Consider the following 243,793-nt stretch of genomic DNA (forward strand, 5'->3'; position numbering starts at 1 on the left):
AAGCTATATCCAAATTTTACGAGTCTGAGTTTAAATATTCCAAGTTACGCTTCCAGATTTCATACCAAATTACCATTGGAGTACATTATAAGTTCTTGACAACCTCAAATGTGAATGAACAATTCCTTCTTAATTCAAGGTATCTTCTTATCACAGGAATGAAATATATATGTGAGTAGTTATCATGAGTTAAGAACAAGGAGTAACATTTTTCATCTTTGTCACAGCCTCGATTGACGACTGTAAGGCTAAATCTATCCCAATAAGTAGTTAATTTACTGAAAAAGGAAGAATATTGGTTTCGGAAGCTTTCTGGTCTTCTTAAGAACACTCTTTGGGTCCTCAAAACGGGCAAATATCACAATTTAGCAAAAAATTGCCCATATTTTATATTAGGATATTTCTCCTACACCTATTGAATTTTGATATTATTAATAATTATAATTTGTATGATCTGGATATTTAAATATAATTAATGAGCTTGTAAACAGAAACAACTGACCATAATATGTTTTATTCAGCTCAGACCCCCTATATACTTATAGCTATAGGGTTGGGATTTTGCTAGAGAGCGCTTTTATTCATCACCTTGACGACATATTTGCCTGGCGAGGTTAAAAATATGATGACTGACCTACCTTGTTTCTATGTATGTTGGATATGTCATTGCTATTTCATAATTTATTATTTTAGATAAATAAACGAAGTAATAAGCTATTATATACTTATGCTCCGTTTCCAAAAGGACGGAATACAATTTTTTGTTGATCTCTTGTCATATATATATATTGGCCATCATATTATTTCTATGAAGACATTTTGGCTAAAGGACTCAAGGGAAAGAGTGGACCATAGAGAAAGAAATATATAGAGGCGACAAAATATTTTTTATGGCTGCTTGGCATTGCGTTGTAGATGTCTTTTTGAATATACATCTCGCTAGAAGAGAGTTCAGCTGCTATAAAATGGAATGGGTAGGGATGTTATTGAAGAACAAATTCGGACTATTCAACGTTAACCCTACTCATTTGGGTTTTTTTATAACTGCTGAGTTAATGAAATTGATAATATGATTGGCCAAAACAAAATCCCATAAGGGCGAAGAAAAATCCCTATGTGGACGATTAACTCGTTACAACTTTGACTATCTTAGAAAAAAATGTTTTGAACTGCGTGGAAATTCTGATACATCTAATTCATAGTGATTTGGTTGGATCTTTCGTACAAAGCATTCTAATATATCCATCCTTTGCGATCCTAGAAATTCATATTGCATTTGGATATCGAATACGTCTTCTGATACTATCTTCAATTTCCTGTTGAAGGTATCTCGCCTCTTTGTGCCTAACTCGGTGTATCTCATCACCTTTAATGGAAGGATCATTCATTGCAGAGGTTCCCCTTTATATCAAGGTATGTGATGGTGACTTCTGACCTTGTGAATCATTGCCTCTTTGATCAAAAATACATAAATTCCTCAAGATCTTTTACGAGATCATCCTATACTCCAACATTTAAGAACTCTGGAGTTCCATAAAACGACAGAATAATTGACAAGATCTAGTGAGAAACAGAGAGAGTACTCATCCTCCATCTACTGCTCCTTAATTGAAGTTCTTGAGTCATTTTCTCCTTATGTCAACTCTGCTTCGTCTCCTATTCTTAAGAAAAAAATATCTTTCATAAGGGTTCTTGATGTATATAACGCAGAAATGTATGGTCTATATGGATATAGCCTGGACACTTTAAGTATCACCCCTGATTAGTGATTTCATTATTACTTGTGAGTCTCTAATTGGAAAAAAGGGAAGATTATTCTAGACTTTAAAGATAATGTGCCTCTCTTTTTTCGGCAGTAATGTCTGCTAAGCATATTCTCTTCGGTATTGCACATAAATAGTTATTGGGAACTGTTAAGTGATTATGTGTTAAAAAATATCAGTCACTTCTTAAGTTTTGTAGATTTATATTAGAACATTTGAATGTCTAAGCGATTCCCAAACTTATTGACTCAGGAATCACCTTCTAAACAGCTGAATTGCCTGTTAGCATATTGGAATATTACTTTGTCGAAGATCTAGGACCTTTAGAAAAATAAAAAAATGTTAAATGTGTGTCATACGAGCTAATTATGAGTTGTTTGATTGAAGACAATAGTTTAAATGTATCATAATTATATTAAGATTGTTTGAGTATTAATTGAACAAATAAAAATAACTATGATATTTTTCTAAATTTAAATTCTCTATATATGAGCTCTCGATTATTTCATTTTTATTTTTTTTTATCTTATTGATTCATTTGGTTTTATTTTGGACAGGCAAATGCTATTTCGTTATTGAGGTTCTTGTCATGTGAGTAGAGATTTCAAAATGATTCCTATTATTAGTTGAACAACTATTATTGGTCTGTATTACAAATTATTCCAAGCCATATGAAAGTGGCGATACTATTTTCCAAGTACTACTAAAATATATATCTCTCAAGAGAGAATAGTCAAAATCAAAAGGCAAAAGAGGTTTATTCAAGGCATCATATTCTTATGTTAGCAAGGCATTGAACACAATATTTACTAATTTCAAGATAAAGGACAAATTAAGAACATATTGTCAGTTTATATTTTTCACATGAGCATTTCTTATTTAGTGCATAATATGCACTTAATCTTAATATATTATTGATTTCTTCGCCATCCTATATTTATTTAAAAATGTATGTTCTGACCTATTTTTTTATATTATTAAAAACAACTTTTAATCTATTTTTTTTTAAATAACTTCCGTAATTCTATTATATAATGTATTAATACAATTTGTTTTATTAATCTGAATTTCCCCGCCTAAATTGACTTCAATGTGATGTCATCAAAATAGCCGGTTCAACATTCAATTATTTCATTTGGAGTATCATGGTTAGCTCTTCTGTTGCGTTTGGTCGTCATAATACGTAAAAAGGTGCTTCATCAGGTAGCAGTTTTTATGTACTTCCTAAAAATCCAAGTTAGAAAACTATTAATTTAAAGATTCCTTTTAAGTTATGCTTTTTTATGGTAGAAATTCGTAAGAAATGGATACAAGCCTGTCGTCGAAAAGAGCCACCATATCATCATGCTTTCTTGTCCGAGTTTAGTCTGATTCATCATGCTCAGAGTCCAAGTCTATAATACAATGAATCGAGTACCACAGCTTTGGTAGTATCCAACTTGATAGCCAATTATCAATACATCGAGATTATATCTATCACTTTGCAGAAAAAAATATATCACATAATTTTTGCCATCGCAGTCGCACAGAGATCCTAAGATAAGCATAGCACATACTTTTTCTGTGTCCAATTTCCCATGCCTCTGAGTCCTCATACTCCGAGTCCAAGTCCGATATAACTCGAAGTCCTCATGCTCAGAGACAATTAAAAAAATGAATTGATAGACACATGGATTGATGAAGGTGGTCATAACTCATATCATCAACGGAATGACAACGTCATGGTTCTCCATCATTCAAACAAATGTCTGATTCTTCATTCTTCTATTTATAGAGAGACGAGCATAATGAAAACGACTCAATTCACTTTAGATTATGGATTCATCATATCAGTGATAAAACAATGAGAAAAATACAAGGATCAAGAGATTTTTACAAGTTAACACTAAACAGTAAAAGATAAAATATTAATTTAAAAAATAAAATAATAATAGCTATAAAGTATAAGTATCAACAGCTGACTTTCTTTTAGACCCTTGTTTGTGAACAGCTGAAATTAATTTCAATGTATGTACTACTTTGTGAGCTTAATTTAATTATTTTTATTTTAATTAGGTAATACTTATTAGTTACAATATATTGCTCATAATGTTCACATGTAGTGCAGTGTATTGTAATAATAGATTAACTTTGACTAAAAAGTTTCCTGGCCTATCGCCCAAGAAAATATTTAATTTTCCAAAAGACATCAATCGTAGGAAGTTGTGAATCAATGCCATCAAACGTGCGAATTGGACTCCCACCAAAGACTCAAGCGTTTGCCAAGTAATATAATCAACATTTTTTACTATGTGAGGGTATGAAAATTAAATTAATGGGTTGTTTTACAATGATGTCACTGGGCTCCATAATATAATTATTCATACTAAAATTATTCGCTTTAGGTTTACTTCGAAGAATCACTATTTCTGAGGAAGTCTTCAAAAGGACGGTGGCGTTTGGTACATAATGCAATTCCTACTTTATTTGAGCATGTTAAGATAGTCAAAAAACGAAAGCTTCCGTTTAACCGAAACAGAGACGCAGAAAAACTTCAAAGGAAGCAAAGAATTCTAATGATAGAACATTCGTATGCTAAAACACATGGGACATCAAATAAGGAAGATTATTCTTATCACGAAGCTCAAAACTCATTCTTATCAGACATTTTTATACAAGAAGCCCCTGAGATTGAAGTTTTATCATACGTACCATGCTCTAATTGTATCAATTTAGTAGTGACAAATGAATCTTTATCTGCAAAAATACAGAATCTTCAAGCAAAACTTGCCAGGAACAGGGCTTCAATGATGTCAACTAAAAAAAGCCGTAAAAAAATATCGAAAAAGGTAGTATCTGTAAATGATACAGTAATATATTTCTTTTATCATATTTATTGTTTTAGGCTTAGTTTTGTTGCAATACCTATATTGAAGGGTTCTTGAAGGACGATCAATTAAGATGTTTGTCCAAGAAAGGAAATAACTCTAGAATCAAATGGCGAAGTCCAACAGTTAAAAAATCACTCAAATTAAGGTAAATAGAATGAATGAATTTACGATTCTTTTATACTTATTTTGAAGCTATGTCCTTTCATATGAATTTGTATTGGTTTATTACACTTCTCAGATTTGCTTGTGGTTCGCCATGGTATGAAACTCTTCTTGATAAAGGATTTCCTTTACCCTCGCTGAGGACACTGCGCAGGAAAACTGAATGCATTTCATTTGAAAGCGGTATTTTGAATGATGTTTTTGAGTTTTGGACGTTTAAAATAACGACCTTCAGTGAAAAAGACGAAAATTAAAAACAATCTAATAGCTTTAAGTCAGTTCATGAACAAAAAGAGATCTTCTAATGATCAATATGATGATGGTGAATATCTGATTGATTTAAAAGAAGGAAGAAATAAATTTGACGAAGCGGATAATGCATAAAGAACGAACTTCTCATCTAGAAGAAGATACTGTGTTGCCTGAACAGCAAACTGATGTTTTATATTATATTGCAGGCTATATTTTAAATCAAATTAAGACTTATCAGTATGTTCGTTGGGATTGTATGAGTTCGTTATTTAGAGCACTAAGGATAGTGGCCCGTATTAAAAACTCATTGATGTAAAAGATTGTACCAGCCAAACTTTATCCCGCTATATCAAGGAAATCTTCGAAACTATATTCTTTGCAGCCGAGAAGAGATTTCGCAACTATATCTAAACTAAAAAAATTAAGGATTTAAAAAATATAACAAAAATCCTGTAAAATATAACTGAAAAATAAATAACAAATATATCACTACACGACCGTCATAATATTAAGACAAAAATTATGAGAAAATATTATCAAGTTCGTGTTAAGATGTTCACAAAAATTTCTCGAAAGAGACCAACAAAGGAAGGAAAAACAATGTTTAGGCTAGCAAAAGTACAAGTTTGCATGAAATTGTGCAACAAATTTCTTGATAATTAGCCACATTTAATTATATATATACTTTATAAATTCATTTATAAAAGTAATAAAAAAAGTATTAACAACTATTTTATAAAAATAAATATTTTAAATTGTGAATTATGAGAGAATAACAACTATAAATATCACAGTCGGTGCAATAGCTTAGATGATTTGACCTTAATTCTTTCCTTCATATTTTTGTTGTAGATTTTTTTGTTTGTCCGCTCTTTCCCTTAAATACTTTAATTTTGGCTATCAATTCTAACTTTGAATTACGCGCTCTCACAACTCGTTCTACGGTTTCGAATACTCTTTTGGTTTTTGGAATACATAAACTAACTATCAACATCGTGTTTTTCATTGAATAATACCTCAAGTTCTTAATTCATTACTTGATTATTCTACATTTTTATATTTTTCTTTGTATTGACAATTGTCATTTCTGAATTCAGGTATCATTATGAGTAATCAGACGTACCACAAACGTATTGGGTCGTGAAACGTTGAAATAATATTTCTTAAGAAAAAACAAGGACCCAAGTTAATTTTATTCGTAAATTTGAAGAGAAAACTTAAGGAGTACAAGAAGAATTTTCCTACAAAAAAAACTAAACATTCCGTTTTTAATTTTTCGTACGATTAAAGAAGAATTAATTTTATGACTAATTTAAAGACTTTCAATTGATTCAAATAAATTAGTAGTTAAAAGGTTCATTTTTTGAAGTAATCAAACTTTCTAATATTGAAGCTCTAAAATTGAAAAATTTCTTTGTGTAAATTACAAGCAATTTAAAAAATTGTGACATTTCATTTTAAATTTTAACAAATGGTTGGGTATCTTTTGTCATAAACATGTTATTCATGAAAAAATATTCAACTATCAAATATGGCTTTGAATTCTGATAATTGGAGGGTGAGAACTGATTCACTCTTTGTAAGTAAAGAAAAAGTTAAAGAACTTGGGTTTATTGCAGTTAAAGACTTCAAGCAATTGCTATTTTGCAAATTGAATTATTATTTTGAAAGTAATTTAATGGACTTTCCAAGTCAGTGGGAGGGAAATGTAATATACATTACTATTTATGGATACCATGGTAAGGGTAAAATGGGGCCTTCTTATGAGGTGACTTATAAGGAGGCTTTCTGTATTGTGAACTCTGTATTTAATACACTTGTGCCTCCAACATGCATGCATGTGTTCTGAATGTTTGAAAGTATAGATAATTCAAGTAATATTTCTCAAGTTATAGGCTCTCTTCATTTACTAATTTTCTTTTTACACAATTCAATTTATAACTATAAAAACAAAGATTATGTAATTAAATTTGTTTATCTATTTGATCTTGCAAGGGTATACATTGAATTGGGCTATCAAGGTGTTTCTACTTTTTATCCTTCTCCAATAGATTTAGTAGAACTGACTCATCTGAGGAATCATTCAAATGGCCATCTTTGTCTAAATAATTGTCCTGTAGCTCTACGAAGCTCAAATACCTTATCTCTTTTCAATAACAATTTAGACCAAAATGGGTTAAGTATCTTACATATAACGGGAAATTATTTTTATTTAATCGCCAACCCACCTTTATCTCAAATTGAATCCATAGACCAAATAATATTACCTCTTTTACATATTCAAATAGGTATTGTTCAAAAATTGTTTTCATTATTGTTTGAGGAGTTTTCAACCAACAGTAAAAATAAATCTCAATTATTAATAAAAATTTTTACCGACTTTGATGAGGAAATTGTTCAATCTGAGATTTTACTAAATTTAGCAACTGTCAAAAATTAATATTTTGACAGATGTTATTTTCATTATAAAGCAAAGAGTAAAATATAGGAATATTAACTTTAATGAGAGTAATTCCAACAATAGTCATAGTATATGTAATTCGTGCAAACTAACATTCAACTTATTTACATGTTTGTGTCATTCAGAAACTTGTTGTTTAAGATATTTAAATGTGTCCATTTTTTTAAAAGTATTGTTGTAATTGTATACAAACATATCATTATGGTTGTGATTTAACATTAATTTCATCTTCTTCCGAAAAAAACTTTATTTGTTGACAATGTTCTAAAATTTCCTTGAATGAATGTGAAGAAATTTTTATTAATAAGTATAAAAATCTAATAGAAGAGCAATTACGACTTTTTTTTTTCTATACAAAATCTTAAACAAAAGAAAGATTTATTTTTTTCATAAAGGTAACTGCTCTCAGAAAATATTAAAACTTTTTTAATTTCTTAAAATAATAACTGTAGTACTGCAGTCGTATCATGGGGGATCCTCTCATGGGAGGGATATAAAAAAAAATGTTAGATAATTTATGATTAATATTATGTATTTTTCCAGATATCAATGAAGGATTCAAAATTATATTTGGACATCTTTCTAATCGTATCAAGCATCTAACACAAAAGAAAATGTACACAAATGAAGAAATATCAAGAATAACTCATTAGTGTCATTATTTTGGAATATTATTTCATATACATTTTACTGAAAAATCTATAACTCCCAAGATTCATTAACTAATTTTTAATGTTCCAAGAATACTAGAAAGATATTCGACTTATGTAGTTTTCTTTATATAGAACAAACATGAGAATCATTTCATGCTCGCTTTCTAAATTATTTTTCTAGAGTAGGGGACAGAGATTAAAATTATCATTGGAAAGTTATTACTTAAAGAATATTTAATTTTTTTTTTGTGCATGTATTTATAAATAAGAGCCGTTATAACATGTAAAGGTTATGATACATTGGTTTAAGTGATATGTATTATATTAATAAATTTTTTAACGTTTCAAGTTATTTAGAAAAACTAATATATTTTAGTAGTTTGAATTTGTTGTCTTTTTAACAAAGTTCTTCTTTAAATAATTAAAATTATACATTTCAGAAGCGATCAAGCACTTATTTGGACGAATTATAATTTTGAATGGTCAACTTCTATTTAACTCGAAATCCAAAATATATGTTTGTTTTCTTTAGGTGTTTTTCCTTTTAACAAGTTATCTATATGGCATTGAGAGGATCAACTAAGACAAAGTTTGAATAATTTAATAATATGGTTTTGCTATCAACTTAATCGCTCCGTCTACATTACTGTCCAAAAAATAATAGGAAATTTCTCTTCAATTTTAAATATGGTTTGGTTTCTTTGTACCCATGCACTAATAGTACATTTATTCTGTTCATTTAATTTTGTTGTATATAAAATTTGATAACTATAAATCTTAACACATGTTCATTAATACAGTCAATGCAAATATTTAATCTATTGATAGATTATAATTGAAGAAAAAAGTAAGTGTACTTAAATCAACATCGAAATAAAATTTAAAAGTATGTTATTCTTTTTTTCATCAAAAAAAATTAATCCAGTAATAATTTAATTTTAAATTTTTTTTTTTTTAATCTGTCGTTTATCGATTTAATTTCTACTTGGTCTTAAAATACACTTACACTAAAATTGTATATTTACTGCACCAAGAAAGGAATACTTTGTTTTAGTATGTATTCAATATTAATAAAATAATTGATCATAGAAAACAATTACATATTATTTAATACATTTGTCCGCTCTTTTCCTTGAGTCCTTTAATTTTGGCTATCAATTCTAATTTTGAATTACGCGCTCTCATAGCTCCTTTCACATTTTCAAATATTATTTTGGTTTTTGGAATACCTCTCAAAATTATTTTTCACATTGAATTATGAATTATTATTTTTTCAAAAAGTTAATAGTAATTTATTTATGAGAACAATCAACCTTCTATGTAATATAACATCGAGATTATTTGTTTTGTTGCCTCTGTAGAATAAAACAATAAAAATTAATAAATAAGTATTTTATATTTGTCTAAATTTTATTGATTAGAATTAATTAAGTTTACTAATTTTTCTAGTTTTTTTACAAGATAACAAGCAGATTTTTTTTATTTGATCTCCTTCCTGTCTCGTCAATTCAAGCACCAAAGTCAAGTCAGGATCTCTTGCTCATAAACTTGAATCTGAGGATCAAAATATGAATTTTTTAAAATCCTATTTGAGTAGTTATAAAGAAGAAACGGAGTAATTCTTTGTTTTAGAGGATATCATAGATGTCCTCGATAACTTCAAGGAAAAAAGTTAATCATCTTGAATTTATACAAGAGCAGCTATTTCTTCATTCAAAAACTCCGTATGGTAGGATATATTCTCTATTAATTCTAGGAATGTCCGTACTATGGCAAAAAACAAGTCCGACTTTATATCGACAAATAATTAGGTTTGGCTTAATCGTTTTACCAAAAACTCATCAATAGGCTCACCACCATTTTATCAATGGAAGCAGGAATAGATAACCCAATATCTGATTATTTGAGTTGTAAAATATCTTCGCTTGATGCTAAGGACAGAAATGTCTCTATATCATCATAGACGAGGTGTATTCTGCTCAAAGAGTTAAATTATCGGGCGGAAATTTTTTCAAAATTTTTTAATTTGTTACTGACGTCGGGTTTAGATCAGTCCGGACTGATAGACATTCGATCAACCATTAATTTTTTAAAGAACGAATTAGGAATGGTTTTACCCCATTCCATATTGAAAATCCGTTCTCCATCTCAAAAGAAAAGATATTTTTTTATTTGATTCAATTCATATTTTCAAAAATTTCTACAATAACCTAATAAATAGGAAACATTTAGTTTTTCCATCTTTTGAAAATATGATGAACACTTGGAAGCTCATTTTCCCCATGTTGTCAAAATTTATCAAAAAGAAATGGGCCTAGGAATAAAAAAATACAAATAAACTCTCTCATCAAGTCTTATTTCCTCAACTTATTGAACAAGCTCAAGTCAGTATATCAATATATGATTGAAGTTCTCTTATGATTATACTATTGAAGCTTTGAAATATTAAGGAAATAGAAAGGGCTCCTCAAAGCCTATTTTAAGAGTAAATTAATTTTGTGGGGATATGCTTAGCTCATCTAATCATCTTAACATTTTAAGTGATGAAAAGGGCAGCCATCATATTATTGATTCTTTTTTAAAATGAACTTAATTGGGTTGGACTTGTGAGACGGAATGATTTTATGTTTCTGACTGTATTTCATATCTATAATTTCATAAAGTATATTTATTTGTGATGCTATAAAAAATTTTTTTTTAATGAAGGATCCTAGAAATGTATTTATATATGTTGTCTAAAAGAAATGCTGATGTTTCAAGATCATGTGACATGTATTGTCTACAACAAGTTTGCCTATGGGCATGAATTTTTAACTTATTTGAATTTTGTTCCTTCTAAATTGTTTGATTCATTTTCAAAAAATTATAGTAAAGATATGAATATTCAGGTTCATTCGAAAAAACGAAGACAGCTAAAAAATATTGAATCAGAGAAAAAAATTAAAAAAGTTAGTACATTGTTGTAATTTTTGTATTTTGTATGAGTTTCTGTTATGTATTGTCTTTTATTTACTTTTATCTCATGACGTAGGGATTTGGTTTAAATAGATAGTAATGTACCTTTTTATTAAGTAGAGTTTACATATTTATACTTTTTAGTAGTTATGGCTATGTACATCCTTTTTAATATTAATTCCTTACAGAATATATATTTAGTGTATGATTGTACCTCCAATCTAAAGATCTTCTTATTGCCTTTGCTCCGGTCCGTTACTTCCGTATGTTGGTACTGTTCCCAGTACACTACAAGTGGCGACGAGGATGGAATAACTACTACCGAGGCTCACGCTCGCGTAGCTGAGACGCAAAAGTTCCAGATGGAACTTGGAAGTGAGGACGAGTTGAGGGGTAAGAAAAAAGTGGAACTCGTGGCATTGGTGAGAGAGTACATCGAGAGTTGTGGCTGTGATCCCGAGTCCTTCGATTTCAATGATGGGGCTCAAGCCTCTGGAGATGGTGCTTCAAGCACGACAGGACAGCTGGGGGTACGGCAGCCCTCCTCATTCGTAATGGCATCCGAGTATAAGGGGCCAAAAGGTCTCCGTGACTCCATAAAGAGATAGTCCACGAAAAAGGCTAATCCAAAGATGGACAGAGGGAACTGCAAGTTTTGCGGAAGAAGCCATGTCTTCCAGAAGTCAAAATGCCCTGCGTTTGGCAAGAAGTGTTCCCGGTGTGGGAAGATGGGCCATTTTAGAGTATGATGTCTGTCATCTGCGCCGTCTTGTTTGTCTATCTCTTTCCAGTTGAATGATGGAGTAGGGGATAGGGCCTATGCCTTCGTGAAGATAAATGGGAGAAGAGTTAAACTGCTACTCGACCTTGGATAGAACGTGAATATCTTACCAAAACATCAGGTTGATATGTGAAAGGTAATGAAGAATACTGGTCCAATAAAGGTTTTTGGTGGGGGAAAGGTCATGACTCTGGGCTCTATCAGGTTGTCGGTTGCATTAAATGGTTCTGATCCTGTGCTTCATAAGTTTATTGTATCTCCTATTGGGCAGCCAATCCTTGGTTTTCGTGATTGCCTAGATTTCGGGTTGATGAAGCTGAGCAATTCTACCAATGCATACACGGCTGGTGATTCTACGGAATCCCGTGTGGAAACTCTAAAAAGGAAACATAAAATTATATTCGACGACTCCAAAGGAAGTACGATGAAACATACGCAAGCAGTGATCCACTTGCAAGATAATGCTCGTCCCCGTCACATCAGATCTTACTTAAGAGATTAGCTAAAATAATTATTTGGGCTACAGCATCAAGTATTTAGCCTTATCAACCCTAAACCCTCCTCATAGTCAAATTACAATTTCGTCTCCAATAACTGGGATAACTGAAAAAAGGTTAGTAACTACTGTGGCCCCCCAAAAGGGCATTTGTCCCCAAAGGAGGACGTAGCTTAAAGGCTCTATCTATAATTAGGGTTAAAATCAAGGAGACTTCGGTTGAAACTGGAGAGAGCTTATAGGAGGAGTAGTAAAGCCCCGGCCCGTGTGTGCATATAAGCACATAAAAAATAGTCTTGCTGTATTCAAATGAATAGCTCGAATTTTTCATTCGTAGTTGACGTCCCGTATAATGTGGTCTACTGACAAGAATGCAGTGTAGACCTTTTTGGAATAGTACATCGCTAAGAAGATCCCAGTTAAGATTTGAGTAATAAGACATAACCCTAGTAAGGAGGCAAAGTTCCACCCTGATGTGATATTAGCTGGAGTGGGGAGGGTAAGGAGAGGGTTATAGATGGAAATATGCTTATAAAAATCTATTAGTATTATCTTTCTTGCAGAAAAAGTGCGTTAATTTTAGAAATTTTGTATAAGGAACACTTATGAGCTATTAAAAATTATATCTATCAGACATTCATTAAATGTTAACAGGCTTACAGCTAGTATTAGGTTACTATTTACCGGGTACACAGCCTTTAAATAGCATAAGGGCTACAAATATAAAATATTAAGCTTAAGTCCAGATAGAGTAAAATCTAACTCAAGGGACGGGATACTTATGTTACAGCAAATTTGCTCACATTAGGGGTCAACACTTCCTAAGTAGAGTATATTTAAGAGGCTAACTTTAATAACATTAAGATATTAAATACTAAGCTTAAGTCCAAACAGAGTAAAATCTAACTAACCTCTAAAGTACTTTTGAATTGATTTTGTTTTCTAATGTAAAAAAGTATTGCCAATGAGTAATATATTATAGGTATATAACTTTTCTGGGAGAGAAAATCTTACAGTATAAAGACAATAAATAGTAAGGTGTGGCAGTGTGAAGACAACAAAGTTTTTCAAAAAGCACCAATTTTGGTAAAATTGACATTACTGGGGGTCTGAATGAATTACGCATCAGAGGTACAGGACTATCCTGGGGGTCTACGGATATGTGAATGTGACAAGGTGTAAAACCAGTATAAGGGAGTTGGGGGCGGTATGGGGGGGGGGATGATGTCCCTTTGCGACCTAAATAGCTTCTGTGGGCTAACTCAAGTAATCGGAGAGGAAGCTTATTTATTTAAATTAATTGTATTTGCTGGTGGGCGGCTATATACAGGGCTAATCTCAACAATATTAAATATTAAGCTTAAGTTCAGATAGTGTAAAATTTAATTAAGCTCTATGGTACTTTACAATTGATTTTTTTATTTAATTTTTAAAAAATCAATTGTTTTACCAATGAGTGATATCTTACAGGTTCATAATTTTTCTGGGAGAATAAATCTTACAGTATAAAGACAATAAACAGTAAAGTAGGGCAGGGTGAAGACGATAAGATTTTTCGAAAATCGCCGATTTTGGTAAAATCAACATTACTGGGTGTTACACGTCGGGGTTGGAGGACTATCCCGGGGATCTACGGTTAGGTGGATGGGACAAGGTGTGAAACCAGTATAAGTTTGTTGGGGGTGTGGTGCTCCGTTACTGCCCAATGGCTCCTGCAGAGCTAAGGTTCTTAGGTCATACGAGTAATCAGGGGGCCAATTAAAACTAATTGTACTCCCATGAGTAATATATTTAAAGGTTAGTTACACATTGGTTGAGGGATAAGCGTTTAAGTTTAGAGGGAGAGTATTAGGCTTACGTAGGAAATCAGTATTAGGGTGTTTGTTTCTCTGGGATGAATTTTAATAGAGCTAGTGGCACAAACCGCAGCCCTCTTTAAAAAATTTATTATAGGCGCAGCTATAATCAACATGCCGAAAGTTAAGAGGTGAGATAGTCTTGAGATAGTAAGACCAAACGTTGGGATGGTCAGCTGAGTGCTATTTTCTTTAGATGGTCTTTGAAAAGTAATCGAGAACAGCTTTATATTTAAGAGTATACCCAAAATCAAGGCTATTGAGACTGGAAGGGCTAAAGGAAAGAATAGTCCGACATAGTGACAGTCGAAAGAATCTCGGACATTAAATTCATAGTAGGAGGTCCTCCTTTGTGAAGTAGACAAGTTAAAAACCAGATCATAATCAGCATAGGTGTAATTGTAATTATGGCTTTATTTACAAGAATGTGAAGATTACCCGAAGCAAAGTAAAAAATACCTGCGATTGGAAATATTTAAGAGGTGGTGAATCCGTGGGCAACAAAGTGGGCAACAAAGTTAATCATGGCCCTCGAAGTTACTGAAGACAAGAGTTAGAAAATCCTAGCCGAAGCCATAGACATGTGGCCTACTGAGGAGTATGCGATAATAACTTTAATATCAATTTGAGTTACACAGAGTATTATTGCTAGAGCTGCCACCACTGTTAAAGTTTAGTAAAAGTAGTTAAAAAAAATGAGTTTATTTAGACAAACCGAATGAGGCCTTACCCCCCCAACTTGAGGAATACTCCTGCCAAAATTATTGAGCCTATGAGAGCGGCTTCTACATATGCGAGGGGCAGTCACAAGTGCAAGGAAAAGTTTGTTAACTTCAGAAGAGAAGCTATAGATGTTATAAAAAGGGTTCGTAAAGAAAGGGAAGATGTGCAGTTGATGGCAAGAAGCAATGGGAGCCTATTAGAGTATATATAATTATTATCTTATTTGCAAAGATTTGTTCAGGCTGATATCCCCATCCTACAATAATTTAAAAACTGGTACAAGATTTAGCTCAGAAGCAACGTAAAAACCAAGAATCCCAGAGACTAAAAAAGTCAAAAAAGAGAATAAAAAAAAGCAAGTTTGAATAGAAAGTGCTTAAAGCTCCTGTTTCTATGGAGATCATTAGAAGAATGGTTATAGCAATGATAGGTGTCCTACCCCTGTCCACGAGAAAGAATGAAGATAGGTTAAAAGGGATGTCATGAATAGGGATTAAGGTAATAAATACTATGAGAAGAAGTAGTGAGATGAGGAGGTTGAGAGGGAAATTGTTAGAGGCTGTAAAAAGAGTCTTAAGCAAAAAAGATGATAGAAGAAAAAAAAATAAGTATAGAATTATGAGTTTATTGATTATAAGTTGATTTTAACTAGGGGTTTAATAACGAGTGTGCTTGTTCGGCTTATAAGAAGCAGGTTTTTTATTTTTTGGGGAATAGTAGAATTAAATACGATTTTATTTATTGTAATGTTGTGATTGGAGAGAAAAAAAAGGGTCTGAGTTAAGAGTAATTAAGTACTTCTTAATTCGGGGGTTTAGTTCCTTACTTCAAGTTTGAGGAATTTTTTGGGTATTTAGGTCCTTTGATATTAGTGGGGAACTTACTAAAGTTGGTTTGTTTCCTTTTCATTTGTGGAGTTTAGATTTGGTTGTAAATAGGATGTGGGATTGCTGATTATAATTAATAAATTTACAAAAAGTCCTGCCTTTATACTAGATAACAAATATAAGAGGGGTAGGTACAGCATTGAAGGGGGTTAATCTTAGGAAATCTAGCTATTAGGTGCTTGGGAAGGTTGCACAAAAGTGTATTAAAAGAATTAATATTCTATTTTTCTTTACTTAATAATAAGCTCACTGGTTTTATTGAGGAGCTCCTATTCATTAATAATTGTTTTTGTTTTTTTGTCTATAGGTTATTATTATTACCTTGCTGAGAATCCTAAAGAATTTAGGGGTGCACTACGTGCAGCAGATGCGTCTAAGAGGGGGAAGACTACTGGCTTTTTTGTCTTTAGGGGGGTTCCCTCCTAGTCTAGGTTTCATCTAGAAATATAGACTGTTTAGGTTCTTGTTAGGCCATAATTAAAGGGTACTATACTGCTGTGGGGTGATTTCCCTCAGGTTATTTATGTTTTATGTTTATTTCAACCTCCTTTTACATTATAAGTTAATAGGAGGACGGATCTTCCCTCAAGCGAGGAGGGGGGATTAAAATATTTTGCTACTACTCCAAGGATTAATAATAGCTAGAGGAGTATTAGTACTATATAGCTTTAAAAGATTATTTTGAAAATAATCAGTGGAGTTTCTTCTAAGCTATTTGTCTAATGTCGCCTGCCACCCTTTTTACTTAGTAGATGCGTCTCCGTGGCCCTTAATAAGGTCTTTTGCGGGGGGATTTGTGGGTGTAGGCCTATTGGGCCTATTCTTAAATAGAGACAGAGTTTTAATTTTAACTTCTCTATTTTTTTATTAATTGTTATAATTCAGTGATGGTTGGACGTGTCCGTTGAGGGGACCTATCAGGGACTTCATTCAAAAGTAGTTCAAATTGGGCTTAGGTGAGGAATGATTTTATTTATGAGATCGGAAGTATTATTTTCCTTTAGTTTATTTTTTGGGGTATTTTCACAGGATGCTCGTACCAAGAGTAGAAATTAGGGGGAGTGACTTCCTCAAGGCGTAATAGGCCTAAGGGCTTGAGAAATTCCTCTGTTGAATACTATCATTTTATTGAGGTCCGGAGCAAGGGTTACTTGGAGGCAACACCGACTGGTGAGAGGGGATCACCAAGGCACCGCGCTAAGTTTACTAATCACTGATCACTGTGTTATTAGTGGGTTATTTTACTTGTTTTCAAGGTGTAGAATATTTTGAAGCAAGGTTTAGGATTAGGGATAGAGTGTATGGTTCCACTTTTTTTTATTAACAGGGTTCCATTGTTTACACGTATTAGTGGGGACTCCTTTCTTGGAAGTTTGCTACTTACGAATAGTATTAGACCATTTTGGAGATAAGCATCACTTTGGGTTCGAAGTTGCAGCTTGGTATTGACACTTTGTGGATTTCGTTTGATTATTTTTTTCCCATGGTGTTTATTGTTTAGTAAAGGAAGTCTATTATTAGGGTAGTTTATAAAAAATATTAACTTTGAAAGTTAAAGAAAAATTTTACTTCTCTGATAGATTTATAATTTATATAAAATATTAGTTTGTCAAGCTAAAAAACAGAAAGTTCTTTTAGTCTGGGAAACTTAAGTTAAGAAAGTTATTAGTTTTCAAAACTGACAATAAATACTCTTTAGTTTTTGATTATTATAACTTATACATATAGAGTGTTACACCGAAGATGTAAAAGAGGTTTCACCTAGTAAACTTTTTCTTATTTCTATGAGTTATTGTTTTAAGGTCAATTCTTTCTTTACTAATTATGGGGTTAGGTTACGGGTTAAGGCGCAGGGGTGAAATAAACCTGAATAAGTTGAGGCCCTTTGAGTGTGGATTTAACCCTAACGCTAATTATCTAAAGATATTTCTTTACACTTCTTCATAACTTCCTTAGTATTCTTAGTTTTTGACATAGAGTAGGTAATTTTATTCCCTTCCTTTAGAGTTGATGAGGCAGGAAGTAGCCTAGAGAGGTATTGAGGTTGTACTCTATTCCTTCTAATTATGGGCCTAGGTCTACTATAAGAGTGGCTAATAAAAAGTTTAGAGTGGTGGGATTAAATGTAAAATACAAATTTTTAGTAAAAATTTTCGAGGCTTGTGAATAATTCTAGGAAGGTTTTGATTGGGGGAGGGTTATTTATGTTTCTTCTGTCCTTCGAAATGCTAAAAGAGTCTGTTATACTAGTATTGACGTTAAAGGATACAGTTTCTAACTTAGGTTTACAGGTTAGAGGTTTGGGAGATTTCTACTCTATTGCTTTTAGGGGGACACTAATAATAATTAGGGGCTCAGTTTATGTATACTCATTAAGGTACATAGAGGAGGAAAAGTACTTCAACCATTTTATAGTTCTTGTGAGATTATTTATTTTAAGTATACCACTTTTATTATATAGAAGGAATGTGGTACAATTAATTTTAGGTTGATATGGTTTAGGTTTAAGGTCTTATTTTTTAGTTTGTTACTATAACAATAGGAATTCTTTGAATACCCCTATACTAAACCGATTAGGGAATGTGGGGTTGCTTTTAGTAATCTATAGTATAATTAATTCAAGACACTCAATTATTAGGTTCATAAGAGTTTCTTGGAGAATAAGTGCTTTACTATTATTTATGTCTTCCACAAAAAGAGCCCAATTACCTTTCAGAGCTTGGCTGCCTGCGGCAATAGCAGCTGCCAATCCTGTTTCCTCCCTAGTTCACTCTTCGACTTTGGTGACTGGGGGAGGCAATTTAGTAATTCGATTCTATGACAGGTTAATACTTGTATTAAGATTAAGGGTGTTTGGTAAGAGTCTCGACAAGAAGGTTGGTGACTTTAGTGCCAATATTTGAGCAGGATATAAAAAAATTTATGGTTTTTTCTACTCTAAGCCATTTAAGGATTATGGTAAGGTTTTTAAGATTTGGTTGTGTTGAGTCGGCTTTCAGCCACCTAATTTTTCATGTTTTTTTCAAAGCGTTGCTATTCTTAGTGGTCGGGTATTGAATTCATAGCTCTTTTGGTTGCCAAGATTGATTCAAAATTAACTTGCTGAGGTCCCAAGAGCATGTGGCTCGGGTATTTTGGGGGAGTGTCAATAATAAGCCTTTGTGGACTACCTTACTAGACTGGCTTTTTTTAGAAAAGATTTATTTATGGAGATGTGTTTGCAGTTTAATAGAGCACTTCTTAGGCTAAGATTTATGTTATGTGGTTGCTTAGGTTCCTTAATGCACAGTATCCGGTTATTTTTAATAGTAAATAAAGAAGATGTTGCTTCGAGCTTGTTAAATTGGGGGAGAGGATCTCAATTTTATGTATTGAGAATACTTATGCTATATTTTTTTTCTGTTTTAGGGGGGAGTTTTGAGTTTTATATAGTAAAAATACTTGTTCTTTTTATAATTCTATATACTGTGGGACTGGGGGTGGTTTTCATGGTTGTAAGGATGAAAAATAAGTTTTTGACCAAACTAGGATACCTGGGAGGCATTAGGCAAGTGATTCCGAATACTTTAATAAAGGGGCTGGTGAGTAAGACAGTGAAATTGGACAATTCTTTTTTTAAGTGTGTATTATGATAAGTACTATAGTCTAGAGGCAAGGAAGTATTGATAAAACAGGGGTAACTTAAGTTATTACGAAATAATATTGATATTATTCTTCTTAGGTCTTATACTATATATTCTCAAGGGGTAATTCTTCAAGAAGTGGTGTATTGAAATGTAATTTTTTTGCTTATGTGTCGGAAGAATTGGTATTAGAATAATAAAATTATATTATTTATAACGAGGTAAGCTAATAAAGCTGATAGACTCATAATCTATTTATAGGGTTCCTTCTCTTTAAAGCTTAGAGGAGACAATTTCTAATTCTTTCATGACCTTGTTCGAGCTTTTAGTTAATAAAATTGGAAATTACAAATTCTCTATTCCTATAGGGTTAACTTGTTTAGGTAATTTATATAAAATGCCCATTTGTGGGGTGGGTAAAGCGTTCGCCCGAAACATATACCTACTTGGTCCCAGTTTAGTTTTCAAGACGCGTCTTCTCCGGTTATGGAAGAGTTTATTCTATTCCACGATGTTATCATAGTCTGTTTGGGCTAATCCTAGTTTTTGTAGGGGGAATATTAGGGGAAGTGTTTGTAGAGGGTCGTTATGTTGGGGGGTTAATTGATGGGGAGAGGTTAGAGGGAATTTGGACAGCTTTGCCTGGCTTAGTTTTATTTGGGGTTGCTATGCACTCTTTATCTTTACTCTACATATATGATGACGTAACAAACTTTGATTTAGGGGTTAAAGTAAATGGATATCAGTGGACTGAAGTTACGAGATACCTCCTGCTGAGGGACTGGTTTTAGATTGTTTTATAGTGCCTAGAAAAGATACAAGATTTTGTCAAATACGCCTATTAGAAAGAGATGTGGCTTTAACTTTGCTAATTAAGAGTTTACTTCAGTTAATAGTTTCCTCTAAAGATGTTCTGCATGATTGAGTGATCCCTAGTCTTGGGGATTAAATAGATGCTGTCCCGGGGCGCATCAACACTTTATCTATATACAGATTCCGGGCTGGTCTATACTTTGGACAATGTTCAGAAATCTGTGGGTCTCATTACAGGTTTATACCAATTTTATTAGAAATAGTTAGAGTTGATGACTGTGCTAGGTGATTAAAATTATTGAGGGAAGAATAAGCATAGGGTGCATTGTTGTTAAAGTTTTGTAGATTTTTAGTAATTAGGGTTCCTGTATTAGTAATCTCATATAAAGTAGTTTTTACCATTCTGATTTTTGTATGCATAGGGCTAAGAGGGAGGTTAACATTAGTTGGTAGCATTCTATTTAGGAGGTATTTTTATATTTATTTTTTAAGCCCTCTAATTACCTACCTTTGATTTTTAGCCGGCTTAGCCGAGACTAATCGAACTACTTCAATTTCTCTGAGGGGCAGAGAGAGTTAGTGTTTGGGTTTCATACAACATATGGGGAGAGGGGGTTTGCCTTAATCTTTATATCTGAATATACCTCTATTCTCTTATTGAGGAGTTTATTTAGACTATTTTTATCAAAAAGAGATAGTTTTTTGTTTTATGTAATCAGAAGTTTGGGGTGTTTTTGTTTTTTTTTGTTTGAAGGCAAGTGACCTACCCTGGGCACCGATATGTCTGGCTAATAAGTTTGTGTTGGAAGTTTCTTTTACCTGGAGCTTTACTCGGGGGAAGAAGAGTTATGTTGATAAAAATAAGAGTTTAATTGTCAACTATAAAAATGTGATTATAAGCTTGTTACCATAAAGATATTGGAACTTTATACTTATTAAGAGGATTCTGGTCAGGGTTAGTGGGCTTAGGGATAAGAATTATTATTTGGCTTGAGCTATCCCAGCCTGGGGTGTACCTGGGAGACTCTTAGGTTTATAATGTTATTGCGACTGCTCATGCTTTTATCATAATTTTTTTTCATAGTAGTACCCGTATTAATTGGAGGGTTTGGTAATTGGCTGGTCCCTCTAATATTGCAGCTCCCGACATAGCTTTCACTCGCCTTATCAACATAAGATTTTGGTTTTTGATACCTTCATTGAGTTTACTATTAATAAGGACGTTAGTAGAAAGTGGAGCAGGGACAGGTTGAACAGTATACCCCCCCCCCTATTTTCCGGGTATCTTTCATTCAGGTGCTTCTGTTGATTTCGCGATTTTTTCTCTCCACTTAGCTGGAGTTTCTTCATTATTAGGGGCAGTAAACTTTTTTAGTACCATCACCAACTTACGATGCCTAGGTATCAGATACCAATATTCCCTTGGTCCGTCTTAATTACTGCTGTACTATTATTACTATCCTTGTCCGTATTGGCTGGAGCTATTGCTATACTTTCAACCGATCGACACTTAAATACAACTTTTTTTTTTTTCCTAGAGGGGGGTCCTATTCAATACCAGCACTTATTTTGATTTTTCGGACACCCAGAAGTGTATATTTTGATTCTCCCTGGGTTTGGATTAATCTCTCAGATCATTACACAAGAAAGGAGTAAAGACGAGGTCTTTGGCTCTCTAGGTATAATTCATGCAATAGTTTCAATTGGGGTATTAGGGTTCATTGTTTGAGCACCCACATATTTAATATAGGTTTAGACTCGGATACTCGGGCTTATTTTACAGCAGCCACTATAGTGATTGCCATCCCTACAGGTATTAATGTATTTAGGTTGTTAGGTACCTTATATGGGAGAAAAATTATTTATACTCCTTCCATCTATTGTGTAGTGGGGTTCCTATTTTTATTTACTGTAGGGGGGTATTGTGCTAGCTAATTCCGCTTTAGATATAACTTTACACGACACTTAATACCTAGTTTCTCACTTTCATTATGTGCTCAGAATAGGACCAGTATTTGCTTTAATAGCGGGATATACTCACTGTTACCCTCTACTTACGGGGCTTAGGATAAACTTAAAAATAAAAAGGCTCAGTTCATCTTAATATTTATTGGTGTAAATCTTAATTTTTTCCCTATACACTTTCTAGAGTTGACCAGTATACCTCGACAGTATAGGGATTACCCAGATTTTTATTATTTGTGAAACCAGGTAGCGAGTTCTGGTTCCTACTTGACTTTATTCTCTGTAGTAGGGTTCGAAGGGATAGTGTGAGAGTCTTTAGTAAGATTGCGTCCTGTGTTGGTCTTATTTGATAGGGGTAGATCTAATGAGTTTAAGCACACGTATCCCCCTCATAATCATTCGTAAAATTCTCGTCCTCAGTTAGCCTTAGCCTAACCGTTTATTTAAAAAAATCTTTAAAATTAGTTATTTGCATTTCGTACTAATAAGTAAATAAAGGTCCTGAGATAGAAACCAATCTGACTTAGATCAATCTTAATGAAATCATGTAAGTACAACAAGTCGAACAGACTTAAAATAGGACATTCTGCAGCCCTAGATTACTTAATTCAACATCGAGGTCACTAATACTCATTAAATAGGGGCTCTAAAGATATTTAGCGCTTTTATCCCTAAGGTACCTATAAACAGCAAAATAATTGGTTTATAGTTATTGATAACTCTTTATTATGTTAAATGGTCTATATCAGCCAAACGTGGTAAAGGTCTTAGGGTCTTATTGTCTTTAGGGTTCATATTAGCGTTTTTACTAGTAGCTAAGGTTAAACTTACAAAATTAAACATTATTAACTAATACTAGCTTCATACAGGTTTACAATTAATAAACTTTATTATTGCGCTACTTTAAAGCCATAAAAAATTATTCATTTGGCAGACACATATAATTAAATTCTACTATGTCTTTGTTAAACAGTTTGGAAAATCTCAAGTTATTTATTTTGTATTAAATATAAAATAAATACAATTTATTTAGAATAGAGGGTGTAAAATTATATTTACTAATGTAAACAGGTTATAAAGCTTAAAGTTAAAATCTCAAATAAGAAGAGAAGCTTAATAAATAAAGTAAGTCAATAGCGATTTGTTATAATAGGAGGTATTATCATCCCTGAAATATTCTATAAGAAGGTGACTACTGGTTGATACTTAGCATAAGCCAAATATGCTATTTAAAAACTCTTTTATAAATATTATATTTAAAAAAGAGTAACCAGATTTTAAAATGTACCATATATCGTGTTTATTTTTACTATGTAGCTTAGTTTTCTACGTAGTCTTACAGAGAAAATAGATATTTTTACTCGGGAGTATTCTTATTAACAGTTATTGTTTAACCATAATGCAGTAGGCAAGAGTCCTTATAATACAGAAGGTAATTATTAATAGAGGCAGGCTCACATAACTATTCTATCAAAATAGCCTCTATATTTCGGGCACCCTATCTTTTGAAAGGGGTGACCCATACTTTGCGCTTAAAGCTAATGCAATCTCTCAGCCCCTTCAAAAATAATTTATTAAATTGGAGTTAAGGTTTAATTAATTACAAAATCCTACTTACAGTGGGGGAAAGCTTAGGCTGGCTAAGTTACTTATTGAGAATAATATCCTATGTCAAATTCTAATCTACATGTAATGAGAGCGTATTCGCAGTATATAGACTTACTAAATAAAAAGAGGAAAAGAGATTTTTAAGTTCCGAATAAGAAAGAATTATTGGTTATACTTTTAGAAAGATAGGTATTTGAATTTCTTAAACTAATATTTCATAGGATCAAATTAAAAAAATATTAGCAAATTTAGATGGAACTGACTAAGTGAATCGGATTAGTCCCCTAGTAATAAAGGTAAGTTTTTTAGTAGTACTGAATAGAAAACTAAACTCAAATGGCAGAATTATCTGTCAAATTAGGGAAACCCGTTTAATAGAATTTACTCTTTACATTTTAATTTTTTTAAAGTATGGCTGTCTAATCTTATTTCAAAATTTTTTTAGTCAAGTAATATTTTATATAATTAATATTTATAGGTTGCATTGTATTATGAAATAAAGTATTTAATAGCAAGCTAAAAAGTGCTGAATATCTTAGTAATTAGTTCAAACTGTCATTCACTCTCTTACAATATAAGTCGTAGCAAAGTAATAGTTATGGAAATAGCTATTCAATTTCTGTTGAAGATTTTTTTTTAAAATGAATAGTTGTTTTAGGGGTTATGTGTAAAGCAATTATTGGGGTAATCCCTAGTCCTTTTATGTTGTGTTTAAAAAAAAAAAAAAAAAGATTTCAGTGCAACTTGCACTCTGTGAAAAGGTCGCTGCATAGATCCGAGAGATGGAGAAGCGTGGTACCATTTCTAAGATAGATTCGTCAGACAGGGCCTCTCCATTCGCTTCAGTCCTCAAAAACAGAATATATATTTAGTGTATGATTGTACCCCCAATCCAAAGGTATTTTTATTGCCTTTGCACCGGTCCGTTACTTCCGTTTTTTGGTAGTGTTCGCAGTACACTAGAGTTTCTATGTAATATATTGATAAATATAAAGTCATCATTACAAAGATATATTGTGTTTTTCTTTATATTGATTCAGGTGTTGGGGTAGCAGAAAAAAATTGAATTATTCTAAGAATTCGTAAACAATTTATATCGTAAATCTTAACATGTAATGCTAATTATGCACTAATGTCCGGCGATATTATTTCTTATTAAGGGCATCAAAAAAGATTTCCCCCCCATTATTTATGCTTGTATAACAACATACCATTATCATGAAGGATACGCAAAATTGCTAATTATAATGCTACACCCAATGTAACTACCCCCGTTGTTGTGACCATTTAATCAGTTGTTTTTGCCTTTTATGAGTTTTCTGAACACAATTTCTTGGGGCTTATCAACTGAATAAAATGCCTAAAATAATGTAGCCTTCTGTCTTGACTTCTGAAAATGGAGGCCCAGGAATTTGGAAAATACTTACCGGATGAGAAACTGATGGCTTGTCGGATTTATCGATATAAATGTGCCTTTAGTCCCCTTTCTAGAATTACACACCACTCATTATCCTCATCTCATAACAAAAGTATAAATATTCATCTATAAAACCAAGTTAACGATGAATACATCAAGTCAGACTTTAACTTTGATCTCGCAAAGATGCTAATTGCATGTAATATCACCTTATCCATTGCTAATCATCCTACGTTCAAAAATTTATGGAGAAATTCTTCCGTTCCCGAAGAACAATCATACATTAATGGAGGATGTTGGTAATGATGTCATTTATAGAAATACCCCATTGTAAATTGTGATATTAAGATAATTTTTAGCTAAAATTATCAAGAATTATGATACACAACTCGTTAAATGGCAAAAACAAAGTACTTAAATGGTTACAACAATGGGAGGAGTAGCTTTGGATAATTCGCAACTAGGGTGTTTGACATTAGTTTCTTCACTTAAAGACTTGAGTATGATCATTAGGTTTTCCAATATTAGACAGTCAATAAATATTACTTTTTTATTACTTAAGGATAAGCTATGGTTGATAAGCCCCAAGAAATGGGGTTCAGAAAACTCATAAAAGGCAAAAACAACTGATTAAATGGTCACAAGAACATTGGGTGTAGCATTATAATTAGTAATTCTGCGGATCCTTCATGGTAATAGTATGTTGTTATACAAGCATAAGTAACTGGGAAAAAATATTTTTTGATGCTCTTAATAAGGAGTAACATCGCCGGGCATCACTACATAATTAGCTTTTGCTATAAATCTTTACGATGTATTTAATTTTAACATTTTTTTTATTAGTACATTTATTGTCTAATTTTTTGATTTTGACATTTACTTTATTATTGATAATTATTTAGCTCTCATCGGTAGAGATATATCTATCCTGTGCGCAATTGTATATAGCAACTTCCACATTCAGAAATAAGGTTGATGATCTTTTTAATGAAACTCCACGTCTGACTTGTGTGTAGCAAATTAAAGTTATGACATATTTAACTGAATTCATGTCAGAACAAGAAAATATTATTTGGATCAATCTATTATTTCAATATTCAGTATTTATAAGTTATTGTTATTATTAGTTATATGATTACAATTGTTTAATTTTGTTTATTTTTCATAAATGTATGATTGTTTATTTTTTAGCATGTAGATTATAGTTAATTTAAACAATCTTTATAAACATGGAACTTCAAATATATTTCGAAATACTCTCCTTTTTTGTTTCATTATATATTATTCTGAGAATATATATCACAACAAATTACAATTTCATGGACTGTGACGTTTTCAAATCTACTGTAACAGATAAAAAACGTCTAAGTCAATTACACGTAATATATCTTCATTAAACATTTTGCCAATACATACTTTTGGTATACCCTCAAAAATCATAATTAAACAGGTTGTATATAATAACATCAGTATTTTAAACAATGATACCATAAGTCTTTCTCCCCATTCTCCCTGCACGCGTTTTTCTCTACAGAATTATGAACTTTAGTTATTCCTTATCAATTATTATCCTACCAATCACTATAAGTAATAACTAATAATTATTAGTTACATTGTGGGCGCCATCTTTATTGTGTTTTGCAATTCCAATCATGTCCACTAAGTGGTGTGCTCTAGGGTGTAGAACGGGCTATGACAACGAACCACAACAGTCAGATGTTACGATCCATCTGTGGACAAACTAAGAGAGAAACCCCAGACTTAATATCGCATGGTTGAGAGCCATTCCAAGAGAAACATATCTGAAGAAAATATATTAGGCACCATCCAAAAGTACAAAGCTGTGTTCCCTATATTTCAGCGACTCTGATCTCATCTGTGAGTCTAAAAGAAGTCATACCCATAGCTAGGCTCTAAAGAAGAGGTAAGACAGCAGCTCACTTTGGATGCGTATGCTAATAACTACCCTTATTTTACAGGTACTTCAAACCAGATGTAGTACATTCCTATGGCCAAAGTCCCAACTACCTCTCAACTCCTAATGCTGTGTTTTACGAATCATCAATTGGAGCACTTAAGTACTACTCCAAAGAAGACAACAGACCGGAGTTTAAAGACACCACTGAATTTGTAGAGTTTGTACGAACTATGTGGAATATCCTAAACGTCAAGACACCTGGAGTTGGCTACGAAAAGAGAGATGAGCTTCGGGAACCAATGTCTGAGAAGAACTACGTGGCCTCTCTTTCTTGAGAGATTTGGTCGACTTTCTCATCGAGTGCCAAAACAGTAAAGCACCTGGCCTCACAGCAGAAACCTTCCTTGCAACAAAGCTGACGTTCCTTGCCACCGCAGATCTGGCAAAGTATCTTCCCCTAGATGAAGACTTCTCTTATGTACTCCTTGGCATGTTCCAGACTGATCCCATCAAAAGAAGGTTCGGCTGGTACAGACAACTAAGTGGAGATATCTACTACATCAGCATGAGATAGATCCTGGAAGCAGAGAAAAAAGATTCGTATTCTGAGTCTTGTTAAATTCTCAGATAAATAAGATATTTGTTAATAGTAAGCTTCTTTATTTAGGTATTATTTATTTTTTAAATATGATAATATCATTACAATATTTTACTTTTTTAAATTTTCAGGTACGCCTACTTCAGAAATTAAAGCTCTGCTGGATGAAGACCTGGTAAAAGCTGAGCTCATTTTGACTAACTGGCAAACAGATGACCACTCTTTACTTTGTTGCCTGGTATATTGGTTTTTCTTTGAAAAAGAATATGAGCTGTACATCGTGCCAAGAGTTAATGGTCATCAGAGACAGACCTCCGGACTCAATAACCTTCGATAGCCCAAGCAATCAGCATGTAGACGTGAAAGAGATCATCGACATAATGAGTAAGGGGGGTCTCGACTCCGTTCGACCTTACCTCACCTGTCTTTATGCTCACTACATGTTCTTTTACATCACAGCTACTCCTGAAGAGAAAGACTTGGCAAACCAAATCCTAGTGCTTCATTTGTTGCCACATTCATTGACAAGATGCAAGACAGTTTAAACTATGAAAATGATCATCGTTATGGGAGTAAAGTGAGAGGAAGGACACTCTTATTGAGCTTTTCTCAAAGAATTTCATTCGCTTTGTTTAATGTCATGGGTAAAAATTCAAGTGGTAAACTGAATGATGACATCCGATTTTAAACAAAAAAGAAAATGGTAGCTATGAATTCAGAAGCTAATTGAAAAAAAAAGCTAAATTGCAAACAAAATCTTCTGACTTGTAGACTTGGACCAACTTTTTACTTTTTGATGATGTCTTTTCTTTTTTATATGTTTTTAATGTTTATTTTGATTAAAGTACTAATAAATACCCCTTCTATTAGAAATATATAGCCTCATTTATATTATTTTGATAATTTTCCCTAGTAAAACTCTTTTAAAACTCTTTATTTTGTAGCAAAACACTTTAAGAGAGACATTTCATATATGATATAGAATAAGCAAAGACCCATATTGGAAATGCATGAACGCAGTTTCTTGTCCTGCTTACAGGAGTCCTTCTCCCAGGATTATTCAAGGAGTACGCTATTTATATGGAGGGAGCGATATTTTTTCCTCTTGCATGTTTGGGCCAAAATCTTATGTAGTCAAGTTGTATTATTTACATAAAATAACTCAAAAAGAAAACAATAATAGTAGTAGGCCAAATTATATTTTATTGAACAAATTTCTCCAAATCATTTAAATAATTCTATTATAATAATAGTTATTTTAATTGAATTTCGTTATTTTTGGTGTTGAACTATTCTTGTTTAAGGCTGTCGGAATCTGGATCCATCACATATCTAATCATGCATAGGATCAAGAATATGAATGATTCATGCACATAGTTTTCCCGCCAACAAAAGAGCAGGTTTTTTTTATTGTTCTTCTTAGAGGTGGATCTCCTCACTTCGCGTGGAGGTTTTTCCCTTTGTTTCCGCTTCCTCACGTAGGAGGGGTTTTTACATACATGCTTTTGAAGGGAAACTGCGTTTCCCCTTATTATTATGTTGAGCACTTGAAATAAACATCTTCAACTATACACACGTCCGTTGTTATTATTCCGTGTTATATATTATATTAGTATGTTATTACAGTCCACTTATTATTAATCTTTGAGATATTTGAGAGAGGCCTAAAATCTTCATATGGGCCTTCGAACAACTTTGAACCATATTTATAAAGCTTCTCAGGTAACTCAAGGAATTTTTTCTTATATTATTTTTATAATTGTGTGGTCCTTCGAGAAAACTCATTGGATAATCTTCGTACTGTTTTACGAAACACACACGGTTTCGGCTCACCTCATAGGTATATCCTGGCTGTGAAATCCTTCTCCTAAAGAATTCTTGCATAAAAATAGTGAGACACACCCATAATCTTTTGAGAATAATCATCGGAAAATCTTGTGGAGGATTCGTGTTGTTTTACGAAAAGCACGCGGTTTCGGCTCACCTCATAGGTGTGTCATGGCTGTGAGATCCTTCTCCTAAAAGAATTCTTACAATAAAATAGCAAGTCACAATTATTGATTATTCCTGATAAAATCTCCATACTCTTAGTGCAAATAAAAAGCACTTAAACCTCAAGTTTGGCGGATATAGGAATAAAATAAAATTGATGATTGTGACAGTTACTGATCTTGATCATTAACTAATAAAATATTTAATTTCTTTAGTAAAAGTATGGAGGAAGAGAATATCCATTCAACTCCTATCATGCAGAAACTTATCAATAATCCGGAATTACCGGAAGAGAAGATTGTGATCCTTAAAGAACTCGAATCCCTTCACTCATTGTGGAAAGAGCATTTCTTGGAAAATAATCCACAAGAAGAAAAAGAGATAAGAGAGACCAAAATCAAAGCAGAAATTGCTCTAGCCAAGACTAAGATAGCTCAGCGATGGCGTACAGGAAAAATCTTCACTCAAGATTTACAAATGGGGAAACAATTTATTCTTCAGTTACAACGTACTCTGAAGAAACTCCTCTTAAAGAATAATGAAGACATCAGCGCTGAAGTCGAAGCTAGATTGACTAAGAAGCTAATCTCTAAATAGGAGTCTTCTCTTTCAAGAAAATTAGAAAACTTCGTTCCTGGAAGCAACAATTCAGTGGTATAAACCATTAGAAGATCCGCTATCTCAAAATTATTTTGAATTCAATGAAGGAATTGATTCATTAATTTCCAAAATTGAGTTTGAAATATCAAAAAGGCCGGGAATGGAAAACAAATTGCAACAAAAATCAATAGAAGAAAGCGCAAATTCTACTGTAACATTTATCTCTCATAAAAAGAGCATTGTGCAAATCAATGTACGAAGCTTAATCAATAAGTTCAAAGGAGATCCTGAAGACGAAAATGTCCTTCTACAATTTTCCAATTGGAAAACTGCCTGGGAAAATCTTGTTATAGATATGAAAGAAATGCCGGGTTTCGTGGAAGCCATACTATTCCAGAAATTAAAGGAATGTGTAGAAGAACCAGTGCTGTCATTAGTGTCTGTGTTTGCATCTTGCTCTCCGTCGGCATACCGTGAGGCCATGAAATGCCTCACGGAATCGTATTAGTACCCAATAAAACTGGCAAACTCATACCTTTTAAAATCAACAGATCCTAATCAAGATGAAGCTACAATGGCCAATTCTATCTTAAAATCTTCCCAAGCCTTACAAGTACTAAAAGACGACCTCATAAATCAAAAAATCGATATGTATTAATTCACACTTATGCATGCGTTCTTAGGGGCTATGCCCTCTAAAATGAAGGCATATTGGGAAGGTCATAAATACAAATGTAAACAAGATTAACTCCATGAATTCGAAAGAAAGAATAAGTCGGAGGAATGTATGGAAGCTTGGACTGCAGGGAGAGTAGAAAATCTTAGCTCTTTCAGTTCATAGTTAAAGCTGTACAAAGTACGAATTCTGAACTCAAAAGCGGCGGATTCTCCATCAACAGCGAATAGTACATTTAGTGTATCAATAAAAGCAAACACTTGTTTATTATGCAATTATGATCATTTAACATCAAAATGCCTAAAAGCCTTAGGGATGTCTTTCCTAACACTGAAGGAATTATGTGTCTCTAAAGGCATTTGCGTCCGATGTCTGAAAACCTCATTCAAAGATCACTCATGTTAATTCAATGTAGATGGTGTCAAGAATCGTTTTATCAGTCCAACCATTCTCCGTTGACATGCCCTAAGAATAAATTTCGCACTAATCCTTTGCAGCTTTGGTCAACGAATAGGAAAAACATCCCATTTAAGGCCATCTAAAGACAAGCAATAAGTAAAGAAAATGACTTTGCCAAAATAGCCAAAATAATGGGAGAACAAATAAGCCAATCTATTACATCTATGATGAATCCTAAAAGCACAAGAAAACCAAATAATAAAAACAAATAGGTTGATTGGAAAAAAGAGAATATGTTAAGAAATACAAAATGACAAGATGTTAAGGATAATTTAAATAACAACTTAACTATATGTAAAGATATATAATAAATAAGAAATATAACAGCAAAAAATTATTATATTAAAGATCTTGTGTTTAATTCTTTTTCCTCTAATCAAACTCATAGTGTTAATACTATTAAATATAGAGGTATATCTGGTACAGTCTTATGTTATATAATTAATCCATACAATGAAAAAATTCAAAAAGTAAGATCATTATTCGATTCTGGCTCAAATACAACACTCATTCAAAGAGGAGTTGCTGAAAAATTGAATCTTGATGGTAATCCCATCATTTTAAATATGAATGTAGCGAGTGGTCAAAACATTACTTTAAAAGAATCAGAAGTAGTATTCTATATAATGAGTATTGATCGCACGTTTGTGTCAAAAAAAATAAGGGCAACAACTATTAAAGATATTGGTGATCCGTTGCAACCTAACTCATCAACCCAAATAATCATAATGACTTGAAAGGAATCACATTTACAGAAAGATATCCTATAAAAGTACATAGACCATTTCATCTCCTTGTAGGAGAACCCGTGTATTCACTACTGATGGAAACGAATCAAAGAGTTTCTCCGGAGATATCGATTCCATCAGCAAAGAAAACAAAATTAGGGTGGGTGATGAGAGGAGCAACAGGAATCAATATGAAAACTAAATATAAAGTATTCTCACGACTCAGTTCTTAATAATTATAAAATAGATTCAATTCCTTTGAATAATTATGAATGTTTCGATTTTAATAAATTTTGGTCAGGAGAAAATGTGGGAATAAGTGCACATGAACCTGACCATAAGTCAATGTCAGCTATGGAGTTCCAAGCAGAGGAACACATACGAGACACAGCTATATATAGCGAAATTCAAAAGTGTTGGTACGTCGAACTGCCATGGAGAAACAAAGATCCAAAAGGCAGAGAAATGACGAATAACTTTAACAGAGCATATGCTATGTGGAAAAAGGTTCTAACTACAGTTAAAAAAATAACATCTACCCTTAGTAGATGAAGCTTATAAAGATTTTATTATAAATGGATATGCAGAGAAAATTCCTACGGAATCTCTGCAAAATACAAATCACCCAATCTATGTGCTTAGTAGTCGTCCTGTGCTTAAACTTGATAGGGCTCCAACAAAGTGTAGAATTGTAATTAATGCATCAATGCCTGATCAGAAAAATAAAAAACGAACCCTAAATAAACTATTATTATTAGGACATAACTAAGGGTGATAATTTTGGTAAGAATAGAAAAGCGTGCGAGGAGAAAAGAAGAATTACTTATGGCATCATTGATTAAATAATATACATCTTCTTCTATCAATCATGAACGTTATCATTCCCGCCTTTATTATTCAAAATTAATATGATATGAGATGGTGATAGTCGATAGAGAACTGAATAAAATCCCCAAAATGACGTCGCCTTCTGTCTGGATTTATGAAAATGGAGGCCCAGGAATTTGGAAAATACTTACCGGATGAGAAACAAATGGTTTGTCGGATTTGTCGATATAAATGTGCCTTTAATCCCCTGTCTAGAATTACACGCCACTCATTATCCTCATCTCATAACAAGAGTATGGATATTCATCTATAAAATCAATTTGACGATGAATACATCAAGTCAGACTTTAACTTTGATCTCACAACGATGTTTATTGCATGTAATATAACCTTATCCATTGCTAATCATCTACGTTCAAAAAATTTATGGAGAAATACAAGGGTAAACATATCCCTTCCCGAGGAACCATCATTAAATTAATGGAGGATGTTGGTACTGATGTCATATATAGAAATACATATAAAAATGTTTTGAGTCATCCACACCAAATGATGATCAAGTTATCAGTAAAAAGTATTTACGAATATCGAAATGGAACTCTGAATTTTGTACTATCTCACAGTAAGTATTCAATTTTTTTTTAAATCTAACCATAAAATATGATTCTATTTTAGCTAAACATATCAAGAATTATGATACACAACTCATTAAATAGCAAAAACAACTGCTTAAATGGTCACAACAACGGAGGTAGTAGCTTTGGATGGTTCGCAACTAGTTTATCTGAGACTAGTTTCCTCACTTAAAGACTTGGGTATGATAATTAGGTTTTCCAATATTACATACTCAATAAATATTACTTTTTTTATCACTAAAGGCTTAGCTATGGTTGATGGGCTCCAAGAAATGGTGTTCAGAAAACTCATAAAAGGCAAAAACAACTGTTTAAATGGTCACAACAACGAGGGTAGTTACTTTGGGTGTTGCATTATAATTAACAATTGTGTATATCCATCATGATAATAGTATGTTGTTATATAAGCATACCTAAATAACAGGGAAAAATCTTTTTTTGATGCTCTTAATAGGGAGTAATATCGCCGGACATTACTACATAATTAGCTTTTGCTCTAAATCTTTACAATGAATTTATTTATAACATTTTTTTATTAGTATATTTATTGTCTAATTTTATGATTTTGACATTTACTTTATTATTAATAATTAGTAAGATCTCATCGGTAGAGATATATCTATCCTGTGCACAATTGTATATAACAACTTCCACATGAAGAAGAGGGGTGATTATCTTTTTGATTAAACTCCACGTCTCGCTTGTGTATTGCAACCTAAAGTTATGACATATTTAACTGAATTCCGATGTTAAAACAAGAAAAAATTATCTGGATCAATCTATTATTTCAATATTCTGTATTTATAATTTATTATTATTAATAGTTATATGATTTTAATTTTGTATATTTAACTTAAATGTTTAATGGTTTATTTTTTAGTATGTAGATTATATTTAATTAAAGCCTTCTTTTTTAAACTTTGAGCTTCAAATATATTTCAAATACTCTACTTTGTCGTTTCATTAGCTATTATTCTGAGAATAAGGTTCATAATGAATTACAATTTCATGGAGTGTGACGTTTTCAAATCTAGTGTAACGGATAAAAAAACGTCGAAGTCAATTATACGTAGTATATCTTCATTAAACATTTTGCTAATAAATACATTCGTTATACCCTCAAAAATCATAATAAAGCAGGCAGATGATAATCACATCAGTATTTTAAACAATGACACCATATGTATTTTTCCCCCCTCCTCCTTGCACGCGTTTTTCTCTACAATATTATCAACTATAGACATAACATGCTACCTCAAATCACTGAGTTAATACTACATTCAAAATTGTATAACTATATTGCTACGATAGATATAACTAAAATGTTTTTATCTATACGATTAAAGAATAAATCAGACATGGATATGTTAAGATTTATCTGGAGTGACTCAGATAAATCTCCTCCGCAAATGTTTCGATTTACAAGAATCCCATTTGGATGTGTATGCAGTACATTTATCGCAAGCTATTGTCTTCAAAAAACCGCTAAGAAATGGATTAAAAAATATCCAAAAGCTGTAAACATAATATTAACAAAAACATACATGGACGACATCCTCATTGGGGATGATTTGGAGCCATGGGTAATTGACCTAATACAAGAAATCCTCTTAATTATTGATAGTGGAGGATTCAAAGGTCATAAAATTACAGCCAATAGTGTAAATATATTAAATGCTATTGACAAAGAAAAAGTAGACTCATCAGAGGTCGTATCCATATTAGGTCTTAAACTCGAACAAAGAACAATTCAATAAAAATTTGATCTAGATAACAAATTCAAACAATTTGATTGCAATACAACAAAGATTACTCGTAGAGACATAGTATCTCTATCGAGTCAAGTATATGATACTCAAGGTTATGTTTCACCTTTCATAATGAAATTTAAACAAACAATACCGATGCTATGGCACAATAAGACCACTTGGGATGAGAACCAATTAACAAACATGGTAAAACTGTCGTGGGGGGGGGGACGGATAGCCTTATAGCCTATCTTTCCATACCAAACCCGAGTTACGAGTACTGGAAAAAAAAATGTGAAAGGAAAGTAACTTAGACATCCTGGCAAGAAAAGAATCATTTAGCCGTTACAAATATATATAAAAAACATCGCCAGGACATAGTTTAACAATATTAATAAATCATATTGTTTCTTGAAGTCACACTTCACTCTACTAGTCCTGGGAGGACTTGCAGCCTTACAACCTGGGAGTCTGCCAATTCCGGTCGAAAATGAGTAGGATATGCAAGATCACCAGAGGCAGAAAATGTCGTATTCCTTCAGAAATGCCATTTTCTGGGGGTATGTCGGAATCTGGATCCCTCACATATTCAATCATGCATAGGATCAAGAATATGAATGATTCATGCACATAGTTTTCCCGCCAACAAAAGAGCAGGTTTTTCTATTGTTCTTCTTACAGGTATATTTTTCCCTCCTCACTTCGCGTAGAGGTTTTTTCCCTTTGTTTCCGCTCCCTCACGTAGGAGGGGTTTTTACATACATGCTTTTGAAGGGAAACTGCATTTCCCCTTATTATTATGTTGAGCACTTGAAATAAACATCTTCAACTATACACACGTCCGTTGTTATTATTCCGCGTTATATATTGTAGTATCACCAACGGGATGTATTATGTATGATGATGTGAATGATAGTTGTTATTGTATATATATATTTATTAGATTTAAGCTATCATGAGTTATTGTTATTTTGATATTATGTTTGATGATAAAAGATGTGTTGACAGGTTTATTCCTGAGTTGTGTGTCTGGATATGATACGCGTATGATGAGTAATCACCAAGGTCAATCATCACATGCTGGGAGCATGTGATGAGGTGAATCGGAGAGTTCTAGAACAACTAGCATTAGACCCCAAACGTCTATAAATATATGTTATGATGTATGTAGGGGAATCAATCGCCAGATTATCTCCGAAGAACTAAGTAATAAATAAGGCAGTGTGCAAACGTACTACGTGATTCTTATTATCAACCCTAAACTCCAAAACAACAACTTAAGGTAGGCCTAATAGTTATCCCATTAATCACAGCGGTGTTCTCATTTGACTCCCACTAAATTGTATCCTGAGAAGGAAGTTAATTAAATATTGATCTTATATTAATCCAACTAAAAAATATAAGTAAACTTTGTAGTAGCCTTTTCCACGATTGCTAGAAAAGGACACTTCAAATTGGCGCAGTCGTTAGGATACTGTCAGTCTTGAGCAACTTTTGCTCTTGCTTTAGTTTATTTTTGTTATCGGCCGAAAATCGCAAATGTACAGTAATGTAAAAGTAGATTTTGTAAACATCTCTCAAGATGTAAGTACGGTATAGGACCTAATATTTGAAAAACCTCCCAAGGAGAACGGCAGTGACGTAATCTTAATGCTGTAGAGGGCAGGGGACGAAAAGTTTCTCAGTATTCCTATAAAGTAGAATCAATACGCAAAATCACTGTCCACCCTACAGTTTAGTGTAGTAAATTTACGGAGGATAGTTATTAGGTCTGACTGTAGATTTCTTAAAGAAATATGTAATTAGTAACCCAAAAAATAAATTTAAGTCAATGATAAAATTTAATGTCGGTTAAAAATTATTGAATTATCATGTGACTTAAGGGGAATGGGATGAGTGGGAGTATATAGACAAATTTATATATGTTATCTCTTTTGTATAATTATTTTGTGTTTATGTATTAAATTTTACATGTATATATTTATGTATGTGGGATCGAAGAATATCATCTGACATACATGTTCACTCCGTGTGGGGCATCTATAGCAGATATATATTTGGAGATGAGTAATTAAATTAAAGATTATATTATTAAGACGGGAGGGAATAAAACTACCTAAATGCATAAATGCAAAGGAAGTCTTTACACATAATATAAGGAAAGTAAAAGTAGAAGAACACAAGGGGGTAGAGATAATTAGTAGAATCATGTATCTATATATATTTCTTTAGACTAAGCTAGGGTGAGACGAATAGTGATACGCCCATTTGATTCAAGTTTTGATTCTGAAATAAGTTTTGATTACGCTTTGAGGTCAGGATAAATAGTAAATCGCTGTCTTGCCAAATTAAGTTTTTATAAAATTACTGACCTATTTGTTTTAACAATTTAAAGGACAGAAAATGCAGACATCAGGCGACAATCTCAATTCCATCGAGGCACAGACCTTAACCAGGGAACAGCTAAATTGTATATTGTCCAACAGGTCAATAAAGCATCAAAACAATTTCAGGGGAACCAAAAGAACCCCTGAAGGCGTATGATGGTAGTACTGACTTCCATTACTGGAAAATCGGTGCTTTGTCCAAGCTGAAGGATACAGGGGTGGATGAGATTCTCATGTGTAAATGGGTGGCGGAGGCCATGTGTGGTCCCGTGGAACAGACAGTCCGGCACATAGTCATGGACACATATTTTACCTTTGACGAGAGTTTAGGGGTCCCCCTGGAGAAAGTCAAGGGCGTAACACATTTAATGGAGCGGTTAGACACCGCCATTAATAGTGTTGGGGGGAAAGAAGAGGTGATGGCAGCCTTTCAAATGAGATTGCAGAGGACAGGGGAAGGTACTAAAAAGTACTTTTTCATATTAAAGAACCTCTGGCTTACGGCCTATGGTCCTACGAAAGACACGGACCATAGTGCTTTTAAGAAGCAGTTTTTGCAGGGCCTGTTAAATAGGGTAATTGCAAAAGCTACTAGGAAAATAAATTATGACCATCCTGAGATGACGGCAGAAGAAGTGCTTCGACATGTAGAGCACTATGAGAGGGCGGATCAGGTCGATTATGTCGACCAAAAGGTATATAAGAGGGATTGGGGACGAGCTGTGCCAAGTAAAGCACCCAATGTAAATGCCCCAAAGCCCCATTACGCCATGGTTGAACCCATGGAGGTAGATGCAATAAGTCTTCCCACGCAAGGAGACCATTGCTTGATCCACCCTCAGGGTCGTCACAAAATGAAGGATTGCTTCATAGTAAAGAAGTATAAAAGGGAGGAAGAAGAAAGACAGGGCGCTACTGCGGCACCGAGGTTTAAACAGAAACCAAAGTGTTTTATCTGTCAAAAGGAGGGGCATATTAAAAGAAATTGCCCCTTGGCTAAAAATAAGCCGGAAAACTCTTAAGGGGGGAAGAACCCCCCTTAGGTATTATTTCCCAAAGCGACGCCATCGTGGACAGCACAAATACCAAAGGGGATCTGACGCATCCAAAAGACTTTGGGGAAGAAACTACAATGAGCAAATTTGCTGAATCGAGTTTAGCAAGCTTAAATCTGCCAGGTAGTCAGCCAATTTGGTTCTGGGCCAAGTTGGGTGGTATGCGGTTTCAGGGATTAGCAGACACTGGAAACCAGGCACTCGATCTTATTGACGAGGCATTATGGAGGAGGTCAAATACTTGCAAGGACCTGAAAAAGGCGGACATTGTAGTGGGTTCAGTAGGGGATAATAGGTTAGATATTATTGGTATTCCTACTGAACCGGTTGAAATCATGGTGGAAAATTTAGAAGAACCATGGAAGATAAACCCCCTAGTAGTTCGTGGGCTAGGGGTGCCATTTATACTATCACTGAAAACTATGAGACAGCTGTCCATATCATTAGAATTAGGTGAGGATATCATTGCTAGGGTTGGGACTAGCGGGACAGAAATTCGGTTAACAGAATATCTGGGTTCTGACGAGGCAATGGAACTTGTCTCCACTTTAATGTTAATTGACTGTGAAGAAGTTGCTGAGGTAATTATTACTGAGAAGACGGTAATTCCCGTAGAGAAGACGGTAATAATTGAGGCTACAGCCAAAGGGTACAAGGTAACTGATGACGGCACATCAAATATTGTATGGTTTACAGCAACTGAAGAAGATTGGAAAATAAATCTTGAGTCACAATTAACAGAAGTGAGGATGACGAGGCGGGGCGATAGTCGAGTAAAATTAGTCATTTTGACTGTTGAAGAAAAACCCGGCGGATAGCTCCAGGAAGAAAAATAGGAACTATCCGACGATTGAAGCGTTACACGCCAACTCATGAAAATTTGTTAGCTTCAATGGAGATGGAGAAAATCTGCCCTCCATCTGAAGAACTTGAAAAATTAGACCCTAATATTAATTATTCACTAGTACTAGATAAATGTTTCAATATATTGGAAAACCTATTAAAAGAGTAGCTAGTGAGGCGGAGAAAATTAAAAATGAAATTAATATTATGTTTGGGGGGAGAGTTCGAAAGAATGATTATCTGAGCGGTAATGAACGGGCACTAGTAGAAGAGTTATTATATAGATTTTATGGTATATTATCAAAAGACTCCTCCAATGTAGGCCGCACGGAAATATTAGAGTTTGCGGTGAATACTAGTGAAAATGAACCGGTGAAGGCAAAGGTTAGACCTATGAATCCAGCTGTGAAAGAAAGTTTTAAAGGACAACTTCAACAATGGATTGAGGAAGGAATAATTGAACCGACCATAAGTGAATGGGGATCAGCGTTAGTTCCAGTAAAAAAGAAAGATGGAACATGGAGATTTGCTACGGATTATAGGGATTTGAATAGTATAACTAAATCGGATGCATATCCTATAGCTCATTCCATGGAATTGTTAACAGATCCACAAATTGGAAAGGCAAAGTACTCGTTTCAGTGGATATGGCTGGGGCATACTTTGCAGTACCTGTGAAAGAAGAGGATCAGAACAAGTTAACAATTGTTTCCCCATTTGGGACTTATAAATTCCTTCGGATGCCTTTTGGACCCAAGAATGCGTGCGGGACATATGCACGATTAATGCGTCAAGTTTATGGTCCACAACTAGACCGGCGAGGACTCCTCGGATTCTTTGATGACAATCTCATCTTAGGATGTACGTTCATGCAAACACTATGTAGATTTGCTGAATTTATGCTCAGGACTGAGAAGGCTAATCTCAGGGTAAAGGCTACGAAAACAGATTTGTTTACGCCTATGACGAATTGGTTAGGGCACGAGATAGGGGGAGGACATGTTGCTCCGGCTGATAGACTAGTAGAAGCTGTTCAGCATTGGCCTATTCCTGCTAACAAGAGGGATCTCCAAACCTTCTTGGGCAAGACCTCTTATTATCGTAAATTTATAGCATCATATGCTAAAATAGCTGAACCAATTGCAAAACTTCTCCGCAAAGATGTAGAATGGCAGTGGGCTAAGAGCCAAGATGAAGCATTTAATGAATTAAAGAAAAGGTTGCAGGTAAAACCATTATTAAATACCCCAGACTTTTCAAAAGAATTTATTGTTGAAACAGATGCTTCAAATTTTGCCATTGGCGCCGTGTTAACGCAAATAGGGGATGATGGTAAAGAACATCCGATTGCGTACGGTAGCAAGTCCCTTAATCAATCACAAAGAAATTATTCTGCAACGCAGAAGGAATTGCTAGCTGTAGTCGAGTTTGTAGAACATTTTAAGTATTTTATAATGGGAAGAAAGTTTGAAATCAGGACTGATCATCAACCTTTACAATGGTTCATGAAATCAGTTGCGCTTACTGGAATGTTACACAGATGGAAGGAGAGGCTTATGGAATATGAATTCGAAATTAAGTATAAGCCTGGAAAAAGAAATCAGAATGCTGATTCTTTGAGTAGAAGACCCGACCATGAAGAAGGTGTAACGGAAGAAAGTAAAAAGCCCAATGAATATGATTTCAAACTAATGAAAGCTATAGGCAAACCCATTGCAAATGTTGCTGCGGTAACAACTCGACGCAGGGAAAAAGAACTTGATCAAGAACAAGAAAGGATCAAGGTAATAGAGCAAGAGATGATTGAGGTACAAGATAAGGGAAAAGAAATCAATGAAAAATGAAATTGATGATATCTCAACAGATAAATTTATAAAACTAGATTTTTATAAGTCACAAAGTGATGATACTTGCATGAAATATATTAAGGGTTTGTTAATGAAAAACAAAACGGTTGAGGAAATTAAAGCACAAGGTAATAAATTATTGTCGCGGGAAATTAAAGCTTATCTTAGAATATATAATCAATTACATTTAATTGATGGTAAATTGTATATGAAGGATAAGGAAAATGGAAATATGAGAATTTGTGTACTGGAAAAAAGATATTCGTACAGTTATTGCGACTGTACATGTACATCCTTTATCAGCGCATCCTGGAATGACAAAGTCAAAATTATTAGCTAAACAATATTTCTATTGGACAAATATGGATAGAAATATTGAGGATGAAATAAAAGGTTGCGAAGTCTGTGTTTGTGCAAAGGAAAGGAGACAAAGACCATTGGAAAAAATGGGACAAACTTCTACAGCCATCAATGAAAGATTCCTTGTATTTTACATGGATTTGATGGGTCCGATGTACAACGGTTATGCCAGTGATCCTAAGTATTTAATGACAATCACTGATGCATGTACTAAATTTCCAGAAGCGTTCCCCTTGAAGGAACCTACAGTTGAAAATATTTGTAAGATATTATTAACTGAATTCTTCCCAAGGTATGGAACGGGTATGAAATTAGTAACAGACAGGGGTTCACAATTTATTTCCAAATTAATGCGACAGGTGTGCGATGAGTTAGGAGTTATTAAAGCAGAAACTCAAGCTTATCAACCTCATACTAACCAGGTTGAAAGATTAAATAGGGATATTGGACAAGCTATTAGAACATTAATGGTCCAAGAAAATATCCCTGATAATAAATGGCATAAATGTCTAGGGGGAGCCTTGGCTCAAATAAGGTTCCTAATTGTACCGAGGTTAGGGTATTCTCCATTTTTCTTAGTAACTGGAGCACATCCAGTGGTTCCTGCGGTTCAATTAGATTCAAATATGCAAAATGCTCCTACATCAGTTAATGAACTGGTAAATACGGTTACTCATGCGTTAGAAAAAGTTAGAGTCCAACAATTTGAAATTCATTTAAAGAATAGAGAGGCTTATAATAAAAAGTAGTCCAACAGGTAATTAATGTTGACGATGAGGTGTTTTTGTGGGCACCACAAACTGACAAGAATCGTAAATTGGCTACTTATCAAAACGGACTAGACTAAGGGAAGAGAACGAAAGTAATAATTTAGATCGAGTAATTCAATTTTCATATCCTGATTCTCCTGAAATTCAAACAACTCCTAAGATTTCTACATCCGTAAGCAATAAAGATCTTCCAAAAAAAGGGATGATGAGGAGGAGAATGGAAAACAAGAGGATAAAAATGAAAATGGTAATATGGATGAACTCGACGAGGCATATATGAGTGAAGCAGGAGCGGAAGAAATAAAAAAAGAAGTAAAGAATATGGAAGAATCGCCCAATAAAATGCAAGGATCTGTTGAGAAGAAGAATAAAAAACGAAAAGCAACGCCTGAATATAAACAGAAGTTAAAGAAATTATTAAGTGCCACCTTTGATGAACTAGCTGCGTTGCTAGATGGGAAAACACACCCTAAGTCATTTAAAAGGAAACCAGTCAGCCCGCACTCACAAGGTAAAAAGGAATCGTGTATAGAGTCAAGTGAAGAGAGCGAGCTGGACTGGAGTGAAGAAGAGGAAAAGACTGAAAGAGAACTAGAAGATACAATTAATATATCTTCTACAGATGTTCCACAAGAGAAAGAGGGCGAGGAAAATAGTTTTCCTTAAAAAGTAATAAGTAATAAATATAAATTGTGATTTGAACTTAAAAAAGAAAAGAATTAAATATAATTAAATATGAAGTTACTTATTTTATTATTATCACTTACTTTTGTGTTTGAAGTTCTTCAAGTTAATTCAGAAAGTGAAATTATAATGGAAAGGAAGAACTCGTCAATTATTCAAGGAAATGGGTAGAGTGGGAACCTCAGTACAATTGATAGAGGTCAGGACGGAATTACCAATGGTTAAAATCAACACAAGAATTGAAAACGTCCCAGGGAGTATGCATGCTACAATTAAGTATATGAACATTGTGCGTATTCCCAAGTCATTGACGAATGCTCTCCGGCAAAGAATAGAATATATCCACACACACATGAATGAAGTAATGATGTTTTGTGGATATCAGAATGACGGAAAAACGAAAAGGCAAGTGATAGTGGGCCTCGGAGTATTGGGAGGCTGGATGCTTAAGGGGTTGTTCACAAAGTTCTTCTCAAGTGATGATCACTCAAGGTATTAATCAGAGATATTGGATACCTTGGCACAGCAAGAAGAAGAACTAAGGGCAATATGTGGAGCAATAAGAAACTTAGCCACAAAGTATGATATCCTTAAGAATGTCACAATGATGCTTCACAATCAGCTACAAGAAGTAGAAAGGGTTGAAACAATGATAATGGTGTTGACAACAATCTCAGAACAGATCAACAAATGGATCAGGGGAATACAGGCTGGTATGACCGGGAGATTAACACCAGACTTGTTATCAATCAATGAAGTGAGGAAGATCTTGGATATGGTAAAAGAAAGGAACCATGATGGATCAATCAGTCCAGTTGAAAGTGAGAGTATTGGGAATTTTTACTCTCTGCCTGTGCAACTGGAAAGAACAGCAAACGGATTAGATGTGGAGGTTCGATTACCCTTATATTACAAAGAGAATCTATACGAGTTATATAAGTATAGGGAACTCCTGATGACAATAGAAGAAGGAGTTCGGATGTCATATCGATCACCAATAGGAAAATATTTAGTGATTGATGACATAAAGGGTAATTGGAAAAAAAAGGAAATTGAAACAGATGAATTAGTGGATTGTATTCATATTGAAGATATTCGTCTGTGTCCACATTTAAGGTTGTTCAGAATTGGACAAAATGGTTGTTTGCCTGCATTGATTCATGGTAACTTTAAAGTGGCTAAGGGATTATGTGACATAATGTTACATAAATCGGATGACGTGTTTGTGTCGCAAATCAACGATGGAAAAATATTCGTGGATGTGCAGAAGACACAAAGGATCAAAGCGTCATGTACAAGTGGTTCTGGTAGGACAACAAAACGTCAAGAAGCACTTGGATCCGGACAATGGATGATCACATTGCGGAATGATTGCAATGTGAGGATTGGTGATTACTTGATTGGAGAAAGACCAGTGACAAGTAAGATCAAGGTTAGGGTCGTGGAAATGATGATTCTGGATGAGGTGGAAGATGTTATTGCGGATTTAAACCTCCATGAAAGCTGGGTTTATGGTAATGGACAATCAAGCCTCAAGGACAAGCTAGAATTATTGACGGAACCTCAGAAAGCAATATCTATAGACAAGTTGAGGATAATGGCAAGAACTGCCAGGGTTGAAGAGAATCGTTTTTGGATATACGCTATAGTGGTTATTGAAACTTTACTAATCATTATATTTTCAGGATTCTTTGTGACGTTGCTCTGTAAGGTACGAGCTAGAAGAGCTGTACAGGAGTGAGTTGAATCCTGAAGGGCTGTATATCGAGAAAGAAAGACGAGGTCGTCTTTTCTTCAAGGAGTGAGCATCTGTAGTATCACCAACGGGATGTATTATGTATGATGATGTGAATGATAGTTGTTATTGTATATATATATTTATTAGATTTAAGCTATCATGAGTTATTGTTATTATTTTATATAAGAACTAAGTAATAAATAAGGCAGTGTGCAAACGTACAACGTGATTCTTATTATCAACCCTAAACTCCAAAACAACAACTTAAGGTAGGCCTAATAGTTATCCCATTGATTACACCGGTGTTCTCATTTGACTCCCACTAAATTGTATCCTGAGAAGGAATGCTTATTAAATATTGATATTATATTAATCCAAACTAAAAAATATAAGTAAACTTTGTAGTAGCGTTTTCCACGATTGCTAGAAAAGGACACTACAATATTATATTAGTAAGTTATTACAATCCACTTATTATTAATCCTTGAAGTATTTGAGAGAGGCCTAAAATCCTCACAAAGGCATATGGTTTTCCTTTTTTAGTTTTATAAATTATCCAATTATATTCATTTTTAAAGTTTTTCTTAAGAATATTATACATAGTGTTAGAAATTTTGGAAATATAACAGTCTACATTACTGTTGCAAATATTACATATAAATTTTATAATATCAAAAAACTCAAAGTTTTCATGATAAATAATTTATATCATAGATACAAATATATCTTTTAGACGAGTAAAGTTTAAAAATATTGCTCTGGCGTAAGTATTTTGTGTAATTGCTTCATATAGATTACAGGAAATGATACAAATTAAATAAATAGAAAAATTACTTTCCTTCATCTATCATCAAATGAAAATATCGTGGGAAGGTGGATAATTCTTTTATTCTTTTTAAAAAAATACATTTTAGTAGAATCATTTATTCCATATTCTAGACTTAAAAAGCTAGTTATTATCGTCCACTAATTACTACAATGTGGCCATAAGAATTTTCTAACACCATTATACAAGCTTGGTGATGTTTGAAACCATATGGCAGCCTATGATAAGAGCTTATTTGAATATTTCTCTTTATTTTGAAATAAAATAAATAATTGTTCTTGATGATCAGACATTTCTTCTTCTAATTCTCTCATCAATGTATCTATTCTATTGATGGCTTTGGATTGAGATGACACACCCAAATTGTACGTGCCAAGGAAATACATTATTTTTAGAACTGTACAAAAAAAAAATATTTTTTCCTTTAGGGCATAAAAATAAAACAACATCTTCTGATAATTTATCTCCGTGACAAAATAAATTAAGAGTTAGATTCCGAAATTTTTTATATTATACGATATTTCTGGTACACCTTCATCTTTCAGACAAAATAGTACTATAAATTCTGTTTCGTAAATAAAACTGATATCTTTCGGAAGTTGCTCATTCATTGCCTTAAAAGTAAGATCATCAAATGTGTTGTCTATTGTTAGTTTTAAAGTTATTTTGTTAACTATATGATCATATGAGCTTACCAACAGGAATTTGTCATAAAAATGGATGTTTATCACCACAACAGGTTGCATGATTGGGGCTTGTGCTCCTCCAGATAGTATAAGAACTCATTGGTATAGGCTTTCCCTTTATGATATGAAATAAATAATCATTGTGGAATATTTAAATTGATATATTTATCATTAATTAACTATATAAATACTAATCAATACAAAAAGTAAGTATAAGAACTACTAATAATATAAATAGACTTTGATACAATTAGATATATAAATATAAAAAACTAAACAAATATCAAGACTGAGACATAAGTTTTTTTTTTATAATACAGTGTATCCCTGGGTAAGTGGTCAGCCCCTTAAGCGTGATCGTTCATTTGAGCAACATTTATTTCAGTGAGGGTTATCTTAGTAACATTCATTTGAGCTATGTATTCATTTGGGCAAACATCATTTCAGCAACATTTTCATATATGTAGTAAATATTATGAAATAAATTACTTCATTATTAAACGTCATCATATCACTCATCACCCACCAGAGCGGTTTTCAAAATCAAATGAGAGAAGTTTGAAAGGAGCAATTGAAACACTTATAGGATTTTGTTTCAACTTCGTAAACTTTTTTGGAGGGATGAATTTACAAAACATATTGAGTGGGATGTCATTCAAACACTTCCATCTATGGGTCCTCTTGGAGTTGAAGGGTTTGAATGTCATCCCACTCAATATGTTTTGTAAATTCATCCCACCAAATTGGAGAATGAGCATCCTAAATTCTCCAATCATTTTTGTTGTCCAATGTTATGACAGTAAACCTTTAATTCCTGAGCCATTTTTGACTTGTAAAACCGATAACTTTACTTTATTAATATATTATTTTAAAGCTTTATCATATTCTTAATTGTTGGACAATTTCATTTATTTTGAACTTCTTTTATTCTTTTCAATTTTGTATGTTTAGTAAAGTACAAGATGACATTGCCAAATTTTGCAATTTAAAAAAAAATGTCAGGCCTTGTTGTAAACATGTATACTTCTAGAACAGAGTTTCCCCAAGGTATCTTGAAATACAAAGTATGTCAATAACATACATTGGGCCATCCCTCCTTTTCGAATTGTTGTATCGTACCGACTGCTGGTCAAGCTAAATATAATGATTGCTTTTGTGACGTTAGAGCCGATGTGAATTATTAATATAGAATTAATAGGAATATTGTATTTTAATCGTATTCGTAGTAATTAGATAAAATTATTATTTTTTAAATTTCCTATACCTCTATTTATATAGTGACTTGTGATGGAGTCCTGCAATAAATCTTGGATCTGTGCAGTTGTATTTGTAACTCACATATGGGTCACCAGATTTTCCTAAGGCTTGCTCATAGAGAAAGATTTGCGAAATAACTTGTCATCGAATGGGTTGTATTGGAGAGCCACCCATAATTTATGCAAATCCTTTAGGAGAAAGCAGTAAGTAATAAAATCTAATTCATATTTTCTAAAGGTGATGAAGGGAAGACTTCAAAAAAATATTTACCAAGGTTCAAGGTAAACTCATCATCAGTGGGAAGAATCTGGTAGTTTGAATAAACAAGATATTATTCAGGGACTAGCACTCAAGTCTCTCTTCCCAAAAGGTTACAGAAACATTCAGTAAAGTGGCCTTCTTCGGGCTCCTTGGGTATCAACTATAAAAAGAGGGCTTCGAAATTTTAAAACAATCAAAATTAAAATCCTCAAGTAGTATATTATCTTTCACCCATCTTATTTGATATAAATTATGGTTTTAATTTATTATTTGTTAATGACGTTTTGGCTGGAAATGTTTAAATTAAATATGATATTACTTGCAACGATCGTCATCAGAATCCCTTTGATATATGACTGGTAAGAAATATTAAATTCCTAATATTTTGTAGTTAAATATATTTTCGGACTTTTTAGTCTTCATATCTTGAGATATATTAACACCAAAGTCGACCGTAATCCTAAGATCTCAGAGGCCATTCCATAAATTGGATAAGGCTACATAAGCTTTTTTAGTATTCCACAAGTTAATTTATATAAAAATGTTTGGTCCAGCTTATATATCCATGATGATGTCAACGGATAAGAAGTTCCTTTTTAGAACTCTCGGAATTCATAGTGTATCAGAATGATACAATCCTTAACGCATAAGCATTTACATCATCAACAATAAAGTTATCATTTCATGAAATATATTGAAAAAGATGAACAAACTATACCTAACTTTTACATTTATAATAATTTATTTTGTGTACACATTTGTTTATATTTGACATTCCAATCAGTTTGTTCTATGTATAATATTGAAGGTATTTAGTTTAATAAATTCATATGTTTTAGCATTATATTAATATATTTAGTTTTAAAAATTATTTCATATCTTGACAGAATGAATTTGGCTCTTCATATCGTAAATAAATCTTTAACTAACAAATTCAACATTTTTAAATGTTCTATCTAAAAAGTTGTTAACTTTGTTAAAAAACTGTACAAATTTTAGTCTTAATTATTAAGATCACTTTATAAATAAACATATAACCATGGACTACTAGAGGAAAAGTACTAAAGACTGAAAAAAAATCAGCAGACAGCTGCAGTTCCATTTTCGTGTTTTATTCTTGTGAAGTTATATTTTAGTCATGGAGTTGTGTATGTTTTTGGTCCTTGGAAACTCGTATATTGATGTTCTTATCCTAAAATGCTAGAGAAGATTACACGTACGAATACTGGAAAGATTAGTCCATTCCTATATCTTAATTTCACCTTGAATTGAGAATGAAATTCTTCTTCATACAAAGGAGGGATTCAATAAGTCAAATTTAACTCCCAAAGCCAGGCATGAAACACAATTCATTTTATGGGTAGAGGATCCTATTCAAGACAGAGGACACCCTTATCTTCATACGTTGGGATTATAGGCAAGACTCTTCATTGTATCAAATATATGACTCATTCAGTCATTTATTTTGTAGAGACATCGACAGGATTCAGGATCTCCATCTAAGTTTTCTTACGACTTGATTAACATCCGAAGTGGACTCACCCAACAAGTATGGAGTTATTTTTGATCAATATCTACACCGATGCCGTCGGAATTATACCATCGAAGAAAAATAGATCTCAGCATCTAACCACACCATTAAAAAATATCACGTTTAGAAGGACTCTACTCCTACTTCACTGCATATCGGGAACTCATATCCATGAATTAATCCCTTAACAATAGGATGTCCGGAAGTGTTTTATACCTTAACAAAAATGATAGTTAGCTTATACATGGGAATAAAAGTCTGATGTTTTTTTATTTATTTTATAACATAAACTCTAAATATATATATATATATAAACAAGAAAAGTAATAATGTAGAATTATAGTTATTTACATATAACCATATTTATTGACATTGTTTGCAAACGACATAATATGTAATTTTTCTTCCTACTGTTACCAAAAGTAAATATTCTCTATTTTGTACAAGGGAGCAGAATTGTTTTTACATCTAGTGACTTAACACCTTCGCCTTCTTTATATTTTACCTGTTGCAGTTTATTGGTATATTTGTATTACTCGAAGTCTCTATATCCAAGACTGCTAATTCTTCTACTAATTTCATAATAAATAATTTATGCAAACATTTTTTTCCTCTAATATTTTTAAAAATAATCCTATCATTGATGGCTGAATATCCAACCTGTTGCTTTACACAATCAACTACCAAAGTTTGTTTCCAGCATTTATTGTATCAATGAATACTAGAAAAAAAGGATTGCAGACAGAAAAAAATCAGCTGCCAGGTGCAGTGACCAATTTCATTTATCGTGTTTGAATGTATTAATGAATTAATCCATTCAATTAATTTTTGCATATAAGATACTGTGAAGGATTAAGATTGTCAATAAATGTGTGGCTGTTGGTTGCAGGAGTGATTACCGCCCAAAAATGAAAGATCTGTTGGTTGATAGACAAATTTCATTCCATAGGTTCCCAAAAAAATCGGACTCTTAGAGAAATGGATAAGAAGTGTTCATCGTCGAAATTAGACCCTATCATCACATTCAGTCCTTTACAGCGAGCATTTCAACTAAAATGATTATGAAAATGACCTAATAACAGCTGGAAAGAAATGCTCCAATAAACTTAACAAGTACAATTCCTTCAAAGTTTAATCACCACAGAGAAATAAAATTTCAATATGAAAGAGCAACTGCGTCACCCAGGCATTATAGTCAAATCAAGCATATGCATCATAAGATTCAAGAATTCTTTGAACATGACTAGATTATTGGTTTGGCTGATCTACAAAAAACTACAAACACGGCCAAGTTAAGTATTTATTACCAAAAAAATGTAGATTTTTTCTCATGAACATGAAAACTTCTAGCTTGGGCGTTCATGAACTTTCCCTAAACATTGAAATTAGCGAGGAATTATGCTTTACTGCATGGTAAAATTTATATATATTTTTGAGATTTTGAATTACTTTAAGATTACATTAATGTTATCATTATTTTAGCGCCAATGGTGAAAAAGTGAATAGAAATGAATTCGGTAATATTTTCAAGAAGGAAACATTCTAAACACTCTCAGAAGTCCTTAATTTTGTTACGTTTTAAAAAAGCCTAGATTGTGATGTTTAGGATAATTTTAAAGTTCTTAAAATTGCAGGGAAGATTATAGAAAACATAATTCCAGATTTGGAAGAGAAAGAGCAAAAGATGTTGCTATTTTTGAATGGTCGAATTCAGCTATGGCTTTTATCTAGCAGGCGAAGGCGGTATTCATCAAACATACTAACGATGAACTCAATTTGGCAAACAAACTCACCAACTCTGTATCGTCAATTCCTCCAAGAAGATCTTCTCTCTATTCGAAGTGAACGTCATTTAAATTTTCGACAAGTTCCTTGTTTATTTCCCCTGGATTAGAGAATTCAAAAATTAATTACTTGAGTGCATGGGTTAGGAATTTGTCTGAAGATGAAAGAAAAGTTTGTCTCATGACCGATTAAGTATATTGTGGGAAAAGAGTAGAATATGCAGGAGGGAGAATATATGGAATTGAGGAAGGCTTTCGTTCAAAAACAATTTTATGTTTTATGATTTTATCACTCATTGGTGGCTTTCAAGATATGGTTGCCATGTTCACCATAAATAAAATAGATGCATGTTTATTGGAAGTTAATTTAACAAAAGTGGTAAAAAGTTTTGGATAGAGTCCAAATTGATGTCGTGGTGGTTTTGGCCGATGGTCACAGTGCAAATCGTCATTTTTTTTTTGACAAATTGGGCAACAGAAAAATTCTTCCAATCTGAAACAAGGACTAAGCTCAAAACTTTTTTCTAGTTTTGTTCCAGTATATATTTTTAAGACTTTTTACAATAATTTGCTAAATAAAGAGGTATTCCTTTGTCCTCCATTGAAATATGTGGCTGTTGCAGTAAATTTGGAGCATTTGCAAAAGCGCCATCAACAAGGAATGGGCAAAAGACTAAAGTTTGCTCATAAGTTTTCAATGAAAGTCCTCAATCTTAAGCCTACTGAGTGCTGCAATGTCATGTTATCATTAAGATTTTTTCATGATAACACTGTGGCTGCTTCAGAGCACTTTGCTAGTGAGAATAACAATTAATAGTGGCGAAAAACCGTCCAGTTTCTCAAAATAATTAGGAGATGGTGTAATATTGTGAATGTGAGAACACCTTACGTGGGGATTACAAAGCAAGATTCTTCAAAAGTTCCGGCTATAAGTTTTCATGATGAAAATATGACCTTTTTGTATGAGTTTTCAAGATGGTTAAATGAATGGAAGGCCATGGATAAAAGTAAATGCCTATCTAGAGAAACAATACTTTGTGTAAGGAAAACTACAGATTGTTTCCCTAAACAAGTCAGACTTACTTAGTCAAAGAAAAACTATTTAAGTATGTCCTCCACGAAAAGATTGGCACTGCCAGTTTTTCAATGTTAAAATATTTTGCTATTTCTGCTATTTTGGCGTTCCGTTCATTTTTTTTTTTTTTTTTTCCTTCAGTTTTCTGTGTTGATTCAATATTTCCATACCGTTCTGTGTTCCAATCATAAGGTAGTACCAGATAAACTGTACGACAGCAAATCGCAACATTTACTTTGATAGTGTCAGGGATACCTCATTTGACAACTATGTTTCAAGAAATTTTAACTCAATAATGTGGTGAATATAAATGTTCAAATGATCTACAACTGATTGAAATTGGAGCCTCAGATGTGAAAAGGATACCCTGTATTGGTTTCCGAAAGGCCTGAAAATCGGGTCCTCTGTATATCGGAGGTGGTCATTACCTTGGTTGAAGTTCATCTACCCAGAGGGAAACTATGTGTTTCAGCAGGACTCTGCCCAGGGGCACAAGGGAAGGCCAACGCAGCAAATGCTGGAGGAGGATTTTTCTGATTTGTAGCCTCCATCCTCCCCGACTCGAATCCTTTCGACTATGGTATCTGAAGCTATGTCGAAAGTAGTTCCTGTGCCGTCCCCCATCCCAGCTATGACGCCCTAAATACCTTGGCCAAGAGGCAGTGGGCATCCATGTCCGAGGCACGTCGTCAAGGTGTGCGCAGCCTTCAGTCCCTTCAGTCTGTAGATGGCGGCCATTTCAAATAATAACTTTGTAATTATTGTTCATTTTAGTAATATATAGACCACTCGTTCAACACTTTGTTGTTCTTGGTGAAGTCCTTTTTTTGGATACTACGCATAATGTTTTTATAAAAAAAAATTAAATTCATTTTTTTTTCCTTTTAAACCTGTTTTATCTAATAGATAATGGTAAAAAAACATTTTGTCTTTTGATATCAAAATCATGTCTCGAGCTTCAATATTAAGGAAGTTATGACAATTTATCATCGAAATTTCACGTCTTTTATGTTTATGTTAAAACCTACACCAAAATCTGTCATCTAAGAAAATAATATGATATTTCAATAAAACAACACAAGCTTCATAAAAATCACGATAATTGAATGAAATTTTCAGGAAATACAGAGTACAGTATTGTGCAAAAGTTGTATAATATTTTTAAATACCTGCAATTGAATTGTATAATATAAACTTCGAGTATATGAATGTCTTCCCACGCTCTCCAGACAATAAATAATTATTATTGAAGAAAAAGAGAAGTTGAAAAATAAGACGAAATACCTTCATATTGCACAGTAATAAAGATAGAAGGTACTAATGTGGGATTGAAATTTATATACTTCGTATGCATTGATTGGTTGGAAACTTCACAAGACACTAGATAAATAAAAGTTTTAACATCCATTATATATACCTTTTAGTCGATCCATTAAAACCTATTTTTAATTTTTAATACTATCTTGATATAACTTATTTCCTAGCGAATGGTGCGATTAAACGAAGCAACGTATTGAAGAAAAAATTTGACTTGGTGAAAAATTTATAATTGATCAACATTATACATAAATGGCGTTAAATTGATTTCTAAGTAATGAAAATCCAGCATTTCTATGGGGATCCCAAAAACACTTCTAGACTTCCGTGCGTACTTCCTGCAACTTTTTTCCTCTCAGTAAATCTACATTTTGTAACATATCTGCTAAAAGGTTGCGTTTTGCTGTCCCAGACTGTATATGAAAGATAACCAAAAATAAGAAATACTTTGTAAATATTGGAAGATGTTCAGTATCTTTGCACATGTCTCTTGTTATTTGATCAAGGGGTCATCAGGGAGGCAAAGACACAAAAGCCCCCCTCACCCTAAAAAAAAACAAAAAAAAAAACAATACAAGAAACTGAAAATTTGTTATGGCATTATACACTGCGTTACTTTTTTTTTGTTATTAGTCATCACGCAATTGAAAACTCCACCTAGAACGCTCAGCGCATCTTGGATATTTATTGGTTGTGCCTCTTCCATAAATACCAACACACGCATTGCATGGTTTTAAAAATAATACACTCGTATAATGGTAAAATACATTTTGAAAAAGTATATTTAAAATTTTTATAACGTCTAAGTCAAACTATAATTTTATTATTTATTCACTGCAAGAAGGAACTGTTTCTCGAAATTCTCGTCCCCAATCCTTAACCTCGTACTTCTCAATATCTATGTGGATTTGGAGAAGAGCCTTCCCGAACTGTCACGACTTGGGAATATTACATTATACCTCAGATTTTTTTTTAAATCTTTTAATATGCAAGGATTGATTCCATCGCCTCTGACTCGTCACTTAAAAACCGATCGACTTCCTGTCTAGCTATATCAGTCTTCTTCTGTCTTTTGGCTAAGAAATGTGTCCTTCTCTTATTATTCTAATTTCTGGCACAGTTGTCTAGACGGAAAATCTCCCATTTCTATCGCCTTATCGAATAGGTAAGTTCTTGTATTCTCTTGCTTCTCCATATCCAGGAAGCCTACTTTGAACTCAGGGAGATATGCTGAAGCTATCAGCATATCTCTGGGTTCAAAGTAGCCTCCAAATCTTGTATCTATAGCACAGAAGAGTGCATCAACTAATGGTTGGCATTAAGGTGCCATTTCTCTCTGCTCGTGCAGATACATTTGAAGGTATGAATTGGTGGTAAGCAAAAAAAAAAATGACCTTATCTCCCTGAAGGAAGTTTAGCCCTTTAGCTACATGCTGCATCACACTTACCCGTTGATCTATGAATTCGTTGTCATAGTCAAAGAGTTTAGGCAAATTGGCAGCTGTAAGAATAGATCAAAAAACTGACTTATCATTAACTCTGAGCTTCTTGACTCTCTTGACCGCGTCATATGTAGAGTTATAGTGCACGTTACAGGAATTCACATGGGCCTTGACACATTTTTCTCTCACAATATCCGCAAGCAACCATGATTGGTTAAACTTATTCCATAACTTGTTAAGAATGCAGAAAACTTTATAATATGATCAAGAATATTCCCCTGCCTGGGCTTCAGTGCTTGTTTGCTGTCTGTAGTTGCGATTAAATTTAAAGTATGGAAAGCGCATCTAGAATAGAAATATGTTCAATTATTTCAATGATATTACTTATGTTTTTTACAGACTATATAAAATTATGCTAATGACTACCCCTACAAAACATGAGTACATAAAATATGAAAAGAATAAAATTAAAACAGACACACAAACAAGAACAATGTCTTCAATGTTCTTGTCCTCATCATCACGTATCTTCTTATTAAACATTTAAGGGTTGAGGAGAACTTACATGACCATTGTGGGAAAAATGGAACAATGTCTGCGGCGTATTTCCATTCTCTATCCTCGTAATGGGGGATCCTTAAGGAAAAGCCTGCGTATCTCGCTGCAGATGCAATGAAAATTTTCTCCAGAGAGTGAAAGCTTATTAGACACTCAGAAGGGAGACAGCTAGCTATATAAACTTAGTGCTAACTAAAGCAAAGCAGACATCTCTAGTTTCTGGGATCGCCTTTTCCTACCCTTTGGGCATTCCAAAAAGAATGTAGGCAAACGAGTCCTGGGAAGGTAGCCACTCAAATTAAAAAGATCAATATTCAAATCGAAGAAATATCGAAGATCAGAGAATGCCGGACATACTGCAAATGCAAGAAGGAATGAGTTAAAATTCTCCAATCATTGATATCCAAACGATCCCTTTTCTTTGGTATTAATACAAATCGACCTTTAGAGACTGATGTTGGCAATTCTTCGAATTTTTAAATAGATTTGCCCACTTGCAATAAGAAGGGATTTATTTCTTCTCCAAAAGATTTAAACAATACACCTCCCACTCCATCAGGACCTGAGGCTTTATTACCCTTTAAAAATTTCTTAATATATTCATTTATATTAATGGATGTGAAAACTGGAGTATATATTCCCTTTTTTCTAACTTGAATTTTTGGACCCCTTATACAAACTAAGAAGTGGAAAGAATCGTGAAGTGCACTAACGATGTCTGCTGTTTTACATAAAGTCTTTTCATTATGTATAATTTTGCTAATTGATGATGCTGTAATGTTTTCATTCCTCTTCAAGTATTTTATACGCTGAGCGAGGCAATTTTCTTTTAACACCTCTTTCTTCATATCATCTTCCGAAACTTCTGATATTCGATAAGTATTAACTAAGTCGGATTTGTAGCTTCTTAAAAAAAGGTACCCATTATCTAAAATATCATCCACATCTTTTTGAAACTGCAGTCCTTGTATCTCTAACATATTTACATAATGATAATTTAATTATCCTATTAAACTTTTTAATAGCTTGATCGGCAGAAAAATATGAATCAAATGATTCGACTAGTTTAGTTTTCATGGTCCCTTGAAATGCTTCTTCTTCAAGAAGCCATTTCGGTAGTTTGAAAATTTGAGTTCCCAAAAGGCTGTAGATTTCAATTTCAATTATTTTATGATCGGATCTAGGTTCCAGACGATACTTGACAGTCTTAATTATTGAAAAAAATAGATGGAGAGGCGAGAGCATTATCAATTCTTGAAGAATGTAGACCCCTCCTCCAGGAAATTGTTTCCTCTGAAGATGTGACCTTGATAACATCTACTAAGTTAATTTGCCAGATAAGTTTATTTAGAATGGGTTTATTTGGGAAGTATCCGTCCTCCTCGCCCGGATCAACATTAAAGTCGCCAACAAGTAGTAAAGGAATGTCATCATTTATTTGACTATTAATAATTGACTGAAAAAAAAGTTCACGAATTCACGTTAGGGCCGTAAACATTTCTTACTAAGAAACAGTAATCATCATTGGGAACAAATTTTTTGTACTAATCACTAGAATGAGAAACTTCCTTTACTACAGAAGATTCATTCAAACTTTTTGACACTAATTTAAAAATAACACCTTTTCTTGTCTAAGACGGTAAAATAACTTCTAAAATTCCATGTTTTGGCAGGTGGATCGATATCTGATCTGTATTTTCTCAGGAACCTCAATAACAAAGTTTTGAAACAAAGCAAACGAGAAGCATTCCCATATTAGTATAGAATAATGTTCTTAATATTTTTTAAACTTAACAAAATTAAGAAATCATCATCTTCCCTCCAAGAGAGCATGCCACTAGGATTGCCGTTTCTCTCGTAGTGATTTCTTTCTATTATTTGTTTTGGTCACCTTGTCTTGCATTAATTTTTTTTTTTTTTTACTGCCACACTGCTAAATCTTATGAAAAATTAAATTAAATTTGCTAGGAACATCGTTGTATTCTAATTTTCTCAAGATTCTCACTGAATTCTTGGCTATTAAAATAGTCATCCCGCAAAGTAATTAGAGCATAATACAGAATGACTGGACGGTGTAAAGTCCTTTCAACGAGCAGCTTTTATCCATTTATGCCTAATCTCTATTGATTGTTCATATACAAGAAAACTTAAAATTGAATTAGGTATTATGATTCAATCTAGCTTTACTTGGATCTCTAGGAAGCCTAGCAAACTAAGTCCAGATAAACAACTTTTGTCTAAATTAGAGCACACTTAAGTTGTACAATATTTTACCTCTTTTGTTCAACATACTTATATTGTCCACCACAGTCCAGTTGTTCAAACACAAAAACTGAATATATACTACTATGCAGCATATTTTGATATCTCCCTTAATGTGACTACCCAAAATGAATTCATCGCATTACTTACATACTTTCAATAACAACAGCTGGAACTTGTGATTCGATGTGACTCAAGTGCTGATAGCCCCCTTTTGGGGATCTCCTATTTCCAATGCTCGAGGCAGGCTCTTGAGGAGGTTGTTCACAAATCTTACTTAAGCGTTCAAAATATTAGAACCACATCTACTTTTCAAACTGATCATGGCTCAAGTCATATTGACATGACGATTACAAACAATATCTTCAACCAATGTATGCCGGTTACTGATTGGCAGATGGACATTGATTATTCACATAGTGATAACTCATAGCTAAATACTCCACAAGTAGCTATGAAACAGTCATGGAGAAATATCGTAACCTTATTAAAGCCGACTGGCAAAGATTAGAATATTTCATATCTAGAAAATTAAAGGATCTACCAAACCGCCTAACCTGCAGCCTTGAGAAACCTTCCCTAGTGTGAACGGGGCTATTCAGAAATTAATGGATTTGATTACTCTTCTCAAGCCAGCAAGTAGGTCTAGACACCTGCCTTGGTGGAAGGAAAGACTCCTGTCTTTTAGAAAATATGAACACAAAATCTTACACTGTGTTCGCAGAGGCAAAGATGGTCAATGCCTCTAGGATGCTCAAAAGAAGAAAAATACTATCTTAGAAAATTCAAAATGTCTTAGATGGCGTGAATATTGTAGTCGAAATAACAATATTGGCGATTTCTCTAGAGTGGTTCAATCCATAAACATAAAACAACTGCCCTAATAAGACTGTTCTTTAATGTTAATAGAACGATGGCCGTCACACCTGAAACAAGCGTCAAATTTTTTTACCTGGTCACTTCTGCAGGGGTGAGCTGGATCCTGATTCTGACCTTGTTTAGGATGCATTTTCAGTGAGTTCACTTGAGGAGTGTGATAATTTGCATGGTCTTGTTACAATCAAAAATACCTTTAACTTTCATGGCTGTAAGATCCTAATGGAATTTCCCATTGTTTACTAAAATATATTTCAATAAAAATGATGGAATAAATTCACCGACTCTTTGTACGCTCTGTACGATTGAATGAAATTCCTTTTGGTTGGCAAGAAATCAGGACAATCTTCGTGCACACACCAGTAAAAAATCGCATGCTGATCAAAAGTCTTTTTTCGTAAATATTCTTATAGATACAGGAGCTTCAGTATCTCTTTTACCTATTCGCATTAAATCCTTCCCTGTGAAATTGACCTCTACAAATGGAACTAAAATTAATGTAGTAGGTGAACTAGCAACTTCAATTTCAATTCACACTCTTCGTAGGAAATATTGTTGGACATTTATAGTAGCTGAAGTGGAGTGTCCGATAATTGCTATTGATCTCTTACCCAAAAATTACAAGATCCCAAAACAGATATTTGTACAACGGGTATTTAACCTTGAGAGAAGGCATTCATTTAGTAAAAATTAATCTTGAATACAATCATGAATACATTAAAGAGCTTTTGATCAAATTTCTTAACATAATTGCATCTGAACTAGGTCATGACTTTACAATATTTCCTTCTGATGTTCATCATCATATTGATACTGGCGACTCTCCTCCACTAGCCTTAAAAGCAAGGAGACTTTCTCCTGAGAAATTGAAAAGTTGTCGATCTATGTTGGATTCCCTACTACAATCTGGAGTGCTCAGTGCTACAAAAAATCATCTTGGGCTACTCTTCTTCACTTTGTTCCTAGGAAAGATCCGAAGAATGGCGTATGGTTAAGTATCCCTCAACACATTTGCACGATTTACCTGTTCAGCTTGATGGTGTAGTTATTTTTATTAAAATTGACTTATGTAGTGTTTAGTATAATATCCCAGTAAAAGAAAAGCATAAGTTTGAAACCGCAATTATAACCCCATTTTGCCTTTTTGAGTATAATTTAATGCCATTTGGTCTTCGTAATGCTGGTGCATCATTTCAACGTTATATGAACAAAATATTAAGTCATCTAAGCTTTATTTTCATTCATTTTGATGATTTATTGATTATCAGTTATTCAGAAGAACGACACCAAGAACATTTATCCAAAGTAATAGAAATTCTATCTGAATTCAAACTTCGAATTGCTCCTATGAAACGTGAATGTTTTGTCTCATCTATCGAATTTTTAGGTGTGTCTATCTCTGCTAATGGAATTCGTTCAGTTGATAAAAAAGTACCTGAGATCGATGAATTTAAATTACCCATTGATCCTAAAGACTTAAGAAGATTTCTTGGCATGGCTGGTTTTTGTAGGAATCTCGTTCCTAATTTCGCAGCTATTACTAATTCGATGACCGAATTAATAAGAATCTCAAATAAGAAAACTCCTTAGTCTAGCGAAAGTTTAGTGAAAGAAAATGAAGTTTAGTAAAGTTGATTATCTTTCATTGGTATAAAAGATGCACTGAAAAAAGTTGAATCGCTTCTTTTCTTTAATCCTTGTCACAATAAATTTAATCTAGTAACCAACGGCTCTAATGTGGCAGCTAGAGCTGGACTACATCAGATGGTTGGAGTCCCATTCCAGTTAGTTTCTTTTCAAATAAATTTATTGAGACTCAAAGAAGATATTCGACCTATAATCGTGAACTTTCAGCGACTTATTGGGCAGTACTTTGTTTTAAACATCTAGGTCAAGGTCAAAATGTAACACTATTCACAGATCACAAGCCTCTAGAATCTGCTTTTGTTAGTTCAAAAGAACCAAAATCAGATCGTAAACAAATGGAATATGTTCAAGATGTTAAGTATATTCGAGGTGAGGAAAACGTGGTTGCTGATCACCTTTCACGTCCTGTAAAATACTGTATCAAAAATAATTACTGATCTTCCTACAATAGCCAAAATACAAATTAAATCTTTCGAAGAAGATGAATCTTTTATTGAATACTTTAAAGAATATTCTAAAAAATTTAGTAAAGCCAAAGTATCTAAAGGATTAGATCTTATCTGTGAGAAATCAACATGTATGTCTCGTCCTTCAGTTTCCTTGTCTCTTCGTCAAGAAGTATTCGATCAATTTCATAAACTATCATATCCTGGAATAATAGTTTCGATTAATATTCTCAAATTTCCTTATTTTTGGCCAATCTTAAGAACTGATATCAAGATTTGGGTATCTGGATGTATAGGTTGTCAAAAAGTAAAAGTTTATCGACACCAGAAAACTGAGAATCGAACCTTTTATTCTACAGGTAGATTTGAAACCGTAAATATTGATATTGTTGGATTTCTTTCGCCAGTGGATATTCCTGGTCAAAATTTGTCTGAAACCTTTCAATATATGCTCACATGTATAGATCGATCAATTCGCTGGGTTGAAGGTCAAATATTACAACGATTACTGCGGAATTTATAGCTCATACCATCGTAAATTTATAAATATCACGGTTTAGCGTGCCATTATTCGTTGTTACCAATCCTGATTCACAATTTGAAGTTGATCTTTTTCAACATTTATCCGAAATTGTTGGTTTTCAACGACTTACAACAACTGCATACTACCCTCAAACTAATGGTATGATTGAAAGAGTGCACCGTATAATCAAAGCAACTATTTGAGCACGCCCAAAAAAATGGTTTCTATCTCTTCCTTTAATTTTTTTAGGCATTAGAATGACAACAGGTGCAAATTTAATACATACGTTCACAGCTGTAACTGGCACAAAAATGATTATTACTAGAACTATAATTGATAACCAGTCGTACGTAAAATGCACATAAATTCCTAGATAATACTTTCGCTTGGATCGGATAAAAAGGACACTATTTCTATTGAGCGTCTTGAACCCGCGAGTATTAAAGAAATGAGTACTCCAAAATGATCACTGGCAACTATTGAAAGAATTTCCAGTCCGAACGAGCCGTCTCCTTCCAAATCTACCGGATCCCAAATAACTTCTCGAAGCAGAAGGGGAACACGTTTTTCTAAAAAAGCAGATTATCATTTTTTTTAATTTCCTAATGCTCTGCTTATATCAGGAGGAGCTATTGTGGCGTCGCCCAGATCGGACTGATCTCTTGGGCGGTTATTGCAAAAGAACAGGACGTGAAAGAGATAAAAATAAGAATAATAATTATATAATTTCAAAAAACGTAAAAACATAATCAAGTATATAACTAAAAAATGTTAGGTAAAAATTAAGATAAAAAGAATACATTAATGTGGTGTTAAAGCAAAAATTTATAATTTATTCCTCCTTCTTTTAACCCATATACCCTTTAAAAAGAGCGACTAAAGATTTTATTGTTCTTGGACCCTGGCATCTTAAAATAGCTTTTATTAAACCAACAGACGAAGCTCATTCTATTTGTGAATACTATTTAAATTTATTAGGACTTCCAAAAAATTAGAGGAAAAGAATATATTTTTATAGTGTATATTTTCGATGCTAGGATATTTACCACTCAATTTCAGATATCTGCCAATTGTATCAAATTTTATAAGCCATGCAAAAATTGTAGGAAACTTTTCACAATATAATGCATACCTTTGTGGATTGCAAGGCTGTCAGAATTCTGCAAAAATTCTCCACCGTCAGCATCAAGGGCCTGGAAAATGTACCTTTGAATTTAATCAAAGTTTCTATAGTCCCAATTATCTGAAAGGAAGAAGCAGTCTCCACAGAAGACTAAGGCCATTGATTTTACTTTATTAAACTTTAAGGCATTAATTGCTGGAAAGCTTACATCCTATGAGCCAATATACCCTTACCAACTTACAACATTTTTTATGGCATCTGCTGCTACCATTTCCTCTAAAATCCCCAATGCTGATGACACATACTGGATCCCAGTGGCAAAAGAAGTGAAATTATATGTAATGTCGCTAGAAATGAGGTGGCTGATATGCTTGCCAGAGCTGGAGCTCTCGATCGACCTCCTACCCGAATTGTTGGTGTCCCTTGGTCATCTATTAGGGAGAAGGTATCTGCCCATTACACATGTCAGTTTAAAATTGTATTACAAATTATCCACCTTTTCCTATTTCTCTATTGAGAGCATTACTATTTTCGGACACATATGATCAAGGACAGAATCATTTTCCTGTGAACATTTGGTATGTCATTCAACCTTAATAAAAACTGAGTAAGAAAATGGATTTATATTGTAACTATTCCTGGCTAAACAACGATGGTTGGGAAGTTTTGATAATAAGTGTATTTTGAACTACGATCAGACTTTAGGATCGACGTCAAAGTAATTTCTAGGAAAAAAAAATTGTGTGTATGGTATAGGATTTGTGTTCACTTCCTTTCTAACCGTCTCAGGACTGCTCAAAGTTAATCCAATGAAACGTCAAGATAGATAAGCTGCTTTTCTTCAAATTGTCATGGTTACCTCCCTAATTTTCGTTTTTTAAGCATACCGGTGGATACCATTATTTTAATCTATGGTGCAATCTTACGATGTACACGGCAACAACTTGCTCTTTATTCCAACCGGTTCCTAATTATTTTTCTACAACAACTAGTAACTAAAGAGTCAGTTGTCCTTGGTGTGCCGTGTCAATGAGTTCTATAGCATTTGGAGTGGTACCAGATCTACTGCGTAGACTCATTCGTGGATTTAACTACATTTTAAGGTAAAAATGAAGTGACAGGTTCTTATTCAATTTATTTTATTCATCAATCCATAAATTCTTATATCAATAACAATACATCATTGCTTCGCCTTTATTTATAAGTTACGTAGCGTAATGCCCATCTCCACCTAGAACATTTTTTGATTAAAATAGATGCTTAGATTGATTGTTTCTGACATACATACAATCTTTAATAAATATTTATTTCGAATCCCATGTCAAAAAAATGGTTGAACAATGAGTTTTAGCAGGTTATTTTATACGATAAATTGAAGGATCGACTTTAAAGGAGTATGAGCATGACGTTGGAATAAATATCTTGGGAAGTGATTTTCGGATAACTTCTAAAATACCGCGAAATAGAGTAATGAAAAAAAAATGGAATATTTAAGTAGGTTAATCATATTTAACTATTAATATATTTATTATATCAACATTGAACAACAAACAGAAACATATACGAAGTAAAAACTACGTATATACTTGGTTAAAGAAGCCAGTCAGAACTCGTGAGTGTATACGTCTGAAATTCTCTATTTTATTTGTTTTTCTTTTCATTTCTTTTCTTTTCTTTTCTTTTCTTTTGTGTTAGAATTGAGTTGTTTTGATATTTAAAGCACTTGAGGTGATCTGGACTGAATCGTAAAGAGGATTGAATTGGCAATTGGTCTTGGCTTCTGCTTGGAATTTTGGGGTGAAGTATCTGGATAGAGGATACTAGTGGGGATGACAATAATAGTGTTTTTAGTGGACACTTCAGCCTCAATGGAGCAGAAGGCGTATGTGTCTGGACGTTGTTCCTTGCTGGATGTAGCTAAAGGAGCTGTAGAGTTCTTCGTGAAGATGCGGCAAAAATCTTGCGAGTCTCGTGGGGATCGCTATATGCTGCTTACGTTTGAAGATTACCCTAGGAATATCAAAGCAGGTTGGAAAGAGAATCTTCAAACATTTATGAGTGAATTAAAGAATTTGGTGGCCTCTGGCATGACAACAATGGGCTCCGCTTTGAAGCAAGTTTTCGACATTCTCAACATGAACCGAATGCAAACCGGGATAGGTAATGACGTAATACTTGATGCGGCATCTTTGGAAATCATTCCCCATTTCTCTTGTTGTCCCTAGATATGTATGGACAAGGGCGCTACCCTTTTTATTTAGAGCCTGCCGTAATTATTGTCATCTCGGACGGGGGGAAACTCACAACTCAAGGCACTGTTCAGGCAGAGCTGAATTTGCCTATGTATTCTACTGTACCTGGATCAGAGCTCACTCGTGAGCCTTTTCGTTGGGATCAAAGGCTTTATGCGCTTGTTCTTCGTATGGCTGGTACACCGCCAGCTTCCCAGGATGGACACGTTGCCACTGATAACAGTCCAATAGATGCTATGTGTGAAGTTACAGGTGGTCGTTCCTACATGGTAACTTCACAGAGAGTTCTTCATCAATGCATTGATAGCTTAGTTCAAAAACTACAGTTTGGAGTGGTTGTCCATTTCGAAAAAATTGGTCAAGATCCGCCTATTCTCAATGAACACCTTGAGGAAGATGATCTCATCTTTAGGTAACAAATTTAATATATTTCTACTTACTTTTAAATCTTATAGAGCGCTTTCTCTGACGTCAAAGATTTCATAATAAACGATGTGTTAAAACTTTAGACGAATATTTATAAATGGAGATAATTTACTTCTACTTGAATTATTTAAGCAGTACTGTTTTCGGTACAGTTTTTTCAAAATGATTCTTTTTCTCATGGTTCTTCTCTGCAGGATCAAAATTTTCCTTATTTTCATAAATTAATCAATACAATATTGATATGTATTTTAACTAGCCTAACCTAACTTAGCTTCCACGCACCGTATATGTTACCTATTTAACACGTTATAATTTTACTGTTTTGAACAGTGTCTACCTTAACTATTGCAAGGTACTTGTCAAACCTGTTTTCACGGGTCCCAAATATCTATCTGTGTAGGGATGAGGATAATAACTTAGGCCAGAGGCGGTTTTAGCGTGAGCGCCCGGTAAATTTTTTTATTTGATAATGGAATAAAATTCGTTTTGGCCATATATATCTTTTTCAATCATTCAATCGATTTATTGACTAACTTATATTCTAAATCTATATTTATTAAGCAAAGTTTGTCTGTGGAGGAATAGTTTTTACGAACAACTTAGTTTAACTAAAGCTCAGTGAGTCATATTAAATAATAGAGTTTGTGTGTGTCCTTAAAGGATGTCCACAACGTTGGACCTTGGAACTTGGTAAAGCTAATACGGGAGTGCCTTATTCTATACCCAAAGCACACCAAAAAAAAAAAAAAAAAAAAAAAGCTGAAGGAGACAATATTGAGTGTTGAGTTATAAATCAATGGCTCCTCAAAAAGAACTATACGAATAATTGTAATCAAATTGGTGAATATTGTATGGCATGGATAAAACAAAGTTTGTAGAAATTTGTCTGGAGATTCGTTTGCATATAAATTTGACACATACAAATTGATGTATAACTGAAAAAGCTGTATTTTCGGAGTAATTTTTTTAAAATCAAACGTTAATTTTTACCAGGTTTATTTTTTTTTCCTTTTTAAACCATCCAGCGCAGGGCCAAATGGAAGTGCGGTCACACAGGTTTTGAAAATATCAATTCGAGCTTAAAGTGAGTCTTAAAAAATGTTTCAGGTATGTCAAAGCATTGCTGTCATAACTGTCTTCCTATTTTGAAGCTGGTCCATGCATATCTGTTTTATTCCAGAGTGAGCTTTTTTCATTTAAGGATTAATTTTTTTCAAAGCTGGAATATTTATTTTTTTATCTGAATTGCAGCATATTGCCAGTAGTTTATTTATGAATATTTTCTCCTTCACTGTTCACAGACAACATTTTCAAGACTTCCAATACTCATCTGAATAAACTTAAGAACTTATGTTTCCCATTGAAGTCTTTAATTTTTGTTTGTCTTACGAAAGGATATATTTTTTAGTTTTGTCGATGTTTTTCCAGTCTTATGCCATTATTAAAACTTATTGTACTGTTATACTCCCTTTATCTGATAAAAAAATGTATCTTACATAAATATAAAAGTATTTCTTAGTTTTCCCTCAAAGCTGAGTTATTACAGTTACATTGTTTTGTCAATAAATTTTGATGCCTCAAAATAAGCTTGTGAAAATCGACTATCCAAGTTTTTGGCCAATTGGGACGAGGGTTTAAATGAAAGGGGCATTATGAAATTACCTTCAAAATAGCAACAAGTTATGGAAGAAAGCGGTGCATATTTTAACTAAATTTGGTCATTCTTACTAGTAGGTATGCGCCTATGAAATGAAACTTTCGGCTATTAGTCCTTAGGTGTCGCCAGTTAGACATTATAAACCGGTTCAAAAATCTAAATGCTTAATTCGACATGTGTCAACAATATTAAATTCATTGTTTGTATAGTTTCATTCAACAACGCACTTTCTTCGTTCTTAAAAATTTCTAATTTTGTGCCTACAAACTACGATGTGCGGACATCATTGATTTTCTGTTAGCAGTTGAACAAAAAAACGCTTCTCAATGCTTATGGTGGACATGCTCTAAGTAAAGCACAGTACTTCAGGTGGTTTGAAAAATTCCTAAGTGGTGATTTTGACTTGAGAAATGAAGAGCGCTGCCAGCCACCCTAAAGTTTGAAGACGCCGAATGAACGTTAATGGCGATCGCTACCAACAATAATTGGCAGATTGAACCCTGCTAGACGCTAAAAGCACCCTAAATATGAAGCCAGGCAACACAAGGTAATTTTCCTTGATGACAACACACCACTGCATCCATCAATAGCCAGCAATGAGCTTGTTGAATCATACAACTGGGAACCTCTTGCTCATGCGGCTTAGTCACCAGACCTGGCACCTTTTATCATTTGTTTGCATCGATGAGTCACGCACTTAATGATTTACGCTTTGATTCTCACACTGAAGCCAAAAAATGGATCGATGGCTAGTTTGCAGCCAAAGACGAACAATTTCGTTTGGAAAGGCATCCATAAATTGCCTGAAAGATTGGGAAAATGTGTGGCTAGCGAAGGTGCATACTTTGACAATTAAATTTGTAACCATTTTTCCATATAAACGTTCAATTTTTTTAAAAGTTGCATTTCAAAGGCGTATACCTAGTAAAATATTGAAATTATAGAAAAAATATGTTTTTCTTTTTACTAAGTAATATATATCCTTATATAATAATGCTGATCTGAGGGGATTATTTAGTGTGTATAATGGGAATATTTGAAGGGAAAAAAATTAGGTAATTTTTTCCTTCAACAATTAAAGGTGATCAGGCATTGACCTCCGAGACTGTCCTGAAGTAGATTATAGAATCAAAGAGTTTACCCATGTCATCTCTTATTTAAATTTAGCTTGCCAAATGTTACGTGGAACATAATAATTGGTTTATAATTGAGTTTTTAATACTCATGTTGCCCATCTCACACACAATATATTTTTTTTATTCAAAGGCTCTTGCATGCATCCATTAGTAAAGTGAAAGTAATTAACTTGATTTAAATAGTGACTAACTCGTCAAGATATTATGTCTACGATACTAATAAGAAATAATTCCAACATTTCCCGATGACATTTAAAAAACCAAAATATAAAATTGATACAATTAAAATCTTACTTATGTAATGAGTTCGAACCAGAGACAAAATAAGTATTAATTAAATAATATAATAAAATAATAAACAAACAGACAACCATTCCAATGGAAAAAGTGTTAATATAACAATAATTAGATCAGACTAGAGAAACAACTCTAAAAAATACTCAGAAGCTTAAAAGTCCACTAGCAATGATCTATTATGCCAACACTTGGAAATAAATATTTTTTTAGAGACTCACTCTAAGGTTTCATTGATATTCTCCATACTTATACGGCTGCAGCGGGTCCTGCATTTCCATTAGAATCGGCACTTGATTTTTAATAAAAATATTAAATAACTGAGCATTATTTTTCTTCTAGAAAAAAGATTCGAAATAAAATTCCCTAAGATTCGTGACCAAATAAATAAACGCTAAAACAGACTCTGGCCTCAGTTATTATTCTTGTCCCTAAACAGATAGGGATTTGGGCCCTGTAGAAAACTGCTTGAATCGGGTTCTGTTCAAAACAGTAATTAAGGAACAATAAAACGTCAAATAGGTAAAAAATAAGATACATGACAGAGCAGTTTCGTTAGGCTAGTCCTCTATATATATATATAAAATATAGGATGCCTCTTTTTGAAACGTGTTTACAACCAAAGTTGGACAAAATTCTGAAGTGTTAAGGTTATCAAAATCACTGTCATTATGAATGTAATGTAGGCCATTTAAAAAAGAATCACATTTTGGTCTTGAAGGTAATGCTGGAATGTTTTTTTATCAATTTGTATTACCTTTAATTTTTATCTATATAGTTACTTCATTTAATTTTCATGTATGAAGTTATTTAATTTCGAAATATGGTTCCAAATCAAAATTATTGTATAAAATGTGATTTAAAAGAAAAGGTTTGAACACAATTACTGCTGCAATGGAGAATTTTAAAGATAATTTTCGTGTTTTAGGGGTTGAATTACAATAATAAATGTTGGCGTTAGGTGGCAGTCTTTCCAAGACTAATGTTGTTGCATAGTGTAGTTTATTGATTTAATGTAAGCTTAACAGTTTTTCTGAAGTGAGAATTACCCTTTTCTGAACTATTTGATATTTTTAGATTGATCTCATTAAGATTTCCATTACTTTTCTGTCATAAGGGGTAATTAATAAACTATCAGGTTATTTTGTTTGATTAATTGATTCAGAATGAGCGTACCATGCTGATCTCATTATAATTAACTTATTCACACCTTTAACCTTGCTCTCATCTCTTCAGATTACCATTTAAAAAAATAAATCGCACTGATTAAGGTAATATTTTATACTCCTCTTCATATCGCCTGTCATATCCATAGCCTGGTGAACATTCTTACCCCCTTTGGATCATTTAAATATTCAGAATACTCTTTGGATTCCGAAATGCAGGAGCTACTTTTCTTCGTTTGATTGATGACATCTTGAATAATATAAAATGTGTATATATTAATAAGGCCGATGTTCCGGTGATATGTTTCTCAATTATTGTTATATGGGACATTATCTAATAGGGGTAACTGTAATGTGAGGTACCTTAATATGCACATAACCATTCATTCTAGACTTACTTTATTTTTACATATATTTTTGAGGTAAATTATTTCATCTTTAAGCAATATTGCATTGAAGCTAATCGTACCACCCATGTGAAAACTGTATATATTTTTTATTTTTTCCATAAATTTTCTTAATTGCACTCTATTAGTGGATTAAGTTTGTTGTGCAAACAAAGATAAAATTGTTAATATAAAATACAAAGTGGGTAATTATGTGGTAGTCTCTAAGGTGATAAATTGTTTAATAACAATAAATATATGAAATGGCTCTGTGGGGGTAATATGAGACACACTAATTTGGGGAAATATTGGGCATGGCATTGTGGATGTTTGATATTGTCTTGTTGCTTCCAAATCCTCAATTTGTAGAAGGTGCATCACGAGCTGAATTTTGGCACAGATTTCTTAAACTTTGGAAAGTAGGAGGTGTAGTTATTTTATTAATAATTTAGTATTGTTTATGAATTATTACCGAATTGGTAGTTAAATTAAAATAATATTCTATATTAATGTAACTGGTGCCCTGCATCACACTGAGAATGGGGTAATAGGGGCCAACTGCAGGTTTTCAAAAAAAGGCTTCTAACTTCAAATAATTTTGTGTGCTAAGCTTATGTACTAATAACTTTTAATGCTGAAAATGAAGATACATCGATTGTGAAAGTATTAACTATATGTCCATTGACTCAGTTAGATTAAAAAATATAGGTAATTTTGAAAAAAAACGTACCATATTACTCCAGTTACCCACCCCTACTGTGTTCCAGTTCAGTTTCACTTTTTAGTCATTATAAAAAAAGACAACTTGATCCCTCGTGACGTCATTAAAGTGTTTTTTCCTTATATATTATTGTTATTCAATGGTATCTAAGGACCTAGACTGGACTTAACTGGGCCGAAAAAATAAGTACTGACACAACTAATCTCAATTGATGCAAATGTTTAAAGTTTTTCAAGAGTTGATGAAAGCTGGATTAATTATGAAGATGGTAAATGTCAGTTTTTGGATGACTATTTTTGGTATTGAAGATCAATGGAAATGTGTTCAAATATTTAAAGGTCTACGACTGAAGGCATCATGAATATCAATCTCCCAATTTTTATAAAAGATATTGAAAAAGTTATGATAAATTATTATTATTGGATCTTCCAAGAAGGTACTGAACTGTTGAGACTGTTTTACGACCAATTGAAGAATAACTTTTTTGGACATATGAGGATATCAAAACTATTAAGTCGAAACGTGAGTCTTATCTTGATACTATAAACCCGTTTTGAAATACTAATACGTATTTAAAATAAAATAAAAATAAATGATACTGCCAAAAACTGGTCTTATTTCAGTATACATGAAAAAATTGGAAATTTTGTTTGGATAAATATCATTTTAGAAAAGTAACACCGGAGAATACAAAGGAAAGAGCCGACAGGCATATCAATAGAAACAAAATATCACTTGAATAAGGAGGGGCTTCAAATTGTCTACTTGGCTTATGAACATCTTTTGATTGGCGTTATTGTAGAGGGGGAATTTTTTTGTAAATAAATATTCTTACGGTTTATTCTCCCCTCATTCTACAAATATTGCAGTAATGCATAATATATGTCTCACCGTTATGTAAAAATAAAAAAACATAAAATGAACGTGTTCAGCCTGACAATTTGAAGAATGTTGGGGAGGAGAGGAGCTTAGCTCGCATTACGTTTTATTATATCAGCCATGAGAGGGAAAAATAAAGACAAATCCTACTTCGTATATAAGCTAGGGCATATATGCTGGACTTACTCTGATCTCGATCCTCAATTATACTCAGAGTCCACTTAAGAATTACACTTTCATAACTCCCCAGCAAACCATCATCGTTACTATTCGTCTTTTATGAGCATACACACAAATTATCACTTTATACTTACATGTTCTGTCTTCAAGATTTAAATAATAATAACAACAGCTTTGGAAAATAAAAAAATCATGCTCAGATTATCAACTATGAAAGCCACTTCCCATTTCTAGGACAAGGTCGTATTGTCTAAATTCTTCATATATGCTGACAATTATCAATATTAACTAAGGGTTCTCAATCATTGTGCCGCGGAGGCAGTGGTAATGCATTTTTATCTTATTATTTAACAAAGTGAACGAGTAAAACCTAAGGTAAAGGTTAGTAAAAATACAGGGTTGTACCATCATGTAATTGGGCTTGTCACAATTTTTAATTTGATGTATCGTACCTACTGCTGGGCAAGACGGACAGATTTCGTCATCATAGAGTACAACAACGGTATAATAACAGCATATAGTACTAGAAGTTATATGATTAAAAGTGTGGGGGAAGTCAAAAATCAGTCATAAAAGCGTTATGATATAACTTTTTGTATTTCTATTAATCTTGAAGGAGGTAAGATTCCAGCTGCTGCAAAATCAAAGTTTATTAGAGAAGGTTGAGACATGGGTCTTGTATCGTGTATAACTATTAATACTGCATTCTCAGTACCTTTGGTTAAAAAAAAATAGCCGATTCCCTCTTTTGAGCACTGTGTCCTTATAACAAGTTCTTTGGTTTTGGTCGAAAAGAGTTGTACTGTCTTTGATTGGTTTAATTATTTTTTTCTTAGTTATTGAATGCTCTGTCAAACTCTTTGTTCCATTCGAAACCGGCTTTCGGACTCGACAAGGGATTGAATGGTGATACTAAAACCCTTAATTGAGCTTAATGTCCTACCTAGTTAATAAGGGCAGACCATTATCGTATATATGTAATTTTTTTGGTGAGGGTAAGTATTGGATTGCATTTAAGTACTTCGGTAGTGGCTCGATTGATACAAGGAATCTAGCAAATTCTGCCAATTTCTTTGCAAATTGTATTTTTTCTCTATATAATATTATTCCTGTCTTTCCTATTATCTCTATAAAACTTATCATTCCTACACCAATGGTATTATAAACTTTCTTTATAAAGACGTGTATCGTCAACACATCACACTTTAATTGGCACGTCAATTGTTATATTATTTAACTTTATGTTGTACCCATCTCCTCTGGACAAAAAACCTTGTGGGGTCCTGATTAGATCTGAAATAGTCTATTGGGGGTGATAAACGCTCAGAGATGCATGCTTTCTTTTCTTATTGGTATCCATTTCATATGACCTCAAGGGACTTCCAGGTCCCTCCAGATATAGAGCAAGCTAATTGAAATTGTGATTTTGAAGCGTGTATCTCTCTTAGATAATCATCACACTGGCTATGGCGATTGTTGTTGCATGCGGTTTTTGAAGTGAATCAAACAGCATTTTGGCTGCTGATTCCAAATCTGTCCTTAGTTTTTGCTTATCACATCAAGTTTTTTTAACTAAGGAATGATGAAAAAAATATTACACTCCATGCCAAAACTCCTTAATTTACGAGAGAAAAAAAATACATCATTTTTGTTTTAAGTGGTTTTATTTGCGTATTGGGTGCTGATTGCAATGTGTCACGAGTTGTTGGTTATGACATGAGGTGTTTCAACTATAGGTAATTAAAAGGTTTTATTTTATTTTTCAATACAAAACACAACAATCTAATTTTGTTTTAAGGATACAAAACTTAAAAAATTACAAAACATGAGAGTACCAACACATATTTGACTAAATTCAATATTAATACAAACATAGAATGTTATATCAAACTGATGGATGCAGGAACAGCGTATTTTTAGAAAAACATATTAGTCCATTTTTGGGGTAAACTTCATTTTTGATGATTCCATTTTATGTATAGCGGGTGGATGATCCCTCATTGAACTCCACCAGTAATCAGTCATATTATGCTAGTCACAACAACCTTGATATCCATCTTCCATTACTTTATTGTCTTGGTGAAATATCTTACCTTGTTCCTTACTAACATCTCCAAGGTTGTCTGGAAGTGTGTCCAGGTGACCGTAAGTAGTATAGTTTGAGGCTCGTTCTGCACCCGTGCTCTCGTAGGCCAAGGATAAGATCATCCACAATCTCTTTATAGTTGTCGTTTTTCTTGTTCCATGAAAACTCTGCACCAAATAAGTAAATGCAGTCCACGCTCGAGATTCGACAGTGGACATCCTCTCAATGAAAGTTTGTCCCTGAATAATGTTCTGATCTGAGGTTTTTCGAATATCCTTATCCTTTCCTTTTTCTTCTCATCATTAAGACTGAAATGTTGAAAACATTCGCCATTGTGATGAAGAGCTTTTACAAACTGCTTCATAACACCAACTTTAATGTGCAATGGTCGAAGGATGTTTTTTCGATCAGCATTAATGACATTATTCTCTCCAGGTACCAATCTATTCCTTGATGGATATTCCATTCTAACTCGGTGATCCTTGTCAGCTCTACTGTCCCAGTAGCAAAGGAAACAAGGGTATTTTGTTTAACCTCCTTGTTGACCCAAAAGGAAGTTCACCATTTCTAAATCCACAAAGATTAACCACTGGTGATTGCAGTATTTCAAGAGTTCAAGTAACTATTTTGATGTTTTCATACTCCTTCTTCTGAGTGACCAAGAGGGATACATCCATATATGAAACCATTTTGAAGTAAAAGACGTTTGTAAACTTCTTTTTGAGCTGTCAATAAAGAGTCCCCACTCGCTTAAATGGTACGCAGGTAATCCCATAACCACAAGAAGCCCTTCAATGTCACTGCAATATACAAAGTGACTGTTGGAATCAAAGAACTTGTTCATTTCTGTATCTCTATTACGATAAATTGTGACACTTGTGCCCTGAGTAAGTATGTTTCGCATTTGCAGTCTGGAAGCCTAAAACTCAGCAGATTGAGTAAATTCAAATCTCGAATCAGGTAATTCAATTCAGGTTTACTATACAGAGAAGCTTGGTCAAACAATTAACCCAATGGTGTGTAATTTGTATCATCATCGACTGAAGTATATGCTTCTTCATCAATATCTGCTAACTTGTTGAAAACATATATTGCTTATTTATGCTGTTAAATCTTTAACATTTACAAGGTAGAAGTACAATCATCGTGGTGGTTTGTTGGTTCTTTCCAAATCATCGGCAAACCAAATTTGAGCTTAGCATTCTTTCCTTAAGGCCATGATCTCAGAGTTTCGAGACAAGTCGTGCATATTATATGAGGCGCCCATCTTTTGTCTTTGTCTCAAGCGGTACTTTCAAATAAGCAAGGTACACACTCTTAACGAATGGAGTTATGTTCCCTCTTTGAGGTGATAAAGTGAAGCATCCATAGATATATTGAAACTTGATAATATTGTAGAGAAAACCGCGTGCAAGGAGAAGGGGGGGGGGGAAAGACATATGGTATCATTGTTTAAAATACTGATGTGATTATCAGCTGCCTGCTTTATTATGATTTTTGAGGGTATAACGGAAGTATTTATTTCCAAAATGTTTAATGAAGATATACTACGTATAATTGACAAAGACGTTTTTTATCTGTTACAGTAGATTTGAAAATGTCACACGCGCATGAAATTGTAATTTATTATGAACCTTATTCTCAGAAAATAGCTAATGAAACGACAAAGTAGAGTATTTCGAAATATATTTGAAGTTCCAAGTTGAAAAAAGAAGGCTTTAATTAAATATAATCTACATAATAAAAAATATACCATCATACATTTATGTTAAATTTACAAAATTAAACAATTGAAATCATATAACTAATAACAATAAATTATATACACAGAATATTTAAAATAATAAGATTTATCCAAATAATATTTTCTGGTTCTGACATCGGAATCCAGTTAAATATGTCATAACTTTAGGTTGCAAAACACAAGCAAGACGTGGAGTGTAATCAAAATTTATGTGGAAGTTGCTATATACAATTGTGCACAGGATAGATATATCTCTACCGATGAGGTCTAACTAATTATTAACAATAAAGTAAATGTCAATCATTAAATTAGACAATAGATATACCAATAAAAAAATGTTAGAAATAAATCCATCTTAAAGATTTAGAGCAAAACCTAATTATGTAGTAATGTCCTGTGATATTACTCCTTATTAAGAGCATCAAAAAACATTTCCCCCCCGTTATTTATGCTTATATAACAACATAACATTATCATGAAAGATACGCACAATTGCTAATTATAATGCTACACCCAATGTAACTACCCCCGTTGTTGTGACCATTTAAGCAGTTGTTCTGGCCTTTTATGAGTTTTTTGAACACCATTTCTTGGAGCCTATCAACCATAGCTAAGCCTTAAGTGATAAAAAAGTAATTTTGATTGACTATGTAATATTGGAAAACTTAATGATCATACCCAAGTCTTTCAGTGAAGAAACTAGTCTCCGACAAACTAGGTGCGAACCATCCAAAGCTACTACCCCCGTTGTTGTGACCATTTAAGCAGTTGTGGTTACCATTTAATGAGTTGTGTATCATAATTTTTGATATGTTTAGCTAAAATAGAACCATATTTGATGGTTAGATTTAAAACAAATTCAATACTTACTGTTAGATAGTACAAAATTCAGAGTTCCATTTTGAAATTAGTAAATATTTTATATTTTTTACTGATAACTTGATCGTCACTTGGTGTGGATGACTCAAAACATTTTATATGTATTTCTATAAATGACATCAGTACCAACATCTTCCATTAATTTAATGATGGTTCCTCGGGAAGGTATAGGTTTACCCGTGTATTTCTCCATAAATTTTTTGAACGTAGGATGATAAGCAATGGATAAGGGTATATTACATGTAATAAGCATCTTTGTGAGATCAGAGTTAAAGTCTGACTTGATGTATTCATCATTAACTTGATTTTTACATGCTCTTGATATGAGATGAGGATAATGAGTGGCGTGTAATTCTAGACAGGGGAATAATGGCACATTTATATCGACAAATTCGACAAGCCATCTGTTTCTCATCCGGTAAGTATTTTCCAAATTCATGGGCCACCATTGTCATAAATCCAGACAGAAGGCGACGTTATTTCAGGCATTTTATTCAGTTCTCTATCGACTATCAGCATCTAATGTTATATTAATATTGAATAATAAAGGTGGGAATGATAACGTACTTAATTGATAGAAGAAGATGTATATTATTTAATCAATGATGCCATGTGTATTTATTTATTTCTTCTCGCACGCTTTTCTATTGTTACCAAAATTATCACCCTTAGATATATTATAATATACGCGGCTTGCTAAAGCACTTTCTTCTCCGTGAGTGTGATGACATAGCTTTCTTATGTGCTTATAAAGATGTGTTCAGATTTCGTATACAGCTATGATGGTGATTTAAAGAAAGTTTAATAATTCCCTAGTTTTACTAAATCCAAATGAGAGCAACACAAGAAAGTGTATCCAATTAGAGCTACACTAGTATTACTATATTAATTATCAGATTATACATAAGCTTAATTTGATGGGCTAAATATGAGCATATCTTCGGAATCAGCAGCCCAAACTCGATAAAAATTCGTTGTGAAGTCCAAGCAAAAAAAAAAAAAAAATGTTAAGTAGTGTTATTTAATGGGGAAAGGTCAACTGTTCTTCTTAAGTTGCCGTTACTTTCCAAGTAATTGACTAGTATCACCTGTAAATCAGCCTGTGGCCCCTGGCTGGAGATTCTGCTCCGAAGTCTATTGACTGCCATGCATAGGAGTATTGATCTGTCTATTTCAAGTTTACTCCCATTTGCAGCTGACATACCATATTTGACGGGTATGAGGTCAGAATAGTGGAATCCAGACCCATAAAATTATTTTTTCGATAAAAGGCAAGACTGAGCTTATCTGTTGGTCACAGCAATCAAATAGAATGGGGAAGTTATCTGGTGTTTCACTCCTATTTCTTCACAGTCCTACTTTTTCTTCGGCGCTCGCACTGTGACTGTGGGATGACCTTTGGCTTTATTTTTCCCCAAAAGTCCTCGAAGTATGTTATGTGGGTTATGGAAACTTATTTTTCACAAGTATGTAAAAGTAATGTACATTCAGTATCAAGGTGTTTGTCTCATTGGACGATTGGGTTTATATTTTCTGTCTTTGATAGCTTTCGCTCCTTTTGCCAGTATTTTGGACATATTTTATGTGGTGGTATGTTTCGGCCTCTGACTCTCAACAGAAGTGAGGTTGCGACTTAACTTCTTATGAAGTATTCAAACTGCAAACACTTATTTGCTCCCATCAATGAACCACCCTTGCGATACATGATGCGTCTGTATAATTCTATAATATAAATTGTAAATCGATTCAGTAAATAGTGATGCACGTTATATTCTAGTTAATAAAAACTAACGAAACACTGCATTTGTTGTAAACCACTTGTGAAATAAATTATAATTTCCAATTGTCGTTATATTGTTACAATTTTTTATTTATTATCATTGGATAAAAATACATATTATCATAGTGGACGGATTGTTAAGATAAAACATGTGTGATGTAAGTATCTTCCCATAAGTGAATTTAAGCTTAAAGAAATATTAAAGGGTTTCTCCATACCAGTTCGAAAGAAAGAACACAAAATCAAACGTAATTTCTATACTCTTATTTCTTATTAAGGATATACTTTAATTGAAGTTAAGGCTATTCTGAGCTCTCTTACTTTTAATTTAATTTAATTTAATTTATCTGTTCTGGGTCAGACGCCCATCAACCTCTCTCCATGGCACGTGATGAAGAAGTTGTCATTCTGTTTGGAGGGAGGTGCTGACCTGACTCATCATGTCTCCTCGTTACCTTGTCCTTTTGGTTAATGAATAGTTCTTGGACATTAGGGGGACAATATTTTCAATTTTTTTGGAAAAGTAAATTGCTTAAGTTAAAAAAATAATTCGGAATTATACAAAAATTCATTGGAAAAGTAAATTGCTTAAGTTAAAAAAATAATTCGGAATTGAACAAAAAATTCATTTGAAAAGCTTGAACATTTTTGAAAAATATTTAGAGGAAGATAGATGGTCCTAAAATTTTGAAAATTGATGTTTTTAAAGAAAAAACTGTATGTGGCAGCATGACTCTGCAATATGCCCAACTAGTAACTTGCCTGGCTTGAGGAGAACTGTTACGACCTCTTGAACAAGGACCAGAGGCCCCATACTAGGTCTAATCTTAATCCAATTGATTATTTTGTCTGGGGCTACCATGAAGTACACACTAATAGACAAATCCACACAACTAAGTCGAGTCTGGTGGCCACCATCAAGGAGCACTTCTCATACATTCACAGGCACCTTGTCATCAAGGCTTGCTCCCACTTCAGAGACCGTATGGAGTCTGTGGTTGAGGCGTAGGGCAATTATATCGAGTAAGTCTCAAAACACTTGACCTACAATGAATTACTTTTTTTATTTGAATTAAAAATTACAGTTATATATTATTTTTGTTAATACAATAGAGGGTACGGATTACGGATTTCATCTCAGAGTCCTGTATATATTCTTCATCCTAGATGAACTCTAAAAATTTAATAAATTCCCATTTCGATAATGGCTTCTTCTTTAGCCTGCTCTTGGAAGTACTCCAGGACATCTTTGATATCTCATTTTCTTTAGTGGAGGAGATACTGACCCGATTCTGCCTCTGAAAGAATTTTTAACTAGTTAATTTCTGACTTATGGGTACCTTATCAGGAACTGACAACATGAAACTTTTTGAAACCATCGTAGGTCGCTAGTATTGTTCTCATGATCCAGCTTGATGTCTAATGCAGTTAAGTTGGATTTGACAGAGGTGGGGCAATATTGAGCTGTCCCAAGTCCGGATTATCCTTATGAATTTCAATCAATTTCTCCAACTCCGGTGAGACCCCTTAAAATTATTGCATGAAGGATTGAAATATGCAGGGCCTCTAGTGAGAAAGTAACAACTGATTCTTTGGGGCCCAATAAAATAAAAAACTTTTTGGAAGACCTTGGTTTCTTTCGAGGAGTAGAGGTGCAAACTTTTTTGAACACATCAGTGAACCGGCCTAAGTTGCATTTTGCTCTGGAAAAGTTCTTTAAACGTAGGCTGTACAGGACATGAAGATCCAGAAGATATATTGGCCGACAATGGAAGCGGTTGGATTACTCATTAAAACACAGTGGTAAAAATTCACTTATCTAAGGAGATAAGAAAGAATGAGGACCTTAATAATATAAATGATCTTTTGAACAGCAATCAAATTACTCACCCAGAAATAGCGATGCTGAAGCGGTGCCTTCATCTCAACTTCAACCCGACCAAAAGAACCAAACCCATTAAAGTGTTAATGAATGTTTCAAATCGTTACATTTAAAGTAGATTAAATAGACAATATTAAAATCCGGATGATCTGTTCATTTTTATGAGGACTACAATGAAAAAGGAAAAGACGGAATGAGATGTTAAAACATAGTTATTTACTGTAGGTCTCGGACCGACAAGCTTTTTTTATAGAAAATGTTAACAGAAGTTAATATCTTAAAAGATATTATCTGAGTTAAGTTTGTTGGAAAAAATAGAAAAAGATTGTCTTTGAGTAATCTTGTACAGTGTATGTGTAACTAAATAATATATTATCATATGAGAAGGTTCTAAGGAAGAAATATATATACAATATTTTTTTAACAAGTACATACGATAAGAAATAAAAGAGAAATAATTTTGGATTCTTTAATGAGGGATATACACAGAGAATGAGAGATAAGACACAAGTTTATAGTTCATCTCTTTTATTGAAGTAATTGAAACTGGAGTAGTTAGATTTTTCTCTTTCTGATGGTAGTTGCCAGTTGGGGTTGTTAGAAATTGAAGGAGGAAGTACCTTCCTGGTCCCTGGTAGGGTTTGATTTCAATATTTTCTACCTATTGCTTTGGATCAGTTTATTTTTTAGACAGTCTTCTATTCCCTTAGATTTTTGGAGGGCATAAAGTAAATTCCCTCTTGTATCAAAAGAATATATATTTTGGAGAGGAGGGCGGCCTTGCAGTCTTGTAGCTTTGGTATCAGAGTTCCTCTGCTGTTGTTTCTAATCATAATGTACTCTTTCTTTCCATTTGATTGGACAACATCTTATGCTCCTCTAAAACATGTATTGGCTTTTACTTTCCAGGCATAGGTATGTTTTGGTTCCGTTATAAAGTCAAAATAGTAGGATTAGAACAGAATCAGGCTTAAGATACGACTGGTCTTAGGTGATATTTTGAGAAAAACATTTAGCGGTCCAAATATATAAGTTGAAAATTGAGTGACGTTATAGGAAAAGCGATATCCTGCGAAAAAATATTAAAACTTGTATCTCTTTAATGCTAAAGGTCGCATTTTGCTATTTGGATTAATGCTTTGAGCAGAATATATATTTTGGTCAATACAGCTGACAGTGGCATAATACGTATCAACAACCCAGTTTATTATTTTTGTATAAACTTGATAGTTTTATTATTCATTTATTTGGGAAATATTCTCTCAATCAAAAGTGTCCCTTCAGTTGAAAAAGGTCGATAATCATACCGGCAAGTCATATCATTTTTAACTATATATATTCTCATTAAAATGAGAAACATTTCAGTAATGAAAGAAAAAGTAACTTATATTGTAATTGAGTATATATCAGGGATTTCTGATAAAAGAATAATGCCAGGAGGCAGCTTTAGAAAATAAAAAAAGTTGTTCATGTTACCAACAAAAGCATAACTAGCTCGCTAAAAATGCTTAGCATTTACAATCCTAAATGAATAAGGTAAAAAAATATGACATTGAAGGATGAAGCAATGCTTCTTGAAGAAAGCAAATTATCCTTTTAATAATACTAATTTGTAACCTAACGAATGGACAAGGATGCATCTACTCATACTAGTTATACTTAGTACTTAGTAGAGTTTAATAATGTAATTTCTATTCAATTATTATGGTCTATTAATAACTTATAATTTGATTTTTATCCTTTCTCTGTAAATACCCTTTTCGAATTTTAATGTTATTATTTGCTTCTAAATTTTATAGGCAAGACGTTGTCCAAATGGATGATGAAGATGCATTGAATACGAAAGGCTTAACTTTTTCCAAAGAAAATAATAGTAATAGTAGGCCTCATACACCGAACCCTATTTTATCTCCGTCGAATATTAGTTGGCATAACTGTAGGAGGCTAATTTACGTTCCTAGATCTGCGCAAAAGGGATTTACTCTTGGTAATATACATAAATAATTTTGAATATAATGTGATATAATTATTTTTTTGACAGGTTTTTGGCCGCTTCCCGAGTCATTTCTTCCAGATAGTAATTCTCCTACTCTTGTTAAACGTTCCGCGCACCCTAATGTTAAATTTACTTGTAGTAGCCAGGAACCCATGATAATCGACAATTTACCTTTCGACAAGTATGAACTTGAACCTAGTCCACTAACTTTATACATTCTGGCCAGGAAACAACCTAAAATATCTTGGCAAGTATTCATTCAGGGTTCTGGCAAGGGAGGTCCTCAAGATAAAGGACATCCTTTTGGTTATTTGAAAGCATCTACTAATTTATTGACTGTAAATTTATTTGTTTTACCTTATAACTATCCGATACTTCTTCCACTATTAGACGAGCTTTTTCGCCAACATAGATTAAAACCTACGAATGAGTGGAAAAGCCAGTTTAATAATTACTTGAAAACGATGCCTTCTTACTATGCTGGACCACTGAGGAAAGCCCTTACGAGAATGGGAGCTGGAAATCTTGCCATATCTCTGATACCAGATAGTTTGGATAATTGTTTAAGCTATACAGTATCTACCTATCTTAAAAGACTTAAAAATCAAGCTAAGCTGGAGTATGATAAAACCCTTAGTTCTACTCCTGTTCAGAGAAACCGAATTGAAAATCTTAAAATTGTACCTCGATCACCTCTTAAGAAGGAATTGTTGTTATCTAGTTTTCCTCAAGATAAAGTCGTTCACTCTCGAGATCAATTTACAGACTTCTCTGGTTATGCTTTGCAGTGCAAGGATAGTAAAACATGTCATTACAACCGTTATAGAAATCCGTTTGATGTTCCGCGTCATGACCTTCTGGATCAAATAGTAAGAATGAAGTCAAATTTTTTACAATCAACCCAAAATGCAAAGTTAGTTGATGATGACTCTAAACATTCATTGCCTATTGGACAAATGGGAAATTATCAAGACTATCTTAAACGTATGCCTACCCCACTTAAAGAAATAGAAAATACTCCAGTTCGGCAACACATGTTCGGAAATCCTTTTAAAATAAACAAAAACATTATGTTGGACGAGGTAGTTGATGAAATTGCTCTAGCTGGTGGGCCTTCTGTTAATTCCGGAGGAATTCATCAAGCAACTAACAGTGTCTTACAAAGTAGAAAACGTTTGATTGATTTTAGCAATTCGCCTATTCCTAAAAAATTGAAGAAGGGCCCCCTTCCTCGAGATTTTATTTACCGAAGTCGTTCATATTCTCTCTCTCTCTCTACAAATCATAACGTCGATTATTCAAATTTATATATAGAAAATCAATCGTTTTTGATTAATGATGCTTCAGTAGAATCAGTCTGTTCTACTAACTCCACCAATAATTCTTTAGTTATTCAATCAAATCATGTTTCAAACACTACTCCAGAGATGATTGTAGAATTGCCCGAAGTTTCTGATCCACCTCAACTATCAATACCGGAAAATACTTTGATGCCATCTGTAGTGCTAATAAACGGTACATTTAACTTTTTTTTTATTCATTTCAAAATCAACTGTTTCAGGTATATGTACAGAAAATGAGCTCTCATGTAATACTATAGAAGGTTCCAAAGTAAGATATGAGATTAAAGAAGAAAATTGTGATAAATCGGTTTCCATTTTATTTGAGAGTCCTATAACTAATTTTCCCGAGAAATTCAATACATCTTACGATGGTTGTGAAGACCAGTATTCGCGCTATCTCTCAGTTACTACGCTAGATCCTTTTTCAGATGTAAGTGGGGACTGCCATACATTGTTCAAACTTAATAACGAAGAACTTAGGAGCATAAAATTGAGAAATCAAAACATTCGTCAAATAATTTGTAAAGAAGTTAAGCGTCCTGGTAAAAATCACGATCGGCTTTATAAGATGCTTAAAGAAGATTTGCATGGACCTTCACAAATCAGAAGAGATTATATTAAAGAAGTGATTCAAGAAGCATTTCGGTTTAAAAGGAAATCGCTTGCAGAATATCTTTTACTAAAAATGGATGAATTAGTCCGAATTTGAAATGTTATTTCATTTACTCAAGATCATACGTTTTTGGTAGGAAAACCTCTTAAAGGGGCATGTACAATGTACATACGTTAGTTTTTTGGCATGTTTTGCCTCTCTCCCCCATGTTTCTATTTGGTATGCAAAATTTCCGTACGTTTATTATTGTTTTTATTTGGAATTTCTAAATACTACCTTCATACGTATTTGAACATAACTTCTAAGTATATTTAAGCTGCATTAAACATCACTCGTTGAAGCTGAATTTAAAAAAAATGTTATCTTTTTTCTTTTATGAAATAAATTCTTGAGCACTAATTACCATAATTCATTTTCAGTCTATAGTCTTTTTTTGTCATACTTTTTCAATAACATTTAATCATAATGGCAACAGTCGTTTAAGTGAGTTGACTTGAATATTTTTCTAAAATATGGAAAACATCTAGTGATCGAGCTGTAACTAAATATTTTTTTTTTTTGAAAGGGTAATCATTAAATAGCTTCTTATGTTAAAATTTGATTCTTCTTAGTCAATTCAACTTAGATAAATTGAGCCAAAAACAAAGTGTCTCGTGAACAATTATTTTGCACAGAAGATCAACGAGTACTATTTGGACGAGTTATAAAGGTGAGAGCATCACTGGGAGAAGTGTGAAGATTTACAAAGATGTTGAAAAATAAAAATTCAGAAAAAATGACTTGTATCTGTGTTAGGTAGGAAACTTTTTAAACCACCCTCGGTGTGTATATACGATATTAATTAATTCCATCAGAAATTTACGCTCAATTTGAGTAAAATTTGTTATATCAATTTATTATCATTGTGTAGCTCAAAAATAAAATTTCGGATCTGTAACTCAATCCAGTTTGGAACTCCCTTTAATGATGTATCAACATTTCGAAGTGATATTTTTTAAGCATTCTCCATCTTGGAGTTGAGCGTTTAATTAATTTGTTTAATGCTTTAGTTTTATGTGGAGAAGTGGTAAAATACTTTTCTCCCCGTTAACAAGTGAGTCAGTAATAATATTTTAATCTCAATGGGTTAAATTTAGTCTTTGAAACCAATTCGTTTTAATCCAACGCTAGTTTCTAGCGTTGCTGTCCCATAAACACAGAAAACATATATTTTAGTGAATCCACATGGTTTTTCAAAAAAGAAAACACACCTTTTTTTTATAGCAACTATCAAGTTTAGTATTTACAAAGGCTTACTAACGCATACAGCAAAAATTCCAAAAGATTGAAATAATTGAGTTTGATCCTGCGATTCCTAATATTGCATAAGTTTTTCTTTATCAACCTCAAGGCCTTCTGAGAAAGGCTATAAAGTGTGTGTGTTGTTTTTTTTTTTTTTTGGGGGGTATTTTTAAGATTCAAAGCTTTTTTCAGCGCTTAATGTTGAAGATATGGATACAATATATACATATATTACAAAAACTACTCTTATAAGATTCTAAAACGGATTTTAAGTGTATTTATCATGTTAAAAACTTTAATTATCTTTGTTTAAAGTTGAAAAAAGATTGTTTTATCTTCAGATGCTCATACTCTTAATTCAGAATGTGTAAAATATATCATCTGATAGCTGAAATCATGAACTATAACCATTAAAAAGTGTTCATTCACAAAATCATCGATATCGTTGTGAGGTCATCACAATATTTCAAGGATACAGCTCCTTATTGAATTGATCTTAAACGATCAATTTATTCAACTATTAATGGGCAGTATATACGAAGAAAATTAAAGGTGGTAGGTCTTATAAAGTGTATAGAGCAATTCTCTTAAGAGAGTGAAATCTCGAATCCGGGATAGTTGTTCATCGATGGACCATATGAAACTTCAACTACTCTTGTACTATAAGATATTGTATTTACCACTCAACCTTGTACTACTAGGATTGGATAAGGGGAGGGGAGGATTCGCTCCAAGGACTACTTGTGAATGTAATTAAGGAATATTCACGTACTTATACAAAATGAGATAGGTGGAAACCATACACATTCATTCTTCCTAAATGCATTTAGATCAACAAATGAGTGGCGAGTGATGATACGAGCTAACTCTCAAGGATATATTTATCATGATGATTGTGATGGATTCAAAAGGAAGATTCGTAAAATACTTATGTCTCAAAAGAATTCGACTTTCATGAAATTGATATTTGAATCGAGTATTGAATCTATCGCTTCAACTCATTGAAAATAAATTATACAGATTATGAAATAAATCTACATTTTTATTTACATTTTAACATATAACATTGATGCGATATATATAAATATATTGCAGTAAGCTAGTTGAAAACCAGATGAGGGCACCTATTTTCAACTTTAAGGAAAGATAACTCTAATTCTAGACATAATCAAGGCTTTTGATAAGTAGCAGTACATCATGTGCCACTCACGTATGTTTGTATGAATGTAGAAAAGTATCTCCACTTTGGAACAATATTATAAGTTGAAATTTGCTGTACTGGTGTAGCATGAAGATCATGCCATCAAATTACATTTGATTTATTATTATTATTAATATTACTGATTTATTAGCTGTAGTTATTGAAAAGCATTGTAATATTCTGTTATTTAGTTTCTAGTTTTTAGCACATATTATTATTATCCAGTTATATCAGTATAAATACATGTGTGCGCGTCTAAAACTGAACACTCGGAATTTTTAAAAATAGTTAAATAATTCTGTAATTTTTCAAGTGGTCGACGAATTAATTTATTCAACATGAAAGATGAAAGTTTTAAAAACATATATATTCAATATGGCCGCCCATGTTCTCCACTACCAACTCACGCCTGGACCGGAACTTGCTACGTGACTTGGCGACGAAGCTCTGGTCGAGGTTGGCTCAGGAATTCTTGACGTCCGACTTCAGCTGGTCCTTGGGCTTGTATTGGACTCCTGACAGCATCCCCGTTAAACGCCCAAACACTGCGAAGTCAAGCGGCGAACAATCAGGCAAGTGAGGTGGTGAAAAATCAGGCGAGTGAGGCGGCCAAGAATTCCGATTGAAGAAGGCTAGAGTCTCGATCTGAAGGAACTATATGGTAAAGTTGCTAGTGTGGCAGCTGGCACCGTTCTGCTGCCACCACCACATGTCCCTGTAAGTAGCCCAGGCCCAAGGGAACACTTTGTTCTTCAAGTATTGGCAGTACGTCTCGGAGTTAAGCCTCTCGTGGTCCTCTAAGAAGATGAGATCACATTTCATTCAGACTTTTTCACGACAGCAACCATTTCGTCCGACCTTTGAGGCCTTGACTTAGATCTTGTGTTCGCCTCCGGAGGCCCTCGGGCTACCACGCTGTAAACGGTGGTGCGGCTGCAGTTCAAAGACCCTTACTTCACATCCAGGATCCACAGGGGGCCTTCAATCTAATCCAACACCAATTATAACAAGAAAAGGAACTTGGTCAAAAGCAGTGAAGTACAATTACCATCACTTCGACGTCTTCTGAGAACAGCCTTGATGAATGTTTGGCAGGAACCAGAAAAGCACAAGAAGTAATTAATAATGATCTCTTAAGAGAAGAAATTGTATTTATACAGGTAAATTTTTGTCAAATATCTTTGGCAGTAACTGCAATTGAGAAAAGATTATCTCTTCTTATTTAAAAATTTATTGTAAGTGTAAAGTAAAAAAAAACTTGATTGTTTCCATTCTTTTGGTTATAGCTTCACTATGGCTTATCTTATAGTATTGACATGGGTATCAAATCAAAGCCAATAAACTGAACTGCTAGTAGCAAGAAAAATACGCTAATATTTCAGGGCTAAGTTTATAGCATGTTAGTTGAGGGTAAGTAATAGCGCTGTACTCAAGAGGAGCGTTGGTAAAGAACTGAATCTCTTAGCTCATACAACTAACAGGTTCGTCTAACGTTTGGACTAAACTATGCTACATAATTTAAAGGTAACCTCGACAGAGAATTAAATTTACCTGGTTCACTGTAAAATAATTATGGTAAAATGTTACGGAGAATATGAATATTGTTAATAAATCATACTGATTTGAACATTTTAACCGATGAAACCGTTGCAATTTCATCTGCGCCATCTCTTTCTTCTAATTTCATTACTTTTTTCTTTCTTTCTTTTTGAAAGATAAAAACTCTTATAAAAAATGCTTTAAATTATTGAAAAAAGGAGAGATTTTGTCAAAAGGTCCACAAAAAATAGAAGGAGCTATAGTAAAGCTGGACTCAAGAATAATAATAATAAAAAGGAATAAATTATTCGTGATTACTGAATGCGTTAAATACTTGAGTGAACTTACTTTAGTTTAATGTTACTTATAGTAGAAGTAAGTCGAATGAAGCCAAATTCTGGATTACAACAATTAATTTTTGTTTAAAAAAAATTATCGAAGTTTAGAAGAAATTGGAAAAGTTACGTAGTTAATACCAATTTGACAGGAATCCCAATTCACTAGATACGGACCAACATTGGAATAAATGGAAGTTTAATTACAAAAAATTTCTTGAGCCTTTACCAGAATTGCAAAAAAATAACAAATTAAGACTAATGAAACACTATGTGAATCTGTCGATATGAATTTATTGAAGCAGCTGAAAGCTATGAAGAGGCACTTACAATAAGGTTAGCATATATATATATAAGAATGAAATATTCACTAGACATTTGCTTGCTTCATGTAAACAGAGGGAAGACCAGTAGTTGGATCAACTTCTTCAAGCCTTGAACTTATTGGCGAAGGATTGTAAATTTGGAGCTGTAAGCGTTCTTTATAATACTAATGAAAATATAACTGATGCATTCATTTGTGGTCTTCCATTTTTCCAAATCGGACAAAGAATATTGGAGAGCGCTTCGATCTTTTTAAACGAGTCGTTTGATTTAACCAAATCTTGAGTAATTGCAATACAACAATCAGCGACCTAGGATTCTGTACATGTGGCTATAGTCGCAAAAGATGAAAGGAAGGTATCAAAAAACAGTATCTAGCTGCCTGCAAGTAATGCCACTTGTAGGAAGTGCACTAAACTAAGACATTTTGCCCGTATGTGCAAATCTGGAATTCAAATTCGGAACCGTACGACACGAGAGGGTGAACTGAACGTATACTTTGTGGTGTCCACATCGCTAAGAAAATTAGATAAATCAATAGTCAAGATTTGTATTAATAGATTCTCTCGGTTCTGATAGTTTAATTGGCCTCAGTAAAGTCAGAGAGATTAATCTAAAAATGTAAAAGTCATACAAATTAATTGGGATGGCTTCTAATGTTTTCGAAAATTATGTGCAGGTCGCATATAATGCAGAGTTCTATGAGAATTCCAAGTTTTTCTTCCTTCAGAATTGTTTACCGATGTCATCTTGGCATTGGATTATTTAGGCCTTCTTTCAGGATGCACATGATTCTGGCAGGGAAAGGTAGCCTTTTCCAGTTATTAATTCGGTGTGTATCAAGGGTATTCCTTCACCTGCATTGTTTCTAAACCTTCTCCCAAATATTAAGACTATGATAACAAAGTGACGAAAAATTTCAGTAGACGATAGAGTTTATTTATCAAGAAGAGCAGAGCTTAATGAACGAGGAAATTACGGATTCCACTACGTCACCATGGAGGGCTCAAGTGCTGATTACTGAAAAGGATATGTTATGGTAATCCATTATTTACAAACTGTAAATAAATTTACCTTGTTAGATGGCTATTTTCTCCGGCAAATTGAAGAGGTACTACGCAAAGTGGCCGCCAACAAAATTTTCACAACGGTGGATCTTAAAAGGGCTTATCCACAGGTTGGGATTGAAAAGAGTGAAACAGAATATACCACTTTTGAAACCTGTGGTCAATTATATTAATTTTGTCATATACAATATGGGGTCACAAATAGATTCTCTAGTTTTCAGTGTGTTATATATTTCATTATAGCCGGAGATAATCTGGTAAAAACTTATGTAAAGATTGATGACATTACTATATTTGGAAATGATCAAAATGACCACCATAAGAATCTTAAATCTTTCATGATAGCTGTAGATGGGTATGTTTGAAAATAAATGCGAATATTAAATTACAAAAATTAAGCTTTTGGGTTGCCCGATAGAAAATGGTGTGATAAAACTGAATCCAGATAGACTGGAGTCACTTATGAGAATTCCTGAACCTAGGAGTAAGAAAGAGTTATGACATATCTTCAGGGATGTTTGTGCATTATTTCTCGAAGAAGTTACAATCTATGGTAGACTCACAAGATTCCTCTTGAAATGTAGAAGCGAAAGAGGTTTTTTTCATCAAACAGAAGATACTAGATGATGACTCTTAGGACAATGTGTGGAATTCAATCTAACAAAAAATCGTGTTACTTCATCACTCTTGGCATTAAAGAATAGGTCATTGCGATGAAGTGCAACATAATTACATCTTTGTGGACACAAGAAGAAAACTTGGCTCCCAATACCATTACAGTTGTGTTAAAGAAGAACTCTTTTACTTCTAAAAAGATGTTGTCATCCAATTTCTGAGGAATTTTCTTGTCAAGGTTTTTAGACTTAATCACCTTGTAAATCCCTTTTATAAGCATTTTTCTTAAAATGATTCTCACAAATTCTAGGATATTTTTGTAAGGGGTCCTTTCGATGAAAAGCACTTTCCCATTTTTTCCTCCTTGAGGGATCATTTGGAAAATGATGATAATTTATGTTGTTAGGAGAATCACAAATGGTAACTGCACAACTGACAGTTTCATTGCATGAATACATTTTACTTTTTCGGAATGGCAAATAGGTATTATTATCGTAATAATAATAATATATTTATTGTAAAATGTAAATAAGATATAATATCCTCCAAGGATACCAAACTTCTCCCTCTTGGCCCAAAACCTGGTCACAGTTCTTAATTTTGGCCTTTTGTGAATTTGTATTAGGTACCCTTTCTATTCTCTATGACTTTAAAATCTTCTTCTCTTGCCTGACAACATCAAATTGAAAATTCTAGCAAGCCCCATAACCATGATGTTCTAACCTTGTATTTATATTAACTTTGGGACAACACTGAATTTTATAGTAAAAAAACACTTACCGATTTTGGCTCATAGGCCAACAATTTTGAGTGACATTTTAATATAAAAATGTAGACTAACAGGGACTCTACCAATTCTAATGGAATCAAAAATACCTGTGCGAAGAAAATACTTTGGTCCATCACTAAATCAGATGATCTATGTGACGCAGCTGAAACTATAAACGATTATAGCCATACTTTCTTTTCTTCTGAAAAATCCTCTAAACCCGCGTCCTCAAGAATGAAACTCCTTTTATTCAGTGGTATTCAAAAGCAACAGTTAAGTCATATAAAAGTAATTGATACCATAATATCCGAACATACTGTACATTAAAATTAATTCGATACATTTCTCAAATGATATAGATAAAAAAAGCTTTGAAACTCAGTTCATCCCCATTAGATCTACCCAAAGTCATTGATGGGATCGTGGAAATAATTGAGACCACGGAAGGCAATGTTGAAACAGGATGCAAAGACTTCTATGAAGTACAAAAGATGGTGTCAAAGATCAAAGCTATATGCAAACAAGTTGGAGCCCGAGAAGCCACCAATAGTAATAGCAAAATAGATATCATTGAAAATATAAATAAAGAGGACATTTCGGCTCCTGGAAAGAAATTCAAACTGTATTTTGACCTAGCACTTAGAACTTAAAAATGAAAAACTTATTTCAATCAAGGCTACAATGAGTTATAGAAGAAGAAAAAAGGAAAAGCAAGGATGTGTCAATCATGTTAGCAAGTGGAAAAATATCTGAAGATCCTACAAAAATATGTACAGAAATAAAATAGTTATTCTCCGACCTGTATCAAAGGGTACGATTGTATAACACTTTAAGAAATGTTCAAGATGTACCAATAGATCTGCTTACTTCTGTGAAGAACTGAGATGTAATGTAGACCGTAGATTCACAATTCTTCCAGATGATAATTATTTCATTGAGAAACATTTAGCGATACAATAAATCATAAATACAGTGAGAGAAAAAGCTAGATCTATTAAAACTCATGGACCATCTGGTTTTGGTTTTGAATTTTAATAAAGATATATACTTTATATTGCTCCTATTTTATTACAATTTTACGATAACATAAGGAGAGTTGCATATTTTTCTGAATATGCGTCTGATGGAAATATACTGATTCCTAAAAAAATATAGATACATATAGATAAATTTATAAAACATCATATGACCTCTTACTATGCAAAACTGTCTTTACAATATTTTTAAATACATTATTTTAAATTGCATAAACAACATCTTGGATAAAATTTTATATGAATCTCAGTATTGTTTCCTAAAAGATTAGCAAATGGACTGTATTCCTTTAACTCTACAAGCGTGTATAGAAAGTTACCAGTGTTGTCGTTAATGACCGTGGATTTTTGCCAAGCCGTTTGTGACTTTATCACATGAATACATTATCAAAACGCTATACAGAAAGGGTTTTGAAGACTATATCATTCGAATGGTTGGCGTAATCATAGCATGAAATATAACAGCGATAAGGTATGGAAGCCAGTTAAGTTAATTTGAGAATAAAAGGGGCGTCTGCCAGGGTATCCTCTGTCTGCAACCTGACATAACTAAAATTTCTTAGCTATGCAGACGACCTAACTATGGTGTTTTCAGGAAGTGCTATCAAAACACTTAAAAAAATTTCTGACAAATCTGGTCTTTTTGTCAATGAAGAAAAAACCGAACTTTTATGTCCTTATAGCTCCCTAATATCCAAGGAGTGGCCCCAATTTAGTTTTGGAAAAAACTTTCAATTAGTAGGATCACGGGTTGGCCCGTATAGCATGTAGCTAAATTACAAAGAAATCCTCTTAAAGATAAAAATATTTTAAAGCCACTACTTTTACCTAAATTTATTTGCATGGGCTAGAACACGTAAATTGTACCCAAAATCACCCACTTGTTGCGAATATCTCCTTTCTGTCCCAAAATTGCTTTTGAGATGAATGTAGTTCAAGATCCTTTCCTTAAAATCTTAAAGAAAAAGAATGTATGAACTCAAAGAATATATAATCCAATAAATATGTTAGCCTAAACGTCCTTAGCTAATTTTTGGAAATGCCTCAACTCCTACTGGATCAGGAAATTGTGGATAAAAAGGATCAAAATACCCTGACTTGCTATATTATGGCCTATCCAAAGTTTTCGAAAAACTGTGTGGATTTTCGGCTAGACTCGAAGGATTTTGTGATGGGTCTTGAGAAGTAATCAAAAAACTTGAAATGTACAAGGGATGGGAAATACTATTTTACTGGTGATTTTACATTTGAAGTAGATTCAAATTTAAAAGATTCAAACTCTCTTATAAATCAGATGGCTTTTTCCTTCTATAGGTCAGTCTTCGGATATTTTGTACCTGTACAGAGACAAACACCTACTTTTAAAATAAAGAGAAGTACTTTATCCACCTGGTACCTGAGAGGATTTCTAAACACGACCTACTCCAACTTCTTTCATTTGCTTATTTATGCCTTCGCAAAATCCCAAGAACTCCACAACGAAGCATCAAATTCATTAAAATTAATTCTCGAACTACTCCTGACAAAATAGTTTAAGTACAGAATACTTTCGGATACTCTTGAAACTGCCGGAAAATACTAGAAAGTCGGACAAGCAGATTGCGTTTTCTATGGTTTAATAAGAGAAACAACCGACAAGATCCTGTTGGAATGCAGCAGATTGACAGAAATCTACAGTGGTGTACCAATCATCATTGACTAGGGATTAGGCCTCCATGTTTTGAAAAATGATTTTTTATCAATTGCAAACAAGGAATAAATCGACGTAATAATTACATAGGAGCAGTATATAATATACAAATTGCACACTACAAGAGATGATAGTTTTGGTATTAAGATTGTATTTTAGGACTTTAAATTAAATTATTTGTTAATTATTATTTTATTGTCATGCAAATATCAATGGTTTTGGTAATTGACAAGTAAATCTGCATTGTAATGCATGATTACCAATGGTGATTAGAGTTAACCTGCATGTTTTGTTTTATATTTACTTGCTACATTGATATAATTAATGTAATCTGTATTAAAAAATTGTTGAATAAAACTGAATGCTCTACTGGCCAACAGAAAAAAATGTATGCTACACTTTTAATATAACTAAGCAATATTATAACGCAGTATCGAATTTAATACTACATATCTAGGACCTTAACTGTATTCTAATTAACGGAATCTGTATCCAGCCATTCTTCCATCGAGTTCATATTTTTTATTTTGATATACATGCTACATTCAGTCTGATTCTCTCTTCAGCTTCATGTTCATCAAATTATTAGTGACACATATATAAATTATACACTTGCAAAATTAAATGAGACATTTTTAGACAGAAATAAATATACAAATTATAATAGAATATGCATTGCAAACAAAAATATCGATAAAAGTGAAGCACAATATCTTCAAAAGTCTAGAATCATCTTCCACTGGTTATAGAATGACAAAAGAGACTCACAAGTAATGAGGAATTAAGAATTGAGGTTGAAGTGTTCAGGTTATATAATTCTCCAATGACTACTATATATATATGGACTCAAAACAAAATATAACTTGTAAATTAAGGGGGGTTACTCTTAAAGCTATGTATTACTATAAATAAGTCTGAATGTCACTCATTTTATCTACATTTTAGTAAAATAAAATATAAATTAGATACAAGTATGAAAAATACTTGATATATGGACCTCAAGCTATGCACTTAAATTCGACCCTTATAAAGAAATAATGAATCATACAATCCGGTATAATTAAATAAATATATATTGCAAAGCCAAATTAATGTCATAGACCTTATTTCTTCTCAGATTTCAACTTTTTTACCTCATCCAAAATACTTTTTTTTGCTGTTTTTGCATGTTTCTTCGGCTTTCATGAATTAAGTTATTAATTTCTTTAGCAAAATTGTCAAGCATTGTCGGTCAAGCTAAAAACTAGACTCATTTTTTAAGTACTGAATGAAGCTTTCAACAAAGTGATTTCGTGGGTTTGAATGATTTAAAAGTATTATTTCATGTTCAATGGATTGAAAAATAGATACATAAGATTTCCAGGCTTCCTAAATCAGTATAAATAGTTCGTCTGATGGTTCTGTTAAAGATCCTCTTGATATATTTCTGATAAAATCCTTAGGTTATTCAAGGGTGTGGTTATTGATTTCGTCAAACAGAGATAGGATTGAAAGTTTACTTTGAGAGTTGTCCTCTTCACTTATTAAGTAAAGTTTACAAAAGGAACATTTAACTATAGAAAAAATAGATATTGCACAATATCCTGAAATGTAAAATAGTATTCCTGAGTCAGCATGTGCTGGAATAATATTGAAACTTACGTTTTCCAGAAGAAAATCTGTAGTAGTAAAAAGATCATCCTTACATTTCTGAATAAAATGTTCACGAATGTCGACTAATCTTATTTCGCTAAACTTGATAAGGGAAGATAATTGTACAGACCTTTCGGTTTTAAGGAACTGTCTCACACTTGTGTAATAGTTGCATCTAATACTATATCGATAGAAGCCAAACTTTCGTTCCAATGGGTCTAACTCAATTTGTCCAGTCAAAACATAACTAAAATTTTTATTGAAAATTAAATATTGAGTCAAGGCCATCATAGCAGAAGTTTGTTTGGATGAATGTCAAAAATGTTTCTAAACTAAAACAATTTTCTTTTGATGAGTTTGTTCGAAAATTCTCCAACCAATTAATAAATTTTTTGCAAAAAAGTATTCTTTTCTTCAAAATTAAATGGTGTTATGGGCTCACGATTCGGATCTTTCTTTTTTTAGGTCTGTAATTGAAGATTTAACGTTGAATAAATTCCCCCAGTGCCTAATAAGATTCAAAAGCTTTGCAGTTGTTTGGAATTCAGGGTAACCATTCTTTGCATAAAATTCAAAACCATCAATGGTATTTTCATGGAACAATGTATTTGTTAGCTGGACCTTGGGGGTTTCAATGGGATGAGGGTTAAGAACTTTGTCATTCAATTTGTGTGCATACTTCACAAGTTTTGTTTGCTCGAGATGATATCATTTTTTTATATGGATAAATTCAGTAATCATTTCTTCACCATCAAACGAAGGACATTTTAAAAACTGTTGCTGTTGTATATGCACTGAATCAAAGAACAAAAATAACTTTTTCGCACTATTGCGAGGGCAGACAATATGCGTACTCAATGTGCAGTTAAATAGCTCTTGAGTGTAAAATTTTCGGTTTGCTGAATATCCATCTAACAGTGATGCAACTGGCTCCAAACCTGCAGGTGTAATTGTTTCTACAATTAGGTGGAATAATTTCCCCAGAACTTTGGAGTCTAATTCTTTCAAAGGTACCATTGTAATAGTGTCTTCATGTTTTTTAGTTAAGTTATTGATCATCACACAAATCAAAGTCTTGGTTGGTGTTTCCCCTCCATGTGCAATGCCGTACAATTTCCCTCCTGTATACTCACAAACTTTAGCACTGAAATGAAAAAGCTATAAATTTCGTATAAAAGTGCCTTGAATTTCTTGCAGCTTACCAATATACTTCATCCATAATAAGGGTTACACTTCTTTCTCTACCGTTGAGATTATTTATTCTTTGTTCTAAATATTTTATAGTTTGAGGACTAAGTCCTGTATCGACTGTAAACTACCTTGAAAGCCTTGTTAACCACTGAATAGATGGTATTTTACTATTCCTTATCTCGATATACGTTTATAAAAAGATGTCGATGCCCTTTTTCTCATAAGAGCCATTGCTGAAAATTAAAAGCGTTAATTTAAATTAATACATTAAATAAACAACAATATTTACCAAGCAAGCTTTGGTAGTATTTCCTAGGTCCTATTCTAGATTTACAAAATTGCAGTTGGTCAGTCAAAAAAAAAATAAGGATGGTTATTAGCTTTTATCGATATTTTCCACAATACCGTTGAATAAGTCGATGGAATTCTCAATGACGATGTCTATTTCTGACATAACTGTTTCCGAACATAGTGATTTAGTCTTGGAGATTAAATTGCATATCTGACTCGTTGATGCAATAATAGCCGTGGAGCCAACTCAGAAAAATGGCTCATGGGCACAGGACTTGCATTAACATACACTTTAAAGGTCATAAGTGATTTAACCGAGAGACTGAATTTCAATTAAGAATAAGGCCCCATTTCAAGGGCATAGAACAAGACGGATACTTCTTTACATTGAATCAGTACATCAAAAGGTAACGACATTCCATCAATATAACTTTTTGGCTCTGAAATGGATTGGATTCGCTCTGCTTCAAAAAAAAAAAAAAAAAAAAAAAATCAGTGATTTTCTAGGCCACTAGCTTCAGTTTCATATCGTGCCATAAAACTCGTCCTAGTTGATCTCTCTTTGGGAACATTCCTCGAATAGTGCTTTGGTAAACCTAAGGAGTTGAAACAAATGTAATGGTAGAACCGAAGAGTTGAGTTAAGAATTGAAAAATACGACTACGGAGTTTTATAAGCAAGCATGACTTCTATCCTTTTTTTATGATTTTGTCCCATCAATTGAATAGATGAATAAATGCATAAATGGTTCTAGTGTCCCATGTAGGTGGACAATGGTCAATGGAGTAATTCCCTAGATAAGTCTAATATATATATATTCTAAATGTAAACCTGGAAAATTGGATTACAACTCAATAGTAGGCGGAATTGAAATGAATAGAACAAACATTATGGTGTTGACTTGGCTTTCAATTCGATCGTGGGATTGCTTGAGCCCATTCATGACAAAGATCTTTCTTCATAGGGAATACATAAGAATAATCCCTGGATACTTTCTTTCGTCCTGATATCCTGTTCTACCTCCAGGGACACAAAATATTTTAGGGATTGTAATGCACCAATGGAACTCAAGAGGACACGAGACTCGATATCATTTACGCGAAGAATTTATTAAAAGAAGGGAATTCAAAATACTACTCATGAATAAGGGTGATAATTTTGGTAAGAATAGAAAAGCGTGCGAGGAGAAATAAATAAATACGCATTACATCATTGATTTAAAAATATACATCTTCTTCTATCAATCAAGAACGTTATCATTCCCGCCTTTATTATTCAATATTAATATAACATTAGATGCTGATAGTCGATAGAGAACTGAATAAAATACCTAAAATAAAGTCGCCTTCTGTCTAGATTTCTGAAAATGGGGACCCAGGAATTGGGAAAATACTTACCGGATGAGAAACAGATGGATTGCCGGATTTATTGATATAAATGTGCCTTTAGTCCCCTGTCTAGAATTACACGCCACTCATTATCCTCATCTCATAACAAGAGTATGGATATTCAAACATTAAATAAAGTTAACGATGAATACATCAAGTCTGACTTTCACTTTGATCTCAGAAAGATGCTTATTGCATGTAATATAACCTTATCCATTGCTAATCATCCTGCGTTCAAAAAATTTATCTAGAAATACACGTGTAAATTTTTCCCTTCCCGGGGAACCATTATTAATTAATGGAGGATGTTGGTAATGATGTCATTTATAGAAATACCCCCATTGTAAATTGGGAAGTTGAGATAATTTTCAACATGTCTTGAGTCATCTACACATGTGCACATGAGGAAAAAAGGGTGGTGATATTTTTGATTAAACTCTACGTCTGGCTTGTATTTTGCAACCTGAAGTTATGAGATATTGAACTAAATTCCGATGTTAGAACAAGAAAATATTATTTGGATCAATCTATTATTTCAATATTCTGTATTTATAATTTATTGTTATTATTAGTGATATGATTCTAATTGTTTAATTTTGTATATTGAACTTAAATTTATGATAGTTTATTTTTTATTTTTTAGTATGTAGATTATATTTAATTTAAGCCTTCTATTTTAAACTTGGAACTTCAAAAATATTTCGAAATACTCTTATTTTGTCGTTTTATTAGTTATTACTCTGAGAATAGAGTTCATAATTAATTACAATTGCATGGAGTGTGGCGTTGTCAAATCTACTATAACGGATAAAAACCGTCTAAGTCAATTATACATAGTATATCTTTATTAAACAAATACTTTCGTTATACCCTCAAGAATCATAATAAAGCAAGCATCTGATAAATACTGATGTGATTATCTGTGAGAATCACATTAGTATTTTAAACAATGATACACGTTTTTCAACGTCTCCTTCAACCTTAAATCCATTTCCTAACTCGAGCATAAATCCTACCTTAAGTCAGTTTCCTACCTCAAACTCTTATGATATCTTAAATCTGTTTTCTACATCAAACTCTAATTTATTTTAAAAAAGGCTTAAAGTTTAACATCCGTATATATCACGTTGAGATGAAAGTTATAAATACAAAATCGAAATATCTGAATAATTTATTTTATTACACGGATTTATCGAATCACTTACAGCACTTAACATACATAGAAAAATGTGCATGTTCATTAATCATATAATAGATTCAATATTTTTTTTTCATCTTTGATTAAGCTAAAATCGATGACTCACGAGTAATAAAAAATTAATTGAGTTTATAGTAAAGAATGTATCAAATCAAAGGAATTATTAACGAAGAAATATTGACCAGCAAGATCGTTCTATTTCAGGAAAAAATATTTAATCAAGCAATTAATTTAGAATAGAAAAATATATGTTGATTAATTTTAATCATATAAATTATATTGTATTTAAGGTTATATTTTGACTTTCCATGTTCTTTCCATTGTATTATCGTCAACATTTTGTCTTCTGAGCTCTGTTTTAAAAAAAACCAAAAAAACGAGAATAAAAATAATCATGTAGCTTGTTATAAAAATAAGATAATCAGTATAGTCTTTTGGTTGTTGATGACCAAAATCTTTATGAGAAATGCAAGATTGTAGACTAAATTCTTCTGGAGTCAATGGCTTTCCCATATAGTTTTCTATAACCATAAGAAATACACCTTGAAGTGAAGAACTTAAAAATATTAAAGCGGTTGGTGTTGCTTGATCCAGAGGGTAAGTACATTCAACAACAAGCTCTAAAGCCAAAGGATACACTCCTAAAGAAAATATGCCCAGAAGTGAACAACTCAGGATGATCAGCCAGTTCATATTAGGTAAACGAAATACATAACATATTAGCACAAGAAATATAATTACAATTAGTCCACTGGTTTTACATATGAGCACTATTTTCTTAACTTTGATTGCAAGAAAGCCAAAAAAGAACGAGGCTATAAAACCCCATAATAGTATTAAAGAACCTGACAATCCAGATAATTGATCAGAGTATCCCTTTGAGCATAAAAGCTGTTCAATTTTTGTCGACAAGGTAGAGATATAGCCCATAGCAGCACCAAGAAATAGAAATATTATGATGAATGGGAAGTTTGTCATCAGTTTCTTTATGCATATCAAGTAGTTCACTTTCTCTTTGACTTGCATTTCAGCACTATGACTAGGAGGAGAAGGTGGGTAACTTTTTTTCACCTAGTATAAAAACATATAGACTGTTCATAATTGTAAAATGTCAAATACCTTTATTATGGTAATTATGGACCCAATCGCTGCAGGAATAAACCATAATATATTCATTCTTGGAATTTTTTCTGGAGATGGAGCAATCTGAGGTGTCAATCCTTGGCCCAAAACAATTCCTAAAGGATTCGACATTCCAAGTAAAATTGTAGCAATTGTCCTTTCATTGTCACCAAACCAATGTTGACTTATTTTTGTTGGGACACAAGAAATAAAGGGACAAGCAATTCCGGTGAGGATTTGACCCACAAGAGCTAAATAAAATTTTTCATCACTTGTAAAGATATCTGACAAGTATGGCAAAGAACTACAAAAACACAATAATCCACCTAGAAAATACGAAAAAGCTTCAAACATATTTTGTGGTTTTTAAAAATGTTCAAATTAAAAACATTGATTTATGAACTAGAGCTATCCATAATGCTATTCAACAGCATTTTCGCCAGCCAGCTAGCTGAACCCCAAATTTATTATTCCTATTTAAACAGTTGAGCATAAACCTTAGCATTAAAATCTTCAACTGACATAGGTATGGCCTTTAGATACTTTAAAAAAAAACGAGTTTTACGGTATAATTTCGGTTCAGATCCATATTTCGAAGTGAAGGCCTAAGCTAAATAAATATGGGTTTTTTTTCCAGGACTTGAATATTGTTGAATCGTCTAATAGGTCATTATTTGAGTTAAGAAGTCTGAGTAAAGAGCTATATCTCAGAAATTATTAATTTTAAAGAATATCTTTAATTATGTGACAACACAAATAGTTGTCTTATTCAAAATGATGCTACCTACTTTCACTTTAATTATTTTCCCTTAAGTCATTTTGTCTCGGAATATTTCGTCTTATTAACTAAATTAAGTTTATACGTAGTTATTACTTATAGTTTTGTTAAAATTGATTTATTTTTTGAATTTTTTAATGAAAATATGAATCGTTTATTACTATAAAAGCATTTGATTGTTGTTTTCTGTTGGACTAACTATGTAACTATATCCCAAATTTAAACTGTTATGATAGAAAATTCACTTATGTAATGAGTTGGAACTAGAGACAAAATAAGTAAAATAATAATTAAGAGTAAAGAAAAATAACGAAATACCACAACTAATCGAATGGAAGTAGTGCTGATCATTTATTAGTTATTTATCATTTGAAATGATGTATTATTCATATCAGAACCACAATAATATCAGGCTAGATCATAGATTTCGACTTTCATATGATCTAGAATGTGTCCGAGAAAGATTTTTTGTCTTCAATTAGGATAAGTTTTTAACAGTAAACAATCACTAATTTACCGACATCATTTATGATTCGTTTGAAGTAGTAAGGATGTGTAATTTCTATTGAAAGTAGATGTTCCCTGCTTTGGAATCCATTATACTATGCAACAAAATTCAGGTCTTGGAATTTCCGTCGGCTAAATCCCATATTTTTTATATTATCTAAGCCGTAGAACACAAAATTAATCGGAAAAACTTTCAACAAAAATAGATTTGGCCTTAAGAGAAATTCTTTAAATCATTTTTTTTTTAGTCAAGTTAATATTCAGAGCCATATTTTGATATAGATGAAAGTTATTTGCAATAACAATTGATAACACATTTTATTTAAAATATTAGCTTCCAAAAATGAAGGATCATATTTGGAAGCCAATATTTTTTTCTATTACTAAGCTAACAATAAACATTATATTACATCTTCAAAAGATTTGGTGTAAAAAAAAGGTCAATTTTAAGTGATTTGTATTTTTTTAAATAATTTATTTACTAAGGTAGAATTTAAATTTTACAAATTAAATACAATTGAGCCGATTATTTTACCCCAATTTAGGTACGTTTCATATACAAGACATATGATTAGTATTTACTCCAGACTTATTTTGTCTAATCGACTTGTTTATGTTTTATTGCAGAACCTTTTCCTATAAAATTTTTGATTGCTTAGTAAATTAAATATTCCGTAAGAACACTCTGCTTTGTTGCTGTGAAACTTCGCGCTAAATACTCAATTGATACTTATTCAGAACAGTTTTTTTTTCTCGAGTGTGAGCAAACACAGAATCCATTGAGCAAAAAGCTTTGTACTGTCCATATTTTAATATAATATGTTATATACTTCACTTTTTGCGATATCACTTTCAGTCGATGACCCACCAGTACTACTTTGCAGATTTTCTTCTCTATTTCTGGAGTCCTTGCCTCATTTAGTGGACCACTGCGATGCATGTATGACCTTGTATAACTCAACTAGCTAAAATTTTACTTTTTTTAACGAAAGAGCATGCTCAATCACAATATAATCCAGTTCAGCTTTAATAATGGCTTGACAGAAGGCCTTTTAGATAAAAGTTTGTATCACACAACGATGATCAATTTTCTCTATTTTCAAAAAATCAATGAAAACGTTCACCATTTATGGCTTCGAAAAAAATACTAAATCCCTTTTAAACTTAAAAAATAAGCTTTAAAATATCTTGCTTTGTTTAAAAAATAACTTACTGAGGCCAAGTACTTCTGGGATCACCCACTTATCATAGCTAAAATGAAAGATTAAATTTTTAGAAAAAGGTCAGTTTTGTTAGATTTTTTTCAGTTTAGTTTTCGAATGGAATATTAAATAAAAGTTGCGTAATCAAATATTATTTTTCTCGATTGTATGACTAAATATATAATGAATACGAATAGATTGTATTGATATTTAAACTGGGATTAATCCTCTTGCCTCTAAAAAAAAATTTTTATTGAAATGAGTCATAATACACTTAATATCTATTTAGTTTTTTATGTCGAAATATAGTATTAACACAACTGTACTAAAAAGATTTTTTTTACTATTTAAAGGCTATGTATTTTGAAGGTTTTTATTTTCAAATTGGTGTATAAGATTTGAATAACAATAATAGTATATTTTAGGCGGGAGACGAAAATGCTGTAGCAAAATGTTATGATAAGGAAATGTATTAATCCGCTTATGAGATACTTAGTGAGCTCCCACTCAGTTACTAATTTTGTGAGCGCACTCCCGGTTGTTTTTTAAAGCAATCAGGACAGCCCAACTCAATTAAAAACGAGAGGTGCTAATTTTTTTTGCTCCTATAGGTGTAGTAGAATTTTACTACTCCTTATGATTGCAATTAAATTCAATTTATTGTAATTTCACATAATTTGCAATAGCTTATAATAGTCCAATTGATTTGTTTAATTAAAATAGGTGTATCAAGTAATTTATATTTGTCTTTCAAATTTTTGAAAACCACTGTCTTCGAGGATATGTATTTACGAGATTTTGTGCCCTATCATCCAGTTAAACCTGATAATTAGGTTGAGGTTGAACAAAGTTTATTCAAGTTTTTGAACTTATCTTTACCTTAGATTTTGAGATATTATGCCAATTTACTACATAAAAATTTAAAAAAATCGTGTATCCTCCCAGAAGATCGAATACCCACAAATACAGTGGTTTAATTGGAGGAAATTTGGTGGACACGTATTTTTGTCTTTTATCCAGAATTAAGAACTATCACATGTTTACCTTCAAGTGTACTTCTCTTGCAGTTTTACAAGTAAAAGAATGGTCTGATTCACAAACTCTTTCTGTAACTGTTTCATAGAACATTCAAACGGCAGTAGAATCAGTAAATGAACTTCAAATATATGTTGCAATTTTAGCTTTTGATTTTTATAAAGATTTTACTCTACGTTTTTATGATGTAGAGTGTTAAAAAATCTTGTATAATACATTTTATAATCCAATTGGGGCTCTACATTCTAATGGAGCTTCAACAATATATATAGGTTGGTTGGTAAGAAAATAAATTCACTAAATTGAAGAAAATTTTCCGACAGAGATGGCTGGTTTCTCCTAGCTTTTTGTTGGAGCTATTGAAGAACTAAGTTAGATTATCAAAAGGAAATATGTCGGATTTGGTATATAACTGGGCTTGAGTATGAATATAATTGACTTATATGCCGATGAATTAAATCTTATGTTGAAGGCTAAAACGAACTAACAGCTCATTAAAAGAATTAAAATTCTCCTGTGATGTTTTCTGAAATTTCAGATAAAATTTGGCCTACCAATTAACAAAGGTAAAACAGGAATACTTGTGATTGCTAAGTGGACTACGATATCATACACCCAAGTTCGAGAATACGTAATACAGAAAAGCTTAAAGGTTCTTTGGATTAAGTAAATAAAGCACGGAGTTACTTTCAGAAACTAGACGCCACTCTTGATTTATAAAAAAATAACCAAGTGGACAAATTTTAATCTAAAAAAATTATTTGAATATATAATAGACAATTCATTCCATGCATCTTATATAAGCTAGTTTAACACTGAAAATTGGAGGGGATTCTATTTAGAAGGAAAAAAGTTAGCTCAAATTTTTTTTTTTTTTCATGGAACGTATATTCATCCATTAAAAAGTAGCATAGAGCAACTTAGAGTTGGTCTTGACACGATAGATTCTATCTTTGCTAAATTTTATAAGAAGAGTTTTATATCTTAATTGTTAACTCAGATGTTAGCTGGAGTTCTAGTATTTACTCGAACTAGTTTTTTGAGCATATTTTGTTTGGAACTAAAAGAATAAACTCTTAGATGGCCCAACGCTCTCTTTTTATATATATACATTATTATTTGGAAATGATAGCCAAAAAATTTCATAGAAATAATAAAATTTACAAATATACATTCATATATACGACACAATTCAACAACAAGAAATTGTATTCTTGTCCTTTTGGAAAAGAAGCATATGTACATAGTAGTTATTTAAATAATTCAAAACTACTCATCTTAAAAGTGACTGATGTTGAACCAAATTTAAGAACTTCCAAACCTCAAAAAACTCTGATAAAAAAGAATTCTTCTGGATTTCGCCATCAGGACCTATACACATAGATATCAAAGTAACATTGACACCTAAATCAATAATTTGAAGACAAACACAATTTTCAAGTCTGGTTTATGATTTTAAATTTTCTGTTCTTTCAATGTTTAAATATGAAAGCAAAATCTGATATTTTTACGAGGTCCTGCAGGATAAAATTAATTAACTAATAATTAACTATTCTTAATACAAAGCATAATTAGTTATACTGTTTTTGAAATTGTATTTTGTTTCTCATGCATCATCTAAGTATATTTATCTTCAAATGATTGATCCATACCACCTCATAACGCAATAAAGTATTGTATTTTGTATTTAAAGGATAAATGAGGATTTATATAATTTCTCCTTAAATATGAAAAATAATGTGATGTTGAATCTGTTTTAGACTTGTCTATAAAATTTAAATATTTAGATATACCATTAATTAATCATTAAAGAATAGGGGTGGCATAGACAACGATCAAGCTTCATAATAAAATATAGTCAACACTTACTTTTCAGAAATAGGTTCAGGATTGAAACAATGAAGGGATCAAATCACGGAGAGTAGTTAATTTTAATATTTGAAATATAACTATTTGGTCCAAATTTGTTCTAAGTGCGGTATGGTATGATATTCTTATTTACTATCAGTATTACACAGAATTGCTCGGAGTAATTAGACGTCGACGAACAAACATATATTTTTAATAATACTATAGAATTGCTTTATTAATATAAAGATAACTCCTCAAGAAATCATCGCTATACTTTTTTATTTAATTGTTCAATACTTGTATGTTTTCTCTTCAAAAATGAAAGAATTATAGTAACAGCTTTAAAAAATAAAAATAAAATTTCAGGTTGACAACAACAACAGGAAAATTCACATGTTAGAAAATGTTTCACATTTTCATCCCTAAATATATATACTCCCCTTTTCGATTTTAATATGACATGTTGAGCTTTAGGTACACAGCCTTGTTGCTAAAAATGTGTCCTCCTCAAACAATCAGTCACGTTATGTTTTAATAGATTGCGGTGTGACGTCATTATAAGACATTGAAATCGTAAAAAAAAAATTAGAGGATGTTGTCTTTTTACTAATACACTCCAATAAAAAACAGGATCGCTAAAAGATACAAAATCAAACAAAATTCCTAGGAGTTGCATATTTTATTAGCAGTAAAAATATTTAATTATTTAATTCATTGAAGCGTGAGTGATATTTACTTATTAATAGTTTGTTTACCAACCCGAGAATAGTGGGACTATCTGGTAGGTATTTTTGTTTATTTGTAGTTTGTATAATTATTTGTTTAATAGGACAGCTAAGTACACCAGTACCACCTTGCGGATATTAATGTTTTTTTTCAGTTTGTTCATGCTCTATTTCATATAAACATATTAATACGAATTGATCAATGAGTTGGTTCTTATATATTTACATACAAATTTAAACATTATGAATTGTAGAAAGCTATATTCTTGATTATAAACAATTTTTTCAACAAACTTGTCGAAATACTAAAATATAGATTAAATATTTAAGTAGAATTGACCATTTTATTGTCATACAAGCATTTTTTATTTCGTAGATTTTGGTCTTTGGAAGGTTTTGTAATAAATTTAAGTAATTTAAATTTTGTAATAATTTAGTCCCTGGAATTTAATTATGTAGGTGTGAATTTTTAAAATTTATTGGAATTAACAATATTAACGGACCGGATAGTCCTGTTTTCAAAGATGTGAAGTCGGAGAAAATATTAATAAATCAAAATCAGATTTTTAAAATTTTAATAACTCTATTCAAGTATCATAAAATATTGTATCTACAATTCAACATTTCCAATTATTTTATTCCTACCCTTTACCCAATGATGTTATGCAGTGTATTTTTAAACCGGCCCATTAATTTATAATTGGCAGTGTAAAGAAGGAATTTTCTTTTCCTTAGCAGTTGTCATTTTTATTTAATTCCTTAGTAGTGAACTTGCTTACCTAAATAGATTCAATTAATTATTTTCAAAACCTGTTTGAACGTTCGTTTTGTGCTCATAAAAGACGGACCGTAATCCTGAGGATTTCTGGGAGAGTTATAATTGAAAGTCTTAGTTGGACTCAGAGTAGAATTGGGATCGACATCGGAGTAATTCCAACAAATGCCCTTGTTTATATCCTTATATAAATCTTCTCTTGTCACAGTTGATTGTAGCTAATCTAATAAAACGTCATGACCGTTATTCTTTCTCTCCTCATAAACATTTTTCAAATTGTCAAGATTATCATGTTGATTTTCGGGGATCTTTTGTTTTAACATACCCATTCTACACTGGATTTTCATCTTTGCCTATACCTGTTAAATTAAATTATATCAGATAATCAAATATCTGTGGAGTAATTCCTTGAGACATTTATATTAGTTATGCACAACGGTATTACTTCGCTAACACAAAAATTACTCTGCTTTTATTATCAACCATCGATATTTTTACTTCTTTTCTCCTTATCATTGTTCCCCTTACAAGCTTGAATATATCTTACAGAGGTCATACATAAAAAACCAAAAAAAAATACATAAAATTAGTTAGTTAGTTAATTATTTATTACTGCATGCCATACATACATAAAATAAAATTGTACAATATAAGGCAAAAAACACTACCACACAACGGGGTATTTGTACTATTACAGCGGAAGATTGGAAAATTAACAATTCCATCCTAGGTATCACATAAGAAATTATTCGTTCTCCATCTTGATTTTGTTGCCTGGTCGTTAATGAATATATCTAGAAAAGCAATACCCAATGCTGCCTCCATTCTTGAGGTTGGTGTCTCTTGGGAAATGCATGAGTAATTCCCAAGAGTGCTTCCCTTTGAATGGTATTTAATATTTTCCTTGCACTTTACTTTATAGTGATTGCATGTCCCCATACTAGACCCCCATAGGAGATGATACCTCTGATCATAGCTTCATAGAGCCAGAGAACCTTGTCTGTGGTTAGTCCCCACTTTTGTCTTATGATTGCCTTGGCCATATTCTATATTTGAGAACACTTAGAGGCTTCTTTTTTTTCAAATGATCTGTTTAGGTGAGTCCTTGATTAAAAATCACACCTAGGTAATTCATATTTATCACATATTCCATCACTTTGCCATCCATTTCTAATTGTGGAAAGTATTTTGATCTAAGTTTATAAGCTTTCAAAAAGACTATAGTGCTTGATTTTGATGGGTCAAAGGTAAGACCATTTGTCTTTTCCCCATTCAATAGTACTATTGATTGGCCTTTGCATTGTATTGACAAGGGTGTGGGAATGTTTTCCACTAATTAAAAGGAGGATACCAACAACATTGATTGCTGCTTTTTAAATTTATTAAGTAAACTATCCATAATCATATTCCAAACGACCTGCGATAGAAAGCTTCATTGTGGGCTCCCACAAGTTGGATTGCCACAAACTTCTTCTCCTTTGAGCTTGGCTGTGACCGCACGGGTACTTAGAAAAATTTTGTACCAGGATCTGATATACTCTGGAATACCAATTTTTTCCCTTGCTGCATCAGCTGAATGAAATTGTATATAAACAAATGCACCTATACGTTCAAAACTGACAACCATTGTGTATTGTTGTTGACAGATTGATTTTTCTATGGTATCAGTCACTTATGAAAGGGCTGTCTGAGCTGATAAGGCCTTGTATAAGCATGTTGTGAGTGGAGTGTTGGAATGACTTCTTCAATTTCCCAATATAAAATCTGCTTAAGTCCTTTAAGCATATAGTTAGAAAGAGTTATCGGTCTTAAGGATTTGGCCTGGTTGTAATCTTTTTTACATGGTTTTGGCAGAAAACTCACTATTATTTCTCCAGCATCTTGTGTATAACCAATGATGAGGATGATTTTACAAAATTCTGAGATATAGGGAACGATGTTGTTCACAAGTTGTTGCAGTACAACTGGTTTCAGTTCATCAGGTCCCGAGCTTTTATATGAGCCAAAGGAGTTAAAGGATTCCCTGACGTTGTTGTTATCCAAGAAGTCTATGTTAAAATCACTTACTTGAAAGGATGTTCCAGAAGATGTACTGATTCTACATTGAAGGAAATAAGTTTCCATGAGTATTTATAGTGATTTGGCAGGTGATTGCACTCTGCCTTTATCAGTTTAAATAAGACAAATAGAGTTGTACGACATTGTTTGAAATCTTATAAGCTGAGTGATATCTTTTGGACCTTCTGCTTTACAACATTCTTTGCGATACGGTATTCATCTCTTTGTTTCGAGTTTCTAGACTTTATACCTTAGGCTGGAAAAATGTTTGGTCTACCAGGGAATTGATTTTGGTCCGATTTTTTTTTTTTTTTTTTTTTTTTTTGCACACCCAATAACTAATGCCTTGTTGATAGCCTTGAGCCTCGTGATCGACTTTTTTCGTACTTTGCTGGACTAGAACTTGTTTTCCCTGGGTCCGTCATCGTCATTGAGAGCTTTAGTCCCTCCACAATTGGTATCAGTGGTAACATCAACATCCATTGATTTGTTGCCTCCACTATCAATCCTAGTTTGTTTACTAACTTTAATATTATCTTTATTGCTAGTTGTAGTATAACCTTTTATGCTAGTGTTACAAATTTTTTTAGATTTATTATCATCTCCTTGTTTATTTTTTTGTTAAAGTTCATTTAGTAAGAGCAGAGATGTAAACAAATTATCAAACAGAAAATTATTGGGAAATCCTTTTTTCATCACTGTATAATGATAGGAGATGAAGGACTATAGAAGTGCATATACCAAATTTTATCTCCATTTCACTTTTACCTCTTTATTTTTCCCTTGTTATACATTAAAGGCACACAAATAACCTCAAGGTCTATTTTGATACCATACTTTATAACCAAAATGATTTGGTTTTTTTAATATTGCTTCATTGCATCCATGTTTTCTAAAATATTTGACCATTGCCTCATTATGGGATATACATTTTGAATCTATAAATTGTTCCATAATTTTTTTTTTTGCAAATGGTGTATAAGAGGACGTATTTTGATGAACTTTTCTTAAGTATCCGTGATATGAGAGGTATTAAAATCTAAACAGTTTAGAATTGTACTAAATCTATCACTTCTCATAGACTTAGATACAGCAGTATTGAAAATATCTAAATTTCTTGACCAATAAATGTGTTTTCGGGGTAGACTATTATCCAGTATCTACACATTTCAATTTGAATATATATAAGGATATCATCTCCAAAAAATATTTCAAATAGTTCTACAGGAGATAATGACGAGTACTTGGAAAAATTGGATTCAGGAAACCAACCCGATTTTCCAGTGTTGTTCCCATTTGTCCATAAAACTTATTTTACAACTTTTTGTCGCTTCCCTCTAATATTTGTAGATGAGGGAGATTGGATATCACTATCACCTTGAGGATAGCATAAAGTATTTCTATTACCACGGCCCAACTCAGCAGTTGCATGTAGTCACTGATCCTACAAATTGTGGGCTCTAAGGATACCTTCAAGTTTCTCATCTACCAAAATCCTCGTCCATTAAATCCCGAACTTCAGGTGGTTCAATGAATACGTCATTTTTCCACTCATCCTCAAATAATAGATCAAAACTTCGTCCATACATAGTGTCCTTTTCAAAAAATCTAAATTAGAATTTTATACATGAATCTATGGGTAATCTCAAGCGGCACCACCAGATTGAAGCTCATTTTGAACATTGAAAAAACTATTACAAAGGCTTAATAATACATTAATTGAATAATAGTTACCTAAATAAATAAATATTATAGCCAATATGCAATTTAAATAATAATGGTAATGAAATATATCTTACTTTCTACAATTCCCTATCTTCGAAATAACTTTGGAAAATATGATTTTCATAAACACCTTCTAACTCTCAAATGTTATTATAAAAGGACGCTAGAAAAAGTTATTAAGTACAGAAAATATATTAATCTACGTATTCAGCGAGTGAATTATTCATATATTTAAAAGACGTTTTAAAATAATTAGTGAGACCATATGGGATCACCGAGAGAGAATGGGTTGAATAATTAACAAAAAAGAAGAAAGAGCACACGCTACAACCGTTTTTCCTTTTCTAATCGGTATACTTAGTTCTTTTCTTTACACACCTTCTATCTATACTGATAACTTATTCATCAGTCATAGTAATAAAGAATATCAAAGCTCCTATTATAGAAAATATTCAATGTTTAATTTTTTTTAAATCCCCATTTAAAAAATATATCTATCCAATTTATCTATATATCTATTGTTCGATTTTGTATATTTTGTGAGATCCTACTTTTTATGGGGGTGTACTAGCAAATATAAAACATTATCTTAATATTGTTTACGATCCCCAACATGAGATGCTTGAATTCCAATATTTACAGGGAGGATGATAGGATGAAAATCCATCTAAAGAATAAAACTAAACAAAGCTCAGTCCTATACGAGAGTAGAACCGATTCCTTCCTTGAGTAGGAATTTATCAAAGGATATTTGATATGTAACAATGAATATATTCCACGATTGAAACTATAACATAATTCATTTACTTTCAAATTCAAATAGAAGGTTCTGAATCTGAAATATAAAATGAAGATTGTTAATTAAGTACTACTAAAATATGAAGTTATCACAATAAAACTCAAATATATTCAACTTTGAAATCCAAATGTGCAATAAATTTGACAATTACGAAGGTCTAAGATCATTCTTCATTTAGTAATCCCAGAAGAAGTAGACTTTAATGTTCTCCAAGAGTTAACAGCAAAAGAAGACGGAGGGAATTGAAGAGCAATACTTCTAACTTGATCCAAGAGCATCAAGAGATGCTCTTATTCGGAATTCTATATTCCAGGGGAGAAGACTGGAGGGAAATTAATCCAAGAAAAACTATCAGAATTTATCAAGGAGTAGAGTCGACTCTTTCCTTGCTAAAGAGTTTCCAGGATCGAAATAGTAAAGAGATCCATGTACGATGAGTAGGTAATTTTAATATTTCAAATATAATTAATAATTATTATTTTATTTGAAATTTTACATAGCGTGTTTTTTTATTATATTAAATATTATTGTTTATTACTGGGTAGGACGTCAAAAAATTGAAATTGAAAATGTTGTATATTTGGTTGTACACTCCTACATAAAATATGATCACTCAAAAAATACAAAAAAAAGTTCTTGGATAGCCATATTTTTTATACAGTTTTTTTTTAAATCAAACATTTAATATTTTTTCTACAATATGCTTTGATATTCCTTATCACTATGAATGATGTATAAGTTATAAGGGGCTAAAGAAAAATCTCGTTTAAAATAAGATTTTACTTTTTTTTTTTTTTTCTTCATTTAATTGTTCAGATGGAGTTGCACTGACTAAGTATAAGTAAACATTATAATATTAAATTTAATCTATCTAGCCTAGTAATCTTCTTTGAAGTCCATATACATAGAGTATATTTCTTTCTCTAGGAACTAAGGGGGTGCTAACCTACACATATTGAGTTCAGGAGAATAGTTTATCTACAGCACGTTGTCCCTTGAGCTACGTCGTTCTATTTCAAAAGTCATAATAAAATAAATATGATATTATCACTGCACTAATGCTATTTTAAATATTGAAGGTTCTCCTCTTAATTGTATTAATTCACTTTATACCCCAAAATCATGTAATAAACAGCTGATATTATCAATGGTCTGAACTCAGTAATTCAATATGTCTCACTCCCGCCTTCTCCTCGTCCTATAACACAAATCCCATCTCTAATTATAAAGGACTAAATAAGAATGCCTTTTTAATCACTTTTCAACCAAAAAAGGGCTATCTCGTGTTCAGAAGAATATGTATGATCAATAAAAATACTATTATAATCATATAACACTTATAATAAAGGAAATACACTCGAACTTTCTTACAGCAATTCTTTTGAAGTTGTAATATGTGAACTTAGGATTTGTGAGTGATCGCTCAATCACTCAAAAAAATGCTCATTTTGCGCTTTTTTTGTGGGAAAATTGATCCTTTTTCTACTTTCGTTTGAAATAAATAGAGAAAATTTGGATTCTAGTTAGATTACACAACAGCTTTGGATTTTCCCTCTAAAAATATCACCATCGGTGATTCGTTGGTGATATTTTCAGAGGGAAAGTTCAACTTCAAAAAGCCTCTTTCATTAGGAGGGAAAACTATGTGTATGATGCAATCAGGTTTATGGTTACATGATCGGATTTGTGAAGAATCTACATTCCGATAACATTTAATGAGAGGAATAGGAAATTTGGCGAAAAATTACTATTAAATAATTCTTCTTGAATCTTCCAACAAATGAAACATAACTGAAGAAACCCTTTCTAAAATCTTGATTTGCCGATACAATATAGCAAAAGTTATTAAAAAATTATTGTAAATACAAAACAACAACAAATATTTTAAATTATCTTTAAAAAACTGTCGTAAATTGTAAGTCTCGTGATGAGTTAACACCAAAGTACTCTTGAGTAAAAATCATGTTATTGATAAATTCCCATTTTATTTATTTACTTTATAAATATAACAGGGAAATAATTTGATCAATTATGTTGTTCATGTTTAAATATGCGGGATGGAACGTATACTCAATTATATAAGCTATAATTTAGGGCATTCATTTGATTAGTGTGACTATAATTTGGCCCACAATGTCCTTTTAAATAGAACTTATGATATTTATAAGTAAATATATTGATTAAAACGCAGCAGTCATATGAATAAAATGTGTTGAGCTGGCATAGCTTTACTCACCAAGAAACAATATATCATAATATTTGTAGCTTATTTATATTCTTTTTAAATAAATCATAAAATATATGACTCTTTTTTGTTATTTTTTTTTATTGTGGGTTCACTGCAATGCTTACACACTCATTCATTATGCAAAATTTCTCCTTTTTTAGTATTATTATCCTTCAGACCATCTTTACTGCAATAGCTCCTTCTATTTTTGGGGATCTTTTAAAAAAACCTCTTTTCTTTTTATATAATTTTGGTTCTTTTCTTATGATTTATTCTCTTTTAAGAAAAACAAAGAAAAACTTATGGAAATGAGAAAAAAGAGATGGTGGTGAGGAAATTGGAAAAGTTTCATCGGTTTAATTCTCGAATTCTTATGATAAACTTACAAGTTCGAACCATATCATTATAAGGCAATGAAGTACAGTTACCACCGTCTTACTTCTTTTAAAAAGCACGAGATAAACAAACACATTAAATCGATTGGAATTAAATTATGATTCTTCAACAAGAATTAAAAGAATCTTTCGTTACTCTTCATTATGTCCATCCGGGGAATAAAAAGGAAATTATCACATTTCATAAAAACACGTATTGATGATCATCTTAAGTATTTCTGCGTGGCTAAAATTTAATGGTTAAGTTAATTATTCTAACAAGCAACAACATATTTGGGAATCTATCTAATGTATTCATGAGAAACGTTCGTTTGCAAAGAAGAATCGCTCTATTAGTCTCCTCGCGAAAGAGTTCCAAGATGTGTTTCGACTGACAATAAGGAGGAAGTTTGGGGGGATAAGATTTTTTTTTGCATTGCATTTTTATGATAAGTCTATAAGAACTTTGTGATATAATCTTCAGATAAATGAAGAACATTATTATTGTCAAATTGGATTTATCTTTATTCTAAAAATACTCCAACGAACAATAAGGTTATGAATTATCTTAATCATATATTAATTGTGTCCAAAATTTACAAGTTTACAACTGATATTGAAGATGATAATACTACTTTTTATATAGTTATAAAAATAATGCAAAGATAATAATCCAAAAGTTATATTAACACATGGTGGTGGATAATAAAGGTGTGTTGCTTGCGACTTTTATAATTTGACAGAAGTAATCATCCTATTTTAATGACGTCCCATATGTGTGGAAAACGCTGGCCCATACCTGTATTTTGCTTTGACTTTAAAAGGAATCTAACTCAAAATGTAAGATTTCCTACAAGGAAACTGGGCTTGGCACCTTATCAAGGGGGAATTATATTTTATTTTCACACTTTACTCTTGTTGGTATGAAAAAAAAAAAAAAAAATAAGTGAACATCTATCTACGTTTATGAATATAATACGGTAGACAACTATTACAATTAGCTGCCTTGAAGTTGTAACTTTGTAAATATCGATCAATTTTCTTTAGATAGGAGATATACACCATTATCTTAACATTATGTATAGTTTTATAATAATAAAAAAAAAAACAATCATTATAGCAAAAAAATCAATTATATATTAAAAATAAGTGAATATTTTTTTTTCATTATTCGAAACGTTCATATGAAAAAAATAAACTTACCATTAGATTTTAATTTGTTATTTATGTTGATAAGGAGTTTATTTTGCTAACAGAACTGAAGATGATGTATTTAATAAGCCTCTGTTGCCTTGAGATTTTTACATTTCTCTCAAGAAAGATATGTATATTTTAGTAAATATATAAATAATACTCTCGAAATCAAATTTTTTCAAGATTTCCCACACCTACATCTTGGTTTTTTTTTCAAAAAGCTATTTACAGTTTGCACGCCTCTTTCACCTAAACCATTCTGCTAAGGTAGTTTTGAGCACGAAAAAGTCCTATTAAAACCCCTCTCCTTTGCCAAGTCCAATACCTCCTGACTAAGGTAAGGAGAAAATGTAGGTATCAGCCAACATGAACCTGATAATAAATTGATCTCAGCTATCGACTTCCATGCAAAACAACATATTAGAGAAACCACAGCGTATGATTCCACAGAGAAAGGCTGTTTGTTGAAATGCCATGGAAAGACCATAATAGAGAAAGTCATTTAATGATAGATAATCATAACAGAGCATTGGTTATTTGGAAAAAGGTTCTAAATAAAGTTAAATCATAACAATTGTAAATAGTTGATGACGCTTATTATGAATTTATTGAAAACAGATTTGTGGGAAAAAATCCCAGCGCAATTACAGGAAGAAAAAAATCACTCAGCCTACATTTTGACGAGTTGTCCTGTGTTAAAGCCGTAACGATCGACAACAAAATGTAAGATGTTCATACCCGATCAGAAAAATAGAAAACTTACATTAAATATATTACTATTATCAGGTCCAAATTTATTACTTCAAATTATTCAATTAATTTTGTATTCAAAAAATGTACAAGTTTATTGCAACAATAGATATAACAAAAAATATTTCTATCCATATTACTAAAGAAGGAATTAGATATGGATATATTAAAATTTCTTTGGAGTAATTCTGATAAAATCCTCCTAAAATGTATCGACTTAACAGACTTCCATTTGGATATATATGTAGTCCATATATGGCAAGTTATTGTCTCCAGACTACTGCAAAACGATGGATTAAAAAATATCCAAAAGCAGTAGATATTATGTTGACAAAAACTTATATGGATGATATTCTTAATGGTGCTGATGCTGAAAAAGAGACAATTAAGTTAATAAAAGAAGACCTTATCGTTCTTGAAAGTGGTGGATTTCAAGGTCACAAAATTACGGCCAATAGTCAAGCCATATTAAACTCCATGGATAAAGATAAAACAGATTCCTCTGAAATAATTTTCATTTTGAGTCTTAAATTAGATTAAAAATCAAACGAATATAAATTTGATCTTGATTCAAAATTTAAACAATTTGATCCAAATGCAAAAAAGATTACTCGTAGATATATAGTATCACTTGCAAGTAAAGTATTTTACACACAAGGATATGTATCACCGTTTGTAATGAAATTCAAACAAATTCTACCTATGCCATTGCACAATAAGACTTCTTAAGATGAGAACCTATTAGCCAAAAAAAAAAAAAGATGATAGTGGTAAACTCATCCCCGATCCTATCCCTCAAGATGCTGTACAAATCTTCAAAGATTGGATCATTGAAATTCCGAAATTAAAATCACTCTGATTTCCAAGATGGTCTGGGGGTCCGTTTGAATTCCTTGCTATCTTTGGCGATACGAGTAAAAAAGGCATGGGAGTTGCAGCTTATATAGTGTCAAAAACAGGACAGAATAAGCTCACATTACAACTAGCATTCTCAATAACATCAATAATGCAAAAAAAAAAAGAAATCTACGTAAAGGAGCACATATTGAGGAGGCATTAAGGATTCCAAGAGCAAAACTAGTTGCCCTATTTATGGCAATCAGAGTTGGACTTTATTTCCAGAACGAATTGTCACAAGTAAGGATATATTATACTTTACAAACTCCCTTCTCAATCTTCAAAGAGTTCAGAGAGGTAAATGACACTGCAAAATCTGGGAAGAACGACGAATAATAAAGACACTTGACAATAATCAAGATTCATCTATCAGATTTTGACCAAGTATTCTTAATCCTGCATATTTACCAAGTAGAGGTCTCACATGAAAATAATTAAAAATAAAAGGGGATATGTAGTTGTCTTGTTCCATATTTCTTCTTAAACCAAGAGAATTGTGGCCAAAGCAACCTCTTTCCAATCCTTCGGTCATAAATGAAAACTATAGATTTCAATCAAAAAAAGGATTTAGATATCTATTTCAATCAAATAATTGCAGAAAATATAGAATCCATAGAAGATACAAAAATACATATGTTTAAGATAAATGCAGAATCTCATACAGAGGAACAAGACCCCCTTGAGTTTATAGAAAAATTAGTATCAAACCAAAGTAATTGGTACAAAATTTTAAGAATATTAATTTAAATCAAAATAATAGGTGAAAGAATAAGAGATAAAAGGTCCCAATCATTTAGGTCAATAATGACTCATAAAGAAATTCAATGGGCAGAACTTATTCTTAAAAAAGGGCTCAAGAAAAGTACCTAAAATTTGAGAGGATAATACTTAAGAAAGTGAGATTAACAATAAAAACAAATTTCCAAAAAATTCATGTCTAAAAAATTTGCCTGTTATATCGGATAAAGATCAAGAAGTCAAAAGACTCGAAAGCCGTCTTCATTGGTCATAATTCCTATCACATGAATTTAAAAATCCTCTAATATTACCTAAAAGTCTTGTTGCAGAAAGAAAAATATGAAATCTTCATCAATCGAGACTGAATGTCAGTTAAAATCAGACGTTAAAGTTGTTAAGACAAAAATATTAGGCAATAGGAAATTTTTCATATGTCAAAGCAATAGTGAAATCATGCAAAACACCTAGACGCAGATACACAAAGTTTGAATAATCAAAAATGTCACCACTTCCAACTATGAGAATTGATAATCCAATGTTGGAGTAGACTAAGTGAGACCTTTATCATGCAAAAAAGATTGTGAACCGCATAAAGAACCTCAAAAGATTTGGCTTGTACTCTTTACATGTTTCCACACTAGAGCTATAAATATACAAGTTGCTAGGTCGAAGCATTTCGACGATTTGTTGGAAATTGTGGCAGACCATGCAAATTTTATTCAGACAACGCAACAAATTTTCAAAAGCAAACAACCACATAAAGGAACTTTTATTAAAGATATCGTGCAGCTATTCTGATCTTGAGTTTTAAATTTTTGACATATATGGGCCCAATTTTGATTGTCCTGATTTCTCTGGTCAAAAACTTTTACCTTTATTATCTCATAGACTTACAATAATTAACGGAGATTTAAATATAAAATTAAATGCTAGCAGGGACTCTAGTAATCCTACAGCAAACTCCCATCAACGCTCTAAAGCAGTGCTTTCCTCTATCATCAAATCTACAGCTTTTGACGATTATAGCCATACTTTTTACTCCTACGACAAATTTTCGAGACCTGTATCACCAAGGATCGACTTTTTTCTCTACAACGGTATCCAAGAGCAACCCATCAAATATTAAAAATTATCGACACAAAATTATCGGATCATAAAGCACTGTGAATTCAAATGGACCCAGCTCTTAATCTGAAGATTAAAAACAAATAGATATGGAAGCTAAACTCTTCGTTAATGAATCAGTAAAGAGAAGATAATAAAATAATTGAACTTATAGAGACCACACGATGCGATGTCGTAACTGGAGATGTCTTCACCGAAGTACAAAAAATACTGAAAAGTATAAAAAATGTCTGCTGGGAAGCTGGTATCAGAGAAGCTGCTACTAGGTGTAATAAGCAAATGTTTAATATGTACTAGCAAATGGGCTGATTTTTGTGAGTACATTAGAAGCAATCTTGATAATAACTTTATTATCCCAGCCTACGATAAAAACTTTATTGAAAATCATATAACTACTGAAGAGATAATAAATGCAGTTAAAATTAATGCAAAAACTTGCTATGCTCCAGGCCCATCTGGCTTTACTTTTGAACTGTTTAAAAGAGATATCTTTCAACTAGCATTTATTTTATTAAAGTTTTATGAAAAAGTCATGAGCATTGATTATTTTGTAGAACATGCATCCGATGGCAATATTTTTATAATACCCAAAAAGGAAAGGGTACAAGATATATTAAAAACTTACGTCCTCTCACCATACAAAATTGTTTGCACAAATTTTTTTCATACGTCATTTTAAATCGAATTAACAATGTTCTGAAGAAAATTCTTCACGATTCCCAATACGGCTTTTTGAAGCATAAATTAATTGACTCTATTCCTTTCAAATTTAGAAAAAGACAATAGCTTATCAATAATGGCACCCAACATCGCTAAGGCTTTCGATACACTGTCACACGAATTCATAGTTAGGACACTGTATCGTAAGGGATTTGGAATCTACATCATTCGAATGGTTGGAGTAACCATGTGAAGATAAAAAACAATGATACATTTCGGACAACACACTACATTTTTCTGGAATAAAAAAGGTGTCTGCAAAGGGGATCTGTTGTCAGCCATATTATTTATTATATGCTTGGAAAAATTAATTCAATATATAAATGAAAAATATAATAAAAGGTGTGCAATGACCAAGTAGGACTTTAAAATGTCTCTGCTACGCTGACTACATCACAATGATAGTTTTTATAACTATCAAATCATTTAAAACCTTTTTCAATCTAATATCGAGTTATTTTAAGGAGTCTGAACTTTTCATCAATGAGGAAAAAAAACAGAATTTTTGTCTCCATATAGTAGCATTTTGGCCAAAACATGGTCACTTTTGAAATTTACTTATAATATTCATATCATAGGATCTTTGATTGGCGGCAACTCTACCACATTGAATTAAAAAAACATTCTATCCAAAATTAAGGAAACCACGAACCCCTTCTCACTCCTTAATTTGGGTAGTTGGGATAAAATATGTGCATGGAATACGTATATTGTACCGACGTCACTCATCTTCTGCGATTAACTCCTTTCTGTGCAAAAATGTCTTCTGAAATAAGCGCAGTTCAGGAGTTTTTTTTTTGAAATTACTAAAGAAGAGGAACATATCCTTTCAAAGAATGCCCAATCCTATTAAGCTATGCGGTTTGAACGTCAAATGTCTCAACAATTACTGGATTAGGAAGTTTTGAGATAACCACCCATACTGGTCCGACCTCTTGCTTGCTTTTCTTTAGAAGCATAATATTGATTATAGTATGCGCCCACACTGTAGCCTCTCAAAATCACTTTTAAAGCTTGGTCAATTCTCGCCCATAAACAAAGGGTTTTGCAATGGATCAGTCTATGTATTTAAAAAAAGTTGAGCTTTCCTTACGGTGGGAGATGCCTATAATACGGACATTTAACATAAACTGTAGAACAGATCGCGATTCTGAAATTGCAGCTGATGTCGTCGCGTCGAATTTTTTGGTAAGCAAAATGGTGTTTAAATTTTATGAATCAGTTTTAGGAAAATATACACCCGTACAACACCCTGTACTTCCTTTTAGAATGAAAATAAGCATGCTAACTACTGCAAGCCTAAGAAAATATTTATATAGCGCAACTCTTACTCCTTTTATCTCTTATCTAAGTCGCCGCGATATTGCAAGGACTCTCAAACAAAGTATTAAAGCAATTAAAAATAAATTGTTGACACCGCCCGAGAAGTGGCCAAATACAGAGTTTTGTCAGGTACTTGATATCGTAGAGAATTCTTGCTGATACTCATCATCATGAATTGAGAAAGAAAAAACGGGGCAAAGGAAGTTATATAAATTATTAAAAGGCGACCATTAAACATCTCAAACCATTCATGGAAAGATAAAGTAAACAATTATTTATTATAAATCTAAAAAATAACAATATTATAAAATTATAAAACATGGTAAAACTGTGGTGGGGGTCGGACAACCTTACATCTTGTCTGTTTATTCCAAACCTGAGTTACAAATACAGCAGAAACATAGGGCAAATTTTTTTATCCACTTTTTTTTTACTAAAGACACGAATAATATTGTGAAAAGAAAGTAACTTACACACCCCACAAATTATAAAGATATCTGGGGCATAGTTTGCCAATACAAGGTAGATGTAAAAGACATTAACATATTGTTTTTCTGAAGTTACACTTTTCTCAATTAGTGAGACTTCCTGGAAAGATCTACAGCCTTACAACCTGGTGGTCTATCAACTCCATTCGAAATTGAGTAGTATATACAAAGACACAGAGACATATAATGTAGTATTCCGACGAACCTGTCATTTTCTGGGGGGGTCTGTTGGAATCTGAGTGATTTGTATATCTGGCTATATAACCACCTATTGGGAACCCTGATTATATTCGACTATTTTTCCCCTCCAAAAGTTTAGAGGTAATTTCATATTCTTCTTTATTATATTATTCATTCGAAATATATTATTCAAACTATATAGACTTGTGTTATGACTATTTTGTGTTTTATTATAGAGTAAGTTATATTGTGTACTAAATTAAACAATCCTTGATTCTTGAGAGACGCTTAAATCCTTACAGATATCAAACTTCATTTTGAATTGTTCCCAATTATAGGCTGTATCTCTTCTCACTACCATAGGAGCTGGAGGCGGTATCATTGGGTTCATAACCCCATTTTGAGTCAATGTATACGTCACTGTTTCCTCTTCCATTATCCAGGATACTTTATCCCACTTCTGACATCTGTAATATATTCTTATACATCTTTATTATAGGATCTCTTCCGTTTTCCCGGTTCTATACAATATATCCCATATATATCTACGGTACTCTAATACTTAAGTACTCCGCTACATATACATAAAATTGAAAATTCTAGCAAGCCCGATTACATGATGGTCTAAACTTGTATTTCTATTAACCTTGAGTATTATATTATTGTAGATTAATGTACTTAAATCCAATGTGAGTTTAATATTTTAAAGAAATCGTAGTAATTTGGGATATTATACTTTAAAATTTAGATGAAGGAGTTAAACTGTGTAAGACGAACTCCACAATTAATTATTCCATTCTTATTTTTTTTGTGATGTATCGATACAAAAATTTTAGTAGATATTTATATTATATAAAATATTCTGTTTAGTTGTTATTAATAATAAACCAAGCATTAATTGATTTGTATTTTTGTTGCTTTTAAATCTATGAGTAATTTTTTAATCATCCATGAATATATCTATGACGAAATGTGAATAAGTAATACTTATCGAGTATTTAATCCAGGTCAATTTAGTTTTATACCTACAGGGTGGTAAAACTTCAATTATATCGTCATAATAAAAAATATATATGGAAATTAAGATAATCCTTTCATACATATATTTTCTAATAAGTCACAAGATATGGTGTTTGTTTGTGGAGAAAGCAACGCCTTGTAGTCTTTTTTCGAAAATTTTAGTAAATTCATCATTCAAAAAGTGACATAAATTTAATCCCTTCGGATATCAAAAATTGGTTGAACAATAAGCCAGTTTTTGGTCGGAGTCAAAGTTGTAGATCTTTATCCACTGATTTCAAAAATGTATATTCCTTGGTATGTATATCTTCATTTGCATTTAAAAAAAAGGTAGTGAAGTGTGTATGTTATAATTAAGGGTGATAATTTTGGTAAGAATAGAAAAGCGTGCGAGGAGAAGAGAAGAAATACGCATGGCATCATTGATTAAATAATATACATCTTCTTCTATCAATCATGAACGTTATCGTTCCCGCCTTTATTATTCAATATTAATATAATAATATTGAATGGGTATAGTCGATAGAAAACTGAATAAAATGCAAAAAAATAACGTCGCCTTCTGTCTGGATTTCTGAAAATGGAGGCCTAGGAATTTGGAAAATACTTATCGGATGAGAAACAGATGGTTTGTCGGATTTGTCGATATAAATGTGCCTTTAGTCCCCTGTCTAGAATTACACGCCACTCAATATCTTCATCTCATAACAAGATTCATCTATAAAATCAAGTTAACGATGAATACATCAAGTCAGACTTTAACTTTGATCTCACAAAGATGCTTATTACATGTAATATACCGTTATCCATTTCTAATCATCTACGTTCGAAAAGTTTATGGAGAAAATACACGGGTAAACATATCCCCTCCCGAGGAACCATGATTAAATTAATGGAGGATGTTGTTACTGATGTCATTTATAGAAATACATATAAAAATGTTTTGAGTCATCCACACCAAATGACGATCAAGTTATCAGTAAAAAGTATTTACGAATATCGAAATGGAACTCTGAATTTTGTACTATCTCACAGTAAGTATTCAATTTTTTTTTAAATCTAACCATAAAATATGATTCTATTTTAGCTAAACATATCAAGAATTATGATACACAACTCAGTAAAGGGCAAAAACAACTGTTTAAATGGTAACAACAATGGGGGTAGTAGCTTTGGATGGTTTGCAAATAGTTTGTCTGAGACTACTTACTTCGCTTTAAGACTTGGGTATGATAATTAGGTTTTCCAATATTAAATGGTCAATAAATATTACTTTTTTATCATTTAAGGCTTAGCTATGGTTGATGGGCTCCAAGAAAGGGTGTTCAGAAAACTCATAAAAGGCAAAAACAACTCTTTAAATGGTCACAACAACGAGGGTAGTTACATTGGGTGTTGCATTATAATTAACAATTGTGTATATCTTTCATGATAATAGTATGTTGTTATATAAGCATACCTAAATAACGGTGAAAAATCTTTTTTGATGCTCTTAATAGGGAGTAATATCTCCGGACATTACTACATAATTAGCTTTTGCTCTAAATCTTTACGATGCATTTTTTTATTAATATATTTATTGTCTAATTTTATGATTTTGACATTTACTTTATTATTAATAATTAGTTAGATGTCATCGGTAGAGATATATCTATCCTGTGCACAATTGTATATAGCAACTTCCACATGAAGAAGAGGGGTGATTATCTTTTTTGATTAAACTCCACGTCTCGCTTGTGTATTACAACCTAAAGTTATGACATATTTAACTGAATTCCGATGTTAGAACAAGAAAAATTATCTGGATCAATCTATTATTTCAATATTCTGTATTTATAATTTATTATTATTAATAGTTATATGATTTTAATTGTTTAATTTTGTATACTTAACTTAAATGTTTAATGGTTTATTTTTTAGTATGTAGATTATATTTAATTAAAGCCTTCTTTTTTAAATTTTAAGCTTCAAATATATTTCAAATACTCTACTTTGTCGTTTCATTAGCTATTATTCTGAGAATAAGGTTCATAATGAATTACAATTTCATGGAGTGTGACGTTTTCAAATCTACTGTAACGGATAAAAAACGTCGAAGTCAATTATACGTAGTATATCTTCATTAAACATTTTTCTAATAAATACATTCGTTATACCCTCAAAAATCATAATAAAGCAGGCAGATGATAATCACATCAGTATTTTAAACAAAGATACCATATGTCTTTTTTTTTTCCCTCCTTCTTGCACGCGTTTTTCTCTACAATATTATCCACTATAGTTATAATATGATATCAGCATAAAAACATCCTATAGTTTGAAAGGGAGGAAAAAACTCGGCATGCGTATTACATAAGTTGTAGGTGGCTGGGCAAAAAAAATATCCTTCCCTTTTCCCCCCATCCATATAAATCTATGTGTGGCTGACCGGTGTTCGTGTATATATTCGATTATTCAACTTCCTGTGTATCAAGGTTAATTGAAATAAAAGGTTAGACCATCATGTAATCGAGCTTGATAAAATTTACAATCTGATATATTGTACCGACTGCAGGGCAAGACAGTCAGATTTTGACAAAACCATTTATAGTCTATGACGTCACTATTGCTCGAATTTTCAATTTAATGTATCGTGCCGACTGCTGGGCATTAAAAACAGATCTTGACAAAACATGCAAACACTTATCTAGTATGACGTTTATATTAAAAGCATACTGGAAGTAAAATATCAGTCGTACACGCGTTATGGTATAACTAAGGGTGATAATTTTGGTAAGAATAGAAAAGCGTGCGAGGAGAAGAGAAGAAATACTTATGGCATCATTGATTAAATAATATATATCTTCTTCTATCAATCATGAACGTTATCATTCCCGCCTTTATTATTCAATATTAATATAATAATATTAGATGGGGATAGTCGATAGAGAACTGAATAAAATGCAACAAATAACGTCGCCTTCTGTCTGGATTTCTGAAAATGGAGGCCTAGGAATTTGGAAAATACTTGCCGGATGAGAAACAGATGGTTTGTCGGATTTGCCTTTAGTCCCCGGTGTAGAATTAAACGGCACTCATTATCCTCATCTCATAATAAGAGTATCGATATTCATCTATAAAATCAATTTAACGATGAATACATCAAGTCAGACTTTAACTCTGATCTCATAACGATGCTTATTGCATGTAATATAACCTTATCCATGGCTAATCATCTACGTTAAAAAATTTATGGGGAAATACAAGGGTAAACATATCCCCTCCCGAGGAACCATGATTAAATTAATGGAGGATGTTGTTACTGATGTCATTTATAGAAATACATATAAAAATGTTTTGAGTCATCCACACCAAATGACGATCAAGTTATCAGTAAAAAGTATTTACGAATATCGAAATGGAACTCTGAATTTTGTACTATCTCACAGTAAGTATTCAATTTTTTTTAAAATCTAACCATAAAATATGATTCTATTTTAGCTAAACATATCAAGAATTATGATACACAACTCAGTAAAGGGCAAAAACAACTGTTTAAATGGTAACAACAATGGGGGTAGTAGCTTTGGATGGTTTGCAAATAGTTTGTCTGAGACTACTTACTTCGCTTTAAAACTTGGGTATGATAATTAGGTTTTCCAATATTAAATGGTTGATGGGCTCCAAGAGGTGGTGTTAAGAAAACTCATAAAAGGCAAAAACAACTCTTTAAATGGTCACAACAACGAGGGTAGTTACATTGGGTGTTGCATTATAATTAACAATTGTGTATATCTTTCATGATAATAGTATGTTGTTATATAAGCATACCTAAATAACGGTGAAAAATCTTTTTTGATGCTCTTAATAGGGAGTAATATCTCCGGACATTACTACATAATTAGCTTTTGCTCTAAATCTTTACGATGCATTTTTTTATTAATATATTTATTGTCTAATTTTATGATTTTGACATTTACTTTATTATTAATAATTAGTTAGATGTCATCGGTAGAGATATATCTATCCTGTGCACAATTGTATATAGCAACTTCCACATGAAGAAGAGGGGTGATTATCTTTTTGATTAAACTCCACCTCTTGCTTGTGTTTTGCAACCGATGTCAGAACAAGAAAATATTATTTGGATCAATCTATTATTTCAATATTCTGTATATATAATTTATTGTTATTAGTTATATGATTACAATTGTTTAATTTTGTATATTTAACATAAATGTCTGATGGTATATTTTTATTATGTAGATTATATTTAATTTAAGCCTTCTTTTTTTAAACTTGAAACTTCAATGATATTTCGAAATACTCTCATTAGCTATTATTCTGAGAATATGGCTCATAATGAATTACAATTTTATGGAGTGTGACGTTTTCAAATCTACTGTAACGGATAAAAAACGTCGAAGTCAATTATACGTAGTATATCTTCATTAAACATTTTGCTAATAAATACATTCGTTATACCCTGAAAAATCATAATAAAGCAGGCAGATGATAATCACATCAGTATTTTAAACAATGATACCATATGTATTTCCCCCCCCCCCCCCCTCCTCCTTGCACGCGTTTTTCTCTACAATATTATCAACTATAGGTATAACTAAGTGTGATAATTGTGGTAAGAATACAGAAGTGTGAGAGGAGAAGAGAAAAAATACTTATGGCCTCATTGATTGAATAATGTACATCTTCTTCTATCAATAACGTTATTATTACCGCCTTTATTATTCAATATTAATATAATATTAGATGTTGATAGTCGATAGAGAACGGAATAAAATGCCTAAAATAACATCGCCTTCTGTCTGAATTTCTGAAAATGGAGGCCCAAGAATTTGGAAAATACTTACCGGATGAGAAACAGATGGCTTGTTGGATTTATCGATATAAATGTGCATTGAGTCCCCTGTCTAGAATTACACGCCACTGATTATCCTCATTTCATAACAAGAGTATGGATATTCATCTATAAAATCAAGTTAACGATGAATACATCAAGTAAGACTTTAACTTTGATCTCACAAAGATGCTAATTGCATGTAATATCACCTTATCCATTGCTAATCATCCTACGTTCAAAAAATTTATGGAGAAATACACGAGTAAATTCTTCCCTTCCCGAAGAACAATCATATATTAATGGAGGATGTTGGTAATTATGTCATTTATAGAAATACTCCCATTGTAAATTGTGAAGTTAAGATAATTTTCGGCATGTTTAGAGTCATCCACACCAAATTACGAAATGGAACTCTGAATTTTGTACCATCTAACAGTAAGTTTTTTTTTAATTTTTAAATCTAATCATAAAATATCATTCTATTTTAGCTAAAATTATCAAGAATTATGATACACAACTCATTAAATGGCAAAAACAAGTGCTTAAATGTTCACAACAACGGGAGTAGTAGCTTTGGATGGTTTGCAACAAGTTTGTCTGACATTAGTTTCTTCACTTAAAGACTTCAGTATGCTCATTAGGGTTTCCAATATTACATAGTCAATAAATATTTCTTTTTTATCACTTAAGGATTAGCTATGGTTCATAAGCCCCAAGAAATGGTGTTCAGAAAAATCATAAAAGGCAAAAACAACTGCTTAAATGGTCAAAACAACTGTGGTAGTTACATTGGGTGTAGTATTATAATTAGCAATTGTGCGTATCCTTCATGACAATAGTATGTTGTTACACAAGCATAAATAAAGGGGGGAAATCTTTTTTGAATAAGGAGTACTATCGCCGGGCATTAATACATAACTAGCTTTTTCACTAAATCTTTACAATGGATTTAATTCCAACATTTTTTTATTAGTATATTTATTGTCAAATTTTATGATTTTGACATTTACTTTATTATTAATAATTATTTAGATCTCATCCGTTGATATATATCTATCATGTGTACAATTGTATATACCAAATTCCACATTAGGGAAAAAGGATGATGATCTTTTTTGATTAAACTCCACGTCTTGCTTGTGTTTAACAGCTTAAAGGTATGACATATTTAACTGAATTCATGTCAAAACAAGAAAAAATTATCTGGATCAATCTATTATTTCAATATTCTGTATTTATAATTTATTATTATTAATAGTTATATGATTTTAATTGTTTAATTTTGTATATTTAACTTAAATGTTTAATGGTTTATTTTTTAGTATGTAGATTATATTTAATTAAAGCCTTCTTTTTTAAATTTTGAGCTTCAAATATATTTCAAATACTCTACTTTGTCGTTTCATTAGTTATTATTTTGAGAATATGGTTCATAATTAATTACAATTTCATGAAGTGTGACGTTTCCAAATCTACTGTAACGAATAAAAAACGTCTAAGTCAATTATACGTAGTATATCTTTATTAAATATTTTCCTAATAAATACTTTCGTTATACCCTGAAAAATCATAATAAAGCAGGCATATGATATTCAGATCAGTATAATTAAACAATGATACCATAAGTCTTTCTCCCCCCCCCCCTTCTCCTCGCACACGTTTTTCTCTACAATATTACCAACTATAGGTATAACTTTGTATTTATATTAACATTGATGAGTATTAAATAGGTTGTAAAAACATATCTGGAATTTTATTTTATTTTTGATCGTGGTTAAATCAACTTTCTACTTAAGTAATTTGTATAATATAGCTAATATTTAACAAAAAAATCCTTATTTGCTGTTATTGACTCTGATTATATATAGTTAAATTAATTTTTGATGTATAAATTTTAGACTAAATTCATTTAGGATTGCAAATTAGATCATGCGTCACTTATTAGCATGTGCAAATTTTAAAAATGGAGCCCCTTATTGGCTACTATCATTTATATATTAGAAATTGTGGAGCACTATACAAAGAATAGTAAACTAACATCAACTTAATTAAGGAAAAACTATCCTGTTGTTTTTTTTTTTTGTAATTGTCCCGCATCTATAGAAATTAAGGAATCAAATTAAACTATTTCGATCTAGTGACATTTTGACTATTGAACAGCGTTTATAATGATTGCCTATGTAAATGTTTATTTCAATGGGCCATGATCGTTGTTTACATGTACTATTTTGTAAACAAATTCGCAGAGTGGCGCCGTCATACGGTAAAATAATATAACTCCCTGAATGATAATTTTATTAGTACAAAATGTATGTACGTTACGCACATAGACACCACTGTGAAAAAATTATGTTGCGTTCGCAAGGTACGGACTGTCACAACACCTTGAGAAAAATATATTTGTTAGTAGTTTGCTCACGCCCCATTAAATAATATGTTGAACAATAAAGAGCATGTTAATTAATAAACATGAAAGAACAAGGGTGTCCGTATCGAAAATTTAAAAAAAATCATTAATATGGGGGGGAAATTAGCCCCCCCCCCCTCCACATCAATTTAGGGATTTATTTTGTAAAAAAAAAAATATTAAGAAAAAAATTTCAAGATTTATCTTCTAAGGTCATTGGGGAAAAAAATCATTTTTAGTGGATACCCTTGATGACAATCTTGTTCGAGAAAATCCTCAATTTCGTACTGTGTCAACAGTTTGTAATATAGATTAAAACATAAAAAGTATTAGATTTTTGATTAAATTATATTTTTCTATAGTTTATAATTAAGATTGTGAAAAAAAAGCAAAACAATATTTGATAGTTTTACAAGCATTTTCTGCAAATAAATATGATATTTACTATATAGAGCAGCTTATTTATTTGCTTCTTCATATTTCTTTCTGTTCAGCAAAAAATCACAGTCTGTTTGTTACCAATTCTTATTAATTATATTACATATTTTGCCACAGGTTAGTACTCATTACAAGTGAGATTTCTATATTATTAATTGAAATTTGGGGGCATGATTCCAACAGGAAATAACCACTCAATGTTTTCTGTGATAATAAATAAAATTCAAAAGGAACACTAATTTCAACCCAAAATAAACAATAACTATGTATAAGCATCTGTTTTTTTATATATTAAGGCAAAATTATCTAGCTCAAACACACCCAATGAACTTACTGTGGTCACAATCCAACAGTTTTAGGTGAATAATACCACTTTTATGAATTCTTGGTATAACGTGCCTCAGTATTCTTTAATCATGCCGCTTCATCTATCCTAATCTCATCGAAAATACTTATAGCCAGGTCTGCTTCAATAAGTTCTTACGCTTATATACCGAACCATTTCATAATAACTTTTTTTCGAATTAATTTAACACAACTACTTACCAAAACCAGTGAGTACTCCCCCAAAAAGTAGTCCAACTCTTAGTCCATGTGATTCTACAATGTATGTTGCAATTATACAACAAGGTATACCTGACCCGTAACTTAATGTTGATAATAAGTCGATTGCATCACCCGTTTGATCATAATATTTTGCCGCGTTCTTTGACACAGACGGAAAAGCTACCCAGTGCGAATAGTTAGCTATGTTTAATAAAAAGACCGATGAAAGTAGCCACCATCGTTCCGAATAAGATTTGTATTTTTTATTTTTGTAGCTCACAACACTGTTCAAAAAGGTAGAATCTTCTGATTGAAAAGCCGTGTGAAGTACTCTACCAGTTTCATTTAAAGACAGTTTATTTTCATCACTCATTTTGATTTATATGCTAATCCATAATAGTATTACAACAAACGCTAAAATACACACTGGGAAAGGATAAGAAGGTTTCCTAGTTATCTAACATCATATAAACACGCCAGTTATAACACTGAGTAAACAGGCCTGATATGATGTTGCCTATGAGCGCTCTTATCACTCTTCTCAACACTCTCCCTCAGATAATGATAATTCAATCAGGATCAGTTGTATACAAATTCATATAATTGGGCCTTTCTTTGCCTAGTAAAGTTATACAAAGGGATTCGAATACATTGGGCAATATTATAAAAATTTACTTAGTATAGATGCAAACCCCACATTAATGACATATTAAACTAATAATGAATAAGCACAAGACAGAAATTTAAACATGAAACATGAAATTAAAATCATCACACTATTATCTATTATATTTACAGAAAAATTTGAGTACACTGTCAACATAAGAGTAATCAAGCCATCTCCTCCTCTTCTTCTTCATCAAATTCTCCTTCGTCTTCAGCTGTAGCTTCTTGATATTGCTGGTATTCAGAGACCAAATCATTCATATTACTTTCAGCTTCAGTAAACTCCATCTCATCCATACCCTCACCAGTATACCAATGTAAAAACGCTTTTCTACGGAACATGGCAGTAAATTGTTCAGATATCCGCTTAAATAGTTCTTGAATCGCAGTTGAATTTCCAATGAATGTAGCTGCCATTTTGAGGCCACGAGGTGGAATATCACAAACGGCTGTTTTAACATTATTGGGAATCCATTCAACAAAGTAAGATGAATTCTTGTTTTGAATATTTAACATTTGTTCATCAACTTCTTTCATTGACATACGCCCCCTAAATATAGCTGCAACAGTAAGATATCTACCATGTCTTGGATCGCATGCTGCCATCATATTTTTAGCATCGAACATTTGCTGTGTAAGCTCTGGTACAGTAAGGGCTCTATATTGTTGACTTCCTCTAGAAGTTAATGGCGCAAATCCTGGCATAAAAAAGTGAAGACGGGGAAACGGTACCATGTTTACAGCTAACTTTCTGAGATCAGCATTAAGTTGACCAGGAAACCTAAGACAAGTAGTAACACCTGACATTGTCAATGAGACCAAATGATTCAAATCCCCATATGTTGGTGTGGTCAGTTTCAAGGTGCGGAAGCAAATATCATACAAAGCCTCATTATCAATACAGAAAGTTTCATCAGTATTCTCTACTAGCTGATGTACAGATAAAGTTGCATTATAAGGCTCAACAACAGTATCAGAGACTTTAGGTGAAGGAACAACGGAATATGTATTCATAATTCTGTCAGGGTATTCTTCACGGATTTTAGAGATTAATAGTGTGCCCATTCCAGATCCAGTCCCCCCTCCCAAAGAATGCGTCAATTGAAATCCCTGTAGACAGTCACAAGATTCTGACTCCTTTCGTACAACATCCAAAACAGAATCAACCAACTCAGCGCCTAGATCAAGTTGTAAAATAATACACAAAATTTTATCTCTTAAGTCCTTTCACATAACTCACCTTCCGTGTAGTGACCTTTGGCCCAGTTGTTACCTGCACCAGATTGTCCAAAAACAAAATTATCAGGTCTAAAGATTTGCCCATAAGGTCCCGATCGAACAGAGTCCATCGTCCCTGGTTCTAAGTCTACAAGCACAGCTCGTGGAACATACTTCCCACCAGAGGCTTCGTTATAGTATACATTGATACGCTCTAACTGAAGGTCTGAATCTCCATGATAAGTTCCTGTTGGATCAATACCATGCTCATCCGATATTATTTCCCAAAACTAGTTTTTAAATCATTAACAAAATTATATAATTTAGAAACATTTAGAATACCTTTGCTCCTATTTGGTTCCCACATTGGCCTGCTTGCATGTGTACAATCTCTCTCATTTTTATTTAATATTTTTTACCTCCAGGAACTCCTTAGCTTCTTAACACAGACTTTCAACTAATTTTTGCTAAAGCTTTTATGCTCTATTTATTTCTCTTTTTTTTCCTTTCCCTCCTTTCTTTTAATTTTTCTCTTAGTATTTAATAACCTTTCTCAACCATTTCAGAACTAACTATCTAGTGTCCCTCCCAACTTTTCCCTTATAAGTTGGTTTTCGAACTATTTTATATTGGACTACAATTAAAATAAATAAGATAAAAAAATAGGATTATGCTTTAAACTAATATTTTCTAACTATGAATAATAATGTATGAAATTACCATAATCCTTACTCTTTTCATAGTAACTTCTAGTTTAAGGGTATTAAACATTAAATTAGAATTCAAAATTTAGATTTTGGTTCATTTATTATATTTGAGCACTTTTTTGTTTATTAAAAATTGTATTAATTTAGAACAACTTACAAGTTCAAAATTATAGCACCAACTTAATTTTTTTAAAGGCATCATATCAGATTTTCACAATTTGGAGCTTATATCTATATATAATTTGATGTTTTTTTGGATTTCACTTAAAACTTATAAGAAATATTGTTCGAAAATTTAGTCCGTTTACTATCCAAATGTTTTAGATAAAACATAAGTCAAAAATGTTTAAAAAATTTATTAAATGGTAACTATGAATATGTATTGACCGATAAACTATCATCAGTAATAATATTTTATGTCCTAAATGTATAAAATGATTCAAAAGCTAGTAGAAAAAATAATAAGTATTGCTTAAAAATTAGAATAATTTAATTAATATATGTTAAAGTACTAAAATGGAAAAAATATTTTAATTTGATATATCGGGTGGTACATTGAAATCTGTACACTTACTAATTCAATAATTAATGAAGGTTGTGTACTTGAAATTAATCTATCTTTCGATATATTAAAGCATAACTAATTAGTAACAAAAAAAAATTAATCTGAACTCTCTAGCTTACGAAGAAGTCGAGAAAATAATGCTTGAACGTGATAAACGAATTTCCATTCGTGCACTTAAAGCAGTTGGGAGTCTCCAGGACCACCGCCTACGCAATCAGCAAGTCCGAAACGTTGGAGAGAAAGAAGGGCTCTGTCAAAAAAAAAAAAAAAATGGATACGGACGAGTTAAAGAAATCCCCCCAAGTCAATGAGGGCCCATGCTAAGATCTCTGGTTTTTACACCACAATGTCCAAATAACTATAAAAAGGCGGGTGGAAAAAGCCTTATGAAGATTGAGAGGCCACTTTTAACACCAGCAATGAAAGAAAGCCATATCTTCCGTTGCAAGACTCTTTTGAGTTCCTTATAAATCTTTTTTGATACTTTTGGCCTCCTTACAGCCCTGATGTCAACCCCCTCTACTACATATTTTGGATACATTCGAAGAAAATGCCAGCAATGTCCGTCAACAAAACACTGAGGATCTCAAAGCCACTGTCAACCAGCACTGGGACGCAATAACAGAGGGTTACATGCGCAGTAGGTGACCGGCCTTCCACCACCTCTTGTAGTCATCATTACCGCTAAGGACAGCTACATTAATGATTAAGAGAACTCAGACAAACATCTATTTATAGTAATATTTATATTTTTTTTGAACTTTTATTTTCAATTTATAAATTGTATCTTGTTGAAGTTTAAAATTCAAAGAGTTCGGATTTTAATGACCACTCGGTATAGTAATTAAATATATAGTAAATATTTACAATGATAAGAACTAATGAATAATCTTATATATAGTTTATTTTGATAAATCAATGAATAGAGGGTATTACGATAGAGCTTCAAAAAAAACTACAATCGATCAAACACTGTTGGAATTAAGTCTCTTTTGATATTGATTAAACTAACCTAATTTCGGAAAAATCGATGAGATGAATTGCTATTTTATTATAAATACGAATGAATAAGTGAAGTTATATTATACTGACGATAGTACCTGGCATTGCCTGGAGTTAATAGGCGTCGACGAACAAACAAGTTTTGTTTAAATAATATAAAAGATGATTTTCTAAGAAATTCTAAGTTGTATTCTCCGTTTTTCATGAGGAAACTCACACGTAACTATTAAACAGTTATATCAACTCCTATGTGTTTTCTCCTCAAGAATGAAAGAATAATAAAAAGAGTTTGATATAAAAATATAATATGATGGGATTACTGATATACTTTGGTCTCTAGAGCGCTTATTAATAAAAACGAACTATCCAGTGCTCCCTGGGAGCACTATAAACAGCGCACCTTGTAATTTTTTTTCAAACATTGAGGCAGATAAGTTTTACTTTATTAATAAGATAATAAACCAAATATTAATTTCTTGTTCATTTCTAAATTTATGAATAATTTTTGTTTTAATGAAAGAATATAATATTTATATTGAAAAGTAAGTAAGTAATTTTACTATTTATTTTAGTCTAGGACACTATTTTTATATTGCCGAAAGCGCGGAGAAAATTAGACCTAAACATTCATTTCTAACATTCATTTTTGATAGTTTATAAGGTTTAACTTTCTTAATCATAACCAAATGTATCAACTATTTGTTGTTAAATCTTAGAAATACATTGAAGTCTATAATGGAATTCATCTGTAAGCGAAGAATCCAAAACTGATCTCACTTATTTTTTCAGTGTTCTGAATTCTGAAATATCTGGGATTGTAATAATTCGCGACTATTATCATTCAGAGTCTTTTTTTACACTTAAGACAATCGCCAAATTAAAAGTACGATTAATACAACGTATGTAAACGTGTTTTATTGATTATGTATCTTTTTATGAGCTTGAAATATTTTGTTTTTAATCCATATAAATGATGGGAAATGAGACTCTTTTTTTAGATTCTTATAACTTATTAATCATTGATAGTGATACGGAATATTAAAATTTAAATTATAGAAAAATATTCAATGTTTAATTTACAAAAAGATTTATTTAAAAAACATGCATTTTCAAGAATTTTTATCGATTTTGTATATTTTAAGGGATTAAAAGTTTTTGGTGGTGTACTAGGAAATAGACATTTCCACTAAGACACAATGACTTATTTTCTTTTAGATGCTTTTTGATGTACGTCGTACGTCCGGAAATATATCTTCGAAAAAACACCCCTCTGTTCTTCGACTATTTTCTTTCTCATACCATTTCGTTTTCCAGAAAGTATTTTCGTATATAACTTTTCAGCTTCCTCCATGTTAATTTTTTCTGAGAGATTCTTGAAGTGCCTTTTTCCATTTTTTCATAAACTGATACTGTATTTTCCACAAGCTGTGAATCCTCACTCATTTGTCCCAGATGATGTATATAATTTCTAAAAGAGAGATTCCGATATTCATACGTAATTATTTAATTATTTGTGTCAGCTCATTAGCATGGCGCCATGCGGACTCTTCTTGGACTTGAGCGAGGTTATAATAACTTATCCTGAACTCTACACCACGATAACTCGCCCTAAATTATGTGCTACGAGAACTTCTCGTTGAACTAGTACCATGACGACTCCTTTTGGACTTAATTTTATTATAAGTCATCCTATACTCAGCACCATAATTATTCGTCCTAGTCGATGAAGAGTTGCTTACCCTTGCTATAGTTTTTACTCAAATAACTACATTAATACAATTTTTGCTTCAGATTCGAAATACAATTTTTGCTTCAGATTTGAAATACATTTTTTATTAAAATAAATTAATTTTTATTGCGTGTAAACATTAACAAACTATGAAATTATTTGGACCATTGAAAATATTCTGATAACAAAGGCTTACTGCTTAATCGCAATTTAGTTTTTTTAACTCTTTCGATTTATTATATTGATATGCAATTCCTTTCTTGTCTCATGAATTTTATCGTTTCCCTCAAAGACACAATATTAAGGGGGGGTTTCCTAGTTCAAGATTGTAAAGATCTACGATATGTGAATCTTTTCCTTCTATTAGTTTTCCTCTGAAGTTGAGGAATACCAAATGAGTTTTGGACAAGAAGTTGTTAAAAAAATTCTTTATGAGATGAACTGAGTCAAAAAGAAAATAGATTTTAGATTTTGGACTGTAAGGATTGAAAATATAGAGCCTAAGATTTCCATGACAAAGCTCAGAGGAGTACGTTTTTTGATTTATTTTTTGGGAATCACAAATTGTGGCACAAACTTTGAATCCAATTTTAGAAACAACTTGGGCAACTTTATGAAAAACAATTTTTTTACAGTTTCAATTAGGATACAGGATGCATTGCTATCATGTCGTTATAAGTACAATGAAGGCTCATAATTAGAACGTAAAATATTGTGTTGGATATCTCTTCACCTTCTCCTTGTCCAAAAATGATCCAGAGAAGTACTCAACTTGTTTTGTGGAGTACGTTTCATCAAACAAAATACTAATGTTTTTGTCTTAATGATTTTGAAAAGAGTTCATGCGAGTGTTCAGATATTTAAGGGTTGTTTCCGAAAGTCCTGTTTCTAAATTAAATGATGTTGACAGTTCTGAAAGTCAACGTATCTTGGGAAGAATAAGGACTTTTTTGCGGAGCTCTCTGTATAAAGCTGCAAATAAATAATTTTAATATAATGGGGAATCTATGTTTGTAAACATGGAGCAATCCAAAAGAGACTCAATTTTCAAACTTCGCAGTGTCCGAAATTCTTCCTTCACCATTTCAAAGCTCTTTTGATTCAACAGGAAGACAGAATACTGATAGCAATACAATGTTTTAAGGCCTATGGCGAGTCAGGAAGAGTTTTATCGAAAACTCACTAATAATAAAAAAAACCATATTAGAACCCCAAGATTAATTTCTGGCCTCAAACCCTTAATTAATACCAATACTGAGTGGTCACTCACTGACCTCGCCAATTGAATAAATGTTTCGACCTCATTGATTCGCAATACCATTTTTATTAATTTAAAGATATGTAATTGGGGGTTCCACAGATATTAATTCATATTAAACATACTAAACATAGTCTCTGTTTGCAGAGAGGAAAATCTCCTCTATGTTCTGGAAGTTTAATATATGAACATCAGACATATATATTTATACATATATACTATGTTAACAATTTTTTCTATTCCTTTAAAAATCCCCCTATGCCTTAACTACTATATGTACAATTTGTATAAAAAAAATAACACATATCAATAGATTAGAAGGTAAATGATTTAAGGTTAAAATAATTTTATATTAATACGTTTTAATAAAATGAATACATATGAAAACATATAAATTCAAAAACATGAATTACTTTACATTGAGCAGGTTAAATAAATGAAATTTGTTGAATAACATAACTATTAAAAGGAATATTAATAGCAAATTCATTGAGTAGAAATTTAATTTCTTGTCTTCATTATGGCTCTTCTACAAACTTTATGATAGTTGCATGCCCATTATAATTTATGTGATATAAACGCTTCATTACATGTTTTTTACAAAGCCAGAACCACTTTTTCATCACAAATGAAGATATTCTTACAAGTAAGCAACTTCTTTATGAAATTGTGTCCAATGTAATGTTAAAGAAAGTTATGGAAAATAATGGTTGACTTTGTATATTTAATGACTCAGCGGTCTGAATAATCTTTAATTTCTCCTCGAAATATTCTCCAACCTAACATAATATATCTATATTAAATTATTTATCAAATCAATATATATATATATATACCATTTAGCAAGGATACCGAAAGCATTTTCAACGACTCTTCTAGCCTTAGATTGTCTATAATTGAATACGGCCTGTTCTTCATTCAAATCTTTCCTTGGATATGGGCGTATTAAATTTAATCTTAAGGGGAAGATTTCCTCACCAAGGAGGACATGAGGCACTTTTATATTTGTGTTAGGAGGTCCCTTGGGAGCTGGAAAATCTAAGGTCCCATCCATCAAAGATCTGCCACAAATAGAATCTGAAAGGACTTTTCCATCACTGTGACAACCTTTCTTTCCAATGCCAAGATTAACAATCTGATTGGAAAAAAAAAATATATATATTAAAGGTGCGACTTTGACATTACATACATTAAAATGAAAACGATACAGAGGATATTAATATAGCGTCTGCACAAGGATAAAACATTTTTTTTTTAAATTGACTCTAAGTTTAAAAACATAAAAATAATTATTGTAATATCAATAGTTAGCATTACAAATGCCAATACCACAATCAAATGAAATCTCTTATAATTTAAATATTCTGATCCAGAAATAATTGGCTCTTGTATCCGTATATGCTTTCCATCTATTGTACCTTTAATAGTCAATCAATGTCTGAGAAGGCTCCATTCAATCAATATAACAGTAACTTCATTCACTTGCGATGTACCTAGTAGCCATCAAACTATGCTAAAAAATTGGGAGATAATTTGGAACCAGGCAAGGAGTTTTGGACATATTGTCCCAGTGATGGCCACCAAAAAGTCTTTGTTTTATTGGAAACATACCATTATTTAAAATTAGTTAGAAATACGTTTGCATCTATCAAAGTTATGGTGGATAAAGATAGTAGAAGGGTCGAATTGAGGTTTCTCGAAGAGTTGGAAAAACTTCAATCATTCGAAGGACTACGGGCTGGAAATAAACTTAGGAAGAGGCACATTAACTTCCATAAAAAATGATACCTTAATTTTCAAGATTTGCTTTTTCGGAGCCAGTCAAAAACTAAGCGGCTGGAACCTTCTAATGCTGATTTAAAGACACAACCATAAAGACAAGGGCCTGGCATCCCGGTATAGTCTCACTAAGTTCTTCATCAAGACCGATGTTGACATATCCATCAAATCTTTTCCCATCCCATTGAATTTTTTTTGAAAACTGACATTTCGTCTAATGTCAAATTGACGAGAATCTCTTCTTTAGATTCAAGAGCTTTATTGCCCTTTGATTTAAGAATATCAAAGGAGGATTGAGAAAAATCCGGATCCCTATAGAAATTCGAATACCAGTTTCGAATGGTACTGATATAAGTTAGGCATAAGTCAAAGGTCTTTCTTACATAACTATAAGCTTTTGTTGAGTAGAATAACAATGTCAAAGCAAATGCTCGGAGCTCAGGAGAGTAGCTACTGCGACTTCCCTTTATACCACTTCCGATTTGCATCCTTTTTAAAATGTTTTGAGGAACGTCAGACATTGTATCAAGAATGGATAAATCCTCTTCTGATAGCATTCTCTTGGACCTTAGGCCTTTTAAAACGTCAACCAAGTTTCCTAACTTCTTGGAGATTGTATTCCATTGACATTTGTATTTTTTTTAGAACGGTCTACAAGCTCGGAAATCATATTCGTTTGCCATAGGAGCTTCTCCTTAATGACTTGAGCTGATGGGAGAGAATAAGGATGCTTCAATTGCACATTTTCCGAAGCCTCAAAGTGGGAAGGATCTATCTCGAGTCCAGGAGATGGTTTAACCTTTTTAGAAGGTGATGTGGACCTCCTTATAGGAGACTTGCGTTTTCGAAGAGTTCTTGCAACTTCTTCTTGAAGGCGAAGCGGGAATGTTTTGAACAGAGTAGGCACATTATTTTTACTTAGCCTTACAACGTCCAGACTCCGATTGAAGGATGCTGGAGTAAAATATTCCCGAACAAATTCTCAAAAACTTTTTGGGAGTAAAGTAATCTTGCTTGAAATTCCTTACCCATTGGTTGCACCTCTCTGGATCCTGGGTCGGAAAACGATGATATGAAATTGAATTGCCAGCAGCATACTTGTTTTTGCAACCAAATGCGACACAATACATGGTAATACTCGACTTGTATGACAAGTCACTAAAGAGTGTTTTGTACAAAATAGGTACTGAAGATGGCTGCCAAAAGCAGAAGGGTAACTCGCTCTTGTTGTCCTTTTTATTCTATAGGTTGTGCATCCAGTTATTATAAAGGTCGGGGCTTCCACCATGCTTTTAATAGTGACGTCATAGTGTATAAGAAGTTGCGTGTTTAGTTTACATTTTCCATCGTATCAAAGAAGAAACAATCTTCATTCTTGATTCTACAATTCGACAAGGTTTTCATTTTTTTAAATTAAACTTCATTTTAATTAACTATAAGAATCTTTAAAAGTAAGACTTATGCACCTTTCTCCATAGTGGTCTATATTAAAACTGTGCACTTTATAATTACTTTACACTTTCATGGGATATATATAATACTGGCACACATAGTAGCAATATAATATCTTGCAAAACATATATATGTATAATTAAGATACACATAATAACAATATAATATCCACAAGTATGAACTACATCAATTTATAACACTCCCTTTTTCTCGAACGAGCAAGTACTATATAAAAAACATGATCTGTTTCTTCACATTATTTTTCAATTTCATTATACTATTAATATTTTCATATTCTCCTTTACAGTTTTCCCTCTCCTCTTCTCCACCAAACAAACGTAGAAACTTCCTATTTTTCCAATAAGTTATCTCACTATCTAGACGAATTTGATAAGTTCTATTATTTCGGTGTATGATTTTTCCAATATTTTCAACTTCTTTGAAACGGAACATTGAATCCGCACTGTTCTTCCAACTTCCAGAGCTCGTAAACACATATAGTGTTTTTTATACTTATTTTTCTTCTTAATGTTAATCTAATTGGTAAGATGGAATTGCATTGATTAAGTATAAGCAAACATTTATTCCATCTAACCTACGAATCTTTTGGTGAAACCCATATAAATAAAGTATAGTATTATAAGTATTATATTTGTGTATAAGTAGTTGCGTGTTTTGTTTACACTTTCCCTCGTATAAAAAAAGAAACAATCTATATTCTTGATTCTACAATTTGATAAGGTCTTCATTTTATTAAAAAAACATTCAATCCCATTGGGGATCTTCCACGTCGTTGAGAAGCATATGAAGTTAAGTCTCAGATTCTACAGAGAATCACATTGCAATAGTGGACTACAGCGAGGAACGACGTAGATTGGCGGATTTCCCTCAAATCCATTTAGGTAAATTAAATTGTAGGGTCATTAGTTATTCAGTGTTAACTCTTCACCCTTGTCATCGTCAATTCTATCATTTAATCCAAGAAAAATATATTCAATCCATATGTATTGTAATTACTTATAATTTATTTGTATTGCATGCCATTTGTTTGGATGGCTATAGATTATCTTAAGCATTCTTTATCTAATAGAAGATACTAGATGAAGACTCCCTAGAGAATGTTTGGAGTTCAATCTAACAAAAGATCGTGTTACTTCGTCACTTACGAAATTAAAGAATAGGTCATTGTGATAAAGTGCAACATAATTACATATACTAGGGATCATGAATTTAAAAAAAATCATAATGTGCATTGTTAAATAATGTTTTAATTAAACTTAAGTATCTCAAAACGAATACTTTATTGAAACAGAACTGATTAATCAACTGTCAAACAGTTCCCATATTGACTCTTTGTGGATTTGACACAAAAAGAAAATTTCGCTCCCAATAGAATTACAGTTGTGCTTGAAATTTTTTTTTTGCCCATCGAATTTCCGAGGAACTACTTGACAAGGTTCTTAGACTTAGCTAGAACACATACACTCACATTTAGAAGGCTTATTGTTTAAAATTAAATAATGAACCTAAAAAAATTATATATCTTTTCCGTCTCTATTTTTAACTCATGAAGTGAGCTGTTTTTCGCACATTACTAGCTATTTTTCTTTTTCTGCTACTTTTGCTTACAATAATGAAAAAATGAGCAGAACTATAAACAAATTTCATGTCAAATTGAATTAATAAAAATTGAGGGTGAAGTATATCAATATTTGTAATAAAGCTTACCCAACACGAAAGTCGATCCGATTGAGACGAAATATAAATAGTAATCAAGAATTAATATCAAACCACCCAATTTAATCGAAGACGAGATTAATTATTTAAACTTTCTTAATGTGTTAGAAACATGGAATAATTATGTAAAACTAACTCTTATGATGCAAAAAAAAACTTGCAAAGAGCAATTATCAATATTATGTACATATTTTTGAGCTGAATTACTCAGAAAATATAATATATTGTATTTATTCCTGCAAACACAAATAATATTCTAAATGAAGTAATAAAAGATATTACTGTAGACCTAAAAGGGGGAAAAAAATAAATAGCGGCGACTCGATAAAAGTTATTAGATGAAAAAATAGGTGTTAGGAAACATTCTATGAATTTTACTGTTAATTCAAAATTTTAGCAGAAGAGGTAAAAATTTTCTAAATGAAACCAGAAGATTGGTTAAATAATTTGTGGCATCACTGACGACAAAGTACGACAAAAGCTGTTAGAGAAGACTCTACAGATGAATTGGAAAGATACTCTCAATTTATTTAGAACAGTAGAAATGGCAAATAGTCTAAATGATTTAGTATCAAAGGATGTCAACGGAAATAAAAAGTCCAGCGGATTCAATAAAAATGAAAGAAGAAGTCAAAGTCGTGAGAGATCGTGGAACAAGAGACAAGATGATTGTGTAGAAAGTGTGGTTTTCAATTTCCTCATAAGAATGGACAACTTTCGCCTACAAAAAATGCTGAATGCACAAGATTTGGTAAGAGAGGCTAGTGTGTAAGAGTGTGTATGTGTCTAAAAGAAAACTCTATTTCGATCATCAGCTCTATTCAAAAATATGAATTGAATAAACTACTCATCGATGTATTGAATGTCCATGCAAATTACTTCCAAAATGGAATAGCTGCTTCTGACATTGGTGCAATGATATCAGTAGCTGGATCGAGAGTATTATAGGATATAAATATGGGATGTCGAACATCAAGGCTTGAATCTAAAACCATCGGGGCGAATGGATCTAAATTAAAATACCAGAAGCTATTGATTTGAAATTGAAATTGGGAAACTGTATTTATAAATAAATAGTTTATGTTGTCAAGCATATCCCTCAGAACGAGTTATTCATCGCACAAAACGCTTTTTATGAAAGTTGGAAATTTTACACCCTAATTTCCATTGTCCATTAAAAGAAGAATGAATTGATCAATATTTGTTAACTGTACAAAATGTGAAAATTATAGAATTCAAAAATATAAAAGATGTAAGATATCAGCTGCTTAATGAATTTATTAATTTATTCTCAACAAAAAGAAAAAATTAAAAATAATGAATTTCTCACCTATGAAAATAGAATGATTGGAAATGTAAAGCCATTTGCCTTATACGGAGCCAGACAAATTCCATTTTGTTTTCGTGAACAAGTTAAACAAATGGTAGTCAAAAAGGAAAAAATCGTTAAAATTAAAGGCAAAATCACAGATTGGTATTATCTTAAAGTTTTGACTATTACTATTCATCTAATCAAATATTTAATGTTAAAAACTTTTGATCAAAGGTTCCTACACATAAAACAGCAATGAAGAAACCAATAAACGATATTAAAAAGACGGTACTTGATCTATGTATGAAATCAAAATCATATTACAACATCCATTAAAAAATTTATTGGTATTAGTAATAGGAAGTTGAGCCCGGGCACAAAACAGAGTTTAAAAGTTTTGGAACAAATTCGGAAAAGTAATTTTGCAGAAACACCGAACATATAAAACTTATATGGAAAACGGAAAGGTAAATAAGAGGAATAGACAGTTGTTAAGAGTCGCCAGCCAAAGTGAAAACACAAAAAAGACGACTCCGAATATACCAAATAGAAAAATAAATCTCAATCCAAACCTAATAGGACACGAGCAAACTAAAAAATATATCACAGTCGCTTATAAGTATGGATTGCTTAAGGGCACTAGTATAGCTTAAGATTATGTCAACTGTTGGGTGAAGCTGGTATATTGTTTAGCTATTTTATTTTTTAATAATATTTCATCTTTACAAATTGCAATATTGGCATTGCAGTAATTCATATTTGTAAATTGTAAGATAGTTATTATTATAATTTATACAAATGTCATCGTCTTGTGTTGTCCCTGTGTGCTCGAGAAGAGGATCATTTCGATTCCCTTCAAATGAAGGTACATTTCTTAAATCGCAGATTGCTCTGAGACAAAAGGACGATAATGGTTCACTCTGTATTATGTGAAAAACACTTCATACCAGAAGATTTCCGAGTGCCAAGACAAACTCTAGCTTCCGTGGGAGGAAAAACATATCTGCATTTGAAACGAGATGCAGTCCCATTTCTTTTTTTCTTGGTCATAAGTAAGTAAAAATGCTGTTGATAATTTTTTTTCTTTGGATCAAAATTGAAAATGGGGTAAGTTTAAGGTCTTTAAAACTTCCGAAGAAATTTTAATTGATAAATCCATACTTTTTTATAGAATGGTAACATAATTAATATTGATGACAACAGTATGATCATAACTCCTGATCAATACTTGGATGTGTTAGTTGAGGAGGTAAAGACTGAAAACATCAACGAGGGTATTTTAACTCCAACAAAAGACAAACATGACAAATCAGAACCGTTGACCACAAAGGAGCAATATGTTCAAACTACTTCTAACAAAGAAGAACTCCTTAGACCTATGTTCTCGATCCAAAACTTTGTTAATAATCCATCAAGTAGATGAATAAAATACTATATATCCGGGGATATTCTAGTGGAGGATATTAAAGTTGCATTTTAAATCAGCATCTGTGGTTTTGTAAAAGAAAAATTGTAAAACGCATTTTTTCCTATATAACTTTATTTATATATTTTCAGAGGAATATTTATCCAACTTTAAAATATTCATGACCTATCTAATAGACTAATGTTAATTTGACTGTAAACAATTCAATTTATTTCAGCAATCGCCTACTACACAGGAATGAGAAACTACAGTCACTTCAAATGTTTGTATTTTTCTCTTGGACCGGTAGTTGATCATCTGAACTATACCAATGAGTCCTTAATTCGAGAGGACCAGTGATTCCTCACATTGATGAAGGTACGCCAAAACAAGGATGATATTGAGATTGGCATTATGTTTAAAATGCACCGCACATCTGTCGAAAAAGTCTTTAGAACATGGTTGAACCTTATGTACTATCAATTTAAAGAAATTGATTTGTTCCTGATCAATGACATTATGGACCTGTACATGACCGAGGGCTTTAAATAAAAATTCCCAAATACAAGAATGATCTTGGATGCCGCGAGGTCAAAATCAACAAACCAAGTAAAGTTTTGATCAAAGAGCAACCTGGAGTTCCTACAAGAACAATAATACAGTAAAAGTTATTGTAGGAGTTAGTCCGAGAGGTGTCGTCACCTACATATCACCTGCGTATGGTGGCTCCTGTAGTGATCGTCAAATAATCGAAATATTAGACCTATTAAAGAAAAAACGACTGACTTCAGGAGATGCAATCATGGCAGATAGAAGTATTATGGTGCAGGACTTATTTGCAAATCAAAATGTTAAAGTGAATACTCTGACCCCTATAAGAGGGATTAATCAACTTCCGGGAGCAACTGTCATTATGAAAGAAAAATGGTGTCGAAAAGAGTACATGTTGAGAGGATCATTGGACTGGCCAAGACCTATAAAATCCTTCAAGGGGAACTCGAAAGCCATAAAACTCCCTTGGCTGGACGGATGTGTGTTTCATTGCATCTCAAAGTTTATGAAATTGATTTTTATGCTGAAAGTTCACCGTGGGGAAAGTTAATTATGTAAAACTATAATAATATTTATAACTTAATCTAGCGGTATTTTTGAAGAAAAAAATTATTATTAGTTAAATAATAGATTCAGAATTAAATTAGGACTATATAATTTAATAAAATATTGATGTCTCAATTTTTTTTACAAATTAAGGTCTCTTCATGGTATAATTTATCATAAAAAGCTTTCCTCATAGTGAAGTTAGCATTGTAAAGTGTCTGTAAGTAAAATTCCCTGTAATCAAGTTTATCAAACTTACTGAAATAAAATAAGTTAGTAAAATAATAATTTCAATAAGATGCAGTGTGATATAAAATATTTATATATTTATTCTTAGGGACTATAAACATATGCCAGCAGAAAATAATTTGTAAGAATATGGAAACATAACAAAAATGACCTGGTATATCCTTTTTGATTACTTCTTCCGATGAAGTTGTGAAATAATACTCTACCTTTGAGATAAAATTACCCTACTTAGAAAATTATACAACTATTACCACCTACACCAAGGAAATCAAATGTATAGTCATAGCTGATTTGATATGTATTTTACATAATAATCATTATAAAATTCGATGAGAGGATAATTTATTTCTTAATATAATTTCCCCAATATAAGTATCTTCAAATGTGAAGACTACAAAAAAACATTTTGATTTCCTTGCTGCTCGTAACTGACCCTGAATTTGGTAGTAATAATTGTGATTTATTTTTAACTTAATATCTGCACCCCGAATCTGCAAAAATGATAATTTAGATCCTAGAGCAATTTTATCATGACGTCCTGAATAAGGACATTTCATCTCCATGTTTGAGTCTTCTTCCACAAGTCCATCGGGAGATGCAGACAAAAAGGGATACTCTGCATCAATGAAAAGCCCACAGTTGTTAACAATTTTTTTAGTTAATTGAGTAAGCTTTTTTATACCAGATGATTCATGCGCCTTCCCATGGGAAATAGTAGCAGATACTTTTTTTTTTTGGGTGATATATTGACTCTGCCAGTTCGGTAAAGTCTCGCCCATGACATCACTTACATATGTCACCAAATCTGGAGGCAGTCAATCTCCATTTCTGTTCTATTTTCCATGCTGGAGGCAATGCATGTCATTGAGTATTCTTCTCAATTTTTATAATATCTTGAATGGGTAAAGGGCTGAGCCAAATAATCGTGATCGAGGATGGCTGTTTCAGACTTGCAGACTCAAAGCTATATTTCCATGATGTATTCAATTGAGAATTCAAGATGGTCATTTTGAGCTCGTCAACAAATTAAGGTCTATTGCAGAAACGCTCAGGTAGAGGATCATCGTCATCAGTGGCGTATGTCAGGAAATTTTTTCGGTCCGCTTTACAAGGGTGAACGGTTGATTTTCAGTGGTGAACTTGGGATATTTAAACAGGGCAAATGCTACAGCGTAGATTAAATCTTGCAAGAATATCGTCCAATGGACTGTCTGACCATTATTTTCTTCAAGCAAACATTGGGAAAAATAAAATGAAAAGGAAAAACTCTAGACGGAAAGTCAATGCCGATCTATTCATAAAGGAAGGAGTATAATGGAGTATAAAATGCACGGTGCAAGAATGAGAGAAAATTTTTGAACTATACAATTAAGTCAAACAATTTAAACCTCCTTAAATATTTTTAAAATAATAACGGATGAAGATAATGAACGAGATTATAATATACCATGAAACGGTTACAGCGACAGAAAATAAATTATGTTCACAAGTCTTGATGTTCTTAACTCGCATGTATACGTGGTGATGTGTTTGAAAAAAATGAAGAAAAAATGCATGTGTTCTTTATCATGATTAGAAGAAGAAGTTTTTCCTCTCTTTCCTTGACGCAAAGGTGTCAATCAAACTGTCCATGTCTTCATGGAACACCTTGTCCACCATCACCCTGTCCATGTTCAAGAGGGTGAGGGAGGAGAGCCTCTCCTGGTCCATGGTGGTCCTCATGTGGTTCTTGAGCCTTCTGAGACAGGAGAATGACCGCTCCGCCTCACAGCTGCTGATGGGCATTGAGGCCAGGATAACGATCACCTTGTATAGCTCCGGCATCAGGCGGAACACTCCCGAGCTTATTAACTCTGCAGCAATTTGTGACGAAACCATGTCTTCTGTGTCAATATCTGTTGAGACTGAACATGGCCGAGAACCGATGTATTCTTTCTCTTTGATGTGAGGAAATGGATCCACTTTTCCATAGACAGTTTGTATTTTTTGTTGTTAGAATGAACTTTCAACAAGGAACTGTTTTTCCATGTTTTGAACTCAAATTTCCCAAGGTTGGAAATGGAAAATTTGGAACAGGCGAAACACTTGGCTGACTTTTCAACATCGTCATATTCTAGCCACGGGAACTTACGGAACCAATCATATTGAAAGTCTCTGGAGTATTTGGCATCTATCTGAGGACTGTATTTTTGTAACTTGGGCTGTAGAGGATGATCTCTCTCGACTTTAGGCACAGTTTCCCGCTCAGTCTCCACTCTGGTTCTGGTCTGGATGTCCTTCCGCTTTGGCTTCTGCCCGGTAGGTATCGGGTCACCCAGCTGGCTCGTGAAGACAACAGGGTACTCTGGCCCTCCGTCCACAAACTCCATCTCCTCAGTCTTGCTCTTCTCACCTCCCTGGACATTGTCGCTAGTCTCAGAGTCCTCTGCAGAGGGAATATTGTTGTTGTTGACTACAGAGAGCTACTTGGGAGAGAAGATTGGTCCGATATCGAGATTAGGAAGTCTTATTCCATGAGATATCCGTCCGCTGGGGTAATTTGATGAGTCGCCATTATTTTCTGTGTCTGCAGTAACTTTCTCTTCAGCAGAAACAGACTTTTCAGATTTTGGTTCAGGCAGTAAGGCCTCAACTGGAGCAGGGTCATCGGGACAGGAGGAGGCAGTGACTGACGATGAGGATGTAGCAGGGAAGTTTTCTTAACAGCAAAGTTCAATGTTTTCTGCTTCTTTTGATCAATTTTCACTTGATACTTGCAGCTGGGGTCATTCTTATGGAGTTTAACTTTGTGATCATTAAAGTTGTCCTTTTGTATTTCCTTCTGACAGATAGAACAAATCACCAACTCTCTGCTAAAATGCGTTTTCCGCTTCCCGTGATACATTTCTGATAGTAATAAATTACTGCAACAATCCACTCTAAAAAGTACATAACTATTATTTATGTCCCTTTTAAGCAGTAATAATTTAATGTATCTTGTATTCAATGAAACGAATTCTCACGCTCTTAAATATTTCAAGAGTACTCCATACAAAAAATGTTGTGTGCGTCTTTTTTTTTTTTGCTGTAAAGTACTTCACATTTGCAACCAGTAACGTTAAACGTAATATCTAACTCAAATATCCACTCAATGTGAAGTACTTTAAATCCATACGAAAAATGTTGTGTGCGTCTTTGTTTTTTATTTTTGGCTGTAAAGTACTCTTGAAATAATTGCAGTAATTTATTAATTATCAGAAATGTATCACGGGAAGCGAAAAACGCGTTTTATATTCAAAGGTTCAATCATTTATATTTATAAAATGACAGGCAATATTTGAAAGAGATATTGCGGTAAATTACAGGATTTGAATTCAAATTTCTGCGATGAATTGACATACCCGAGAGTGTTAACTGTAGTTTAAAACCTCCGTTTTATCTATCGGACTTAATTTGGCCCCAATATTATCTTAGAGATATAATTTATTAATTTACTAATTCTATAAATGTGCCGGTGAATTTTGGCTTCTTTAAATACAATTTGTGGTGCCTCCAAAGGATTAATCAGAATCATTTTTTCATTTAAATGAACTATAATTTGTTGGAAAATGTATTCCATGTTCAATTTTGAGAAAAATTATCTAGCTTCCTTTTGGATGGACGTGCTACAAATATGTAATTTTATTATAATGACTCAGTACTATTATGAGTTGGTCATAAGTTACATATATATAATAGATTTTAATAATTAATTATGACTTAATTCATCTATATTTACATACCTATATGATTGGTGGACGGTTGAGTAAGGTTTTTTTTTTTTGGTCCGCTGAAGCGGACAAAGCGCAATACTGACGTACGGCCCTGATCGTCATTGTTGACACCTGAAATTTAGTTTTTGTACTGTTAAAGTGGTATATAATAACATTTTTCAAACAAACCTCTGTACAGTTTTTCAGCCACTACGGGTTCTTGAACGTTTAAAAGTCTGTAGCGTCTCGTTAGAGGACTTTGATATATACACAATGCCATTACAAACAAAATTTTCCATTATCAGGAGGGCAGAAACCACATGTTTACAGGTCCCATGTGAACCAATTCTTGCCGCACATTCATAATGGCCATTAATGACCTCTCCTGATTTTGCAATGACGAACTTTACATTATAATTCATTTTTTTTCATTTCACCTTCAACTATACCAGATAATAGTGTTATATGTATGTCTTTTTTTTGATTCCACGAAGCTCAAGGCCAAGAGTGATTCTTTCAATTTCAATTATTTTATATAATCCCCAAACCAATGGATTCTAAAATAAATAATTGCATTTCAACTCTTAACTTAATCAAAACAATTACAGGATAAATACTAAATAAATAAATTGAAATGGATTTCAGGATACAAAAATATATTTAAAAGGATTATATAGATATCATAATGTATGAATTAAGTATTAACATAAAAAAAAGTCCAAGTGAAGTCCTGAGTATCTAATTCAAAAATGCTAGAACATTTACAGCAAAATATTAAAACATAGTTGTTTCTTTCCATTGCTTAAGAGATCAGAGGGCTCCGATAAACATGCTAGTATTTATATTTCGAACAATTATATGAAGATAAATTCTTAATAAATGTTGAATAAAAATGATCTTGACTTTCATGAGAATAAATGTTGGTCCCTTTTCTCAGCTTCCTGAGAATGAGTAATTCATGAATGGGCTATATTCGTATTATCTTGAAAGATCCTGATCCAAAGGGATGATAGCTCTTCGTTATCTTGGTGAGTCAGTCATTGCTCACTAAAGAAACAGATTTGGAAGATTGAACTTATTTGAAGTTACATAAAAATGAGGAAAGGCAGTCCACACTCGTCTAAAAACTATTTCCGAAGAAAAAAAGCCATTTTCTTGTTGCCTAACCTTCTAATAGTAACATTGACTAATAGATGGATTAGTTGTTATGGATGTAAATCCAAATTGTAATTCAAGGACTACTAGAGAGAAGGGCTTCATACTTTTCTTATTTCTTGAAAAGAATAGATTACTAGTTACCTCATTGCAGTAACTCTATCAAGAAAAGCAGTTTTTTTTATTGAAACCAATGTCAAAATATAACCTGAAATAAGCTTAAAATCTTTCAGTTTACTTAGCATCGTTCATTGTTAAGTTACTCAACAAAATATTTTGGATAAATTCTGAAGGTATCTATTAAGTAGTTTTTCACATCTTTAAGAACATGGACTGCTTTGGCAGAGCTTTCAATCTCAAAGATTCATGGATGATTGCATTTACTATAATGCATGACAATTTTCTTTAACTTTTCAAATATTTCAGTTGTGGTGAGAGCTTTTTTATGTAATTTTTTTTATCTAAATCAATTGTTGAAGCTACACAGAGCCACTTATAATAATCACAGCCAATCGGAAAATGTCATTAATACATCTACAACGTATTGAACAACAAAATAGATTTATGCTTGAAATATATTTTCGACATCTTCCGTATATGCGATGTATATTCACAGGGAACTCCATGTTTAATCCAAAAAAATATTTTTTTATCAAAAGGAAGTATTACTTGTTTCTCAATTTTCCTATTTTGGCAACGAAATTCTAAAACTACAATGATGCTTTAATAAATTATATAATCCTTTTGCAGATATTATTCACACGAAAATACCAAATGTTAAGTCTACGATTAAGGATTATAAGGTTCAAAATTATTTTAAAAAAACAAACAAAAAAAAAACAATAACCGAATTGCCAAAAAAAAAAAAGTTTTGTAGTGACCTCTATATATACTCGGTAGCACCCTCAATACAGATAAAGAATAATTAGTCGTATGTTTATATATGTATATTAGAAAAACAGGCTGATAATCAATTATATTAGAAAATACTTTTAAAAGAGAAAATGATATCCCTAAATTGATGTCCCCGAACATTTAAATGTCGAGGATGGAAATCAACCATGAAGCAACACATATCGTCAGTGCACTGTATTTTAAAACTTCCTTTATTTTATACCAAACGACCATCGTTATGGTTTGCCCAAGTAGAACACCAGTTTTGGGTCAAATGTATAACCGAAGAAGAAACGAAGTATGACTACATCTGGTTGTCCCAATACGATAGCTTCTAAAGTAGCAACAATGATAGAGAATCCTTCCAAATATCCATGTTATACCATAAAAGGTCGTCCTCTGGGTATATATAAACAGCGAAAAGTTCAAGGTTTTTCTGAATATTGGGAAATTGGTAGAGCGTACACCATCGATATTATTAGACGAAATGATAAATATTCTGTATGGATACGAACCTTGTTTTTTAGGCAGACGTTTCTTCCTTAAAGCACTTCCGTTTCCAATCCGACTCCAACTAGAATAGCCTGTTTTCACAGATCCATATAAAGTAGGTATCGTTTGTTTACACAGGGGGAAATACATCAAACGACGTCTTCTTACACGGCAAGCTCTATAAGAAAGACCGATAAGACAGACAAAGCCATTTGCTATTACTATCAACGATATGGAACTAGCGCCAGGGAATGCAAGCAAACTCCTAAGAAAGTCAAATATAGCAGAAATTGGCTGTCAAAAATTCACTCTTTCCTGCTTACTTACGATATACTATAAGAATTTTGGGGAAAACTTCCTTGTTGATACAGACACAAAAATCAGTGTGATTCCTGCTAATATGTCAATTGATAAAAACAATCCTTCTTTCTGAAAGCCGCTAACAATTTATCCATACCAGCGTACGAACGATTCAGCTAAAACTTTACATAAACGACCGTGTTTTTCCTAGGACATTTATCAAAGCATAAGTATCTCAACCGCTCGTTGGGGTAGATTTTCTTTGTGCTTTTGACCTCCTTCCATACCTCCTCCGTTGTAGATTTGTCGATGCCTCTGATTTTACATAGCTTCCTTATAAAATTATTTCTCTAAAGTTTAGTTTAGTTTTTTAAAAAAGGTCACCAACTTTGTAAATCTGTAGCAAAGTGGCGATACAATTTTATTTATGCCTCCCTCCTTGCTAAGTCACAGCATACGTTGTAATTTATTTAACTAAAAAACCAAAAAATCTTACTAAATGTGCTTATGATTATATTGATAGGGCATGAGGAAACTAAAAAACAAACAAAAAAACATATTATTCACAAGGTGTTAGACTATAGTCTGTAATTTAGAGGCGCAACATAAATAAATTAAGGAAATTCATTTTTAATGTATTTGACTGGGGAACAATACAATTTTGTATTTGAATTTACAAATAACGAATATACTTACGTATTATCACATACGGAAGACTATAAGTTATATAATATTTTGTATTTGCAATATCGTGATATTTGTAAGCTAATAATTAACCATTATTATAAATATGGCAACGTGTTGAGCTGTACCTACATTTTATATTAAATATTATTAATGTTCAGGGAGTTGTACTATTTTGCCACAAGACAGCGACACTCTCTTCTGTTTTGTAAACAAACTAATATAAGTAAACAACACTCATGCTTCATTCAATTTATAATATTAAAATGCATCAAAATACAAATAAAAGTATTGACATCAAAATATTATGTTGATTGATTATTTATATACATTACAAATAATAATTTCATGATATATTGTTTTAAACATAAGTTTTTGTCTACTATCATATTATAGTATAACGTTCTAAATTTTTATTAATTGAAAAAAAAATATCATGATACATTAATTTTCTAGTATACACTGTAAAAAAAGTATATTATATATTATCAGACAGTTTTAATGACGAAAACTTATGTCAGTTATATATTGAATACTTATTTTGACATATGTGTATAGATATATACGTATGTATATTATATTGTATTGCTCATTTACATTGAAAAAATTTACTAGTGAAGAAAAAAAATGAAAAGTGTGTTTATATTATTTTTATCCTTCTGGTTTATATATACCGATTGCAGTTCTTCAATTCAGTTAGATAATAACTTAAGGTGAAGTAGTAAAGTAGAAATCTTAAAAAATAATTAAACTTTAACCCTAAATATTTATGCATTAAATACAATTTGACTCAATAATCTTGCTAAGATACTTATATTTTCAAATAGTTAAGAATAATACAATTCTAGTTTGAATCAATTTTTATTAAAGTTTAGCTTCATCTGCTTTTAAAAATTACTCGTACTTTTTAAATATAAACATTCCTTTTAATAATTTTAATAATTTGATATCTGCAGATAAATTAAAATAATTATATTATACAAAAAAAAAGTTGAAGTTTGTATAAATATACTTTCATTAAAACAGATATTGGAACTTCAAAAAATGAATAATTATTGTAATCATGAAAACTTTGTTCTAATGATATATTTTTTTAAAGTAACATTAGTCATATGCTATAACATGATATTTAAACTTTTATCATATTTATCACATGCTTCCCAAGGTAAATAGAAATACAAGGTTATGCCATAACGCTATAAATGTTACCATGAGTAAATTCTTCCTTGACTGTTAGAGTTAAAGTACTGAAGTTATACTCTATGCCGTCATATCTGTCTGTCTTGCCAAGGATAAAGTTTTCTTTCCAAATCCACCAGTCGGTACGGGACATCAAATTGAAAATTCTTGCAAGCCCGATTACATGATAACATAACCTTGCATTTCTATTAACCTTGATTTTTTGCATGAAGTGTAGACCAGGAAAAATAAAATTACTGACCATAATATCAATTATGTCCTTTATAATGATTTTTTGTTATTTAAACAATAATCTAAAATACCACAGAGGTAATCATTACTAAGTTAGAAGCTACTATAAAAAATGAGTTTTCTCTAAAGTTTTCTTCAACAGAGGTTGAAAATACTTTTATATTAAATAGTATTCCTAAGATTAAAGCTAAAATTATTAGGATGACAAAAACTATAGTGATGTTGATAATGGAGATGGTTGATATAATTTCACATAACAAAGTTCAAAGTCTCCTGCATTTAGTAGACATCCCAAAAACCAAATCATCACGAAAATATGAGTAATTGTAATTATGTCCTTGTTTATAAGAATATGACAAGTCCTAGATAAATAATATATTCCCTGCGAAGAAGAATAATAAAAATGAATCCCAAAATAATGTTCAATAATGCTTAGAAAAAATTGAATTAATTATTTCTATGGATCAATAATTTAAAATTGTACCTCATTTAGTCTGGATTAGATCACAAGACATTTGAATATCTGTTTAATTTTTTTTTTCGAAAGAAATTATTTGTAGCTCAGAATTGCAGTACAAACACCACATACTATGAATAATATTCAGTGCTTTCCCTTGAGTCCTAAATTTTTTAATAGTTTTATTTACCAAAGTATATATGTTAAGGCAATATAGTGTGTGTGTGTGGGGGGGTTCAGAATAGCCATTTGTACAAATTGATGATGTCGATGGAAAACAATCTATTTTTCTTCAATTCCAGATAGTACACAAGCTCTTCATATAAAATTATTACAAAGCGGAATTTCTTTCTTGGATTTGCGATTGAGACCCAAAATCCTTATGTTCCCAAGAAGGAATGTTAATTTTTATTTGATGTATAAGTTCGATTTGTTTTTTATAGACTTTTAGAAGAACTAGATTCTTCACATGATATTTCATTTTTTTTTTTTTTTTTGGGGGGCTCAAAATATATTCTTCAGGAATCGATAATTATCGATTCTAAAAAGTCTATAAAAACAAATTGAACCATACATAAGATATTAATTGCATTCCTTAATGGAAACATAACATCCCCTTCTTCTCCTACACTATGTATAAATTTATTTGAAAAAAAAATATATATCAAGGTTAATACAAGGTAATATCATAACACATGTACGATTATATTCGTTTAACACCACACTTTTGAATAGTGACGTAATAGGATATGATTGGTTGCATGTTTTGGTCCAAATCTGTCTGTTTTGCCCAGGAGTCGGTACGATACATCAAATTGAAAATTCTAGGAAGCCACATAACATGATGGTCTAACATTGTATTTCTATTAGCCTTGATATATATGTATAATTTATTTAGCACAATAAATATTTGGTAGAAGATCCTTCTTCATAATCTTTGATTAATATATTACAAGGTCTTCTGTTTCTGTTGCGTAATTAAAAAAAAAAAAGATAATCTACAAGACTTCCATTATAAGGCACATCATATAACTTTGACGATACAACTACGAATTTATATACACCTTTTGATCTGGAATGAGGACTTCCACATCAATAAGAAAATGTGTTGAAATCATGATGAATATAATTGAAGAAGTACTTTTTACGTAATAGATGTAACTTAAAAGTAAATATTTGAAAAATGAGATGAAGAAATGTAGATATTGCATAAATCTCAAAAAACAAGCTAAAATATTATACACCATTTATAACTTCTGCAAAACTGACTTGATTTCATAGAAAGTATTCATTGATATGAGAAAATCCATTTTGAAAATTCAAATAATAGAAATAGTTTCTGTATTGTTTGATTATTACTTTATATGTTGAATTCTAAAATAAGTAAATGTAATAATGAAATTGTGCAAGTTGTTAAATTTTATATAAAACTTAAATAGTCATATATATTGTGCCAACTGGTATTATTAATACATGAAAGATAACTTTGAATTTGACTATCAATTCCGTTCATTAACTGAATAATGGATTCATTTTCATGTTTTATCTTTTTTATTAGCAAAAATGAGAAAGACAACATTAATAATGAATATATATAAAGACTAAGTTTATATTTATTGTTGAATTGACAACTAATTTTTTTTAATCTATTAAGAAGTTATTTTATTCATTAAGTTTTTGAAGAAATCGTCCTAATTCGTTATATTACCGAAAATTAGACTAGAGTTTGTAAATATAACTCTAGGATTCACTTTTCATCCTTATTTTCGTTGTGATGATAACAGCGACAAAAGTGCTAAGGGTAAGGATTAGTCTCATTTAAAATTCGGTATAGCCCGATTCTATATCTATTGTTGATGGCACCATATGTGTTTTATTACTGTTAACGTCGTAATTGTTGTTAATAATGGTATATTAAGTAAAATGTGTTTCAAAAATCATATTTGTACGGATTCATAAATCAGGATAGGGAAAACATTGTTCCACGATTCGAAAACGATTAAATTTCTGTCTATGGTCCTAGATCGCAGCCGAGGCCGAAATGTTGGTCCAAATCGGTCTAGAAAAAATCACTTCAGACCAAAATGAAATTATAATAAATCTTGGAACGAAATTTAAAATACTAGTAATGTAAAAATTACTAAATATCTAGGTTTATTATAAAATTTTGTATTGAGTTATTATTAATAATAAACCAAATATTAGTTTTTTGTTTTTTTATAAATTTATTAATAATTTTTGTTTTTTTATAAATTTATTAATTATTTTTGTTTTTTTATAAATTTACTAATAATTTTTGTTTTTATAAAATAATATATTGTTTATAAAGATATATAAATAAGCAATTTTACTATGTATTTTAGTCTAGTTCAATAAAGTTAAGGTACAGAAAATTAGAACTAAAAATGTGTATTTCTTACACTAATTTTTTCATAGTTTTAATTTTGTTGATTGTAACCCAACGTGTCAACTATTTTCTATTAAAATTGAGCCTTAATATTTTAAAATACTTTTACTAAATGATCATAAGATAACCACCATCGTCTTTTTCAATCAAATATCAAAATTAATTTAATTAAGAATATAATAAGAAATATCCGAGATGATTTTGTATTTGAGGTGGCTGATATGCTAGCCAAAGCTAGAACCCTGGATCAACCTCCTATCCGAATGGTTAGACTCCTCGGTTATCTCTTAGGAAGAAGGTCTTTGTCCATTACATAAACAAATAGCATACACTTTGGTCGACCTTGAATATTGCCGTCAAAGCCGTGCAATACTCGCTATAGTTAGACTTGGGAGATGGAAGAATCTCTTGGATTTCCGAAAGGAAAACTGAAATCCTTTTTTCAGTTTATCATGGGGCATTGTCTCCTATGCCGACCCTATCACCTCATACCCTATGAAATTAGCCCACTATGTCGTGGGTGGGGTTTAAGAAATGAAGAACTCTTTCATCTGGTTTATGAATGTCCTAAATTTATTATTGTTCTGACACAGCTTTTAGACAATATTCGACCTTTTCAAGGAAATTCCGTCTCCAGCTTCTCCAGCTTCTCCAGGTTTTTAATTAATTCTGATATTGGGGTCTAACTGAGCAATGCACCATCCCTATAACACGTTCAGGATGACTGTAGTACGATACCTAATCCGGCAAACTATTGCGAGGATACTAAAAGTTAAAGTTATTTTTATATGTGCTTGAACTGATTATATGTTTTATTTGAAGTGTAGCAATAAATGTTTTAATTAAAAAATTAACCAGAAATATCGTATTATATTTGCTAAAAGTATATCTTAATTTATTAGATTTTTAACTTTTTTATATTGAAGTTAAATGCCATCTACTTTTAATATTCTACATCCTTCTGCAATGAGGTTTTCCCTATCAAGTAATATAGACTTACTTGTCATTACATTATACAAGCTTCAGTGAAGTGTGGCTATGGCAAGTTAAACAATTTGTATTCCAAAAAATAAAATAAGATTACAGAATAAAGATTTTCTATTTATCTGCAAGCCATTTATTGAAAAATATCCTATTCTGACCCTCCAAATTTGCCTTAGGCAAAATTCATACCTAATTGGAAATTCTTTATTTCAGTATGAATGACTATTTAACATGGATAATCACCATCTACGAAACGTAAGAAGCTTACCTTTTCATTTAGTTATTCAAAAGATATTGAATATACTTGGAATACTGTGGAATTCTGATAATACCGTTAATGACATTATTGTGACTCGTAAAAAGTAAAGGAATATATTTCTGAACAGCAGCAAGTCTTCAAGATCCCCTATTTCTTCTCAAATCACGAAGCAAAAAAGTGAAGAATAACTTTTATGATAATTTTTTTTTTAATAACACCAAATTGATCCTTCCTGAGTATTCCAGGATTAATACAACACGAGTTTTTCTAATTGATGATGGTAATGCTTAAATGATAACTTTATAATCAGGCTCGCTGAGGTTTTCGAGGAAGAGTTATAACAATCAGCCTAAGCCTACTGTTATACTTAAACAGGGATAGCACATATGAAATTGTTTAGCAAAGAAAAGACATTGACATTATACTAGAATAATATTGACGACGATGATCTGGATCCAGAATGGCAAGGTTCAACAAGGGGAGTCTATAGGATAATACATATATATTGGGGCGAGGGGGGAGTGTGCTCTTGGTTTTAAAATATTTTTGCAAAAAATACAGAAATTAATATTTCAAAATCCCCAACTATTGACAAAAAATTCAAAATTCAGCAGCTGTTCTCACAAAATTTAATTTTTGGAAACAAATTTGAAAAATTAAATTTATAATATAAAAATTTAAAAAAAAATTAAATATTAAATTTTTAGGAGATAAATTTTAAAAATCAATACTCTTTTATTTTGCTAAAAACAGAATCTTGTATTTCTAGTACCAATATATGTATAACATAAATATAATTGATATGATCAAACTGAATCCAATGATTGGACCTGTAAAAAATTTATTAACAGGTTATAATAAACTAAAAATTTAAATGATAATATAAAGTTATTTAAATTTATACAATTAAGAAATGAGCTTAATAGCTTTTATTCGTTATTATACTTTGATAATACAAATTTTTTAAAAGCTATAATATATATTTGGAACTAATTGTTGCATGTGTTTGATAGTTATTGAATAATAAATATTTTTTGTTATTGAATTTTTACTATTATTATATAAAATAAGACATAATTACTGCTTTTAGTATGTTAATTAAATATTACCTACATAGTTACTTGTTATGAACAAAAATGAAACTTCATTTTCTAGTCAAACAACTTGAATTCCTTTCGGAATGCAATTCAAATCCAATATTCTCAGTTCAAATAAAAATGATAATTTTTTATGTTCTTCCGGTGTTTACCATAACTATTGAAGTATTTTGAAAATTTAATGACGGAAATAACTCTTCCTTCAACAAACAGAGCTTAGTAAGTTTGTCAGGCCATATATATTTAGTCCGAAAATCTTTGTCTTTAAATTGAAGGGAATAAATAGATTTCTTGTACGAATGAACTTATTTTCTATTTTGAAAGTATTACAATAAATTGATTTATTTTTTGTTTAAAGTTATTAAAGAAAAATACTATTACATATAACTTTGAAAGTATTTTCAAAAAAATATTATAGTTCTGTTTCCAAATTCAAGTTTATTTATGAATTTATCTCAAGCACTTAAAGTAGACTGACGCTTTATTCAGCTTATTATTATATATTTACACATCAAAACTTACTTTATATTTACATGTTGATATCTTTACTTTGTATTACACCTGTTACTGAAACTTGTATCATTTAATTATAATATTTCAACATAAAATTGAGGATCGCATTGCTGAAGGATTGGAAGTGTTATAAGTAGATAGTGTTAAACTTCCAAATAAAAATTATTAATCCGATAGATCCCATTGCATAACTTTTGTTAAAATAATATTATATTTATTGTTATTAAATGAATTTTGATGTTTGCTTAAAAAAGATTATGATTATTACATTACATTTAATCAACATTTAATAGTTGACACGTTAGGTTTCCGTTTTACAAAGTTAAATCTTATGAACTATGGAAATGAATGTATGAAATAAGAATTGTTAGTTCTAATTTTCCTATATTTAGTAAATAACTAAATGGACTTAGACTAAAATAAACAATAAAATTACTTATTTACTTTTCCATATAGATAATATGTTCTTTTATTGAAAAATAAATAAATTCAAATGTAAAAATGAAAAAAACATTAATATTTGATGGATTATTTTCAAAAATTTAGTACAATATTTTAGAAAAGAAGTAACTTAAATATATTTTAAAATTTTAAAATTATTAGCTCTATAGAGTTATTGTTAAAAACTCTAATTTCTTCTTTAGAAATGTAACGAAGTGAGACGATTTCTTTAAAATATTCTCATTGGTTAATAGACAACACGTCTATAAGAAATTGTTCTTCTGAACATAATATGTTTAGGTGCAGTCCTTGGTTGTTCCTACTGAAGGAAATATACATAAAAGTATATGTATTTCAAAGACAATTCCTAGGTCAGATGGAGTAATTTGTGATACGATAATGTTTGCTTTTACTCAATTAATGCATTACCATCTGACCAATTAAATAAAAATATATATGTGGTGCTCAGGCCTTTACGAGACTTAGTATATGAAATTAAAGTAAACACACTTAGTTACTATAAATCTTCCTTTATTAACTACCTTACTTCCTCTGGTTCCTCTTCCGATCAGTTGTGACCCCTTTCATGTCTAAACATGGCTACTACACTTCACCCTTTTCGAAAAACAAACACACACACAAAAAAAACCAAAGAAAACCCCAGTAACAATAAACTATAAGAACAAAAAACACACAAAATTATAAATTAAATATAACCATGTGACACACAGAAAATAACAATTATTTATATTCTGATGAACTCAACTCAGGTTTCAGTCAGTTGATAGGGATAATTTCTGGAGATCCTTTTATTTACACATTGAAAGTTGAGTTGTCTATACCCAGAAGGGTATACAGACTTAAATAACATTCTGTGGTTTGAATTCTATGATCCCTAATCAAAACTCTCTTACAATTACGTCTTTCCTTCGAAGTTTAAACTGTCTGTGGTGGTTATGATTAGTTACAGAATACAGTATATCTCGAATAATTAATCGAACTGAATTTGATGTTGAATTCATCCAATGTTTTCGTTGGGGATTCGTATGTTTTCTCCATATACTATTTATGCCGGGGTAAACTCACTGTCGTTCATTTGATTGCCTCTCATCTCTAACAAGCATAACGGAAAATTTTCATCCCATTTGCAATCGTTTGATCTAACGAATTATTTTAGTTTTCTATGAATTATCTCCAGTAATCCATTAGCTTGCGGTCCATAGGACGTCAACATCGTTACCTTCAATCATGTGATATAAAATGTCAAAATCTATCTGTCTTGCCCAACAGTCTGTACAATACATAAGATTGGAAATTGTAGCAAGCTCGATTAAATTATGGTCTTCCTTTGTATTTCTATTAACTTTGCTATAGTGTAAATTCCGTAACCACTCCGTCTAGAGCTGTATTAACTTCGTCAAGCCTAATAGGACGAAATCATTTCGTTAACTAAACTTTTTTTCACGTCGTAGACGAGACAAAAACGAAAATCTGACAAAAATCAAGACGAAGACGAAATGAAGACGAAACGGGCGAGTACGAAACTCTACGAAAACGAAATTCTAACGAAAACGAAAATGTGACAAAGACTTAACTCCAAAGAAGACAAAACACGAAACAAGTTGCAAAAACGTTTCGGAAAAATTTCTCACCCGTTGAAGAGACTAAAATAGAAACTAATGAGCTCCTCCCCATGTTACGTGTACCCCAATTGGAATTACCGAAGTTTGACGGGGAACTGACCAGTTTTGCGTCATTGATGGATGCTTTTATAGCAAACCTGATAAGTATAATATCAATACTATAACGAAAATTACTTTTTTGAGATCTGCACTCCATGATACGGCTCTTTAAAAAAATTTCATTTCTTCCTGTGACCAAAGAAAGGTATGACGAGGCTATCAGATTATTATAAGATACTTTAGGTTGTAGTCGGAGTGTGATATCCAAGCTGGTTCATAAATTTGTGGGTCTAAATAAAGTAAGAAATAATTCCAATGATCTTCATCATTTCCAAGATGAAATAATTACGATTCAACGTGCTTTAAAGGCGAATGATTAAGATTTCGAAGATCCTAATGTAAGAGGATTTGTATTCCTCTTCTGGAGAGTAAAGTGGCTGGTCGCCTTAGGGATGCATGAGAAAGATTTGTTAGTAATATTCAAGATCAAGATTTGATCACAATAGACAAAATTCCTATTGCATGTTAGAATTGCAGCTAAGGTTGTGGAAACTCGCAATTCAATGAAGACTGATGGAACATTGCAAATCATGAAAAAGGTGTTAATAAAAGTATAGTAAATTGGTATCAGTGCCCTAATAATTGTAAAGAACAACATTCACTCGATGGTTCTGTGTTTTTCAAGAAGAAAACTTACAATGCCCGTCAATCACAAGTCAAAAATCTCGGTGTTTGTTTTAACTGTTTGAAAATGGGTCATCGTCTAAGGGAATGTTTATCAATTAATTCATGTCAAAAGTGTAATGGTAGGTTCCTTGATGCTCAGGGAAGCAGTGGTGGTTGGTAATGATCGAACTTTTGAACCAGTGGTTCACTTGTACAATCTGGGGTGTATTGTAATATATTAAAAGGGGTCCTTGATACTCAGAATAGTGGTGGCGATATATTTTTATCCCCCTGATGGATAAGCAGTTGAGTAACGTAACCTGTGGGCCGGCGTTTATTATAATATATTCGAAAGGTGGGCGTGATACTCAGGGTATAACTAGGAACTAGCTGTCCATCTGCACAACCTGTTGGCCGAGGTATATTTTTAAAATAAGATTGAGTCTCTGGTGATAATTTCTTATCATACAATAATTTGACTGTCTGAATAAATATAAATATTAATGAAAATGCACTTGATCAGAGATGTCTAACATTTTAATATAATGGGCTGCATTACCACCAAAAATATTTCAATGGGCTTCAGAATCAATTAAGTTAAGTTTCTTGAAAAATGTCTTAAAAAACTTATCAATACAAATTTATTTCCATTTGAGACCAAATGTAAAAAGAGTCCAAATTTAATTATGTACGGCCAAACTGCTTAATAAAAGCTAATCTAGCAACCCTGTTAGAATCCCGGAAAATATAAGATACCGCCATATATTTTTCAATGTTTTACGTATTATGAGCGTTCTACGCGTTTTATGATATTGCGACAATTTTGTTAAAAAATACTACTTAACGTGAGAATGAGTAGTGTGATTAAACTAAACATTTGATGGTACGCAATCCACAGGTTGGACATCCCTGTACTGGATTATTACATTGCGTGTGTGCAATGAAATTATACCTTAATAAAATCCTTAATGATCAAATTGGCTGCAATAAATTGTTTAATGATCAAATTACCCATAATCATTTTACCTGACAATTTATTTAACGTAAAATGACCACACTATTATAAATTTTATAGATAGCTCGGGCATTGTGAAAAATACCCTGGATTTTCCACATTATCCGTAACATATGTATTATATGTCCCACATGTTGTGCAATATATCAGTATGGCCTGGAGTAGGTTCATAACTCACCGCTAAATCGATGTAATTGGCAAATGAACCCCTTATGCGAGACTCTATTTACTTTTTCCAGCGAAGCACGTAATTGGCTAATAGCCTAACCCTAATTCACTGTTTTAAAAGAGTTTAACTAATTTTTTTACTAATATGATCCATTTGACTTCTCACTGTGTTTGCAAAGGTGGTCAGCATCAAGAATGGGGACTTAGGCTTATAAATGTTTAAGAGACATAACTATAAATTACAAAATTGCATTTGTTATATTTGTAAAGTAAAATATACAAAATCTGATAAATTTAAGTCCCTTGTGAATCATTCATGACCATTCTTTGGTACCAGTGTTCTCTTTTCTTTGTATTCGTATTCGTAAAACGCGAATATTGACGTATTTAATTCATTGAAGGCCCCGGTGTTTTGCAATATCGTTATTATGGGCTTATAAAATTTTGATTTACTCATTAGAGAATATTTGATGATGAGTCGGCATTAGGTATCTTTCATTTAAGTAAATAGGAACTAAATACCTTTTCTAAGTTTTTTATTTTGGAAAGGGGGGCTTTAATTTGAAGAAAAAGGCACGAATATAACAATAATGAATTAGAATAAAGTTTTTTCTGTATGTATTTATTTCAAATTAGACACCTCATGGATTCGAACTAGTAGATGGTGAATTAGGAAAGTCAATTAATTTTTATGTAATGGTTTTTGTATAAACTACATATTAATTCATAATTAGTACGTAAAAAAATTAAATGAAAATTTCTCACAAAGTTTTTCCAATCTCTGACACGGATATTTTTATTCTCTGTACACTTTTTACGTCTCTAAAGATAGTGTACTCAATTTTAAATAACACTATCGAACAAAATCACACTTTTTTATACACTATAAATGTTCCCAGCAGTTAAAATAGTAATAGCAAGGAGTTTAAGGTAAAACAGCCCCAGAGATTTTTGAAGAAACGGATACTTCATAGTGACCAGTCCGTTATCAATAACAGAAAACTTATTTTAAATAACCCCTTTACAAACTCGTATTAGAAACTGTTTCCATTCCGTTTGGAGACAGCCTATCTCTTGACGAATTCCAGACACTCCTTGGAAGATGAAAATAAATGTAGTTTCTTTAAAGACGAAGTGGAAACGTTCTCTCACCTCTTCTTGGGTTGTCTGGAGTAATCGGAGCTACGAGATATGTTCGAGGAAATTATTATGAAGTGAGCTGGGGAGTCGGAGTCGTGGAATCGGAGTTGGTGCCATTTTTTGTGGAGTAAGATTCGAAAAGTTTGTACCGATTCCAAATAAAAAAATTATTATAATTTATGTAAACAAAACTTGTTTATAATATATGGCTTAAATTGAGTATTCGTGAAGTTATTTTCTAAATGGTTATAAATTCTAGAAACTAATTTATAAGTTTACTTCAAAAATTTTAAAGGTGCTCTATAGTCCATGCAACAACAATTCCCAAACCATTTTTAAGTCTAAATTATTATATTGGGTATAGCATAGGCAGTAGCCGTGCTAGTTTATTAATTAGACTTGTAAATAGTCAATTTCATCGGAGAAAAGTGTAACATGTTAGTGAGATGCTGTGTGTAAAGTTGTTCCTTGATTACGAATACATAAATTATTGTCCGAAAGTTATCAATGTATTAGCAATAGATAGATTTTAATTAATTTCCTTTGTGTTTATCTAGTTAAATATATTATATTTTAAATATTTTCTTATAATATAGCACAATTATTTACTATATATAACTAACTACCTATAACTATAAATCAAAATATATATTTATGAACTGAAAGGACTCAATAGGACTCATATTGGCTACAAAAAATATTATTTAAAAGTAGTAAATGTTGTTGGATTCGGAGTCGTAGAGTTGGAGTTGTTGATATTCAAAATACTGGAGTTAGTCAACATTTATGTACTGACTCCACAACACTGGTTATGGAAGGCTACGGAGTAACACTGATTGAGTAACAGGCTTTTCTTGATTTTTCAAGAAGCTGACGAAGACATGAAGATCGAGACACTTATTACCGGTTTTCTTTTCAATGTTTACACAAATAAATATCACAGAGTCCAGTTAAACAGTTCAGTAATACTGAAATTGATTGAAAAGGAAATGAGTGCACTTGCACTTCTGCACTAACTAGTCTTTATAGAGTCACACGTTTTTCAGTTCTTTTTTTATAACTCGTTTTTGCCCTCTTTTGTTTACACGTTTTAGAAGCTTCATAGTGAAAATGAATGAATTTGTATAAATCACTTTTATTATGATATAATTACAGTGTATTTATATGTATTTTATTATTTATATGCACTTATTTTAATTATTTATTGATAATGATTATTTTTACCTGTTTGGTGGAGAATAAATAATAGTAGTACGGCGGAAAAAATCTATAATCTCCACATATTCTCCATGATCTGTCACACTTCTTCACCCTACGAATAGGTGAACTCCGTAGGCTATCTAATTTTTCTATTATTTTTGCATTGAGTAACTTATCGAACAGGGCTTTGGCTCTTCATTTTCTCATTATTTAATCTATGAGGCTTACATCTTACAGGTATTCCAGTATTTACAATCCTGTGAAATATATTCTTGTCAATATTAAACTGTTAAAAGTGAGAAAGTTTCTACACAGGTTGGGAAACTCTTACTTAATTAAAGTTTTATTGAAATAGATTAAGGATATTCGATTAGATTTCCCTCCGGATGTTTCAAGAGTTATTCTACCTTCTACTTGGGATGATAAAAGGGCTTCTTAAAATATCGAGGTTTATATTGTTTCTTTTGAGGAAATCTAACCTTAGTATAGGGTTTTTGACATCCGCAACTGAAATGCCCAAAAGATTTTCTATTATAATATTTGAATTGTATGAACAATATGTCCTTCATTTTCTAATTCTAGACCCTTTGGCTGCAAATAATCTTAAATAACTTGATTTTAAAGGATATACATCGTTAGATATATGTCTTGATTGACTAATTCTACAAGAAGAACAGATCTCTACTAAATATTTAATTTGATTTTTTATGCCTATAAAATAAAGGAGAGACACGTATCATATTAATTTATTTAATAATCACCGTCATTACTATCAATATTTGACTTAGTAAATTTTAACGGGGGACATACATGTTGAGTGAAACATTTTCAAGCTCCTGATCCGAATTTTTGATGATAGAAGCATTCTTTCTCCATTCTTGATTGGTGTCGAGGTAATTAATTTATTTTATAAAGTGTCTTTTGAATGGATTGACCTGAAATTTTGGTAATTTATGTGTTGATGGGAATATCAATTTATTTTATATATATTATTTTACATGTTCTGCTTCAGCTTGTAATAATTCGATATATTTATCCATATTGAGATTCTTCCAAAGGATCATACATTTTAGATAATATACTTTTAATCTTCTCATAATGTGCATCTTTGCTTCTGTCTAGCTCCTATTCGTCGAAGTGACCAGTTACTTCCTCAGACAATCCTAATATAACATTAAAAAAAATAAAATTGCTTTTATGATTTTCCCACCTTTGAGATGAAATTGTGCTTCTACTTGTATCAGCGATTGTTTGGGCCGTTTTTCCCTAAAAGGAATCATCTTAACAGAAACAGCCTTCTTTTGCATAATTTGAAATTTAATTTCTTTATTTTCTCTAGAAAAGTTGTCTTTTAACATATTCTTTTTTTACTCCACGTTGTGAGTACTAATATTTTTGTTTATATTTCATCTTCTTAAATGCAGGCCTGCTACGTCACAGGAGGTCATTATTCATGGACAAGAGAGGCAATATCAACTCCTCTCTCTATATATTATATGTATAGTTGATAATATTATAGAGAAAAACGCGTGCGAGGAGACAGAGGGGAGAAAGGCACATGGTATCATTGTTTAAAATACTGATGTGATTATCACTGATAATCACATCAGTATTTATCAGTTGCCTGCTTTATTATGATTTTTGAGGGTGTAACAAAAGTATTTATTAGCAAAATGTTTAATAAAGATATACGTTTTATATCTGTTACAGTAGATTTGAAAAAGTCACACTCCATGAAATTGTAATTCATTATGAACCTTATTCTCAGAATAATAGCTAATGAAACGACAAAGTAGAGTATTTGAAATATATTTGAAGCTCAAAATTTAAAAAAGAAGGCTTTAATTAAATATAATCTACATACTAAAAAATAAACCATTAAACATTTAAGTTAAATATACAAAATTAAACAATTAAAATCATATAACTATTAATAATAATAAATTATAAATACAGAATATTGAAATAATAGATTGATCCAGATAATTTTTTCTTGTTCTAACATCGGAATTCAGTTAAATATGTCATAACTTTAGGTTGTAATACACAATGAACCATATTCTCAAAATAATAACTAATGAAAGTAGAGTATTTCGAAATATGTTTGAAGTTCCAAGTTTAAAAAGAAGGCTTAAATTAAATATAATCTACATACTAAAAAATAAAACATACATTTATGTTAAATATACAAAATTATAATTCTAAAAAGTAAAAAGTATAATTCTAGATAGGAGACCAAAGGCACATTCCGACAAACCATCTGTGTCTCATCTGGTAAGTAATTCCCAAATTCCTGGGCCTCCATTTTCAGAAATCACGAAAGAAGGCCACGTTATTTTAGGCATTTTATTCAGTTCTCTATCGACTATCACCATCTAATATTATATTAATATTGAATAATAAAGGCGGGAATGATGACGTTCTTGATTGATAGAAGAAAATGTATATTATTGAATCAATGATGCCATAAGTATTTCTTCTCTTCTCCTCGCACGCTTTTCTATTCTTACCAAAATTATCACCCTTAATTATATGTCAGTGTTAACATTGTGGTAGTAGGTTCTTTACGAGATAAAATTAAAGTGAACACACTTAGTTATTATATATCTTCTTTTATTAACTATATTATTCCATCTATTCCCTGTTCCATCGGGGGTGCTGCCTTCCATATCTAAAAATGGTTACTGTATATATATTAATACCTTAATACATTTAAGAAAACTAATATTCAATATACTATAAAATCATAATTTAGTATTTATTTCTTTTATTTTCATTATTAATGGTGTTTTTCGTATGTATGCTAATAAAAATAATTAATTTTGGAACAGTTTTTATATAGCGAATTGGCAATATTCAATGTTACCCATAACTATGTTAGAACAAGATTACAAATACTGAAAAAGTTAGAAATAACTGTGTATCTGTTCAACATCACCAAGCACATATATATTGTATGATCCTTGTACTTCTTTCTCAATTAGAATAGAAAACATATTCACATTGTTAAGAGAAATGAAATGAGTCTTTTTCAATTATATTAACGATTAAGGAATAAATTTAGCTTAAGAAATGTCCATAGTTAATAGTATAACCAACTTTTGATGATTTTTGCTGCATTCAACACTCATATTATAATATTTGTGTTCAGTGTAGACATCGTGCAAGTTTTCTTTAATATCGTCGTTGATATTAAATGTCCCATCATTTAAAGGATTACTTCGTAGAGATTTACTGAACTACGTGACCAATTTTTATCTGATTTGCAACACATAGCCTTTGAATAACAATTCAACATATAAAAGTTGGTGTACTGCAATACTAGTTATGCGCCTATAAAATGAGACTTTCGGCTATTGTCCCTAGGTGTAACCAGTTAGACATTATAAACCGTTCCAAAAATCTAAATACTTATATTCACATGTGTCAACAATATTTAATTCATTGTTTGTACAGTTTCATTTCAACAACGCACTTTTTTCGCTCGTAAAAATGTCTTTGTACCTACAAACTACGATGTGCGGACATAATTGATTTTCTGTTACCAATCGAAGAAAAATGTTTCTCAAGCCCATCAAACGCTTGTGGAAGCTTATGGTGGACATATTCTAAGCAATGCACAGTGCTTTTGATGGTTCGAAAAATTCAAAAGTTGAGATTTTGTCGTGAGAAATGGAGAGCGCTGCCGACCTTTGAAAAAGTTTGAAGACGCTGACTTGAAAGCATTGCTGGATGAATATGATGGGTAAATGCATGAACAGCTCGCAAAATACTTGGGTGTTGACTTTTGAACCATGCTATAAGCAAAAAAAAAACCCAAATATAATGACAGGGGACACAAGGTAATTTTCCATGATGACAACGCACAAATGCATCGCTTCATAGCCTCTCTCTAGTTTGTTCAATCGTACAACAGGGAACCTCTTGCTCATGTGGCTTACTCACCAGACCTGGCACCTTCCGATTATCACTTGTTTGCATCGATGGGCATCATACTCAATGATTTACGATTCGATTCTCACGCTGAACCCAAAAAATTGATCGATGACTGGTTTGAAGCCAAAGACTAACAATTTTTTTGAAAAGGCATCTATAAATTGCCTGAAAGATAGGGAAAATGTGTGGCTAGAGAAGACACATACTTTAAAAATAAAACTTATAACCATTTTTTCAAAATTAACCTTCAAAATTAACATGTTTCTATGATTTGGGAGTTGAATGTCTTTGATATCATAATGGGATGCAACTATGCCTGGTACAAAAATACCATGATCCTTAAATAGGTTCTCCATTAAAGGTTTTAGTCTTCTTTTCTTAATTTAATATTTGCGTTTTACAGGTTATTAGATAACTTTCCAGTCAACTTATGTTGCTGTGTGAACTCATTTTTTTGAATAATGAGGACCTAGTCTACGACCTGCCAATTTCTTTATAGCCACAGTGAAAGAAAAAGTTGTCCAAAAAAACTCTCTGTTCATTAATTTTGCATTTCTTCTTTTGATCTTCCATGTCCAATACACAAAGGTTTCATTACCCAATGAAGCAATAAAATATATTTCTAAGGTTGGATATCACGAGTAAGAAATATCTTCGAGGCTAAAATAACTAAAACAAGGAGTTTTATTTCCAATAGTATCCAAATGTGTCAAAGAACAAGAACAATCATTTCCGAGATACGCATCCATATAATTTCCATGTTTCCAAAGGTAGGATATTAGAGATATCTCTAACAGATGAAGAACAAATCAAGAAATTTATATTAATATGATTGATCCTAGAATATTTTAATGGCATCGAAGGATTGAATAACATATAAATATGAATAACGTTATTGCAGATCAAATGGTAAAAAATCTAATTCTACACGCATCAATAATTAATTCATCCTTATTATCAATTTCATAATTTGCCATCCTTAAGTGACTATACTGAGTTCAAGGATCCATAAAATCTTATATTAAAAATCCATTAAAATTAAGCTACAGATTTTAGCAATAACGACCTGTTATTATTTTTTTCTTTTTTAGCAAATGCGGTGAAATTTTGTTTTACAAGAATATCTTAGTCTTTCTAATGAAACAAATATAACTAAAAATATAAACATCCAGTTTTTTATTTCCTTCGTATTAATCATACTATGTTTTTTGGTTTTTGTTTATTTTCTTCTTCTCACATTTGTTGAATTAATTGGTTTGATTAATCTATACATAGTTGGATAAAATTGAGCAAGTTAATAATGTTAAAGTGCAAAAATGGTATTAAACATTCCAATTTTGAGACTTTTTGTTTTTTATTATTTGAAGAAAATCTTTTTCTTTATTTAATCCCCAGTGGTACTCTATGATATTTATGTGCAAACTAACACTTAGCTACTTTATACTTAAAAGTTTTCTCTTAAATAATAATAACAGCTTTCGAAATATTAAAAAAAACTTTCTCAAATTGCCCACTAGAAAAAATCTATATTCTAAATCGGCAGTACCTAACCTTTCTGATTTTGTGACCCTTTGATAACATTTGCCATGTTTTGGTGAGACCAAAGAGCCTGTTATTTGGGTTGATCCTCCTTCACTATATTTTTGGAGGTAACTAATACTTGGCTATATAGCAACTTTGACTTCTATATATCAGAAAATTTATCAGCACAATGTTTTTTACTTACAAATTTATAACAATTTTATTAACACACAAATTTGTTATACTTTAACTACAAAAAGTTCAAATTGCGAAAAGCAAAGAGTGCGGTGAGAAAACTGTGGATGGTTCTTTATCACCAAATCTGAAATCCTTGGATCCGTCTTTTTAAGAGCACAACGCCTATCATCTTCTGCTAGAAGTATTCCCCTGTATTAAAATTTGATAACAAGCAAACACAATGTAATGTTGTTGGAAAAGGTCATTGCAATCTCAAACAGAACAGACTATGACTGCAAACTCTTGATCCAAAATTTGGTAACTGAAATTGAAGAAAAATCAGCTTTTCCTGGATTTCTGGTGATGATTTCATTGAACTCCTCGTGTGCATTCTCAGGAATATCTTTAACTCCGATGGTGAATGGGCTCCTTGCAAGGGCAAATGGTGTGTCAGGTATATTAGGAAAATATCTTGAAATTTATTCTTCTAGAATTTTTAAGTTTTTTTTACATTAATTACTTTTCCATTAATTGCTTACTGCTCAATAATATTTTCATTAAAGGAAGCAAATAAGTTTGAGTCCTTGTAAATTGTATTTTCATATTTCCTATATTTTTTGTCAAAGTTGAAGCACCCTTACAAAAGAAACACATATTTAAAATTGATCAATATATCTCACATAAACCAGTAAAATGGAACAATTGGATTTATTAAGCTGTATAATAATTATTCCAAGTGACTTTGATTTCCTTTCATGGATTATTTGCTCCATAATATCAACAGGCATGTAATCTTTTCTTCTACTAACGATGGTATTAGACAAATATATTTTCGTAAATTTGTTAACATATTTAGTTATAAGAATAACTTGAACAAAGTTTTTGGTACCTGGACGCGGCAATTCCTCGATAAAGGTGTGAGGTTTCTTGGCTTTGGCAATATGAAAGACTTCATTGCCAAAAACAAATTTGTAATTAATGATGCTGGTTAGACAGAAGTTTCTGTTGAGCTGAACAAAGTATCTTTATTTTTCTCATTATTAAGATTGTCTTTATGATTATAAACATCTCTAGAGATACAGCGCGTAAGACATCGTAGTGGAGACTCCAGAGGGTGGTAGATCCGTTCTTCAGAGTCATATTATCTTCACATAAGAAATAAATCACATGTGGCTGTGACAATAAAGTGTAAAATAGTACATAACAAATGGTGCTAAGAAATACAGATCGTAATTAAGAATTCAGATTTGATTTTAGCAAGTGTCAGTATTTGATTCAGTATTTTAAACATGGAAAACCCTTCAGTTATATTGATTTTCTTAACAGTGTTTTCGGCGAATTTTTTTGTTTGATAATTTTAGGAATTAGAACGCTATTATCAACAACATAGTAGAATTACCATTACAAGATAATCCAGATGTAGAAAAAACACCATAGTCCAAATTGAAGTAAGTGATGATTAATATGCTTTTAAACACTAGTACAGAAATCACCGTATTCTGTAATGCTATGAATAGTGAAATTATTGAATCAAACCAGAATGAAGGGATTCCTATCCTGAACAAAGATGAGAAAGAAGCAGTGGCACAACTGATCAAGCTCCAAAGAGACAGAGTGATAGTTATAAAGTTCGCTAATTAGGTATCGAGGATTGTCATCAGGGACTTTGAGGACTATAGTGAGTCAACAAAGAAGCATCAAGACAGCCCAAGCTACTACAAAAAGATTAATGACAATGAACTGAGAAACACTAAGTAAAGGATTTCTCAAGTCTCAAAGGAAATTGGAGTAACTGATAGTATTTTCAAAAAAGATATCTAAGGTTTAGATCCAAAAGAAAAAAAGCAAAGAAAGTTTTACCTTATCCACAAGGTCCATAAAGCAATATAGAAATAAGTTGCTCTCTTCATGACCAATCATTATTGAGAAAAACTGTAACACTGAGACCATAATCATGCTTGTAGATCACTCTACAAGAGAGCTAGTAAAGGATATCTTAAGCTATGTCAAAGACACTCCCATCTTCTTAAGGAACTTGGAACAAATCTTCAGAGGTGTACCACTTCCTAAAAATGACTTCCTAGTGTCAATAGATGTTAATGACCATAATTTTTACTGGATAACCTCAATAACATAAAAATACACCATAAATTTTGTAGTCAGCTGTCGATTATGTCGTTTCACTTGATACATCATAGCTATTTCCAAATTTATTTCTTTTGATAAATAAAGGTATTCATAACTTATCCAATACTTATGCTCTGTTTCCAAAAGAACATACATACAATTTCTTGTTGATCCCTTGTAGTCGTTGTATATATATGTCACAGTAGAGATTGAAATCCAGTAGAATCGTTGATTCTCCTAGTAGATATTACAATCCTTTTCTCTCCTAGGACAAATCGCAATTTGAACTGAAGGAGATAGTAGCATTTAATATTTAAAGAAGTTTGTTTTTTCGAAAATATGATGCTAAGTCATACACCCTAATTTCCCTATTATATAATTATTATTAATAGTAAATCGTTTAGGCTTAGAATTTTAATAGAAATAAGCTAAATATAAATAAAAAATTTTCCATTTTTCATCTTGAAGATAGCGTATGTATGCTAGTAAAAATTAACCATTTACATAATATTTGCCTCTTTGAATTTGTGTACTATTGCATTTATTCTAGTAGTCCTTGCCTATGTCTGTGTCGTTGCGATCAATTTGTTCTGTTGAACGATTATTTTTAGTGAACGTACTGAACCAAATCAGTTGCATGAATGATTCGTTCGTTTATACTGTAAGTTTCCCATTTATATAATATATCACTTAATTTCAATCAAATATTTCTATCCACTTAGACTTTTTTATTAAGCTATTATCAATATATTAAAGTAAAGTAAACGGTAGTTCATTAGCTTGCTACTTTGAATGTACTCTAATTTGCACACAATTGCAAAGTAACCAATCTACCAACTGAACTGTTTTAACAAAAAAACTGATTCAATAAAAGAACTGAATCATCAAAAGAAATGAATCCTTTACATATTATTGGTTTTCGTACATTCAGGTAGCAACTCACTTAAATCTACTCTAACTATTGAATTAAAAAAATCTTCTACGGCCGCTTCCTGGAGCATCATAATTTCTAAATAATATCCAAAAACACACCCCGGCCGACTGGTTGTGCAGGTTTTCTTAGCTAAAAATCATTTATTAACTAAAATGAACGCTTATATTCATATTGGATTAACTAAAGGACAAGCTAAAGGTGTTATATCATTATTTATGCCATTTGGAACATTTAAAATATAAGGAATGTTGAACTGAGCCTAACTAAAGTCAGCTTGTATTCCTTAATACCAATTTGGATTAAATACAGTTTGATACAACTAAATACCGTAGTGTAGTAATCAATAAATGATTCTGAGTCATGCTTATAAAATTCTTTATATTGAGCGATTTACTTACAAAGATTTAATACAGCTTCTTTTTAATATGTAGATGTAAAGGTTATATATATATATCCCCATTGGCTGTATCCTAAAATAAAAAAGGGTTTCTGACAGCCTATCCACGTATATTATGCACCTGAACGAATGCTTATTTGATTCGATTTGGAGGCCAGTAAAGGGCTTGTGATCCTTCATGTATCCGAAATAATTCTTTGTGCAACAATTTGTTTTTCCTCAAAATAGAAATTGAGGATTATATTCTTTTGTACAACTTGCCGAAGGAACTTTAATGAAATTTTTAAAATTCAGCATTATAACTTTAAAATTAAAACATCTCAATCCCTTAACTAATAGTAAATTCAATTTGACAAATTTCATTTTCAAATAGCTAGATAGGTCAAAGAAACGGTTTTTGAAAACCAAAACTTTTCAAACATCTTTTTTTCATCCATACACAATAGATTATCCAAAATATGAGATACCCTAGTACAGACGTTGAGATAGTTATAGTTTATATAAAATCTTGACATTAAGTATATTTTTATGATTTATATTTACAAAAACAAGAATTAATATAATCTATTCCGATTCACTCTTTCAGAATCAAGTCCCTTATAATTTCATAATTAACTATGTCCAATGTCCATCTTATGCATGTACTTTCTTTTTTTGAATTTGACTAAGAAATAAAAATTATAGTAATTATTATGTTAGTAAAAGATATTTCAACCTTAAGCCTCAAAACGTGAAGATTTCCTTATCCTATTCAATCCTCAACTCACAGATTAATCGGCTTCTTGTATTTATTAACCACTAAAAGTAATGCTTTATTTCAGAAGGGTCTTGAAACAATGTTTTTACTTCCATTCGTTAGTATGCAAAATCCTCCCGGTAACATGAATATGGTTAATTGCTACAAAGAACAGAGTTGTTTCCCGGAGGCACAGCGAGGGAAGCACAAATTAAGGGTCAAAGTGAGCATATCACAACTAATAATGATAAGTGATAAGTTAATAAAATATATAGATATATTTATTATTATATATCATATTCAGACATGCTTGCAGATTTTCATGGACGAGGTTCACATCTTGATCTCGTACTATAACTCTAGTACAATCCTCTCCATGGCCTCTTGATTAAGAAATTGACTGCATATGAATGTCAATTATTCTTTGCAACGGACCATAGTAGTAGTATCCGTGTCTCCTTCAAAATGCTTTGAAACCTACGTATTGAACTTTGAACAGTTGTGATTGGATGTGAAGGGGATGAATGATATATATTCTAAAAATCTATTACGAGACCCAGCATGATCCAATCAATGAGGGTGATTGTTGTTACTTGTAGGATTTAATCCAGAGTTGAGTTTGAAGCAGAACAGAGTGAAGGATCCTGGAGAAGAGAGTTAGGGGCCCGAGCAACTTGCTTATAGTTATTGTTTACGTAGATTTGAATTGTAAAAAGTGGAAGGGAAGAGAAAAGAGGATGATGAAATTGATGATTGTCGATGGATGCAAAGGAGTTGGATCGAGGATAATAGACGATGAAGAAGAGGAAGATCAATGACGGCATTTACTTGTATTTTCCAAGGTATATATAATATCAACGTATTGGGATTCAATTTCTACTCACTATTAAAAATTTATCACGACGTCATTTCTAAGCCATAAACACTATATATCATTTGTATCCGTCTCCCACCCATCACATATCATCATTCATCGGTCATCTTCAGTGCCAAGCCCCCTCTACAACACTACACAAAAACTACTAATTAGTGTAAAAATATAAACTGGATTACTTAACTAATTATTCCTCTTCAAAGTGGGAATGAAATATATGGGAGTGAATTATACATGGAATGAATTTAGTGGGAATGAAATTACTAAGAATGAAAAGACAGGAAATGAATATAATGGAAATGAAATTACCCGGGACAGTACCATAGAGGGTATAACTTTGCATAATTTATTCGAAAAACACAAAACCTCTTCAAATATTCAATACTACTATCTCCCTCAGTAAAATTGTAATTTTTCCGAGGAAATAATAGGATTATAATCTCTAATAATAGAATTATTGATTCTCTTAGTAGAAATCATGATTCAACGATTCTACTGGATTTCAATCTCTACTGTGACATATATAATTGTACATATGTATATATTGTCCGTTTTATTATTTCTATGAATAAATTTTCATATAGAAATACAAATGTATAGCAACGCTTTTCATAAAATATTACGAAACAATATTATATACAGTATCAAAGAAATTGTCATGTAGGATTTTAATATTAATATGCCTAATGATAGTCTGGGAGTACTTGAGAGATAAACAGCTGTTGGTATGAATGACTTATTGGGTTAACTACTAGATGATAGCCTTTTTTCGGTTTCTTTTTGGAGGAAAGGTTTTATAATACAATAAAGGTAACGACGTGTCCATCACACCCCATGAAGGGGGAATGAAATGCTCTGAAGAAGCCTTGAATACAAGAAAAGGCAAATCACTTCCTACAACAGTTCTCATGATGCTCTTGTCCCTGATTCTCACATACAATATATTTGAGTTCAACAGCGAGTTATTTATTCAACTATTAGGGACTGCTATGAAAACTAGGGTGGCCCCCATATATACCAATATCTTCATGTGATCTATAGAAAAAGTTGTTAAAGGATTGGCCTATCTTATTCCTGGTATGCTGCACATAATCTACAAGAGATTCATTAATGACATATTTTTGTATGGATTGGTTCAGAGGTTTAACTGAACACCTTCATACAGAATATCACTGAACTTTAACCCACGATGAAATTCACTTACTTATAGGACTTTTAGTCAGAATCTACATCTTTCCTTGACACTAAAGTCTCCATCAAAAAAGGCAAGTAGATGACTGACCTGTACAGGAAAGAATGTGACAGAGGTCATTACCTGATTTCGTCTTCACATACCACTCATGTCACTAAAAGCATACCTTAAAGTCTGGCCCTCTAAATTGTTAAAATATGCAGTGACACATAGAAAACAAAGAATGGTCGAACTGAAGGATATGTTGATGAGTAGAAGTTACTCTGCAATAATCGTAGAAGACTGTCTCAACAGAGTTATGGGTGTTCCAAGAGAAGAATTACTCAAACCCAGTGTGAAAGAGGAGTGCAATGGAGTTGTATTTCCCATCACTAGTAGTTACCAAGGGTTTCATAGTTTATTAAGAAACACTGGAACACATTTGTGAAGGATCCCACAATGAAACAAATCTTCCCGTTTGCGCCAATGCTTGCATTTAAACAAGCGGGAAATCTCAATGCTATTATCTGTAAGGCCAGAGTTCCGGAACCTTCGAGTAATAGACCAAATATATCAAATGTGGTGCTTAAAAATTGCAAAAAGGAAAAATGCAGTTGCTGCCAATTTATTGATATTAAGAAAGAAGTATATGCTACTAAATCAAAAGCTGTTGCATATATTAATCAATTTGTTGACTGTGAGACAAATGGAGTAGTCTTTCTTTACTTTTTTCAAGTCCAACTGTTGAGTCCAGTATGTAGGCTAAACGGGGAAAGATTGAAAGACAGAGTGAAAAAACATATGGATAACATCAAGAGAGCGGAAGAATCTACTAGACTACATTTCACCGGTGCCCACAGGATGCATTATATGAAAGTGCAAATCATCGAAGAAGTGAACCCAAGCACAGCAGTGATGAGAGTGACCAGAGAAAGAGAGTGGATTGGGAAGTTCAACACAAAGAGACTATGAATAAATAGGAAATCGTGAGGCGACTATGTCCACAACTGTATCACGGTTTCCTTTTAAAAAAATGACCTTTCATCAACTATTTTTTTTTTAAAATATAGTAAAATATTTTCTAGTTTTGTGTACTCTACTTTATTGCCAGATTTGTGTTTTTATGTGTGATTATTATAATCCCTTACGATTGAAAAGGCTTCCAAGAAGGAGTGAAATAGATTTAAAAAAACTTATGTCTTTTTTCTTATAAGTCCTACTTACTGTATTGTTGGTTGTCTTACTCCAAAAATAATCTTCAGTAATATAATAGTCGTAATCTTTTTTTAACAAATATCAAAATTAATTTAATAATATGGTTCAACAAGAAAAATAGTTATTTAAACTAAAATTATTATTTTGGGATCTATGAAATTAACATCTTTTATGTCGAAGTATAAGACTATCTACTTATTCCTAATCTTTCAGCAATGCCATTTGGTGTAATATAAAAGTAAAGATATCAACATGTGAATATAAATTATGTTTTGATATGTAAATATATATTAATACGCTGAATAAACAGTCAGTCTACTTTACAAATAATTGAAACATATTATGGCGCAGCAACCACGTAAATTAAGTATTCGGAAGAACTTTGAGAAAACCTACAGAAGAAAATTAAGTAATAAAAAAGAGACCAATGATGAAAAATTGGAAATGGATAATCAATCACCTATGGAGCATATTCAAAAGCTAGAAAAAAAGGAAAAAATGACTAGTCTGGAATCTACAATGTCATTTATGAAAATTATGTTGAAAGACTAAAAACTAAAACTTTTTTCTTTGTTATACAATGGAGAATGACGTCCTGAAATAAATCTATAAGAATGAATAAATTACTCTGTAAAGTTTCATAATTAGTATGGTTGAAATACTTGTCACTCATTTTTTAAAAAAGAATATGTCGGTTTTTCAAATTGAAGCATTTTTGTTTCATGATATATTCGTTAGTTGAATGAAATATACTGGTATTGTAAAGCACATTAAAATATGGATTGATGATTTTAAGATTGAACATAATAGAAAATGTGTTTAAAGAAAAATGAAGGGACTATAACTTCTATATCAGATGAAAATATTCCAAATGTAGCTCGAAGTCTTATTTTATTCTCAGATAACATAATTGAACTTGAATCTGCTAATATAAAAATTTCCTGTTTGGGAGTAAAACTAATTTCATACTTTTTTATGATTGTAAAGGCGATGAGGATTTTAATTTCTCCTATGTCTGATATGATTTTGATGTTGATGTTAGAAAGATTCACAAGAACAATAAAAATATATATTTGGCCGAGAACTAGCTTCAGCTGTGTTTTCAAAGTGATTAATATTCTATTCTCGGTGAATCCATCCCTTCATTGTTTCAATTCTAAAATCTAGTTCCTAAGAAAAGAGTTGACTAATTTCTCGTATGAACCTTAATAGTTTCCCTCAGATGAGTTTTCATTCCGTGGTCTCTCGTGGAGTTTTCCTCAGATGAGTCTTCATCCCTTGGTCTCTCGTGGAATATTGAGTTGGAGAATCACTTAATAAGGATAAAAAAAATTAAAAGTATCTTTCTTCAATTATCTCCATCTTTATTGGTCCAACTCTTAGAGGACATAAAAATACACTTCTTACATTATCAATAAATTCATATCATAGGCATTGGCAATAATCAAATCAAAAGCACGTCAAAATTTCAAAATCTTCCCGGTAGGACTATCTAAACTTTTTAATGTTTTATTTTTATATATTTTATTTTCATTGTTATAACTTCATATTGTAGTTGTACCTAATTAACATATTTTTATAATATATTTCACACCCAAAGTCATATGTTTTAATCTGAAATTAAATGAATTCATTTATGGTTAATAACTTCAACCCAGGAATCTGTTCTTTGTTATATACGGATAGATAGATTTCTATCCAAAAAAGTAGTCGACTTCACTCTTGTTTAGAAGAGATTACACATCCCTTAATGGCTTCACAAATTCAAAAATTCTTATATCTTGGAAGAAAAACAATAGTATAAATGATTTAGTAGATGTTACAGATAACTAAATATCCAAAAATATAACGATTAAGTCAGCAAAAGTCGACTAGACAACAATGCCACAATGTTTCAGACAAGGTACAATCGTCTGATAAATCTTGAGAAATAATATCATCCAATGGGTTGTTTGATCAAATATTTTTACTGGGAACCATAAATTTAACAAAATAGTTTTACGTTACAAATATGTTTTACCAAAGTGCCAGTAAAATACTAACTGTAGTCGGAAGATACGAAGCGGAGAAAAGAAAACAAAATGAGAAGGAAATTAGGAAGGAACTAGCTGTTAAAGAAGACCCCATGTGGAATTAGGAGTTGGAATAATTGATGGACATAAAAATAAACAGAGCGCTAAGAAGGTCATTATGTGGTCTCCATGATATAAATTCATTTTTTTTTAAGTTACTGCGATGCTTGGAAGAAAGAAGAGGAACAACAAAAATGAAATCAGTTGAGGTTAATGGAAATAAGAATTGTGCTAAAAAAAATATAAAATACGTGGAGGATTATTTTCAGGAGTTATATACATAAAAGAAATCGGACTTTCATCAAAAAGTAGACAAAGATTATATTGATCTAAAAGATAGAAAAACGCTCTCAAAAATATTCACTGAGAAGGAAGTATGGTAGTACGTTAGAAAAAAGTTGAAGAAAAAAATGCCCCTGGATTGTAGGGGCTCAATGGAGAATTCTACCATGTACTGCCAAAGTTATGAGGGATTTTAGCAGAAGTTTTCAACAAAAACTTATTCGGAAAAGGATTAAATGAAAATGAAAAGGGGGAAAATATCTTTGTTTCCAATACTATTAAAAAATGGAGACTCCTATGTCTGATATGATTTTGATGTTGATGTTAGAAAGATTCACAAGAAGAATAAAAATACACGCCTAGACGTAGAATACAAAAATTCCAAAAATTATTTGATGCCTGATAGCATGTGTCATTGTGTGTGTGTGTGGGGGGGATATGAAATGTTAAGGGTTTTCTCCCGTATATAAAGGCAATCAAGATATGCAAACAGGAGCAACATTATTGATTGATATAAAATACAAAACTAGGAGGACCAATGTTACCAATCTATTATTTGCAGATGGTTTCACGATCTTAATCGAGTCAAATTGGAAATGCCGCAAAAGAGTCCTTAAAGCATTTGAAAAGAGATTGGGTTAGAAGAAAAAGGGTGAAAACCTATAGTCATGACGAATATGGAAGTGCCCGAGCAATTATTCGAGGAGTCCTGTTTGGTAAAGGAAGGAATAATATTGGAAAATATTCTATTTATGGAAAACGACACTAAAAAAGTTTAAGAAAATAGATAATAAAATGGAATTGATGATTTTATCAATTAAAGAATATAAGCTTGAAACATTTGACAGAATCAAATATTGGAATTCAACAGTAATTCCAAGCATAACCCATATTATGAGACGTGTACCTTATAATGATGAATGTGCCAAGAAATGAAATAAAACATTGGCATTGCTTACATAAATGTACCAGAATACATAGGACCTCAGAGATTGCAAATTGAGAAATGGGGAGATAGTTTGGGTATGCCTGATGCGATGCTTCATGGGAAACTTCTTCTGTTCTCCTGAAATAAAAGAGCATTTTAGGATAATTTATTATGGAAAAAATCTTTGTACGTATCCTATAACTGAACCGTCGTGTACACTACTAATCAAGCACGATAGCAAAACTTAGCACCAGAAACGAAAAACAATAAGTTATGTTGGGAGATAATGGGAGTGAGTGGGCCACTTCCAGGAAACACAGAGGTCTAAATTCACTTATCTAGGGAGATAAAAATTAATAAGGACCTTAATAGTATAAATGATGTTTTTAAACTGCAATGAACTACTCACTCTATAATAGCGATGCTGAGGTGGTTCTTTTTGCTCTCCTTCAACCCAATGATAAGACCCAACCAAATGGACGTGGTTATGAATGTCCCAAACCGTTCCATCAAAAGTAAATTGCAACTACGTATTTTTATTAGGGGTGCAATGAAGAAAGAAATGACGACAGAATATATTAAAACAATACGGGATCCTATACTCTCAGGCAAACAAAGATATACGAAATAAAAAATAGCCTCGGATTTCTACTTCACGGTACGACTATTTCACGATGAGCGGAGTCTCGCCAGTCACTGTAACGTGACATAGACATTAGAACACGACAGCAGGGAATGCAAAAGACTGGAGAAAGTGGTAGGTGTCCTGGTGGCCTTCTGTATAATATTGGAAGAGCATCAACAAAACATGAACTACTTTATAGCTTCTTGCCTGAATGACAAAATGAACCTTTGAGGATTGCGTCCAAGGCAGTAGTAAAGTTCCAGAGAATGATGGCAAAGAGGCCATCTCTTTTTCTTTTTCAAGAATGAAAGAACAATTATAACAGCTTTGAAAAATAAAAGAACACTGTTCCATTCGTAGATACAAAAAGTATGGTGCAAGAATTTTTTATTTAAAACTTAATATATGTATCACTTTATTGCTTCTTTTTGTATGTGTATTATTTTTTAACCCGTTCATCTCGAGCATATTCTATTTAATAAAATTTTTACATGTTAAATACATACCATTCAAAACTCAGACATGTGTAGAGCAGTCCATTTTAAAAGGACATTTTTTTCAGCCACTCTTAGATAATCTTGTAATTAAAATAATTTGTGAATCTTATCAATATAACTTTATATATTATTGCAGATAAGGAGTACTTTATTATATAAAGAAACACAAATTAAATTGTATTCTAATTATGTTTTAACAATGGGTTTCCATTCTAATAAGCCATATTCCTATTTTATACATACCTAGTGTTACAAAAAACATATCTGAAAGGTTTAGTGACAGTCTGATTAATTTGGAGGAAATTATATAGCAGAGGAAAAATTTAACAGATCCCCCCCGCAAAATAAATAAATCTATACAATCCTGCTGACGCCTTAATGAGGATATTGATGAATCAGTTCGGATCCTCACAACCATAAAAAATAATGTCATAAAAAATTGAACATGAACAAAAACTAATACCAAAGGTGTACTGCTTTACATAAAATTAAAAATAGTATTAATTATTTTATTTAGAATATACGATGAAAACATGGCAATTTACAATAGTGATTCTATAAATGTGAATCAACTCAAAAGAAACAAACGAAGGAAAAGATCTGGCAAGACTATTTCGTAAGCTCATTTAAAATTATTATATTATCATAAAAATATTCTTTTTTATCATAAGTAATGAGGATATTCGTGAAGCAATCATGCAATTAATAACAGTAATAAAGGCAGGGAACGATAAATATGAAAAATATGCCTTTAACAATAATAATTTTGTTGAAAAAGTTTTGAATAAGTTGGATGGAACTACTATAAGCTTAAAGAAGAAAATAGATCACATGTCAACATTTTTATTAAGGTATGTAATAATTAAAATAATATTACTAAATAAACATTCATATCAAGATATTGAACAAGTTTTTTATTTAACAAAAAAAACAACAACATTTATTTCATTACAATAAAAATTCACTTATACACATATACTCCACCATTACCGATCTTAAATTTCATCAAATTATTATTCAAATATTATTATAAATAACTAATAAAATAATTACCATTACTCATCTACTCAACAAAAGAATCAGATAAAGAAAAAAACAAAAACTAGGAAAAAAGAAGAAGAATCTGTAGGTGCAGAAAGAATCTCGAGCCAGTTCTAAAAAAGAAAGCCAAGATAAATATTATTATTCCTTTACAATTCCTAACGCACTGTCGGTCCTATCTTGTCATAACACCAAAAATTCTTATATGCATTTCACTAGCTTTTCCAAACATCTAAACATAGCTGACCAAGAAAACATTGTGACGTACGTTATAAAAAGCATCTTCGAAATGATTGCTTCAATGATGCATTTTTTTGGGTCAATCTGGTACGCATCTTGTATCAATTTATCAATTACAGTCTCTCTTCCGGTGTCTTTTCTTATTTATTCACAAATAAGACAACGTTGCTATTTGAAACCTCTTCTCTTTCAGATTGATATTGAATAAGTTCATAAATTAGTTAGTAAATATCCTTAAATTTCTGGCCAAAATAGTTAATAATAAATTTGTAATTTTACTATATTTACTATCGTAACATTATTTTTCTTTGAGCAAAATATCATTCCTAAAAAAATAGACACAAATTTCTAAGAACCCCAGAGTGCTAGTTGGTAATTTTTAATAAGTGCAACTTATTGCCTTAAATTGTGCAGATCCTAGGACGAAATTTTGATTTATATAGAGTAATAAATCAAAAGTAAAAGAGTGAGGAGATGTTTAAAAAAAATAAAGATTGATGAGTGTGCCGTTAAAAACTCTAAAATTGATTTTTTACAAAAGTCAACAAAATTTTAATGTTTCAAAATCTTTTTAAATCCATATTCAATGGTAGTAATACTTTTAAATATTTTTTTCTTCAATTGAAGCAGAAATTTATCGAAGTTAAGTCCTGAATTTTTTAAACTCCGTGCTAATGTGTATAAAAAAGGAAATAAAAAAATCAAAATATAAATAAAAACAATTTTGTGTTTATACAAGTGGCCCATTCAAATTTGAACACTTAGAATTTTAAACTTTTTACAAATTTAATAGAATAAATAGAAGTGTGTCTGAGCTCTCTTAATGGTTGAGGTATTAATGAAGATCATCGATGATTAATTAATGTACTATCCTTTAGAAGCAATGATGGGTTCCAGGCTGTAGCAGAAGACCTGACACCTGCTGCATATATAAAGTCTGCCTTGGAATCCCAGTACTGGCTGACATCAGCTTTGAGGGACTCAGTGTTTGGGTGACAGACACTACAGGCCTTCCTCTAGACATGAGCCCAAAAGGTATTGTCCAGGGTGTTGTCAGCAGGGCTGTAAGGGGGTAACGTCAAGAAAGAGTACAAAAGAGCTCATAAGAATCATTCAAAAGAGTCTTGCAACGGAGTAGATGGGGTTTTTTCATTGCTGATGTCAAAAGTAGCCTTTCCTACCTCACGAGACTATTTCTACCCACTTTTTGATAGTTCTCTTACAGTTTGGTATGAAACCCCGATATTTCTTGCATGTACCCACATGGATTTGAGGAGATTGGCTTAAGCTGATTCTTAACTCATCTAGATCCAGTTTCGCCTTTTTGACAGAGCCCTATTTCCTATCCAATGTTTTGAACTTGCTGACCGAGTATACGGTTGTCCTGGGACACACAACTGCTTCAAGTGCGCAAAAAAAAATTCGTCGATCATGTTCAAGTGTTATTTTCTCAACTTGTAAGTAAGTTAGAAAGCTCAAATTTGTTGTGTTTTGTAAATAATTGCTTATACTTTAATATATCGAAATATGAATTAATTTCAATTACTCAAACTTTATTAATTATTGAATTAGTAAGTGTTTAGATTTCAATGGGTCACCTAGTGTCCTAATTTCTAACCTTTCGATAATATAATAATATTTAAATCAATATGGTAGATTAACTATACATTCCAAAACCAAATTCTCTTTTTGAAATAAAATGCTAATTATTCATACTTTAAGTATATTAATTTGACATAAAATCAGTTGAAAAACAAAGGCATTATTCCTTTTCGAAAAATACCTTAGAAATTATTGTTTTTCAACTACGCTTTCCAAAATTCTCGGCGATGTCTCCAAAAATTGGTTTGAAGAATTGAGTTGGACTTTTTGATGAAGACGATCAATGAAGATCAGACCAAATATTATTTAATGGCTTCAGTATTACCTGGAGAAGTTTTTAGATGTATTCCTATTAAAAAAAGAAGGACTCATGTATGATTGTGCAAAAAAGGCAATTTTACAGAAATATAGTCTCTCACCTTCAGATAGAATTTAAAAAAAATCTGATATGCTGTGCGATTCATCGGGATTTTTCCGTGGGGAAGTTATAAATGAAGTTGAGCATCTCCTTGGCGTCATCATTTACTACGGGAGGACCTAATCAGAAATGTGACTAAATACCAGCAAGGGTACTTTGAAAGCACAGTCCCATTCAGTTGAAGAGTTGAAGCAAATGTGTGTTGCATCCAAAAGACTTAGCAATGCACATATTTCCTCTGTCCACTCGTCTGCTTTGCCTCCTATCAATCATGTTTTCAAAAAACCTCTTCATAACACGTCCAAACTTACTAAATCTAAATAAAAAAAGATCCCTGCTATTATCATTGTAAATTTGGAATGAACGTAACTACCTGTTCAGGAGCTAGTTGCCAATTTTTTTGTACTTGTTTCAAAAAACTAAATTGCCCTCGGTTGCAAGGGACCAAGATTGTAAATAAATCATCAAACTTCTTCTTCATCAAAGACAATTCAAATTTGATTAACTTTCTTGTAGATACAGTAGCGTAAGTGTCTGGTATTCCATTAAAAAAATGTAAAAGTCTTGTTCGAGAAAAACTCTCTCCTATTATTGGATATGGTGGATCCCTAGTTGATATTATTGGTACAACAACTTTAATTCTCAATCTATCCAATATAAATTTATAGTGGTACAAAGTGTTGTCCCATTTTGGGTGCATAGTTTTTTTATAATTTCAGATTTGGAGTTGATATTTTCAATAAAAAGTTATTCCGAGAAGAACCGTGCTTCATTTCAGAACTATCGAGGTGTCAAGAACTCAAATTGAAATATAATGATGTCTTTGATAATAAAAGTTTCATTGAAACTTATCCATCTCACGGAGTTGAACAGCATATCGAGACAAAAGGTACTTTGCGAAATCATGCAAGTTCGATGGTGAGAAGTTAAATTTTGTACAAGACGAAATCAAAGATTTGTTGAAGAAAGGAAACCTGCGATCGTCTTCTTCTAATTTTTCTTCCTCTATTCACGTCGTTCCCAACCCAAAGGAAGCAACTATCGTAAATGAAAAATGAAATAGGATGACGGACCTTGATCGGTATCCCCTCCCAAATCTAAGAGATTATGTGGCTAATCTAAAAAGTATGACTGTTTTTAGTAAAATGGATTTAAACAGACTGTAAACCAATTACCTATGAATAACAATTCTTAAAATAAAACTGCAATCATTATGCCATTTTGTTTATATGAATATTTGAGGATGCCTTTTGGTCTTAAAAATTCTGCTCAGACATTTTCTATTCAATTCTACGAGGAATTCCAAATGTGTTTGTGTACCTTGATGATATCCTTGTCGCTTTGTAGTCGATGGATGAGCATTGGAAAACGTTGAACCTGATTTTATCAAAATTTAAAAGACTGGTATGATCTTTTCCCCTAAAAAAATGTGTGTTTTTCATGAAATCGGTAGACTTGCTTCGACATTCTATTTCATCGAAAGGTTTTCTTCCTCTAGAATGTAAGGGGAAGGCAATCCAAAAAGTACCAACTCCAAAATCAAAAGATGAACTTTATATATTTTTGTCCATGGCACAATATTACTCCCAGTTCATCGAAATATTATCTCAATGGATAGTTCATTTTTACCCCCCTGTTAAAGAAGAATGTAAAGTTTAATTGGAATACAAGATAGAAAAATACCTTTCAAAGTATTAAAAATAGTTTGTCTAAAAGTACTCAACTTGCATTGAGAGATAGTTCATTGCCTTTAGCCCTGACGACTGATGCATCTGATACAGTGATAGGAGCTGTTCTCGAAAAAAAGGTAAATGGACACTGGCAACCTCTAGCTTTTTGGTCTCGGGCTCTTTCAACGAAGCAACAGAAATATTCTACGTTTGATAGATATTTATTAAGTGTTACGGAAAGCATCAAATATTTTTTATGGGCTTTAGATAGACAAGTTTGTAAAGTTTTCATGGAGTACAAACCTTTAGTCACTGCTATTGACATTTGCAATCTTTCTTGGACACCAAGATAGTTCCGTTCTTTTTCATTCATAGTAGAATTCAATTGTGATATCGATATTTTTCGAAAATTAAATCATACTGCAGAAATTTCTTTCTAGAAGTATAAATAACATCACAAGAGGCCCAACCTTCATTGAAGATATAATTAAAGATCAAAAGAAACAGGATCCTAATTACCTACGTTTAAAATTAAACTTTCCTTTAAATACATTGCAGGAACCCTACTTGCTGGTTTTGGCAATGCTGACGCATTCCTTGTGGCTGTGTTATATCCAGAATTATGTCAATGAATCGTGCATTCTCTACACAAGGACAATCATCCGGGATTCAAAGAAATGTTATGGAGGGTTTCACTTTTGTATTCTTGGCCTAATTTGCGAGCAGACGTCAGAAACTTCACTAGAGTTTTTTGACCTAGTCTCCAAGACACAATATCTTCTGGACTTAAAATACGAATAATATCGCTCAAACGGAGTTTGTTAATTAGTTTTGACAGTATATGCAAGTTAGGATATTGTGCACCTGTTTGATCTAAATCCACATTGAGATCTCCTATCCCTAAAAGAGGGTATGTATCATTTTTACATACGTTGATTATGGCTTGAAAGAAAGTAGAAAACTTAACATTCGGCCCATAAGTATTAACTTCATAAAATCCACCCTTTTTATTTGGAACTAAAATCTCCTGCCAATCACCTGCACTCGATCGTTCATTTAATGATGTTGGGTTATCAATTGATTTGGATATTAATTTAAGTAAACCCCTCTCACCCCCAGATAATGTCAAGTAATAGTGATAACTTCGCATGAGACAAGAAGGACAATTTAATGTACATGCCAATTACTTTGCCGTTCTTATATCTTTTAAGTAAACAATGTCTAGTTTTTGACCAAGTAAGCTTTTCATAAGTGTATGATGGGCAATTTTGTTCTTGCCACCCCTTGTATTCAAGGAAATGATTTTGCTTATACCCATGTTTATTTCCAAATTTATTGATGCTTGTTTATAATAATCATCGATCTTATTTCGTTTTTTAAAGGTAATTTCAAAAGCTGAATTTATATAATAAAATAATTCAAATATTAACTTTTCTGGATCTTATTGGGTGTTTATTCTTTTAAAGGCGATAGCCCTTTAATAAGCTTATTCCTTTTTCCTGGAGAAACAGAACAGGTTTGAAATTCCAAAATTTGATTGGCATCCAAATTTGGCTTAGAAACCAGGGTTTCTTCTAATATGTTCTTCTCCACCTTTTTTCACTTCTGTATCCAAAGAGGATTGATTAATGACAACACATCCTTCTTCATTATCTACTGGATTACTTTCATCTCCTCTAATATAATAATTACTATTCTCTACTTGACTTGAGACATCTTCTCCAACACCATTCTCAACTTGACTTGAAACCACTTCTCAATCATGTGGGGTATCCCACAAATCTTTACAAGAACCAACTTTTATTGATTTTTCAATATCATCAACATTACTAGCTTCCTCTCTAACTTCTGTCGTCTTCCAATATTCTCCTGTACAAAATTGTTCTTCTTTAAATTCCCATTGGAAACAACAACTTCATTGTTTCCATCGATTCTTATTTGATCTACCGGTTCTGAAACCTGTGATACATTCATTACTATTTTATCAATTGGTACTGTATCTTGTGATACAGTCTCAATTTTTTTGGTTTTCTTATCTTCATTTTATTCCTCCGAAACATTACTTGTAATGGTTTGCTTTGTAGTATTGACATAATCCTGAATTTTAACCCTCGAGTTATTGCACCCAATTTTAGTGTGACCAAGGCAAAAACAATTCTGACACTGTAGTCTCACTCCTTTAAATCTAAGCTTTATAAAAAGGAAGTATCTATGGGATGAAGGCTGGATCAGCCATCACTACCACAGTATAGTAACCATCTCTCCAAACTTCCTTATAATCTTTGCATTTCTTCTCAGCTGATTCATTGATAGGATTATCTTTCGAGTAGTGCTCCACCAATTATCCAAATTGTTTTTAGCAATTCAAGAGTACCTAATTCGTCGATTCTTTTGGAAGTATTGACCATTGTTACAATCACTTTTTTCTTATTGCTGTGGCTGACTTTATTTTTGCCTTTTAATCTCAAATTTACATCGACAAAGTTACCGCCGATCTCCTCTAGTCTTCCTCTTATGTCAATCAGAAACTTTAAATAAAACCCAGCCTGGCTTAAACCAAAGTTAGGATGTGTACCGGCTAACTCATGCTCCTTAAATCCATATAAAATAGTAATATCATAAACATCTGCACGTTTAAGAGCTTCAATACGAAAGGGGGTTCCCTCCTTATCCTCAATTAAGACCACAAACTTCTTCCATCTATACCTCTTATCCAAGTCATAAGAAATATTTACACTCGACTTAATATGTTTCGCTAGATTTGCCACCCTCAAATATAGTATTCGAGGAGCTTCCACGTTGGGTGGCTTGTCATGACGAAGTTCGCTCATTTTAATGCACACTCTTTTATACAATTATATAGGCATATATAAATGTATTATTATTAATGTACATATATTTATATAAAAGCAGAATGATACTTGAACATAGATTTCCCAATTATAAGTGTAAATTCTAACCTTTGAACTAATCGTGTTTTGCTCTGAATTATTGAAAATACAGGTTATAATTTAATAGTAAAGACGAGGGAAGAGCCAAACTACAGACTCACTTAAGAAAAAACTGGACAAGAGTGCAAGCAAAAAGAAGAAGATGCACAAAGGAAAAATCTCTAACTTCTAAATCCCTGATCTTTGACGGCCTTAAAGCAACTCCTGGGCTATCCCACGGTGAGGATCATTTATTGCAGAGCCCCATAAGAAGAGTTACGTCACAACCTTCCACTAACTGATTGTGTCTAATAACTTGTGTCCCTTGGAATAGCCCTTAGCCACTTTTCCAATATGGTAGAGTCCTTCATTAGTAAGTAATAAATACTCACTTCAGAATCCTTACTTACGCAAGAACTACATCTATGAGCACAACACGTATAAACATAGTGAAGGAAAGAAATTGCAGGAATGTGGTCGACAACTAACAACGTAGAAGAAAACAAAATCATACTTGAAATATTACCTTTGAATGACAGTAAAAAAGCATGTACTATTTATGTCACAATTCCATGTGTTTTTAGTCTTCCTTGCAGAAACCCCACCTTTAAGCACTCCAGGAAATGATATTTCTTATGTTGGCCTAAATTCATGAATAAACAAAGCTCTTTCTTTTTTATATAAACTTATTTTTATAACTGTGGGTGCAATTCAGTTTGGTTCTAACTACAATTCATGAAACAATTATTTTTGTTCTGTATGAAAAGATTTTATAAAATATAGAAGTAAAAAATCCCTGTAATTAGAAGTATATTCCACAATTTTTTTAAATGTTGTTCTTTTAACCTTGAATTTAAAGTTATCCATATAAGTATTAAAAAATTAATTTAATTATCATTCTCAGGATGAAACATAAACTGGATTTTCTTGAAAGAGTTGTAAAACAAAATAATCAACTACCACAAGCCAATGGAAAAACAGAAAAAAACGATCTTCAAACAATTGCAGCTGAATCTTTTGATATTTTAAGTCTTCTACCAACATATATTGAAAATATTCAGAAATCTTGCAGTAATAAAGTGAAGGAATTGGGAGTAAATGTTTCATTAAATCCTTTAAGGATATATATATTATTACATTTATCTTCTAGAACAAGATAAACGGATTAGAATATTTCTTAATACCTGATAAAATTGACGAGACATATAATGTTACTTTGTCGATTAATGCAACAAATGACAATGGTATAGTCAAAAAAAGAAACTTACACAAGGTATGTTCTCAATTACGAAGGTTTTTTTATACTCGCTAAAATAAAAATAGCGATAATTTCATAATTTAGAAATATACTAATGAATCATTCCACAACAAAACGAGAACGGAAGTTAACCATATATATCAGAATTAGTTAATATTTTTTCTTAGGTTTGAAAATATAAGATATATTGATTCATTAAGTCCGAAGATATGGGTGTTCAAAGTTAGCAAAATGAAATATTTTCTTCCTCAAGACTCACTATAACATCAATAACTTACTAAATATTCTCAAATTATGTTATAATTCGTGTCTTGAGGAAAAAATATAATTGATTCAATAACTGTTAAGGTCATAATTTTATAACATAAGATGTACTATTCCAGTATTTTACAAAAACCGTTTGACATTTATGCATGAAATAATTCAAAAAATTGACAATTGTTAACTCGATATGAAGGGTTCCATAGGATTTTCATGGAAGGGTAAAGGGGTGACACTTATTTATTTTTATTTTTTAAATAAAATTTGACAGAGCATTTTTTTTTGAAATTTTTCATAGCTAAATTGTTATGGAAGCCACTAAATTTTAATTTTATATATCCAACCATATAAGCCACCCTACTATAAATTATGTATATAGTGTTAAAAAATTGCCTAATTTTAAGATAATTGAATGTAAAATTTCACTCTTTCCGAGATAGGAAATTACAATGATCAGAGCTAATTTATTATTTAATCTTGATTAAGAGTTGCACCAGTTAGATTCCCTAGCTAATTTTTTTATTATAGCTTAGATCAGTATCATTAATTTACAAAAGTGTAACTTAATTTAAGGCTTCATCCGCCATATTCCTAAAATTGCCATTGAAAGTTTGTTTTGGGAATTACTCCAAGTTAATATTTGAAGGGTGAAAGTTTTTAAATAATTCATTTCATATGAATATAACTTACATTTCTGGAATATTTATGCTTTAGGTAATATACACACAAATTTTCAACATAGTTGGATAAAAATTGAATAATTTATCGATGTTTAATTGAAAGTATAGTTAAATTTCGACTCCCTTTTTTGAGAAAAATATAGGTGATTTTGCTAACTTTATGCGCCATATCTCTCCATTTCGAGCCAATTGATTTAAAATGTTTAAAAAAGTTAAAAAAAGTAATACCTACCTTCCATAGAAAATTAACCAATTCTGAAATCTGCGTTAATTTTTTTTGAAATTTTTGCACGTTTTTGCATGGAATAATCCTAAAATGAAGTCTCTATTAATTTCATAATTAGCATAAGTATTTAGCATCTGCAAATTAGAATTCCCTATATATTTTACTATCTCTTAGTTACAATTACCTTAAATAATATTAGTGTAAAAACTGTACCTATGATTGGAGTATAATTTTATCGTGTACATGTATTTTCAATTCGACAATATCATTTTTTTTAGGAAAAAAGTTTCATAGTTATATTATTATATTCAAATCTTTCAAGCGTATACACGCAATTTATTTCGATGAACAAAAGGAAGAGGTTCTGTACTTAAAACGTTCTTGCCAAGATACATAGAATAGAAGGTATACTCTTCTCAACTGTGTCAATTATATTTGCCGTCTGCACTGCTTGTGACGTCATTGAAGTTTGGAAGGTGGACATTTCGTGAAGTGATATCCATAATTTTGTCTAACCATCAACTATATTAATCAATAATTGCTAAAATTATTTATAATTCTATGTACCTCCTTCATTTTCCAGATGCCTGATCTTCCGAACCTTTGGAATCCCAATTTACTGGAAGGTTCAGCATCGGGCAACAAGGATGAAATTGTTGCGATATGATTATCTTGGGGTATGGATAATCCTGCCTTAATTATGTGGTGGAGGACTCACGTCCTTATTCATTGTCTTTAAATAATTCGTCTCAATTTATTTGGGGGTGATACACTGTTTTACTTTCTAGCTCCAGATTCTGATGTATTAAGAATTTGAAAATGAAAATTCTTTTGATTGTTTTGTCAATATCTTAAAAGTGTATATTAAAACTCATTGATATGAATAAATATGGAATCTTCTATTCGTATAGAAATAAATTTTACGATAGTTGATTTTAAATACATATTTATTAGCAATTTAACTGATTTTTTTTTGTTACAAGGATATTACATGTTATGGGACAATTTTTTTTAACATTCTACTAATTTATTTGCTTTTGTTAACATTAATATTAGGAGAGCACCAGTCTCTTAAATTTGACCACCGTTTTGAATCACTCAGGCTTTGAGGTGACAATCTGATTAATGGCTGATAAGAGACATAAAAATTGCTTCCTAGTCCCTTTAGGGTTCAATTTCAATCTTTCCTCCCTGTTTCTTTTGTTCGGCCTATTCTTTAGGAACTCATTTATACACTTAGATGTTTTTGGGTTATCAAGTAAACTCTCACTTGCATACAAATAATCTCTTGAGAAGGTTATGGTGGCTTTGCAGTCCCTGTCTAGCTATGCTGTCATTGTCAGGGGTCCTGTCCTAGTGCCTGATTCTAACTATGGGCTTCATCCTTCTCCTTGATTCAACAATGCTTCTCTTAAGCACGTATTGACCTCTACTTACATGTCATAGCTATGATTGGCTTCCATTTTAAACTCAGTAGTTATCAGTGGAACAGCTTGGGAAGTTTGATACTTTTTGACCTCTGCTATTGTTTTTTTTTTTAAACCTCTCTTGTATGAAATGTTGAAAATGTAACATAAATAAGTGAATGAAGTTATAGAAAAACTTGTAAAAAAATATGAATAATTTTATCTCCTCAGGCTAACGGCGCGTTTCGCTACTTGGTACTTGGCTTTACTGTGGAGAAGATATTTTTGATGTTTAGATTTTGGAAGTATATAAAAAAACCATATCATAACTTTTCAATATGACATATTCAAATATAAACAGTGAATGGTTTTAGATTTCATTAATGCTTGCCTTTTTGTAGGGTTGGTCATTTTATTTCTCGTGGAGAGTTGCAAATAATTCATAGGAGAATTTCGTCATAAGATATCCATTGCTTATGTTAATTAAAGTAAATAAGGAGGAATTTATATATGGAGTCCAGAGTCGAATCCAACAACGATAATGAAATTAGTTTGACTTGAACTGACAGTATTTTATTTGGTGAAATTTTGTTTTTATTTTCAGGAATAAATTTGCTTGGTTTATCGCAGAGATGGGAATAAATCCTTACATACAGACTGCAAGTCTAAGTTCTTGTAAATTTTTTTGGAGCTTAAGTCTGCACCTATGGAGTGCATATTATGTATTGGAATTAGATTTTATTGTTGAATATTTAGATGACTGTCAGATTTCTGTTTTCCTTTTGAAAATTGACGTCTTCAATAGAGTTGCTACAATGAGGTTAATAATTAAATTTGTTCATTTATTCACTTAATTTAGTATATACTTAGCTAATGGGTGCAATTCAATTTTAGATGTTTGGACTATTTTATTATGCCAGCGAATTTATGTGGTCCGATTTTAAGTCCAGGGGGGTTGTACCCCAAAATCTTGTACGAAAATGTTCTCACATTCCAAAAGAAGTTGGCTATGTCTACAGTAAATATCTTACAGGAACTTTTCAGTACTGTTTGACGAAACAGGGAATATTTGATGCGTCAATTAATAATATAGTTTTATTAATAGAAACATTTTTTTTTTTGAAAAACTTACCTCTAAAAAGCGTGAAGGCTTTTGCAATCAGCTCAGTGTCTTGTTAAAGCATTACTATGCAGATAATCAGGACAGTCCCATTACTAGTATAAGCATCTCTCGTGTTCTTTGGGTGGACTCCTTAACTGTAAGGTCTCCTAACTCCAATCAAATTCATGTTAACGGACTCCATTGTGAAAGTGACCTTTCTATTTACTCCCATTGTTTCTGTCTCAAGATCTTCCCTATTGAATAAAAAGAGTATAAGAATTCAAAAGGGTTCAGTATGTATTATGAGAAATAGAATTCGCAAATTTAGCTCTATATGTATGGAACTGAAAGTTACTGATTTGCGATTGCAATTTGATTATGTAGATTTTTAAATATTTGGTAATACCTTTTCCTTAGCTCGATCGTATAAATACTCTGACGGAAAAGCCTCATGGAGTTTAGAACTTCAGAATACAGGGATATTCCTCCTCAGTTTTTGGTTGAAGGACGATATGTTCATTGTCTAAGTGCAGAATAACATCCAATTTGACAAGAAGAAAAAATGAAAATTGGGAAGTGGTAGTTATAGTAGAAGTATTATCTAATTACCTAGTCTTTCTTAGATCAAAATAATTATTAAATATGTAAAGCAATATTGCAACCTCATTATATCTTTTTTGTCTCCAGTTACTTCTTCAACTATTAAAATTGATATAAATTTCCGGGGAGTGAACAAAATATTTTTGAAAAGCATTGGATTACCTACCAAGTTCCTTCATCAATGTTACTTTCATAATATTGCCTTTCTGTAACAGTTGCTTTTACATAATTTTTTGAAAAATATCAGAGATAATCTAACTAAAAAAATTAATATTACTCTGAATCATTCAAACAATCCAGTTGGAGCAGATATCTTGATAGGCTATGAGAATCTTAGAATGTACTATTTGTACGAGATGTCCGTAATTTAAGAAAACTCAGAACGCATCTCTTTCTTTAATCGAGCAAAATCCTTATGATTGAGTCTCTAAATGTCTGTCATATTCCCGTTTATATACCAAAGTTGAAGTTATTATTGTAATAAGCAACGTAAAATGCAATTTTTATATGTTTTATATTATTATCTATTACTTCTTAATTAGCACAAAGGTCAACACTTCTATATCACCCTTATGAAGTTATACAATTGGATGGTTTATGGATAATGTGACTAGAAATAATTCCTATTCCTACATTAGGAATACTTTTGGCTTAATTCTAGCGATTAAATTTATATTTATTAGTTTAATAAGGATTGAACATAGTCAATTCATAATATTATATGTATATAGGATACCATGAAAGTATATCTTTGATTGTACAATCATCATAATTTAAGTTATTAAACACTATAGATTATGATTTACTTATTTGTTTTATACAGCAGTTACCTTTCATCTGGAATGAGGATGAGGTGCATAAAAAGATCTATTAAAAAAAGCTGCCTTAGTTTACGCTATTTAATCTTATTTAAAAGGATATATTTTATTAATGCAATCATGGTAAAACTTAAATAGCTCATTTTCAATATTATACAATAACACAACTTAAATAATAATTATATTTTGCATAATGCTATGAGAAATTAACACTTTTTATACAGCATCAACACTTTTGGTTTAATGATAATAGTTGAAGTTAATACCTCAATTATTATTATGTTTTATTCATGCTCAATTAAAATGAATGAATAGATGACATAAGTACAAAAAAATATAAGGAAATATGTACAACGTAAAATATTATTCTAATACATAATCTTCACTCCTTAAGTGAAGACTTGAACTTGAGTACTGTTGGAGTCGAATAAATGTCACAATCGACGACTTTTGGCTTTACATTCACTTGAAACTTAAGCCTGGAGCCTTTAATGGATTTAAGACCCTTTTTTAAAATTGTCTAATAATTTAAAGGCTCGGTGAAGATATTCAAGAACTTGGACTAACAGTTTGTATAAGGACTTATTCCCACATCTGCTATAAACCAAGGAAATTCATTCCTGTAAATAGAATGAAATTTAGCTGAAAATTTTCATGTAGTTTTTTTAAACTAAAAAAATTGTTCTTTAAAAAAAAAAAATTGGTCTTCAATGCCATGGTGGCCTTTAAATAAAAAATTTCTAAACACAATTTTTTTTGACAAACAAACCACTATTTCATATAAAACAAAAAATAAAGAACGTAAAATTTTAAGAATGATTCTTGCTACAAGTTGGTATGTTTCTTAGCACACTTTTTAAAAAGATTATAAGATTTAGAGAAAAAGAAGAGAGAATATGACAAATAATATTTGAAGTTATATGAAACTTGAGCAAACGACAGTTCACCTTGAATATTTTTTTCTTCTCTAAACCTAATAATCTCCTTAAAAAAAAGTATGCAAAGATAAATACCAACATACACCAACAATAATTCTTTATTGTATGAAGCGGAAGAGGTCAAAATTAATTTTAATTTTTAAATGTTCCGGGCAGCGCCAGCCATACCTACTCTAGTCATTAATGAAATCTAAAATTATTTAATGTTTATAATTGAATAAGTCATATTCAAAAGTTATGATATGGTGTATCTTTATATGGATCGAACTTTTCTTTTAAGCTATATTTCCAATATTCTGTATAAGTAAGACTAATTTGTGCACATCTAAAATCACTTTTCCACACAGTTAAAGTAACTTATATATGAATAGTGATTTAAACTACGTGTATTTTGGACATATAAAAAAAAAAAGAAGCAAAAATCAAAATGGTAACCTGACAATTTGAAGATTTTTTTAGAGGAGAGCAGCTTATCTGTACTGACGTTTCATTAGATCAGCTACAATCACCTGTGACAAGGGAGAAGGAGGAGGAAGAAATAAACAATAATTTTAGCAAGAATTACTCCGATGTCGATTCTCAATTCTACTTGGAGTCCAACATTGACTTACAATTATAGCTTGGCAAAAATCCTCAAAGTTACTCTCTGTCTTTTATGGGCATACCCGAATGTTCAATCAGGGGTTTGAATGTAATAGGAAAATAAGTTTACAACCTATGAGTTAAATATTAAATAGAAAAGCCGAGAAATAGAAAATATCAATTCCTAAAAAGTGGACCAGGCAAACAATACTCATTATTTAAATCATTACTTGGGTTGTGGGAGTTGTGTTTTGTGCAAGCGTGCCCGTAAATACAACTTCAACTATCTGGTTCCTCTTTTTTCTTTAGGACATAAACAAACCTTTATTCATAAATTATTCTTGATGGTCGATGGGTAATTTCGAACATACTTATAAGATATCTCAATTATGATTTTTTTAACATTACAACTTATCTGAAAATTTAACCAAAATATAGCTTTACTTGGTACTATTTAATCAAAATAATATTATCAAGAAAATGTCTTAATGATAGTTATAATTTATTGTATGATATATGTAGTATTAAATTTTAATTGTCATAATATAAAACTTTGCTTACAAATATCAATATAAAAATTGGATATAACCAATCGTAAATAGCATGTGTGCAAATTAAATGCAAACTATAATAATTTTAGATGAGGCGGTAGATGTTTATTTCTTACATTTAAAGCCATTTAGATAAAGAAAAAATCTAACACCACAATCTAAGTCTAAGGAAAAAATAGTCTTAAATTTGGTAAAAATACTCATACTTCGTGAGGAAGAAGTTGAGTATTATATTATGGAATGACGCAATGGTAATGTGTGAGCCCCTAGAATAGAAATCATCCTAAGGGACGTTATGTATATTATTTATATATAATTACCGTATAAATGCATATTATATTCTGTAAAATTATGTAAGACAAAATATATTATACGAAAAATACCCATATCCCATATCCCCCAAAAAACGTGCATTAAAACTCTTGGGGTTCAATCCTCTTAAAGTCAACTCATAGTTTAAGTAAACCATGTTAAGAGTCCTTTAGTTCCCTTAATGCCTATAACGCACAAATCACTACTATGACTAGTTACAGTCACAAATATCAATTCCATTAATAAGTTTGAATTCGTGCTTTACTGCAAATATGGACAATGATACATCTTGAATACTTCAAGCCTCATTCCCAATTTCCTTATTACTCGTAAGAACAAATATAAGTAGAGAACATTAAACCCATCATTACATTGCGCATTCGTTAGTGCTTAAAAAGTACATATAATCATCGTTAGACCTAAGAAGCCAGTATATAACTTATATTATAATGAACATTCAAGGATGACGTCTAACTAGTTGAACGGAGTCCGGAAGTATAGAGATACCCAATTTAGATTATTTTATTATGCAAATAAAATATGTGAAGTATATATTAATGGAGAATAGTAGAAACGGCAAAAAATAGTCAAAATAGTTAATATGATTTAGTATCAAACGGTGTTAATGGAAATACAAAGCCATGTGGATTCAATATATATCGAAGAAGTCAAAGCTGTAGGAGATTGTGGAACAACAGCCAAGAAAGATTGTGTAGACATTGTGGTTTCCAATTTCCTCATAAGAATGGGAAAGTTTGCTTGCAAAAAGCATCGAATACACAAGATGTGATAAGAGAGGCCAATATGCAAGAGTATGCTGGTGTCTAAAAGAAAACTCTAGTTCGATCATCACCTCTATTCAAAAATTTGAACTGAATAAATCACCCATCGATGCATTGAATGTCCATGGAAATTACTTCAAAAATATAATAGCTACATATGATAGTGGTGCAATTATATCTGTCGCTGGATTAAGAGTTCTAAGTAAATATCAATTCCACCCCAATTAAAAGAGTATCGTTTAGAATTTATCTTCAACTTAAATTATTTATTTATTTACACATGAAGGAAGAGGGATTGTTGTATATTATTAATATATAACTTCCCTATAAATAACTTTTCAGAATTTATAATATATTCTGTAAATTTATGCAAGACAAAATATATTGTTAGTTAGAGAACATCAAACCCATGATAACAGGAAGTGTACTCATAATTTATTAGTTACCACTAACCATAAAGGATGAATAGATAACTATGGTACTAAATCTAAAGAATAGAAATGAGGCAATAAAGTAACGAATTATGAAAAAATATTGTTAATATTTACGAGTTAACAATTAAAAGATAACAAAGCATTCATACATTTTGTGATCAACAATAACTTATAAACTGAGCTTATGACGATGTCCTTTATATTGTCTGCGTTTGTAAATCAAGGGCCAATCAACATTGCAGTCATTGATCTCCCTTGATGATCTCTTGTCTCATCTAGTGCGACAAAAATATAATTTTCTTTCACATTTTCTTTTATTCTATTCAAAACTCTCCTTGACATACTTTCACAACAAAGTTGTTAACGACCCATTAACCTCGAGAAGTTTTTTCAGTATATTTATCAATAAAATTGGAGAAATTGGGATGATCCAGAAAATTTAAAGGGACGTTACAAGGCACAAACAACTTTTCTACGTCCAAATTGAATGAAGAACCGTTGAATTATCCTTGGGTTCCTTGAATATTGTGTTTCTTGAGGACTTTTAAGTTGTGGATTTGATGGGAGGTTTTGGAGCGGCGGATTACTTGCCAAAAAGAACGACATGGGCATGAAAACTGGCAAAAACGGTAAGATATACTTTTATTTTCCAAATCATAATTCCACACCTCAGTACTTCCGTTGTGAGAAACCGATGAAAAAAAGGCACGTTTTCTTTGGCATAATGATGATGCACGTGAGAGAGCAATAAGGGGGAAGTTGCTTTGGTGATGATTAGTACAATACTGAGGAAAAGTTGATTAGAAGATGCAAGGGTACCAACGTGTTTCATTCCTTTTTTTTATATAATATCTTTTAACCAATCAAATTCGGTTTTTTTTCAACGGTTCCAACAACCCTAATCATTATACATGATTTCCGCACATTCTCTTCTTCTTTCCTTCTAAATTACGAAAAAAAGAGAGGTTTTGCTATAAGTTCAAGGTAACTTCCAAGAGCAGTTGTTGTAAAGTATGCCAGAGGAATATCGATAAAAAAAAAGGATAAACATTTACATTGAAAAATATACTTCATGTACATCAGTGAACCCATCTCGATAATTGTCGAGCACAACCCAAAGTTCATAATCAACTATTCTTTTGTCCCCCCCCTACATTTTTTTTTTTGCTTTATTCCGCCAATGCACTAAGGTGTCATAACGAAATGAATTATAGGAGAACTTTACAAAATAGGATTGCTTATTTAGTAGATGTCGATGAAGAAATAACTACTTTCGTTTTAGCCAAAAAGTTTAGCTCAATGGATGACATACTTATCACAAAGAAATATTGGGATATGGTATAACTGCAATACAACGTTTTAGAAAGAGTGGTTTCATGCTCCCAGAGGTGGAAGATTCTCAAATTCAAACTGAATTACATGAGGTCAAAATACCTAACATGATGTTTCTCATTGAATTACATAATTTTGGTCGACATGAATTCTACCGGAGAAATAACATGAAATTACTCTAATGTATTCCTCCTTAATACAGTCTATTCCAAAAATGTTTACCAAGAGGATGAAGAAATTCAAAAAGTGCCAAATCTTAAGGAGAAATATATAATGTTGAACATCTTAAGAAAATTTGTAAAAGTTAATCCGACCATATATAAAATTGAAAATATTATATTACATCAATCATTAAGGGCAAAAAAGCTACCAAATATATGAAATAAGTATTAAGTTTGAATAGTAAAAAATTGATTGTATTAGATTATTTGAATAATGGTGTTTTTTAAAAACTTCGTTTATAAGAAAAATCCCGATATAGAGTATTTTTCATCTGAAAAATAACAGTTTCCATTATTTGGATTTAACTTTATTTTAGTTTTATAATTATAACTTCATTTTAGTTTTATGATTATAACTTCATTTTAGTTTTATGATTATAACTTCATTTTAGTTTTATGATTATAACTTCATTTTAGTTTTATGATTATAACTTCATTTTATGATTATAACTTCATTTTAGTTTTATGATTATAACTTCATTTTAGTTTTATGATTATAACTTCATTTTATACAAATCTTAGTTTTATACTTCACGTCTTGAGATTATTTAATTTATAAATGGGCATAATTTTTTTTATTATTACAGGTTCTTCAATCTACTGAGCATAATATTATAAAAGTTTCAGAAGAAATAAAAAATATACAAATTGAATCAAACTACATAGCAGAGAGTCTCTTTGAAAGAATTAATGATAATTATGCAGAGCTATATAAAGAAATTAAGGGTATTTCAAATGTAGAAAAAATACTTTTAGATTCTGCCGATGGAGTAATTGACACGAAAAGAAAACTGGAATTTGGAATTAGACAAATAATCTTTAAGGTGTCTGAACTGGCAGATATATTGAGTAGAAAAATTGATGTCAACATTAGTGAAAAAATCGATCGTGCAACACAAAGAATTTTCGAAAATCAGAATGCAGCTATGGGAAATTTGACTAAAAAAGTAAATTTAAAATATTATGACTTGATTCTCAATTCTGTACAAAATCTAATGTATGGTAATGCCATTCAAAATTGTGAGACGGATTACCTATTTCTATTATTTTTTGATGTATTTAATTCTTATGTCAATGATTTTATTTTATTTTATTATAGGTAGAAAATGAAATTGGTCATGTATGGAGACAAATGGGGATTATGTATGGTCAAGTATCAAATTCGATTTCCATACTACAAAAAGTGAGATTTAAGATTTTATTTTTAATGGAGTTTTTAAAATTAATATATTGTATAACACTAAGACAATTGTCTTGAGAATGTCATCGTTCTTTGTCATATGAAACTTTTGATTGAACTTGTGGAGCTTTTACCATTATGATATGATTTTTAAGCAAGTTAAATAAATCATTAAAAAAAAAAAGCAAAATGTCAAAATATATTGTATTTGCATTTAAAGAAATGCTTGATGATGAAACTTGATTTTCAAAAGAATATTATTAATTAATGAATTATCTGTTAATTAACAATTTTAATAAAGACACATTGTTTGAAAAGTCTAATTTTTTGAACTTGTGTCATGTTTCATTAGGTTAAAAAGGTCCTTTTAATGACGATTGTTAATCGTCTAGAACAACGGATTTAAAACAATAGGTTCTTCTTCTTAGGTACGTGATATTTTTCAAGAAGGTCCCCAAACCAGAAAATAAAATTGTGAGTATAAACGCTGTTAAGCCTAAACAAAAAAGGATATAAGAAAAGAAGGGAACAAGATGGTTGAAATAATTATCAAACAAAAATACGTGTATCTATATTACGTTCACTCATAGACACACCTTCGATCAAAAAATAGAATAACTATAACCACGATTGTACTTATTAAGAGTGCCAACTTTAATGTTTATCTACAGAAATCCCAATCCTAGCAGTGAAGGGAGATAAATAAAAGATGAACGTAGCCCAGTGAAATGTCAGAAAACAAGTTGTAATTATTCTCATCATTGATATGGTTGTCACCTCTTTCCTCTTGGGAGGAGAGAAAATGCAAAAAAAATATAAATTTTGGAAGCACTTAAGTAACTCATTTGCTTCCAAGATTGATTTTTTGAGGAATTTTCTCTCCTCCAAACAAGGTTCATTTTAAATCACAAAACCTCTTGATTTTGATATGAAGAATTGTTGTTGTTTGAAGATTATAATATGGAAAGTACTTAAAACAACATAGTCTATTTTAACATTCCCTATGTCAATATAAATACAAGGTAAGATCATCTTGTAATTGGGCTTCCTATAATTTTTAATTTATGTATTGTATCGACGGCTGGACAAGAGAAGCATATTTTGACAGAAAATGGAACCATTTATAGTATATGATGTCACTATTGCTATTATTTTCAATTTAATGTACCGTACCGAATGCTGGGTAATAAAAACAGATTTTGACAAAACACGTACCCACTCATCTACTATGACGTCAAAATTAAAAGCGTGGTGGAAGTAAAACATCAGTCGTAAACGCGTTATGGTATAACCTTGTATTTCTATTAACCTTTGGCCATTCCAAACTTATGCACGCATACTTACAAAATATCGATAGATGTGGTACCCGCCTTAATGTGTCGCCTGTATTTTTATAGGATTCTGATCTATATATTTCTTTAGGATTGTACAGTTTCTCATGTGTATTCCAACCCTCGCACCTAGACAATGTAAGATATTTTACGTCCTCTAAAAAATTCAATGATTTGGCCTATGTTGCATTTTTTCGTAATGTGATTTTGAATTTCAACAAGTTGTCCTACTTGCAAATTTGTTAGAAGTTTTGACTTCTTATCTCTATAAGCTTTGGATCTCCCTTTAATAATTTATATTACACTCTTAATTTCCGTAGCTTGCAATCCTTTATGTGATCATATTGTGATTAATGAGTAGGAATAGTTAATTTTCTTTCTTTCAAACAACCATTCTACTGGGGAAAGTAAATCTTGTCGTGGAGTATTTTGCCACTCAACTAAGGCATTCTGAAAGATTCCATTCTCATCATATTTCTTCACGAGTCCTTTAATAGCTTTAACAGTGGCTTATGCGTGTCTGTTGATCTGTTGGTTATGAGCATTCGATGACTCAAGGGTAATACTAAAACTTTTGCAAAAGGTCCATTGTCTGTCTTCGGTCGTTTAGATATGCCAAAAAGTGACATATGACTCTTTAGAGAATTGGCGTTGTCTTCAGAACTTGCTGATTTGATCCATTATGTCATCGATGCCCATCCACTGTATCCATGTACATATACATATATGGATGAAATTACAAGCATATTTAATGAGGATTAGTTGAAGTTAATAAGTATAAACAATAGCACTCGTCTGTTTTAATCATTGGTTATAAGGGCTTGAATTGGATGGGACTATTGATACTGTTCGCATGCTGAAACGATTTATTTAATATCTCTGTGGAAATTGGCCCTATAGAAAAAGACCGAATTATTTCCACTGTTCTTGTTATTCCCTAATGACTATTATGTACAATTTCTATGATCTTGGTTTTTATTTTCATTTTTTTAACCAAACGTTTCGGATTGTATAAGATGATACACCCTTTATCATGCTTATTTAAGAATAAGCGATTCCAGGCGCTTGTGTATAGATGTTCATAATGGTCTTGCTGAATTTTTAAGAGGGATCTTTGACTCTATTAAAATCTTAAAAATTGATTGACACTTATTATCTACACTTCAATTTTGATACAATTGTCTTTTATTGCTTTGATTCCTGAGTTGTAGCAATAAAGGGATCTATTCACGGATAGTAGGGAATTTAAATATTTCAAGTAAAATTATATTTGAATTTGTTCAAAGCGAAGTATTTAATTATATTTATATAAATGATATATTATTATTGTTAGGAGGCAAGTTAAATATTTATAAGACATTGAAAACGTGAACAATATTTGGAATATTATCTTGTAACAAATAAGAAAATGAATAGATTTTGTTGAAGCCGACTTCCAAATGAAGATTTTATTTTACACTCACCGGCAGGAAGTATTTATTTACGTCTTTACGCATGGGGTATAGGTAGAAACGCAAATAAAAACTTCCTGGGATGTATAAAATAGTAATACAAATTTTAGTAGTCTATCAGAATTACCTCCTAACTCAAAAAGTTTAAACCATAATCGCTGCCAGTAAGTATAAAAAAATAAACCAAAAACGGTATTTACGCCAATACCTTTGTAGGATTAATATTTTTATCATTTTTAAGTGAATATTCACCGCTTTTCCTTTCATAGTCTTAACTCTTCTATATTAACCATAGTTTAAGTGCATACATGACTTCGTCTGCACTTAGTTAATTTCCTTGCACTCATCTTCCTTTGGTTTGGAATAATACATTAAGATAAAGTAGCGCATCGAGGCAGCTAGCCTTTAAAAATTCAGCGCACCTGTGTTGCCTCTTTCTTACAAGATGTCGCTCTTGAATCAACCGTCTTTTTCCCCAATTTCATTCCTTTTATTAATTTAATTCAAATATAATTATCATTGTTTCAATTCTACCTACTTCATTCTTTCTTCATTACCAAAAAATATAATATAATTTCGTTATATCTTAAATGAAAAAAGCAATTGAAGTTTTGAGTAAAAAAAATTAGTTGGTTTGAAGACAAAAGTATTTTCAAATTTAATCGTTTCAATTCTGGTTTACTTAATAATTTAAAAGTTAAAAATTCAAAGAAGAGTTTTACTATTAATCTATCAAAGGCACATTAAAACTACAAATAGCTTGTGGTATATCGGTTTACATAAGATTTTTCAAAATGAACTAAATTTTTTATATTCAATGACAGAATTTTAAATGAAGTTTTTGAATTGTTTAAGATTAAAATATGAAGTCTGTCCAAAATTGAGAGGAATCCCTCTTTAAAAGTTAAGTATTCTATTAAAGTTTCGCTTTATTATTATGTTTAGAGTGGTTGCATCATGGGAGAATCAACCTTTCCTAATTCAGAAGGAGATACCTTTAAACATTAGTTTTTATGCTCTCGGGAGTGCCAACAATTTGATGGAAACAAGTTGTAGCATATTACTATACACTGAGATCTTATGACAGAACGAACGACGGTGCAATAATAAGTGAAATACTTAAAATGGAAGTGTATAATAATTCTAAAAACTATTGAAAATGAAGAAAATAATTTTCAAAGAAGGATACATTCTATAGCTGAAGATTTGAACAATACATCAAAACCAAAAAAGAGAAGATAATCTATGCAGTTCTTAGTAACGTGTATGCTATGGAAAAATTGTAGTCCTCATCTATATAGAAGAATTGTATATTATAGCTGTTTTTATATACCAAGCATTTCATACTTGAGAAAATTGTCAGGATTTTTAAATTCAAATACGGGGGTATCCTCATTTACATGTACATATCTCAAGTCACGGTTAGGACCGCTTCGTTCAGAACATCTAAAAGTAACAATATGTTCTTATAAATGCATCAAGTATATTGGTGAAAAGTTTTTATGGTGTAGAAACAGATGACATTCCTATAAGATCATAATTATACAGACTTCGCCGGCCATGCTGCATTTAAAATTTAAAATTTTAGTTGATAAAAATTTAATCTACGAAGCTAATTGTATCATACATAGAGCAAAAGGAATCACATGGTTCAATTGCTAAATTTAATTCAGAATTTTAAATTTATTGTCAGTTCTATTTCAATAAAATATTAGTTTTTTTCAACTGTATCTTTGACATGGCAATAATTTGATTATGGAACCATACTTTTTCATTAAGACATTTGTCATGGAATCAAAGAAATAAAACGTTTCTTTATGTGGGAAAGATGGAAATTTAACCAGGTTTGTTTCAAACTCAGATAAATTACTTTATTCCATTTCGTCTGAAAATTGGGTAACAAAAGTGGTAATTGTGTTCTATGATACTATATTGAATGGATATACCAAAGCTTTAGGAATTGGTTAGAATGTTGGGATCGCTTGTTTTGAATAAAATGGCAAATGACCTTTTTGGAGTCACTTTCCAAATAAAAAAAGAGGACTGCAGTTAACAAAGTTGTTCAAAAAATTAAATTTTTGGGGTTTTATTGACATTTTACCGTTCGTCCTAAAATTATTGTAAAATCTTTTTGGAGTTGGGAAAAAGGGTGGGATTAATAATTAGAAGAATCTTCGGCTTACAGATTTAAGATTTGAGAAAACGATCTAAGACATCTTTCAAATTTAAAAATATATCGATTTGGCTATAATGTATTTATCAAAAAGTTAAATTCCATGCATTTGTTTCGTTAGTGAGAAAATGTTGAAACAAAACCAATCAATCTTTAGTATCACCTAAGGGTAGAAAGACTTTAGCTTTTGGCTGGATTAATAGGTGCTCAATTTGTTTGTTATGTCTTCGATGTTTTTATTGATACATGTTGATTTGTTTTATTTGAAGTATGATTCTCAAGGTGTACTCTCGTGAATCAATAAGTCAAGCACAGAGTACAAGAGATCCAAGATTTAGTAGAAGTTTCTTGCTGGAAATGTATATCACAAGGTAGCAAAGTTATGCAGATGTCTTTAATTGTGAATGTTTGTTGAATTCATCGTATTGGAACAGAACTTCGTGGCTTATACTTATAATGATCAATTGGTCAGTGCAATAGACAGGATCAATTTCCATTGAATAAATTTATCATTCTTGATAGCCTTAAATAACCAGTCAAACTCAAACCAATGTTGGAGGATAGCGTAGAGAAGGTTATATAAGAGTTAGGTATTATTTTAATTAATTCTCAAGGGCTTGAGAACCATCATAAATATTTTTGAACTATGAGTTTAGGTCAGTAGTGTAGTTAAGGTCACCTTTTTCTAGTCCCCATGCCTTCAATTCCAAATACTTCAGAGTTCGCGACAGATATATCAAAAGATTATTCGAATCAATGGTTGGAATCCGAGTACCTCTTTTCTGCTAGAGGCTAAGACCCTTTTACTCTCAAATAGAGAGCAACAACCTTCTTCATTAGAGACTAAACTCTTTATTTAACCATCTTTTTCATAAAGTCTATGTAAGAATAATTTATAAATTTTCTCATGCAACCGATCAGGATGATAACCACTCCTGAAACTTTTATTCGAAATTTTCTTAATGTTAAATGACACCATTCTATATATTGCACGCATGGAGACATGATTTCTTTAGTTGATTAATCTTCTTCGTAAAAAGTAGAACTTACAAGACTGCATATGTTTAATCGCTCAAGAATCTATTCGTTAATATGTTTAAAAGTAATAAAAAAATCTTTCATCATGCAAGAACTCATTCAAGTTGAACTGATGTCGCTCGCTCAACTTTTCATATTTTTGTCAAAAATCCTTTGCCTTATTCTCACTTCTTTTTTCCTCCTTCTCTAAACCTTATAATTTTCTTATAAAAACAGTGTGCAAGTGTACACACCAAGATGCAGGGAAAATAATTCTTAGAATTTTACGCTCTTCATTTTTGGTTTTATATGAATTAGTCGTTTGTTAGTCAAACAATTTGTTTTTAGAAAAATGCTATTTTCAGGCTGCCATAGCCTTGAAGGCCAAAAAATTATTCTTAGAGCCAGTACTTGAGCTTTAAAGACCTACATGAGCAATTTTATCAAAATCCATTGATTTGTTTTGCTGTGATTCCTGGACACACAAAAAACAAACACACACACAGACATTCACATTTAAAATATAGATAACCAACGGTATATGTGATGCAAAGTATATGCTCTTTCGGTATGTAAAAATGAAACAAACCTAAAATTAGTACGGTGACACTGACAATTTGAAAAATGTTTGAGAGGAGAGCAGCTTACCTTTTTGACGTGTCATTAGATGAGCTGCAATTAGCTGTGAGAGGAAGGAAAATAATCACAAATCCAACTTTCTATATAGTAAAGACAAATATACTAGAACAAAATCGATGTCAACATTTATTTGAGAGATGAGCATTCTCAGTAATGATATTAAGGATGAAGTTGGGTCTTATGCCAAAGGGTTTAACTGAAGTCATTGAAAAAAAGATTTATTTTAAGGTTGATACTTGAGAGAACACTCATCTAAAAATTCTTAACCCACAATTATTTATTCATAAAATACTTTACCTCATACAATAATAAATACTAATTAATATTTGGTAGTTATGAAATAAAATAAAATCAACATACTAAATGTATAATTTTTGGATAAGGCATTTAACAGTATTTAATTATTAGCATCCGTATTTACAACTTTAAATCTTAATATATAGTTTAAAAGTGATTATTTAATTAAGCCAATTCCAACACATTTTTATCTAAAGTTATATATATATGCATAATAGTCATATTTATCACATCACAAACCCTTCACTCTTGCCCCCCACCCCCGCCACTCTCAGCGAGAAGTAGCGAAAACAATCCTCAACCATATTGGAGGATATTATATTTATATATTATTTTCGTTACTAGCCTGCATACGAGTTGTCGGACAAACTGCCTCCTTTTTTCTTTCCCTTCCCCTACCTAAGCCCAAACTAGGAAATATCACTGCCATTTTAACTGGAACTGAGTCAAAAAAGTAATTACACTCATGACTTATGTTACTCTCCGTCTTTAATTATTACTTTATACTTGATGTTCTGTCTTCAAAAATTAAATAATAATGACAGCTGCTTCAGAATATAAATCATCCTGTCTAGATTACCAAGAAGAAATAGCCGTTCCCACTTTCAACGACATTTTTAAATACCTCCATCAGTGGTTCACATAAGTGAAGTATTTTACTGTAACCACAAACACAAACACAACTCGTTCTCATAGACAGTTTTTGGTTTAATTTTTTATTGAAAGGTGCTAAAAATCAAATTCTATCCACTGTGCTAGAGTGTTGGCCAGTGTACAAGTGTAAATCTACAAGGTATTTTGCTCTTTAATATAGATCTTAAATAATTAAAATGACGTTATAACTTTATATTAAGATCATTACCCTGCAGAAAATCGCTAACACTAGGAAAATTGGTGTATTGGTCGTGCTACATGTGCATTTATTTCTGTATAAACCACAAAATCAAATAACTTTGCAAAATTGTTTTGGTAAGAAAAAAGGATTTACCCGGTAGATGATATTTAAAATTTATGTAAAAAAGTAATAAAAATCATACATGGTCAGATTTGGATAAAGTAATGTAAAAGGGGGAAAATAGTAGGTTTAATTGAAATTTGAAGTTTTTTTATCAAGAGATAGAAGGTTCTTGCGAATTAATAATGAACAATAACATTTAAAAAAATAAAGTCACTTGGACCCTCAAGCCTCGGATTGAGAAGATTTCCGAGAGTTCTAAAGAATTAAAACTATGGAATAGGGAGCTAGATTATGATGATCTTGTTCTATGTATTTATAAATTATTTGTTTCGCCCAACAGTGAGAGTTAAAACCTATAACGCTCGACTATACAAACATAATAGCTATTAAAAGTTAAACATATTGGGTCAAAATATTAAAAGATTTTAAAAGAAACATGTTTAAAATATTAATATACAACTAGAATAAATATATATCATGTTGTTACCTTTATTGTATTACGCTACTTTTCCTCCGAAACGAAACAGAAAAAGAGGGCAAAATCATTTAAAAATTATTATAAAGCTTTATATTAGATTAACGATATAAGTTTTTTCATTTTCACAATGTGTCTAATTGAAAAGATAAATAATATAAAACTAATTATTATAATATACACCATTTATCCAAATATATAAATTTAGTACTATTTATTCTTTTAAAATGATTTTATAAATTTTTTCAATACTATTTCCATCTAAATATTAATAATATTATATCGGGACACAATGGTGAATCTTATTCTGATCATGACAAAAAATAGGATATTTCCTTGGCAAAGAATAATGAAATATGTCGGAGGGCACATCATGGGAAAAGATCAAATATTCATCATGGAGAGATATTCAAAAATACTGAAAGAGATGAGGAAGATGTTTTGCCTCAAGGTAGGAAGCTCTGACTTGCTCGATGAAAGTGAGCTTCTTTAAATAAAAATACTTACAAATTTAAAGGCATATCTTGGATTGAAAACAATAGACGATGTATTATAAACTCAGAATACTCATCCCATGGTAATTATGATCAATAATTCAGATCTGAAATACACATTCAGACTAATTACAAGGCAAAGGAGTCCATATAACGTTAATAATATAAAGATGACGATGATCCTGATTAAAGATGATTTCAGCAACAAGTTTGTTAGTACAGCATTAAAGAATACCTAATATATCAAGACAATTTGGGATCCAATCCTCAATTCAACGGCAATATATATAAAATATCGGATATCGTCAAGGTATTATTTACTGAGAGGTATTTTAATGACCTTTTGTCACACTGTGGGGATTGCAATCAATTAAGGACTATTTCTCACATATTTAGGAACTGGCATCATTAAGAACGCTGAGAGATAAGATTGGAAGAAAACCTGATCCACATGAGCTCCTATACGGCTTGAAAGGAACCAGTGACGGCATATAAATAGCATTGTGAAACTGCAGCACCATTAATTTCTTATATACACATTTTTGTTAATATATATTATTATAAATGAATGTAATAAAGTAGGTATAGTTTACAGTTTGAAATTGGATTAGACCTAGGGCATGAGAAAATAAATAATGGCTCAATAAACACAGTCAGTAAGGCAAAATCAAAAACACAAATTTATGCAGTTGTCCCTGCATGAGAAAGTAAACATTAACAGACTAGATCGTCTGTAACCAGAAAGCACATATCTCAGCGAATTCACTTTCTCTTCTTGGGACTGTAAATATTAAAAAAGACTTAGCGAGGCCTACAGAAACATAATAAGAAGATTACTTCTGAACTGTTCAAAAAAGAAAGTTTTGTTAATTTTTAACAAGAAAATTTCTATGGAAAATATATCAGTAACTACTGAGGCATATCTCATGATTGACAAAGACAGACTCTGAACTGAAATCCAAGTAATCTATAGTAGAAATGATATGCATAAATATTGGAAGTTAATTGACCTATTAAATTTTATAATTTAGCTGAAGTTCTGTGTAAAATTACGAAACTTAATAAAAATTCTATTCAGAATTCCTATGACAACATCAGAGGCTGACCGCTGTTTTTCAACATCAAAAAGGATAAAAACTTTTTGAGGGATCACTATGAATCAGGACTGGTTAAATTCACTTGCAATTATCTCAACAGACAAAATAATTATCAACAATACTCCAAATATCAATAAAAAAGTTATTTATTGTTTTACCCAAAACAAAAACCGAAGAATGGACTTTATTTTAAAATAAAATATCAAGTCAGGACGAAGCGTTTTATTGGTTAGACCGTGAGCAATGAATATTTGTGTTATATTTATATATTAAATTGTAAAAACAATCTAAAAATTGACTATTCAGCTTAATATAACAAACTTATCAAAATAAAAATGTCAAAATAACGAATTCTAAAAAAAATCTACATGTGAAAAAATACATTGAAATTTATTGGCAACTAAAATTAGAAAATAATAAACTAATAAATCTACACCATATTATATATAAGATAAAATTATTAAATTAAAATCACTATAAATTTCAAAATTTCACTCCCTCAGTAGGCCTCGAAAAAACCCTAAAAGTACTAAATTTCACAGAAATTTTGGGGAAAGCTTAAAGCGCACTCCCAAGTTATAAGAGCTCGCTTCGCTCGCCACCCACCTACACATTTTTTATGGAATAGCCCCCTCATGAATGATATTCACCAAGCCCCAATGAAAGGAACCAGCAAAAAACTTCGTTTAGCATCTAAAGTTATATGTATGCTCCAAACACTTATCCCTCCAACGCACTTCAACAATGCTAACCCTTTACCAAGAATAGATGAACAAACTCTCAACGAGTTTAGATTAACTCGAATACAGCCAATATCTGAATTCTTTTTTTTTTTATTACATTGTTGGGTATGTGATTTTAAATCTATGTTTTAATATGTATATCTTGTTATTGTTATCAATGTCTTTATTAATAATTTCTTCTTTATTATTGGGGTATAATGCAGTATAATTTCTTCATTAATTGATAAATTAATGTTATTTATATTCAAACAGGCGAAGGTGAAGGAAAATAATAATAAAACGTAAACTCAACTTCTCATTTGTTTCATATATTAGATGTCAATAAGTATTTTTATGTCATATTTTCCTCTTAAATGTTTTTAAACCTATCGCAAAAGATTTTATAAACTCTTATGTTTCAAATATTATTTAGAGGAATATATTGCTAAATATATATTTTTTAAATAATAATAATACATATATTTTAATTTCTAGGTCAAAGATCAGACAGAAATCTACGTCAATCATACTGGAAAAAATCTTGGAGAAATGGAAGGAACTGTTGAAGGTAAAAATTTAAAAACTGATAAACATGAGTGTTTGATGCGTATAATTATAAGTCCGTAAGCACTACATAACCCTTAAAGAGAATAATAATAATAAAAGAAATACGTCGCTTTACTTTAATAGTATATACAGAATCTGTTTGTATTAATTTCCATTTTTGTAGAATCTCGCAAACATGCTCTCATCTCCTCGCAATTTATTTAACGTTCAAATTTATTATCGAGATATATCTGTTCCATAGATTAACATGCAATCATTTTATTATAATCTGTCGGCTTCAATTAACTAGGTTGAATTTCCATACATTTTGTAAGTAATTCTATACTTGTATTAATTGAATTGTTCATACCGGGCCAAAAGTATATATCTTTTGACCAACTTTCGGGTTTGAACTATACCGGGATGATATATATATAATTTATTCAAAATACTACTTATGGCACTATTTGGTTTAATAATTTGGCTATTCGTGACGTGTAATCCGTTTTGCTATAAAATATTCTTCAAATTGACTTGTAAAAACGTATTGGATGAGTTTTCAATATAAAATTTATTTGTTTATTTTCTAACAACACTATTATAATCTCTTGATATCTTATATGTTCGTTAGCAAATTTCTCAAGTTTTTTTTAAGTTTAGTATCATACTTTGTAAATCAAACGTAAAAAAAAATTATGTCAATCTAGTTCGGAAACTGTAAATCGTGATAACGTATCAGCAAAGTTGATAATTCAGTAGAGAAAAATGCGTGCAAGGAGAAGGGGGGGGGGGAGAAAGACTTATGGTATCATTGTTTAAAATACTGATGTGATTATCATATGCCTGCTTTATTATGATTTTTGAGGGTATAACGAAAGTATTTATTAGCAAAATGTTTAATGAAGATATACAACGTATACGTTTATACGACTTACACGTTTTTTATTCGTTACAGTAGATTTGAAAACGTCACACTCCATGAAATTGTAATTCATTATGAACACTATTCTTAGAATAATAACTAATGAAACGATAAAGTAGAGTATTTCGAAATATATTTGAAGTTCCAAGTTTAAAAAGAAGGCTTAAATTAAATATAATCTACATACTAAAAAATAAAACATCATACATTTATGTTAAATATACAAAATTAAACAATTATAATCATATAACTAATAACAATAAATTATAAATACAGAATATTGAAATAATAGATTGATCCATTTAATATTTTCTTGTTCTGACATGAATTCAGTTAAATATGTCATAACTTTAAGTTGCTAAACAAAAGCCAGACGTGGACTTTAATCAAAAAGATCATCAACCTTTTTCCCTAATGTGGAATTTGGTATATACAATTGGGCACATAATAGATATATCTCAACGGATGAGATCTAAATAATTATTAATAATAAAGTAAATGTCAAAATCATAAAATTAGACAATAAATATACTCATAAAAGAAATCTTATAATTAAATCCATCGTAAAGATTTAGTGCAAAAGCTAATTATGTAGTAATGTCCGGCGATATTACTCTTTATTAAGGGCATCAAAAAAGATTTCCCCCCATCATATATAATTGTATAACAGCATACTATTATCATGAACGATACGCACAATTGCTAATTATAATGCTACACCCAATGTAACTCCCCACGTTGTTGTGACCATTTAAGCAGTTGTTTTTGCCTTTTATGAGTTTTTTGAACACAATTTCTTAGGGCTTATCAACCATAGCTAATCCTTAAGTGATAAAAAAGTATATTTATTGGCTATGTAATATTGGAAAACCTAACGAGCATACCCAAGTCTTTAAGTGAAGAAACTAATATCAGACAAACTAGTTGCGAACCATCCAAAGCTACTACTCCCGTTGTTGTGACCATTTAAGTACTTGTTTTTGCCATTTAATGAGTTGTGTATCATAATTCTTGATAGTTTTAGCTAGAATTTAATCATAATTTATGATTAGACTTAAAAAAAAAATGAATACTTACTGTTAGATGGTACAAAATTCAGAGTTCCATTTCATAATTTGGTGTGGATGCCTCTAAAGAGGCTGAAAATTATCTTAACTTCACAATTACGTTGGGAATATTTCTATAAATGACATTATTACCAACATCCTCCATTAATTAATGATGGTTCTTCGGGAAAGGAAGAATTTACCCTTGTATTTCTCCATAATTTTTTTGAACGTAGGATGATTAGCAATGGATAAGGGTATATTACATGCAATAAGCATCTTTGTGAGATCAAAGTTAAAGTCTGACGGGATGTATTCATCGTTAACTTGATTTTATAGATGAATATCCATACTCTTGTTATGAGATGTGGATAATGAGTGGCGTGTAATTCTAGACAGGGGACTAAAGGCACATTTATATCGATAAATCCGGCAACCCATCTGTTTCTCATCCAGTAAGTATTTTCGAAATTCCTGGGCCTCCATTTTCAGAAATCCAGACCGAAGGTGACGTTATTTTAAGTATTTTATTCAGATCTCTATCGACTATCAGCATCCAATATTATATTAATATTGAATGATAAAGGCAGGCATGATAACGTTCTTAATAATCTTATGCATCAAATCGGTTGAATATGAATGCCAATGGCTTATGATCTGCTTTAACTCCAAAATTAGCACCTTTTATATAGTGCAAACATTTTTACATGCTCTAGGTAATAGTAATAATCCAAGTTTTATTTTCTGAATATTGTGTTTCTACTGGAGTTAATGTTCGAGAAACAAATTTAATTAAATATTTTATATCATTGTCGTCTTTTTTCTCCGTTGAATAAGATCAAAAATAAAACCATTAGGTTCTCATGTCAGTAACCAACTTCGTAATTTGGCAAACGTAGAAATGAGCTAAATCTTATGCTGAGCTTATTATCCTTTTTTACTCTTTAAACACGTTTTGATGTTCTTTTTGTCATTATTATTAGTTATTTTTTTAGCTCTTGTAATGGTGCTCTAACTCTTGTGTGGTATTGATAAAATTGGGCTAATTGATTTTCTAGGCCAATGATCTTAATGCTATAAGATTTTCTGGCTCTGGGAACTTCAGAATGTTATATTTTTTTTTTGATCTGGTTCGATACCTTCGCCGGATATGAGCCTACCGTACAAATTTCACTTTTGTTCCATGTTGAATTTTGTCTTTTGATATGATAATATTGTTTTTCTCAAAACATTCTAAAACTTCTTCCACCTCTTGTAAAAATTCATCTTCATTTTCACCATATATAACAATATCCTCCACAATCTTCTTTACTTTCTTAATTCTACATAAAATATAATCTGTCCTCCCCAAACATTCATTATTTTGACTACAAAGAGCTCATTGCAGCTTGACAATATCGCAATTTTTCTTGTGATGCTTTAAAATGTTTTCAAATTCGACTTTCTTCGTCCAAAGGTATCTGAAAATAACCCATTTTACAATCTAATGCACAAAACACATAATTTTAGTTAGTAACCGATTGAACAATATCTTTAAGAGATGGAAAATTATGTATCGTATACTCGACATATCGGTTTAAATGTATAAAATCAGTTACGAGTATCATGGCTCTGCCACTCGGTTTTGTAACCATAATTGAAGGGGAACGCCATTCCGTAAAACCTGGTTCTGGCTCATTAACACCAAGGTTTTATATTTAAGTTAATTCTTCCTTTGATTGATCTTCTTCATCGAGAGGAAATTGTTTTGCTGTAGTGATGTTCAACTTTCCGATTAATTTACATTTTCATCGGGCAACTAGTCATTTACTTTAATTTCGATGGTATTACAAGAAAATATCGAGAAATTCGAAGTTTTGACAAGTTCTCCAAATGAGGAGTAATTCATCTCTTTTCTCTAGAAATATAGAAATGAGGGTGATTGGTGATACAGTATTAGGTATTTCTTGTTCCAATCTGTTGATTATTCGGCTCTTCTCTCTAGTGTAACCCCACACATATTTGTATTTATTTGTGCGTCTTGTATATAGGTAAAATCATTGATATTATGTGAGAGATGCAACAAAGACATGTGTTGTTGATTATAATTATGTACAATAGTGCTTTAATTACTTTATTCCATATTGTTGGGTAGTGTTTCATGTGTAAACAACATATGGTCTTTCGAGCCGAATATTTGCGAATGAATGAATATCGTCGTGATTTCTTTGTATTTTTAGTATTGGATAGAGACCCGTAATCATTGAGGATTATCATCGTTAGAACAAGCAATTTTAATTTACAATGTAAACATCGGGTTGAATTGATAAATTAATTATTTTTTTATGTGTTTTGTTTAGTTCGACATTGTTTATTATTATTATCTATAATTCTATATTTGTATGTGTATCTGTGGGTTATACATCGGAGCATTTTGTTAGGAATATTTATAGTATTTTTGCTCCGAATAATAAGGAAGAGGCTTATCTTGCTGTTTTGAGAAAAAATTTAGAGGTGTGTGATAATCTAGAAAGTGAAATTAGACTAGGGAATGTCGATTCGCATTAAATTGGTCTATTAATTTTAGTTATTAAGTCTTGCTAAGGTTCCAATCATATAATGTAATGGAAAAATTAGAAAATATAGAGATTGTTCAGGACGTTGTAGATGAACACAATGGTCTCCAATACAAGTATATGAAGTTGCTTAAGGAAGTAAAAAGAGCTATAAAGTTGATTAAAGCAAAATCAATTGAAGATGGAATTAGAAGCATAGTTGAAACATACAAGTGAACTTGCATCTATTTATTCAAGAATTTTTCGTAATAAGAGCTCTGTACTTAATGATGATCAAAGATGAACAAACTGATTTAATTCAATTGTTTAATCGTCAAATTACCCACAATCATTTTACCTGAAAATGTTAATGAACGTAAAATGACCACACTATTATAAATTTTAAAAATTGCCGGTCATTTTGCACATTGCCCACTCTAACAGGCATTTTGTAAAATGCGATCGCCAAAGCGATGTAATTGGCAAATGAACCCCTTATGCGATACTCAATTTACTTTTTCCAGCAAAGCACGTAATGGGCTCATAATCCAACCCTAATTCACTGGTTTTTTGATATTACCTCAAGAGTTTAACTTATTTTTTTACTGATATGATCCTTGACTTCCTAATGAGTTTGTAAAGGCGTTCCGCATCAAGAATGGGGGCTCAGGCTTAGAAACTTTTAAGAGCTATAACTATAAATTGCATTTCTTATCTTTGGAAAGTAAAACATATAAAATCGGATAAATTTAAGTCCCTTGTGAATTATTCATTATTATGTTTGGGAAAATATTTTTTCTCTTTCAGACATTCTCATTCTTTGGTCCCTGTGTTCCCATTTCTTTGTATTCGTAGTCGTAATACTCAAATATTTACATATTAATTTCATTTGAATTTATTCATTGAAGGTCCCGGTGTTTTGCAATATTGTTATTATGACCTCATAAAATATGAATATGAAAAAAGAGTCACGATTATAAAAATAATTAATTAGAATGAAATTTTTTCGGTACGCATTTTTTTCAAATTAGACACCTCATGGATTCGAACTTGAAGATGGGGAACTAGGAATGTCAATTATTTGCAAGTTTTTGTATAACCTGCATATGAATTCATAATTAACAGGTGAAAAAATGAATATTTCTTATAAAGTTTTTCCAATCTCTGGTACCGATATTTTTATTGTCTGTACACTTTTTTTGTAAAATCATTACGTCTCAGAAGATCGTGTACTCAATTAAATAACACTATCCAACAAAAGCACAATTCTTTTTATGCACTAGAACAGCATATGCTCAACTTAGTTCAGTTGTTCCCTTAATTCCAAATATGTCCTTATTTTCTCTATCATAGCCTCACGGCCTTCAGAAAATGGCTATCTATATTGTGTTATTTCTTGCTATTTTTAAGGTTCAAAGCTGTTTTAAGCCCTTGGTGTGAAGCTAGGGATAGGTTATGTTAATATATTGTAAAACTGAATGTTAAAAAATTCTAAAACCATTTTTAAATGTCTGCATCATCCTTATAACTCCAGTTATCTTTGTTTAAAGTGGAAAATAGATGCTTTTTATTCAGAGTCTCTTAGCTTTAAGACGAATATATTCAAAAAGTTTATAAGTTTCTCATTGGATAGCTGAAAGTATGAACTTTAATTTAAAAAAAGAGCTTCCCAAAAACACTCCTTATTGTTGTCAATTTGAGATAAGGGCCAAGCAAGAAGAGATAGAAACAAAGAGAGAAAAGAAGAAACGAGATGGAAACAAAGGGAAAGAAAAAGGATTTACTCCCAGAACTCCCTTGAATGTACTTCTTTTGGAATTTCTCACTCACTGTGGGCAGTGCCGTATGTCAGGAAGATTTTTCGGTCCGCTTCATAAGGGTGAACGGTTGATTTTCAGTGGTGAACGTGGGATATTTAAACAGGGCAAATGCTACAGCATAGATTAATCTTGCAAGAATATCGTCCAATGGACTGTCTGACCATTATATTCTTCAGGCAAACATTGGGAAAAATAAAATGAAAAGGAAAAACTCTAGACGGAAAGTCAATGCCGACCTATTGATAAAGGAAGGAGTATAATGGAGTATAAAATGCACGGTGCAAGAATTAGAGAAAAAATTTTAACTATACAATTAAGTCAAACAATTTAAACCTCCTTAAATATTTTTAAAATAATAACGGATGAAGATAATGAACGAGATTATAATATACCATGAAACGGTTACATCGACAGAAAATAAATTATGTTCACAAGTCTTGATGTTCTTAACTCGCATGTATACGTGGTGATGTGTTTGAAAAAAATGAAAAAAAAATGCATGTGTTCTTTATCATGATTAGAAGAAGAAGTTTTTCCTCTCTTTCATTGACGCAAAGGTGTCAATCAAACTGTCCATGTCTTCATGGAGCACCTTGTCCACTATCACCCTGTCCATGTTCAAGAGGGTGAGGGAGGAGAGCCTCTCCTGGTCCATGGAGGTCCTCATGTGGTTATTGAACCTTCCGAGACAGGAGAATGACCGCTCCGCCTCACAGCTGCTGATGGGCATTTAGGCCAGGATAACGATCACCTTGTATAACTCCGGCATCAGGCGGAACACTCCCGAGCTTATTAACTCCGCAGCAATTTGTGACGAAACCATGTCTTCTGTGTCAATATCTGCCTAGAGAAACATAAATTTTAAACATATAATGCAAAATGAAACATTATAATATTAACCTTGAATTGCTGGTAGATTGCATAGTCTGACTGGAGCTGCTCGAGTTCAAGTCTGTAGTGCTTGGCGACACGCTCAACGACACAGGTGTCCACTTCACTGTCATTGACGATTGCAATGAGATCCATTGTGATGTTTGTATTGTCGGTGGCAAATCTCCTCTCAAGCTCTAATACAATATTATTGATTGCAAAATCGAAATGTGTTTCACGGAAGTAGGATTCAGCTGTTCCTTTCCACTTTATTCTCCTTGGAATCTTCGCCTCCTTGAATTCCAAATCAATTGAGTCCTCCTGGTCAAATACTGATTTCATCTCAGACGACTTCAACTCAGCAAGTTTCCTGATTGATTCAAAGATTTTCTCATTCTTAAGATATTCAAGAGTCCTAATCACTAGGTTGACGTGTTTCCGGGCCTTTGTTAGGTCAACCTTTCTGCCTTGAAGTTCATCTGACAAGCTAAATGTGTGTCTGAGGAGTGTCTTCAACAGTTCAATGCCGAAAACAAATTCGTGACTAAAGATGCTGTTGAGCAGAGAAGTTGCTGTTGAACTCGACAATGTATCTTTATTTTTTCTCATTATTATGAGGGTCTTCATGATTCTGACCATCCCTAGAGATACAACGTGTACAGCATCGTAGCGGAGACTCCAGCAGGTAGCAGACTGGTTCTTGGCATGCTCCTCATCTTTACTTGTTATCTTCACCGACTTGTAGATTGCTGACCTCTTTGGTGACCCTTCAATGAAGTTTTATAAAATTTGTACCGTCCACATTGTATTTCTCAACAGGGTTATATCTGAGAGAAGATCCTTGACTACAAGATTGAGGACATGGGTGTCGCAGTGAATGTAGACACACAGTGGGGCTGCTTCCTTCCACTTGGCGGTAAGACCCTTCTTGATGCCGGATATGTTGGAGGCACTGTCCGTGGCCAGGGAGACAGTGCGGGCGGGGTTAAGGCCGAGATCCTTGACAGCCTCGTGAAGCTTCTCAAACAAATATTTCCCGTCAGTCTGGGTAACTTTTACAAACTTGAGGAAGCTCTCTTTCTTGATGCCTTCACTCGTCAGATATCCCAGTGACAGACTTAACTGCTCCGTGTTTGACATATCTGATGTCTCATCAACAATCACAGAGAACCAGTAATCATCATCGCCGGCACAATCCTTGACATCTTCAATTATATTTTCCGTCACTTTGGATGCTATAATCTCTATCCGCTCATTTTTGGTGTCAGGTGAAGTCCATTTGGCAAAACCTGCCCCAGCTGAACCAAATTTTTTGACTTCGGCCTCCAGTTTATCTTTGAGAATATGATTGTCGTGTGAACGCAGGGACAAAAGCTCCAAGAAGTTTCCTCGATTGTTTTCATTAGATTCCGTCAACTTTTCTCTTGTTTCAGAATCGCCCCTAAAAGCCAATCCTTGCTTTGCGAGGAACCCAACAGTTTGGAAAAGATACCTCAAATAAGCTCGCCACTTTGCTACTTCCTCAGCATGTTGAGACTGAACATGGCCGAGAACCGAGGTATTCTTTCTCTTTGATGTGAGGAAATTGATCCACTTTTCCATCGACAGTTTGTGTTTTTTGTTGTTAGAATGAACTTTCAACGAGGAACTGTTTTTCCATGTTTTCCATGTAATTCATCTATATTTATATACCTATATGATTGGTGGACGGTTGAGTAAGGTTTTTTTTTTTTGGTCCGCTGAAGCAGACAAAGAGCAATACTGACGTACGGCCCTGACTGTGGGTATGCAACGAGTCATTTTGTGTCCAAGAAGTTTCAAATAGTTTATTCATACAGGTTGAGACATATGTTATAGGAAATTGCATAATATATCCTTTCTTTTTCTTGCTCTTTTCTTCTTCTCTCTCTTTGTATCTATCTCTTCTAGCTGGGCATACCAATAAATATGGACTTTTATTATGAGATCAATTCAAAAATAAAGTTTATCCTTGAAATATTGTCGTGGCTTACTCTAAAATTGACAACGACAGTGTTTTTGGGGAGGCTCTTTTTTAAATTAAAGTTCATTCTTTTAGCTATCCAATAAGATACTTTTAAACTTTTTGAATCTATTCGTCTTGAAGTTATGATAAATAAATTAATAATAAAAGACAAAAAATCCTTGTTTTGGGAAGGACTACAGACCCTAAGCCCACCCCTTACGGACACAACTACGACCGCCTTTGCAAACCCAGTAGGAAGTCAAATGGATCATATAATTAAAAAATTTGGTGATACTCTAGCAGTAAATTAGCGTGGGGTTATGAGCCCACTAAGTGACCCACTGGTTGATTGCGCAAGTTGTGGGCAGAAAAAGTAAATAAAGTCACAAATAAGGGTTTATTTTGCCAATTACAATGAGTTGGTTGTGGGTTATAAACCTACTGACGTATTTTTTTGTATTTTAAAATCCTGTTTTTCAAATGTTATATATTACTAAGAAAATATAAATCAAACTAGAAAAATTGTTTTTCATATTTAGAGGAAACTCGGACAAAGACAAAATTCCGATGGAGACGAAAATCTGACGAAAATCATGACGTAGACGGGACGAAGACAGAACTCTGTTGTAGACGAGACGAAGACAGAACTCTGTTGTAGACGAAACTGTGACGAAGACAAAATTCTGACGAAGTCGAAACTTTGAAGAAGATGAAACTCTGCCAAAGATGAGACAAAGACAAAATAAAAGGTAACTATGACGAAACAATGACGATGTCTGACGAAGACATATTATGACACGGAAAAAATTATGACGAAGACGAAACCTGAAGAAATTATGACGAAGACGAAACCTGAAGAAATTATGACGAAGACGAAACCTGAAGAAATTATGACGAAGACAAATGACTGATGAATACTTTTGGCTGACGAAAACGAGAAGCGACAAGACGAGACGAAACTGAAAATAGCTGACGAAGTTACCACTGTGGCAATGAAGCGGAAAAAAATATTATCGATTGTGTTGTTTTACTTTGCATATTAATATAGAGTAAAGATAAGAGTAGGAACAGTGGGGCAATGATCTACGCAAGTCCACAAACTAGGAGTCAGAGTCTATACTTATACATCGGTGTATTAAAGCAGCTAAATGTAATTTACAGGTCCTTTCCAAGTACAGTAAATACTGTGATAGTGAAAGGAAATAATGAATAATTAACTTACAGTTGTTTTTTTTGCAATAACTAAAATTATATTGTTATTTTAGAGGTTAATATCTTCAATTGATGTATGTTCCATGCTAATACTACATTTCTTGTATTTCTTGGTCACTAAAGGCCTTCCTGTTTTTGTAAATCATAAAACCGTTTTATTAGTTACTTTTTCCTTTTCGTTGTATTTTCCATTAGGGTATTAACAATAATTCTGACATATATATATATAAAACACTATTCTTTGCTGTTGTTGGATCCCAACAAGAAAGTTTTATAGTTTGGAGATGTTCTATAATGGTAAAAATGATCTAAAATTGATATATTATATAGATCTACTTTCAGACATAAGGGATCTAATTTAATGTATACGTGAATTATGTTAATAATTTTAACTAAGGATCTCAATCTTATGTTTTTTTTTCGGGTATGTATAGGTAGACTTGAAGAAGTAAATTGTGACACTCTAATCCTTATATTGGACAAATTGATTTTGAACTACCAATGTTTCATAAATCCTACACAGTAAACTCAGCAGTTTCTATGAACTCTGGTTTATCATCGGGTAGAACTTGAGTACACCAAATGGAGACTACTGGAAAATTGCATCTGCAAGTGGGATATTGGTGTTCTCGATAGATGTGGGATTGAGTGTCTTTAGAGAAAGCTTGTGAGCTTGTTTCACTTTAAAGGTGGATTCTAACATATGAATTTCTTTGCTGTCGTAAAAGTATAGGCGCAAAGATGGTGATCCAGCAAGGTAAATATTTGGACATATCAAGTTCTTCATTCTTTGAAAACAATTATAATGTATTTAAAAATGTAGACCGCATGGACGAGGAGATTAACTCGCTTTGAACTTTCTTGAGGGTGTGGAATTGAGGTCTGAAGATGATCTCTGCACATATTATGGATGTATAACATTTAATTTATGGTGTGATTGTCAACAGACAATGCCACAAAAATGCCACTATTTCTCAAAGAGTCCTCATGATTGGATTGTACTAGTTAAATAGAAACTCTGCTGTTAAGTTTAAACATTGAATACTCCTGAGCTTCTTGTCTTTCATTCTCCCAATTCAGTCTTTGGTTCTAGTTGATGCCATGTTGGTCTTGGAGGTGGTGATGGTGATGAGATGTTTCTGTTACTTTGATGGGATGGCATTATCTTTCAACCGTTTGTAGATTTATATCATTTATATGTAATATTGATTACTAAAATTACAAGGGAAGAAATTACAATATAAATTGAATATTTAAAGGGAGTGTACATAAACTATGTTATAATTTTGTTGTTGACAACTGATAAGGATTAGACAGTGCTTCTAAAAATATTTTATAAGAAATTAGACAAGAAAAACTGTCTCAGAGATTTCCGAGCAATACTCATAGTATTGTGGAGCATTGCTTACCTTTGTTGGAATGTTTTTCTTTTATTACAGGATTTATCTACAGATTCTGTAATAAAATCAGTCACTTTAAAATGCAGACTGCATAGTCTTGAATTCGCTGTTGGTGTCTAGTCAATCGTATCTCTTGTCATTACCCTTGTCTTGGTTAAGCTTTTGGAGTCTTTTATGAGGTATCGATGAAAGCTTACATCCCAGGAGCGGAATACTTTTACACCATGATTAATTAAGTAATAACATAAAAATTAATTAACTATCAGGAAAAACGTTTTCTTTGCTATGATTGATAAAATAAAGGAAGAATGACAACTTTTGTGTGTGGAAAAAAAGGGAGCACAATTTTAAGACACTCTTCCAGTTGTTTAAGTATTCCTTTGCCTCTACCTAAATCAAACTAGTCTACCTTGAATCTGTTTTGTACCTCAAACCCTCTTTGGTGTGAATTGTTTTAAAAATGCAAAATAAAATAAATCTATTTGAATTTGAATATAATTATAATATTTTCACTTCACTAATGCTATGTTAAATGTAGAAGGTTCTCCTATATATAGCAGTAATTCCTTTTATACCACCAAAATCATATTACAGGCATCTGATTGTAACAAAGGCCTTAATTAAGTTTTGACTTAAGTCTTGATCCTGCCTTCTCCTTTTGGAAACGGAGCATAAATAAAATATAACTTATTACTTCGTTTATCTATTAAAAGGAATAAACAATGTAAGAGTATTAGGGTGTTTTTTTTGTTAGCAAGGTAACGCCGTGATAGACGACACGAAAAGGAGAAGCTCAAACTTCGTTGTACCCATCAGTGAACCGACATTTAATGATAAATGTATAATTTTTTTCGACACTGTATATATACTTCCCCACCAACTCTAGATCATAAATGCAGAAAATAAGTAAAATTTGAAAGTTTGCTTACTCCAAATTTGTAAGCAGTATCTAATTATATTTTAAAGTTGAGGGCTAACTATTTTGTTAAATTTCTTAAGATAGGGGTAAAGTTTTCAAAATCAAAGTTTTTGAAATGCATAATCAAAATAACATACAGTAATTCAGCGTTTAATTACTGTCAGATTATTATAATATTATTTTTACATCTTTGCTTATTTCAATTTATAAAATTTTCTTCTAGAACTTAAAGAATAATTTAATCCTTTTGTATATAAGTATAGTCATAAATAAATAAAAAAGATTTTGAAACTGATTCTAATTTATTTTGGATAATTATCCATACCCTTCATTTTTTATAATACATATAAAACTCTCAAAATAATATGATAAACATAATTTTATATCTTATTTTAGGACTAACGGATAGTATGGTAACCGTGGACACGAATTTAAATTATATGCTTGGACAACTGTCATTAGTCGTGACTGAATTCAATCAAGTGAGTAGCATTTATTATAAGTTTGTGTAGATTGGGGTAATTCCTGCATATGTCTTTTCTAGATACGGAGTGAAATTTGCGTTTATTTCCTTCTTTTCATAGGTCATCTCAGCTAATCCAATGAAGTGTCACGACAGATATGCTGATATCTTCCAAATCATTCTTCAATTGTCATGATTACCATATTCATTTTCGGGTTCTTTCATTTTTTAGCATACAACCAGGTCATACTTTCTACAACTCTATGGATAAATATTTAAACAATTGACAAGGTTCATTCATATTTTCTGGCAACATAAAAGATAAAAATATAGTCATTATTTCAATCTACAAATATTGTTAGATTTGAGCATTACTGGAAAACCGATTAATGTAAAAGTCTTATAAGTAATATGGTAACTCAGAAATATACCATATCCACTGACACCACTTGAGTCTTTAAAATGGGAAGGAATAAAAAATAAAATCACAAATATTTTGCTGATTGACAAATTATTTGCTAATTAAAATACTTACACTAACTGGAATTCTGGCAATTGTCAAATCTTAATAGATTGATGTACGTGCTATTACAATGCAGTTTTCAAAAATAGATTTTTATATGGATCTTTGAATTAGTCAGATTTGAATGGGGTAATATGGGAAAGGAAGGACATTGCTAAATTGATATACAATTTTTTTATATATTTGATGTTGTAAGTAAACATATAACATTACGTCATTTATCTTGTAAGAACCAAAAAAACTCTAATAGCTTACATCCCATACAGTATGAACCTTATATCTAGAGTTGTATAAAGTATTAACTGACGCATATAAAAATTAAAAAAAACCGAAAAATTTAAAAATAATCCTGGCGATTCTAAGAATGTATTGGAGGAGAGCAGCTTAACTTGTATTACGTTTTATTGTATTAACTGCGAGCAGCTATACTATGAAAGAAATTAGCATAAACCTCACTCTGTAGCTAGCAAAGATATATGCAGGAATCAATCCGATATTAATCCTCAATTATACTCTGAGTTTAACAATAACTTACACTTATAACTCCCCCAACAAATTATCAGTGTTACTTTCACTATGTTGTCTTTCATGATCAAATGCACTAATTATTAATTTATAATATATAGAAGCTTTTCTCTTTAAGAATGAAAGAAGGATGATAGTTGGAAATTACGGCAAAATTGCTCAAATTGCCAAATAAAAGAAATCTTGCACGCATTTTAGATCATATTTTTTATAAATCTATCTATGATTATCCCTAATACTTTCAAGTCTTCCTCAACAAAAATGAACCAAAACTAACATATTTAATTTGTTAAAAAATAGATTCCCAGTGCAATAAATTACATTTGAATAATATGGTAACTATGAGATGCAGTATATCGATTGATGATATATAGATATTAAAAATATGAAACAAAAAAAACATAAACACACATAAATACATATATTATAGATTTAATGAAAAACTAAGTAAAATATTTTTATTCTAATTTTTAAAAAAGTAAAATATAACTATTCCATAACTGAATAAATAAATTCACTAATTAGCTATAACACAAGTAAAAAAAAATTACTATTTCAAAAATCTTTTAAGCTTACTTTAAGTATGAATAATTAAAGTTTAATTAATAAAAGAGTGCTGAGTTTTTAAAAGGTATATTTCACCATTAATGTGGATTTGAATTCCTTTTATTTGGAAGCAGAAATTTATCGAGGTTAAGTGTTGAAATTTTAAAAATTCCTTGATTCTGAATATATTGTATAAGGAAAATCTAATACATAAGGAAAAATGGTTCTAAAAGAATTGGCCGAAAACATTTTTTCCGAATTACATTTGGCGAATCTGCATTTTGCCAAGGGACAATTTGCCGAGCGGTAATTTCACGGAAGGGCCATTTGCTACAATTGGGCGAAAGTGATATTTAATACATTGACATATACTATACATATTTCAATTCAATTTAAAATGATATTAGAATAAATAGGTACTCTTTCTATGCTAGATATGTCATATAAGTAAATTGATTAGTTTTATTTTGGTGGAATTGGTTAATTATACTTTTTAATTATCATTATACAACAACACAGTAGTATTTGGTAGGAATGTAGTTCGAATCTTTACAGTTCTAGTACTTAAAAATAATGAAGAAACAAGATAACAACTCGAATGGAAGAAGTTGTTATGCTTGTTTGTAAATCCATGAGTATTTTCAAATATGAGTAATCCATCAATTCAAATGATAATTAATTGATGACGAAAAAGTGAGTATCTTCCCTTCGAGTGGCAGTAGTGTTTGTTTATTATTTAATTTACTTAAATGTATTATATAAGTATCAACCTGTGAATAGGAAGTATGTGTAAATATGTATTAATATATGAAATAAAGAATCAGTCTGTTCTAAGTATTTGAAGTGTACTTATTAGTATGTTCTAAACATAAAATGGTGCAATCGGTAGGATCGTGAAGATTGAGTTAACAGAAAGATTCCAGAAAGCCTACAAAGTGTGAATTAGAAGAAGAAAATCGAGGTTTGATAGAGAGGGTCAAAATGTTAAAAGGAAATCTAACATCGGTCGATGAAAATATGAAGGATGATCCGACGATGAGAATGATGAAATAAGCTCGTGAAGAGTCCATCAGAAGAGATGAACATCACCGTGAAATGGTGGAAAGAATGTTTAAATTATTTAATGGTAAATATACTCACGGAGTGGAGGAACGACCTTTGGAGGAAAAAAGTGTCACAAAAATAAATCACGAAATGAAAATACTTATAAATCTCCACCTCAGCTTGAAGAAAACATAGAATATAAAGAATTTGTAAATTGGAGGACCTTATGGGATAATTTTGTGTTAGTTCTTGGATATGGAGATCAGAAGGAAGTAAAAAAAAAGGCAGTTTTTAAGTCTTGTGTTGTTTGGAAATGCTGGATAAGATAGAGTATGCCATTTCAATCGAAATGGATGGAGAAAATTCTTCAAAAAATCATGGATCTTATTGAAAATTACATTGAGAAGCAATTTAGTGTAGCATTGGAACGAGTAAAGTTAGTGGGAAAGAAGCAGAGTAAAGATGAGTGCTTTGATTCATTTTACACGGCTTTATGTTACCAAGGAAAAAATAATGGATTAAGGGTAATTACATTTGAAAACTGGATATCGCACTAATTATAATTGGAATAAATAGTGGAAAAACGAAAAAAAACCTGTTGTCTAAATCACCTGAGTTGTCACTTTTAGAGGTCATATCCATTTGCTGGAGCGAAGAAAAGGGTAAATTCAGGAAGAATCTTTGGCAAGAAAATCAAGTTCGATATTAAGTTTAAAACTAATTATAAAAAGGAGCAGATGAGAGAAGGTCAAAGATGTTCTTATTGTGGAAGAAATTATCATAGAAATAGAGAAAAGTGTCCTGTATATAGGGAGAAATGTAATCAGTGTAAAAACAATAGGTTATTTTAAATTAATGTGTAAATTAAAGAATGTAATATTTCCCATAGAATACACTCATTCTTATGTATACTAATGATTTTTTTTTCCATTTCAAAAATTGGCTCAACCCTATGAAAAGAGTAAAAACACTTGAAAGACTTCATATTAAAATTGATTTGTCATTAAAAAATCAAAATGAGTTTCGTGAATAACATTTCAACTACTACTGGAATTTAATATATACTTCCAAGTGTAAATCTTTCTAAATATAAAATGCTTTTATTCTCAACATAAAAAGGGCAGGTAAAAAAATATCAATACTGTTTTTGGGATTATGTCATTAAGAAAATAACTAAGAACAACAAATTTCCTTTGTTGTTACGAATAAAATAACTAAGGAGAAAAACAATTTTTACTACCAAACATAAAAAATTATGTGCGAAATAAAATAAAGAAAAAATTGCAACGGTTCCATTTGAAGTAGCACAATGAACCTATAGACATAAGAGATTCACTTAACTTTTAAAAAAAATTATGTATTTAACTATTACTAAAGGTTGTTTGTATCATCCATTTTGAGATAAAAAGAAAAACATCTGCATTGCCACATTATATGCTTCCTTGTATTGACGTTGTAAAACGTAAGAACGGGATGTATCAATGAAGTTTAAATATATGTATTGCTTTCATAAATAAATAAATAAAAGTAAAACGTAGCTGATAGAAGAAATTAAGTGAAATATTTGGTTTGACCAACTTGTTGCATTTGCTGAAATGAACATTTTCCCTACACCCGTTTTAAGGTGTTTTTTCACTTTCTTCTTACCATAAAACGAATAAGTGGTGATAAAAACCGTGTGCATTTCGAGTATGTTAAAAAAAAGAAAGCGAAAATCGGCATTGAAGATTCTTTTGGAAGAGAGCGGCTACAATCAGCCGTGACAAGAATGGAAGGCGAGAAGGAGATATACAAGGATATTGGCAAGAATTACTCCAATGTCAAGTCCAAAAAAGACTTAAAATTTTAACTCTGCAACAAATCCTTAAGGGTTCTCTCCGTCTTTTGTAAACGCACACGAATTTTCATTTTTTAAATTGTCAATTCCAAAAAAACTGGGTAAGGTATAAAATACAAACATTTTACATCACTACCAAAAACATAATGAAATATTCGAATGTATCCTGAAGTATTCATGTTTCAAAAACTACTACAAAACAAGTAATCAAATTATTCAAGTACTTCGAATCATTAACTTGTCATTTTTGACTTTAAGTAAACACAGTAACTATTTTAAACAAATATTTATAATACAGTGTAGGTACTACACTTTTTTATAGCTTTAAAAAGTCAATTATCTCATATAGGCTTAATGTACAACTAAACAAAACTGATTGCTATCTTTCCTGTATTTTGATGATTTTTGATCAATTTAGTTTCTCATATTTATTAAGAAATTTAATAAAATAAGCTATTTAGGTTCGAAGTATATATTGAATTAATATTCCAGAGAAAAAAATTGTTTATATCTATCAATTAATCAATTACTTTAAATATGAAGCCTCTTTGAAGTTGTTTCAAGCTTGTTTCTAAATTGAATGTAAGGTCTATTCTATAACTTCAGCTAACATATCAAGGACATGAAGAGAAAATAAAAGTAAGCTTCTAGGTAAGGTCCTTCATTTACTCGATTTTTAGTTGTTATACAAATTTTTATATAAATATATAATTATTATATATATAATTTTAACACATTTATAAAAAAATATATAGCATGGATAAAATATCAAAATACACCCTGTAAATAAGGTTATGAATAAACTTGGTGACTTATTTATTTTTCTTCTTAATGAAAACGAGCTAATCATTCAACTAAATGTGATTTTTTTTATGTGGGTAGAGTTGGCTGGTGTTAAACACTTTACAAAGGAATTCATGGAATTGTTGATTTCAGAGTAGTTTATACAATGACATTTTATATATCTAACTTTAATATTAAAAGAAATAGGTATAAGGGGATTGAAAGATATAACTTGGGAGAAACAACAACACTATTTGGATGATCATTATATTAGTTTGTAGAACAATTATATGCTTCTTGACATATTTATTGTATGACCAAAATTTGCATTAAAATCTCAATATAATAGCTATATAGTGTTGTATTTTATGTTTCAAGAACCTTATGTACCATTAGATTGTCGTGAATATACCAGGGTATGAAATATGGAGTGTCATAATGATGAAAAAATACCAGCTGAAATAGTGTAGACAAGACAGGGACATAAATTTAAGTATAACACATATTGATGGAATATTTTTGGCGTCAAAGAGGTATTTATAATCCAGAAGGAAGAAGTTGGTTAGACTCAAGGAAAGTGATGAGTGATCGGATAAATATCGGTCATTTAGTTATTAGAAAAACCGATGATTAAGTTTAAGTATGATTACATTAGCCTCAAATTCATCAAGATGTTGTCTGATATTTTTGGTCGTATAATATTTGCTGAAGAACGATCCCTAAACGAGAAATTAGAAAAACTCCATTTATGAAGATGACAATCACGAATAATCCGTTCAAGAGAGTGACTATTGATCTAATAGGCTTATAAGTCCCCGTCTAATGAAGGACATCGATATATACAACGATAGGTCACTATGAAAGAAGATATCCCAAGATAATGGACATAAAAAATATAACAACAGAAGCGGTTGTAGAGCTTTTGTTGAGATACAAGGTCAACTTGGTATTCAGGAAAAAGTTATATAAGATCTTGGGACTCAATTTGTGTTAGATCTTGGCCCGCAATTTGTGCCAGAATCGTTTAGGGAGATTTATTTATTAATATTAATGAAGCAAATTATCATAACACCATATAATCCTATGTGTAATCGCTTAGTTGAAAGATTTAATAGTAACTTTAAAACTATAATGAAGAGGTTATGTTATGAAATAACAAAACTTTAAATTGATAAATTGGTAGGACAGTTCGAGGAGCAATTAGATACAAAATAAATTATTAACTTGGGAACATTGTTGTGACAATATAAAAAATAATTATTTGTATTTATTTGAATTAAGAGATAGATTAGATTTACTTTCGAAATTGCAAAGACATAATTGGAAAAATCACAAAATGGTTTTAATCATCATTATAGCGTTATTCGATACCCTGTACTATAGTGGTACCAGTAAACATATATATACACAAATGTATTTTTTTAATATGACACGAATGATCAATTATATTTTTATTTCTTAGATCAAGTATCTACTCTCAAAAATGATTTACCGATATCATAGATAGAGACAAACTTTGCTCTAATAATATAGATGGAAACATGAACAAAATGAGAATTTAGAATTCAACTGATTAGGGTCATTGATAATATTATTAATATTAATTTAAAAAGATTTTCATTTTTATGAACCTTGGTTGTTTAAGCCCTCAAAATGGCCGACAACAACAATGCTGACTTAATATCAAAACAATCTATATTGGGAGCTCATGGGAATAACATATTTTTAATCAGATCTGGTCAGATATCCTAATAAAACTATAGGTATATATTTTTCATAAACCGTAAATGTTAACAGATGAGTTACATTCAACTTATTTCTAAGAACTATGCATATTATAAACTTCAAACATCAACCATTTCCAAATATACAGGGCTGTGGGATTTTTAAATATGTCTTGTTTGTAATTTTCGTGATTCCAAAATTTAATTTAGCATGCAATTTTTACATCTACAAGGAAGAAACATTTTAAACCTTAATACTTCTTAACTTTTATACGAAGAGTTCTTGATGTTTGAATATTTTACTATGCAAAATGCTTAGAAATAAATTGGCTATACTCGTACACATGTAAACGCATAATATATGTAATAATCTCCTTTATACCTATTAAATAGTTAATATGAAGTAGAAGGTTTAATTTCTAACGTTATAATTTGGATGACAGCATAATATGTACATTTGGATGAGAGGAATAAATAAGTTAAAAAATTATAAAAATAATTAAATGCAGAAAAATTTGAAGTCACACAACTTTTATATTTTGAAAGGGAGAATTGTTGAGGTTTGAAGATTATAATTTGAATAGACCAAACAAGTAGTTAGCTTATTTTCATAAATATAAAAAAAAAAAAAAAAACCGCTATTCAATGTAAATTGAAGTGTATCTCTACAATTTATATGAGAGTTAAAGTGTGAGGCAAAGACTTCCCCCACAAGGATGAAATCCTTAACATCGAATTAAGACTAAGATCCGTGCTCCTATGATATTCAAATTAAAATATATAAATTCATTGGTACATCACGTAAATGCAAACTCATAAAACAAAATGTTCCGTAGAAAAGATCAATATTTATAAATAGGCAGATAGACCAGAACTACCGACCAAAAAATCAAACTCTTTTCTCTTATACTCATTATCTATTTTTAAGAAGTTACGTGACGATTCACCTTCCTGGTTACAAAAGAAAAAGTAAATATAAAAAAGGGATTGCAAGATTCTTACCGGGATACTTAATGAGAGAATTGTACGGGCTCTTTTATTTCTCATGGACTCAACATTGAAAGGATTTTATAAAGGATGTAGCAAAATCTGTCCAAGATGTATTTGAAATAGCCAGATCCAAGGGCTTAGAATTTGTGGCTTTGCTCGTCGATTTTGAGAAATCCTTCTATTCTCCCAGTCATTAGTTAATAATTAACGAATTATAAAGCTAGAGATGAAAAAGCACCTGAATCAGGCAATTATTATGTAGGTTTTTAAAAAAAAAGGTATGCCAATTTATAATTATGAGGACTATTAATTCAAATATATCGTTCCCACCTTCTTCTCACACTTTAATCCGGGCATTAAATGGCGTTAAATTGAATAGCCTTTAAATTTATGGGTAGAGTTTCTATTTTTTCCCTGATTTATTTCAAGGGTGGCAAACTTTTCAATGAAGTTAAGGATAATTTAATTCTTAAAGGGAAGAATTCAGAAGAAAAAAAAAATTGTATAAATTTAGATGTTTATTTTATTATTTGACTACTTAAGACAATACATTTCTCCCTAAATACAGAAATTATATATTATTTTATAAATTATATTTTGTATATAAATAATGGAATAAGGAATCGTGTTATTTTGGGGTTCTTTAAATAAATTTGTCTCTATAGATCTGTACAAGTTATTGGGTATGTTTCAATGCTGTATAGGTTAGTTGATGTAACATATAAAAATGAGGAATATTTCATGGAAAAAATTATCCTTAATTGAACATACAAAACAAAAATGAGTAGCTATATATTTTTTAAATCAAATAAATACACTTATAAAAGGTTTCAGATTAGATATGTCGTTTTCCATCAGCCCAGCTACTCAAACGATAAGTTTTCCATTCACATAGAACCTCTCCAGCATTCCATAGGATCTTTTGAGGAGCCTATTCAGACAAATTGGTATGCAAGAGTCCTCATTTCTCGCTGCATAAAAAATAAATAGGATGTTTTTTGATTATATACTCTATTGTAAAGTGCAATATCTATATGTAGGCGGAGACATTACAAGGCAATCTCCAATTTTATTGATGATTTGTAATATTTCCTCAGAAACGTAGTGGTCATGTGCAGTAAGTGAGCCCCTTTTAGGTAATTGTAGAACATATTTCTAGAATGATCTAGACTGAACTTTAAAAATGTGCAGTTTGTCTCTGTAACTTGAACTCTCTATTTATTAATAAAAAGGATTTCAGTAAACATTTTTCATCGGAACTACTTTTCTTTGAGTCCCTGATAGGGTTGCAAAATATTTTTTTTAAAGAAGTATTTACGTACCAAATCAGCCAGAGAATCCACAATTTCGCTTTCAATGGCTTTCTTGCAGATACTTGAAAGAGTTATGATTTCCAATGGCAAGTAGCAAGGGCTTGTAGGTTATAAAACTTAGTATCATGCGGCTTAATCAATTTTTTAATTCTATTAAAAGGTAAGAAGATCGTTAGTGTGGCTTTTGTGGTCTTTCTAAAATTGTCTTTCAATGATTTTTGTCCAGAAATACAAGCAACTTCTGAGGTAATTTCCGGTTTAACTTGTTTATATCTATGTATATAAAATAATCATTTGTTTACATTTTACATTATTAAATAATATCTAAGAAAGGCATAATAAGAAGCGTAAAGAAATCTCCTACATTCAAACTACTTCATAGTGTGATTGAAGAATAACTATAATAGTTTATTATTTTTTGCAAAAGCTTTAGTCAAAATAATGATATATAAATCAAATTAATTACTTTTAAAACAATAAGGATGATTTGGATGGATTTTTTTTTACGAAACATCCAAATATATGGATCTGAGTAATTGCATTGAATTCATATGTGTAAATGAAATTAGGATATCCATGACGTTTAGGGATATCATCCCTTTAGAAAAGGTTTTGTGCCTTACTCGATGGATTTCATCTCACTTAATGGAAGTATCATTCATTGTGTAGATGACCTTTTACACATAAATTGTTTACTTTATCATGCATTGGTTCAAATACACATCCGTGGCTCAATATTTTGTATGGAACTGTTGTATACCTATATAAGAACTTAGGATATATTTAATATAGATGAATACTACTGAAATGAAACGTACAGATAAGGATAAAGAGACTTGTCATTCTTCATCTGCAGCTTTTCTTATGAAGCTCCTTCCAAAGTCTACTCTATTTCGTCTCTTAATATTCTTAGAAAACTCTTTCATTGATCTGAGTTCTTCATTGTCATTCATGTATATATCAGAAAAACATCAACTCATATCTATCACACCTAATCTATTTATAAGGTTGTATTATTTCTGTAAAAATAGAAACTGTATTTCACTTCCGATTCCATTATTACTTCTGAGTCTCTTCTGTCATTGGAAAAAAAAGTAGAAGACGATCATGGGCCATGAAATTAAATGTGGCTCTCCTTCATAGATATCTTTTTTGTTATTACTTACATATATACATAAATAGTTTGTTGGAACTCTTACGTGATAAATATTTTAATTAATTATTAATGATCTTATAACTTTAGTAGTCTTATATTAGAAAATATGAATTTCGCTTTATATACTTTAAAAGTTAGTGTGTCGGAGGTCATATATGAATATCACTCTTGTGAGGATTTAGGATCATCACATCAATATCTAATTAATACATTATGTGAAAAAAAAATAATGTAAGAGCGGTTGTTTCAGTATTCATTATGAGTAAAGGATTGATTAAGTCCCTATAAAATTGTCGAGTAAATAATATAACATTAAAACATAAAATTATTTTCTTTTTTATCAATTTTAAATAATGATATAATGCACCTGCATAAATACTTATTTTTTGATGTGCTTCATTGGTTTAAGTTTATATTCTTATTTTTTCTAAATTGTTTAGACTTATAATATATTTGATAATTGATTAATTTATTACGAATTACAATTACTTCTAAACATGTAGATATTTAATAAAAACGTAAAATTTTAGTTGACTACTCTCATTGGTCTAAGGTTTATTCATCGATATGATGAATAATTGTTTCGTTCCAGAATTCTGTAGTAGTTAAAATACATGGAAGTCTTAAAAAAATCACTGTAGTGCTTACTTTTTCTTATTTTGAAGGTTTTGTTATTAAATATTTTCAGAAATTAAAAAAAGTATTTATATCTTCAACAAAAAAATCCAATAGAATATTGTCACCTATTATAATCTTTGAACACAAATATCAGTGCACCTACACTTCTTTTAAATTTTTGACGTTAAACGTCAAATGCGAAGATCTTTTTGAGCGTTTTAGTTCGGTCAAATTATAAAGTTTACTGGAAAAAAATTTGTTTTTGAAGTAAATGATAATATTCAAAGTAATAGAAATAAATATTTTATTAAAATGAAAACTAAAAAGTTAAAAAAGGTTTAAAAATGTAATGTTGGGGATTAAAATAATAATTTATTTCATAAGGAATATTAATGATGTTCTTAATCTATATATAAATTTCACTTGTCTCATTGTATTGTATGATATATTATTAATATTGAATAAAAGTCATCACTTCTTTTACGAGTAAGAAATTCTGGAAGCTTTATCGAAGAGAACATGTGTGGATGTCCTATTTTTTTAAAATTTATGTCATGTAATTTTGTAAAATATATGATTTCATGATTCACCTACGTCATAAGTCAGCTGTTCCTATCAACATCAAATCAATAATTGTTCTGAAGAACATACCTTGTATCTATATACCTTGGTATTATCCTCTTCCCTCAAACATTCTAATATGAATAGCACCTCCCCCCCCGCGAAAAAAAAAAAAATCTCTCTCTATATATATATATATTTATGGCAAGGGGAATCATTAATATGATATATGAAAACTCACTCCTGCTCATTTTTAGAAGCTTCAGTACCGCTTAATAGTGTTTTGCGTAATTGAGGTAAAAAGATTTAGAACTTTTAAAAAATAATGACGATCATATAAGACTTTATATTTATAAGTGGTAACTATAAAAAAGAATAATCTATCTTTAGAGTAAAATTGACGTGACTATTAGAAACATGAGATACTAAAAAAAAATTCCAACTTTTTCCTTAGTTATAGAATCTTTTGTGTCCAACGAATTTTAATTAATTGTTTTACCTATGTGTATGTTATTTTTAAAAACTATTGAATATGTTTAATTATATGCTTTTAAATCTAATCAACATAATTTACTTAGGTTAAATCAGGTCTTACCAATGCAATGTCAACTCTTGAAGATAACTTGGACGATATAGAATCATACGAAAACATCAAAGTAAATAGACCAATATTATAATCTGTTATAATACTACCTAAGTTTTAAGGACAATTAATATATATTTATGTATTGATTTAATTATATTTCTTTTGGATTTTTAAAGTTATTTTAGTTTACCAATAAAGAACATTTTAAATTACATGGACAACAAGCTTATGTACTGTTGTATATTAGAACGTTACTCTATTTGTAGTCTAATCAAAACTACATTTTGTCACACTTTCTTCATATTTTATTTGGACATGGTATACTTCTCAAATATTGCTTTTTTCATAAATACTAGAGTAGATTTGCGCGGCTTTGCCCATACATTAAGAAATTAAAATTTAATTCTGATCCCTTTTGCTTCAAATAAAAGAAAAATATAGAATTACTGTCGTTGTATGTTGTATGCATCTTTGCACAATTTTCAAAAAGGAGATTATAAGGTTTAGAGAAGAAAAATATTCAAGTTGAAATGCAGTTTACTCAACTTAAATGTTGTTGTCAAAAGGTTTATTCTCTTTTCTTTTTTTTTTCTATAAATATTATAATTTCTTTAACATTTTTTTTTTTGCAAAAATACATCTCAATATACAGCGAGAATAATTC

The 243,793-nt window shown here is 31.6% G+C and overlaps 5 protein-coding genes, 10 long non-coding RNA genes, 1 other non-coding gene and 2 pseudogenes across 39 annotated transcripts; 12 read left to right on the forward strand and 6 right to left on the reverse strand.

The window, feature by feature from the left end:
- The first annotated feature begins 3,741 nt into the window (after positions 1-3,741).
- LOC121127088 (uncharacterized) lies at positions 3,742-6,038 on the forward strand. The gene is made up of 4 exons (XR_005867511.2): positions 3,742-4,028; positions 4,148-4,591; positions 4,648-4,778; positions 4,872-6,038. It is a non-coding gene; the product is annotated as an uncharacterized lncRNA (long non-coding RNA).
- Positions 6,039-14,363: 8,325 nt separating this feature from the next.
- LOC139906793 (NADH-ubiquinone oxidoreductase chain 5-like) lies at positions 14,364-18,946 on the forward strand (annotated as a pseudogene).
- An 843-nt stretch (positions 18,947-19,789) lies between these two features.
- On the forward strand, positions 19,790-21,868 carry LOC139906794 (cytochrome c oxidase subunit 1-like; annotated as a pseudogene).
- Positions 21,869-29,367: 7,499 nt separating this feature from the next.
- Positions 29,368-31,875, forward strand: LOC121127173 (uncharacterized). Of its 2 annotated transcripts, none has more exons than XR_005867606.2 (2): positions 29,368-29,792; positions 30,009-31,875. It is a non-coding gene; the product is annotated as an uncharacterized lncRNA (long non-coding RNA). The 2 variants fall into 2 exon arrangements; XR_005867605.2 differs by having other exon boundaries at positions 29,368-29,523.
- Positions 31,876-32,899: 1,024 nt separating this feature from the next.
- Positions 32,900-34,637, forward strand: LOC139906870 (uncharacterized). Its single transcript, XR_011782972.1, has 2 exons — positions 32,900-33,706; positions 33,760-34,637. It is a non-coding gene; the product is annotated as an uncharacterized lncRNA (long non-coding RNA).
- Positions 34,638-45,055: 10,418 nt separating this feature from the next.
- On the forward strand, positions 45,056-49,033 carry LOC121126823 (uncharacterized). The gene is made up of 4 exons (XR_005867214.2): positions 45,056-45,420; positions 47,942-48,123; positions 48,195-48,540; positions 48,598-49,033. It is a non-coding gene; the product is annotated as an uncharacterized lncRNA (long non-coding RNA).
- Positions 49,034-63,761: 14,728 nt separating this feature from the next.
- Positions 63,762-84,593, forward strand: LOC121127020 (integrator complex subunit 6-A). Of its 5 annotated transcripts, none has more exons than XM_040722385.2 (8): positions 63,762-63,868; positions 64,117-64,259; positions 64,320-64,377; positions 64,461-64,925; positions 64,991-65,429; positions 82,033-82,220; positions 82,275-83,744; positions 83,791-84,593. In XM_040722385.2, the coding sequence occupies exons 4-8, from the start codon at positions 64,595-64,597 to the stop codon at positions 84,279-84,281; spliced, it is 2,919 nt and encodes a 972-aa protein (XP_040578319.1). In that variant the 5' UTR covers positions 63,762-63,868; positions 64,117-64,259; positions 64,320-64,377; positions 64,461-64,594; the 3' UTR covers positions 84,282-84,593. The 5 variants fall into 5 exon arrangements, with proteins under 5 accessions (XP_040578319.1, XP_071748175.1, XP_040578318.1 ...); XM_071892074.1 differs by having other exon boundaries at positions 63,766-63,868; positions 64,120-64,259; positions 83,803-84,593; XM_040722384.2 differs by having other exon boundaries at positions 63,767-63,868; positions 64,120-64,259.
- On the reverse strand, positions 63,888-64,193 carry LOC121127024 (uncharacterized). Its single transcript, XR_005867438.2, has 2 exons — positions 64,054-64,193; positions 63,888-63,996 (listed from the first exon to the last, which is right to left on the reverse strand). It is a non-coding gene; the product is annotated as an uncharacterized lncRNA (long non-coding RNA).
- On the reverse strand, positions 74,246-82,033 carry LOC121127023 (uncharacterized). Of its 6 annotated transcripts, none has more exons than XR_011782620.1 (4): positions 80,242-82,033; positions 79,708-80,170; positions 79,460-79,649; positions 74,246-79,395 (listed from the first exon to the last, which is right to left on the reverse strand). It is a non-coding gene; the product is annotated as an uncharacterized lncRNA (long non-coding RNA). The 6 variants fall into 6 exon arrangements; XR_011782617.1 differs by having other exon boundaries at positions 74,246-76,308; positions 76,371-76,510; positions 76,563-80,170; XR_011782619.1 differs by having other exon boundaries at positions 74,246-79,915; positions 79,980-80,170.
- Positions 84,594-87,663: 3,070 nt separating the features above from the next.
- Positions 87,664-99,249, forward strand: LOC121127025 (uncharacterized). Its single transcript, XR_011782615.1, has 2 exons — positions 87,664-87,827; positions 87,954-99,249. It is a non-coding gene; the product is annotated as an uncharacterized lncRNA (long non-coding RNA).
- A 668-nt stretch (positions 99,250-99,917) lies between these two features.
- LOC121127079 (solute carrier family 49 member A3) lies at positions 99,918-131,957 on the reverse strand. Its single transcript, XM_040722450.2, has 3 exons — positions 131,585-131,957; positions 100,860-101,188; positions 99,918-100,811 (listed from the first exon to the last, which is right to left on the reverse strand). The coding sequence occupies exons 1-3, from the start codon at positions 131,955-131,957 to the stop codon at positions 100,032-100,034; spliced, it is 1,482 nt and encodes a 493-aa protein (XP_040578384.1). The 3' UTR covers positions 99,918-100,031.
- LOC139906750 (uncharacterized) lies at positions 101,188-125,565 on the forward strand. The gene is made up of 3 exons (XR_011782624.1): positions 101,188-124,387; positions 124,441-124,580; positions 124,643-125,565. It is a non-coding gene; the product is annotated as an uncharacterized lncRNA (long non-coding RNA).
- LOC139906749 (uncharacterized) lies at positions 126,601-129,553 on the forward strand. 3 transcript variants are annotated; one of them, XR_011782623.1, is made up of 4 exons: positions 126,601-128,505; positions 128,576-128,628; positions 128,682-128,821; positions 128,884-129,553. It is a non-coding gene; the product is annotated as an uncharacterized lncRNA (long non-coding RNA). The 3 variants fall into 3 exon arrangements; XR_011782622.1 differs by having other exon boundaries at positions 126,601-126,780; positions 126,834-128,628; XR_011782621.1 differs by having other exon boundaries at positions 126,601-128,628.
- Positions 131,958-132,163: 206 nt separating the features above from the next.
- On the reverse strand, positions 132,164-135,716 carry LOC121127080 (tubulin beta-4B chain). Its single transcript, XM_040722451.2, has 3 exons — positions 133,811-135,716; positions 133,491-133,758; positions 132,164-133,428 (listed from the first exon to the last, which is right to left on the reverse strand). The coding sequence occupies exons 1-3, from the start codon at positions 133,865-133,867 to the stop codon at positions 132,416-132,418; spliced, it is 1,338 nt and encodes a 445-aa protein (XP_040578385.1). The 5' UTR covers positions 133,868-135,716; the 3' UTR covers positions 132,164-132,415.
- Positions 135,717-139,058: 3,342 nt separating this feature from the next.
- On the reverse strand, positions 139,059-155,309 carry LOC121126767 (uncharacterized). Of its 11 annotated transcripts, XR_005867169.2 has the most exons (9): positions 155,030-155,284; positions 154,361-154,868; positions 154,057-154,298; positions 153,638-153,977; positions 151,942-152,049; positions 151,682-151,877; positions 151,523-151,624; positions 139,566-139,864; positions 139,059-139,508 (listed from the first exon to the last, which is right to left on the reverse strand). It is a non-coding gene; the product is annotated as an uncharacterized lncRNA (long non-coding RNA). The 11 variants fall into 11 exon arrangements; XR_011782611.1 differs by having other exon boundaries at positions 151,930-153,977; positions 155,150-155,309; XR_011782614.1 differs by having other exon boundaries at positions 151,682-153,977; positions 154,361-154,666; positions 154,722-154,868; positions 155,030-155,293.
- On the forward strand, positions 139,899-140,002 carry LOC121127356 (U6 spliceosomal RNA). Its single transcript, XR_005867809.1, has one exon. It is a non-coding gene; the product is annotated as a U6 spliceosomal RNA (small nuclear RNA).
- Positions 155,310-155,541: 232 nt separating the features above from the next.
- Positions 155,542-243,341, forward strand: LOC121126613 (uncharacterized). Of its 2 annotated transcripts, XM_071892076.1 has the most exons (11): positions 155,615-155,730; positions 160,510-160,551; positions 186,487-186,585; positions 186,641-186,820; positions 194,775-194,964; positions 195,021-195,143; positions 205,961-206,320; positions 206,473-206,556; positions 217,703-217,775; positions 230,857-230,942; positions 243,122-243,341. In XM_071892076.1, the coding sequence occupies exons 1-11, from the start codon at positions 155,645-155,647 to the stop codon at positions 243,218-243,220; spliced, it is 1,422 nt and encodes a 473-aa protein (XP_071748177.1). In that variant the 5' UTR covers positions 155,615-155,644; the 3' UTR covers positions 243,221-243,341. The 2 variants fall into 2 exon arrangements, with proteins under 2 accessions (XP_040577850.1, XP_071748177.1); XM_040721916.2 differs by lacking the exon at positions 160,510-160,551 and having other exon boundaries at positions 155,542-155,730.
- Positions 224,800-225,584, reverse strand: LOC139906751 (uncharacterized). Its single transcript, XM_071892077.1, has 2 exons — positions 224,976-225,584; positions 224,800-224,919 (listed from the first exon to the last, which is right to left on the reverse strand). The coding sequence occupies exons 1-2, from the start codon at positions 225,582-225,584 to the stop codon at positions 224,806-224,808; spliced, it is 723 nt and encodes a 240-aa protein (XP_071748178.1). The 3' UTR covers positions 224,800-224,805.
- Positions 243,342-243,793: the final 452 nt, after the last annotated feature.

Source organism: Lepeophtheirus salmonis, chromosome 12 (assembly GCF_016086655.4).
Source record: "Lepeophtheirus salmonis chromosome 12, UVic_Lsal_1.4, whole genome shotgun sequence".
NCBI lineage: Eukaryota > Metazoa > Arthropoda > Copepoda > Siphonostomatoida > Caligidae > Lepeophtheirus > Lepeophtheirus salmonis.

What these genes read in the sequence shown, in the direction of transcription:
- LOC121127020 (XM_040722385.2), top strand. Translation starts at nt 64,595, where the DNA reads ATGACAATAATAGTGTTTTTAGTGGACACTTCAGCCTCAATGGAGCAG. An exon ending in CCGAATGCAAACCGGGATAG is followed by an intron (nt 64,926 to 64,990) that starts GTAATGACGTAA and finishes TGTTGTCCCTAG; the next exon opens with ATATGTATGGACAAGGGCGC. An exon ending in GCAAAAGGGATTTACTCTTG is followed by an intron (nt 82,221 to 82,274) that starts GTAATATACATA and finishes TTTTTTTGACAG; the next exon opens with GTTTTTGGCCGCTTCCCGAG.
- LOC121127079 (XM_040722450.2), bottom strand. Translation starts at nt 131,957, where the DNA reads ATGAGTGATGAAAATAAACTGTCTTTAAATGAAACTGGTAGAGTACTT. An exon ending in GGGAGTACTCACTGGTTTTG is followed by an intron (nt 101,189 to 131,584) that starts GTAAGTAGTTGT and finishes CGTATTTTCTAG; the next exon opens with GTGGATTATTGTGTTTTTGT. An exon ending in CCATAATTACCATAATAAAG is followed by an intron (nt 100,812 to 100,859) that starts GTATTTGACATT and finishes TTTTTATACTAG; the next exon opens with GTGAAAAAAAGTTACCCACC.
- LOC121127080 (XM_040722451.2), bottom strand. Translation starts at nt 133,867, where the DNA reads ATGAGAGAGATTGTACACATGCAAGCAGGCCAATGTGGGAACCAAATA. An exon ending in GGAACCAAATAGGAGCAAAG is followed by an intron (nt 133,759 to 133,810) that starts GTATTCTAAATG and finishes TTTAAAAACTAG; the next exon opens with TTTTGGGAAATAATATCGGA. An exon ending in CAAAGGTCACTACACGGAAG is followed by an intron (nt 133,429 to 133,490) that starts GTGAGTTATGTG and finishes AACTTGATCTAG; the next exon opens with GCGCTGAGTTGGTTGATTCT.
- LOC121126613 (XM_071892076.1), top strand. Translation starts at nt 155,645, where the DNA reads ATGAAAAGTGTGTTTATATTATTTTTATCCTTCTGGTTTATATATACC. An exon ending in CAGTTAGATAATAACTTAAG is followed by an intron (nt 155,731 to 160,509) that starts GTGAAGTAGTAA and finishes TCTTTATTTCAG; the next exon opens with TATGAATGACTATTTAACAT. An exon ending in TCGTGACTGAATTCAATCAA is followed by an intron (nt 230,943 to 243,121) that starts GTGAGTAGCATT and finishes TAATTTACTTAG; the next exon opens with GTTAAATCAGGTCTTACCAA.
- LOC139906751 (XM_071892077.1), bottom strand. Translation starts at nt 225,584, where the DNA reads ATGGTCAGAATCATGAAGACCCTCATAATAATGAGAAAAAATAAAGAT. An exon ending in CAATCTACCAGCAATTCAAG is followed by an intron (nt 224,920 to 224,975) that starts GTTAATATTATA and finishes ATGTTTCTCTAG; the next exon opens with GCAGATATTGACACAGAAGA.